The sequence below is a fragment of the Eleutherodactylus coqui genome, chromosome 1, assembly GCF_035609145.1.
Source record: "Eleutherodactylus coqui strain aEleCoq1 chromosome 1, aEleCoq1.hap1, whole genome shotgun sequence".
Classification (NCBI taxonomy): Eukaryota; Metazoa; Chordata; class Amphibia; order Anura; family Eleutherodactylidae; genus Eleutherodactylus; species Eleutherodactylus coqui.
This window is the reverse complement of record NC_089837.1, coordinates 73,315,094-73,603,451: the sequence shown is the minus strand read 5'-3', so window position 1 is coordinate 73,603,451 and position 288,358 is coordinate 73,315,094. Positions and strand designations below refer to the sequence as shown.

At 45.7% G+C, this 288,358-nt stretch overlaps 3 protein-coding genes across 4 annotated transcripts; 2 read left to right on the top strand and 1 right to left on the bottom strand.

Annotated features, from left to right (window-relative positions):
* The first annotated feature begins 75,780 nt into the window (after positions 1–75,780).
* On the top strand, positions 75,781–83,610 carry C1H2orf50 (chromosome 1 C2orf50 homolog). Its single transcript, XM_066589190.1, has 3 exons — positions 75,781–76,178; positions 81,357–81,396; positions 83,154–83,610. Exons 1-3 carry the CDS (start codon positions 75,937–75,939, stop codon positions 83,343–83,345), a joined length of 474 nt encoding a protein of 157 aa, XP_066445287.1. The 5' UTR covers positions 75,781–75,936; the 3' UTR covers positions 83,346–83,610.
* Positions 83,611–89,897: 6,287 nt separating this feature from the next.
* SLC66A3 (solute carrier family 66 member 3) lies at positions 89,898–103,822 on the top strand. The gene is made up of 7 exons (XM_066597233.1): positions 89,898–90,124; positions 92,408–92,490; positions 95,903–95,972; positions 96,926–96,983; positions 97,317–97,437; positions 97,701–97,742; positions 99,161–103,822. Exons 1-7 carry the CDS (start codon positions 89,976–89,978, stop codon positions 99,259–99,261), a joined length of 624 nt encoding a protein of 207 aa, XP_066453330.1. The 5' UTR covers positions 89,898–89,975; the 3' UTR covers positions 99,262–103,822.
* Positions 103,823–113,641: 9,819 nt separating this feature from the next.
* ROCK2 (Rho associated coiled-coil containing protein kinase 2) lies at positions 113,642–261,231 on the bottom strand. Of its 2 annotated transcripts, XM_066597210.1 has the most exons (33): positions 260,445–261,231; positions 200,043–200,124; positions 198,636–198,736; positions 195,846–195,983; positions 192,633–192,893; positions 176,421–176,565; positions 168,173–168,311; positions 165,185–165,276; positions 163,677–163,836; positions 159,309–159,372; positions 155,948–156,039; positions 153,289–153,337; positions 151,440–151,575; positions 148,500–148,591; positions 148,174–148,420; positions 147,953–148,059; positions 145,707–145,866; positions 140,689–140,849; positions 140,331–140,515; positions 139,445–139,514; positions 137,769–137,872; positions 136,175–136,361; positions 135,914–136,007; positions 135,573–135,667; positions 134,337–134,516; positions 134,033–134,201; positions 127,018–127,085; positions 126,356–126,444; positions 126,002–126,080; positions 124,589–124,847; positions 122,764–122,977; positions 118,594–118,689; positions 113,642–115,754 (listed from the first exon to the last, which is right to left on the bottom strand). In XM_066597210.1, exons 1-32 carry the CDS (start codon positions 260,541–260,543, stop codon positions 118,608–118,610), a joined length of 4,200 nt encoding a protein of 1,399 aa, XP_066453307.1. In that variant the 5' UTR covers positions 260,544–261,231; the 3' UTR covers positions 113,642–115,754; positions 118,594–118,607. The 2 variants fall into 2 exon arrangements, with proteins under 2 accessions (XP_066453307.1, XP_066453317.1); XM_066597220.1 differs by lacking the exon at positions 118,594–118,689 and having other exon boundaries at positions 260,445–261,230.
* Between the last annotated feature and the right edge of the window lie 27,127 nt (positions 261,232–288,358).

The window sequence follows — 288,358 nt, the reverse complement described above, 5'->3', positions numbered from 1 at the left end:
CCTTTGTATACCTTAGTTTTCTATGGAGTCAAAAATCGGCTTCGATAGAGCTACACAAGGCTTCTATATTATACCTCCTTATAAGGTGGGGAGATGTAAGCTTCATATTCCCTGTCTTATGGTAACATTGTGTATGGCTCCTTTAGAGAAAGGATTATGGTTTCTCTGTTGTGTGTGCCCATGTTGTGCCCCATATGTATGTGTACCTGTTGCCCTTGTGTTGTAATGGGTTGGTGGATTGCAGCACTGTCAGACACTGCCAGTATTGTTGGGTACCAGGAAACACCATTTTCTGGCTGCCAGGTTGCAGAAGGAGATGATTGCCAGTGCCAGGCCACGCAGATATACTAGAAATCGTTGTGGCACTTACCCTCATGCCAAAAGACTGACGGGAGGGGGGCCATCAAATAGACATCCTCTTTTGACCTCTATGGTTGACGAGTCGCTTCTGTCTACAGGATCACCTTTTGCTAAATGTCTTTCCTCAATTGCACCATTCTCTGTATGTTCTCCACACCATTACATGAGAAAACCCAGAAGAGTGGTGGTGTATGACATCCCGGCCCCAGCTAGTCTCGCACCGATGACCTGGCCTTGTTGGAAGTCACTCAGATTGCTGGATTTTCCCATCTAATGTGGATTCACACTGAAGCTTGTCACTTGATTTTATGTTTCCTTCCAGGGTTCATGGGTCCACTTTCCATACAGGTAAGTGCCAGTTCTGAAGGACCAGAGTCTAATAAAGTGGCCTTTCAGTATATAATTTTGTTCGTCTTCACAGCGCAGCCTGCTTGACTTTCAATATACATTCCCACCGCATTTAATATTCATCGTTCGCAGCAAATAAAGTAATTAATGCCACACTCTTGCTCATTTGAAATGGGTGGCCTAATTATTTAATCAAAGCCGCCGACGTGCCCTTGATGTTTCAAAAACTTTTTTCTACTCCGTGCCTATGGGGGATGTGCTATGATGCCAGTAAACATGCAGTTTTAGTTTTTTGTTTTTTTTTTCACATTTTTAAGTAACGATCCATTATTCATATGTTCCAACTTTGAAAGCATTTGGCTGAAATAAATGAAATTAACTTTTAATGTGAATGAGTTTGAACTGAAATCTCCAAAGACAACCGACACTGGCCTTTCAGTGTACTGTAGTTACACAGGATGTTAAATATGCAGCTAACACAGCAAAGATGTGTTTAGTAATAATATATATCTGTCCTGGGAATGCTAGAATAAGCATAAACCAGTAATAGGCCCATTTACATGCGGGCGGCAGTATTCATTTATCATTTAATTAAGTTGTTTCAAGTATTTTCCAGGATGTAATGTGTTAATGATTGCTATAAGGAGACATCATTTATATAGTAGACGTTTCAAGTGATTTGTTTCAAATTTCTTCTCCCATGGTTCATTATTAAACATTTGCATTTTTTTACTAATTGCCATTTCTGCAGTATATTGAAGAGGTTTTCTGGGACTGAACATAAAAATATAATCGGCAATGAATGTTCACTGTATTACCAAAAGTAATTGGATACCTGAGCAAAAATCAAAAGTAGTATTTATTTACATACATTAACCCTTTCTAATCCACTGTCTGACATCTTTCAACATTCTGATTGAAGCCTGCAGAGCTCCAATGTCGGAAGACGTCCGGCTGGGTATTCTTACTGCATATTACTGTCTGCTCGGTTGTCGGGGGGGCTCTCCAGCATGTCACATATTGCAGTACTGTCTCTAGCCAGCAGATGGCGCCATTGTAAAATGTCAGAAAGAGAAAGCCCCCTAGGAAACCCTGAATCCAAAATTGGATTGTAAAGGGTTAATACTTAGTGGGGCTCCTTTGGCCCTAATGACATTGGACATGTGCAGTGGCATTCTTTCTACTAACGTTTGATACACTACAGATGGTATTTCCCTCTATTCATCCTGCAAACATCTGGCAGTTGGTCATGTAACCGTAGCCATTTGCTATTGCAACTGTGTCAGAGGAGAAACACAATCAGAGCTAGCTACACAGTAGCAGCAAGAACATGCGCAGGAGCCGTGGACAGAGCTGGAAGCACGGAAGTGGCGGAGGGCATAGTAGACAGTCTGTGCAACTAATCGCAGCCCTGAGTCCATGGAGCTGCCAGTAGAGAAACCAAAAAGGGCCCTGATGACCTGGGCACCTAAAATGAAGCAACGACTAGACTACCTCGGTTAAAGGACCCCACAGTGTAGCAGAGGGATTCTCCCTCCCTGAAATTGCCTGATATTGCAGCAGCGGTATAAAAGAGGATGACACTACATAGTTGAGATCGGATGACTGGAGATGGTTATGAGAGTGGCTATTTTCCACAGAACTGTATTATGTAAATCCCTGGCCAGGGTAAGTCGTCACAGACAATTTGGGACTATGGTAAGACTAGCAAATGGAAAAGTATGGTGCTCGTAGTTAACGCAAGGCCTTGCGGGTTGATCGTTGGGTTAATGCAACGTTCTATGTAGCCACATTCAGGGAGGGGGAAGGCTAGAAGTGCAGAAACCTTAGGTGACAGAGCGCTGTGTAGCGCTATTGAGTGGGGGTTTTAGCCTCTTGCTTACAGTGGGGGAAAGTGTTATGTATTTCCCCCCACCCATTGGGTATTGAGGGACCTTGGCCATATTGGTAACATATAAGCATAATTTAGAGCTGTGTCACAAGACCAGAGTGAGGACGCAGTGTGAGTCAGTAGCAGCCGTGCTTCTTAAACGGCAGCAATACCAGGGATAAAAGCAGCCAGCAAAATCAGGGAAGTGGTGGAGGCCATGCATAGGGAGCTGCCAGGGCTTTAGAGGAAGCAACACCCAAGGACTTGATGACCTGTGGCCAAAGATGGACTAGCTGGACCCTCGGGCAAAAGACCCCACAGCACATGGCAGAAGAGGTAGATTTGTTCCCCGTAAACACCTGAAGGCAGAGGAGCATTGCACGAATCGAGTGGTCTGCAAGACAAAGATAGCGCAGATGAAGAAAGATGCAAAAGTGGATGGCGAAAGAGGTATCAAACAACATGCCACTGGGCACAACACCCGCCTGTTACACATGTCTGAACTGCTGATGACCTATCCTCAGAATAGGTCTTTGATAGCTGATCGGCAGGAGTTGGGATCCCTACAGATCATAATCCCATGGATAAAAAAACCTACAATAGAAAAAAGGCTCTTCTGTGTGTTAACTCCATAGCTTTTCCCCACCTCCATTGCTGGTGAAGCAAGACGTGGGAAAATGAAGGGTGATTAGGGCTTTAGGCAGCTTTCAGACAAGATATAATGCAGGCACATTTTCTTGTGGCCGTTTTACATCTGCTTTACCCGGACATCTTGAGACTTTACATAACTGAACTTAGAGCACCATAGGGTTTTTAGGGTCATCGGAGTCCACTTCAGAAAAACTGTGGGAGGTTCATACTCTGGATACTAAAATGCTCATGTATTACAGTCACATGAAAACTGGCTCCTCTCTGACTACTCTCCAGACCTGTGAATGCTAAACCTGAGGCTCCAACTTAGTGCCTGAAACTGCTACACATACAAAAAAAAACAACCACACACGTCTCAAAGTTATCCACTAAATCTTGTAAACGCTGGTCTGTCATGAGTTTACGGATTTGTGGTCCATTGAATTTGCCCGCTTTTAGCTTCTCCATATTCATTGCAGGAAATTTTCCACATTTGTAGCTGAAACACATTGCATTTCTCTTCAATGTCTTTACAAATTGTTTCATCAAAAACCAAGTTTGCTGTGCAGTGATGGCGATATATATCATATGTACTATTAGTAAGCAAATTCTGGCGGGAAACTTAATATAACAAAAATAGATTATGACATCAGGAATATTTGAAAAACAAAAACTAGAGGTCTTAGAATGACATAGATGGTATTTTGGGAATCAGCGACACAAAAATATCCAAAAAAAGGTCTAAAATTCCAGGCACCATAAAAATATTTTTTTTTTGTTCCCCCAGTGTAATCGTTTAGTGTAATCATTTGATCGATGAACGAGAATCGTGCGCTTCTAGTTCACCGTTCAGTTTCAGCCGGCATAAAAATCTTTGTTGGCTCATTGGCTTCTCGTTGCGTTTCAACACTGACTATACAGTGTTTCACATCGGAATGTAAAACTCTGAACGAGTTTACGATTTCCAACGATGATTTCCCTGTCTGAATAGGCTGCAGGAGGGCGAATGAGCGTGATGACATCATCAGCTCGTTTGCTCGGGTAAACGAGAATCTTGAGGTTCTCGTTTGGTGTAAAAGGGCCATAATTTCCAATAGTTTGAAGCGTCGGCTCCTCTAATAGAGTTACCTCCTAATAGTTAGTTAAATGTATGACTCTGATTCCGTGTTACAGCCTGAAGTTCTATAAATAATAGAGCGCCTCAGGACTGCAGATACACACAGGTGGCAGATGCTTATAATGTCTTTATTTATATCGCCCATGGTGAAGCTGCAAACGTCACATCTGTCAAGAGGAATCCTGCCATCTGCTTAGTGTTATCCTCACTTATTACCAATGGTTGTAGGGTATTTGCTTCACCATGTTTGCTAGGAAATTATAGGTGAATTCCTTAACACAATGAGTACATATTGTCCCTCTTGTACCCCGTGAACAACAAGCAGACCACATTAAGGGCAATGCACATGGAATTAAAGAGGAAGTCTGCTAAAAGGTCATCTTGAGTTAACATTTTGGGCTTTCTACTATGCTGTTAGACAAACTTGAGAGCCTCATTCATCCTTGTCCTCAGCACTAGAACACGGAAGCAGTGGGGTAGGTATATGGAACAAAGTGGTCCGGGGGTTCAGGGTCCAGCACACGGCTCCTGGTGCTGTCCACATCTGATCTAGGGTCTATATTATTCAGAGGCATTAATTGATTTTGTGGTCTGTCTTGGGTTTAAACCAATGTAAGGGTTGGGCATGGCCCGCATTGGCTACATGTGACCTGTGCGTTCACAAAGGAAGGAAGGCACCAGCTTGTAAGGAAGGCACCAAGCGGATGTCTGCTATGGATGATCCCCCCACTTAGGTCTGTCCAGCCAAATTATCTTCTTCCTTAGTATATCAGCATCTTGTGGAGCTTCATGAATCATCCTCCTCCCGGCTCTGTCTCCTCCCCTCTGATGTTCCGAGGTGCAGCTGTCAGCCCATCAGCGCCCCCCACAACACAATTGCTTAGTTCTGCTACTGAATTTATGTACTGAGCTTGGTTCTGAAGCTGTATTTATATGCTGAGCTTGGTTCTGCTACTGTATTAATGCTATGAGCTTGGTTCTAGGGCTGTATTTGCTATAAGCGAGGTTCTATATTCATGCTTGGTTCTGGCATTATATCAGTGTACAGAAATTGGTTCATGCTTTATATATTATGAGTTTGGTTCTGATGCAGTATTTTTGTACAGGGCTTGGTTCAGTTTCTGTATTTATATTATGAATTTGGTTTTGTGGCTGTATTTACATCATAAGCTTGGTTCTGATATTATATCTATGAACTGAGATTCGTTTGTGCTGTTATGTTAGAAGTTTCGTTATAGTATAGTATTTATTCCCTGAGCTCTTCTGATGTGTGTATATCGCTATCTTGCTGCTTTCTGCAGAAGCAGAATACAGACAGACTGCCTACCAATTCAATATATATTATCTTTTTCTTATGATGGGGTGGAAGGGCAAAAGAAATTCCACATGTGGCGCTATCTAACCAAAAGGTAGCAATGGGGTTAGGCTGAGTTTGGGGTCCAAATTAATTTAAGAGTCTGCTTTGAGGTCTGGATTTATTTTGTAGAGTTTGATGTGAGGTTTGAACAATTTTGCAGAGTTGTGTGAGGACTGAATTAATTTAAGAGTCTAAGGTTTGATGCCTACCATGCTGCAGTGCTGATACTATGTGTAATGCTAGAAGTTGCATTTTCCCAAAAGTTATGTTTTTACCACAACTCGGGCTGTAAGTGTTCTCTCACCTTAAAGGGGTTGTCCCGCGCCGAAACGGGTTTTTTTTTTTTTCAACAGCCCCCCCGTTCGGCGCGAAACAAACCCGATGCAGGGGTTTACACAAAAAACAGGATAGTGCTTACCTGAATCCCCGCGCTCCAGTGACTTCTTACTTACCTGCTGAAGATGGCCGCCGGGATCTTCTCCCTCGGTGGACCGCAGGGCTTCTGTGCGGTCCATTGCCGATTCCAGCCTCCTGATTGGCTGGAATCGGCACGTGACGGGGTGTAGCTACACGGAGCCGCTCTCCGGCACGAGCGGCCCCATTGAGAAAAGAAGAAGACCGGACTGCGCAAGCGCGTCTAATCTGGAGATTAGATGCTGAAAATTAGATGGCACCATGGAGACGGGGACGCCAGCAACGGAACAGGTAAGTGAATAACTTCTGTATGGCTCATAATTAATGCACAATGTACATTACAAAGTGCATTAATATGGCCATACAGAAGTGTATAGACCCACTTGCTTTCGCGGGACAACCCCTTTAACTAAATAAAGAAGATGGAAAAATACCTTTGCAGCGCCACCTATTGGATGGCAGCATTCCTTCAAGTCAAAGTAACTGTAACAAGTCTTAACAATGACTGGGAATAGGAAACCAAGTCAGAAGACCATACACATACTGCTGTTACGGGGTGATTGCCCCTCATCAGTGTGCAGCAGGCTTCTGGCTTAGTTTGTGAGAGGCCTATGATGTGGGTCAGGAGTTGTGTTTGACCCTCACCTTAACTTTCAGCCTCGGGGCATTAATGCTCAGGCATGGTGCACCACAGAGCTTTGATTTTACTATAAAGATATATTAAGAAAACAATCAGCACAGAATGTTGGACTTAGGGTGGTTCCACATCTGTGTTGGAGCCTCCAGTTGAGCGTTCCATGACAGATCCAGCATTAAAGTCGGTCAGCTGGGCAGAAAGGAAAAGGACCCCATTATAGTCAATTGGGTCCATTCAGCGCTGTTCAGTTCCGTCCTGAGATGAAGCCATTTGGCCAGGGTATACCCCTTTCCAGCTCCCCAAATGAAGAAGGAAAGTGGAACCCCGAGTGCAGATATTTTTTAGGGCGTCCTAAGAAAAAATGTTTGTCCAAAAACCAGAAAACCTCTTTAAGCTTTCAAATTATTTAGTAATTCTAGGTGTAATATTTGGGGTGCACTTTAAGTCAGAGTAATATCAAAAGTTTTCCTTCCTGGTTCAGCATCTCTTTAAGGGATGGTCGGGAGGCATATTTGGTATTTCAGCCGCACTTCAGTAACGGTGATTCCAGCGACCTGATTGGTTGTTGGGTACACATCCCCTTTGGAGATGTGCACAAGTGCTACTTCACGAGACCAGCGGGGGGGGTTAGGTTTAGGGTTTAAGTTTAGGGTTTAGGTTAGGGTTTAGGGTTAGGTTTAGGGTTAGGGTTTAGGGTTAGGGTTTGGGTTTAGGGTTTGGGTTAGTTGCCGACCCTCCTACGGCCCTGCTGCTGCTTATTTAACAGGCCGGCCACTCGTGCACATCTCCAAAGGGGGGGTGTACCCAACAACCAATCAGGTCGCTGGAATCGCTCACCGCTACTGAAGTGTGGCTGAAATACCAAATATGCGGCCGGGAGGGGGAAAGCTGTAAGTGACATCAGGAAAAAGAAAGCTGTTACTGATATCTCTGCCCTTTTCAGCTTCTAGTAACTGGAACTTATCTTCATGGTATTACCTCCTTTACCAGTCATGGAGGATATGTGCCTTCTGATTGTCATAGTTGGGGGGGGGGGGGGGGGTTGTAACTTCTAAAGATGAGCAGCTACACATATAACAACCACCTCTGCCTAACTAGCTCACATATCATTTCATGTGTACCAGCATGGGAATATTTTGGTTTATTTTGTTTGAGTGAACAAGGGATGAAATGTAACATAGTATGCTAGGCTGAAAAAATATATAGATCCATACAGTTCAGCCTATAACCCCCCTCCCCCCTTCAATGTTGATCCACAGGTGGGGGATAAAAGCAATTCGATAGAATCCAACTTTCCTCATCTAAGAGAAAATCATTTCTTTCCGACTTCAATCTGGCAATCAGAATAATCCCTGGATCACGACCCTTCCTCGGGACAGATCACCAATAGTAGATCAGTGGGGGTCCATCCCTCAGGAATTCTGATTATCAGCTGTTTGCTGAGTTAGTTCATTTGTGCACTGAGCTGATTTTTGCGGGAAGGAGATAGCTCTGTTCTTACTGCAGTGGCCAGGCTTGGTATTGCAAGCCAAGTTTCCATTGAACTCAATAGGAGCTATACCAAGCCTCACCACTGCAGTAAGTACAGAGCTGTCTGCTCCTTCCAAAATTCACTTCAGTGCATGAGTGCATCTACTGGTAAACGGTTGATCGCCGGGGTTCCCTGGTGATGGACCCCCACTGATCTACTATTGGTTGATCTGCCCTGAGGAGAGGCCTTCAATAGTTGAACCAGTTTAACGATATTTCAAATAAATCAAGCTGCAGTAACTCTACATCTTCTAAGGCTAATACATACAGAGCTAAATTGGCATGCTCTAAGTGTACTGTAAATGGATTGTGTGATCACATACATCGCCATTTAACGCATGGCATAACACAGGTCATTAACAATGAGAGTGGTTGGCTGAATGTTTTGTGGGGAATAATAGATCCATCCCCGAGGGGAAGAATTTCAACTGCAAAGAAACAAAGGGTCACATCCATCAGATAACCAGAGCAGAAATTATTAATTAGCTTCATTGCCTTCATTTTAATGTGCAGCTATGTAGATCGCACGCTTCATCCTTTAGTTATACCGACGTGGACTTTTTGTTCTTTTTTATACTTTACCTTTTTCATCTTACTTGGCGAGGAAGATTTGTATGTTTTGCACCTACTTTAATGCATAAATGAATAGATAATAATTATAATATATGTTAGCTGGGTTGAGTGATTTCACAGGTGTATATTGCTTATGACTAGTACTGTACCATGGCTGATGTTGCTCTGCGTTGATTAGAAACAACTGCACTGACGAGTTCATGGAACATAAACTATAATAGTTCTGGTGTAAAAAAGAAAATATTGCACCCCCATACATAAAAGGGTGTAAATGGTTGCCCTTATTAGGGCACATGGACATTCAGCAGTGAGAACAAGAGCATTTCTGGTGGACCCAGCCTGTCCATGTCTTATATTAAATACTATATCCCAACCATATTACATTACACACTAAAGTATAAAAAACATGAAAGCAAAAAAAATGGCTGTATAATAATGCAAGAAATATTCCATATGTATACATACCTCTAATACCATTTCCAAACATCTCAAAGTACATATTTTTGGCATTAAAGATGTTTTTGGTGACACTAAATATCACCAACACAAGCCAGGACATATCTACTATAAGGCAAGTTGAGCCTCTGGCCTCAGGCGGAAGCATCCAGCTTCACAAAGGGGCAGCATTACAGCTAAGAGCTACAGGCTGAAGAACCTGTATTTATCAGTAGCTACTGTGCAAGATGAGCTGCTACTCTTAAAAAGAAAAAAGTGCTTTCTTAAAGGGGTTCTGCTATTAGAAAACAAAAATTCTATACCCATTCCTCGCCCGTCAGTCTTCTTACCGCATCTTCTCCCGGCCGTAACCTACACTGACCCATATCTTTTTTTATGTTTCCGCCGATGGAGCTGTGTGAGGGGTTGTTTTTTACGTAGCAAGCTACAGTTTCTTCTGGTAACATTGAAGGGTGCACATGACCTTTTGATCAGTTTTTATGCATTTTTTGGGGGAGGGCGACAAGGTGCTCAAAAAATTGCAATTATGGCATTGTGTATTTTTGTTTTACGACATCTAGGAAATTCAAGATTTTAATAGTTTGAACTTTTGCAAACACAACAATATTAATTATGTTTTTTTTTGTTTTGATTTGTGTATACTGGGAAGAGAGGTTTTTTATAACTTTTCTACTTTAAAAATCTTCATTTTACCTTTGCATTAGTCCCCATGGGAGACTTGAACGTGTAATCTGCTGATCGTTTGAAAAATATACTGCAGTACCTGTGTAATGCAGTATATTTTACTTTTACTGGCCACATAGAGGACTTGCTCTGAAATACATAGCAAGCCTGGGAAAATAGGCTGCCACTGCAAATGCTGTGCTTAGTGCTCTGTAGCTATAGTTAGTTCTGGCTGATTTATTTTAAACAGTTCACACTACGGCCTTTGTCAGACGAGCGTGTTTTGTGTTCATCACATGAAACAGTGCCCATTCACTGGAGCTGCTGCACTTAGAGTAGCGCAGCTGCTCCAGGAGCAGAGAGAAGAAGCCCTGCAGGGCTTCGGGATCTCCCCAAAGTAGGGAGAGTGAGCAGAGCTATGGGGGATTTCCCCATTGCACAGAGAGACGAAGTGGGGAGAAGGGTTAATCCCCCATTGCTCTGTTCTCTGTCCCTTGCTATGGGGAAATCCCCCATAGGTCCGCTCACTCTCCCTGCTCTGAGGAGATCCCCCATAGCTCCGCTAAATCTCCCTGCTATGGGGAAATCCTGAGGGATATCCCTATAGTGGAGAGTGAGTGGGCAGAGCTTGCAGCAATCCATAGGGGGTAGGGCTAGAGGGTGAACTGTCTAGCTCCACCCTCTTCTCCCACACTCTCGGGGGAAGCCCTGTAACCCACCCCCCTCTCTCTCACCGCAATAGGGAAATCTCTTGCTGAGAGAGGAGGGGGAGTCCCCTGCTGCTGGGGAATAGCCCTGCAGGGGGTCAGGAGGAATACCCCGCTACTTACAGTGAGACATTTGAAAGATGCGCCAGGCCAGGAGCACCTTTTAAATGTCCTACTGTAAGCAGTGGGGAAGCTATTCAGTGCGCAGGAGTTTCCATTAACTCCTGCTCTCACAGGAGTCAATGGAAACTTCTGCCCGTCACGCACCGAAGATAGTGCATGTTCTATCTGTCTTAGGTGCGCGACGTTTTGCGCCCCTAATTCCGTGTATACAAACGCTTCTATAGGAACCCATTAGTTCTCTTAGAAGTGTTCATTTTGCGCACGCAAGAAGCACGCTCGTCTGACCGAGGCCTCACACTGCAGTTATTCTATGTATGCTCCGGCTGCAGTGTTTTTTTGCAAGGTGGTTCTGCTTCAGGTGAGTGGTTCAATTCTCCAAATGGCAGATGTGCCCCTGGATAGAGTTTGCCTCAAGTTTGCCTTAAAGGGGTTGTCCCGCGAAACAAAGTTGGGGTATACACTTCTGTATGGCCATATTAATGCACTTTGTAATGTACATTGTGCATTAATTATGAGCCATACAGAAGTTATTCACTTACCTGTTCCGTTGCTAGCGTCCCCGTCTCCATGGTGCCGTCTAATTTTCAGCGTCTAATTGCCCGATTAGACGCGCTTGCGCAGTCCGGTCTTCTCCGTGTTGAATGGGGCCGCTCGTGCTGGAGAGCTGCTCCTCGTAGCTCCGCCCTGTCACGTGTGCCGATTCCAGCCAATCAGGAGGCTGGAATCGGCAATGGACCGCACAGAAGACCTGCGGTCCACCGAGGGTGAAGATCCCGGCGGCCATCTTCGCAAGGTAAGTAAGAAGTCACCGGAGCGCGGGGATTCGGGTAAGTACTATCCGGGTTTTTTTTTAAACACATGCATCGGGGGGGGCGTGGCTAAGCGGCCATGAAGAACAGTCGCACCTAAAGGCAGCTCCGTGGAGACCCCATTAATCCTGTCACATCCTTCCTTCCCTGAGGCACTGAACTTAAGTACTGGCGCCCGGAGACTGCACTGGTGCCGGTGGTCGTGCTGGCGGGGTCCCTGGTGCAACTTCTGGGCTGTTTTGAGTGAGAGGCGGGAGGTCCGGACCTGGGCCTGCATGCTACACGTGCCGCGCGCTGGGAGACCGGCACACGTGGAACACGGCGGCAGGGGAGATAACGCTGCGGCTCCCTCCCTGCTGAGCATCCCTGAAGCAACTGGTGGGTGAGATCCACGATACGGCCAAGGAGCTGAGCGTCGGGTGCAGTGCGGCACCTCCCCCACCTTTGCCTGAGAGGCTGCGGGGGAGCGCAGGGACGCTGACGGGCACTCACCAGTCCTGCAGGCAGAACACTGACGTGGAGGCTGTGAGGTGAACGGTGACGGGGCTGGGATTCTCCTCGGGAGTCCCTTACTGCTGCGGAGGCTGAGAGTGGGTGCCGAGGCTGAGGAGACGGCCCCTCCTCCATCCTGACAGGCGGCTGCTGCTTAGCTGAAGCGTGGGGGAAGAAAACTGCTAAAGCACACAGCGGGAGACTGAGAATCCCGGGCAGGCTCTCTCCAGCTTCAGACAGACCAGCTCTGTGGGGGGCTTTACAGCATCCTGAGGTCACAGCACGGCTGGCAATCAAGTTACTGCACTACTACTCCCAGTGGACAGACATCAGCTGGAGGTAGGCACTGTATTACTACTACTCCCAGTGGACACTTGTAGCTAGAGAGTCATTTTGCCACTACTGCTACTCCCAGCGGACACGTCACTGCTGCAGATAGAGCCACTCTGCCACCACTACTACTGCTCCTAGCGGACACGTCACTGCTGCAGATAGAGCCACTCTGCCACCACTACTACTGCTCCTAGCGGACACGTCACTGCTGCAGATAGAGCCACTCTGCCACCACTACTACTGCTCCTAGCGGACACGTCACTGCTGCAGATAGAGCCACTCTGCCACCACTACTACTGCTCCTAGCGGACACGTCACTGCTGCAGATAGAGCCACTCTGCCACCACTACTACTGCTCCTAGCGGACACGTCACTGCTGCAGATAGAGCCACTCTGCCACCACTACTACTGCTCCTAGCGGACACGTCACTGCTGCAGATAGAGCCACTCTGCCACCACTACTACTGCTCCTAGCGGACACGTCACTGCTGCAGATAGAGCCACTCTGCCACTACTACTACTGCTCCTAGCGGACACGTCACTGCTGCAGATAGAGCCACTCTGCCACCACTACTACTGCTCCTAGCGGACACGTCACTGCTGCAGATAGAGCCACTCTGCCACCACTACTACTGCTCCTAGCGGACACGTCACTGCTGCAGATAGAGCCACTCTGCCACCACTACTACTGCTCCTAGCGGACACGTCACTGCTGCAGATCGAGCCACTCTGCCACCACTACTACTGCTCCTAGCGGACACCTCACTGCTGCAGATAGAGCCACTCTGCCACCACTACTACTGCTCCTAGCGGACACGTCACTGCTGCAGATAGAGCCACTCTGCCACCACTACTACTGCTCCTAGCGGACACGTCACTGCTGCAGATAGAGCCACTCTGCCACCACTACTACTGCTCCTAGCGGATACGTCACTGCTGCAGATAGAGCCACTCTGCCACCATTACTACTGCTCCTAGCGGACACGTCACTGCTGCAGATAGAGCCACTCTGCCACCACTACTACTGCTCCTAGCGGACACGTCACTGCTGCAGATAGAGCCACTCTGCCACAACTACTACTGCTCCTAGCGGACACGTCACTGCTGCAGATAGAGCCACTCTGCCACAACTACTACTGCTACTAGCGGACACGTCACTGCTGCAGATAGAGCCACTCTGCCACCACTACTACTGCTCCTAGCGGACACGTCACTGCTGCAGATAGAGCCACTCTGCCACCAGTACTACTGCTCCTAGCGGACACGTCACTGCTGCAGATAGAGCCACTCTGCCACCACTACTACTGCTCCTAGCGGACACGTCACTGCTGCAGATAGAGCCACTCTGCCACCACTACTACTGCTCCTAGCGGACACGTCACTGCTGCAGATAGAGCCACTCTGCCACCACTACTACTGCTCCTAGCGGACACGTCACTGCTGCAGATAGAGCCACTCTGCCACAACTACTACTGCTCCTAGCGGATACGTCACTGCTGCAGATAGAGCCACTCTGCCACCACTACTACTGCTCCTAGCGGACACGTCACTGCTGCAGATAGAGCCACTCTGCCACCACTACTACTGCTCCTAGCGGACACGTCACTGCTGCAGATAGAGCCACTCTGCCACCACTACTACTGCTCCTAGCGGACATGTCACTGCTGCAGATAGAGCCACTCTGCCACTACTACTACTGCTCCTAGCGGACACGTCACTGCTGCAGATAGAGCCACTCTGCCACCACTACTACTGCTCCTAGCGGACACGTCACTGCTGCAGATAGAGCCACTCTGCCACCACTACTACTGCTCCTAGCGGATACGTCACTGCTGCAGATAGAGCCACTCTGCCACCACTACTACTGCTCCTAGCGGACACGTCACTGCTGCAGATCGAGCCACTCTGCCACCACTACTACTGCTCCTAGCGGACACGTCACTGCTGCAGATCGAGCCACTCTGCCACCACTACTACTGCTCCTAGCGGACACGTCACTGCTGCAGATAGAGCCACTCTGCCACCACTACTACTGCTCCTAGCGGACACGTCACTGCTGCAGATCGAGCCACTCTGCCACCACTACTACTGCTCCTAGCGGACACGTCACTGCTGCAGATCGAGCCACTCTGCCACCACTACTACTGCTCCTAGCGGACACGTCACTGCTGCAGATAGAGCCACTCTGCCACCACTACTACTGCTCCTAGCGGACACGTCACTGCTGCAGATAGAGCCACTCTGCCACCACTACTACTGCTCCTAGCGGACACGTCACTGCTGCAGATAGAGCCACTCTGCCACCACTACTACTGCTCCTAGCGGATACGTCACTGCTGCAGATAGAGCCACTCTGCCACCACTACTACTGCTCCTAGCGGACACGTCACTGCTGGAGATAGAGCCACTCTGCCACCACTACTACTGCTCCTAGCGGACACGTCACTGCTGCAGATAGAGCCACTCTGCCACCACTACTACTGCTCCTAGCGGACACGTCACTGCTGGAGATAGAGCCACTCTGCCACCACTACTACTGCTCCTAGCGGACACGTCACTGCTGGAGATAGAGCCACTCTGCCACCACTACTACTACTGCTCCTAGCGGACACGTCACTGCTGGAGACAGATATTCTGCTACTACTACTCCTAGTGGACGCATTACAGCTACAGATAGAGTGACTCTGCTGCTGCTACTACTACTCCTAGCGGACACATTACAACTAGAAACAGGGCCATTCTACTACTAATCCTAGCGGACGCACACAGTGGAAGAGAGAGCTGTTCTGCTACTACTACTCCCCCCAGCGAACACATCACGGCTGGGGAGAGGGGACACTTTACCACTCCTAGAGGACACAACCCAGCTGGAAATAGTCACTCTACTACTACTCCTAGTGGACGCATCGCAGCTGGAAATAGTGTCACTTCACCACTACTACCACTCCAAACGGTCATACCACAGCTGGAGATAGTTTTTCTAGTACTACCACTCCTGGTGATCACAACCCAGCTGGAGCCAGTGACACTTTCTACCTAAAAAGACCTGTGTATGCCTTTAGTGTACCCCAGTAGAGTGGGTGACATCAGACTTAGTGGTGGGTCCTGCTGACCGCAATCATATCGACACCGGTGTCCTGCCGGCGAGGGAGCCGTAGAACCTCAAAAATGAGCCGCAAATCTAATATACCAATAGCAGAGCGGCTACGTGAATTTGCTCACGAACAACCTGATGATGCTAGCCACGCACCCTCTGATCCACTGAAACGGCCACCCCCCTCGCCAGGCTCTAGCACGCTTCTACCCTCTGACTCGGAACCTACACTACGGCAAGTTACGGCCCAACTGCTAGATGCCATTAAATGTTCTACTACCTCATTAACGAGCAAAATTGAGGAAGTTAAAATTGACGTGGGCCTCCTACGGCAGGATATGCAGAACCTTAGGGAGCGAGTCGGAGAGACTGAGGCCCGCATCTCACAGGTGGAAGATACTTTAACTCCAATACCAGCTAAATTGACCGAAGTGGAGAAGATGGCCGGTCTATGGTCTCAACGAGCTGATGACCTCGAAAACAGATTAAGAAGAAACAATCTTCGAATCTTAGGCCTGCCGGAGCGTGTTGAGGGACAAAACCCGTGTGCGTTTATGGAGGGGTGGCTGAAAGACCTTCTTCCAGAGGCGGCCTTTTCTTCGGCCTTCGCCATTGAACGGGCACATAGAGTTCCATCTCGGCCCCCACCTCCGGGTGCCCCACCGCGACCGATGCTGGCACGATTACTCAGTAGCAGGGACAGAGACGCCGCCCTACAAGCTGCTAGACGTAAAGGGGCACTTAAATTCAACAACACCACCGTCTCCATTTTTCCCGACTTCTCGGCCACTCTTCAAAAAACGAGGGCATCCTTTGTCAACGTCAAGCGTCGGCTGAGAGAAGCTGCTATACAGTATTCCATGATGTATCCTGCCCGTCTGCGAGTCATTCATGGCGACCGCACTATCTTCTTCTCTACACCTGCGGAGGCTGAGACCTGGTTGGAGCGACTCCCGGGACCGCCCAGACGTTGAACTGGAGCTCCAGGAGTTCAAGAACTGGTAACCTAAGTGTTGTGACCCTGTCGGGAGTCTGCCCTCTCTACCTCGTATTTAACACCTTCAACTCCCTTCTGTTTCCCTACCCTGTGTGGATTGGGCAGTACTACGCGACAGAGACCTTTTGGGACTTCTTCTCCCACGCCTCAGGGAATTATCATTATAACGGTTATATATGTTTTTCCGGGATCCACGGACTTTATGCTTGGTGCGAAATGTGAGATTGTGCCCTATATATTGCCATCTGAAAGGTGCACTCTCTCCCCCTATATTTACTATGTTGCATGAACTAAATACCAATGTTCTCCTCATTCTAAGTAATCGGGCACACATGCAACTTCAAGTTTGGTTTATAACGTTTAGTTATGTTTTTTTTCAAGTTTTGCAAGGATTGGTGCAGCACAATGTATGGATATGTGATTGGAGGGGATTTGTAGAGGTTGGCATGCTCCTGGGCCACTACTGGGGGTCCACCCCGTTTAACTTAGGGATTATCCTACTACTACATGTAAAGTATAATATTAATGTCTAATTTCACTATGCTGTCCTGGAATGTCCGGGGGCTGGGCTCTCCCAGAAAACGCTCTATGGTTTTCTCACAGGTGAGGCGCTGTAACCCGCATATTACATGTCTCCAGGAGACCCATCTGACTCCAGAGTCTATATCATGGTTGCGTAAGCCCTGGGTCCAGTGGTCCATCCACGCTACCCACACTTCATACTCCAGGGGAGTATCCATCCTGATACACAAGCGACTTAGATGGGAGCCTGGTCGGACCCTGAGAGACCCTGAGGGGAGATATGTCTTTATACAGGCCTGGGTTGAGTCAAATCCATATGTTATCCTTGGGGTCTACCTGCCGCCACCGGCAAACCTGACTGTCCTTCATCAGGCAGCCCAGTTTGCGGCTCAGTTCCCAAACGCTGCTGTTGTCTGTATGGGTGATTTTAACATGTTGCTTGACACAACATTAGATAAATTTAGCACTACTCTGCCAATTTCTATTAACCCACACCCTACAACACTAACTACATTTTCTCAGGAGGTAGGCTGGCAGGAGGTTTGGAGAGCTAAACATCTAGCGGATCGGGAGTTTTCGTGCCACTCAGCCGGCAGCAACTCTCTGTCACGCATTGATTACATTTTTGGTAACGCCCGTGCTTGTTCAACAGTAGCGAAAGTACAATACCTTCCTAGGGGTGTGTCGGACCATTCTCCCCTTTGGGCTGAATTTGCTATAGCAAATAGTAAGACTAATAGACATGGTTGGAGAATACATCCCTTCTGGCTAAGTCTATTTGACCCACACGATCGTATTCCCGACCAGCTTGCCACCTTTCTTGAAATAAATAGCCCTGATACTGACCCGGCACTACTCTGGGAGACCCTTAAGGCCTTTCTCAGAGGCTGCCTTCGCTCCTCTATATCATTTATTAAACGCAATACTTCCCGATGTGAGCAGGAGATGACATCCGAATATTCCAAATTGGAAGCGACTTATGTCGCAGACCCCTCAGATGACAATAGAACAAGGTGGTTGAGTCAGGGAAGACAATATCTCATATATCTGCAGGAGAAGGCCCGTAGGTCTACTTTCTTTGCTAAGCAAAAATATTATGAACAAGGTAATCAATCCAGCAGCTTGCTGGCTCTGTTGGTCCATCAGAATTCAGCGTCTCCCTCTATACTACGTATCAAATCTGATTCCGGAGAAGTCCTTATGGACGGGGATCAGATTGGGATGCGATTTCAACAGTTCTACACTGAGTTGTACAACACCAAATTCCAGCATTCTCAGGACACCCTGAACAATTTCCTAAATAAGCCTACATTCCCGACACTCACACAGGACCAACAGGCATTTATGGATGCACCCTTTACCCTGACTGAATTAACGGAAGCGCTTTCGGGAATGTCCAACGGTAGATCGCCAGGCCCTGATGGCATTCCAATTGAGGTATATGCCAAATACCAAGACATAATGCTCCCTACATTACTTGCAACATACAATGCGGCCTATGAGAACGGAGGTCTCCCTCCATCCTTCTACGAAGCAACAATAGTATTAATTCTAAAACCGGATAAAGATCCCCTAGACTGTGGTTCCTACAGGCCAATTTCCTTACTTAATACTGATTACAAACTCCTAACTAAAATGCTGGCTAATCGTCTCAATACCATAATACTGGATTTAATCCACCCGGATCAAACTGGATTTATGCCCGGAAAATCCACTAGAGAGAATTTGAGGAGGGCCCAAGTGGTGACGCAGATAGGGGCGGCCAGAGAAGAGGATTGGGCCTTGGCCTCCTTAGATGCAGCAAAGGCATTCGATTCCATTGAATGGCCCTTTCTCTTCCAAGTTTTACGGCGATTTGGTTTCGGCGAGACTTTTATACGCTGGATCACTCTCCTGTATAAATCCCCCCTAGCAGCTATTTCCATTAATGGATCCTGTTCTCCCTACTTCCGACTACATAGAGGAACTAGACAGGGGTGTCCCCTCTCCCCCATACTATTTGCCCTGGCCATTGAGCCGTTGGCAATGATTCTACGAGAAACCCAGTTATACAGGGGTGTCACAGTGGGGGATAGGGAAGATCGAGTGGCTTTATATGCCGATGATCTCTTGCTTTTCTTGGCGGACCCTGAGGCAACCCTCCCCCATGTGATAAATCTTATTAATACTTTTGGTGAATTCTCGGGCCTTCAAATCAACTGGACTAAATCAGCCCTGATGCCTGTTTCTGGTGAGAGTCGTCTGGGCGATATTGACTCACTTTGCGGCCTCCGGATCTCAAACCAGTTTAAATACTTGGGGTTACAGATAACCAACGATGTGGGAAAGTCTCTAGAGCTAAACGTATACCCCCTCATAGATTTATTCAGGTCTAAGTTTAAAATATGGGGCTCCCTACCGCTCTCGGTAGCGGGGCGAATCAATCTTATCAAACTAATAGTATTACCAAAATGCTTATACATAATGCAGCATGCGTCGCTGCATATCCCGTCCCGCTTCTTTAAATCCATGCAGTCCCTGATGTCTTCCTTTATTTGGGGAAATTCCCGCCCCAAACTACGAATCTCTACGCTTCAGAGGCCGAAGCAAGACGCGGGCGCTGCCCTGCCAGATTTGTTCATTTACTATGTGGCAGGCCAGCTAATTCACTTGAGAAGCTGGCTGAGTGATGACCCTCTCCCCAACTCTGAGGCGCATCTGGCACATTATCTTAAAATCCCTAGATTGTGGCCCCTGCTGGAATCTCCTTCTACCCTAACAGGCAAAATGCTACCAATTCATAGGTTGGCCTCTCAGGTCTGGCGGCAGGCCAAATCAATTGGCAGTTTTATGGACATAATAGCTGACACTCCCCTTTGGCGTAATCATGGGCTCCCAGAATTACTCCGACTGGAGGACGCCCACATTTGGGAACAATATGGCATCCGGACCCTGGCAGACCTCTATCCACAGAACACCCTGTCCTCATTTGAGCAGCTACAAAATAAATATGATCTGCCCCGTTCCCATTTTTATAGATTTCTCCAGGTCAGACACGCTTTAGAGGCGCAGTTCCCGCCACCCAGACCTGCTATTTCTCATTACCCCTTAATAGGCATCCTTCGCTCCCAAGGCCCCCGGGGCCTCATATCGGCACTATACTCCCACCTCATCTCAATACGAGCCTCTCAGGATATACCCTCTGCCCTAACAAAATGGAGGACACTGATACCGACACTAACAGACGATACGTTTCAAGAGCTCCTGGAATCTCCTCTATATGTATCCCCAGCAGCCAATAATAAAATGATCCAGCTGTATATAGTGTATCAGTGCTATCTCACTCCAGCGAGATTGTACAAAATGGGCAGAATACAGTCTACAAACTGCATTAGGTGTTCCTGCGAATATTCAGATTTTTGGCACATGATGTGGGAGTGTCCTGTTATTGAAAGTTTCTGGGGGGAGGTCACAGGTTTCCTCTCTGAACTTGTGGAAGTCCCTGTTCCACCGAGCCCAGAGATCTGCTTATTTGGAATACTAGATGAAGAAAGCTGGCAACACCATAAAAAGATTTTTCTGAGGGAATCTTTGTTCCTTGCTAGAAAAACGATTGCATTGCGGTGGATGGATCGTAAGAACCCCTCACTCTCAATGTGGAGGAAGCTGGTCAATTCGGTGGTGCCATATAATTATATGATCTACAAGGGACGCAAGTGTCCTGAGAAATTTGATAAAGTGTGGGGTCTGTGGTGCGATTCCCCCCTCACGTTATATTCACCACAATTAATGGCTTCATCCATTCTGGAGCTCAGACGTGCCCCATAGTGGATACACGTTCTGGAGCGGGACCTGTGGCCTCGGAGATTTGGCTTCTGTGTACCTGATCAGGTTTTACAGAATTAATGTGTTATTTATGTTGTACTGCATTGACTGAACTTCTATACCAACCTAATTATACAGTGATGTGTATTATCTACGTGCTGCACCTTCCTGCAATTGTAAGTTTCTCTATGCTATTTAATTTTCAATAAAACGAGTTTAAAAAAAAAACACATGCATCGGGTTTGTCTCGCGCCGAACGGGGGGGCTATTGAAAAAAAAAAAAACCCGTTTCGGCGCGGGACAACCCCTTTAAGTAGCAGAGAAGCTATGTTCACCCCTGAGCACAAGCCCTTCTTCTGTATCTCTCTCCAAGGTGTTTCAACTTCTGGATGTAAACAAGAATTTTCTCATTCATTGACATCAGAGGTTTTCAAAATGGTAAGGAATTGAAATATAAAGTATATCAGAAATGTGCAGAATTTTCATTATACAGTGATTAAGGCCCACTGTTCACGGCAGTGATTTTGCCGACGAATCACGCCGGACGACGCTTCCCATAGCATCGCTATGGAAAGCGCCGGCACCTGTCCACGAGTGGAGAATCATTGCGATTACGCATGCTGCGAATTGCCCCGATTCTCCGCGGTCAGCCTATCTATTAGATAGGGCTGACCGGCAGAGATTTGGCGGCGGTTCCCGCGGCGGAGCTTGGCCGCGGGATACCGCATCGCCCGTGGACAGATGGCCTAAATGGGTTCCAGTGAAAAGTGATGAGCTACAATAGCAGGCAACATAGGAAGAGCCAATATTGTAGATCTCATACAATCCCAAACTGTTGATACATATTAAAGGGGTTGTCCCGCGCCGAAATGGGTTTTTTTTTTATTCAATAGCCCCCCCGTTCGGCGCGAGACAAACCCGATGCAGGGGTAAAAAAAAAAACGTCCGGTACTTACCCGAATCCCGGTGCTGCTGCGACTTCTTACTTACCTTAGTAAGATGGCCGCCGGGATCTTCACCCACGGTGGACCGCAGGTCTTCTCCCATGGTGCACCGTGGGCTCTGTGCGTTCCATTGCCGATTCCAGCCTCCTGATTGGCTGGAATCGGCACACGTGACGGGGCGAGCTACGAGGAGCCGCTCTCCGGCACGAGCGGCCCCATTCAGAAGAAAGAAGACCGGACTGCGCAAGCACGTCTAATCGGGCGATTAGACGCTCAAATTAGACGGCACCATGGAGACGGGGACGCCAGCAACGGAACAGGTAAGTGAATAACTTCTGTATGGCTCATAATTAATGCACAATGTACATTACAAAGTGCATTAATATGGCCATACAGAAGTGTATAACCCCATTTGCTTTCGCGGGACAACCCCTTTAACATAATATATTCTGACTGTGGAAAGCCCTTTGATAAATGTGACACATCCAATGTACAATACTTTGTCAGTGCATTCATTTCCAGCACCCTCTTTTCTGTAGTATGACACACATAACGTAGTTATGTAATATTGGCAGATGCAATTACGGCACATGATGAAAATGTGGCTAGACATTGCTGTCTGTGTGGCTGGAATATAATCCTAATGGATATAGTGTTAGAAACGATGGGGCACATTTGGTGAAAGAACAGTTTAACAACTCAACTTGTTATAAATGGCAGCAGTTATGACCTTTCCATCTGCAAATGCAGATAAATCAGCTTCATAATTCATGGCGAGAGTCAGGAATGCCTTGTGGAAGATAAGGTATATTTTCTTAATCGAGTATGAATTAATGAATTTTTGGCCTCATTCATACGGGCGATGCGAACAAAATTAACCTCACTGATTATCACGGCCGCATAACGGGACAAAACCAAACCACTGATTTCAATGGATTTCAGTGGTTTAGTTTTCACTACCTCTTTTCTCGTCTGTTAATTGTGCGGCCAAGAAAAGATAAGCTTGCCCTATTTTTCCTGCACATAGTTAATACTACGAGCGGGAAAGATAGGGCTGAACCTTTCTTCCTGTGCTTTTTTTCAAACTCCTGCGCTATGGCATGGAGTTTGAAAACCCGGCGAAGGGGAAGAAATTTCCCTTATTCAAGCGCAAGCACGATCACGTAGTTGCGCCTACGGCCGTCTGAGTTCGCCTTCACTCCATGGATGGGACTTTGCAGTCAGTGCATGTGCATACACTGTTCTCTATGCGTATGCATGCACTGACTACAAAGCTGAGTCCGATCCATGGACTGCCCACCGACTTATAAATACACTTGGTTCGCCCCTTCCTGCTGTAGCCCTTTTTGTTTTTGTTTTTTTCAGTCTTCATTTTTTCCTCCCCCACTTTCAAAAAAATTGAAATGTTTTTATTTTCCCAGTGCCACAGCTACAGGAGGGCCTGTTTTAGCAGGACAAATTGTATGTTTCAATTAGACTATTGAAAAATATAATGGCACCGTTAAATACTGGAAAATTGTTAAAAATGTCTAAGTGGGGAATAATGAGCGACCAAAAAAGTGTAATTCTGGTATTGCAGCATTCATTATTCAGGATTAACAGGCATGGGTCTGCCACTCAGGATCCTCGACGATCATCTGATCTTGTAGCCCACTGTCAGTCTTGCTGAGCCAGACATTTACATTGGGGTCAGAAATGTAAAGGCACATTTACACGTAAAGATTATCACCCAAAATTTGTTCAAAAGATAGGGAGAATGACGGTTTGAGCGATCATTTTGCATAAATTGCTAATAGGCACTAATGTCCATTGGCAGCTTATCACCTTCATTTGCATGTAAATGGGCCTCCAGGCAATGTATGCAGAGAACAGCAGGTGGTCTGCTGTTTGGTTCTGCCATGGGCTTTCTTCTGAATACAATGTAATCAGCAGATCCAATGGAGAATACAGCACCATGGACAGCAAACACAGCGTGCGGTCTGTGTTATCTTCTCTCCAGCTGAAGGTGGATTTTATGCTCACCTAAAAATTATCATTCAGCCAAAGAGTGAAAGATGGGATCGTTAACACACAACAATTATTGCTCGAATGATGGCTTTTGAGCGGATTTTGAGCGATAATCATTGCGTGTAAATAGGGCTTAATAGAAACTTTTACTTGTATTGAAATCAATAGATTCAAAGCCCTCTATTACACTGCTAGCTGTGACCACCGTTCTGGACATCCGGTTCTGCTGCACTGACAGCAGCTGGAGGATCAGCTGATCATCAGGGATCTCGAGCGACGGACCCCCTAACTTGAGGACAGGTCATCAATAGTAAAAGCCCTTTAGTAGGCCTGTTGTGTCATTCTAATTGCAGTGCTCATTCAGCTTTTAGCAGCTAGAAGTATGCTTATCTGATCCATATGGACTGAACTGTCATTTGAAATTACTTGGATTGTTCTGCACATGCGGGTAATTACCTTTACATTGTTATGAGTGCTTAGTACTGGTACTCCTTAAAGAGGATCTGTTATGCTCTCATGTCAGAGGAACTGCCTTCATAGCATTACAGTTGCAGCCGCATTGACTTTGACAATGTCTTTCTTTTATTTATACTCACCTCCATTCTACCCTACAGGCTCTACTTAGATTTGGCTTCCGGCGCTGTGAATGTGTCAAGTGGGCAGATCCCACTGCTCACTGTCAATCAAGTCTTACGTTACCCATTGATAGTGAAAGGTGGGGACTACCTACTTGGGGGTTACGGTTATTCTTCTAATTTCTTTGTTTTTACTGTTTGTAACTGGTTTTGCTGTATGTGGTTGGTGGCTACTTTAAGAGGGGGCGAGGATCGACTGGTCCTGGGTGGAAAATCACTGATTAGAACCGGAAGGTTAGCAGAGCAAAGGGAGAGCCGAGTCGAGCGGATGGTCCTTTGGAGTGTCTCCTGTTGAGCTGTAGTGGCACAGTACCATTTACCCTACGGGCATGAATTGTTTTTTAGCAGAATCCTGCTGCAAAAATACTAGGGACTCACTGTTTCCTTACACTCTCCTCTCCTCTTGCAATGAGTTACCATCTCGGATGACAGACTTCAAATATCCTAGTACCTAGGTAAGGACTGAGAAACTCTGATTGCAGACTCGGCTTAACAACTTATTCTTTGCATTTACCAAAAACTGAGAACCCTGTTACTGGGTAAACCACATTTTCTTGCTGCTTTGTTAATAAAGTTACTGTTGAAGCATTGCAGTTGTGGCCCATGGTTCATATGTTACATATCCCCGAACTCTTTGTGTCACTACTAGCAACCAGGCCCACTTCAGTACGAGGCCCTCACCCAACCCAGACTGGCCAGAGCCTATGAGTCTATGCTACAGTCTGCCTTAGTATGTCGCCAAGGCCACCTTGTGACCCTACAGTCCAATTCTCCGAATAACGCTAGTCCCTCTAGCTGAAGGGGAAGACCCCAAGCTTGCATCTGTGGCCTTTGCACAACAGCGTCAGGATATGAATCTAAGAAGAGCCTATATATACGAATAGCGATATGTATAAATAAAAGAAAAACGTTATTAAAGTCAGCAGGGCCACAAAGCTATGCAGCCGGCCCCGCTGTCATGAAGACATGATGGGACCTCTTTAACTAAATTCAAAAAGTTGTATTATTTGCTTCCTCAATTTCCTTTTAATGTGATATCATATGAAAAAGCAAAAAGTAAGCAGTGTAAAAAACATGTATAATAACAAGGGACATCTGTAGGAAAATTATAAGCACTTTTTTTCGCATAGCTGTATTGCAAATATTCACAAAACAAAACTGAGGTGCGGGTAATGGCCAATTACATTGCCTCAAAAATAACAGAAGTGCTCCACAATGGGTTTTTGAAAGCAGGATTTTCTGAAGTATATCATTCCTAGACAACTGCATTAAGAGGCTGAAATGGAAGACAAATATGTGTATTTCAATCCATAATAGGAAAGCAAATCTATTAAGACAATGATGTGTGATATTCAGAGGAAAAACAAACCTTTTGGAAAGGTTTTTTTGGAAAAAAAAAGTAGATTTTTATCGTGTGGGTGGATTTGACTTTGGCCATAGTTACCAAATAAGTCATTGACCTAATGAAAAAATAATAAATCGTTGTGTGATAATGTGGTTATTGTGATAGCCTGGCTCCTTCTACTGCATAATAGCAAGTAAAACTGTCCATAGATGGTAGGAGAAACATGGTGAACTGGCAAAGGCCACTGGCTTTGAGGGCCACAGGCAATCTGAATAAACATGCTCTTGTTTATGGGGCAGACAGGGGGCCACTGGGACTCAAGTGCTCACTTACACATTGAGATGTTCCTAAATTTTTGCCTCCCCAATCTGACTTGCCTTCCAAAAATTTCATTATTAGGTTTTTCTATTGTAACATGGTTGATGATTTAAAAGACATTCAAGAAAAGTAGGGAAGTGCTATTTCTGATGTCTAACTCCACTATGTGGCTCCTCTTGGTGTCCCAAAAATTTTAAAGCATATCCTATGCATGTCTGATCCTTAGAACTAATTTGCATTAGTCAGAGTCAACTGTCATAGCGCCAAGTAGCGAATACTTATCTTTAACAATCGTTGTTTCTAACTGGCTCGGTAATGATTACAGTTACCATTATGGCCACCTAAACCTACCCACCGATGGAAGGTGCTATACAGTATAACACTACTGTCCACACCTGGTAGATTCCTGGTGGGCCACATTGCTCAAGCAGCCAATGGGCCAACCCATGTGCAGCCAGCTGCCCACTCCTACCATTACTATTAGTGCATATGCCGCCACTGACACAGTCCATGGCCGATGCAAGCAACCACCTCACCTGACCTAACTGGCCACAGCTAGTGCCGCCAACCCGCAACTGTTCCCCCCAGCCCCATAACGCTGACTGTTGGAGTGTCACCTCTCACCTGATGGCCGCCTTACTGCGGTGGTGTGCCTGCTTGGCTCTGACTCTGGCAGACTTTCTGTGAGTGCCACTGCCTTGGCTGGGTGGGCCTGCCTAAGTCCTAATGCTCCAGCGACAGCCCCTGCAGACAATTTTCCTTCCTCTGAATCCTCTACAGTCCACAGTAGTTTGCCTGGCCCCTGGAGTCACCTGCTCTTCAAATAGTCAGCGTCGTCAGCAACGCCTTGCTTGGAGCCCTGCTGTACTGTGTCGTGGTGAGGAGGTAGGGGTGTCATACTGTCTGATTGGCGAGTTGGGCCTGGTCCTACGTTGCCTTGGACAGAAGTGGTACATGTGGCATGGGTGGCCAGTACAGAATTTGCATTTGGGTCCTGGAACTTCAGGTTACACCTCTGGTTTATATTATATTCTGCATTGCCCCCCATTCAACTATTTTATAATCTCTGCCAACCTATAAGGAAAGTTTTAACCCTGTACATAACTTGCTATTGAGAAACATATTTTTGGTGGGGACTCATGATCAGGTACCTTCGATCAATCGTTAAAATGAAAGAGCCTATTGTGTCTTCCTAGTTGCAATATTCATTCAACTTTTAGCAGATAGAACTATGGATCTGTGACTCTTGTTGATAGAACTGCCATTTGGAATGAAGGACTTTTCACACAGGATGGAACTAGATGCACCGCCATTCACTGTAAATTCCACACCCAAAATCTACACGCTACCTGCAGATTTTGATATGGAATTGAAAGTGGCTTAAAACCTGCCTGCAATTCCGCATCAAAATCCGCAATTAGACCTGCGTGTTTTGGCATGGAATTCCGCAGCTGCAGATGTGGCAGCGTCCTGCGACGTAATTCTATCCCATGCGAAAGGTCCATAGCGTGTACTGTTATTCACATCGGAGCAACCAAATTCAAAAAGTTGCATTATGTGTTTCCTCCATTGCACTTTGTCTAATTTCATATTTCATATTGAAGAGAACAGTAAGTGGAACACATAAAATAGGAGCCATTTGTAGGGAAGTAAACATTTTTTCACAGCCCTGCATTGTAAATACTCTCATAACAAAAGGAAGAGGCGGTAATGACCGATTAAATTGCCTAGAAAATAATAGAAGCTCCACAATGTGCTTTTGAAAGAAGAATTTTCAGAAATCTATCATTATTTGTAGAGAACTGCATTAAGAAGCTGAAAAAGAAGAAAAATGTATGCATTCTCATACATAATTGGTAAGTAAATGTTAGTGATGTGTGTTATTTAGAGGAAACACAAAACTTTCTGGAAAGGTTTTTACAGAAAAATAAAGTAAGTTATTATAGGGGCGGGTTTCACATTTGTTGTTGTTGTTAGCCGTTTAGTCGTTCACGACCCTCGGCGATCCTTACTAAGTGGCAATTGCATCGGGGTCCAAAGCCCCCTCTACGACATAAGACCTGTGGTACAGATTTTGCACTGGGACCCATAACTCATTTATCGTTCCCTACGTTATTCTCTATAACCTCCCACACTGGTCCTTGTTTATGTCTCACTTGGTGTTTCTCCAGACTCACTGACTCTGGTTTTGATAACTGTTATTATTACCACTTCAGGGAATGTTTTGTATCTTTTTCGCATAATAACATATGCTGCCTAGAGATGAGCGAGTATACTCGCTAAGGCACATTACTCGAGCGAGTAGTGCCTTAGCCGAGTATCTCCCTGCTCGTCTCTAAAGATTCGGGGATCGGCGCAGGTGACAGGTGAGTTGCGGTGGGGAGCCGGGAGAGAGGGAGATAGATCTCCCCTCCCTTCCTCCCCGCTCTCCCCCGCCGGCCCCCGAATCTTTAGAGACGAGCGGGGAGATACTCGGCTAAGGCACTACTCGCTTGAGTAATGTGCCTTAGCGAGTATACTCGCTCATCTCTAATGCTGACCCATTTATTAGAGATAACTATCTAATAACACCTCCTTTGGCATTCATAATGGCAGCAATCCAGAGTGATGTCCATTCATAGGTATCAAAGGGTGCATCAAGAAAACATCCCTTACACCATTACTCTACTTCCACCAGCCTGAACTGTTGTCACCTGACAGGGAGGGTTCATCGATTCATACTGCTTGCACCAATTTCTGACCCTCTCATCAGCACGGGGCAATGGAAATCTGGATTCATCTGACCAGGAGATGTTTTTCTACTGCTCAATGATCCAAGTTTTGTACTGTTTTGCCCACTGGAGTCTCTGTCTTTCTTAGACAGTAATGTAGCTAGAACTGGTCGCCTGCTGTTATAGCTCATCCGTGCTAAAGAATGATGAGTTTTGCATCCGGACATATTAGCTGGAGCACCTGCATTGTATTGTGCTTGGCTGCATCAATTGTTTGCCAGAACAATTCTTGACATTCTCCTCTGACCCCTTTCATCGACAAGTCATTTAGATTCCAGGATTCCCTTTCACCATATGTTTTTCCCACAATGTTGGCAGTGGCATCCTAGCCCCAGCTAGTCTATCGTAGCACCAATGACCGGGCCTTGTTGGGAGTTGCTCAGATTGTTCAATTTTCACTTCTAATGTGGATTCACACTGAAACTGATCCATGGCAAACTTAGCACTTGATTTTATGCTGTGCTCTGGGGTCAAGGGTCTCATTTTCATACAAAGAAGCTCCAATCATGAAAGGGCTGAGATCTCTAATTAAATGGCTATGATCGACTGGATTGATAGTCCACAAAAGTAGGCAGTACAATGTCCTGGTTATATCAAGCTATTCATTTTACAGCAGCACAATTGATGAAAATCAATGGTAAACAACAATCTTATTGCTTATTATTGATCTTTTCCTTTATTAATACTTCATGAAAATTGGGCAATTATTTTTGCCGTCACCCAAAAATGAGCAAATCATGACCATAATTGTCCGGTGTAGATGAGTCTTTAATACCTATTATAGAGTGAACTGTAGATATTTAACAGTCCTGGCAATGGAGCCATCAGAAGGCGAAAGATGCTGAAAATGCCTAATTGTGTACAGATGCTTGTGTTGTGGCCCAGTACAACGGGGCCCCTCTTGAATATGGTGTATGCTCAGTATTGTGTCGTCAGTGTCTTTCATGTTGCAAGAATGATGTGTATTGCATAACCTGCAGCACTGATTGAGTTAACTGTGGTATGTGAGATGACTGTCTGGAAAATGTATCTGGTTGTCTGTCACGTGACCTTGTGAGATGTATGTGTTTGCAAGGCATGTACTGAGAGAGGAGAGTAGAGTTGAGTTCTCTTCTGGAGGTCTGCAGGAGGTTCACACAGGTACCTTCAACCTGTGTTGTTCAGAATGGAGGAGGCTGAGAGGATGGCCTATTGCACGTCGGGACTGCTACTCCCAGAAGTTATACAGAGTGTTTCCGTTCGTGAGTGTGAATCGGTAGAGAATGAGATTGTCAAGAAGCTGCTGAACTGTTCTGTTCTTGAAGTTAAGTTAAATGACCAGTTACCCGTCCGTTTTCAGAGGATGTGTCTTAAACTGTACCCGTGTGTGTGTGGATTTACTGTATCACCCAGGAATTTCTCCACGGAAGCTACACGGGAGAGGATTTACTCCATCACCCAGCAATCCTCCGCTCTGGAAGAAGCGGTGGCATCACGAGACACAAAATAGGGCTAAAGGTAATCCATTATTTGAGTACCCCATTTATTAACCTGCCCTTGGACGTGTCATCAGTTACCCTCCAGGTGGGAGATGATAAAGCCACCGTGACGAGGCCCAAACTCTTCTCCGCTGTCCCCTAGGCCCGTGGCATGCTCCTCAGTCACTGCACTTGTAAATATAATAATGACATGACCAGTTATACATGTCACATTGTAGTCTGTTACCATTCTCATTTGTTAATACACAATCCTACTAAAAGTAATTGGACACCTGAGCAAGAATATAAAGTAGTATGTATTTCCATATGTTAGTACTTAATGGGGCTCCTTTGGCCCTAATGACATTAGATACTATCTATTGCATACTTTCTACTAATGTTTGATACATTTCAGTTGGTATTTCCCTCCATTCATCCTGCAAACGTCTGGTGAGTTCCCTCAAAGATGGACGCTGTTCATATTTCCTGACCCAACATTGCAGTTCATTCCAAAGACGTTCAGTAGGGTTCAGGCTGGGACTCTGTGCAGCCAGTCCAATTGTGGAATGTCCATATCCTCAAACCAACATAAAACCGTCAGATTTGGGACAAGGTACGTTGTTTTGTTAGAAGTATTGCTGACCATTCCCAGAGTATTGTCACATTGTCAGCAGCACATTATTGTCTAGGATGTCAGGGTACACCTCCGTGTTCATGGCTCTTGTCACTACAATCAACGGACCGAGACCATGCCACGTAAAGCATCCTCAGACCACAATGGAACCTCCACCGTACCTAACACCCAGGTACGTTCGTCTAATTTGAATACCGCTATATATATATATAATATATATATATTATATGTTCGTCTAATTTGAAGATGGAGTAACGCAATTCAACACTCCATGGAACGTTCTTTCATTCTCCAACTGTCCAATGACTACACTCCTTGCACCATTGTAGACAGGCCAATGCATTGCTTCACGATGGATGGCTTGTGTGCAGCGGCATAACCCGTATATCCCAAAGCGTGCAGTTCCCTCCACAAACTTTGGCAGACACCTCCAACAGTCTGCATCTTATGTAGCATGGTTTAGGACATGTTACTAATAATAATAATATAATATTCTTTATTTGTATAGCACCAACTATTCCCCAGCTCTTTCACGCATGGGAGAACACACACAATATAACAAATTACATATGATATACAATCAGTTTGAAACAAAGGGGTGGGGGTGATACAGGAGGTACAAGGGGGAGGGGGATGAGGCACGGGGGAACACAGGCAGTACGGGAAGTACATGGGGAAAAGAGTTGTTAGGAAGCAAGTGGGGCGAGGGTGGTAAGGAGGTGCAGGGGTAGCGGTCATATGTGATAGGCGGGGTGGAAAGTGTGGGGAGCCATGGGGAGGGGCAGGGGAACTAGGTTACATGATAATAAGACATGATCCATTCTACTGATAGAAGTGCCCAAATACTTTGGGTAGGGTAGTGTAGTTCTTTATGTACCGTAACAATACAGAAGTGTGGCTCTGCGTTACAGCCGAGGACAGAACAGGCACGCTAAAAGTTTTGAAGTACGTAGTGAATGCTGGGAGGCAATGCTTGACTGTCTGGATATTTCCTTCTTTCTTCTCTCCGAGTGGCAGCTCCATGTGACCATCTGTGGATTTATTGTCTGCAGGATGCCTCCTGCGGCGGCTGGCATTTCAGTGTAATAGTGCGGAGGGTTACGGGCTTGAATAGGTGCGGAGCTTGTATTCAGTGCATGGTTTGATTTTTCCATCACTCTCATTCTGAAGTTCAGCCTGTGACCTGCTATTAATTGCGCAGTGTGCGGCTCTGGCTTTCTGTGTCAGAATTTTACAATAGATATTTAGGGCTATTATTTGCTGTCATAATTGTCCTGCTATTTTTTTTTCTTGCTTCCAACGTAGTCAATATACGCTCTAATAGCATTCTACAATGGCTCTATTGAAAATGGTTTTCTATTTTTTTCCATTAGCGTGTAGCTGTCTGCTTTGCTAGGAACAGGAGTGTTTGGTGGGCAGAGTAATGTGCACCATAATAATTAATTGGGAACTATCCATACTTTTGAGGCATGTGCCATATTGTGTCTTATGTCTTAGTAATTAGCATCCGCAATGATTGCTTCTTTAATTATACATTGTTGCTAGCAATAAAAGGGGTTGTCTTGTGAAGACAAACCTCATCCACACGCCTCGTTAGGGCACATTAACATGATAGAGGGGGTTCCCTTTCCTTGGAACCTGAGTCTATGAGCCACAATGTAGAGCTGCCCTTATAGAGAAGTGCCTATTCTGGCACACTAGAGTTGTCCATGTGTAAGGGGGTGAAAATAAGAGAGATGGGAAAATACCTCTATAGCGCCACCTAAAAGCTAAGTAAGGAGACGTATATATTTCCCAGAGGAGCATCGCCTTATAAGTCTCCTTACTCATCTTTTAGGTGTCCCCACACCCCTTCTGGGTGCTCTCCTTGGGGAGAGACTATACCATCCCCATACCCACTCACCCCATAGGTGTCCCTGACACAATTTTTGGGTGCTCTCCTTAAGGAGACACAACACCGCTTCTGACCTTGAGAGGGGTAAGTAACTGCCCTTTATTATCGCTGTAGTTTAATTGTTGCTGACATATTAAAGTATCTGTGTCTTTAAAGTGAGCAGTCTGTGATGTACGCGGGATTTACCAATAACGCTTGATTTGATAAGAAGGGTCTATGGCTCTAGAGAGGGCTCAGTTTGGTTGAGCAGCGCCAAGGAGTGAGTAAGACGTGTGTGACGAAACACTGGGACTCAGGAAGAAAGCTAAACTAAGGGTGCCTTCACACTTGTGATCGCGGTATCGCTGCGTTTCTTTTACACGAATGTCAATAGGACTTTCTAATGTTAAAAACACATCGCACAAAAATCGCAAACTTGCAATTTTTGTGTGGTGTTTTTAACATTAGAAAGTCCTATTGGCATTCGCATTAAAGAAACGCAGCGATACCGCGATCACAAGTGTGAAGGCACCCTAATGCTGAGAGTCCTCTGTTCTATTCCCCTACGGGACATTGGAATTCGTGCTACGACATTTGTCCTACAGACTTCCAGGCTCTATCTAAAACGAATTACTGCTTGTTACGCCATATTGGTACCGTAGAGATGAGCGAACGTACTCAGCCACGCCCCTTTTTTGCCCGAGTACCGCGATTTTCGAGTACTTCCGTACTCGGGCGAAAAGATTCGGGGGGCGCCGTGGGTGAGTGGGGGGTTGCAGCGGGGAGTGGGGGGGGAGGGAGAGAGGGCTCCCCCCTGTTCCCCGCTGCTACCCCCCGCGCCGCCACTCCTCCCCCCGCGCCCCGGCACCCCCAAATCTTTTCCCCCGAGTACTGAAGTACTCGAAAATAGCGGTGCTCGATCGAGTAATTACTCGAAACGAGTACGTTCGCTCATCTCTAGTACCGTGCTGTCATGGAATATAAAGTGTTAAGTTTCAGAATGCAATAAGTGTATGTTTCTTACCTTGTATTGGACTATTGACCCTTAAATAGAAGACTAAAACCTATGCTTTGTAGTGCCGGTAACTGGGATTTTAAGATACAAAGTCAATAGACAAATTAAATAAGGCTAAGCCAGAGAAGACACACAACTATTGCAGAAATGTTGTTTAATGCAACAGCAATATCCTGACTTTGGTAATTTCTATGTCTGAGATGGGCCTTAAAGGGGTTGTCCCGCGCCGAAACGTTTTTTTTTTTTTTTTCAACAGCCCCCCCGTTCGGCGCGAGACAACCCCGATGCAGGGGTTAAACAAGAAAACCGGACAGTGCTTACCTGAATCCCCGCGCTCCGGTGACTTCTTACTTACCTGCTGAAGATGGCCGCCGGGATCTTCTCCCTCGGTGGACCGCAGGGCTTCTGTGCGGTCCATTGCCGATTCCAGCCTCCTGATTGGCTGGAATCGGCACGTGACGGGGCAGAGCTACAAGGAGCCGCTCTCCGACACGAGCGGCCCCATTCAGAAAAGAAGAAGACCCGGACTGCGCAAGTGCGTCTAATCTGGCGATTAGACGCTGAAAATTAGACGGCTCCATGGAAACGAGGACGCTAGCAACGGAACAGGTAAGTGAAAAATTTCTGATAACTTCTGTATGGCTCATAATTAATGCACAATGTACATTACAAAGTGCATTAATATGGCCATACAGAAGTGTATAGACCCACTTTGTTTCGCGGGACAACCCCTTTAAGAGCTTTGAGAATATTTGGTAGATGTCAATAAATCTTATGATCAATAAGTATTTTCACCTTTATAGCAGTAAGCTACGTAACACTAATCTTTGTACCAAGCAACATTTGGATACGCCCTCTTTTTCCTGTATAAGAGTTGGCAATGTTGATAATAAAGTAGAATTTCCTTGAGATTCTCATGGAGGTGTCTTGACATAACATGGAGTGATTTCATGCTATTGATAGATAATTGCTAGCAAATTTCCTCATCACGGGCTTCCATATCTACCAATTTGGCACCTGGCAACGAGGTCATCAGATCGGTACTGGTGTGGTCCGATAACAGTGCCAATTTTAAGCGTCATACGGCCGCGTCACTGACAAAGTAAGAGACTGTTCTGTTGACTGAAAACGCTATTCTGCAGCTATGCAAAACTTCAAGTAAAGTTACAGCATTGTGTGGTCAACCATGTGGTCCTCCGGTGATTTGTCGTGACAGCTACAGGAACTGTGCTTGCGCTGCACTCCTGGCAGGCTGAACTACAGGCCTACGCAGTTTGACTCAGGCCTTAGGCACTTTCTATCTTCCGAACCAGCTGCCAGGATTCCTATGGAAGGCCTTTCCATGCTGAGCCTAGCAGAGGAAGCCCCCCACCTGGAAGTATCCACGGATCGACCTTCTAGCAGTTTTATACATGGATGGCACAGACAGCCATTCATCTGAATGAATGTTATATAATACTACATTTCCCCATGCAGTAGCAGCTGTGGGATGAAGATCTAGCCAGAAAAGCTTTCCCGTGGTAAAAGATTACCTGGCTGTGTGAAAGGAACTTTAGTCATAAAACCCCTTTTTTTCGTCTTCTGACATTCTCTAATAAAGGTTAAAGGACCAATGCAGTGAAAACACATTTTCCATCCCTGCCCCCCTCACCTGATCGCCTGTCACACTCTGGATGTGATCTATGTATATTGCAGTCACTTCCATACAGTACAGCCTCCGGTCTGATGCTTATCAGGCACGATCTTAATATTGAGATTTCTACCTGCATTCTCTTCTTCAATGCTGTGCTATCAATCCCATAGAGCATCAGCACAGCATCACATGGAATCTTAGCTCTATATTAATATCTTAACATATACCTATATTTATTTTAATGTGGCGAATTTTTGTGAGAATTTATTTTGTATATTTTCGTTGCTGGAAGTTTGTCTGGAGTTCGCGCGACTTAGGTAATCTTGCGCATTTGCAGTGGGAGAGTACAGACACGGTGAGGATCCATGATGCTGCCATACACAGAGAGAATTCTGTATTGGAAATACGAATGAGGTATGAGTATCCGCACCTGACGCCAATCTTTGAGGACCTCTGTGCACACATGGGAAGAGGGTGTGTATCTAAATGTCTGTTTGTGATTGGATGTCTTATCCTATAAATTGTACATATGTGTAGTGGTTTTATGAGCTTGACAAAGACCATAGATGGTGGTCGAAACGTCGGAGTCAATAAAGGATATTTACGTGGATGTTTTACGTGGAGTCAATAAAGGATATTTCTACTATGATTTGAAGAAGATCTCGTTTGGTTTCCTGCATGCTGCTCAATCACCTACTTCTTGTTTGCATCACTGTGGTGGATTTTCATGTCTGAATCCTTTGGCTGAGCGTGCATTTCTTACTGCTTCCCCACTATTGGTCTGTGGTTGTGCTGCTGACACGATTTGTATTCCGTGTTCATGGTTCTTGTCACTACAACCAACGGACCGAGACCATGCCATGTAAACCATCCCCAGACCATAACGGAACCTCCTCTGCAAAAGGCATTCCCCAAAGCTGACAGCGGTTACTTGTATAAGTGTTGTGGACATGAAGTTGTCACGCGTGACGCCACCAATCCATTCTCACAATAGATTATCCGGCGGATGAATAAAGAAAGTCCACACACTGATAAACTTGAATACCTCAATCACTGGGAACTGGTGGTGACTGGGAATTTTACTGTAGAATATTCAGTAGAATACAGCTTACTCACACGTGCAGGAAAGACAAGTTGCTAGTGCTAGGTCAGGGAGGATAACTCAGAATGATACCGGGCCTACAGTCTCAGTTATCCACAATGCTCCGCTCCTGGACAGGGAACACTCCACTGACACTCACTCTGTACTCTTGAAGATAGCTCTGCATGGCAGACTTCTCACTCCCTTCTCTCTTCAGAGGTGGCCCCTGGCATGGAAGGCCTCAGGATACCTCTCCTTTTCTTCCATCACTTCACCACATGAGGGTTGAAGGTACCCCCATGTGACCGGCATTCTCACTCCTCTCTTAACCATTAAAGTTAAGGAACTCGGGACCTCTCGCCAATCACTCACATTTATAGGGTACAGACATCACGTGACTAGACAGATATTGATAGTTTTCCAGACATATCCCAACCGCTTTCAGACATTAACCTCTTACATGCTGCAGCTGTGCAATGCACATAACAGCAGACATGACACTTTGCATAGTGCATCCACATAAAAGACATGACATGTATGACATTTATGGAGGGGCCAGAAATAGGTGCTTCGGACCACTACAATAGTGACTGAGGCCACAGGGGGGTTTGTAGTCCACCTGTAATTTGCACAAGGATGCAGGACCTTTGATGACGTCACCATCATGTGATCAGGTGTGGAGCATGCGGGTGACGTCATCACATGTCCTTCATCTCCAGTGCTGTGCTGCTTCTGATCCCTGTTGTATGGGATGAACAATGTATGTAGCAGTGCTGTGTGTGTGTGTGACATGCATGTAGCACAGCTGTGTGGCGCATTGCACCACTAGGAGCACTGGTACTATATGATTTCCAAATAATTGCTAATCTAATTATATACAGGAGATATGAGGTCTCTGCAGCCCTATATTTGAGTGTGCCCTCACATCGCATCTCCCATTGATTGCAATGGGGCCGGCGGCAGCATCATACCACGTGCTAGGTGCATGCGGTGCGATGCGAGGTTTCTCCATTGAAAACAATGGGAGAAACTCTGCAATCCTCTGCTGCGGCGATTGCTACCTTCCCAGAGTGATGTAAGATATTGGCACTAGCCTGTGTGATGTTACACTAGCCCGTGTGAAATTAGCCTAAGGGCCTACAAACAAATTTTTATGTGGTCCAGGAAATGAGCCATGTTTGGAAAGCTTATGCCGAGGGGCTAGTTTATGTATGTAAACTTGTTTGCAGCTGTATGCAGCATGGTTTAGGTATGGGTACAGGTACAGGTGTGGGGGGGGGGGGCAGAGCTGAACTTTTGCACCTGGGCCCTTGGACACAATCCATTCTACTGATTCTTTTGATAACATAGTGTATTACATGTGTCACTGAAAACAAAGTTAAGAAGGGAAAACAGTTTGCTCTTGTGTATTATAATCTTCAACAAAGATGAAGGTAATAGGAAAATATAAGTACGTACAAGGCCGGTTTCCACACGGGTGAATTTATCGCGCGATTTTGTTGCGATGCGGCTCTATACAGCCGTGATTTGCGATTCTCTGTATCCCATGTTTCCCTATGGACCTTTATTTTCTGTAGTATTACCTTCCCTAACTGTACTGCGGATGACCAATGTGCAATACAGTTATTTTGTTTATTTGTATTTCCCGCAATGTCGCTTAGCGATAACATGGGTACCCACAGTTAGTTGCTTATGGGCTACAGATGGGACGGCCTCCATTGACATCAATGAAGGCTGCCCACACTGTTTCTGCGGCAAAATAGAGCACGCTGCGATTACTCTTCTGCCCACAGAACACGCAATTCTTATCCATGAATGTGAAGGAAAGTGAAAATGCATGCCTTTCAATGCCTGTGTTTTACCGCGAATCGTCCGTGCGGGTGCTGATCGCAGTATCCGCAAGACAACTCCTTCCGTGTGTGTCTGGCCTAAGGCGGCCTGCAGATGGCCTGGTCGGATCGCCTGACCCGCGCCCCTGCAGGGACCAGTGCGGGTCTTACCTGCTCCCGCGGCTCCAGCTCTGTGATGTGCCAGCTGCCGCCGAACCAAGCCGGGCCGCCGGGAGTGACATTTTCAGCACAGAAATAGAGCATGCCGCGATTTGTTTTCTGCGTGTATTTTCACCCGGGCAAATCGCGGCCGTCTGCATAGGATTGCGTTCTGCAATGCAATCCTATGCAGGTGGGCAGGGGCAGAAATTCTGTGGGTAATCCCGCTGCAGAATTTCCGCCCATGTGCAGGGGGCCTAAAGCTGTGTGTACTGACCTCATCTCACCCCTGACATAGACAGTATATCACCTCAGCTGGCCTTTTCTTGGAAAATTACTGTTTGGATAAACTTTTCTTCTGTTTAAAAACAATTAATAAAAATGAGCATTTCATATACCGGGGCCTCCTGCATGCGCCAGAGCCGTGTATACGGAATCCGTAAGCGGCTGCATTATAAGGTAATGCCACCATAGAAGCAATGCTTTCAGAAGAGAATATTTTTGTTAAAGGGGTTTTATACATCGGGGTCGGAATGGAAGCTAGTGCTCCAACCCCTGTTACATGTCTAGTACTTGTAATTGAAGTGCAGCTCTCATGGAAATCAATATATACACTGTATATATTGTGTATATGCACTGCAGCCCGGAATACCATCGGGCGGGGGAAGGGAGTTAACTCCCTCCCCCTCTGCCTATTGCTGATTGTCGGCAAGGGGAGATGTGGGATGGGGCAGGAGCTAGTGTGCTAATCTTTTGCCCTGTCCTGCCCCCTCAATTTGCCAGCAGCCAGCAAGGGGTGGAGAGGGGGAGAAAGGGGAGTAGCTCCAGCTCCCTCTCAGAGCCTGGCATTGAGCTTTGCTCTTTCAGAAGCCCCTCTGGCTTCCAGCTTGCAGTTTGGGATTGAAGGTGGTTAGAAATGTTAGTTCCTGGAGACACAGACAGACCCGCATAGCTGTCCCTGCTGATTAGCACACCTTTAGTACACAGAAGGCCTCTTTAGAGCCCCCTGCAGGTTATTTTGTGCACAGCCTTGCCACAATATATATAATGTATATGTGTTTTTCTTCAATGTTTAACATTGATGATGTTAGATACATTTTTACCCTCTATTTCTTCTATAGATGGATACAAATTCTGTCAGTGCAAATAATGAAGCATCGTTCGTTTCTGCCTATTATCCAGCAGGAAGCAAAATCAATAATATTTCTAACTGTTTCATTCCCACCGGCAGCAAGTCAATCTTTGTCCCATTCTGTTCATTTAGAAATCCATGGCGATTGTTTTTCCTTTATTGTATAATCAATAGTTTGCTCATTCTGCTAATCGTGCAATGCTTATTGGTCACATGTTGATGCTTGTCTCTCCTATGTTAGACATATTTGTATCACTTGGGACTTCATGCTAATGAATTAGGAAGGGAACGGAATCTGAATGTGTTTATTCCGACAGATGAAACAATCAGTCAATACTAAGTAGCCATTATTGTAAAGGAGGTTTGCTGTTTAATGATTGTCTTCTAAGTGAGAATCCAACACATTGGGTGACATTTAGGAAAATGCCATCTAAAAATGACAAAATTGGAATGAACCATCAATCAGTATGAGGAGCACATTTGTGCAGCACTTGGTATTGTGACTCATTTTAGTTTTGATGGTAAAAGTCATACAAGAGGCAGATTTCTCACGGATTTTTTACCATTTCCTTAATTATTTCTTTTTTTTGGCTCAGGTTTAAAGGGTTCTCTGTTTTTCTGCTTTGGAGGGTTTTAGGTCTCCACTGACTTCACTAGGCCCCATTCAATGGCATATTTCATACCTTTAGCTTTACTTTGGACAAGGGCATGATTATAAGGCAGAGGTGTAACAATTGCAGTTGCACAGGGGTCCGACCACGACTGGGCCAGAGAAGAAGGGGGGCGACCAGATCTCTGGACAAGCATGACTTTCTCATCTCCTCAGTATGAAGATATGGCAAAGAGCCACTGCCGCCCTGCCCCGTCCATTGATTAGAAGCATTACAGGTTTCTGGGCAGCTCAGATGCAAACTGGGCACCATTGTTGCATGGGGGCACAGTGGAGACATAACTATGGGGGCACTGTGTCCCCATGTTATTTTATATTTAGAATATATACATTTAGAGGCACTCGTATGAGAGTACAATATATATATTTAGAGGCACTCGTATGAGATTACAGCGAGGGCACAATTATTGTATGAGGGAGTAGTGCAGGCACTAATATTGTACGGGGGTATATTGGTGGAACTATTACTGTATGAGAGCACAGTGGCGGCATTACTATGAGGGTACTATTATTATATATGCGCATAACGGAGGCACTATTGTAAGAGAAATGATAAAAGATAGGAAAGCCTTATCTTTCCCAGTTCAGGCTATAACCGACATGATTCAGTCTCACTGAGGAGTTATAAGGATTTTGCTGATCCGGCAGCCAGTTGGGTAAATCATACAATGCACTTTGACAAATGCTGCAAAAATAAAAATAGATTACCCTTGACCCGTGTCATGGTGACAATACACAAGGGCTTTGTGTTGTCATTCTGATGCACTAGGCCAGTCATGTGTGAAAAGGGAATTACAAGGTGAAAAACGGAAAGGAAATGAATTGTATATAGTCTGCAATGCTCTTTTTATACAGTCATGTGACTTAGTAAAAAAATAGACCCCCCAGCTGTTCTTTATTTGTAACACTTTTCCAGCTTTTCGTTACCCCTGTTCCAGGTTTTGTGAGATGTGTTGCTGCCATCAATTTCTAAATGAATTAATTTTTAAAATGAAATAGAAACACGTCGCCCTGTCACCCTCTGATATGTGGGCTATTGGGAATAAAATAGAATTATCTGAGATTTCTAAATCATTGCATTCTTTTTTTCTTTACATTTACACTCATTATAGAAAACATTCCCTTACCTAGAAGGAGTGGCCGGAATGGAATGAAACTTTCTCTGTGTGATTGTAATGTTGTTGTAAGTGATTATTATATCAGGGCAAAAGCATCATTTATTCAGAAAATGAACACTTGTAGGGAGGCAATAGTAGCCTGTTATATCGCCTCTAGCTTGGATACAAGATGTGATACAGGTGGGCATGGAGACTCTAGTACCCTGTTGTACCACCTCTAACTTGGATACAGGATGTAATACGGGCCAGCATGGAGGTTCTAGTACCCTGTTGTACTGCCTCTAGCTTCTATATATGATGTGATACAGGCGGGCATGGAGGCTCTAGTACCCTGTTGTATTGCCTCTAGCTTGGATACAAGATGTGATACATGTGGGCATGGAGGCTCTAGTACCTTGTTGTACCGCGCCTAGCTTGGATACAAGATGTGATCCAGGCAAGCAAGCAGGCTCTAGTACCCTGTTGTACCGCCTCTAGCTTAGATAAAAGATGTGATACAGACAAGCATGGAGGCTCTAGTACCCTGTTATACTGCCTCTAGCTTCGATATAAGATGTGATACAAGCAAGCATGGAGGCTCTAGTACCTTGTTGTACTGCCTCTAGCTTGGATACAAGATGTAATATATGCGGGCATGGAAGTTCTAGTACCCCATTGGACCGCCTTTAGATTGGATACAAGATGTGATATAGGTGGGCATGGAGGCTCTAGTACCCTGTTGTACCGCTTCTAGCTTGAATACAAGATGTCATACGGGCAAGCATGGAGGCTCTAGTACCCTATTGTACCGCCTCTAGCTTGGATACAAGATGTGATACTGGTAGGCATGGAGGCTGTAGTACCCTGTTATACCCTCTCTAGCTTGAATACAAGATGTGATACAGGCAGGCATGGAGGCTCTAGTACCCTGTTGTACCACCTCTAGCTTGGATACAAGATGTGATACTGGCGGGCATGGAGGATCTAGTACCCTGTTGTACCGCCTCTAGCTTTGATACAAGATGTGACACAGGTGGGCATGGAGGATCCAGTACACTGTTGTACCGCCTCTAGCTTGATTAGAAGATGTGATACAGGTGGGCATGGAGGCTCTAGTACCCTGATGTACTGCCTCTAGCTTGGATACAAGAAGTAATATAGGTGGGCATGGAGGATCTAGTACCCTGTGTCCGGCCTCTAGCTTGGATACAAGATGCGATATAGGCGGGCATGGAGGATCTAGTACCCTGTTGTACTGCCTCTAGCTTGGACACAACATGTGATACATGCGGACATGGAAGATCTGGTACCCTGTTGTACCGCCTCTAGCTTGGATACAAGATGTGATATAGGTGGGCATGGAGGCTCTAGTACCCTGTTGTAACGCTTCTAGCTTGGATACAAGATGTGATACAGGCGGGCATGGAGGATCTAGTAGCCTGTTGTACCGCCTCTAGCTTGGATACAAGATGGGATACAGGCGGGCATGGAGGCCCTAGTACCCTGTTGTACCGCCTCTAGCTTGGACACAAGATGTGATACATGCGGACATGGAAGATCTAGTACCCTGTGGTACCGCCTCTAGCTTGGATACAAGATGTGATATAGGTGGGCATGGAGGCTCTAGTACCCTGTAGTAACGCTTCTAGCTTGGATACAAGATGTGATACAGGCGGGCATGGAGGATCTAGTAGGCTGTTGTACCGCCTCTAGCTTGGATACAAGATGGGATACAGGCATTCATGGAGGCTCTAGTATCCTGTTATACCGCCTCTAACTTGGATACAAGATGTGATTCAGGCGGGCATGGAGGCTCTAGTACCCTGTTGTACAGCCTCTAGCTTGGATACAAGATGTGATACAGGCAAGCTTGAAGGCTCTAGTACCCTGCTGTACCGCCACTAGCTTGGATGTAAGATGTAATATGGGTGGGCATGGGGGCTCTAGTACCCTGTTTGGCCGCCTCTAGCTTAGATACAAGATGTGATTCAGGCAGGCATGGAGGCTCTAGTACCCTGTTGTACCGCCTCTAGCTTGGATGTAAGATGTCATATGGGTGGGCATGGAGGCTCTAGTACCCTGTTGTACCACCTCTAGCTTGGATACAAGACATGATACAGGCAAGCATGGAGACTCTAGTACCCCGTGAAACCGCCTCTAACTTGGATACAAGATGTGATACAGGCAAGCATGGAGGCTCTAGTACCCTGTTGTACTGCCTCTAGCTTGGATGCAAGATGTGATACAGGCAGGCATGAAGGCTCTAGTACCCTGTTGTACTGCCTCTAGATTGGATACAAGATATATTGCAGGCAAGCATGGAGACTCTAGTACCCCGTTGTACTGCCTCTAGCTTAGATACAAGATGTGCTATAGGTAGGCATGGAGGCTCTAGTACCCTGTTGTGCCTCCTCTAGCTTCGATACAAGATGTGATAAAGGCGGGCATGGAGGACTAGTACCCTGTTGTACCACCTCTAGTTTGGATACAAGATGGGATGCAGGCGGGCATGGAGGCTCTAGTACCCTGTTATACCGCCTCTAGATTGGATACAGGCAAGCATGGAGGCTCTAGTACCCTGTTGTACCGCCTCCAGCTTGGATACAAGATGTGATACAGGCAGGCATGGAGGCTCTAGTACCGCCTCTAGCTTGGATGCTAGATGTGATACAGGCAGGCATGGAGGCTCTAGTACCCTATTGTACCACCTCTAGCTTGGATGTAAGATGTGATATGGATGGGCATGGAGGCTCTAGTACCCTCTTGTACCGCCTCTAGCTTGGATGTAAGATGTGATATGGGTGGGCATGGAGGCTCTAGTACTGTGTTTGGCAACCTCTAGCTTGGATTCATGTTGTGATATGGGCAGGCATGGAGGTATACAGGTTCTGTATCTTATCCTGTGGCATATTGGTCCATATTTGCTGTGACTGTCCCTTTAGATGATGCAAACTCATAGGCTGTCAAAGTTGGTATCCTAGATAGAACTATACATGTTCTCTTGGCGATAAATCTGGCAACCAGGCAGGCGGGCAAAACGTCTTTGATTGGGTTATAGAGGCATCAACAAGCTCTGCACAATAGAGGTCCAGTACACACAAGTAGCCTCTGAGAGCCTTTTTTATAGGCCAAGGTTGGAACCACTTTTTGGCAAGACCGTTCATCTAATCACACCACAACTCTGTAACTGGATGCCGAGTTTTGCAGCAAAGCAGCTCCTTCTTGTAGGGACTGGATATTTTTCACAGAGTTTATTTACATCTTACAAAGCATCCCGAACTTACAGATTGGGGTTGTATATAAACAGTGGGTGTTGCCTATCTGTGCTCCCCCTTAGGTCACCTACATTATAGTATGATGTGGTGGTAGTTAGACACTGTTAGGTTGGAGGGCTGGAGTTCTAGGTTCAAATTTGACCAAGGGCAACATCTGCATGGAGCTTTCATGTTCTCTATGTGTTTATTCTTCAGTCTGTGCAGATGTTGTCCTTGATGGGAGATGAACTTAAGACCCCAGCACTGCAAGGTAACCGTGCTAACCACTGAGCCATCACCAGCCTCTTCCTAAGAGGAGTTTGTAAAAAAAAAAACTCATTTGGTGTGCATGCTCAGAAAAATAAAATAGATTGCTTTTTGTTTACATATGTCTGTCATTGACTACAAGCAATAAACTGTGCTTCTTTCCCATGTGAAAATTGGAATGGAGATGAAAAATACAGAAACAGATTGAGACTGAAGGTCTTCAGTTTCAATACATGTCTGTGGGCTGCAAAACTGAAAAGTTTTCTTTACGTTTTGCTGTTTCCACATGGTTCCCTGCTCAACTCGCCCACTGAACCGTCATATTAACGTAGACTAACAATAACACTATATATATAGTGGCGGTACATACGCTATCCTACTAAAAGTAATTGGACACCTGAGCAAGAATCAAAAATAGTATTTATTTCTATATGTTAATACTTAGTTGGGCTCTTTTGGCCCTAATGACATTAGATACTCTCTGTTGTATACTTTCTACTATCATATGATACACTTCAGTTGGTATTTCCCTCCATTCATCCTGGAAACGTCTAGCTAGTTCTCTAAAAAAAAAAATGCATCGGCCAATCTATAATGGTGTAAGGAGCGTTGTCATTGGACAGTTGGGCAATGGAAGAACATTCTATGAAGTGTCAAATCATGCTACAAATCAGATGGAGGTACCTGGGTGTGGAGGATGTCTGAAGAAAACCATTTGCTTGAGTGTGTTCTGCCAACAGTTAAGTACGGATGAGGTTCCTTTACGGTCTGGGGATGTTTTATGTGGCATTGTCTCGGTCTGTTGGTTGTAGTGGCAAGAACGATGAACTCTGAGGTATACCCATACATTCTAGACAATGTGCTGGCGACACTGTGGCAATACTCTGGGAATGGTCAGCAATACTTCCAACAAGGCAACATGCCATTTCACACATCCAATACTGTTTCACGTTTGGGGTTTTGGATGTTGCACGATTGGACGGGCTGCACAGAGTCCCAACCTTAACCCTACTGAGCATCTTTGGGACAAGCTGGAATGCTGGATTAAGAAATATGAACATCGCCCATCTTCTTTGAGACCACTCACCAGACATTTGCAGGATGAATGGAGGGAAACACCAACTGCATCAGACGATAGCTGAAAGTATGCCACAAAGAGTATCTAATGTCATTAGGGCCAAAGGAGGCCCCACTAAGTATTAACATATGTAAATAAATACTACCTTTGATTTTTGCTTAGGTGTCCAATTACTTTTGGCAGGATAGTGTATACAATATAACGACACACTCTGATGGTCCCTGTGCAACCATACCCGCTGTAAAGTCTATATTCCTTAATGCTATCTACGGACTTTAATTTCTATATATTTTCTGCTGTAGAATTTAGGGGGGGCAGCCTGATAAGGATTAACTGGTTGTTATGACAACAGACACGCATGTGCCAAAATATGTGCCAGTTTCACAACGTGCACCAAAATGTGTGCCAAAGTAGTGCAGTGTATTGCCCCACAGGCCCAGTCAGGACTTTCATACTACAACTTGAATGAGTTCGTGACACCAGTACCTTTTCAATTAAGCGTTCTGGTGGCGATGTAATAAAGAGTTCAAACCAGCTGTGTCAAAGTAAACCAAAGGTACAGAGTTTACTAAATGCTTGTAAGTTCAATAACAGTTCACACTTTGCAGTTTTTCCAGTAAACATTTACTTTAGCAGAGTTGCGGTAAACAGTAGAATTATCCATACTAATTCCTTTCCTTTTTCCTTAGATGGGAAGATAATCACACCACTCTAAGTTATCAGGTATTCCTTCCTAATGGTTATTTGTAGAGGAATAGAGGGTTTATGTAGGGTTGACTGCACTTTCTCTGTCTCTCAATTACGCAGGGACAAGTTGCACTCACTGTTTTTAGAAGTCCTCTTTTTGTGTGGATTCCTGCTCCTCACTGAGCTTCTAGCACTCTCCTCAAATTCCCACTCTCTGGTTACTTGTTGTTTACTGCAGCTTCTCACACCGCTTCCTCTCTCCTCCACCTCCAACGATCAACTCCCCACTCCTCCTTTAGTTCCTGCCACTTTCCTGCACTTTCTCTCTCTGCTGACTCACTTCCTCCTCCACCCTGCTCACTTTCCCGGGCTTCACTCAACTCCTCCCACTCCACCAATCAGAGAGTTTACTAGTAAGCAGCCAATCAGAAGCAAGCAGTTACCGGGCAGAATAAATTTAGTTCGATATTATGGAAAAACAGTGTCTTTCTCCTGCATGATAACGTCTATATCTCCTGAGGAACTCATAGGAAGGTATTCAGGACTTTGCTGATCATTTGACTATCCTGTAGTGCCCTCTGGGTCACTGCTACTGCATAACAAGTCAGTCCAGGAAGCATGAGCAGTAGTGAGAGGGGCTGTTAAGAGGGAGACCAGAGACATTGAGATCTACAGAGTTTGACTGCTGCCCCGAGGCAGACAGTGGTACACAGCTGCAGAAGAAGGGGAAGTCTAGTCGGCAGGAGACAGAGAGGGACCTGAGATGCTCCCCAGAGCAAACAAAGTAACTGTGAATATGCTGCTATGAGGCCCCAAGCTACCAGAACGACAGCAGCTGTGGGTGCTTTACTAGTGCAGCCAGTGCGGAACTAGAAAAAGCTGCCAGAGATCATCAACAGAGGAGATCGGTACAAGCGACTAACTGTGAGTGAGGCCGACCTCTATCTAGGTAGTGGGTGTGCACACTCATAGGGATTGAATCAATGTAACAGGGCCAAGAGATCATTAGCACTATGTTTCAAACAACATTGTTCTTTTACTGCTTAAGTAAATATTGTCCATCGCCCCGAGGCAGTGCAGATAGCATGTCATTGTGTACTGGCTGCGTGCCCACGTGTTACAGATTTGCCCGTGAAATGCCATCACACACAGTTATGTGAGCCCGGCCTCAGGTTGTTTGCTTACTTCTCCTTCTCATTTACATTCAAACTGTTATTTCCCTACTATCTGCATTCTTCAACAAATCTAATATAAATAAGCCTCCATGCTTTTTCTTGCACCCCACTTTGACCCGTTTGCTGTAACTTTGGTGTATGATGTTGGTGTCATTAGATGACACACATGCTCACCGGAGCCGTAAAATCATCAAATGTGAGTTTTATACATTCAGGGACTGTCAGGCGGGTTGGAAGTTACAATGTTAAGTCTATGGGTGGCGCTGCTGTGCTTCAGACATGCGTTGGAATGAGTGAAGCGTTGCTAAGCAACGAGCATACATTGCTAAACTGCCCCATACACTGCCCAAGAGCAATAGAGAGACAGAGAGAGGCAGACAGAGCAAAAGAGAGACAGAGAGAGAGAGAGCAATAGAGAGACAGTGAAAGAGTGATAGAGATAGAGAGTCAGAGAGAGAGCAATAGAGAGACAGAGTGAGAGAGATAGGGAGACAGAGATAGAGAGAGAGACAACGATAGAGAGAGCAATAGAGACAGAGAAAGCGATAGTGAGAAAAAGAGCAATAGAGAGAGAGACAGAGAGAGAGCAATAGAGACACAGAGTGAGGGAGCGATAGAGAGAGAGACAGTGAGAGAAAGAGTGATAGAAACACAGAGTGAAAACGATAGAGAGACAAAGACAGATAATGAGACAGACAGAGAGAGCAATAGAGAGACAGGGCGAGCAATACAGACACAGAAAGAGAGCAATATAGAAAGAGAGAGAGAGCAATAGAGAAACAGACAGAGGGGGGAGTGATAGAGAAACAGAGACAGCAATAGAGAGACAGAAAGAGAGAACAATAGAGAGACAGAGATAGCGATAGAGAGACAGAGAAACACAGAGAGAGCGATAGAGAAACAAATAGAGATAGCAATAGAGAGAAACAAACACAGAGCGATAGACAGACAGAACCAGATCAATAGACAGACAGAACAAGAGCAATAGAAAGACAGAGAGAGAGAGCGATAGAGACCCAGAGAAAGCGATAGAGAGAGAGCAATGGAGACAGAAAGAGAGACTGATAGAGAGCGAGAGACAGACAGAGAGGGATAGACAGAGAGAGACAGAAAGAGAACAAAAGAGACAGAGCGATAGACAGAAACAGACAGAAAGAGAGACAGATAAACAAAAGAGACAGAGAGAGAGGCAGACAGTGAGACAAACAGACAGACAGACAATGAGATTGACAGACAAACAGAGAGAAAGAGACAGACAGAGAGAAAGACAGACAAACAGAGAGAGACCTGTAGGCTTTTTTATATTAGATATCTGCTCCAAATACAAAGTGACCCTCTAAATAATCACCTAACCAAGCAGATTTAGAAGTTCACAACCACCACTGTTGAAACATTTTATGTTCCCGTAGCGAACATCGGGTCAATCTAGTACTGTATACAGTCTCGTAATTCCGTTGGCTCCATTGTATCCTGCGTCACACACCCATTCCTGACAGACAGACAGACAACCAGAATCCAGTACCCACCACTCATGCATAAAAGTCATTGGAGATACGGGTTTTAACCCCCCCCCCCCCCACTCAGCTTCAACATTCCCCTCATCCAACTCCCAAAACATAAGGTAGTACTATAATATTTGAGTAACATCACATTTTAATAAGGCATAATTCACACCCACAAGTGTACCTCCTGAATTTACTATTATTATTATTCTGTTTTTTTTTTGTCTTGGGTATTGTTCCAGTAACAGCTTATCACAGTATGTTTTTCACAATATGCTAATGTTACCCCCCCCCCCCCCTCCCATTTGTTGTTGTTTTTTTTTTCTTTATTGTTGATTATGATGGAAGCTGTTAATAAAAAGATAATTATATATTTTTTTAAAGTCATTGGAGAAGCTTTTTATTTTCTGTGCACTTTGTACGTACACGACTAGTACCTTGTATACAGAACACTTGTGATGATGCTGTGATGACGGGACACAGATTCAAAATTCTTACTGTAATTTCCTCCAGTATAATTATTTTGGTGAGCGGCTGAGGTGTAAAACCAAAATTACAGTTTAATTACACTTGCAGAAGCAGCGACGGCGAGATAAAGGTTCATGTATAAAATGTGGCTAAGTTAAACTGCATACAGGGAAAAACTGAGCAAAATGCATCTCATGTCCTCATGGTAGTTTAATTGGAGAGCGGGGAGATGGAGAAACTGCCGTGGACTGCAGGGCTGGACTGAGACTAAAATTCAGTCCTGGCATAGAATACGGCCCACACCCCACATACATTTTTTTTAGCCCTCCACATTGGAGAATGACAGTAAATACAGTAAAATGCACCAATCCAGTTGCAAAAAAGCCTGGTTCAGGGCTTAAACACATGGCCATGCTTTAGTCCCATTTTGCGGCCGTGAAAATCACAGGACGGAACAAAACCACAAATTTCAATGGTTTTGTTTTTAGCGATTCTTGCCCGTTAATACTACGTGCAATTCCATGGACGTGTAATTCCATGGACAGCACACGGCCCTATTATAGTCTATGGGGCTGAACATATGGACATTTTTTTTCATATGGACCGATCGTCTAAATGAAAGAGTCACGGCACGTCCTAGTCCTATCTATTGCATGGATAAGAAATGGGATATGCCAATGCATGTGAATGTGCTGTGTTCGTGTATACCATAGCACACGGCCATGATGGATGCAGATTTTTTTCCACCAAATGGACTTGTGAATGGGGTTTGCGAGAACAGTGCCCTGTACGTTCTGGGTGAAATTCCCCAACAAACATGTAAGGTTTTGATAAGGTGCCAGTTACACAGTATCATATTTATAATTGAATTATATATATTATATATCCAGATTTTTTTTTTAAATGCCAACCATGGACCCATTAAAATCCTGTGCACTGTGCCTGGCTGCTAGTGTAGTGGTTAGAGCACACGTCCGGGGTCGCAGACGGTTCCAGATCAATTACCTGCACCTCATTTGGATCTCCGGCACAAAATCCTAGACATATTAGACCAAAGAGCATTAGGCAATAGAGACAAACTGAAAGCCGGTTATTATGAATACGGGGACAAGTGCGGTAGCTGACTTGCCAAAGCTCTACATCCAAGAAAGGCACATCCACACATACACTCCATTAACTCAGCGAAAGGGGGGAGGGTCCATGCTCCACAAGAAATACTAGGGGAATTTAGATCATTTTACTCCAAACTATATAACATACGCGAGACTGAGGAGGGAGCAGGGACCCAAAACGCACAAAGGATATCAGAATATCTGGATTCTCATGCCCCAGGGCCCCTCCTACCAGAGGAATCCGAGGGTCTAGAAAAGGACTTTGAGCCAGAGGAACTCAAACAGGTGCTCTCAGAAACTAAACCAGGGAAAAGCCCAGGCCCGGACGGGTTCTCCCCGAGATTTTATAAGACTTGTGGAGACCTGATCTCAGATATGTTACTTAAAGCCTTCAACGAGGTTTCAGGGGGCTGCCCCTTCCCACCTCAAGCCCTTCAGGCCCATATCGTTCTGATACCCAAACCCGGGAAGGACCCCCTGTCGTGTGGCAGTTATCGTCCAATTTCTCTAATCAATTGCGACTTAAAAATATTCTCAAAAATGATAGCAAATAGGTTAAACCCTGCAATCCTCCGAATTATCCATGGAGATCAGGTGGACTTCGTTCTGGGGAGAGAAGCGAGAGACAACTCCATAAAGACCCTGGCCTTGATCGACCGGGCAAGAAAGAAAAGAATCCCATTATGCCTGTTATCTGTCGACGCTGAAAAAGCGTTCGACAGAATCAGTTGGAAATTCCTAGAAGCAACTCTCTGCAAGGTGGGACTCGGACCAAGAGCTCTAGCTCGGATAATGGCCCTCTATCATCGCCCCTCGGCACAGGTCAGGGTCAATGGCAAGTTGTCAACCCCGTTTGAGGTTAGGAATGGCACACGACAGGGGTGTCCCTTATCCCCCACATTATACATCTTAGTTATGGAAGCATTAGCTAACGCAGTTAGGAACAACCCCTCAATACGCGGAATACACATTGGTAGGGAGGATCGAAAACTATCTCTATACGCGGACGACCTCCTGCTGTATGCCACCGAACCACACGTAAGCTTCCCCAATATCATACAAGAGTTCGCCACTTTTGGCAAGCTTAGCAATTATAAAGTAAATGCCCAGAAATCTGTAGTCCTAAATATCACTATCCCACAACAGGAGGCCAGTAATATGGCTGCAGCCTTCCCATTTCTATGGAGAAACGACTCACTCAAATATCTGGGAATTCACATCCCAGCTGACCCAATTCAGCTGTTCGAACTGAATTACAAGCCGTTACTACTGACCCTGAAAAAGGACATGGAAAGTTGGGCAAGAGGCTCGCTGTCATGGTTTGGCAGAATGAGCGCAGTTAAAATGGATATCCTCCCTAGGATACTATATACTTTCCAATCAGCACCATGTAACCCCTCGAGAATCTTCTTCGACAGATTGAGAAGTTTGATACTCCGGTTCATATGGAAGGGAGGTTCTAAACGACTCAGTTATAAAAGCCTGTCCAAGCCAAAATCTAAGGGAGGGGCGGGCCTACCCGACTTTAACCTTTACCATAAAGCCACTATAGGAACCCTAATACTAGACCTACACCACCATGAATCAGATAAACTATGGGTACAAATCGAAAACGAGAATAACACCTTTTCACCAAAAGGAGCATTTTGGGTCCCGAAAGGGGTCAATTGGGAGAAAGCGGAGGCTTCAAGCCTGATGACCACCCTCCTGGGGGCATGGAAAGGGGGCTGCCGGACAACAGTTCCGGGTCCTCTCACCCCTTTAACCGGAAACCCTCAGATCCCTGCAACACTGGGCATTCGCAGTCTGGGATTCCTACCCCTCGGAACGGAAGCTAAAATAGGGGAGGTGATAGACACTCAGGGCGTGCGCGACCTGGCGAACATGCAGGGAACGGGGGGAACTCCCCCGGGCTCATGGATCCAATACCTACAGATTCGTAGTTACCTGGGGAGGGTAAGACCGGAACAGGGGTGGAATCTAAACCTTACCCCGTTTGAGAAATTATGCAGTGGGGAAGAGGCTCCGAGGCATACCGTGTCGATACTGTACAGTCAGCTACTAGAGGAGAAACTTGATGGTCATACCCCCAGGTGGATCGCTGCGTGGGAGGAGGTCCTGGGCAGGTCCTTCCCCGGAGAGCTCTGGAGCAAAGCATTCCAACACACCCATAAGATGTCGGTGGCCAGTAGGTTGCAGGAACTGAACTTTAAGATACTATCAAGATGGTACATGACACCAGAGAGGCTTCGCTCCCTCTTCCCATCAGCCTCAAATACCTGCTGGCGATGCCTTGGGGAAGTGGGCTCGATGCTACATATATGGTGGGAGTGCCCCATGATCAAACCCATCTGGCGAGACATGGAAAAATTATACGGGAAGGTGTGCAGGGAACCATTGACCCTGACACCAGAGGTGGCACTTCTATCCATTCCTCCCTCAGGAACCCACTCGCTCAAAAAAGGCCTGCTGAAATTCTTTATCATGGCCACGAGGCAGGTAATACCCAGATTCTGGAAGCAGGACATGGAAATCCCCAGAGGCGCGTGGGTAGGGGCAATGGATGAAATAGAAAGATTAGAGAGACTGAGATCACAGGACGACGAAACCGGACGAGAGAATTTCTACCGCATCTGGGCAGCCTGGATAGACACACGTAACTCTCCCGTATTCACTAGGTGGCTACGGAACAGCAACTGTGAATAAAAACCAAAGGGTTTCAACCTGGATTCCCCTCCCCTCACCCCCCCCCCCTGACCACGCTCTCCCCCTAATATCTTACCCCCCCCCCCCCACCTTCCCGTGTCTGTCCAGTAACAGAAGAGAATTTACACAAAATAACATTGTTCTTCATAATGTTCTCTTTAATAGTTGCAATAATCAGTTCGAGATGTGAATTTCACACTACTAATACTACTTGTTAAGTAATGTTATACATGCAACAAAAAGCAATAAAATATGTTGGAAAAAAAAATCCTGTGCACTAAAACACGTTCATCAGAAGAAGCCTCATTACATGACGTTGTACGCAGGAGGCGGCACAAACGCTTTCATGTAAATTGACAGTCAAGGTTCATCTCGTTTCAATGTAAGAATTAAAACTCAATAAATAGTTTCTTTAAAAAATGAGCGCCAGGTGATAGAAAAGTGACACCGCGTAATCGCAAAATGAATAGAATTCAATTTGCGCAGTAGGTCAGTGTAAAAATTTGGGCTGTTAATTAAGCAGCGTGTATATCTGTAATGAGAGTCACAAAACGTGACGGACAGGAGCGAATGTGAGGAAATTAATGCGCCCTTATCTGAATTTAATTAACAAGAGTCACTGTTTCCCATAATAGAGTAACGCTCTTGGACACAATGAGCAGTGCCAGATTCTCGTTTGCCCCAGGAAACAAGCTGATGACGTCACCACCAGCTCATCGCGCGCTCAGGCAGCCTGTTTAAACTGCATGATTCTCAACGAGAACTTGTCGGTCAGTGTTTTACATTCCTACATACGATCGGTGTTTAAACTGCCCGACAAGTGAACAAACCGGTGCTGGTTTTTATTCCTCACGGTTGTTGTTCATCGTTCATGTCTATGGGAGGTGCGTAAATGCGCAATAGTATATGCGTGGGTATGCACAATATACTGCGCAAACCCACACACACCACCAATGTATTTGCGCAGTTAACGAAGTTGCGCACAATGCTGTACTGGTTTATGCACGGAGGGCATGTTCATATGCACGAACAACACCCCCCCCCCCCATTCTATTTAGTTTAATGAGGTGCATATGTGTTCTTTTCCTCGTGAATGTATGTATTGTTTTGTGTATGTTCTTGCATATTGCACACATTTCATCATACTGCGATTGGGCGGGTTTCTATCAAGCCACTCCATGAGGAAGGCTTGATAGGCTTGATTCTGTCATGACAGCCCTGGGGCCTTTCAGAAGACCGCCATGACACCTGTACGGCTGTCTGCGATCTCAGAATTGACAGCAGCATTTAAAGGGTTAACAGCTCCGATGAACCACATGGCTTATCAAAGCTGTTGCCGCCGTGTGTTGGCTGTAAGAAACAGCTGGCGCCCGCTTTGTATGGATACCCAAACACTGCAGGACGCAAACTGTGTGTCCTATAGGTTTAAGGGGTTAAGGACCAAGCACTGTAAATGCACGGCGCTTGGTCCTGGGCTTTAATCCTGTGCGATAGTAAAAATATGTTGCGGGATTAAAGCTCCTGCTCCTGTGCTGTAGCAGGAGCAGGTCGGGTCTTCGCCTGTTAGTCATTAACAGCTGAGGGCCTGTAGGAGAAGGCAGAAGTGGTGAGCCCCCTGCCACAGCAGAGCTGCAGGGTCCTAGCAGACCCAAATTAGCTCTTTCACTACGGGAATGTTTTCTCCTGTAACTGGGGCTCCTATGGATGCCCCAGCTACAGTGGAAAAGTGTGAAATAAAAAAAAAAATACAATGTGAATCACTCCCAGAGGTCTTATATGACATCATGGGGGACACAGCTGTTAAAAATTAGTTACAAAAATAAGTTTTAAAAAATTATAGTATACAATAAAAAATATATCTAAAAAGAAAATGAGCCAACCAAAACCGTTGCCATATGCACTATGTCATCCAAAACGATACAAATTATATATCAAAAATATATTCGGACACAAAATGAGGACTCCATTCCTGTACTTTAATTTAGCCTAACTATACTAATTTCAAAAACAACAAAGTATAACAAAAATTACCAGCGCTCCAGTGCTAGAGTAGTGAGGATAAGATGATATAGGAGTATATAGCAGAAGGGAAAAAAATGACCACTTACTTTACAGGTGTGCCTTGTAATCAGCACCCCAGAATCCCAGAAGGCAGGCAAGATCGTTAGGTAGAACAAGGAAATGATCTTTTATTAGGATGCGACGCGTTTCGGCCTGTTCATAGGCCTTTCTCAAGCATAAAGCATTTCCTCATTACTCTAGCACTGGAGCGCTGGTAATTTTTGTTATACTTTGTTGTTGTTTATTTCTATTCCGTGGTTATTCTTATCTCTGGAATTTTCCATGATGCTCTCCTGAGGATGTCCTAATCGACCAGTGCCTAGCCCTATATTTGGATCTTGGAAAAAATCCAGGTTATAGGAGTTATACACTAACTTGGATTGTGACATACCGGAGCCTGTCATATACCGGCCCAGTGTCGTCAGGTGAGTCCTTTTTTGCTATCCTCCCACCCTCTGGAGAGTAATCCACTTTTTTACTGTTTATAATTTCAAAAACAAATAACTAAGTTTTATTAAATTATTTTTCTTTTAGCTTTTTACCCCTAATAAGCCTTAAAAAAATGGAAGAAAAAGCCAGTGAAAAAAAGATATAAAAAAATAGCCCTATTTATCAATGCAGCAAAAATTATTTTGGTGGGTGGAGAAAAAAAAATAGGCCAGTAAAACCACCACATGTGTAAAATCCCTAAAAAGTGCCTGTTCCTTTAGGACCAAAACACTCTGGTCCTTAAGTAGTTCATAGTGCAGTTGTAGTGGTCCAGAGCAACGGGGCCCCTCCATAATGTCTGCTATACCTTGTTTGTAATGTCTTGTCTATTGTCCTTGAATTAGGAATGAATCAGCAAAATGTGTATTGGAGTTTGCAGCATTGAATGGGTTAATGTCTGCAAATGTGCTGTCTCTGTCTGGAAATGTCTTGTTTTGTGTTGTAAATTTGGAGTCACGTGACCATGCTTAATATGTGTTTTTGCAAGTGGTTGTGCAAGAGAGTAGGGAGTCATGGTTCCAGGCCTAGGCTAGCAAGGAACTCACACAGACACCCGCCATTCTGTGTGGGCCGGAATGGATGAGGCTAAGATATATCCCCAGCCGTCCCTGGGCCCGTTACACCCAGGAGATGCCAGTGGTGTATTAACCCACTGAGAAAGAGAGAGAGAGTGTAACCGCCATTGCTGTGTAGAGTGTATGCCAGACGTGAGTGCAGACCGGTAAAGAGCTGGAGAGAGAAAGAGGCATTTGTACTGGGCAGGGAGCCCTATAGATAACTGGGACTGTAGATTCCTCGGTGAACCCGTGATTTCCTCCCTATCACACCACTTTGTGATTTCTACACAAATTGTCCTGTTGGCATGATTTGTATTGTGCTTTGACTGTAAATAAGTTTCACGAATAAAGGAGCTTTGCTAGTTAACCCTTTTCAATCCAATTTGCAGCCTGGTTTTCCTAGGGGACTTACTGGCTAAAGCCAGTACTGCATGAGGTGACACGTTGGACAGGCTCCGACAGCAGAGAGGCTGGCAATATACAGTAAGAGAACCCCGATGGACGTTTACCAACACTGGAGCTGCACAGCCTTAAATCATAAGGTCTTCAGATGTCAGACAGTGGATTGGAAAGGGTTAAACCTACTCTGAGTGTGAACCATTTATTTCATCATCCGGATTCACTGCATAGGAAGGAACAGTGGAGTCACCCATGACAACCGATCTCCAAGGTAAACTGCACAGTGGGTTACCCTTTTTGAAGGCCTTCCCTCAGTTACGTGGATGGGTCCCGTGCTACTCTCAAGGTGGGTGATGGTAGAGCCCAGTGACAAGGCCCAAACTCTACCCCGCTGATCCTAGGCTGAAGGCCCACTCCTCAGATGCTGCACTTTATTACTGTAGCTCAGTTCAGAATGCCCTAGAGTGGCCGACAGTAGTCGAACTGCTATCATAAGAGGGGAGCATGGCACTGCTCACCCTTCTTACATTTGCATATGAGTGAGGCAGCAGAAGGAGGGGGGGAGATTGTGTTCAATAAAGTTTTAAGGGAAGGGGGGAACCTAAGACCAAAGTTTACTCTGGGCTCCTATGAATTTGATTATGCCACTATCAAAACCAGCTTCGTTTTACATAGTATCCCCCATCAGAGACGAATTAAAGGAAATGGCAAGGCCTGGAGTAAATGTTCATGTTGACCCAGGTTATAGTGTGCTTGCAAAGTATTGACACAAGTCAGCAGGACTACTCCCAGCCGCCGGCTTAGCGAACAACAAATAATTATACCTTCCGGTGAGGTTTGTTGGAGTTTGCTAGATAAATCAATGAGAACAAAAACCTGCTGTATTTGCTGGGAGCTGTTTCTCTGGTTACCTGTTCAAGCAAAACACTTACAATCGCAGTCGGATCCCGCACTATAATATGACAGCGGTGTATAAGTGCTCGCCTCTCCCACAGGAACCCCTGTCAGGTGTGGGGCTATAGATTACCATATGTTTCAAGAAAAGAGTTTGATGGAGCGAAGGTAGGGACCCCACAAACTCTTCTCAGCTGTAGATGTTCCAGCCGTGGATGACGTTAGTCCTGATGCCACAGAGATTACTGGAAAGAAAAAGGCAAGTTATATAGTCACTTACAATAGACTCAAGGAAACCAAAGTAAAACTAAAAAGGAATAACAGATTAAAAGGAAAAAGAAAAAACTCTTGCGCTGAAATGTAAATCCGCAAGCTGCTGAAAAAACACACAGGTTAATTGATCGCTGACCGTGCAACATGAGGGGCTTTCTTCTGAAAGAGGCTTCCTCTGTGCAAAAGTGTAGCTTTATTTCTAGAGAACAGTTTGGTACATGTGCAGCGTCCGAGGAGCGGGCCCCAGCCTTCGAGACAGCGGGGTAGAGTTTGGGCCCTCCAGGTGGTGCTACCCGGAGGGTAACCGGTGACACGTCCAAGGGGCCGAGGGCAGGCTAATAAACAGGAGAACCCAATGGTGGATTACCAAAATCCCTTCTTTGTCACTCGTGACGCCATAGTTTCTTCTGCTGCGGGGAATTCCTAGTTGGTGGAGTAAATCCTCTCTCGCGCAGCTTCCGTGGGGAAATTCCAAGTTGACAGAGTAAATCCATACACATGGGTACTTTTTAAGACACAACCTCCGGAAAGGGATGGGCGGCTGGTCGTTTTACTGAAACTTCCATAACAACTCTTTACATCTAGTGCCACCTGAACAGCTTTTTGCCAAGTGTAGTGACAGGGAGAACTCATGGGAATGCAAGAGAAACCACAGTTATAGTTATCGGTAGGTCCTGGCCCAGCAACACTCTTTCCTCTCATTCAGTCTCTAGCGGTACACACTCACGGTAACAAGAGAATACGCTGCAGAACTTCTCTTCATTCTCTCTCTCTCTCCGTCACTGTCGGCTGTGAGCTCCGAGGAGTAGTAGTAGTTCCCAGCAGCCATTCTCTTGGCCTACTCCATTCTGGGCCACACGGAGCTGAGGGTGCCCATGTGGCTCCTCTGCAACTCTTCCACCATTCTCTCTCTGCCTAACTATATCTTGCGCACCTCTTGCAAAAACGTATATCAAGCATGGTCACGTGACAGACAAAAAGATACATTGCCCAGACATTCCTATCATCACCAGACACTTAAGACATTCAGTGCTGCATTTATGCAATACACCTCAATGATCAAACAAAAAAGACGCCAACAAGACGACACAATGCATGCACACTTGTGAGAGGGGAGTCCATTGTACTGGGCCACTACACATGCAGCGCCCAATGGAACATTGTATGGCGGCATATATAGTTTTCGGGTGGCTTCACACGGATGTTTTTGCGCGCAACACAGCGAAAAGGTCTCATTGATATCAATTGGTTTGTTGTCATTTTCCATATTTTGCGCCCGCATTTCCAGCCTGCACAAAAAATTAGAACATACTCTATTTTGTGCGCATTTGCACTCTAAAGTGTCCTATAGAAGTCTATGCGGGTGCACGCAATACACAATGGGATGCACGCAATACAGTTTCTCTTTGTGTTCATGAGGACAAAGATCTGACTTGAAACACTTTACTGTCACTGATTACCATATTTTGCCTTCTATAATACACTGTGTTGTCAAAAGTATTGGGCCCCCACCGATCCTGTGCTGTCAGATGAAGGGGGATTGGCAATTTGGATGTGTGAGCATTAGGTGTAATGTAGAGTATCACACAGATGTATCCCAGTACAAAAACCATCAGGATGCCATGTAGAGTTGACGGGCTTCCATCAGTGTCTGATGGTGGGATGTCACCTGAGCAACCAATCGGTACGGGACATTGAAGCACTTTTGGACCTTCCAAAGTCCACTGTTGGCCTTGTTATTGGGCGATGGAAACCATCTGGTGTGTACGGTACAGCCACATTAAGGGAGACCTCATATACTGACAGAACATGGACAATAAAGCCTTGTACAAGCTGGGAAGGCATCATGTTCATTGTGTGCCAAAACACTCGCTCAGGAGGTCTAACAGGCTGTTGGAACATCCATTAGCACAATCTGTAGAGAACCGCATGTGAAGGGTTACCATGGACGAGTGACTGCACACAAGCCCAACATCACAGCAGTAAATGCGCAAAGGTGTCTGCAGTGGTGCTTGGAGCGTCGGACTATAAATGAGTGGAAGCAAACGTTGTGGATCCTAGTACTACAGCTTCTGATCGGATGGTCGCACTTGGGTGTGGGGGTTGCCTGGAAGGGGTATGAATACTACTGGGGCCACCATGAGGGAAACTATTACTATTGGGTCACTATGGAGGACACTTGTGCTACTTGGGCCATTAACAGGGTCACTGTTACCCCTGGGGCCACTAACGTGGTCATTATTACTTGGGGCCATTAAGGGGAACTCTATTACTATTGGGGCCAATGATTCAAATATATGTTGGGTCTCTTGTGTATTGGTGCTTTCAATGCCAGTAAAATTAGTGCTTTTTGTGTGTGTGTGTGTGTGTGTGTGTGTGTGTGTGTGTGTGTGTGTGTGTGTGTGTGTGTGTGTGAAAGGTGGTGGTGGTGCCATGTCATGATTTACATCAGGTAGCAGAAATGATTGGGGCACCCCTGCCTGACACCAGTTTTGGAAATGATCACACTAGGTTACCAGAGACAGTACTCTATATATCTTGCCAGAACACTATGTATTGGACATGGTGGGTATATGAGGTACCTCTGGGTCACAAAGGGTTTGGTATGAAGTCTACCATTAAGTCACCAGGAATCATATACACCACTGAACTCATATTCTACCTCAGCATAGCACTGGGATACGAATGTGAAAGTTACCTTGTCTTATTCAATCCCCTTCATACATCTTGTAAGTTTTACATTTAGTTCAGGATGTAATAAAGTTATATCCCTATTTTAATGTTAACAATTGAGATTGTACTGATGATTGAAATTGCAGATCCGTGATTAAAACCAGGGAAGTTGATGAGTGTTTCTGACATGACAAGTTGTCAAATCCTTGGGGATGTCAGTGCTGGAGAATATGGCGGTTTTAGCAGGAATTAGTTACACTTTTCTAATTTTAATCTATTCGGGGTCTTTCTTGATGAATTATATGACACATTCTGATATGGAAACAGATTACACATCAAACATTCATGCAAAAGTAATGGCATTCTTGTCTTGGCAAGCGCCTCATCTTTTCCATTCATTTCCCTTACTTAAAGGGGTATTCCTGTTGCTAAATGTTTTTTAAAGTTGAAAACCGGTGAATCAGGTGGATCTGACTGCTTGAACCCCACCAATCCCGAGAATGCAGGGTCATATTTGCCCCACTACTGTTCACTGGATGACTGCAACTCCTACCCCATCCAACCTGAGCAAGATCACGTTCAATGGAGCAGCGCTCCATTCATTTCAGTGGGGCTGATAGAAATACCCAAGTGCTTGTAATCGACCATCTTCAGCAGCCCCATTGAAAATGAATGGAGCGGCAATTTCCTCCTAACTGCGAGGGTGTGGTGACAAGAATACAAGGGGGATACAGGACCCTCGTTCTCAGGATTAGTGGGATCTCAGTGGTGAGACCCCTAAAGTCAAACTTTTAACACTTATTCTATGGTCCGATGATAAAAAGTAAATTCTGGTACAACTCCTTTGATTCAGGTAGACAGTGCTATGAGGTCTGATGTATATCTCTGAACCACGCATAAGGGAAGAGCAGAAACATACAGAACCTCGTCTGATCTTAGATTTTGAAGCTAGACAAGATCATAGACATTCACGGAGCAAATCAATGATTGCTGATGGACTCTACTAGCTTTAACTGACCTGCTCAGAAGTTCCCCGGAAGTAGGGGCTCTATTGTATCTGCTCGCATCAGGACAAGCCTCTAAGGATATTCTTTATCACCTGTCCTCCACTTTTTGTCCTTAAAACTATTCTCTTTACTCCATATACAAAAACAAGTTTCTCTTGCACTGATTTCCAAAAATAAATGACAGAATCTGTCAGCTAATGTGTATGGGGTGTCCTGGCTTTCCCTAGATGGCAGCTGTTGGGGAAAAAGAAGTATTGGAAATATTGAATTTCAGCATGCCCTATCCTTTATCTCGTGGGGATAAGCTGCTGTCCAGTTGTCTGGCTGCAACTTACTTCCATCTCACCATTCATAACACATGGATAATCATCTCTCCGAATTGCTGTCCCTTAGCATTGTTTAATGTGGTGCCCTGTTAGAGATGCCACATATAGAAGTGTCACGGAGAAATGAACACTGTGGGTATGGCCGGAGGCCTAATTCTTGTCACGGTGGAACCGAGTGGTAACACAGAGGGAATGCTTATGGAGGTACATATGTATATGACGTCGTGACGCTACCGTTCCCACACCGTTATTCTATGCGGAGGAGTAATAAACACTGGACAAGTGTATCGTACCTCGGGTCCTCAGGAACAGTTGAGGCCTGGTAAAACTTTACTTGAATAAACTTTGCATACAGGCAATTACAGGTACATTCATGGGCAGCAGTTACAGGCAAAAGCTCAGAGGTTGGGAGGCAAAAATGCACAGGAACAATACAGCCTTATAGTCCACGTTGTCTATATGTTACTGGTCCTGGACATTAAATATACTCCGGAGGAGGTAGAAAAACAAGATCCTCTCCACATACTCTTTGGCAAAAAAATCACTTAGAAGGCTTAGCCTTGATCCACCCCACATAACATCCGCATGGGTGTCACAATCACGTACCTCTGTGTGGTGATCCTACTGGTGGGAAAAACAAATGCCTGTAGTGTGAATGGGTACCTGGTTGGTGTGAGTAGGATGATGGGGGTTGTGCGCTCTCTCTCTCTGGCATGGACTCACTCCTGTTACATCCACTCTGCATGCACTACGGGTAGTTGCTCCTCTTCCTCCATCTTCACCAACAAGAAAGCTGATGGTGCTCCCATGCAGCTCTGTGTTACCTCTGAGCAGCTGGTAAGATGGAACCCTGCTCCAACACAGAAAGAAGAAGACTACTTCCTGCTCTCAGACACTCACATTTATAACCTCCCTTGTACCACATGACACAGTAGGATAGATACATTCAGCAGCAGAGCTGACAGGCAATGATTTTAAGGAAGTTACCCCTTCAGACGCTGCAGTGTGTAACACACATATAGAAAATAGACATGACAGTTTTGCACAGTGCATCAACATAAGACAATACATGTATGACAACTATGGAGGGGACCAGGATGTTATTCAGGGACACTACACAAGTAGAAAACCCCTTTATTGTACATTTAAGCCTGCTGTCCACGGGCGATGCAGTTTCGGGAGCCACCGCCTGGTAGCAGGAGCCACCGCCGAATCTCCGCCGGTCAGCCCTATCTAATAGATAGGCTGACCGTGGAGAATCGGGGTAATTCGCAGCATGCTGTGAATTGCCCGTCGCGAGCGGAGAATCGCAATGATTCTCCACTCGTGGACAGGTGTCGGTGCTTTCCCTAGCAATGCTATGGGAAGCGTCGGCCGGCGTGATTCGCCGGCGGTTTACCGCCAGCGAATACACTGACGTGGACAGGGTGCCTTATAAAGAAAAAAGGGAACCATTTGTATAAATGTGCTTCATTCTAATTTACTTCCATTCAGTGTAATGGATGGAAGTTTCACTCATAATGCTGCTTGCAGAGATTTCATTTTGATAGAACAGGAGAAGTTCGCCATCTGCTGGCCATATATATGAGAAGGCTTGGAAATTATTACCAAAAAAACGATGCAGGTGTATGTACATATGCGATACAGTCTGCATAGTATATATGTAGATATATATTATATATACTGTATTATATACACACACACTCATTGTCAAAAAGAAAAAAAATAGAAAAGTTCTCGGAATCCAATGAAACTTTTTCTGTGTGATTGTAATGTTTATACAAGTGATTACAATATCAGAGCAAGAGGAGAATTTACTGCAGAGGCTCTAGTACCCTGTTGTACTGCCTCTAGCTTGGATACAAGATGTGATATGGGCCGGCATGGAGGCTCTAGTACCCTGTTGTACCGCCTCTAGGTTGGATGCAAGATGTGATACGGGTGGGCATGAAGGCCCTAGTATCCTGTTGTACCGCCTCAAGCTTGAATACAAGATGTGATACGGGTGGGCATGGAGACTAGTACCCTGTTGAACCGCCTCTAGCTTGGATACAAGATGTGATATGGGCGGGCCTGGAGGCTCTAGTACCCTGTTGGGTCGCCTCTAACTTGAATACAAGATTTGATAGAGGTGGGCATGGAGGCTCTAGTACCCTGTTGTACCACCTCAAGCTTGGATACAAGATGTAATACGGGTGGGCATGGAGGCTCTAGTACGCTGTTGTACCGCCTCTAGCTTGGATACAAAATGTGATACGGCCAGGCTCTAGTACCCTGTTGTACTACTTCTAGCTTGGATATCGGCAGCCTGGAGGCTCTAGGACCCTGTTGGGTCGCCTCTAGCTTGGATACAAGATTTGATAGAGGTGGGCATGGAGGATCTAGTACCCTGTTGTACCAATTCCTGACTTGAACCCAACCAAACATCTCTGGAGAGACCTGAAAATGGCTGTCCACAAACGGTCCCCATCCAATTGGACAGAGTTGGAGATGATCTGATGGAGAAGAATGCCAGAAAAAACCCAAATCAAGGTGTGTAAACCTTGTGGCATCATCCACAAGAAGACTGGAGGTTGGAATTGCTACCAAAGGCTCTTCAACTACCGGTAAGTACTGAGTACAGCCCTTTCACAGAGAAGACTTGTCTAAAACGATATACCTTTATTGAATTAAATATTAAAATTAATACATATAGGGTACAATTACTGACATGATAACTAGAGCATGAGGTGTATCGTCCCTAGTCAGGTCATGGATACCTCCTCATGCAGAAAGAGTAAGACAGACCCAAACAATTAACAAAAATAATAACTAGGACCGGATGTCTCTTTTGTCCAAATGGGAATTAATAGTAGATCTAGACAGTTTTCGTGTGTAGTGTTGATGTATACACTTTCAATATCATTCACATAAGTGCTCCAGCAGAGGCGTAACTTGAAGCTCCTGGGTCCCAATGCAAAACCTGGAACGAGGCCCCCAACTATAATGCTTTATTCATAGTACTGGTCTTCCTATATGGAGAAGAGAGGCCTTATGGGCCCCCCAAGGCTCCTGGGCCCGGGTGCAACCGCATCCCCTGCATCCTCTATAGTTACGCCCCTGTGGTCCAGTCTATTAGTGGTCAACCATGGGTGATACTAATCTCTGCACGCAAGTTAATAATGGAGTGTTGTCATAAAACTCTCTTGCCTTATAGCCCGTAACAAGATGATCAAGGGCTGGATTATAGAGAGAGATTATAATGTAAATTGATAACTCAGATGGGCTGCTCTTAGATCCAGATGTATTCGCCGTGGATATCCCAAATGAATTATTCTAAGTGGCTCCAGATAGGACTGATCTAAAGTGATAGACACAGTCTCATTTCATGACTCAAGATCATTGATCTCAATATGAGTGTAATTACGTAGTATCACTCAAATAGTGTGATCTTGATTCAGATCGAGGATCTTAAAGAAGATGATCTCTAGCTCAGAGAAAAGAATATTTCAATTAGAGGAATCTCAAATGCAATAGTCTTTAGCTCAAAAAATAGGGTCTCGATAGTTGAGTCTCAACGCGTTTCACCACATCGTGTGTGTGGATCTTCAGGAGAAACAAAAATGAGTTTATGTGTAAAAAAAGTGGTTGTAACTTATAAAGCTATTTCCCAACCACACAGCAACAATAGCTTATGTGTGGACAAGCTTTTGACTTACAACACTTTTTACACAGCCACGCATGAAACAGTGCGGTCTTAGTATCTGTGCGGATAGGGGTGATAATCCGTTTATTGTAGATCACGCTCCTTAGGCTGTGAGGTTCACTGATATCCGACCTCAACAGTCATTTCTATTACAGGGGTGGACAGATTAATTACTATCATCTAAGTACTGCCTAATAGATTCTGCTGACCTCCTACAGCTTTAAAATTGCTATGTGATCCGGTCTCCATATGATTAAGGAGAGATGATTTCACACCTAGCGGCTCAATCACTGCTGCTAGTAAAAGGGCATCACTTATATTTGAACAGCTTGGGCTATAAGTGATGCCCTATATGTATTAATTTTAATATTTAATTCAATAAAGGTATATCGTTTTAGACAAGTCTTCTCTGTGAAAGGGCTTAGCTGTATTACCGTGTTTCCCCGAAAATAAGACAGTGTCTTATATTAAATTTTGTTCAAAAAGGTTCAACTTTTTTACATGTATAGCTGCCTGGACACTATTTAAATTTACTTTTTTAATTAACTGTTAGCAGGGCTTAATTTTGGAGTAGGGCTTATATTTCAAGCATCCTCAAAAAGCCTGAAAAATCATTTTGCATCCTCAAAAATTCTGGAAAATCATGCTATGTCTTATTTTTAGGGTATGTCTTATTTTCAGGGAAACAGGGTAGATAGACTTTACTGTCTCTTCTGTGAAGTACTGAGTACAGGGTGTGAATACTTATGTCAATGCAAAATGTTAGTTTTTTGGGTTAAAAAAAATTACAAAGATTTCTAACATTCTGTTTTCACTTTGTCATTGTGGGGTATTGAGTGCAGAAGGATTGGGGGAAATGTGGAATTATGTACATTATACAATTCTATATGGAATTATTTGAATACATATATGTACAGTGGATATACAAAGTCTACACACCTCTTTTAAAATGCCAGGTTTTTGTCATGTTTAAAAAAACCCCACAAAGATAAATCATTTCGGATTTATTTTCACCTTCATTGTGACCCGTTTTTTGTACAATTCAATTAAAAAAATAAGCAAATCTTTTAGGGCTAATGTCCATGGGCAAAATAGCATTTTAGATCCGCAGCGGATCACCCGCATGCGGATCCGCATCCCATAGGGATGCATTGACCACCCGCGGGTAGATAAATACCCGCAGATGGTCAATAAAAGGGAATTTTAAAAAAATGGAGCATGAAAAAAATGGACATGCTCCATTTAGGTGCGGGTCTCCAGCGGGGACGGCTCCCGCTGGCTTCTATTGAAGCCTATGGAAGCCGTCCGGATCCGCGGGAGACCAAAAATAAGAATAACTTACCCGCAGCGGACCGGACAGGTCTTCTCTTCTTCACGGCCGATCTTTTTCCATGCAGCTGGCTTGCCGAGCACATCCGCCGGCCGAAGAAAGAAGATCCGGCCGTGAAGAGGAGAAGACCTGCCCGGTCTGCTGCAGGTGAGTTAATTCTGATTTTCAGAGCTCATGTCCGCGGGGCAGGAGGGGCCCGCTACGGATTCTCCATGGAGAATCCGTAGCAGGCCTGATTTTTCCCGTGGACATGAGGCCTTAGGGTGCAACAATAAAAATAGACTAAACTACTGTGATTGCATAAGAGGGAGGCCGGAACCGGAGCCCGCAGGGCGTTAGGTAGAGGCGAACATGACGGGGTTAACGGGGAGGAAGGGGTTAATGTTTTTAAAAGATAACAAGGTTAGGATGAGGTTAGGAGGGGAGGGGGTAAAGAGGGGGAGCGAAGAATTATGGGATAGAAAGAGCGGGAAGGAAGGGGGGAGGAGTCATTCCGGGTGCAGCAGAGGAAGAAGACGGACCTGGAGCCGGACGGGGAGAAGAGTGAAGACCGAAGAGGGAAGACAGCGGAAGAAGAATAGAAGAGTAGCAGGAGAAGAAAGAAGGGTGAGGACCTGAAAGAGAGGACGTTCGGGAGAAGACAGAAAGAAGAAGACTCGCGTGAGAAGACCGGAGGAAGAAGATCGTCCAGGAGAAGACTGGAGGAGGAAGATAGCCAGGAGAAGACCGGAGGGTGCAGCGATCAGGAAGAGCCTGAAGAAGACGGTACCAGGGGTCGGAATGGAGGCGTTGATGGAGCGGATCCGGGCAGCGGCGGCTGAGCGAGGCATCGGGTGGCTGGAGAGACTGGCAAGTGAGGGAGAGGAGGCCACGTCGGGCGCGTGCGCCGGAGAGGCTGAGCCCCGAGCACGCGCCTGTGCGTCGGCGCCACACAGGGAGCCCATCCGTGGAACCTCCAGCCGGGTTAGCCCCCGCAACAGCAGGCGGGGGGGCCAGGGCTGGGAGAAATCCTAACCGGCGGCGTAGCGCAGCGTGCAGCTCAGGTACCCGTGCTGGAAGGGGGCCGGGACCTGCGGCTGCACGGTCGGCTCCAGGAGCAGTTAGGGGGGGATGGGCGCGCTCCAGTGGTGAGGGTAGCAGAGAGGAGCGCCCTTGTCCCAGCTCGTCAGGAGGATCCAGGGCAGGAGAGAACAGAGGGTCCAGAGCTGCAGGAGGTGAGCAGTGTGGACTCAGTGGGGGGGTTAGCCAGGAGACCAGAGGGTGGGGGTCGGAGCAGAGGATCGCGCAGAGGGGGGGACAGCATCAGGCTGGTCCGGAGAATGTCACTAATGCCGGTGTTTTGAGTTCCAGCGGGGCGGCTGCGCGCGCAGCTGAGAGGCGGCAGTCGGCAGAGGAATCGGATGGACCGAGCGGGACATGGATGGATTCCAGGACGAGACGCCAGGAAGACGGATCGGCGGCTGGTGGGCCCACAGCACCTTGCCAGCCCGGTGAGTTACCCATACAAAACACTCTCAATGTTGTTGCTAGATCTGTGCCCGCTGGGGGGAATGTGGGAATACGTAGTGGTGCGGTCGGTTTTTCCGGTGCGCATGGGGGGTTAGCGAGATGAGGGCACTGTTAGGTTGTATGTGGGAATTTTTGCGAAGGCAGGAGATGGGGCCTGTCGGTTTGCCTGGTTCGGTGTTTAACACGCCGTGTAGTGTGTCGTCTGGTAGGGAGGGCTCCTTAACGGGAGCCCCCGCCGGGGCGACTGGGGGAGAACAGGCAAGGGGAGCGGGGGGGCCAGGCAGTGGACCGTCGCCGGTGGCGGCCTGGAGTACTTCAATGCCAACTCCCTCCAGTAGGGTAAGTACTCTAGGGGGCAGCTCGGGAGGGGCAGAGGAATCGGCGTCGGGGGTGGCGGTAGCCGTGCAAACGGAAAAAGAGGGGGAAGTGGTGCGGTTGGATGATAGGGCAAAAGGGGAAGTATATGTGTGCTTCGAGGGCCCCTTAGGGGCCCATCTTAAAAAGGAAATTAAGGAAAAGATATGGAAGGATGAATTTGTAGAAATATTCTCCCTCTTGCCTTTGGAGAAATTTAATTTAGACAAAGGCAAAAGAACGGAGTACAAGAAGGAGGAGGAAGAAAAACGCAGGTGGCGTTTAATTCCTCAAACTTTTAATAATTGGTTGCAGGCGTTCGCTATCTTGGCTAGCGTGATAGGGGAGAAGGCGCCGGATAACTGTTCCGGCCTCTTCTGCTATTTAGATTCAATAGGCGAAGCATATCGCGTATACGGGGGCCAAACCTGGTAAAGATACGACGAGCAATTTAGGCAACGGAAGGCCGTAAGGCCGTCAATTCGATGGGACCAAAAGGATATTGGTCTATGGCTTCGGGTTATGGCGCCTAGCCGCTATGGGCAGCCTTTTCATGGGGGAGCCGGGCCATCAGGCCTGGCCTCTACCTCGCAGGGAGGAAACTAGGGGGGTCAGTCGGGGGGTAGCAGAGTCGGTTTGTCTTGGCAATTTAATGAGGGCCAATGCAAATTTGGGCCAGGCTGCAGATTTAAGCATATCTGCTCCCATTGTAATGCCGGTTCGCATGGAGCATCCAAATGCTTCAAGAAAGGGAAGGGTAAAGCCCCAGGGGGGGGTGGAAAAAGGGAGGACGCCGGTGAGACTGGAAGAGATGGTCAGGTTCCTAAATAGGTATCCTGACAGGGAGAAGGCAAAATTGCTATTGGAGGGTTTTCGGGATGGGTTTCATATTCCGCCCCCGTTGCACGAAATTCCATTCTCGACAAAGAATTTACTCTCGGCCATGAGGAATCCGGAGGTGGTTTCGGAGAAACTCACAAAAGAAATTAGCTTAGGGAGGATGGCAGGCCCCTTTCAGGAGCCTCCCTTCCCGAATTTCGTGGTGTCGCCCCTCGGGGTAGTCCCCAAGAGGGAACCGAATAAGTTTCGGTTAATACACCATCTTTCTTATTCGAAAGGGGCATCAGTGAACGATGGCATAAACCCGGAGCTTTATTCGGTGGTTTATACATCGTTTGACGCGCCGCTAAGATGGGTGAGAAGGCACGGGGGAGGGGCGCTGTTAGCGAAAGCTGACATTGAGTCGGCATTTCGCCTTTTGCCGGTTGCTCCGGGCAGTATTCGCTTACTGGGTTGTTTTTGGGGAGGAAAGTATTTCGCCGATAGGTGTTTGCCCATGGGATGCTCAATCTTGTGTGCATACTTTGAAGCCTTCTGCACATTTCTAGAATGGGTAGTGAAAGACACTGCAGAGCTGCAGTCAGTAATTCACTACCTTGATGACTTTCTGTGTATTGGACCAGCAGAGTCGCCGGTGTGTGCGACTTTGCTGGGAACCTTACAGTGGGTAGCGGACCGGTTTGGGGTGCCATTGGCCCCTGATAAGACGGAGGGTCCCGCATCTTCCCTTCAGTTTTTGGGTATCTGGATTGATACGGAGGCGATGGTGTGTCAATTACCGGAGGATAAGTTGCGGGATTTAAAATACGAGGTGGAAAGGACACGGAGCTTGCGAAAAATTACATTGAAGGGGCTTCAGTCATTATTGGGCAAGTTGAATTTCGCTTGCAGAATAATGCCTATGGGGCGGATTTTTTGTCGCAGAATGGCATCGGCCACGGCGGGGATTCAAGCCCCGCATCACTATATCAGATTGGGGAAGAATCTAAAAGGGGACTTAGCAGTCTGGTCGTCCTTTTTAAATAAATACAACGGGAGGTCCATGATAATCTCAGAGGTGAGTGAGAACGTGGACTATGAGCTATACACGGACGCGGCAGGGAGTGCAGGATTCGGGGCATATTGCCAAGGGCAATGGTGCGTTGGGGAATGGCCTGAGAAATGGAGGGAGGAAGGTTGGACAAAGAATCTGGTGTTATTGGAATTGTTTCCAATAGTGGTGGCCGTAGCGCTTTGGGGCGATCGCCTTCAGAACAGGAAGGTGAGGTTCCATTGCGACAACATGGGGGTGGTACAGGTGATCAATTCTCTGACTGCCTCCTCACCCCCGGTGGTGAATTTGTTGCGCCACCTGGTATTGGAAACATTGAAGTTGAACATTTGGATAGTGGCGGTGCATGTACCGGGGATTGTGAATTCAATCGCGGATGCTCTTTCTCGGTTTCAGTGGGAGCGATTCAGGACCCTGGCCCCCCAGGCGGAGGACCGAGGGAGGACGTGCCCGTCTCATCTTTGGAGTGTGGTAAGAGAGCAGTGGGGCACCTAATCGAGAGGTCACTGGCTCAGGGTACTAGAGCTGCTTATATCGCAGCGTGGCAGGAGTGGGAAGGTTGGGTAGGACACCTTAGGGCAGGAGAGGCGGAGGAAGATAGAGTGGGGGCGTTGTTGAGTTGGTTAGGGAAGGTAGAACAGGACAATGTTTAAGTGTCGCGCGTTAATCGGTTTATAGCGGGGGTAGCGTTTGGGTGCAAGTTAAGGGGGGTGGGGGATATAACCAAGAATTTTTTAGTGAGACAAGCGTTAAAAGGTTTTAAAAAAGGAAAAGGGAGGGTTGATTTACGCAGGCCAGTCTCGTTTGAGTTGTTAGAGAAGATTGGGGGGGTACTGGAAGGCATTTGTGAGGTTTTGTTCGAAAAAATGTTATTCAGGCTAGCATTTTCACTGGCCTTTTTTGGGGCATTTAGGGTGGGGGAGTTGGTTTCCCCCAGTAAATCAGTTGGGGGAGGCCTACAGGTGGGTGACGTAAGGAAAGTTGATGACCATTTAGAGTTGGTCATTCGCCGATCGAAAACAGATCAGGCCGGGCGGGGACAGTTGGTCAGGTTGGGAAGGGTTCATGGGTCAATAATGTGCCCCGTGACGGCGTGGGACAACTATACTGGGGTAACGGGCAAAAGGTTAGGTCCTTTACTGCAGCACGAGGGGGGCCAGTTTTTGTCACGCTTCCAGTTTACAGCGATCTTTAAGAAGGCGCTGAGGGAGCTGGGCTTAGATGAGTCACAATTTGGTACACACTCATTCAGGGTGGGGGCGGCTACAGAGGCAATGGTGCAAGGGTTGCCAGGTGAGTCGATTAGGAGAATTGGCAGGTGGCAATCGGGGAGATATAAATTGTATCTTCGTCCTCAGTTGTTGTAAAAGTGTTGGGGGCAGGGGGGAGCTAATATAAAGGGGAGTTGGTCAATATTGTTTTTCCTTTTGTTACAGGTCCACAATCGGCGTTAGTTTGGATTATGGGCCACTCTTATGTTTATTGGGGGGCAGAGAGAGCTAGCGTGAGGCAGGATGGGAGACAGTTGAGGTTTCCTAGGTCAGAGGCGGTTTTGAGATGGATGGGAATTAGAGGGATGTCTTGGTGCAAAGTGTTACAGGAATTTGAGAGGATGGTGGGTTTAGACAGGGCCCCGGACATAGTCGTAATACATGCAGGGGGGAACGATTTGGGGAAGAGGCCTTTCAGGGACTTATCGAGAGATATCAGGTATGATATCTTGAGATTGTTAGCGGCGCATAAAAAAATGGTGGTGGTGTGGTCTGAGATTGTACCAAGACAGATTTGGAAGTTTGTGCGGACAGCTAAAGGTTTGGACAAGGCGAGGATAAAACTTAATAGAGAAGTGTCTCGCTTTGTGGGAAGGAATGGGGGGGTCGTGGTGCGACACATAGATCTGGAAGCTTGCACGGGGAATTATTGGAGACAGGATGGGGTTCACTTAAATGAAATAGGTTTGGATTTGTGGTTAGAGGCAGTTCAGGAGGGAGTGGAGCGCGCTTTGGTGTTGTGGAGGGCGGCGCAGGCTTGAGGTTTCAAGCCGTGCTGGCTGTGGCGGTTAGGGAGGGGTCCTTGGAGTCAATATACGAGGGGGTAAGGGGGGAGGCAGGGGTAGTAGAGTTACCTCCTCCCCCCTCTGGTTAGGTTTAAGTTGTAGGTGGGTCTGTCGCCTCTTGTTTTGGCAGGGGGTTACCTGCTAAAGTTGTTGTTGTTGATAGCCGGGGTATGGCTAGATAGCCTCGGGGTCGGGAGGTTGGTGACTCGAGGTAAAATGGCGAGTCTCCTGAGTCAGGTGATTGGACACGGGAGGCGTGGTTTGGAAAATAGGGTCTCCCGAGTCAGGTTCTTAGGAGATGGGAGACAGTGACACCTATTTTTTCCTTGGTTGGTGAGGCGACAGATAGTTTTGGTTGGGAACTCCAAGGATCTCTCCATAGTAGTTTAGGAATAGGGTTTTAAAAGTGTTATTCATGTTATATTGTTATATTTATAATAAATTGGCTGCTGTGGCCAAAAAATTAATCCAAAAAGAAGTGGTCGGTGTTTATTTTAGATAAGAGGGGGTTAAAAAGGGTGGGGGTAATAGGTCACAGCGACGACTCCGTTGTACCTAGTCATGTGAACACCCTCTTATACTTGGGGATGTGGTTGTGTCCAGAACTGGCCACTCACATTTATACTCCTGATAAACAGCAGTCCGTACTCCGCTGCCATTATTTACAGTGATTCTGATTGACCCCATATAAAGTTCAGCTTTTCTAGGATTTTTTTAGTTGCATTTGTCAGCGAAAGTCGTAAAGAGCTTCTAACACATCAAAGAGATCTCATTGTTGGAAGGTATCAGTCAGGAGAAGGGGACCAAAACATTTCCAAGACATTACATCTACCATGGAACACAGTGAAGGCGGTCGTAAAGAAGTGGAATACATTTGGCACAACAGTGACATTACCAAGAACTGGAGGTCCCTCAGAAACGGATAAAAAGACCAGAAGATAAATGGTCTGGGAGGCCGACAGCAACATTAAAGAAGCTGCAGGAGTTTCTGGCAAGTATCGGTTGTGTAGTCATGTGACAATCATCTCCCGTATTCTTTATATGTCTGGGCTGGTGAGGTTGGGGGCAAGATGGAAGCCTTTTCTGGCAAAGAAAAACATTAAAACCTGGCTAGGAGTTGCCAAAACCTACATGAAGCCTGCCAGAAGTATGTAGGAGAACGTCTTATGGTCTGATGAGACCGAGGGGGAACTTTCTGGCCAGAATTCCAGAAGGCATGTCTGGTACAAAGCCAACACTGCGCATCACCAGAAGATCACCAGACCCACAGCGAATATGGTGGAGGCAGCAATATGCTTCAGGGCTGGTTTTCAGGTGCTGGAACTGGGGCTTTATTCAAGGTGGAGGGAATTATGAACACTTCCAATTATCAGTCCATCTTGGCACAAAACCTTCAGGTCTCTGCTAAACAGCTGAAGATGAAGAGGAATTTCACCTTTCAGCAGGGCAACAACCGAAAGCATACAGGTTCCTGAAGAGTTAATGACCTCCTCACTTCCTGGCTTCTCCATTCTGTATTAAGGAGTTAAAGGGCTCCTGCTGTCTGACATCAAAGGTGTGAGGAGAAACTCCCAGACACACAGGGACCCAGCCTCAAGAAGTTCTGCCATAAAGTGTGGGGTATGGGGAGCTTCCCAGGAACATATTTGTGCGCACACCATGTGCCCGTGCAATACACAGAGCATAGAACCCATTGATTTTAATTAGTTTATGCAACATCTAGCAGGATTGTGTATGCTGTAGATCTATAGGTATACGTTGCAGAGCTGTGTGTGTTGTGCGCATGTACAATGCGGAATGTGAACGTATCTGCTTGCTTCACTGTTTGAATGGACACAGTAAGTTCAATAGGGGCTCTCTGCACACTGTTCACCGCCTTTGCTATATTAGACCCCCAGAGACATTTGAATTAGTATAAACAATTTTTTTTCACGTTTTTTTCCTGTTGTCTAAACCTGGGTGTGTCCTATAGTCCGAAAAATATGGTATACGTTGACTTCCTGCTGGAACCAAATCTGGCTTTGGCGCAAGAAACTGCCTAAAAAACTGCTGGGGGTGTTTTGCCAAAAAGTGTTACATTTAAAACCACCATAAAAATGGTAAGAAAAAATAGGAGTACATGTCACTAGAAAAAAATGTTAAAAAAGGGATTCCGGATGTGTAAATGTTCTGTATAGATGGAGGATGGACCCTCACAATCATTTTCTCCAGTCGTCCTAGAGAACCCCAGTCCCCATGGATGATGTGATATGGACTACACATTCCAGCTCGGTCTGGACAGTGAGCATCCACAGATCAGTCAATGCCCCTTATCGTCCCTTCACTTCTTTGCAGTCCACCAGGGCCATATGGGGCCATGTGTATAGCATAAAATATATATATATTTTTTTTTTCTCCCAATTTGGAGTTCTGCTGCCAGCATCCTGCATGGATATTGCATGCACACGTATTTGCTGTTGTGTCTATTCATTGGAGATTCCTGTGAGTCGCTGCGGTTTGTCTTGGCTGCTCGATTCCTTTGTTCTGCTATTCATGATCCCTGCAGTAGATCCGGTTACCCGTGGCTACAGTAAACAGAGCGGTAAATGCGTGTGCACCTCTCTGTGGTATTTACTTCATCCACACCAACACAACACAAACTCCTCATCCCCACCACTTGCTGCCTCGCACACAGTCTGACAGTCCTTAAAAAAGTTTTCAAGAACTTTTTCTGCAGGGAATTTCTAAGATCGGAGTGTTTGCTGAACATGGGCAGCAAGCAGATGTCTATCAGGAGGGCCACCTCCGCCGGCTACAGGATGCCGGACAGGACTACCACAAAAATGACGTCTACGTCCTCCGTCTCTTTAAGTAAGTCGCAGCCTGGGACACGACAAATAACGTCACTGTCCGATAGGGAAAAGGAAAAGCAGACGTGGGGCGACGCCGTCAGAAAGGACCACGTCTGGAGAGAATTTGTAGAAGCGGAGAGACGAGGCCAAAAACTATGGTGAGTTCCTCATTAGCTTCACAACTTTGAGCCGTTAAATTCTATTTAGATAGTCGGAAGTTTTATCTGTTCCGGGGAAAGCTGGGTGACAACCAGTAAGACCTCCATTACTGATCTCACGAGGATGGGCACCTTGGGTTCCAAGAGTCCTGAATGGCAAATCTGTCTAGTTACGTAGCAAAGAGGATATATTCTTGGGCGGCTTCATGTGACCATATGCGCAATTACGCATGGTTCAGCGCCGCGTATTTGCGCAGTGAACGAAGTAGATTTGCTCGCGTATGGGCGCATATTACTGTACTTTTTGTGCACTCAGGGCATGCTCACACGAGTGAGCGACGCACTGATTTAAAAGGCCGTGTTCTGTTTTTCACATAACTACACAGTGTATTGCGCTTTTGCGTGCATATTTGAGCACCCCCATAAACTTCTATGGGGGCTTTTGCTGTACAATACGCAGAAAGATAGAGCAGGACCATTGCGTGTGCAAAAACCATTTATGAGAATGACCCAATGACATGAATAGGTTCTATTCACTGCGCATTGTGCGTGTATATTTTATGCGTACAAAGCACATGCATGAAAAACGCCTTATATCTAGCGGTATATCGCGCGTTCACAAGAGGCCCGATACTGCGCTCACCCGTGTGTAGGAAGTCTAAGACTATGTTGCTTTGATTGGGCAGCACTCTCCACGTGAGCAGCATGTTGTATCTTAGACCAGGGGTCCCCAATTCCGGTCCTCAGGGACCACCAACAGGTCATGTTTTCAGGATATCCTATGGTAAGATCACCGGTGGCAATGTCTGAGGCACCGACAATAATTACATCACCTGTGCAACACTGAGGAAATCCTGAAAACATGACCTGTTGGGGGTCCCTGAGGACTGGAGTTGGGGAACACTGTTGTAGACTTCCGATGCATACTATTACATAGTGCGACCATCTTTGTTTGTCCAGAATCGGAGAGTCGCTTTAGTAGAGCAACAGAAGTAAAAGTATGACTCAAAGAATAAATATAAAATGTAAATGTAATTATAAAGCAGGAAGCCATCAGCCCGCTGCTCCACCATGCCCCCTGCTGGCTGCTCAGAGCAGGTAGGTACGATGCCGTGATGTCAGTACTTGCCTGCGCTGAGATCCACACGGACACCGGAGAAGAACTGCAGAGTAATCTGCGTAAATGAGGAGAGGTGAGTATTTATTTTGTGGTTTTAAGTTGGAGGCACTCAGTGGGGACCCTTTTTCTTTGTGGAGACACTAAGGGGGAATCTGTATTGTAGGGTGCATCCCTAAGGGCACTAGAGGAGCATTTTTAGTGTGTGTGGCATCTCTGGGGGCACCAACAGGGAATATTTACGGTTGCATGCATTTGTATGGGCACTAAGAGGGCATCTTAATTAGGGAAGACATCACTGGGGAGTACTAATTAGGCATGTGTGTGGGGAAGGCTAAGGCAGACTCACTAGGGGCACTAAGAGGGAATATTTACTGTGGGAGGCTTCACTGGAGGTACTAAGGAGGCTTTTTTGTGTAAGGGCATTAAGGGGGCACCACTAGATGGACTAAAGAGGAATATTTATTGTGGGCACATCGCTGGGTGCACCAAGGAGGCTCGTTTGTGTGAGATCACTAAGGGGGCATCACTAGAAGCACAAAAACGAAGCATGTGACATCTGAGAAGGATTCGCTGCGCATGCTCCTGAACCCTCAATGCTGCGTAGGCACATTGGAGATGGAACGCATGACGTCTCAAGAACGAAGAACTGAAGGCGTCACAAGAAAGTGGGCGGTTTTTAGCAGAAAATGCTGGAAGAGAGCCCAGAGTGCTGGCAGAGGCAGACCGGACAGTCCAGGGCTCATTAGCATATGGCATGGGAGAAACTTATTGGCCTATATGTTCACATAGGAGATACTGTGGCAAAAGATAAAAGTAACGCTTGGTTCTCGTGACAGCACATACATAAGAGTATATTGGGTTGGTAGGCCAAATTTAGGTGACAGACTTCCTTTAAAAGTTGTGAGGTATGGAACAACCCCTTGTAACACATCAGGGGTGCAGCTATAGGCGGTCTTGTGTGACACCAATATTATGAATGGCACATGGTAGGTAGGGGCCCTATTACAGATTTTGTATTGGGGCCCAATAGCCTTATGTTATGCCTATTATGCACTCTTTTAGAACATCATCTGGTTCATTATGGAGTTTGTGCCGCTTGTCTTGGCTTTTAGCTGTCAGCACTAATGTGCTGAAAATCCCCCCTGTTCTCCGAAAAACATAAGTGGATGAAAAGCTCTTGCAAGTGTCTTGCAGAGTGCCATAGTGCTGACTAAAGACTTGAAAGGAATCCTTTCCCAAGGCAGGTTCTGCTGATTAATGGATAAAAATCCTTTCATGCAAGAACTATGTGACGTATATTTCCTGTACATTCTGCCCTCCCCAAGAATACAGAAGATGAATGTTGCTTCTTGTTTTAATGCTAAGTTGTGATGAGCCCTCAGTTCCCACAATTTACACCCCATCACAGAGGCACCTTTAGTTTTCGAAGACAGTTGAAAACGGGTAAGAACATTTGTTTGAAAGGAATGTAAGCCAAATGTCAGCTATAAAGTTTTCATTGCAAGTGCATTGACTCACACACAGTCCCATCGAATGCAGCTTAAAGGTTGTCTGTGTTGGACAATCCCTACTGAGTACCTTGACAATAACATGATCAAAAGGTTTCCCATTGCTAGGACCCCAGCGATCATCTATAATTTTGAGTAAACTTTGCAGTAAGTGTTCATTTTCCCTGCAGTGCCACCACAGGGCAAATACAGTATTACAGTGTCCATTCATATCAGTGGGTTGTCTGTGTAACGTAGGACAGCACTGGTCCTCCAAAGTCAGAGATGCTCTTTGTAAATGCTCTCCATTCTGTCCAAAAGATAAGGATACTGAATAGAAGACCCCTCTATTATCTCAGAATTCCTCAAAGGGAAAACAGACAACAACTTAAGGTAAATTAGACATCCAGTGGTTACAACTAGAGATGAGCGAGTATACTCTCTAAGGGCAATTGCTTGAGCGAGCATTGCCCTTAGCGAGTATCTCCCCACTCGAAAGAAAAGATTCAGGAGCCGGCGCGGGGGAGCGGTAAGTTGCGGCAGTCAGCAGGGGGGAGCGGGGGGGGGGAGAGGGAGAGAGAGATCTCCCCTCTGTACCTCCCCACTCTCCCCTGCAGCTCCCTGCCCGCCGCCGGCACCCGAACCTTTTCTGTCGAGCGGGCAGGTACTCGCTAAGGGCAATGCTTGCTCGAGCAATTGCCCTTAGCGAGTATGCTCGCTCATCACTAGTTACAACATATGTTTAATTTATGTTTTTAAGCCGTGTGTTCCATTGAATTGTGTGTATTTAGAAGTGATTTTTGAAACATGTAAATGGGAAAGTTTTGACTCACAGCTGACATCTTCCCTGATTGCAGATGTTCAGTTTCCATTTTCTTCTCTATCTGGCTCAGACCTCCATGATGATTTTTTCCAGCTATGACATAGAACCTCCTCAACCTCTACATACTACTGCTACCCTCAAGGCTGTGTCCTTTCTGTACAGAACATGTTGCATTAAAATGTTTATTTTCATTGTGCACATAAAACATACAGTAGTTAAAATCTAACTACTGAACGAACAAACATACAATTGTGAAACGATCCCCTGAGAGATAAGGGATTCAAAAAAGGTGGTTGAAAATAACCTAAGAAGAAAAAATGCTAGCGATACCTCAGGGATATTCAGTATGTGTCACAAAAGATGTATCACATAAATCGCTGATGAAAAGAGTGATAAATGGAGTCCCGTGTCATACCTAGATAGTTGTGGGGAAACTGATTCATATTATATCAATATTTTCTGCCACTGCAGGTCCTAAAATACATAGATGAAGAACACTATTCTCAGCTTATAGTCCTTATTTTAACTCCTACGCGTTTCGCTTGAGGTGAGCTCCTCAGGGGCTAAGATGACCTCTAATAGTTATATGCACATGAATGCATTAGTGACTCAAATGTCTGACACATATATTCATTGTCCCTTGGTAAGGAAGATGGGAAAGACCTCAATGTGGTGGAGATACAGTTTAAAATGATGTTACGGATTCACACGCAATTGTGAACCTCCAAATGTATAAAGAGGACGCCGTCCAATAGACTGTATCATTTTTTTATACTAATAGGGGAAAAAGGAAAAAAATAAGGGGTTTTCTTTACATTTTTTTAACCTATTTTTATCTTTTTTTTACACTATTTATGTCCCTGTAGGGAACTGGTACCATAGCACCTATGATTGCTATTATATTGCATTGCAGGACTTCTGTCCTGCAATGCCTTATCGCTTGTAATAGCGATCATAGGCAATGGCAAAGCAGGATGTCTGTATCTGGTGTCCTGTTGCCATGGCAACCTGTCGTCCTTCTGCGATTACTTCGAGGGGCTCCAATGATGTCACAGAGGGAGTGTGCTCCCTCTGTGAACCCTTTATATGCCGCAATCTACATAGATTGCGGCAGGGAAGGGATAAACAGCGGGGGTTACTGTCCCGAATGACCCCCGCTGTTGCAGTGAGAGGCTGGCTATCGGTGACAGCTGGCTCCTGCTGCCAAATAGTGCGAGATCAGGAGAGATCCTGCACTATCCAGAGGACGTAAGTGTATGCCCTGTTGCGTTAAGTACCCCGCAGCCAGGATATACACTTACGCCCTGTGGCATTAAGGGGTTAAAGACCTTTTACATGGGCCAACGATTGGGCACAAGCTTTTATTAGAATGCTTATTTGCCCAATTTTCGGTCCGTGTAAAGTTGCACCCAATCATTTAATGAATGAGCAAACACTTGTTCCTTGGCTGATCCCAATCTTTGTGCATCCAAAAAAATTATCATTTTCAGCAGCACACCTCCCTTTTTGAATGAGGGGATCTGCTGCCGATTGCCATAATTCTCTATTAGGGAAGAATGAATGCATGAATGATCATTTGTGGACTATGAATTGGGCTGTGTAAAGGTTAGGCAAACGAGTGTTGATTATCATGATCGATGCTCGGTAAATGCCGAGATTGGCCTTTCTAAAAAAAATTAAAAAGTCTATGCGCATCGTTTCATGAATAGGTCAAACATTATTGTAATGTTCTTTTTCATTTCTCACAGGAATGAAAACTGGAGTTTCCTGAAAGAATACGATGCACTGGTAAGAATTTCTGATTTCACATTAATGAACCCTTTACATTCTGCACTGTACATGGATTGCGGCATGCAGGGGGTTAACAGCAGGGATCGCTGTTTTTTTTGATCCCTGCTGTTGCTTCGGGAGACGGTCTACCAGTCACAGCTGTCTCTCGCTGCCCGTTGGTGTGGGCTCACCAATGAGCCTGTGCCATCCACAGGATGCATGTTTATGTCCTGCTGCGTTAGTTACCACCCTGACAGGACGTAAACTTATGTCCTGTGGCATTAAGGGGATAATGTACAGACATACTTTGTAGCTCTTCTCAGCTCTGACTAATTGACAAAGGTCTCTTAACACACTGCAGGGTAGAGGGGAGGAGCAGTAGGACAATGTATGGAAAAAGCATGACTGTTGAAAAAGTGCAATAATTAATGAGATGTGACTGCTATCACTAAGGGCGAACCTAAAAAGTAATATGCATAAAGAGAGCTCAAAAGGCCCTACAAAAAGTAAATCCCATACTGTAAATGTGTAGGATATTCTAGCTAAATGCTACATTTAGTGTATAGTAATACAAAAGAGATAAATTCACAAATTGTATTAACAATGAAATGTACAGCAATGATGTCACATAATCATCTACTTGTACAGCAATGATGTCACATAATGTGACATCATTGCTGTACAAGTAGATGATTATGTGACATCATTGCTGTACAAGTAGATGATAATCATCTACTTGTACAGCAATGATGTCACATTATCATCTACTTGTACACCAATGATTCACATTATCATCTACTTGTACAGCAATGATGTCACATTATCATCTACTTGTACAGCAATGATGTCACATTATAATCTACTTGTACAGCAATGATGTCACATTATAATCTACTTGTACAGCAATGATGTCACATTATCTGCTACTTGTACAGCAACGATGTCACATAATCATCTACTTGTACAGCAATGATGTCACATTATCATCTACTTGTACAGCAATGATGTCACATAATCATCTACTTGTACACCAATGATGTCACATTATCATCTACTTGTACAGCAATGATGTCACATTATCTGCTACTTGTACAGCAATGATGTCACATTATCATCTACTTGTACAGCAATGATGTCACATTATCTGCTACTTGTACACCAATGATGTCACATTATCATCTACTTGTACAGCAATGATGTCACATTATCATCTACTTGTACACCAATGATGTCACATTATCATCTATTTGTACAGCAATGATGTCACATTATCATCTACTTGTACACCAATGATGTCACATTATCTGCTACTTGTACAGCAATGATGTCACATTATCATCTACTTGTACAGCAATGATGTCACATTATCTGCTACTTGTACACCAATGATGTCACATTATCATCTACTTGTACAGCAATGATGTCACATTATCATCTACTTGTACAGCAATGATGTCACATAATCATCTACTTGTACACCAATGATGTCACATTATCATCTACTTGTACACCAATGATGTCACATTATCATCTACTTGTACACCAATGATGTCACATTATCATCTACTTGTACACCCATGATGTCACATTATCATCTACTTGTACACCAATGATGTCACATTATCATCTACTTGTACACCAATGATGTCACATTATCATCTACTTGTACACCAATGATGTCACATTATCATCTACTTGTACACCCATGATGTCACATTATCATCTACTTGTACACCAATGATGTCACATTATCATCTACTTGTCTCGTGTTTCAGGGCAATGAGAAAGAAGTGGAGCATTTACCTGACAAGGTCCCCATTTTTTCTGACCAAGTCCCCAATACAACCAACCAAACTATTGGAAGCAGAATAAACACAGATCTGGGTAAAACGCTGATATATATGGACTTCCTTCTAACTAGTGGAAACCAGAAGAAGAGGCTAGAAACCGAATTTCAGCCCTGCTAACCACCAACACCCACCATCTAGGATGGACAGGAATGACTCTAAGTTGTCTGAAAAACATGTTTACAACATTTTTCATAATATTGCACGAAGAATAATTGCAGAAACAAGAGAATTTGATGTCGCAGACAACGAGGATATTCTTCACCAAGAAACGTGAAAAAAAAATTGGCAGTTTGGGATATTGTTTAAATTTACTGTAGCTGTAATTTATGGACGCATACGGGTTAATGATACGTGTGTTCCAATACCATTGTATGAGTTAATAAAGGTTTTCTACTCATTACAAGGAGTGTAGTGAAATCCCTCTAATTTGGTATCGACCATGTTCAGAATGCCATAGTGAGATCAAGTAGGTGTTGGACCTCCTGCTTAGGACAGTGGGATAGCCCCCAAAATCTGGGACTATCCCCTTGAATCCAGGACGGTTGTGAGACACGCCCACTGGACTTCGAAGCTCAGAATGAGCAGTCATTTAATTGCATAAAAAGCAAGTTATACAGCACCCTTACCCACAAAACTATATATCAATCTGCTGGGCATCTCCTGATCTATAACACGCTAACTGCAATTTGGGCAACAACTTAAAGCTGACAGGTTCCCTTTAAAATCTGAAGTAAAATGGTAAAACTGTTATATTTATTAACCACATAAAACATACAAAGTTCTTAGCACATATTTTAATCAAAAAATGTAAGCCCATCTGCAACATCAAGGCAACTTTACATAGATGGGACCCTACACTACACTAACAGACTAACCCAGAGAATGGGGCTTGGAGTCATGGGGGCGGGGTCGGCGCAGCCTATTGCTGTCTGCATCGCCTAGTCTGACATGTCTTTACCTATACACAAACAGGCTAACCCCAGTTATACAGGTTAACCCCAGCTCTGCTGCTAGCTCCACCTGCACATATAGCCGGCTTACACCCATAGCTCCACCTATGCTGCCTCATACACTGGAGCCCTGGCACTTTGATTCTGGGACGACACCCCTGCTCTCCAATAGACCGTATATACATACTGTTAGCTGTCTGCTCTCAGTAGAGTTTGTTAGTGGATATATCTATACTGGATATGTTTATGCTAAGCAGATATGACTATACCGGATCACTATGGTTTGCACTAGCTGCAATTTGCTGTACAAGCATTGAGCTGAATAATGTTAGTTCAGCTAAACCAGTGATAGTTATTACTTATAATGGCATTGGATGTTTGAACCTGTGCTGCTGTGGGAGACTTGTCCTGCTCTGTATACTGCACACCCCCTACTTGTCCTGCTCTGTATACTGCACACCCGCTACTTGTCCTGCTCTGTATACTGCACACCCGCTACTTGTCCTGCTCTGTATACTGCACACCCGCTACTTGTCCTGCTCTGTGTACTGCACACCCGCTACTTGTCCTGCTCTGTGTACTGCACACCCGCTACTTGTCCTGCTATGTGTACTGCACACCCGCTACTTGTCCTGCTCTGTATACTGCAACCCGCTACTTGTCCTGCTCTATATGCTGCACACCCGCTACTTGTCCTGCTCTGTATACTGCACACCCGCTACTTGTCCTGCTCTGTATACTGCACACCCGCTACTTGTCCTGCTCTGTATACTGCACACCCGCTACTTGTCCTGCTCTGTATACTGCACACCCGCTACTTGTCCTGCTCTGTATACTGCACACCCGATACTTGTCCTGCTCTGTATACTGCACACCCGCTACTTGTCCTGCTCTGTATACTGCACACCCGCTACTTGTCCTGCTCTGTATACTGCACACCCGCTACTTGTCCTGCTCTGTATACCGCACACCCGCTACTTGTCCTGCTCTGTATACCGCACACCCGCTACTTGTCCTGCTCTGTATACTGCACACCCGCTACTTGTCCTGCTCTGTGTACTGCACACCCGCTACTTGTCCTGCTCTGTATACTGCACACCCGCTACTTGTCCTGCTCTGTGTACTGCACACCCGCTACTTGTCCTGCTATGTGTACTGCACACCCGCTACTTGTCCTGCTCTGTATACTGCAACCCGCTACTTGTCCTGCTCTGTATACTGCACACCCGCTACTTGTCCTGCTCTGTATACTGCACACCCGCTACTTGTCCTGCTCTGTATACTGCACACCCGCTACTTGTCCTGCTCTGTATACTGCACACCCGATACTTGTCCTGCTCTGTATACTGCACACCCGCTACTTGTCCTGCTCTGTATACTGCACACCCCCTACTTGTCCTGCTCTGTATACTGCACACCCGCTACTTGTCCTGCTCTGTATACTGCACACCCGCTACTTGTCCTGCTCTGTATACTGCACACCCGCTACTTGTCCTGCTCTGCATACTGCACACCCGCTACTTGTCCTGCTCTGTATACTGCACACCCGCTACTTGTCCTGCTCTGCATACTGCACACCCGCTACTTTTCTGTTATCATATGATTTAACAATTTAATTAAAATGATAGCAGGGTATATTGAGGCCTTGTCACGGGGCTCTTCCATCTCCTCCCTTGGGGGTAGCATGGCACCCGACCAAGTTACTGCTGGGGGAGTTTCACAGGGTAACCGAAGATGTGGTTTACCTTAAGTCTGTTTTGACACCACCGTTCCGTCCTCTGCGGTGAATCTGGATGATTGAATAAAGTACCCCACACACGGGGAGAAGTTTCAGAGCCAAACTGGGAATGGTCAGTTGAGCCCATTTACTTGTAAAGAAAACTATTTAAAGTCCAAAAACTTTACACACGCCAGCATATCACTGGTGCACACAGAATAGTGGTGTAACAGGGAGGATTCACAGGATGTCAGACGAGTCCACAGTCTCAGTTATCTGTGGGGTTCTGCCCCCGGCCACTCTCTTTCTCTCTCCAGCTCTCTACCGGTCAACACTCACATTTAGGGATAGCACTCAGCGCTGCATGGCGGCTCCTCTTACTCTCACTCACAGTCCTTTATATTAAAAGCAGGGAGGCCTGGGTGAATAGGGCCCGAGGCACACATCAGGCCATTGCTCAGTCTCTTCCATCCTGGGGCTTCTTGTGGGGCAAGGAGCCGTTTCTTCTATACAACAGTCCACTCCTTTCTCTCTCTGCACTACTTGCAAGAAGACTAGCAAAAGCTTTACACTACTACTACCAGGCATACACATATATAACATGGTCACATGACACACAACAAGATACATTTTCCAAACATAACCCAGACAGTAACCCATTCAGTGCTGCAAAGGTGCAATACACATCAAATTCATGCACATGGAAGAGACTGACAATACAAAGGCACAAGACAAACACATGCATATTTATGAAGGGGCCCCATTAACTCTGGGCTACTACACGTGCAAAAAAGCATTATTCCTTCCGCAAAGATGCTGTGCTCATGCGCTCGAAAATACACATTCACTCTTGTGACATAGGCCTTAGTTGTTCCTAGCAGCCAATCACATCACAGCTTTAATTTTATATTCTGCTTTTGTAAAATGAAAGTTGAGCTCTGATTGGTTGCTGGGGGGGGGGGGGGGACAACTAAGGAGTTTTCTCTTAGACAAGTTCATAAATCTGCCCCATAATTTTCTTAGACTTGATTATGAAAAACTGTTCAAAGTAAATATCACCCCAACATTTTTTAGCATTATTTTTTGAACTTCAAGGGGTGATTTACCTTCTTATACGCTTACCTGGAGACAAGGCTGTGCTGGTCTGAAGTGCAAGCATAAAACTACAAAAAGTTCTAATTTGTGGTGAAAAGCTTCACTTCTATCAAAATTGTGCATTTTTCCCCCTTTTAACCAAAATTCTGGCTCAAGTGAATTATTAACCACCCCCACCAGGAGCGTACCTAAGGGCTCAGGGGCCCGGGTGCAAAAGTTCAGCTCGGGGCCCCCCCTGGGCATCTACCCCAAACTCCCCCGTACCCATATCTAGATCGTGCTGCATACATGATCTGCCCCCTGGTGTAATCTTTCCAAACATGACGCATTTCCTGCACATGAAAATGTGTTTGTAGCCCCGCAGGCCACTCTCACACACCGCTTTTTACAGCTATTGGCGCGTTGTCCAGAGCGCCGTACTAACCGCGGTACAACACTCCCAGAGATTTTAATGAGCTTACTCAAATCTGCGCTGGAACGCGGTGTCCCTATTGCTGTGATTTTCGAGAGCTGTCTCTTCTATTTTTGCGTTTTCGTGGTTTTTAACACATCTCATCACCCATCACAATGATGGGGTGTATTAAAAAGCGCTGTCAAACGCTGTAACCTGTGTTCGAAAACGCTGCTCGGAATTCCGGTAAAAATGCCACAATTTCAAGCTGCGTTTTCTGAGCACGTCTGAGAGCGGCCTTAGGGGGGTCATGTTCTTTGTTGTACTTTATAAAGAAAAACACATAAAAAACCTGCATGCAGTATTTAAAGACCGCTTACGTTATTAAGGAGCTGCAGACACAATTAATAACTGCATGTGGTTTAGATGCGTTTTTTTTAATTGTGTGTAAAGTGTGAATACAGTAAATCCAGGGAGATATATAACTTATACCAGAGATAGACAGACAGACAGACAGACAGACAGACAGACAGACAGACAGATAGATAGATAGATAGATAGATAGATAGATAGATAGATAGATAGATAGATAGATAGGAGATAGAGAGATATGAGATAGAGAGAGATAGATAGATAGATATGAGATGGATAGGTAGATAGATAGATATGAGATGGATAGGTAGATAGATATGAGATGGATAGAGAGGTAGATATGAGATAGATAGATAGATAGATAGATAGATAGATAGATAGATAGATAGATAGATAGATAGATAGATAGGAGATAGATAGATAGATAGATAGATAGATAGATAGATAGGAGATGGATAGGTAGATAGATAGATATGAGATGGATAGGTAGATAGATAGATATGAGATAAATAGGTAGATAGATAGATATGAGATAAATAGAGAGGTAGATATGAGATAGATAGAGAGGTAGATATGAGATAGATAGATAGATATGAGATAGATAGATAGATAGATAGATAGATAGATAGATAGATAGGAGATAGATAGATAGATAGATAGAGAGAGAGAGAGAGAGAGAGAGAGAGAGAGAGAGATATGAGATGGATAGGTAGATAGATATGAGATGGATAGGTAGATAGATAGATATGAGATAAATAGATAGATAGATAGATAGATAGATAGATAGATAGAGAGGTAGATATGAGATAGATAGATAGATAGATAGAGAGGTAGATATGAGATAGATAGATAGAGAGGTAGATATTAGATAGATAGAGAGATATGAGATAGATGGAGAGATATGAGATAGATAGAGAGATATGAGATAGAGAGATATGAGATAGATAGAGAGATATGAGATAGAGAGATATGAGATAGATAGAGAGATAGATAGATAGATAGATAGATAGATAGAGAGGTAGATATGAGATAGATAGATAGATAGATAGGTAGAGAGGTAGATATGAGATAGATAGATAGAGAGGTAGATATGAGATAGATAGATAGATAGATAGATAGATAGATAGATAGATAGATAGATAGATAGATAGATATGAGAGATATGAGATAGATGGAGAGATATGAGATAGATGGAGAGATATGAGATAGAGAGGTAGAGAGGTAGATATGAGATAGATAGATAGAGAGGTAGATATGAGATAGATAGATATGAGAGATATGAGATAGATGGAGAGATATGAGATAGATGGAGAGATATGAGATAGATGGAGAGATATGAGATAGAGAGATATGAGATAGAGAGATATGAGAGAGATAGATAGATATGAGATAGATGATAGATATGAGCTAGATAGAGAGATAGACAAATAGATATGAGATAGATAGATATGAGATAGATATGAGATAGGCCGCCTGCAGACGGGTGGAAATTCCGCGGCGGGATTTCTGCCGCTGGAAGCCTGCATAGGATTGCGTTAACAAACGCAATCCTATGCAGATGGCAGCGGTTTGGCCGTGTGAAATGTCGCGCGGCAAACAAACCACGACATGCTCTATTTCTGTGCGGCGCGAGCCCCACACAGAAACACCACTGCCTGGCCGCTGGCTCCGGTCTGCGCATGCGCCGGCTGCCCAGCAAGCCGGCACATCAAACAGCCGGAGCCGCAGGCGTGGGTGAGTACGCGCCGCTCTCTGCAGGCTGCCTATCTGTATGGAGTGTTGCACAGCTACTTCATTGTGCCATGCACTGCTCATGTGGGCAGCTGGTGGCCCACTCCTATTAGCTCACCTATTCCCCTGTGGACCAGTCCGAGCCTGGTTGCTGTCCCATGTGCAGCTCTTGTTCAGGTTTTCCAAAACAACTTTTGAGACAAAAGGCAAGAATGGATTACAAGGAGCAGCCGTCTCCGGCCTTTCTACTTTCTCTCCTTTTGTGATCCACTCCTGATTTTGATTTCAAAAACTGCATCTGAAACCCTGAACAAGTCCATTGTATGTGACAGCAGCTTATCCCCTCCCCGGCTGCTGCAGGCTGTCATTGTTATGTCAGGGAGGAGCCGCCATTGCCCTCCCCTCAGTGACAAGGAGGAAGAGGAAATGAAATCTGCTCCAGTGACTGTTTTAAACTGAGCAGCCTCATCTGTCAGAGCTGAGGGGCCGCCATGGAGCTGCACACAGAGCTGCTGGTGTTTGCCAACTGGAGCACCCTGGTGGTGTGCATGGTGCTGAAGTTCCCCCAGATCCTGGCAGTCATGGCATCCAAGTCTGTGGAAGGGCTGAGCCTGGGCAGTGTGCTGCTGGAGGTGACTGGGTATGTGTGCCAGCCGCCACCACCTCCGTCCTAATACCTGCAGCCACCCTGTTAACTCTTTATACCGCCTGCACTGGATATATTAACTCTATGTTGCCTGCTCCGATTAACCCTTTATGTCCCCATGCTCCGTGGCCATTAACTCTTTGTTACTTGCCTTGTATCCGTTAACTCTTTATCGCTTGTCTTGTATCCATTAACTCTTTTTGCTGCCTTTGCAGCACCCATTAACTTTTTGTCACTTGCCTTGTATCTGTTAACTCTTTATCACGCCTTGTATCCATTAACTCTTTGTGCCGCCTTTGCAGCACCCATTAATTTTTTGTCACTTGCTCTGCACCCATTAACTCCTTATGTCCCCCGCTTCAGGTCCATTAACTCCTTATGCCGCCTCTCTGTACTCGTTAACTCTTTATGTGGCCTTTTCTGCATCTTGATGTGCCCATTACTTTGTATATAACTTGCACTTAGTATATTAGTTCCTTAGTCAGTCTGTAGCACTCTTTTTCTGCCATTTGTAAACTGGCGATTAACTCTTTGCAGGCTGCGCTGTCATTACCAAGTACTATATCACCGTTCTGTCCTGTAGACGAGCCTATGGATGTGTACATTTAGCTTCCGTTGGGGCGGTCAGGTAATTGTATACATCACGCAGTGTGCAGCTTTCCTTGTCAGGCACCAAATTCCTTAGATCATCGGACAAGAAGTCTTGTTCATGGTTTAGTCATTAGATGCACAGTGTAGATACATACTGGCAGTACTTAAGTATCTAAGCCTGTGATACTACCTGGAAATGAGCTTCTCTATGTGTGAGCCTGTACTTATATATAAGGCAATTGCATACACCGCAACTCCCTAATGTACTTCTATAATTAGTGTCACTCTACTTACAGGATGGGGAGATGCATTAAAGTGACTCTCCGGTTTCGGGATAGAATTGGCGGGAGAGGGGGGGGGGGGGAATATATTACCAGCAGTTGTTCTTCTCTGCCTCCCTCCCCTCTCCTATTTATCAGTTTCAGGCCCTGTTTTTGGCTGGCCTATGTGGCTGCAGCAATTTTCTAACTACCTAATGCACACTGTGTACTGCTGTCTGATTGGCCATTGCTGATCACGTGAGCAGCTCTGGCCAATCAGACAGCAGGTATAGTATACTGGTAGTCTAACACTACTAATGCACTGTGAGGATTAAGTAATGTGAAATTGTGTTGGCCATTTTGGGTGACCAAAAACAGGACCCGAAACCGTCGGATCAGAGAAATGGCAGAGAACAACTGTAGGTAATATACCTCCCTCTCCCGGGACAGAATTTTGTCACAAAACTGTCCCTTTAATAGTAATGTAATAAAATCCTCTTGACCCTTAATGATTTGCACCTAAACTAATGATTTCCATAGTCTGCAATAGTTAGACTATATAGGGCTAAAGAGGGTCTTTTCATTGAGGGGTAACTTGAAGCCTTAGACCTCGGTGTAAGATGTGTTGGATGCCCCACCTACAGTACCATATGCCATTTATAATGCTGATGGCCTATGTGACAGGTTCATCATAGTTTTTAAAACTGATGGATGATACTCAGGATGGGCCATGCATATCTGATCGTGGGGGATCGCAGGATCAGCTGACTGAAGGGGCACCAACGCTCATAAAAACCCTTTAATGTTTACATGTGTCCAGCGGGATGAATGGAAGTGAATTGGACAACGCTGCCATACTCCGAACAGCTGCTACTAAAAGTACTGGAGTTCAGAGTACCAGCAGCTCAGTGGATGGAGGTAAACATTCAATAGGGTGCAGCTCTCACACCAGGGGCGTAACTAAAGGCTCAGGGGCCCTGATGCAAAACGTGAGCTGCCCCCCCCCCCCTCTATCTGTATCTGTACCCGTACCCATACCTAAACCATGCTGCACAGAGACATAACTTGAAGCTACTGGGCCCCAATGCAAAACCTGTAAGAGGGCCCCCAACTATAATGCTTTATTCATAGTACTGGGCTCCCTATATGGAGAAGAGGGGCCTTATGGGCTCCCTAAGGCTCCTGGGCCCGGGTGCAACTGCATCCCCTGCACCCTCTATAGTTACGCCTCTGTCTCACACAAGCGCCACGACAATTAGCTGATCAGCAGAGACCCGAGAGTTGGACCCCACTGATTGGATGTTGAGAGTAGGCCATCAACTTTAAAGACCTAGATAACTTTTTTAAAGTCTCAAAGATATTCTGCAGAGCGTATGTCGTACAGACCAGACCTGTATTCATGCGTAATATGTGTGTCTCTTTTCAGGTTTCTTGTATTTCTAAGGTACCAGATGTACTATGAGTACCCGATGGAAACGTATCTCGAGTATCCGATCCTAATAGCACAAGGTAAGGGAAACCTGAAAGTAAGTAGCAGATTCATAAGTGTACTGTTCTAGATCAGAGGAGTACTACACGAGACCAAAGCTGTTTTGGGGAAATTACGGCTACATCTGAATATACCCTCATGGTCTGCAGCTGCTCATTTGTCTTAAGCTAGGCGCACACTTAGTGTTAGGGCTCTTTCACACGAGCGTAGGCGATTTTCATTCGGCCGTGTCACGGCCACAATGCGACCGAAAATCACGTGAACGAGAGGCAGCCATGACTAAGTTGCAGCTGCATGTCCCATTTGAGCGCCCATTCAGACGGCCCGGGTCCGGTGAGTATACGTGGAACCCGGGATACTGTTGGGCGGGGGCAGACAGTTTAGCTCTGCTAAACTGCTTCCCCTTTCCGCCCCCCTCGTCGTCTCTCTCTGCAAGGAAAGGGGGCAGGATGGGGCGGGAGCTAGTGTGCTAAGCAACTAGCTCCCGCACCCCCATTGCAAACAGACAGCAAGTAGCAAAGAGGAGGAGGGAAGGGGGTAGGAATTTAGCAGATACGCTGCTAAACTGCCTCCCACCTCCCTTCTCTGGTAGCTCCCATAGGAGTCTATGGGAGCCGCTGCCGTATTCCGGGTGAAAGATGGTTCCTGAACTATCTTTTCAGGCCAGCATAAAAATGCCTGACCGGAATGCACACCATATGCGCTATTTTTGCCAGCTGGACGTTTTTACGCAGCAGGAATATGCCAATCTGAATTGATGCATTGTAAACCAATACATCAGATGGGCAGCGAATATCGCCTGGCTGTGAAAGAGCGGCCAATATATGCTCGTGTGAATGTCCACAAAACATGGATGTTTTTTCATGCATGTGCAGCTCTTTGTGGCCTCTATTTTTGGTCTGTGTATCAGATTTTTTTTTTCTCTGTATGCCATGTTCTTCACCTCTGCCAAAAATCAAAATTGAAAGCCAATTATTTTTTTCTGCAACTTAAAAACAAAAAATGGACCACACACGGAAAACATCCTTTTTTTCCCTCTCCCTATTGACTTGAATGGTCTTATCCATAAAACGGATTATAGTGCATGTAATGAGTTTTTTAACACACTTGTCTGCGTAAAAGGAAAATCTTGGCAGTGTTGCAATGGCCCAAAAAAACGTACTGTAGCACGTATGGAAAGAAGGCCTAGTTTTGTCACGGTGACGCCAACACTCCAACTGGACCCTCGGGATGGAATGCCGAAGAAATAACAGAGTCGAGTCCAGCAATCATTTAGAAATCTGGGAGCGTACAGATTTACTAACTTTGATATTTGAAGTAAAAATTGAATTCGCAGTTCTCCGTAAAAGTATTTGCAACAGGTACATGAAGATGCAGCACTAAGCAGGCAATTGAACATGATTAGAAATACAGTGATATTGATTTGATTAAGACCTGACTTCAACGCTCTCTCTTTTCCTTTTCCTGTGGATTGATCTGTTAGACAATCTCCCCACTAGCTGCTTTAGATGACGGATTAATTTAGATTTTAGTGAAGTATATATGAAGCAGAGTACAGAGTAGTTACTTTGAATTCGGCTTTGAATTCACCGGGTAGCTATGACTCACTGTTAATAGGAGGCCGACCTCAGAAAGGCTCTCCTTCCCTCTGCTGTGGAATGCCGAGGGAACAGGTTTACACCACGCTCAACCTCGGAACATGCTGCACTGCTGACTTGCTTCTGTACACGTACCTCCTCCTCTCCAACACAACTGACTGCAACCTCTCCTCTCTCACGCCTGGCTAAGTCTGCCTAACTGCTCACTGTCATTCCCTTTTATCTCCTCTGTTTCTTTCCCGCATTTTCTGGACTCCTCCCTCTCCTGCATAGGGACTTGTGTTGTGGCTTTCCCGTCCTTGGACTCTGCACCACTGAGATTGAATCTGACTATCAGCCAATGGGACTGCAGCTAACACCAAGCTAAACTCTAGGCTTAGTGCAGAAGGGGAGACACAGGGTCTCTCCTATAGACGACACCTTCTATATCCATGGATGGCATACAGACAAGTGTGCTGTGAGTGTTCTGTAGGACCCGCTGGGCCACTACAGTATAGGCTGCCTCATTGCATAAAATAGACCCATGTGGTTTACATGTGGTGTTAGTTTTTTTTTTTTTTAAGTCGACACACAGATAAAGCCTCAAATACACTAGCATTTTTTATTTTTTATTAGAATACGCTGAACGACGTGGACATCCTCAGGAGTGAACCCCAACCCCTCAATTAGCTACAGACAAGATATGCTTACAGTGGCCTCTTAGCTTTGAAGGAATGTAGATTATGAGGTCTTTTAGTATCAGATTATCAGACCAAACAATACAACCCTATAACTAATTGTGGTGACAATCTTGCTATACATGGACTGGGCAAAAATAGGGAAACGCTGTATGAAATGCATGCCTTAAAATCAGTCTCTACATGTTTTATTGAAATATGATTTATAATCCCATGTAATTTAAATGGAGGTTATAGGACACAGATTCTGCAAGGCAGAAGTGAACATCTGCCCGAGCAACAAGGCTCCATTGGTCAAGGGTTTGAGCCACTCAGCTGCTGTTACCAGCTGGCTCCCAAAACCACCCAGAGCAGGGCAAGAGGTGAAGTAAACACAAAGCTCTTAACCAAGCAAGGGTCAAAAGGGCAGTATGGTGTTTCCATATTTTTGTCCACTCCCTGTAGATAACAGTGGAATTGCTCTAAAAAAGGGATGTTTGTACCCCAATTATAATCTATTGCTAAAAGAGTGGCTTTGCATAGGACAACTATCACACGAATAATTGCTCGATAGAGTGAATCTAAGCGACAATTGTTTCATAAAAACATGGCCACCAACTGGGTGACGAGCCATAATTCATTCATTAGTCGCTAAACATAAGTTGATTAGTTAAAACATGAATTGATGGGGTTCTGACCATTGGAAAATCCACTGCTTTTGAGGACAATTTAGGGGGCATGTATGAGGCCTGTTTCTGAGGGATCAAGGCGCTAAAGCTGGTCATCCTTGAGATCAGGATCAGTGGGTGGGTGCCAGTGGTCAGATCCAACTAATCAATGTTATATGGCCTATGCTGCATTAATGAAGGATGATGAGCTGAATGATCATCGTTCAGTGTACATGGCGTCCGTTCAGTACTATGTCAATAGAGAGGGGCGAGGGAGTGCAAAGAGAGAAATCTCCTGCAGCCTCCCCACTGTGAGCCAGCGAGTGCCCGACATTCATCCCATCTAAATGGGGCTTAACACTACTGATGAGATGTCTTCTAGTATATGCTATAGTATATACAACAGACTTGCCTGGGTATATGTACCATAACTTGCTTCAATATCATTAGGAGTGTAAGTGGATTAATGCCAGGACTCTATTGTGATTACATGTATCTTGTGTATTTCAGATGCCGTTCTCCTGCTATTTATCCTGTACTATACTGGCAGTACACGAAATGCATTGGCATACTCTGGGATGTATCCTTTGTAATGATATTGGCCAACTGCATCACCTCTATTGTAATTCTTATGAGGCTCTAACTTCACACACTCAAGGATGCCTATGGTAGACAATCAGCAAGTTATCCGCTATCTTCTGGATACAATCCCTTTAACTCCCTCATACTCACTACAAAGTACCTACACATATCACGTTCTCAAACAGCGTGTCGTCAATCCCCGTGTAACTACAGTCCATGTTCATCTGTCATAGTTCATAAAGTGTGTGCACACTAACACATACACACTGACAGAGACCGGTCTCGCATGTTTTGCAGCTTTACTCCCCATCCCGGGTCCATGGCATTGGCAGCATCTTCTAGGAAAGAGTCCCATGCGGGAAGAGTCACCATCTCCTTTGCATGCGGTGCATCATCTTTGACCACTGGGTCATCCGGGATGTCTTGGTCTTGGCCGTAGCGCTCAGTCGCTAATATCTTGGTCATTCCCCAGCATGGGAACGTAGCTTGCCAATCTGCCCCTTTAAAGTGGCCTCCACCACTTTAAGACCTCTGTGTGCTGCTCTGATGTTACATGATGCTCTGTGGCGCAGCACACACCTTACATAGGGTGCCTACAATGTTCATGCCACTTGGAAAAGGGACAGAGCTTAGGCATGCATTATTCCTTATGGTGGGGCTATCTCTCCTGAGTGGAGGCGCGCTAGTTATGTCACCGCTGACATCATAGAGGGGGTGGAGTCTCCTGAACAGCGCTCATCTTCCTCTATCTGGTATAAAAATTGTATTTCTCGGTATAAATAAATGCCCCACTGACTTGTATTAGCTGCAGATTCTGTCAGGATGAAGGCGGCTAAATCCATGCCCAAGTCCTGATAGACTCCTGAATGTGTGCACATGACTTCTTGTACATCGATGCAGTAACCATGCGTTGCATCAAACTATTATTTGCATTTCTGAACTGCAGATTAGATTTTTCGGTCTTTGGAACATATTGGTCCTCAAGAAATGGATAATAGACATAGCACTGGTAAGTATGACGCCCATCCCTTAAAATATGTCAAGAGCTTCTGTTGGTGAAAACCTGTCAAGTGTAATGGGGGTCCTGTGTCCCTAGTGCTCCTCACTGCGGGGTTAGTATAACCCACCATTTCCACTTCTATAGGAGTTTCCACAACTCCCATAGAAGTGAACGGAGAGAGACACAGCCACCTCTCTCTGTTCATTCTCCACCTGACCAGGCTGTTCCAGGTAACCCTCGCACTCCACATAGGTGATGGTCTCAGAGGTGAAACCCGAATCTATCAGATGTATATGACGTATCTTGTGGATATTCTTAGAACAGCTCTGTCCTGTCTTGCAGAATTTATGTACTTTGATCAGTGCATCAAGCAAGTTTCTCCAGCTGCAGCACCTATGGCACACGCAAGACTCTGGACAAGCCAGTGCCATGACGTGGGGCATGGCGACATATACCTGTGCTAGTAAGTTACCTTTCATTTTGTGAGAAAATGACAAAACCGCCATATCGTACTGTCCATATTGTCCTTGATGTTTTCAATGTAAGCAACTGAACGTGGAAGGGCTGAGATCTCGTCTGCACTGTTGGTATGCCAAGTCCTGTGCCGAGAGATTACTGTGCCATTAGATGCCAGACAACCCCATGGCACAATGAGAAAAATATGGAGGACAAATGCTAAAAAAAAGTGCAATTCTTCTATATTCATAGTTTATTCTTTTTTTGCAGCCAGGATATTTACAACACTGATGACCACAGGAGACATTGCAGGTACGTCACAAGGCAGATGGATGGTACAGTAGGAAGGAAATGATTGCATTAAAGTGCGAGAGGACAATGGGGATACTCATACAAATTGTAAATGTCCTAAACATGTAAAAAAAAGTCATCATCCCTCCAATAAGGTCACTTACTGTTATGTCATATACATTTGGTACATCCACCATAACATATGGTATGTCTGGATGATTGCTGATGCTGCTCTTCAGGAGAGCCGGGTGTGCAGTTTCTGAAATGCCCATCATTTTGCCACTGGGCACCACCTACTCAGTCTCGCTTCTCTGCAGTATCACATCACCGTCTCTTCTGATATAAGAGAAAGTGTTGCAACGTCAGAAGCAGCAGCTCACCTCACCAGGGATCCCTTCACATACTAGGTGGAGCAAAGAGTGAAGCAAGACTGAGCAGGTGTGACCACCATAGAACATTTACTGAGGTAGACACAAAATGGAAACGGCAGATGGCACTATTCTAACATTGGTCCTAGAATATCTGGGGATAGAAACAGCAGGTGGCGCTATTCTAACATCAGTCCAGGCATGTCTGTGGGGAATAAACAGTAGCTAGCACTATTCTAAAATTAGTTCTGGAACATATGGGGATAGAAACAGCAGGCGGCGCTATTCTAATATTTGTTCTGGAATGTCTGGGGCTAGAAACAGCAGGTAGCACTATTCTAACATTGGTCCTGGAATATCTTTGGGTAGAAACAGCAGGTGGAGCTATTCTAACATTAGTTCTGGAATATCTTGGGGTAGAAACAGCAGGTGGTGCTATTCTAACATTATTCCTTCTGGAATATCTGGGGCTAGAAATAGCAGGTGCCACTATTCTAACAATATTTCTTGAATAATTGGGCATAGAAACAGCAGGTGGCGCTATTTTAACATTAGTCCTGGAATATCTAGGGATAGAAACAGCAGGTGGAGCTATTCTAACATTAGTTCTGGAATATTTGGGCATAGAAATTGCAGGTGGCGCTATTCTAACATCAGTCCAGCAATATCTGGGGCCAGTGCCACTATTCTAATATTATTTCTGGAATATTTGGGCATAGAAACAGCAGGTGGCGCTATTTTAACATTAGTCCTGGAATATCTGGGACTATAATCACCTGTGTAATAAAGAGAAAATTCAGAAAACATGACCTGTTGGAGTGCCTTGAGGACTGAAGTTGGGAGACACTGGCGTAAGGGAGCACACTTTTGACAACAGGAATTTCCAAGAGGAATAACACTGGGATGCTGTAGCGCAAAGTTCCAAAATGACAGAAAATAGAGCATCTTCTATTTTTTTTTTTTTTGGCGTGACTGAAATGTAAACGAACCCACTGAAATTAAATATACCCGTGTGAAGCCGGCCTTAATCACACATTCCCGCTTTAATAATGGAATGTCCTTTCCTTTCAGTTCTCATCCGGTTCATTGTGATGTTACTTCTCAACTGCTGGATCGTGTTCGCCATCCTGAAATACAGGAAGAAGCCAGAGGACAAGAAAAAGGGGGACTGAGGGGCCACACGCATTTTACAGAAACAAGGCCCTGATGGAGCCGCTCCGCGGCAAGCACAAAACGCACGCCTTGCGTCCATATCGGACCTCTGCTTATATTTGGAGGCACACGGATATTTTCATGGACTTATATAATTCATGTAGGACCGCCTGAGGGTCCATAATACATTCCGTTGGGCACTGCTGCTGTACAGCATCCATACACGCAGCCATGTCTTATTATTGGTCTGCCGTGCGGTTGAGGTCTTACTATTCTTGGTTACATATACTAATGGAATATCCTTTATATAGGATAACCATATGGGGTTTATACATGGTGGCCGTCACCACACTTTTATGAAAGCTGCCTAAATCTGTCTTTGTTGCCCATAGCAACCAATCACAGTGCTGCAGCTTTCATTTCTTATACAGCTGAGGTAAAATGAAAGCTGTGCTGTGATTGGTTGCTATGGGCACCACACGTATGAAAGCTGTCCAATAGAAAATTTTTGTTTCCCATAGCAACCAAAGTGCAGCTTTAATTTCTTATACAGCTGAGGTAAATTGAAAGCTATTCTGTGAGTGGTTGCTATTTCTTCCACTGCTGAGGTAAAATGAAAGCTGCGCTGTAATTGGTTGCTATGGGCAGCACACGTATGAAAGCTGTCTAATAGAAAATCTGTTTCTCATAACAACCAATCACAGCACAGCTTTCATTTTACCTCAGCAGTGGAAGAAATAAAAGCTGCACTGTGATTGGTTGCTATGGGCAACGCAGACATATTGAGACAGCTTTCATAAGAGTGTGGTTTCGGCCTACTTTTCCATGGCCGCTCTGTATAAGTGCATACTGTATATAAAACGAGAGGGAAGGAGCCCTTAGGCTGTTACTTTCAGTTGCTAATGTGCTTGGGGAAATGGTAACTGCCCTGTTTTACCTTGTTTTAGCCCGCCCACCTGTTCCCTAAGGCCCCCTTCACATGACTACGCAGATTTGCGCTGCGTTTTTGTGGAACGAACGATTCTTTTTTTTACCTTGCGCCCGCAGGACATGTTCATTTGCACGCAGCAAACAGACGCACCGATTGAAATGGCTCAGGCTAATGAGTTCAAGATGTGTTATTTCCTGTGCAATTACGTACCGTCTCACGCGTCTCAGAAGGGGAAATAAAAAATTAAAAACAATCACAGATGTTATTGGCTCCTCCATTTGGTAGTCAGCTACCTGCATGGTGAGAGGAGGATGCATCTATATGCACGTCTCACGCATCTCCTAGCGTAGTGTGCTCACATTTGCGCATCCCCATTAACTTCCATAGGGACTTCAGGTGCGCACGTAAATAAAAGGTTTGTTTTTTTTGTGCAACAGCAATGCACAGGAAAAATCCGTGAATGTGAACGACCCCGTTTAAATCAAAGGGTTGTATTCTCTGCGTATTGAGCGCGCAAATCTGCCCGTGTGAAGGGGGTCTAAATGTACACTGAGAAGTCACTTTCAACATGGAGGTCAATTTCAAATACCTAAAGCTTACAGATCCATTATGTTACACGTATATATGGAGGGGAGGGGGGGTGATACTAAATTTTAGGGTTTGGTGTGCGGGATATGTGCAATGTATTATAGTAGAAGTATAAAGATGGGATTTAAAGGCTGAGGTGTAGTGATGAGCGAGCATACTCGCTAAGGGCAATTGCTCAATCGAGCATTGCCCTTAGCGAGTACATGCCCGCTCGGGAGCAAAGATTCGGCTGCCTGTGGCGGGCAAGGAGCTGCAGAGGAGAGCTCACTGCCGCAACTCACCTGTCACCCACGCAGGCACCCGAACCTTCTCTGCCGAGCAGGGAGATACGCGCTCATCTCTACTGAGGTGCCTTCAGGGGTAAAGTTTTGTTTTTTTTAATGAACTGAAAAGTATTTTGGCTGCAGGGTTTTTCTTGAAAATTTTGTACCGTTTGGTTTTGGGAGCTTTTATGTATCAAGTCGCAGAACGCCATTTACTAGCTAATCAGGCACTGAGGGTCGGGCTCCAGCCCCTCACCCTCCTCTAATGAACAATCTTCCAAACGATTTATGAGCAAATCAAAGATCAAGGGTCCGTTTACGCCATTCGAGCGAACGAGGTCGGAGATCAGTCATGCAGCCTGCTAATACAGGCAGATCCATCGTTGGCTCGTACAAACAATACATCGTTCAGTCGTTTACAATGGCTGTATAAGTGACTGAGAACAGCTGACCGAGCGCGATCTAAACCGAACGATTAGTGAACGAGCCAACAGTGATTTTTACTCCTGCTTAAGGGCTCCCACACACTTGCGGTTTTTTTTTTTAACGCTGCATTAAGGGTGACTACCCACTAGCGCTTGCGAATTTGCCGCATTTTTTTTCCAGGCGTCTATGGGACTTTCTAATGTTAAAAATACATTGTGGCAAAATCGCAATTTACTGCGAAATCGTGATTTTGCACGATGCGATTTTAACATTAAAAAGTCCCATAGACCCGTGGAGGAAAAAATAACGCTGCGAATTTCGCGGTGAAAAAAAACCTGTAGTGGGTACTAGTCACCCTGACGGTGCATTTTATTTAACGCGATCAATGGGACTTTCTAATGTTAAAACCGCATCGCACAAAAATCGCAAAGCACAAACTTGGGATGCTTTTTTAACATTACAAAGTCTCACTGACATTTGCGTTAAAAAACGCAGGGTGTGGGAGCCCTAAAAGGGCCAATTAATGATAATTGAACGATTTATCGCACATCGGTGGCTGCATTTACACTGAACAATTAGCGTTCATTTTCGCTCGCTTGAATGATAAACATTCCGGGAAAAAGGGCCTTAACTTTAAAGGGCTTGTCCAGTTGTAAATTACTGATGGCCTGGCTGCAGGATACACAATTGATAGTAGATTAGTGGGGATCTGCTGCCAATCAGCTTCTTTGTCGGGCCACTGAGCTGATTTCTGCAAGTAGCAGATGGCTTCATTCAATAATACCAAGACTTGGTATTCAAGGCAAAGTTGTCAGTGAAGTGAGTGGGAACTTTGCCTGTAATACCAAGTCTGGCCACTGCAGCAAAAATAGAGCTGTCTGTTTCCTGCAGACATCAGGTCAACGCAGGAGCATACTGTTAATGGCTTATCCTAAGGATAGGTCAATAATAGTTTAAAACCCATATAAGTTTTAGGGGCCATTATACAGACCTTAAGGCCGGTTTCACACGGGTGACAAAATTGTGCGATTTTTCTTGCGATGCGACAGTGCTGTAAATCGCATGTATGTGAAGCCCAGGTGTTTCAATGGGTTCCTTCACATGAGTGATGTTTTGTAGGCTGCTACGTTGCAAGAAAAAAAATCGTGGGTTGCTAAATACTGCCGTGATTTGCGATGTTTTGTAGCCCATGTTTCCCTACGGAGCCTTCTTTTCTGTTGCATCTTATTCCACGCAAACACGGTTTTCATGCGGTGCGATGCAACTTTTACAGTAGGAAGTCCTACTGTAAAAGCCCTAAAATAAACCCTGGCTGCAAAAAAAGAAAGAAATAATAATACATCACCTAACAGCCGATGTCAGAGCTCTGCCGCACTTCTCCCTGCAGGTCCCTGGCACTTGTTTCAAGTCTTGTGTCAGCGCTTCCTGGATTGGAGGTTCAAAATCCCAGTCTCCAGGAAGTGCTGGCTGTGATTGGTTCTTGAGTGCCACGGCTAAGCCAATAAGAGCCAGCGCTTGATGAACCAATCACATCCATTCAAGGGCTGTGATTGGTTCTCGAGCGCCACGGCTCAGTCAATCACAGCCCTTGAATGGATGTGATTGGTTCTCGAGCGCCACGGCTCAGTCAATCACAGCCAGCACTCGCTGGAGGTGGGGACTTTGAACCTCCAATCCAGGAAGCGCTGATAGAAGACTTCAAACAAGAGCCGGGGACCTGCGAGAAGTGCGGTGGTCCTGAAAGTGGCTGTTAGGTGATGTATTGTGGTTTTTATAAAAAAAATTTTTTAATGCAGCTATGGCTTATTTTCAGGGTAGGGCTTATATTGCAAGCACCCCCCTCCCATCCCCCAAAATCCCGGCAAAAGAGTACTACAAAGTCTAATAAAATTTCTTCCTTCGATTTGCTTGTACAGATATGTCACTCAGTGATGGGTCTGCAACTATCATTTGTCAAGGGACCTTTTACACGGGCCAACTTCTCAGCGCAATGTAACGAGCACTGACTGACATGCATGCAGAGCGGTGGTCACTCTGAAGATTGGCTTATGAGAACGAACAATCATAATGAAGGTGCAGCCCCATAGGCCGGCTGTACATAACCCCCCCCCAGCTGATCAGCAAGCATGTATACCCCTGCTGAAACTAAACAATAAACAGGTATACGAGCAGTCAGGGAAGTGCTGTTTGTTTTATATGGGCCAGTAATCGTCCGGAAGAGCGTTTGTGCCCGTTCCACAAACCGTGTAAAAAGGGCCTGAAATTTTGAAACGGTATTGTACTAAAAAATGGAAATATGTGTCAAACTCAGGACAACTGGTGGATGTGCAGTAAGAATGATAAATAAAGGTGTAATAAATAAAATGAAACAGATTTACAGTAGAACGTATTTGTTCATATGAAACACCCAGATAAAGGCAATCGTGTACAGAGGTGGAAGAGTTCTTTACAGTAAGAGCTGTGGGAGCAACATACTTTCAAACAATGTCATTTTGAACTTACAGGTCTAATTAAAGCAAACCTTTAGGGCTCACAGGCATATGTGTCCCGCGTATTATGTAAAATATGTACTACACATATACATGTGTATTTACTGCATGTGTTAACCCCTTAATGAGCACCGATACACCTTTTGACGGCCTGTATCGGAGGTCTATTTATGAAGAGAGATCATGCGGCGATCTCCCTCCATACACCGCAGGCACCGTCTGTTTCTTACAGCCAACACCCGGCGGCAAGCGCTCCGAACAATTCTGACAGCGGCATTTAAATTCCTCAAATAATGTTCTGGGGTCCCATATGGCCCTCCTACGATTAGATCGCAGGGAGCCGTACAGGTGTCATGTCAGTCAGGGGCCTTCTGAAAAACCCAAGGGCTGTCTTGGCAGTATACCTATCAAGCTATTCCGTGGGGTGGCTTGATAGATTGCCTGCCCAATCGCAGTATGATGTAATGCTGTGGCATTAGATCATACTGCAGGAGCGATCAAAGCATCGCAAGTTGTGGTCCCCTCTGGGGACTAAAATAAAGTGTTCAAATAAGAACAATAAAGTTTTACAAATTATTATTTAAAAAAGTAATCAGTTCAAAATGCCCCCATATTTATAATAAAAGAATATTTGGTATCCCTGTGTCCATAAAAGTCTGATCTATAAAAGTAACGCATTATTTACCCCACACGGTGAACGTCATCAGAAAAAAATAGAAATAAAGAACGCCAGAAACGTGCTTTTGTTGGTCACCAGGTCTCCAAGAAAATATGCAATAAAAAGCTATTAAAAAGTCGTACGTATTCCAAAATGGGAGCAACGGAAACTACAGGACGTCCCCCAAGAAATGAGACCTCAAACAACTATGTCGACAAAAAAATAAAATATCTATTGCGTGCAGAAGATGCCGGCAGAAAATCATTTAAAGTAATTACGTATCATTGAAAAAAATGCTAGTACAGCAAAAAAAAACCTATATATTTGGTATCGCAGTAATCATACTGACCCATAGAATGAAGTTATGTCATTTTTGTTGCAGTTTGTACACTGTAAAAACAAGACGCAATCAAAGATGGCGGAATTATTTTTTTTTTCCATTTCTCTCCACCTAGAATTATTTTTCAAGTTTTTCAGCACATTATATGGTATATGAAATAGTACCATTAAAAAGTACAACTCGTCCCGCAAAAAACAAGCCCTCATACAGCGACGTCGATGGATAAATAAAGTTACGATTTTTTTAAAAGAGGGGAGGAAAAAACGAGAATGGAAAAATGAAAAAAAAGCTTAGTCACTAAGGGGTTAAATCCCCATAGCCTATATTTGTGCATAATATGTAACAAAACAGGACATGCTGCGTTTTCTTTTCATACACCTGAAAAAAAAATGGTTGAGTGCCAAATAGAAATCTGTGAGCAGGGAGGAACAGAGGAGAGATCTCTCCCCGCCAGCCCCCCCCCCACCCCCCCCCGGTGCAACTCACCTGTCACCCCCCCCCCCCCCCCGAATCTTTAGAGACGAGCGGGGAGATACTCGGCTAAGGCACTACTCGCTCGAGGAATGTGCCTTAGCGAGTATACTCACTCATCTCTACACACAAGCGATTATTTCCTGCATCACATCCTATCTTTGGCGCGTTTCCTCGCATCGCCCATTGTTTTTAATGGGGCCAGCAGAGCATCACACAAGTGCGATACGATGTGAGGTTTCCCATTGAAAACCACTCTGCAGTGCTCCGCCACCCATATTTCACGCGCGTCAGAGGATCACAAGTGTTTGCCATCGTTATCAATGGGAAGCATGGCATCGCATGAGAGCGCATGTAATGTCTTCAAAAGGTCCCATGGAAAACAATAGGCGCGGCATTCGAGAGAACGCCAAAAAAATAGGACGTGCAGCGATTTTTTAACTTCGTATCATCGCTTTGAGGGAAGAAAAATCGTTCATGTGAATATTTCCACACAAGAGAATGGAGTTCATAATCGCTTGAGTTTTTTGCGTCTCACAAAACGCTCGTGTCCACGTAACCATAACCCCTTAAGGATGCAGCCCCCTCCCCCCTCCTTTTAAAAAGCCGTAACTCCTTTATTTATCCATCGACGTCGCTGTATGAGGGCTTGTTTTTTGCAGGACGAGTTGTAGTTTTTAATGGCACTATTTATTGTACCATATAATGTACTGAAAAACATTATAAAAAATTCTAAGTGGAGTAAAATGAAAAAAAAATAAAAGACATTCCGGCGTTTCGCTGCGTCTTGTTTCTATGGCGCACAAACTGCAACAAAAATGACATGATAACTTTACTCCATGGGTCAGTACGATTACGACTAAGGATGAGCGAGCACCAAAATGCTTCGGTGCTCGTTATTCGAGTCGAGCTTTTTGTAATATGTGAGACCTCTCGAGTAACGAACCCCATTGAAGTCAATGAGAGACACGAGCATTTTTGCAATGGACCCGCCGGGTGCCAAGCCTTTTTTTTTTTTACGGCGTGGTACTCGCTCGAGTAACGAGCACCATAGAGTATACTAATACTCGAACGAGTATCAAGCTCGGACGAGCATGTTTGCTCATCTCTAATTACTACAATAACAAACTGTTTTTTTTTGTGTGTACTACTTTTATTTTTATTTTTTTTCAAAGACATAAATTTTTTTCTTAATTAGTTTCTGCCACCATCTTCTGCGCGCAATAACTTTTTCCTTTTTTACATCAACATAGTTGTGTGAGGGCTCATTCTTTGTTGGACGTCCTGTAGTTTATGTAGGCGCCGTTTTGGAATACATACAGCTTTTTGATCGCTTTTATTGCATTTTTTCCAGGAGACAGGGTGAACAAAAAAGTGCAATTCTGGCGTTCTCTATTTTTTCTTTCGGACTATGTTCACCGTGCAGGTAAATAATGTATTCCTGTACGTCCTATAGCGGGAAGTGGTTAACCCCTTACCGACCAGCCCATTGTGTTTTTACGTCCTCTTGAATTGGGCTTTATTCTCCGAGGACGTAAAAACATGCGACCTACAGAGAATAAAGCCCCTCAGGCTCTGGACGTGACAGCTCCATGCTGTCGGTGCCTGCAGGTAGCCAACAGCATGGAGCTGTCATCCCGGGCTGCAGGACCCCCCGGCAATGCGATCGGCGCTATCCAATCGATAGCGCCGATCACATAAAAGTTAAAAAAAGTTTTAAAAAGTTAAAGATTCAGCTGCCCTGATGGATCGGATTCATCAGGGCAGCTGAAATTACTCACCCCCGTCCGCCGCACTGCTCCCCGCTCTCCTGGTCCTCCAGGCCCTGAAGCCGGCCTTCTGCGCATGCGCGCCAGGCAGCATTACGTCAGCCGCATGCGCAGAAGGCCCGGCGGCAGGGAAATTTAAAATCTCCTGGCTCCCGGCTTCTGTAGGTGGCCGGGAGGCAGGAGATGTCAGCGGGGACCGCGGTGAGCGGCCCCCGGTACCGCGATTGCCGTTATCCAATGGATAACGGTGATTGCGGAAAAGTGAAGCAAGATGTTAAAAAAAGAAAAGTTTCGCCTTCCCTCATGGATCGGATCGATGAGGGGAGGTGAAAATACTCACCCAGCTTCCTCCATGTCCTCTGGCCGGTCTCAGGACCTTCCGCTGGCTTCTGCACATGCGCCGATGTGGTGCGCATGCGCAGAAGGCCGGCGAGCCCGGCAAATTCAAAATCTCCCTGCACCCGGCTGTCACAGATAGCCGAGTGCAGGGAGATATGACTGGGGACCGCTGTATGTGGTTTCCAGTCATATGATCACCGTTATCCATCAGATAACGGTGATCATATAAAGTTAAAAAGTAAAAACAAAAAAAGAAAAAGTTAAAAGTTAAAAAAAGTTTAAAAAGTTAAAGTTTCATCTCCCCTTACGGATCATATCCGTAAGGCGGGATGAAATTACGTACCCAAGGTCCCCGGATTTGTTCCCTGGTGGGATGTTGATCCGTGGACCTTACTCCAGCTTTGGCGCATGCGCCCGTCAGCATGATGGCGGACGCATGCGCAAAAGTGAAAGATTGCCCAAGAAATTTAAAATCTCCCTGCTGCTGGCTACGAAAGGTAGCCAAGAGCCTGGAGATGTCACGGGGAGCCACGGTATGCGGTTACTGGTCACGTGATCGCCGTTATCCAATGCATAATGGCGATCACGTAAAAGTTCTTTAAAAAATGGCAGTTTCATCTCGATGCGATCGGTGAGGGGAGATGAAACATCTTCTCGGACGCTTCCACATTTGAATCCAGATGCGATTATCCTCCATGGATCCTGCCGGCTACTGGGTATGCGCCCGCCGGCAAAATGCCAGACACATTCGCAGGAGCCGGAGAGCCCAGGAAATTTTAAATCTCCTTGCTCCCAGCAACCAACGGTTGCTGAGTGCTTGGAGCAGTGACCGGAGGCCTTGCTGAGCGGTCCCCAGTCACGTGATAAATTAGCGATATAACATTAGGCCGGTCACACATGACCGGAGAGGAATTACGGGTTCAGCATACGCTTGATCAGCGGTAATCCACGGATCAATCGCATGCATTGGATTACACAATTTCCCCCAAATAGTGGGTCGGAATTACGGAATCCACTCGCCGAAACAGAACACGGCATGCTATATTTTACCGCGGATATCCGCTACCTAGAGCCCATTGTGCTCTATGACTGCAGATATATTCGCAGCCTATGTGCAAATACATTGTGTACGGGCTGCGGGTACCCGGGTCATCTCTAAGCGACGGCGCGGGATATATAATCAAACAACGGTGTACTGCGCATGACCGTCTGTGTGAGTAGGCAGTTATGCGCAGTACATTACGCGGCCGTACGCAGGGTCACAGCCGGGCTCACAGCTGGAATCCGCTATGGGCCCCCGCAAGCAGATTCCACCTACGGCCGTGTGAGCCCGGCGTTATTCAGACCGCTACCTGTAATCCGTAATTTACAAGAAGCCCCAGGAACGCTCGCCTTCATGCAGTTCCACGAGCAGCTTGTTGAGCGCCTTCTCTGTGAGACCGCTGCACCGCAGCAAGATTACAAAGCCTCACAGAGGGCCACTTTTTACACCCCATACCTGCCGCTGAGGTTACAAAATACCCCCCAAAATACATGAGAGGAGTCGGAATACCAGGTTTTCTTGCCCCATGTGCCCAACCCAACCAGCCTCCGTAATTACCCGTCTTCAGACATAAAACGCAGTTTATATTATTAGCTTTATCTAATATTTAGGGAATGCCAAAAAATGGGGATTGCGGGGGGGATTATTTTTAGGAAGTCAATTTTTTTTTTTTGTATAAGTGGGCAATGAGGCCTGGAATTTATTCAGTTGTACCCTGGAATCCAGTGGGCATTCCTTCCATTATGGGCCTAGCAATGTGTCCTGTAAGTAGATTAGGGCCACAATGGGTATGTTTCTGAACATGGGACAAACGGGGGTATCCATTTTGGGGTGAACGTCTTCATTCCTATGTACACTGTACAAAAAAAACAGTTTTTAAATTGACAAAATTGCCAAAAAAATGAAAATCGTAATTTTTTCTTTCTGCTTTGTTTAGATTTATTCAAATACTGTGGGGTCAAAATACGCAGTACACCCCTAGATGAATTTGTTAAGGGGTCTAGTTTTCAAAATGGGGTCATTTGTGGGGGTTCTCTATCGTTTTGGCCGCTCAATGGCTCTATAAGTGGGCAATGGGGCCTGGAATTTATTCCGTTGTACCCTGAAATCCAACGGGTGCTCCTTCCATTATAGACCCAGCCATGTTTCCTTTAAGTAGATTAGGGCCACAATCGGTATGTTTCTGAACACGGGACAAACAGGGGTATCAATTTTGGGGTGAACGTCTTCATTCCTATGTACACTGTACAAAAAAAACCTGTTTTTAAATTGACACAATTGCCAAAAAAATGAAAATCATAATTTTTTCCTTCTGCTTGGCTTAGATTCATTCAAAAACTGTGAAGTCAAAAAATTCATCGTACCCCTAGATAAATTCGTTAAGGGGTCTACTTTTCAAAATGGGGTCACTTGTGGGGGTTCTCCATCGTTTTGGTCACTCAATGGCTCTACAAGTGTGCAATAGGGCCTAAATCTCCTTCAAGCAATATTTCTGTTCCGAAAGCCACCGGTTGCTCCTTTCATTTTGGGCCCCATTGTGCATCCAGACATAAGATTAGGGCCACAATGGGTATGTTTCTGAGCACGGGAGAAACAGGGGTATCCATTTTGGGGTGCAGATCCTCATTTTCATGTGTACTATAGAAAAAAGTCCTGACATATTTGCAAAAATATGAAATTTTAGTTTTTCTCTTCTAAATTGCATTGACTCCTAAAAGAAAACTGTGGGGTTAAAATACTCATGACACCCCTCAGTGAAATCGTTAAGGGGTGTAGTTTTTAAAATGGGGGTATCTATCATTTTGACTCCTATGAGCCTTTCCAATCTTGGCTTGGTGTAGGAAAACAAAGTGTTCCTCAAAATGCTGAAAAGTAATGTTACATTTGTACGTCTATGTCTCTTAAATGGTTAAAAAAAAAAAAACACCCGAAAGTTTTTCCAATGTGCGCCCAAAATAAAGTAAACGGGTGGAAATATATATCTTAGCAAAAATTTCTATATTATGTTTGCACATATTTGAGATATTGCAGTTGGAAATGTGAAAAAATGGCTATTTTCTCAAAATTCTCCCAATTTTGGCGCTTTTAATAAATAAGCACAAATTCTATCGGGTTTTTTTTCCGCCTAAATGAAGTACAATATGTGGCGAAAAAACAATGTCAGAATCGCTTGGATATGCAAAACCTTTCTGGTGTTTTTCCATGTTAAAGTGACACATGTCAGATTTGCAAAATTTGGCCTGGTCATTAAGGCGCAAACAGGCTTAGTCACTAAGGTGTTAAAGTCCAAGAGATTCTTTTTGACTCCAGTTAACACTGATAGCTTTTTTTTAGGTTAGGCTATCAAGGCTGGCTGCACACGGGGTGGAATTGCCATGGAATTTCCGTGAGGAATGCCTGCACACAATTCCACCGGCAGCTCCCAATCCTGGGATTAGCCAGCAAAGTGGATGAGATTTTGCAAAAATCTCATCCACACACTGCGGCCAATGCACGCGGAAATGGAAATGCGGCGCGGAAAACAAAGCATGTCAATTCTTTTTTCATTTCCGCTGCGCCCTCTCTATGGGGTGAGATGGAGGCAGCAGAATACCAATGGAGAAACCGCTCCAAAACCCGGTGCGGCCATTCCGCTGGAATTTCGTCCTGTGACACCCCAGCCTTAGGCTTGGAACATGAGTTGATGAATAGAATGAAAGAGATGCTGTACCCGACACATCTAAATTGATGCAGCCTCCACATCATGCTGACCATCAGTTTACTTTTGACCTCCCATGAAACACAGATATCAAATTTTCTAAGGAAACCAATATTAACATCCTAGAGAATGCCTTTAAATGGACACTAACTTTTTACACTACTTTTGCTCATCTAACAGCCTGTGTGTGTATCATCAATCTTGTAATATACTTAAACATTTTTTTGTTTTACTACTGAAAATCAAGTTTGAAGTTGCTGCCACTTTCATCTAGCCCCTCCACTGCCTGTCATTGGGTATTTGGCTTCTCTAGGGCAGCGACATGGGGAAACTGCTAGTCACTACATGTAATAGAGGGGCGGGCTTTCAGCTGATTGGAGCAGGGCTGTGCAAGGCGGTATGGGAAATGTAAGAGAGGAAGTCCCAGCCAGTACAATACTGGCAGAATGGCTGCTTAGGACATACCCAACTGTAAGTGGATTGCAAACAGGACATGGAAAACTGAACTGACAGAGCTGAGACTGGGTGCAAACAACATCGCCCAGTGAATACCTCGGCTACTTCTGTAATACAACCATGTACATGAGGACTTAGTGTACCTGAGTTTTCCAAAAACTTTTTCAGATCAGTGTAGTTAGTATAAATCCATAAATCCAGCCTCTATAGAAATCTAGACTAATTTCATACATAGGCCCATGGTGCAAAACTGTAGGGAGACCATACAGGCTCCGTGAATATGGCAAACCATTTGCAAAAGGTCTCACGGTGACATCTTACCTGTTCTTTGGTCATCCTTCTTTAGACTACATTCCATTAGAACAGAGTGATGATCAGGAACTCCATTTTATATATTGTTCTCAGTATAGTTCAATATAACTAACAGCCCACCAGATAGTGAGTGCGTGAGAAGCAAGAGAATGATTGTAAATTAGGAGCAACTAATTCCCTAGTAACAAGAAAAAGAATTACTAGCCCATAAATACAGAAGCACACTAAAGAGGGCATGACATTTATGCTTGGACATCTCCTGCACTTTCTCATCTGATGTATCATCAAGAGTGCAGACATACAACTCCATCCTGCACAGGTCCCATGATTTAGACTAAAAGCCCATTTACACGCAACGATTATCGCTCAAAAGCCATTGCTTGAGCGATAATGTTGTGTGTAAATGCTCCCATCTTTCACTCTTCGCTGAACAATGATTTTTAGGTGAGCATAAAATTCATTGTTCAGCCAGAAAGAAGATAACACGGACCGCATGCTGTGCTTGCTATCTATGGTGCTCTATTCTTTACGGGAGCAGTGATTACATTGTATTCATCTTGCAGCTCCATGGCAGAACAAAGGAGCTGAATGCAGAGAACAGCTCCCAGAGGCTCATTTACATGCAAATGAAGGGGATAAGCTGCTAATGGACATTAGTGTCCATTAGCAGTTTATGCAAAACAATCGTTCAAAAATCTTATGAACGATTGATTATCTTTGCGTGTAAATGGGCCTTAAGATGATGTTTGCTGCTGGGCATTAGACAGCAACTGTCCCAGACTGCACACTTGCCAGCTTGGGTGGGACCAGTATACTTGGATAACTCTTATGCCAATAATTGGGCCTTATGGGGATTTGTATTGACCAAGTGTACCAATCAATACACATTTGCCAATGTAAGAGAAGGCAGCACATCAGTTAGACATACGTCCATGTACAATCATATGGGATACCAAAAAGAACCAACAGGTTAAATGGGTTTGCTGGGAACAGAGGGAAAAAATGCGGGTTGCTTCAGCATCACAAGACTGAGCCACCATACCAGACATACTGTAACCTATGGACAAGCATTGTCACTCTGTAGAAAGAAGCAGACCTGTTTGCCCCGTTATGAACCACAGGTCTACACATAAAAAAAATTATTGATGACCTATCCTCAGGAAAGGTCATCAACAGTTGATAAGTGGGGATCCACCACTCTGAATCCCTGCTGATCAGCTGGCTGAAGTAAAAGTGGCATTTGGATGAGCGCCACAGTCACTTCAGTCCATACCAAGCACAGCACCGGACATTGTTTAGAGGCTGTGCCTGGTATTGCAACTTGGTCCCATTCAGCTGAATGGGACTGAGCTGCTCTCAGGCCATGTGACTGATGAATGTGATGTCACAGATCTGAGAAGAGACCCCAGAGCGTTGTTGCATCCTTAATCAGCTGATTGACCGGTGGGGATCCCAAGTGGCGGACCCCTGCCGATCAACTATTCATGTCCTATCCTGAGTAATACGTCAATAATAGAGCAGTCCCGGATAAGCCCTTTAATGATTTCTGCATCTTGACACATAAGACAGTGATGTAGTGAGTGGACAGCTCAGAGCACATAAGAGACAGGAGGCGCTGAAGGCTACATGTTATATTTTATTGTCAATATGGTTAACATTTTATCATACTGTTTTCTGTATAAAACATGCACTTTGAGGGATATTTAGGCATACAGCATGAACGAGCCCACATAAATTATATTTATATATATACTTTGTTTTTTCTTAATAAGACCATGTAAAAATAATTCCAATAAGCACCTCTGAGGTCCTTATTTCTTTCCAAAAAATTTTTTAATTTTTTTTCTTTTTTTAATTTCTTTACATCCCAGCTAAACATTCTTCTTCAAATGCTCCGATAATGAAATGTATTCAATAACCTAGAGCTAGGTGTTAAGAGAACAGTTCCTGAAATATTAAAAATACATCTACAGTATGACTGAAGCTTGTGACAGCCCATGTTTTATGTGCGTGTGTGTCGGAGGTGCGAGGAACACTTAAAAAATATACAATTTATTCCATCACTGATGTCTTTCTTTCTCTGCAGAAATAAAAACACAAACGAAAGGCAAGCAAAAGAGAAAAAAAAAAGACAAAAACAAAATAAAACAAACAAAAAAAAAAGCACTTATCGGATATCCTTTTTCTTCCAGGAGGGGGCGCAGTAGAGACAGCCACGTTGGGGGTTAATGTAGTATTCATAGGAATGCAACCTTGGAAATGGCAACATGTCTAAGGCACCAAAAACAGGTAACTGTGCGGTCAACAGGACCCAATCGGGTAGTCTGTAAATTACCGCTATAACATCGTCCCCTATCAGGACGGAGCATCGATTGTTTCTGCACATTTTACCGCCCTTGTCAGAGTAGTTGTAGTCTACAGAGGCAGTCTATAGCAGGTAAACCTGAAATGTGGTCACCCATGTAGGAAGGTTGCCAACACACTCTTCAGAAGACCAGCAATAAACCGCTTTTGCTAATACTATTTAATGGTGACAACGGAATTGGGCTTTACTTAGCTGCATTTACATGAATACACACCCCGCCCACAAAATGGCTGCTAGCACAGAAAACGGGGGGACACATAGAAATGTTCCTATGTGACTACTAATACTGAGGGTCGAAGAAATGTGTCGTTGAAAGGCGGAAGGTTAATCATATTTCTAGAAATTTCCAAATACATTCAAAAAGAAGCTACCCCCCCCCCCCTCCCTAAAAAAAAAAAAAATTTAATTAGTGCGACAAATCAGCCCCTCAAAGAGCGAAATAAACTGAATTTGCAGCCAAAGGGGCTGGAGCTTCGCGATGGAATGGTCAAACTAGTTTTGACATTTTCTATTAAGGCATCCAGATACTTTTCGTAGGAAGATATTCGCAGTTACACAGGCTTCAAGGCTGAATCTGCTCAGAACTTGCATGCAAATTTGCGATTTATTATTTTTTTTTCCGTATCCCCCCTCTAGGAGTCAGGCAGAGGGTTAAACACTATGGCTTTGTACATGTGCATAGTCACAACCGCAGGTATTGTCAAGGAGTACAAAAATAAAGGGTGGCATTCTCACAAAGCCTCTGGCGGTACAGTACGATACAAATATATACACGGTCTAGGTCGGGTTTTTTTCTTTTCGTCGAGGAGCTCATTCATTGGCTGAGTCTAAGCTTTTACGAAGCACCAAAACCGCTGTGGGAAAGCCGGAAGCTGTGAGAGCGGCGCACGTTTGTAGTCTGGGTGTAGTGTAAGTTTTTGGAGGAGATAACCTTGCGGATCCAGCACTTCTTCTCCCGCCGTTCACCGTCCTCCGTGGAAGCTTTTACATTAATCTGTACAGTGGTAAAAAAAAAAGCCACTTTCCAAAATTTTCGATGCAAAAAGTAAGAGGGGGTGTGACCTGGGTATTAATCCCAGGAAGGGGTCTACGATATCACAGTGACTTCTGACCACCCTGAGCATTCCAAAGCCACGCGTCAGGAAATAACAGTATCTCTTCTCTCTTTCTATATTGCAGCAACAATTTTTGTAAACCTCTGAAATATATATATATATAAGCACAGTCTTTTTTTTTTTTTTTGAAAAATAGTTTTTTTCTCTGTTTTTGATATTTTGGACACCTTATTTTGCATACAGTCTTATTTTTGTCATTGAATGGAAGAAATCATCTTGAAATGGGCACTGCATTCACAGAAGGCAGTTAACTGAAAGGCAAGAGGAAGACCATTAGAGACACAAATGACTACATGGATTCATGCACTGCATTCAGAAAACGCAAGCCAGGAATGCAAACTGTATCTCTGAAGCAGGACAGTTAGTTTGAGATTAGATACAGGCTAACGATAAGACAGAACTCTTCGTGTAGAAGATCTACATATATAGCTTTATTTTGATATCATCGAACAAGGTAAGGGCATTGGGGGATATTTACTAAGTTAAAGGGGTTTTCCAGGCAAACTTAATTAATGACCTATCCTCAGGATAGCGTCATCAATAGCCGAATACCTGAGGTGCACCACTCTGGATTCCAGCCAATAAGCTGTTTGGGCACCTGTGGTCACTGGCAGAACAGAGCGGATACAGTTAGCTCTGACCTGTGTGTAGTGGCCAGCATTGATATTGCAGGCGCAGTTCTAATTAAAATCAATTACCAGCGCTGGCCAATATATCAGGGTTAGAGAAACCTGCTTCCACTCCATACTCTATGTTGCTGGTCACAGCAAGTACCCTAAAAGCTGATTGGCCGGAGTCTATAGCAGCAGACCCCAGCCAATCAACTACTGATGACCTATCCTAAGGATAGGTCAATATAAATTGCACTCCCTCTGTAAGCCCTTTACATACCGTGATCTATGTAGATCATAGCATGTAAGGGGTTAACAGCAGGGGTCGCTGTCCCAATGCACCCCCACTGTTGCAGCGGAAGGCCGGCTATTGGCGACAGCCACGCCCCGCTGACGGATGGGGGTGGGATTTCTTCTGAACTCACGCATAAGTGTACATTCTGTTGCGTTAAGCACCCCACAGCCAGGACGTACAGTTACGCCCTGTGGCGTTAAGGGGTTAAAGTAAGACAAGTGTCTACAGATGCATCAAATTTATCACCCTGCATGAACAGCAGCGATATATGTGGCAGATATTTAAACTGCCAGGTCCAAGTTTAAAATCGCAGCAACGCAAACTTGCGATTTTTGAGTGATGCGATTTTAACATGAAAAAGTCCCATTGACACTTGGAGAAAAAAATGCAGCGAAATCGCAGCAAAAAACCCCCCACTAGTGGGTAAAAGCCCTTCGGGTCTGATCACAACCTTCAGGCTTCTATCCCCGGGTTCCATCGGGATCGCCGGAAAGAGAGTCCCAGATGGAAACTTGGACAGAATTGGATTCCACTGATGAAACCAGACAGAGATCATCAAGGTCTCCATCACTTCTAGCATTTGTGTCAGGGAGAATAGTGTAGTCAACCGTTAGCCAGTGGATCGAGGCATGGTGAGACATCCAAGGGTCTGTTCATGTCCACGTTGGAGGTTCTGTTTGGAATCCCTGTCACTGAATTATGATAAAAAACAGGACCGGAATAGTACAGCCTGCAGCGCTACTTCGCTCTCTCAAACTCTGCAACATGCTGGATGGAAGCCAAACGAATCCCGTTATAGTCAGTGGGGTCCGGTCAGCGCCATTTGGTTCTGTCATAGAATGGTTGCATTTGGCCAGTGGGTGCTTCCGGCTCCCATAAAGCGGTGGTGTGAACGAGCCCTAACAGTTTACACATAGGGCGTGGGGTATTTTCACTGAAGCTGGTGACAATGACATTAACCACAGCAAATAATGGGTCAACAAAACGACAAATGAATTCTGCACGATATGGAAGAAAACCCAAAACACACAGCAAAACGATCACACACAAAAAGGCAAAAAGCCCACAGCAAAACATGGAAGGGTGGTTTCTAGAGATGAGCGGGTATACTCGCTAAGGCACATTACTCGAGCGAGTAGTGCCTTAGCCGAGTATCTCCCCGCTCGTCTCTAAAGATTCGGGGGCCGGCGGGGGAGAGCGGGGAGGAACGGAGGGGAGATCTCTCTCCCCCCCCCCCCCCGCTGCAACTCACCTGTCATCCGCGCCGGCTCCCGAATCTTTAGAGACAAGCGGGGAGATACTCGGCTAAGGCACTCCAGCAGAAGGCTTTCTCTCTGGACGGAACAGAACAGCGCTGGATGGACCCCATTGACTATAATAGGGTCCATCCACTTTCCGCCCAGCTTTCAGATGGAAGAAAAAGTGCTTCATGTGGTATTTTAAGCCAGATCTGTGATGGAACCTTCGGAGGTTCCGATGCAGATGTGTAACGGGCCTCATACAGATGTGCTGTCATCTGCAGCCTGTAAGCAAGCCTAAGCACATCGGACACTGTTACAGCTTTCTGAATGGCAACACCAGGGGCATGAAATGCATAAGGGGCACATGGAATATTTTAAATAACGCATTGTGCTATATTTATGCATGCATCCATGTTACAGCAGGCTGTAGATATAAGGGTGCTGTGCTGGGGGATTCCACTTTCCTGCTTTGCTTTATAAACAGGCAAGGGGAATCCCCTCGGCTGTGGATGGAACTGAACAGAACCCCATTGACTACAATGGGATCCACACGCTTTCCGCCCCACTGCCTGGTTTTGGAACAGAAGAAAACGTAGTGCATGAAGCTTTTTCTTCTAGTATTTGCAGCCAGATCTGTTACAGAACCTCCGACCGGGGATTCCAAAGCAGATGTGAAATTGGCCTAAATTATACATGCAAAATAGAAATATTCTTCATTCTGAACGTTAAAAGCCAATCCTGATGGAAGACAACGACATGTCATCTACCCAACAGGTTGCTGGCTTTGTACGCTGTAGGTCACCGTTCTAGTTGGTGTTCCCAAGGTGGGCTATCCTGAGGAACCCATCATCACCGGGGGGATGCACACATCAAATGACAAACGCAGGCAGAACAGTAATCATGACTGCATCAAATACGCATTCCAATTTCCAAAGCCAATTACCCAAGGTTACCACTTCAGAAATCAAAAACATCATCTCCATCATCCTCTATGTCATCCAGAGACCAGTCCCAGTCTTTAAAGGCCAGGTCAAGCAGTCTGCAACAGGAGGATTCAGCTTTAACACAAACTATAAAGAAACCTCCCATAGGCTCCTAACAGAGTCTGCTGGAGAACATGTTTAAAGGGATGCTGTCATCTCCTATGACCCCATAAATGACAGGAGCTGAAGGGCTGAATCCGGGGAGGTCACTCACATACAGTACTTCGTTTACTCCCCGTTCCCCCACTGTTCTATCGCAAAGCCACCGCTGCGTACATCCCGTTGACTATTTAGACGTGCCCTTATAATGAGAGGACTAGTGCTGTACTTATGAGCACGCACCTATGTAACTCCTGGGAAGCGCGCAGCAAGTGGAGAGTAGGGAGACGGTGAGGAAGCGAGTTCCATTCTCAGATTCAGTACTGCAGTTTATGGGCTCATGGGAACTGACCAGAGGCCTTTTAATCTGTATGTTCATCTCTGAACCACGGGTGTACATACCATAGAGGCAGACCATGCGGCTGCTATGATGCCTGTGGAGAGAGGGGATCCCATACCCCATTATTGTGTGGTAGGAACCCCTACAATTCTCCAATGGTTACATACTTCCCATAGAAATAACTAGTTACTGCAAGAACAGGGCACATGAAGGGGCAGCCTCCCTAAAAGGATGGAGGTAGGGGGACCATCACCTGTCACTCATCTATTAATGATGATGGAAATTCCCCTATAAATGCAAACTGCTCGCAAAAATATGTATAGTCTTAAGAGTAAAATAACATACAGTGGTGTTTGAAAGTTTGTGAACCCTTCAGAATTTTCCATATTTCTGCTTAGATTTGATCTAAAACTAGATCAGATTTTCACTAAAAGTTCTAAAAGTAGATAAACAGACAATGTTTTAGGTCAAATATAAGCAGAAATATGGAAAATTCGGAAGTGTTCACAAGCACCCCTTTAAAGGGGTTTTTCCATCTATAAAGATTGTGGCATACCACTAGGGTATGGCATCAGTTCATGACCGGTGGGGGTCAGACCCCTGATCACCCCACCGATCCTGAGAATGGGGTCATTCCCTGCACAGTGGCGCTCTGTCACCCAACTGTGCAAGAAAGGACTGCAGCAATGAATCAGCGATGAGACCCCTTCATTCTCAGGACTGGCGGGATCCCAGAGGTGGCATCTCCACCAATCAGAAAGCAGTGGCAAATTCTAGTAACATGCTATCACTTTAACATAAATACAAGATGAGATGACATGAGTGTGACAGTAGACATGCCCAACAACACCATCCTCTGCGCCAGGCGTACATTGCTAGTGGCATGATGCAGAGCAAAGTGCTGAAGTGCCGACCCATGTTAGGACTCTTACACTGAACATATATAAGCACTGGAGAAGGGCACAACGCACACGTAGCAGGTTAATGAGAGGTACTAGAGAGTGATGCATGCTGGGAGCAGAGCGCGGAGCACATCTGACCACTCTTACTTACAGTTGCATATGAAAAAGGTAAAAGTAAAGTCAATGGAGTATGATTCGCAGGGCAGGACCAGAGCTAGAAACAAAATTAGTAACAAGAAGATGGGCGGGACAGAGGAAAAGGAAAAAAAAAAGTCCAGTGTGTCTTAAAGGGGTCGAACCAGAATAGGCTTTTATCACCCCATGGATCTTGAGAGTGGGAGTCCCTCGCCCCCCCATTCCTCTTGACTGGTGGCTTACTGCACCCTCTACAGTGAGGAGGAGATTGAATGGAGCCGTGGCCGAGCATGCACAGCAACACTCCTTTCATTTTCAATGGGACTGCCGGAAATGGTCGAGCAACTGTACTCCACTATTTCTGTCAGCCCAACTGAAATGAATGGAGCAACGCTGCACATGTGCAACCGACACTCTATTCCAACGATGTCACTGCGGGGGTGTAGTGAGTCCAAAGTGACGAGAAGAGTTCCACAATCCCATTTAAAATGAATGAAGTGTTGCTGTGCATGGCTAACCACCACTCTATTCAATCTCTTCCTGACTGCAAAGGGTGCAGCATGTCCTCAGTGGAGAGAAGAGGGGGACATGGAACTCCTGTTCTTGGGATTGGAGGGGGTCTCATTAAGAACGTCAGAACTTTTCTATCCTATGAACAGGTGATCACATTCTATTCTGGTACAACCCCTTTAAGGGAGGCGTGTTACTCAAAGCTGAAAATGGCAAGATTTAGTCTATTTCCAGGGTTAGTAATAGGGCCGAGAATGTACAGCGGGTTATCCCATAAAGAATTTCCATACCAAAAGTCCTGAAAAGCCATTAATGGCCTTTTTGCAGTTTTTAGTATAAAAATACCCTTTTCATCATTTTTTGCTTCCACATGTTCCTCTCAGTGCAGCTACTAATCTGTGCTGCTGAGGATGGGCTGAAATCAGTCCCCCCCCCCCCCCCCCCTATAGCTGATAATTTAGTCCTTTCTTACCTTTCCCACAGAATGAGTCTTCACCTCTATATTGCCATGCATTGCAAACACTCTGCTCCTTTCTGACAAGCACATAGAAGACTGTTTCTACTGGCTGCCCTGCAGTGGATTGAGGACCGCTACGCAGGGACCTGGCTTTGAGGAGAATGACAGAACATACGTCCTCCAGCACACAGCTCATTAGACAGACCACTACACATCATGCCCACAACCATACAAAAGATCTGTCGAACTATACGGCCCTATATACACAGTTTCCCCCGAAAATAAGCCCAAGCCAAATTTTCAGGGAGGCTTGAAATATAGGCCCTACCTCGAAAATAAGCCCTAGTTACACTACATTAAAAAAAAAAAAACATTACTTCACAGGCTCGGCCCAGGTCCCTCCCGCTGCTCTCTAGAGGTTCAGCGTGGTTCGGTGCGGTTCCGCAGCCCTCAGCCGCTTGTACATCACTTCCTGGTTAGGGGATTCATAAATCCCACCTCCAGGAAGCAATGGCTGTTATTGGTTCTTCGACTGTTGCTCAGCCAATCAATGCAACGCTGGATAAACTGATCACAGACATCGCATTGGTTCAGTATGCGCTACAATGATTGGCTGCAGCGGTAAAAGAACCAATCACAGTCATCGCTTCCTGGAGGCGGGATTTATAAATCCCGTAACCAAAAAGTGATGTTGTTTGAGTGGCCGAAGACTGTGGGAAGTGCATCAGAGCTGTGGAGAGCAGCGGGAGGGTGGTGGACCAAGCCTGCTAGATAAGTATAATAAGACCTCCCTCGAAAATAAGAACATGTTCCTCTTTTAGGGCAAAAATTAATATAAGACAGGGTCTTATTTTTGGGGAAGCACAGTATGTACCTCCGTGCACCCGTAGCATGTTCCATCTCATTGTGGTTCTATACTCTACAAGAAGTAATGCTTCCAGTGAAAATACAGTGTTATACTGCATTACACACAGGTCTCTAGCATGAACCTGTAGGGGGTCTGTAAGCCTCTGTACACGGCTGATGCATACGGCGCTGATGTGTACAAGAGCCTTCCGTATGCTCAGCCATATCCACTGATCAGGAAGCTACTCTAAAGCTTCCTATACACTCTGCAGCTCTCTACTAATTGCTGGGCAGTACCTGGAACTGACAGGTGGCACCTGGACTCGCTACTTAAACGCTAGGTGCCGCCCGCGATTCAGTAGAGATCCACAAGCAATTGCGGCAGGAAGCCGCAGAATGTATGGGCACCCTAAGGGTATGTGCATAAGGGGCATATTTGCTGTGGAAAATCTGCACTGGCAAAATCCACTCCTGGTGGTGCGGAAATTGGTGCCAATTGTAGATTTCACCCCTGCATTGCAAAGCGTTAAATATGTGGCAAACAAGTGACATGCTGCAGATTTAATATCCACAATGTATGTTAATTCCGCATAGATGAGATTTATTACATTCTTATCACATGACTAAATGTTACAGATTTTTCCAGGGAGAAAACCCGCAGCATTTACGCTCAAAGGCCCATACAGTACAGCTAATGTGTAGATGCAGCAGAGTTGGATTTGTTATTTGGCATAATGCAATGAAACAATGTGTTATTCGGTCATCCTAACTCCCCACCCCCACAGTATTATATATACTATACAGTAGCGTGGTGTACTAGATAATACATAGGCAGTGTTACCTGGGTTTGTTTGGAGGAAGTTGTCGACTAGGCCGCCTGATTGACGGGTTTGGCTGTACCTTTATGGAAGTTCTTGGAGAGGAGCGGGCAAAAGGATCAGGTGCTGGCGGTTTTTTGGGGATTTTTTTTACCAGCCGACTCACCCACTTCTGCTGCTCTTCCGTGGAATTTGCTAATAAAAGTAAATTCTTAGCAGTAGAAATGTCGTAGTTTACTGTCAAAAAAGAAAACACAATTAACACCGGAGGAACACAATTTTGGGAAAAAGCAACTTCTACGCGTTATAGGTCATGTATGGCAGAACTCTAGGCTGATGTCACAGTACCGCAACTAACAAGTCCCTTTTGCAGATGAGACATTTGTCTTTGAGGGAATCTGAACTGCAAGTGTCCTCATATTAACCCCTTAGTGACAAGCCCATATTGTGCTATAAAGCCATGGGATGTAAGTTTACGTCCCGGGCGCATGTTACTTAAGAGGATGTAAACTTACGTCCCGGAGAAGGCATGGCTCAGAATTGAGCCCGTGCCAACCCGCAGCGGGAAACGACTGTGACCGACAGCTGGCCTGCCGCTGCGACATAAGGATCCCCGCTGTTAAGCCCCTACAGGGGGTTGCAATATAGGTTGCAGGTTATAAAGGGTTGACACAGCAAGCTATGTAATCACGTATGCCTGTCATGGCCTGTGATTGCTATTGTAAGAGATGATGCACAGAAGTACAGCAATGCATTATCGGAGAGATCATAGCTTTTCGTTTTTTTTTTTTCTTTTAAATTAAACTTTACTGAACTTTTTAATGCTATTTTTAGTCCCCCAAGGGGACTTAAAAATTCAATCACTAGGGTAGTACACTGCCTTACTTGTGTAGTGCATTTTACTAAGCCTATGGCAGCAGTCAATTAGACCGTGACAGAAGTAGGGTTTAATAGGCTGCGTTACATGTCAGATATGGAGGCCTTTGTCAGGCCTTGGGCCTCATGTCCGCGGGGAAATTAATATTTAAAATCCGCAGCGTTTTTCCCGCACGCGGATCCGCGCCCCATAGGAATGCATTGGACACCCGCAGGTAGTTAAATACCTGCGGATGTCATTTTTCCCGTCAGGCGCGGATCCGCGTGCGGGAAAAAAATGGACATGCTCTATTTTCGTGCGGGTCTCCCGCGGGGACGGCTCCCACTGGCTTCTATTAAAGCCTATGGAAGCCGTCCGGATCTGCGGGAGATACGTACCAGAGTTAAACTCACCTGCTCCGGACGATGCGGTTGTTCTTCGCGGCCGGATCTTCTTTCTTCGGCCTGGCCGAGCACATCCGCCGGGCCAAAGAAAGAAGATCCGGCCGCGAAGGAAGGAAGATCCGCATCGTCAGGAGCAGGTGAGTTTATTCTTATTTTTAGGCCTCGTGTCCGCGGGGCAGGAGGGACCCACTACGGATTCTACGTGAAAAATCCGCGGCGGGCCTCATTTTCCCTGTGGACATGAGGCCATAGGCTGCCATGGGAACCCATCGGTACCTTGCAATCACATTGCAGGGTGCTGATGGGTGACAGAAGAAGCCCCCTTACCGTCATCTGCTTACATGCTGCAGTTGCCACTGAATGTCAGTAGTCAGCCAAGCAAAAGATGTATGTGCTGGCTTAAAACCCATTACTGAGGTCAGTAAAAAGGCGTATTGGCCATCGCTAATGAGTTAATGATTGCAGTTGGGATCTTTGAGACAAAGACGATGAACTTGTGCCTTTATGACTAACTCTTCATAGGTCTAGATGGAGTGATGATATGTCTAATGTGCAGCCCTGCGTGGAGAGGCCTTATTTCACACGTACCTTTGCAAGGTGCTATCATTTCCTCTTTTTTATCCATATGGTCCTTGTGGCACTTGATATGGCAGCGCCGGCATTCTAAGGCAGCAGGGGGCTTGAACATGTGCCACAGGGGCTTCATACAGGCGTCACAGCTTGTCGGGAAATGGTATAACGTGGGAATGAACTCATGTCCTTTGTGACAGATATAGTTCGATTTTTCCCCAGGATCCACTGGGAATTCTTGCTCTTTTTTGCATTCTCCTTCATTGTCATATAAAATCTGTGGGGGGAAAAATATTAGCAGAAAACACAAACCGGTAAATAATCGAGAACACGTATTAAACGGTGTCACACCTGTCATTATTAGGAAATTGTAATCTAGAAAAAAAATGAAATCTGAGAGGGAGTCTATTAAAAAGAGAAGAAAAAATGAATACACTGAATGGCCACTTTATTAGAGCCCCTGGTCCTTTGGAGCGTCCCTGTATGGATATCAAACCCCTGACCCTGGAGTGCAGCAAAAAAATCAAGGGATTCGTTTTCTGTGGATCAGTATAGTGTGAATCCACATTTGATGGGAAAATCCAGCAATCTGAGTGCCTTTAAATGAGGCTTGCCCACCGGTGCTAGAGTAGCTGGGGGTGTGAAATATATCGCCAACCTTGTGAGCTTTTCTCATACAACACTGTGGAAAGTATACAAAGAATGGTGTGATCAAGGGAAAACATCTAGCAAAAAAGGCATCATGTGGATGCAAACAACTAGTCAATGAAAGGGGTCAGAGGAGGATGTCAGGAATTGTCCTGAAGAACACAGTTATGTAAATTGCAGCCAAAAATAACAATGGTGCTCCAAACAACGTGTCCAATCAACTCGTTGTTCCTTATAATGGATGGGCTAGAACAGCAGATGACCAGCGCCACTGCTATCTAAGAGAAACAGAAAAGGCAAGAGGGCAAAACTTGTATCACTGAGCAGCGGAAAATCATCGCCTAGTCAAATGAATCTAGATTTCTGTTATACCATGCTGATGGGAGCTCAGAAATGGGCATAAGCAGCATGACTCAATGACCCCAGGTGAAAACAGTTCAAGCTCCTGGGTCCATCGATCGCTGCGGATGGGCGCCATGACCAATTGTTGAGATTCAGAAGGCCAAAGGAGGTCCAACGCTCTATTAGATAGGTCGCTGTAGTATAGTGGCCAGTGTAAATATAGGTCTTCGGGAACTTTTATAGCACATCAACTAGTATACAGCAATCATTTCTCCACTCAGAACAGAAGTCAGTAATCGTTTACCAATCAGCGGGCCTCTCGGGGATCAGATCATACCAAATCACTCTGATACGGTATATCTAATCCATGTAATATCCATGTAAAACCTGAACAGTTACAGTATTAAACCTTGCAGATGAAACTATCCGTGTTTTACTTGCCTGGAAAATCCGAGGAATCTCTTTAGCATCTGCTCGATACACATCTGTCTGAGTTACCTGCCGCACGTGGAATAGCTTACTGTAAACATAAGACAAGTGCTGAGTAAAAAAAAACTAAATTAACAATGTAAATATTATTTGCGAAATTTCACTGCATGCTGTAAAGTGAAATGGCTTACTGGAGTGTGCTGACACCTAATGGCCATTATGAAAACTGCAATATTCTTTACCATTCTTACTCTTTCCTTAATTTTGTATGAATAGCTAGAATGTCAATTCCAAACTATTATGTTTAACCCATGAGGGTGACTTTCTGAGGAAAATGTACATACAAGAGTGATTCTGAATACTTACTCTATATCCAACACCATGGATGGATTCGACAGTTCTTTATCCTGCTCGCTGTCATAAAACAGAATTTTCTTGCTGCTAACCACTACGTACTAGAAGAGAAAAAAGCAAAGATAAGCAAATGAACAAAGCAGTGTATTGTAATATGTAGCCAAACGTGACACATTATATCAGGTTTTAGCTGTACATGATTAGAAAGCAGGATCACGTGTCTCCATGGGTTGTGTCTAGTACTGCAGATCAACTCTATTGAAGTAAATGGAATCGAGCTGCAGTACCACAGACAACCTAAGGACAGGTGTGGCGCTGTTTATGGAAGAAAGTGGCCATATTTTTCTAATTCCAGACTCTAATGCTTTCCATCTTCATAGCAAAATGAAATAATCCTCTGACCTGTGCACCTCATAGGGTGGCTGCACACAAGTGTAATTCGCTGCATGCCGAACGTTTGTGACACTCGTGTGGCATGCAGCAAGTACACAATGACTTTGTGTACTTGTGCGGGCCACCGTTATCCATGCACTATTTTGGCGTGCATATGCGCGTAACATGGGCCAAGATAGAACATGCTGCAATCTTTATTGTGCGTGGATTTTGCGCCATATATGTGGCAGATTGGTATTTCGTGTAACAATATGTTCGCCTGAAGAAGCCAATACACTCACCTTTTTAATCCATCCAAACTTCTTAGTGTTCCGCACAGGAAGTGACAACCACCCCTCCAGCCTGGACTCTGTAGGGACGTGAAGAACACATATTACCCAGAGAACATCAGTCGCCTCAAACAATACTACAGATTTACAACCGAGCAGCGATGATCCAAAGCTACAAGCATTCAAGGCAAAGCAATCCTATAGTGAGTCTGTGACCCGATTCCGTAGAGTGTTCTCCCATTATTTCACCTGCTCAGAGTGGTTTCTATCGGTGATGAGGGATGCTACATGGACTAAATGTGAGAGGGTATATGGTGCTGTCCACGATATACACAGGACGGGAGCTCCATTCTACAAACGGCCAGTTATACTGATAAAATGTAATGCACGTTTAATGTCTGTAGGGCAGACTGGACTTCAGGTTTCATTAAATTTAAATTGCTTTTGGGGGAAATCAATGCAGATCACCATTATTACTGTAGATGTCAATGACGTAATTGGTATTAACAGAAGCTTCCTAAAAGGTAAAGGTCCAGCAGCGATTTGATATTTCTATCATGTGAGATTCTAGAGCATCCTCCTTAGCACTGTGCCATTCCTCTACTCCTCCTCCTCCTGAGCACTGTGCCCCTTAGGCTGTGATCATTAATTGTTGGCTCTTCTTGATAGTTAAATAATTACATACAGACGTCTATGTGTTCACCTTCAGCTGCTGTGAAGAGCGAACCAGAAATAATCACAGCCCAAGGGGGAGAGAGCTAAGGGGAGTGCTTCTATCCCTTCATTTCAGTGTCTCTGCACTCAGACCCCTACCAGTCAAAACTTTTAACCCTTTGCAATCCAATTTTGGAATCAGGGTTTCCTAGGGGGCTTTCTCTTTCTGCCATCATACAATGGTGCCATCTGCTGGCTACAGCCAGTACTGCAGTATGTGACATGCTGGAGAGGCCCCCGACAACGGTACGGCCGGTAATATACAGTAAGAATACCCTGCCGGACATCTTTCGACATCGGTAGCTGTACAGCCTTCAATCAAAATGTCTTCAGACGTCAGACAGTGGATTGGAAAGGGTTAACATGTTGCTAAAACATGTCAAAAGTTTCTGAAGGCTGCCTGTCCATGGGCGTTGCGATAGCCTGCAGCGGATCTCCGCTGCGGGAGCCACCGCCGGGGAGCAGGAACCACTTGACGGATCTCCGCGGTGAGCCTATCTGACAGATAGGCTCACAGCAGAAAATTGCGGCAATTCGCAGCATGCTGCGATTTGCCGACCGCGAGCGGAGAATCGCTATGATTCTCCGCTCGTGGACAGGGTGGCTGCGCTTTCTATAGCAACACTAAGAAAAGCCTTCCCCGCGGCCAGATTATCGCCACGGGGAACGCAATGCAAAAATGCCCATGGACAGGCGCCCAACAGTGCAGCTACTCTATAAAATGATTGCCACCTACTTGAGGTTTCTATAGAGGCGTGTAAAAAACCAAAACATCACATGCGCCATTCTGTATTTTGGTACTGAAAACTGTAAGTAAGGGTGACTTTACACCTGCGATCAGGGTTACGATTTCCTGCTCCTTTCGAGGGGCAGAAAAGGAAAACTCCATGACCGAATGGCTCCGCCTAAGGATGGAACCGAACAGCGCTGAACGGACCCTACTGACTATAATAGGGTTTGTCTGGCCGGAAGAAAAAGTGCTTCATGCAACGCTTTTTCTGCCAGATCTGCAGCAGAACCTCCAACCAGAGGGTCCAACACAGATGTGAGACCACCCTAAGCTGCATAAAACCTCTGTGAATGGTTGTAAATAATAGAAAAAAGCATGTTAAAATGTATGTTTTTTGCACGTCTCTGTATTTTCTTTTCATTATAATGCATATCTGAAAAAGCTTACATTTTAAGAGTTCCTTCCTCCCACTGATACATCAAGGAGACAATATATTATATATTCCGGGTGGGCAAAAAGCAGTGAAAAACTATGCATTGCAAAGGGTGAAATTTGCGGTGAAAATCCGCAGCATAAAATACTGTGGATGTGAAATCCACACCGCAGGTCAGTTCCACTGCGGATTCTGTGTATTGTTTACATACGGTGTGGATTACATCTGTGGCGCTCTCATCCACTTTGCTAGGAATGTAATATGCTGTGATTTTTTGCAGGCAAATCCGTTGCAGAAAATCCGCAGTATATCATCCCCATGTGGGCGTTGCAGTGTATTGTACACATACACAACATGAAGGGTGTGATCGCTTGATGATTCTGTATATCCTGTGGGTCAGTGGTAGACATATCCCTTATTTCACGGATTACTCTACAGCCATATAGTACATGCGGTCAGTAGTAGTCATGCCATGCCGGTCCCTGCAGTTATAGACTTGTGTGTCCAGGGGAACAAGTGTTAGACAGGTGCCAGTGACAACACGTTATGGGGGTCACACAGCGATGTCACCTTCGTTGTCATCGCTATCAGGATCTGTACAGACTCGTGCACGGGGTATTGCTTCTTCCTCTGAGTCCGTATCAGAACCAGAGTTGAAAAGCAAGCGAGTACGGGAGGGCTTAGTGCCAATGCTGACAGAAGTAGAGGAACGCTGGTAGGTGAATGACATGGACTCCGTAGTACGGGATTGAGTGATGTGAACTGGAAACCCGGCACAGAACCGGAAGGAAGAGTGCAGATGAGAAGGTAGGAAGAGATATTGTAAGTAAAGAAGGGAGAAAAACACGGTTATATCCAACAGGAACCAAATACATGAGAGCACGAACGTTCTGGGGAGGAGGCGGTCTAAGAGCAATTCTACACTTATTACATTAGAACCCTTAAAAAGGGGTATTCCCATCACCAGGATATGCCACACCAGTATGATCGGTGGGGGTCCCAGCTGTCGGCGGTGGGAAAACCTCTTTAATATAGTCTTCTCTTGGGTGAAACTTGGTCCAAGAAGAGATTTAGCGCTCTAGAGACCATTTGGGAATTGCTAACACTAATATACCAGATGATTTAGCATTGCATTGGTGACAAAACCTTCTAGCTCTTGGTAATGTAAAGACCCCTGCCTGTTCGATTTAAGGACGGATTACCACTTTCCATCAAATTCTTCACAGCCCATTTACTTTCAAAGCTATTTGGGGAGGTGTTTCACTTAAATGCAGGCATTGTGGGCCATTATTTTAGTAATTAACAAGTTAGCACCATTTGTCTTCTGCATCTTCTACATATCAAAGTCTATAGACACTGCAGTCCGCATCTCAACAGGAGATCCATTTGTGATACTGGACGGACAGTTTAGGGTACTTTTACATGGGACGACTATGGCGCCTGTGCTTTTACATAGGAGTGATAGTCATTCAGTGAATGGAGGCGGCGCGGGCCAGAGATCTCTCCCGGCGGCCTGCCTGCATTCACTGCGAACAGGCAGTTATTCAAAGATGAACGACTGCCTGTTTACACGGAGCAAGGACTCGCTCACTGGTAGTTTCAGTAAGCTGAAATGAAGTGACCAGCGACTACTGATTGATTTCTTGCTCAGCAACCTGATGGGCTCCGCGTTTCTACAGGGCCACCATTGCTTAAAGGGGTTGTCCCGCGCCGAAACGGGTTTTTTTTTTTTTTTCAATAGCCCCCCCCCCCCCCCCCCCGTTCGGTGCGAGACAAACCCGATGCAGGGGTTGAAAAAAAAACCCGGATAGTACTTACCCGAATCCCCGCGCTCCGGTGACTTCTTACTTACCTTGTGAAGATGGCCGCCGGGATCTTCACCCTCGGTGGACCGCAGGTCTTCTGTGCGGTCCACTGCCGATTCCAGCCTCCTGATTGGCTGGAATCGGCACACAAGACGGGGCGGAGCTACGAGGAGCGGCTCTCCAGCACGAGCAGCCCCATTCAACACGGAGAAGACCGGACTGCGCAAGCGCGTCTAATCGGGCGATTAGACGCTGAAAATTAGACGGCACCATGGAGACGGGGACGCTAGCAACGGAACAGGTAAGTGAATAACTTCTGTATGGCTCATATTTAATGCACGATGTACATTACAAAGTGCATTAATATGGCCATACAGAAGTGCTGAACCCCACTTGCTTTCGCGGGACAACCCCTTTAAGGTTGTTCGTTTGAGCTGTTTTCAGCTGATATAATTTTCCCTCTGCTCTCTCCTCTCCTGCACAATCTTATCAGCTAATATATGTTGTGGTCATAGACCAGCTGATAAAAGTGCAGGAGAGGAGAGATAAGGGCTGGGATATCGTGCGAATAATCGTTAGATCGACTGATTTGCACAATAACTACTATGCGTAAATGCATGCAGGGATAAATCGTTAGATCATCGCTTATTGCATCTTTCATGCGGACCCAGAAATCACTGATCGCCTGCTGCAAATCTTTTTGTATAAACAGTTGTGGCAACGATTTGAAGAATAGAAAGCAGTAGCAGGAGGGGTAACCAGAGGTGCGGGTATCATTCAATGAATGATCGAAACTACCCAATTATTGTTCAGTGTAAATGTGTGCCAAGAGAACGATGTACAATCGCTACCTCATCGCCGGCTGCATGCTTGTTCCAATTATGCCGTCCTGTAAAAGAGTCCTAAGCCGCCAGTCCAGCCTTACTGACGGATCTCCAACTGAGACTAGACTGCAGTTTCTATATACACCTACATGTAGAAGCTGCAGTAGATAAATGGTGCTAGATTTTAAATTAAACCCTACTGCAAAAATGATAGCCTGCCCAAAATACATGCATTTAAGTGAAAAAAATCCCCCTCCTCTCAAAAGGTGTCCAGAGCTTTTATAGGCTATGTCTACCTTTACAAACTATTTCTTTATTCTCTCAATGGATATAAAATGGAAAATTAAATAGCTCTTCAAAAGTAATTAATAAACATTTCCCATCGTTTTGGTTTGGCTGTTACAAATTAATTAGTGTAATCCTGCAATCTCGTACACTTTTCTGTCTTCAACTGCTGGCTAACATACCAAACGCACTGTATATAAAGCATACATTAGGGGACGAAGGAAAAAGTATGGGACTGCAAGATTACTGCATTACTACGGAGACGCATAGTCTGCATAGGAGCTGTGGAAACAATACGATAGGAAAGATGCTTCATTTTTTACTTTACTTTCATTGGAACGAAACATCATTTGGCTGCGACGGTGGACATAGGCTTAACACAACATGGTAAAATTAAAATAATCCCTATCATATACAAAGATTGTCCCTTTATACAAGGAGCATTGGACCTTTTCTTAATCATAAGCCCCACCAGGAAAGGGAGATATGCCGACAGACATGGAAAGCCTTTATAATATACACATTACTATGACCACCTCCTACTTTCGACAATGGCAATGTGGTGTAGCCCATGAAGGATGTGACGTGTCTTCGGCTAGCTTGGTGGGTATATAAGGAGTATCACCAAAGAGTTTTAGTGGGTAAATGTCATCAATAGCAGGTCGGCAGGGATCTGCCATTCGGGACCCCTGTTAATCAGCTGATAAGAAGATGCTATGGAAAGCCAGAATTCTCAGAGCACCATCCATTCAGCAGTGGCCAGGTATGGTAGCACAGGTATCCATATTAGTTGGCCGTCAGAGGTCCCAAGTGGCAGACTGCTGCCAATCTCCTATTGATGGTTTTCACATCAATATACAGCTTTAGAGATGAATTACACGGCCGTAGGCATCTTTACATGCGCCCGCCGGCACAGTAAAAACATGTGAATGGGCGCACAAATCATTTGTGCTCCCATTCAGACGGCCCTGGCCCGGCGCATATACACCGAAGTGGCAATGGCGTTGGGAAGGGGGAAGATAGTTTAGCTCTGCTAAACTGTGTCTCCCTCTTCCCTACCCCTCTCTCAGCAAGGAGAGGAGGCAGGACGGGGCGGGAGCTAGTGTGCTAAGCTTCCGCCTCCTCTCTGCCCCTTGTCGCAGTCAGCGATTGGAGGGGGCGGAGCTTAGCTCCATCCCCTACCATTGCAAACAGCCGGCTAGGGGCGAAGAGTCACACTGCTAAACTCCATCCCACCTCCCTTCTTGGGCAGCTGTCATAGGCTCCCATAGGAGTCTATGCAGCCGCTGCCAGTGTAAAAGTGCCCAGCTGAAATGCACTATCTTGCCCTGCTGGGCTCTTTTATGCTGCAGAAATACGCCCATGTGCATTGATGCATTGTAAACCAATGCATTAGAGGGGCAGCGTATATCGGCCGGGTGTGAAAACCCAGCTGGTATATGCCCGTGTGAATCCAGCCTTAGTCCACCAAAAAAAGGAGATATCTGTACTAAAAGCGATCTAACATGATTTGATGAATTTATTTAAAAGGGTTGTCCCAAGACTTAAACTCATCCAGAGGCCAGGGCATTACGTATCTGATCAGTGGGGGGGGGGGGGGGGGGGGCAAATATTGGGTCCCGTTATCAGAGATGAACGAAGCAGCGACCAAGCATGTGCACTGCATTTACTACTATGGGATGGCCGGAAATAACTGAGCGCTGTACTCTGCTGCTCTTCAAGAGTCCATAGAGATGAATGGACTGGCAGCGCACATGCTTGCCAGTCGTTTCATTCATATGGGGTGGCATGGAATCAAAGTTCTCTTGATCGGTTGGATCCCTATCAATCAGACACTTATCCCTTCTCCTGTGCACAGGGGAAAAGTTTATATCTTAGGACATCACCTGCAAAGATGTTGTCGGGGACTTTCAATTAACCTTACTGATGAGTAAGCACCTCGTATTCACACAGTATCTTTAATTTCCATCCATATGAATGCATTGATTATCCAGTGTGTGCGACTCAATGCTACTGTAGCATTAAGACTTGATAGTTACAGCTATCGGCAGAGCTGTACTAAAGTCATTGGTAAATATTGAGGTCTGTGTGAATTTACCATTGAGCGTATATCAAGAGGTATTAGCAAGTCATGCTACCTGACTTATCACAGGACTGTGTGCGCCAGGAATGATCACATAGTGCAGGTCAAAGGGGTCTTCTCCAAGACGGTAACTTAAAAGACCAAGGGCATTACCTGGGTATCCATCATCATTGTCCGTGTCACCGTGCCCACTGCCGATACTTGTGCTATCCATGCCTATGTGAATGGTTTGCAGCTGTGACCGCAGTTGCTCAATGTCGCTGTCTTTGCTGTCTAGCGCCATCTGAAGCTCAATTCGAACCTGACTCTCTTCTGCAATTTGCTGTGAAGAAAATAAAATAACTTTAAAATGGGCAACAACATTTATGTAGACAGATCCGCCCTTCCTGCCCAGTGTACAACCGGTCAGAAACTTCAGTATTAGTCTAAGAACTCTAGTTTTCACGTGTCTCCTTACCGCCTGCATCTCATTCATCTCTTTCTGGTACTTGACAACAAGGTGTGAAAGTTTTTCCCTCTCAGATTTCAAGTCTAATTGCAGCTTCCTATTCTCCTTCTCCTTCCTGCGCACATCGGCGTCGGGTCCGCCCTTGGTGGGAATTTTCCTGTTCATGATCTCGGCTAGCTTGTTCACAGCCTATAAAAGAGTTAAGAAAAAAATCAGGACCCTGCATATGAGAATGGAACATAGAGGATTTAAAGAAGCTACATGAGGCTGCGAGGTATTTGCGCACCAGCAGCAAGCATTGTCTGTATGGGTACATATGGGAGGAAGCACAAGATTATAAATGTGATCCTGGTACGACCCCGTAAGCATAAGTTGAACCTTATCCACCGGATAGGGAATAACTTGCTGATCTCGACAACTGCGGTCCCATGTCCCTCTCTGCCTGTCATTGCGGGGTTGCTTAACCCACTTCCCCATAGTGACGACAGAATGAATAAATTGTTGGCCAAGCATATGTGGCCTCTGCTACATTCAAGTCAACGGGGCTGAGGAAAGTGTCCAAGAGCTAGACTCTCAGCTAGTCCCATTGAAAACAAATACAGCAACCAGTGCTCCATTCAGTCTCCTCCTCACTGTGAGGATGCAGTACACTCACAGTCAGGAGTATGGGGGACATCAGACCCCCAGTGGGGGGGGGGGGGGGGGCTCAGAGGTCGGAGCCCCACCGATCGGCAAGTTAGCCCCTATCCTGCGAATAACTTGCGATACTGATAAAAACTCTTTACCAGATCAATGCTAGTGACACTTTTGATCTTATTAATATCCTTAAACACGATGGAGCCCGTATGGTGGCACAAGGAGTCCCGTTCTACTATATACTATTGGGTAACAGGGAGTTTGCACACTGCAAGTACAGATCTATTTCCCGTAGAAATAATGTTCAGCTGTATCATCCAAAGGCCATGTCACTTTTTCTTGGATTCGCACAGAAAACAAACTCCTCTATTTGAAAATATAGAGGTTCAGTGATGGCCCCGTGCACTTCTGTGGGTGCCTTATTACAGCTCTGTGCAAAGAAAAGCCATAATAAACCCATGTGAAGAAGGCCTAAAGCTGTTGGCAGAACACATTTCTTTCAGGTGCAACTGAAGGATTAAGTCACCTCAACCTGTATGACGCCATCACCCATACTGTCCAGTAAGCTATGAGACCAGCAGGGCCCCAGGGGTTGGTCAGTAACGTTACCTGCGTCTTCAAGGTTCTCTCAGTTAGCAGTTGCTTCTCAAACTGTGACTTAAGTATCACGATGGTGGTTCCTTCTTCCTTCAGATACTGAATTTCTGTAGATGAAAGACATCATAAGAATGAGAAGGTTAAGATACATACAGTAGATGCCTATTTTTTAGATATGGTGTAAATGAGTAATCTCATTAGGGAAGGGGGGCCTAGTGAGTATGAGATGAGCGAATGACTTCTCTTGATTCACAAGTCTATACAAAACAATGAGAGCGCTGACTTCATCATCCCATTAAATCAACTCTAATAGTAAGCTGCTTTCATCCCCCTTGAATATAAGGACAACTCACGTTCTTGGGTATCTTTGAGTTTGTTGTTCAGATCTTCCTTCTCATTAGCCAAATTAGCCACATCTGTAGTTAGCGTCTTGTTCGCTTCCTCGAGCTAAATGAGAAAGATGCACACATTAGCAGACGTTAAAGTAATAAACTTACCTGGAAAGGACTCTACAAATACATTGTGACCCATTTAATAAACCCAGGATCCCAGAATTGGACAGTTGTATCTACAAGCTTACTAAGACCACTATTGACTCATCCCCATCTACGTACTGAACTAATGGTGGCATATTTCTCTGCAAGCTCTTGTTTATGACGAGCCATCATCTCCTTGATCTCTAGCTCCTTCATGATCTTCTCCTTCTCCAGGTCAGAGTACTGCTCTTCAGCAATGGAGCGTGCCAGCTGTTCAGAGTCCGCCTTGGTCAGTGTGATCTCCAGCTGAGCAGCCAGAGAGTCCCTAGAAAGAGAAGGAAAGAAAAAAAAACACTCTTTTTTAGTGATCTAGTGATTTAGTTTTTGCAACTTCAGGATAAGGAAAGTGCAAACTGGTTTTGTCAGTGGTGCCCGCAATAAAGTATTGCAGTATATGGTATTAGTGATTAAACTATCACAAGTTTAAAAAAAAAGTTAAAATTTGGGAATTTTTAACATATTATTGTAAAAAAAATAAACGATAATTTAAAAAAAACACAAAAAAACAACCTTTTCTCGTATTTATAATTAAAAATTAGAGATGAGCCAATGTACTCGCTAAGGCACATTACTCGTGCGAGTAGTGCCTTAGCCGAGTATCTCCCCGCTCGTCTCTAAAGATTCGGGGGCCGGCGGGGAGGAATGGAGGGGAGATCTCTCTCTCCCTCTTCCCCCCCCCCCCCCCCCGCAACTCACCTGTCACCCGCGCCGGCCCCCGAATCTTTAGAGACGAGCGGGGAGATACTCGGCTAAGGCACTACTCGCTCGAGTACTGTGCCTTAGTGAGTAAACTCGCTCATCTCTATTAAAAAGTCTTTAAAAAAAAAAACTCTAAACATTTGGTATTGCCATGTCCGTCTGATCTCTAAAATAGTGCATTATTTATCCCGTACGGCGAGTATCATCAGACAGAAAAATACACGCAGGTCTGCAGCGCATCTGCAGTAGATCAGTGAGCAAGCTGTCCCTAGCACAAAGCGCACCATGTAAGCGAAAGGGTGCAAACGAATGAGACTTCAGTTGGTGATGTCAAACTTTTTCTTATGAAATCAGAGGCTCTGGCCGGCCACATCACACAGAACCAAAGCACTTGCTGGTATTGGGACCGCCCTTGGGGCGATTGCCAGCTCAACAGCCTATCTGAATAAACCTAATTTTCGTGGTAGTGAAAAGGGTATGAAGAACAAGAAAAGTGCTAGCAGTGATTGGGGGACATAGCTTTGATGACAAACTCCCTTAATATAGAAATAAAACATAACTTAATGGCCATCCAATAGTGAGTAATGCAATGTGCAGACTAATAGTAATAAAGCTCACTAATATTGCCTAGTCTCACCCTAGCAATTTGGAGCACTTACCCTAAAAAGGGCGACCCTGACCTCCAATCTGCTCCTGCAAGTCCCTATGTAGCTTTTTCTAGCTGTAAAAGGAAGGAAATGATATAGTGGAGAAATGGGAAGGAGGTATAGGACCAGGGAGAGGTAACCATTCCCTCCACGCTAGATACCATGGAGATCTGGTTTTGTCACCCAATAGCCATATCCTAGGTTGTTAATCACAGAAGTTACATATATCAGTCGTCATAAGCAGGGTGTATTGGAAGAGTTCAACCTGTGGGAATGGTTAACTTAATCTAAGTTTTATACCTCTAGTCGCTGATCTGTTAACTCACCTCTCGTCCTGGAGCTCCTGAACTTTCTGCTGCATCTCCTTATAAAGTTTCCCTTGATCTTCACACTCTTCCTTCAGTTCGCGCACCTGGGTCTTGTATAAGGTCTACACATGCAATCGATAGAATCAGTAGTTAGCATCATAAATAGGCAATATATGGAGAGATCTGTATTTGCATGCTCATAGATGAAGAGATGGATAAGGCTAACGAGGCAGCTGCTATTCTGCTTTTTTTCAAAATATGATATTTAAAGGGTTTATCCATGCAGGGGCCCCTGGGGTACCGGTGTTGGAGCGGAAGCGCTGCTCCTACCTCTGTGTGGTGTCGGACACTGGTAATTGCAAGCGCAGCTCCACTGAAATCAATGGGAGCCATACTTGCAGTTAGTAGCGCCGACAGCTACACTACAATTGAATGGCTGTGATTGGTTAATCGAGTGCCAGCTTTCATTGGCTGACGCCAGGGAGAGATCCATGTATAAGGAAAGAAACATCATTCACCTTTTAAATATCCTGCCACTCTGGTTGGGAAGCTCCTGCAGCGATCATGTGTGTTGTTCATTGTTTATGTGGCCATTGCAGTCAATCACTAGCCTCAGCGTTGATGTTTGCATGTATGGCAGTGACTGCTGAGGCCAGGGATTGATTGCACAGATCATGTTAATGATGGACAGCACACTTGACTGATGCAGGAGTTTCTGACGCTGGAGTATTGGGACATTTTAAAGGCGATTTATAGTTTTTTCTCTTATATACATGTTTTGTTTTTTTCAGTAGTTTTAAAGAACAAAAGCCTATATACTACCAGACAGCATCCATTCAATAGCACTACACTGATCAGTACATATCCCTCCTCCGTCATCACCGGGATCCGGCACTCCAGCCTGCCGTTATTCCAGTGTCTGTTGTGAAAGTGGACGTCACCGGAAGAAGTCAGGCTGCAGTGGTATCAGCTGTTAACAACAGACACCAGGACTACAGTGGGGCTGCAACGCTGGATCCCGGCAGCGGAGCAGGGTAAACTACCACCTTCCACAACTGCATTGTGGGGCAGCAATGACAGCACTGTAGAAGCTATGGTCACTAGGAGGTAAATGACCAGGATTTATGTCTGATAGTGGTTACTGAAGCGTGCACAGCTCCTGTGCCATGTGCCATCTGCCAGGCATGCCATAGCCCTACTGCGTCCAGAACATTACAATTAGGACGTAATAATACATACTATTTTTGGAGGGGTTTTCCAGACTATTTTTATTGATGACCTAGGTTAGCAACAGTGGATCGGCTGGGGGTCTGCGGCTCGGAACCCAACTGATCAGCTGTTCGGGCATCCAATGTCACCGGCTCAACACACAAGGTACAGAGGAGAAGCAGATAACACCAACTTGTGTAGTGGTTGGCGCTGGTAATAGCAGGCATAGCTGCCGTTAAAATCAATGAGAGCAACACCTGCAATTACCTGCGCCACCCACTTCATAGGGGTCAAAGCAATCTGTTTCCACTTCATTCTGCGTGTTTTGCCAGTGACGGCAGATACCCAAGCAGCTGATCGGTAGCGGTCTCAAGCAGCGAGCCCCAGCTGATCAACTATTAATGAGCCAAGGATAAATCCTCAATCAAAATAGTCTGCAAAACTCCTCTAATGTCATTTCTGTTTTGGAGGATCTATAGCCTTACCGAGAAATACTGCTCAGCTTCCAGCTGGTCTTGAAGTTCTTTCATCTGACCATCTGCATCTTGGCGTTCTCTGCAGAAAACAAGACATGGTAGTGACTTAACAAGGGAATTCTACTTTTGGTAACAAATCCTTTTCTTATGAGATGTTCAATGCAACGGCCTCTGTTCTTAAGATGTGACCGCCCCGACAAATGTCCCTTTCATGTCACATGCAGACAATGCTGACTATGAGAGCCGTGTTTGAGGTGACCCGATGTACCTCTTATCTAGTAGGAGGAATAGATCTGATAAATACATATTAAATCCGGTTCAGTATGTTAAAAAGGGTCATCTGGGGATTCGATTTTCTTAGTGGAACGCACATTCGGAGCCGCCACTTCCAGTTGCGTTCTGGCAAAAGGTCATGTGTTATCGCGGCTTCCACGGTAATGTTGTAGGAGGGCGATGGGCTGTCGACTCATTAAAATAATTAGGTAAGGCCCTCTTTCTACCACTGCATAGGCTAGAGTATTATATTAAAGCGATCCTCCCATCAAAATCTAAAAGGAGGAGTTCTTGAAAATGGGCTGGAAATGGACAGATCTGTGGCAGAATGCTGCAAATGGAAAGCCAACGGCAATATTACTTCTTTCCCCCCTTCCAGTCCAGGGTCAAATTTTGTCCGGCACCAAAGGGTCATTTTAAAGCCTTAATCTAACCGGTCAAACGTACCAGGCTGAATGATTGGCGTGCGGCATGAAGAGTTTTACCTAGTAGTTCTGTATGTAAGGAAGCGATGGGAGGAGGAACAGTCATAACCAACATCAGATCACAGCCATACAACACATAACAAACTGCTCCCAACACGGCAGCTTTATGGAATCAAGCGGATAGACGGCCCTCTTACTTGCGCAGTTCGCTGTTCTGTTTCTCCAGGCTCGCTCTGATGTCGGTCAGATGGTTGATCTCCTGCTTCAGCTGTTTCTCGGACATCTTAAGACTGTTCACCTGCTGAAGCTGCATCTTTAAGTCATTCTGGGTCAGGCTGCGCTTCTGTGTCTCTTGCTCAGTTTTTAAGGTAAGGTTTTTAACCTAAGGCAAATAAAAAAAGGCAAAAGTGAAACGTTAATAGAATACACTTAGGAGAACCTGAAACAAAGTCATCATTTTACATTGTTTCCAAAAAAATAAAAACCCGCAATATCACCTATACCCCCTTTCCTACAGGCCCTTTGTAAATGGAACTGTACAGCAGGTAAACTTACATCCTCCAGGAGTTTATCCTTCAGAGACTCCAGCTCATTAATCCTCTGCTTGGCTTGTTTGAGGTCGCAGTCCAGCATGGAGCATTGCTTCTCCACCTCCAGCAAGTTGTTCTCTAGTCTCTGCTTGGACAACCTCTCCTCTTGCAGCTTCCTCTCCATGTCTACGGGTTACAGAAAATCTCCGGTTATCACATTTAGCTAATTACTATAAAGAACAGTTCAACAACCCCAATACTGTAATAGTCAGATGGTGCAAATGTAGAGTAGACAGCGTTAAGATTCAGCAGTGACTGGGATGTATCTGGCATACTTTACGTCTGTCTAGCCTAACTTTTTATCACCTATTAGCAGACTTCGTTTATGTCAAAGCCTGTGCCAAAATTCGTCCCAATTGTTGGTGCATAAGGTCACATTTCGTGACACCCCTTTCCAATAAAAGAATGCCCCTTTGTCAAACAAGCCGTAAAAAATATGTAAAACACATAGAAGGGAAATTCATAAGCCTTCTCACTCCAGGTCTTGACGTAAAGAAGGTCTCAAAATTGAGACCAAAAATGTACGCCACATTGGACCTGGTGCACAGAGAAGCCGAGATGCACCTGAAATCCGCAGTGAATTTGTAGCACAATCCGTATGTAACACACACAGATTTTGTTTTAGAGTTTGCAGCAAGATTGGCAGTGGGAAAATTCTTAGACGTTTCGAATTACCTTTGTAGTCCCCTGTCCATTGTGATTTGCCCCAAAAAAGTGAAAAATGAGGGAACTGGTAAATGCACCAGAACACATTCAGTCACCAGTCCGTGCGCCAAAATACACGGACACAGTACAGTCACATGCATTGGCAAGTCTAATTTCTCATCTGGGAGACAGCTGAGAATAGAACGTGGCATGTGTTTTGTCACGTGGACCTTGGATGGATCCATATGAAAATCATCCATGTGCATAGCTTCTGGCTATAATGGAGCCGTGTGTTGTCCGTGCAATTACACAAGACAGCACATAGCGCCAAAATATGCTGGTGTGCACCTGTCCGAAGGGTATAATCAGATGATGGATATTGGCAGCCGAAATCCAATGCCATCTCTCTGATTTCTGCTGTAGATTTGCAGCTTGAGATGCCATAGATAATCACATGAATTTAGCCCTATTCGATAGGGCTAATCTGCTGTGCGTGCGGTCGCCCACCGTGGTGCCCAAGAAAAGTCATGGCAATTCTGTTTTGTTTTGTTTTTTTAAAATAAAGCAGGGATTGTAAATTCATGGGCATATGAACTACAGCAGAGCGTCCCATCGAGGTCAATAGGAGGTAATATGTGGATTTCAGGGCGGATTACATGTCAGAATCCGTGTGAACAAAACCTAAGGGCTATATATAATCTAATTTTACCATTTTTTGGTTTAGACCTCTCACCCCCAACTTTATCATTCAGGTACAGTTCAAGAAAGAGGACAAAAATTGTAATAAACTGCGATACGGGCTAATTAAAATATTTGGCAATTAAATGGCAATTTAAACTAGGCAAAAATCTGGGGGGAAAACCCCTGAATTCCATGTGAATGGCCGGCAGACTGGCGACTGCATGGCTCTTATTTATAGATGCCAGGCCTGTGGCTGCAGACTGTGGTCTGTGTTTACTTTGGCTCAGGAATAGTTAGACCTTTGTCTCTCAGATCCACAGTGTGTGGGGTCGAGTCCCGGCAGAGACGCCCAGAATGAGCCCTATGTGTAGCATGCAGGAGGAATCTAGCCTTGACTTCATTTGACCTCTTGCAGTCCCCGGGAGACTGAAGCTAGCTGAGATTCCTGTGGCTGTGCTTTAAGTTGACTAGCAATGGCATGCTGTGCGTCACAGGTATGGCATTACAACCATTCCCCTATAATACCATCTTTCAAGGACAGCTATGTAACCCTTACCTGTCTGGATAGAGCTAAACTGCTGAAAAGTACCAGGAGCAGCAGATACAGCAATGCATAATGTTACACAAAGACAACACAGACTACATCAAGAAATTAAACGGGAAGCTCTGAGTGTCACCATCACATCACAAGCTATTCCAAAATCCAACCTTTTCTTACTGTAGATGCATCAAAAACTATTACTGTTGCGATGATCCATTCTTAGCTTGATTACTGCAACTCACTACTGATCCATCACCCCTTCACTAAACTGTCCCTGTCCAATCCATCCTGAATGCAGCAGCCAGGATCAGCTTTGTGTTCAGCCGCTACACTGAGGCTTCCTACCCCTGTGCCAGTCACTCCCCTCATGCCTCCAATCCCTTCCCTCATGCCTCCACCCCCTGTGCCAGTCACCTCCCTCATGCCTCCACCCCCTATGCCAGTCACTCCCCTCATGCCTCCACCCCCTGTGCCAGTCACTGCCCTCATGCCTCCACCCCTTGTGCCGGCCACTGCCCTCATGCCTCCACCCCTTGTGCCAGTCACTCCCCTCATGCCTCCAATCCCTCCCCTCATGCCTCCACCCCCTGTGCCAGTCACTCCCCTCATGCCTCCAATCCCTTCCCTCATGCCTCCACCCCCTGTGCCAGTCACTCCCCTCATGCCTCCACCCCCTGTGCCAGTCACTCCCATCATGCCTCCACCCCCTGTGTCAGTCACTCCCCTCATGCCTCCAATCCCTTCCCTCATGCCTCCACCCCCTGTGCCAGTCACTCCCCTCATGCCTCCACCCCCTGTGCCAGTCACTCGCCTCATGCCTCCACCCCCTGTGCCAGTCACTCCCCTCATGCCTCCACCCCCTGTGCCAGTCACTCCCCTCATACCTCCACCTCCTGTGCCAGTCACTCCCCTCATGCCTCCACCTCCTGTGCCAGTCACTCCCCTCATGCCTCCACCTCCTGTGCCAGTCACTCCCCTCATGCCTCCACACCCTGTGCCAGTCACTCCCCTCATGCCTCCACACCCTGTGCCAGTCACTCCCCTCAGGTCTCCACACCCTGTGCCAGTCACTCCCCTCAGGTCTCCACACCCTGTGCCAGTCACTCCCCTCATGTCCACCCCCCCCCCCCCCGTGCCAGTCACTCCCCTTATGCCCATCCACTACAGACTACAATAAAGACTCATCACCCTCATCCATAAAGCTCTCCACAGTGCTGTACAACCTTATATCTCCTCCCTCATCCCTGTCTAACACCTGTGTTATTAATACTGCTAACGACTTTACACTATCTTCTTAATCAGAACCTTACAATCCCATATTCAAGACTTTTCCCCAGCTGCACCAATTCTCTGGAATGCACTACTCCAGCCAATTAGGTTAATTCCCAAAACCCACAATTTTAAGCATGCTTTACAAACATCTCTCTCTTTAGGGAGGCCAACCACCTTGTTTAATCTAATTCTTCTCCCTCTACGACTCTTCTACACTCCCCCTCAAAACCCCACTCCTTCTACACGCAATATCCTCTACACCTCTAACATCTTAATGAAAAAAGTTAGCAGCTTAACAAAAAAAAAAAAAACACAACTGATAAAAGCTATATTTTGAGGCTACAGTTCCTATGCAGAGCTATGTGTCTCCATGGTAACAGACAACAAAGCAACCCTGTATAGCCTGATTTTGCTGTGATATTCACTGCCATTTGTCCCTCACTACTTTCAGATATACTTTTGATAGGTTATCAGGAAGCTGGAGGCCAATGAGTGTCGTTATGACTGAAGGATCAGAATACACAGGGTTTGGTTGTATATTGTTACCATGGAGACACACAAATCTGATTTTTCATTTAGACACTTAAGTTCATAACTTCATTTTTTTTAAAATTTTACCATAGATGCATTGGAACAAAGAAAAAAATTGGTTGTGATGGTTAGGACAACATGTGAACCCAGGGTGGTGAGGACCCAGCAATCATGGTGCACATTGGCACCAATGACAAAGTTAGAGGTAAGTGGAAAATCCTTAAAAACAATTTCAGGGTATTTGGCCGTAAGCTTAGGGTCAAGGTCTCCAATAGTAGTATTTTCTGAAATACTACCTGTACCACACTAGAAAGGTAGCAGGAGATTAGGGAGGTGAAGAAGTGGCTCCAGAGTTGATGTAGGAAGGAGGGGTTCGGGTTCCTGCAGAACTGGGCTGACTTTGCTGTCAGCTACAGGCTCTACTGTAGGGACGGGCTGCATCTTAATGGGGAGGGTGCAGCTGTGCTAGAAGGTCGGAGGAATGTTTAAACTAGGGACTGGGGGGTGTTAATCTGGGGTCTGGAAAAGGTGTGTGTGTGTGTGGGAGGGAGTGTTTAAACTGGGGAGTGTGGAAAGAGGGGGGGGGTGTTTAAACTAGGGACTTGGGGTTGCAGGGTTACAGTCTGTTCAGAAGGGATCGTAAAAACCAGAAAAGGGGTCAGTACTGGTACCGATCCTTTTTCATATATTAACAACGCTATTGAGGGATTCTATAGTAAATTATCTGCAGATGATATAGAACTATGTGACTTAATTAAAACAAGAGAGGACAGTATACGGTTGCAAATGGATCTGGGTAAATTGGGGGATTGGGCAGAAAAGTGTCAGGCGATGGTTTTACACATAAACAATCATCGCTCAGTGAATGGAGACGGAGCGGATCGGGGATCATTCTGGCCCACTTGCCTCCATTCATAGCACACAGGCAGTCAATTGATAGAGGACAGGTCAATCCATCCTTCAGTCGTCTGCATGCAGGAACTGAAGGACAAGCTAACGATTTTACACATGCATTTACACTGAACGATAATCATTTAGTTTCTCGATGGATGCGGGAATCTTAACAATCTATTGGCCGGTGTGAAAGGGACCGTACTTCAATCCACTGCAGCGCCACCACAGGGACAATACAGTATTACACAGTGCCTATTAAATGCATTGGCTGTGTGTGTAATGCATGGGCGGGCCAAGTCCGCCAGAGAGACTATTTGCCATTATTTATGGAGGTAATGACTGAGGTCCCATCTTCTGTGAACTGAGAATGCTCTACCAGGGTTTTACTACATCAGACCGGTCCTATAAAGAGGTCCTACCTTTCATGGCTTCCGACTTGGTCTCTTCAATAGACTGATAGATTTTGTTCTTGTCAGCCAGGCGTGCCTTGGTAGTTTTATGTTCCGCTTCCTCCTTCTCCACGCTCTGCTGCAGAGATTTCAGCTTGTACGTCATGTCGATCTCCAGGTTGTTCTTTTCCTACAATACGAATTGGTACGCGGTTATGTTACCGTGTAATGCATAGCAGGAGACATCACCTTTCCATCATCATACTATTGCTTCACAGCACAAATACTGAGGCAACTGCAAATATAGCAATTGCAGCCATACTGCATATTCAGAAGTGATGGCCGAATCTGTGGTCAGATCACAATTTGACCACATCATGTGACTATGCCATTATAAGGAAAAAATTGAAGTCAACCAGCTTCATAAGCCAGCGGCTGCACCTTCTACAACTCTGGGGGACTCTATGCTTAAAAAAAAAGGATAACTGCGGATATCAAGAAAAGAGGTAAAAAAATAAAGCTAACCCTAAAAAAGATTTACTACTGCTCTCTGGGGTCCATTCCTAATTCTTCAATGCATGACCCTCTTTTTTTATTCCCCTCTACTCTACATAAATCATCTATCCCATAGATATCGCTGACCCAATTGACAGCTGATTACTGCAAGATACAGCAACTATCTTCTGATTGGACGTTGTAACTAGAGGGCGGATTTACCATGGATTTTCTGTGCTGACCCTCCATACGGAAACTTTGCAGCATTAATAATAAGCAGTAAAGTGGATGACAGTTTAAAAATCTCATCCGCACGATGCGGAAAAAATCCACTGGGAAAGTGGACATGTGGTGCTGAATTTATATCCACAGCATGTCCATTTTAAGCCCTGGATTTTCTGTGCCCTCTCTTCAAATGAGGGGGTGAATTCTGCTTCAAATTACATGTCAAAATCTGCACCAAATGGTGTGGAATTTCCACTGCGTATCTGCTGCGGACATTTCACAGCAAACCCGCCCTGTCTGGACGTACCCTACAAGTATGCTTACAAGGGCTGGATTTGCTGTGGATTTTCTATTTAGGCAAACTCTGCAGCTAATGTTGCAGATATTTTGCATGGTCTACTGCAGATTTAGGTCCCTTGCACATGGGCGGAAATTCTGCGGCAGGATATCCTGCACAATTTTTGCCCGTAGCCGCTGCCATAAGATTGCAATAGAAAACGCAACGCAACCCTAGGCAGACAGCCGCGATTTGCCGGCGTGAAATCACACCAATCACGGCATGCTCTATTTCTGTGCGGGGCGGCTCTTCTCTGCGCATGTGCCGGCAGCCGGCGCATAGCAGAGATGGGAGACGCCGGGAGCGGGTAAGCCTCAGGCCTTTGCAGGGGCACGGGACTGCTTCCCGTCATGAGAATTCTCGCAGCAGGATCCGACTTGGCCGTCTGCAGGCGGCCTGTGTATTTTCTGTGCAGATTTCAGCCTCTACATTTAGCGCCCAAGTTTTCTGCACCAAATCTGCGGCTAAAATTGAAGTGCGGTGGATTTTAAGTCCACACTGCAGGTCAATTTCCACTCTGATTTACTATGAACTTTCTGCAGCATGTGCACAGCTTTTTAAAATATCAACCACATTGCTGCTTCTATAAAAATGTTGCGGATTTTCCCTGTGGAAAAGCTGCAGAAAATCTGCCCCGTGTGAACGTGGCCTAAGGCCTCATGTCCACTTGCGAATTCTAATTTAAAATCCGCAGCGTTTTTCCTGCACGCGGATCCGTGCCCCAAAGGGATGCATTAGACACCCGCAGGTAGTTAAATACCTGCGGATGTCATTTTTCCCTGCAGACGTGGATCCGCATGCAGGAAAAAATCCGGACCATGCTCCATTTGGTGCGGGTCTCCCGCAGGCTTCTATTGAAGCCTATGGAAGCCGTCCTAAAATCAGAATATACTCACCTGCTGCGGGTCGTGTGTGTCATCCCTTCTTCCCGGCCGGATCTTCTTGCTTCGGCCCAGCGGATGTGCCCGGCGCATGTGCGCGGCACGCAGCCAGCGTGCCGAGCACATCCGCCGGGCCGAAGAAAGAAGATCCAGCCGGGAAGAAGGGAAGACATGCACGGACCGCTGCAGGTGAGTATATTCTATTTTCAGCGCTGATGTCCGCGGGGCAGGAGGGACCCGCTGCGGATTCTCCATGGAGATTCCGTAGCGGGCCTGATTTTCACCGTGGACATGAGGCCTAAAGGGTGTTATCCAGTATTTGTAGCACAGCTACTGACCTTCTCCAGGGCAGCCAGTCTCTCTTGCAGTTGCCTCTTGTCAGAGTCCGCACGTGTAATGAGGTCCTTTCCTTTCTTTACGTCATCTTCTAATGCCGATATCCGGCCTGCAGACAGAACAGAACATGCATTGGAAGGGTGAAAACACCCAATAACATATGTGCTGAATGCATTCTATATAATGCAAGACATACAACACTAAGGGAAGGGGACCGCTGTACCTTGAAGGTCACTAATGACCTCGGAGCCCTGCGATCGGTCCCTCTTTTCAGACTCCAGGGCTGACTGCAGGTTGATGTAGTCCTTCTCTAACTTTAGCTTGGCATTCTCCAGCATACAAGTCTTATCCTGCAGCTCTCGGTTGTTGGTTTCCAGCTGCTGGATCTGTTTGGACAGCTCATTTTGAGTCTTCCGCATCCGGGCTGCTGTGTCCGACTCTGTACGTAGAAGAGCGTTGGCTTCATCCAGCTACAGGGGGAACATAAATCAGAAAGATCAAGGGCCTGCCCACCTGAACGCAAGAAGCTGAGCACCGATTATTACTGACTTGTCTTTGGAGCTGGTTCATTTTCTCATTGGAGATCTGGGAGTTTTGGTTTCTTCTCTTTAAGTCTTCAAGTTGATCTTTCAGACTGTTCACTGAACAAAAACACAATTGAATGACTGGTTGGTTTGTTTTTTATGTGGCTACTCAGCCAAGTTGCCCAAACTTCCTGAAACTTCCCATAGACATGCAAGCGTAGCCAGTCAAAGGTTGCTTGGTCAGCTGCTATCACCTCTGATCCCCCATTAACATGCATGCTCATTACTAGAGAGAAGTGGGGGAGGACAGCTTAGGAAGACTTTAGCAGTCCATCTATTACAGATAAAGGTCCTTTTACATTAGAAGGCATGTCGCACATGGCAGTCAGCGATTAACGAGATCAGTGCTTGCCTGCTTGCCCTTCGGACGGGCTAACTCAGGACCGTTCTTGCCCGGACATGGAGCCATGTAAAAGGCCCTTAAGTCTTGTTCACGCATGCGTCAGAGGTTCCATTTAGACGTGGTGGTCAGCAAAATGCTGAACACCACGTCCAAAACCCAACAGACCCCTGATAGTCAAATGAGGTTCGTCATACAATGGGGATCCATTACTGTCATCCCTTTCATTGTTCTGCTCTTACAAAAGAAGTGTAAAACGTGATGTAAATGAGGCCTAAATGGCTGCTTTGTGGTATCACATGTCTGGCGTCAATATATCAGGGGTTGTCTGAGATGAGCCCACCACTTCAGCCCTTCAATGCTACAGGACATAAGTTGACGTCCTGAGCGCATGGTAGTTAACGCAACAGGACATAAAAGGTACATGATGTGGAGGGCACAGGCTTAGAAGCGAGCCCATGCCAACCCGCAGTGAAAGCCGGCCATGACTGACAGCCGGCCCCCCATTGTTAACCTCGTCTATGTGCAAAAACCTTTAAAAAAAATAAAAATACAGAATTTTGGTGCAATTGTAACAACCCACAGAGGAACATTATCATGAATTTATCATGTCATTTATGCTGTATGATTAGGGCCAGCCTCAAACAGATGTATGCATAATACGTTGTGCAAGTCACACGGCGTTTAACCACTATGGAGCCAGCGGTGACCCGTCCTATCGCAGCGTAGGGCAGCAATATTGTACATGACAGCGCATCTCACGCACACTGTCAGGTCATTAAATTTCCTGCACTGCTGCTTCGCAACAATGTATATACACACTGCCCATATGTAATGTAATTAATTAATGCGAATTAACGCGTATTGCATGCGTATAATACAGGGTAATCTTACATCCATGTAAGCCTGGCCTAACGCTGTTAAATAAAGAAAAACACCACCACAATCCCAGCAGAATGTATAAAATCCAGATTATTGAATGAATGCAGACGAAAATTAAAAAAGTTGTGTACTTATGGCCAAGATGGGCCGTGTCTTCCTCCAGAGGGGGTGTGTGTGTGTGTGAGGGGGGGGGGGGGGGGGGGGTAAATAGGCTGAATTGGATGAACATGTGTCTTTTTTCGTACCATATAATGTACTGAAAAACTTGTAAAAAATTCTAAGCCGAGAGAAATGGGAAAAAAACGACATTCCACCATCTACGACGCACAAAATGACCCGATAACTTTATTCTATGGGTGAGTACGATTACTATGATACCAAATTAATGTAGTTTTTTTTTTTTTTTGCGCTACTACTTTAAATTTTTTTTAAGATATTTAATTTATTTTAATTATTTTGTGTCCATTTTCTGCGCACAATAACTTTTTCATTTTTCTGTCGCCATAGTTATGTGAGGGCTCATTTTGTGCGGTACGTCCTGTCATTTCCGTTGGTACCATTTTCTCATACAATTGGCTTTTTGATCGCTTTTTATTACATTTTTTCTCGGAGATAGGGTGACCAAAAAAGTGCATTTCGGGCGTTGTTTATTTTTTTTTTTCGGACCACGTTCACCGTGCGGGGTAAATACTACATTAGTTTGATAGATTGGACTTTTACTGATGCAGCGATAACAAAGACGTATTTTTGGTTTATTATTTTTATTTTTCTATTGCATATATGGCAAAAGGTTTTGTTGTTTTTTTTTTAACTTTTATTACTTTTTTTTAATATTTACTAAAACTTTATTGATCTTATTTTTACACTTTCTTTTAGTCCTCCTAGAGGACCACAACCTGCGATCGCTCCTGCAGTATGACGTAATGCTATAGCATTACGTCATACTGCTTTTTGACAGGCAGTCTATCAAGCCACCCCATGGGGATGGCTTGATAGGCAGTCTGCTGAGGCAGCCCTGGGGCCTTTCAGAAGGCCCCTGGCTGCCATGACACCTGCACAGCTCCCCCGATCTAACCGCGAGGTCAGAATTGACAGCGGCATTTAAAGTGTTAATAGCCGTGATCGGCCGAACGGCTATTGCCCGCGGGTGTCAGCTGTAATAAATAGATGACGCCCGCGCTGTATAAAGGGAGATAGCGGCGCTATCTCCCTCCATACATGTCCTGCAACAGCAGAACGTAAAAACACTATAGGGCCATCACTAAGGGGTTAATATAACCAGTGAACCTATCATAGTACGGGGATTTAGGGCTCATTCAAATCAGCGTTACAGCTTTCTGTCCCCATTACGTTTTTGGAGCAGAGAGACGGAAGTAAAACTAAACTGTTCCATTTTTTTAATCCATTGACTTCAATAGGGTTTTTAAAAAATGGAAAGGTTTTTTTTTTTAAACACAACAATTAGCGCTGCAAACTGTGCTATTCCTTTATTAAAGGACAGAAACCTAACAGAGCAAAAGCAAATGGAAACCTCATTGAAATCAATGGGAAACAGAACTGTCTAATTCCGTTTTAATTCCACCTCTCTACTCTAAAAAGGGAATAGAGATGGAACCCTGAAGAGAAGCTGAACGCCGGTGTGAACGCGCCCTTCCAGGTTTGACACATGCTGAGATCACTAACCTTCATTTTCTAGGCTGCGCTTCTTCTCTGCGTCATTCTCGGTTTTTCTTTGGTACTCGGCGTTCTTGTGCTGTAGCAGAGCTTTCTCGCGCTCCAGCTGCCGGCTGGTGGACTCCAGGTTTTTCCGAGAATTGATCTACATGAGATATATTAATGGTATACGTTATTATCCATTACAACGTAACAGGATTTTCACTCCATATTTAAAAGGGGTGTCTTTTTTTTGGCCAGTTGCTGTTGGCTGTCATGCATTACTATACGTAAGCTGCAATGTACAGGGGACGGTATACAGTGTAGACGATGTAGAGGTGTGGCTGTAAAACAAGATTGGGGAGCGGATTAATTCTGTACGTATTTTTTAAACGTTCAGCAACCGTAGCACTAAGGCTGGTTCACATGGGACAACTAATGTCCAAATAGTCGCTCGGTAGAGCAAAAGTAAGCGAAAGCTGTTCAGTGTAACCACGGCCGCCAACCAGGTGATGAGCGGAAATTTGTTCACTAGTCACCTTGATCCAAGTTCAACTAAAAAATGTTGCTGGTTGATTGTTATCTGATATAAACAGGTAATCATTATCTTTGAACGCTCAGCCAGCAACTTTGCATGCAGGTGTGCACTTGCCCCACATGCGCCTCTCAAGAAAAACGATGGCTTCCCGCTTAAACATTTTGCCCCTTAACTTAATTCTCATTGGTTCCCGAAAATACATAAATACGCACGAGTGACCGTTGACTAAACAGTCCGCACTGGTCTTGTTATGTGTGTTCAGTGGATTCAACCTCCAATGAGCATGCACCAGGCAAGGGTCGAAACTTCAAATACGCACCCGCCAAAGAACCTCACACCTCCTAACGAGCTGACAAATTGTATTTTGGTCCATGTAAATTCTCCCAACAATTCGTTCAGCGATCGCAAATTTGAGTAAATTAACAAAATCGCTTTGTGTAAAAGCACAGTCATTCCTACGCTTTAGCGACTATTCAGATGAGCGTTGTGCCATGTAAGACCACCCTTAGTAGAATAGGATTCAGTGCCTAACACCTCTAGTATAATTTAGCAGGTTTTGACTAGAGATGAGTGAGTATACTCGCTGAGGCACATTACTCGAGCGAGTAGTGCCTTAGCCGAGTATCTCCCCGCTCGTCTCTAAAGATTCGGGGGCCGGCAGGGAGCGGTGGGGGAGAGCGGGGCGGAACGGAGGGGAGATCTCTCTCTCCTTCTCTCCCCCTGCTCCCCACCGCAACTCACCTGTCACCCGCGCCGGCCCCCGAATCTTTAGAGACGAGCGGGGAGATACTTGGCTAAGGCACTACTCGCTCGAGTAATGTGCCTTAGCGAGTATACTCGCTCATCTCTAGCTTTGACAAACATCCTGGGAAGGAGTTTTAATTGGACATCTTGCTTCAAAGCAATGGGGTTCCAAGTGTATGAAGAAACCCTTATGCAGGATTGTTGATACGCACTAAGAAAAACACTATCTGAGGGAAGGAAAAAGAAAAGAGCCACCGATCTCCAGAATTAAGGGGCTATAATGCTAATAAAACACAGGGACCCCATCACTTTTTCAGAACTCTCCTGCTAGTTTGTCAGATAAAATCAGCCCTTGTCATGTCAAGGACACACAAGTGCATGGCTGATTACATTAGGAACTGTGTGCTGCAACTACTAAAGGCCCATTTACACTCAACAATCCTGGCTCAAAAAATCGCTCAAAGCCAGATCATTCCATGTAAAAGCACCCAACGACTCAAAACCTGGCAGAAGATCAGGACAGTGCAGGATGAATTGTGATTTGGTTTGCAATCAGGATCAGGAAGGACGCTAGGTGTCAGGTGAAAGGAATATTACCTGTTCATCAAGTTCCTTCATTGTCTTTTCCAGGCGGGAATTTACAGACCTAAGAACCAGCAAAATATTTATAGGTTACTACATAAAACTTGCAAAATACCGAGAAAAACCACTCAAAGTAAATTTACAGTATTCTGTAGATATTTTGTATTAATGCTGCTGAGACCCAACACGCTGACTTTGAACATCGGACTTTCCTTCCAACGACTGATTTAAAGTCTCCACAACTCATCACAACCAAAAACTTTTTTCTTGAGCAGCCAACACGTTATATAAAAGGATCATTTACTACTTAGTCAAAATAGTATAAAATGTTAACACAACATCTGTTTTAAAAGGGTTTCCAAGACTACACAATCGATGACCTATCCTCCAGTAGTTGATCAGTGCGGTCTGCTGTTTGGGTTCCCTGCCAATCAGCTGTTGCAATGCTCATGTGAGCGCCATGGCCTCTTATCAGGTAAGTGACATCGCGTACATTTATCACATGGCCTGAGAGCAGCCTAATCTGATTCAAGTGAATGGGACTGAGCTGCAATACCAGGCACAGCCACTATACAATTTATGGCGCTGTTCATGACATGGATTGAAATAACAGAAAAGCGCACCCGATTGCCGCTGTCACTTTAATCAGCTGACGGCAAGGAATGGAGGTCCACTGCCAGTCTACTACTGTTGACCTATTCTGAGGATATTATACTGTAGTGCCGGCAAACCACTTTAAAGCAACAGTAAATCTGGAAATAAGTAGTAGAAGTCAATCAGCAGATCTATTTGCCCCCATTGATTGTTGGTCTTCAGGATTTTCTGCACATTCTTGCAAAAGTCTTGTAGGAATCTTGAAGAGCACCAGCTGATCTCCCCCGATTTCACCAGGTTAGTGGTTGAGGAGGCGGAGCTTTGTGTCCTACTGCAGGTAAAGCAGAGGTGAAGGCTCCTGCTTCAGTCAGCGGTACTACAGCCGGACACAAGACAGTGAGAAGGATGGAGGAAATGGCAGATCTCCTGGAACTCCAAGACTTTTTATATATATTTTTATATATTTCTAAAGCCATCATCACACAGGGGGAGCAGGATATCGGGGCGAGAATTGCCTATTTTTATAGGCCTTATAATACCAAATATGTCTATTATTTTATATATGAAAAGGCTTATATTTAATAAAATTTATTTATTGCCAAAAAAAATAATAATTTGTGAGTTTGGTTTTTTTCAGCTGTCTTCATAAAAAAAAATTTGCATTTCTATTTTTCTATTAGCCCACCACCACCACCCCCCTAAACTTTTTGTTTAGTTCTATAGGGGAGGGGGGTGGGTTTAAATTATAATATACCAGCATATATCTCTATGCCAATTCCATTAGCCTGTGAACAAGCCATCTGTGTGTACAGACAGTTACAATTCTGCCCTAACCACAGGGAATATTGTCAAGCATCCCTGGGTTCCTTCAGAGGACCCTGGGCTTTCGGCGACAGGGCCTTTTAACATGGGCTAATCATCATTCAGATTTCCAGGGCCCAGTGAGAATCTGAATGATTATTATGGTTCAGTGTAAATACACCGACTGAAGGATGAAAGAGAACTTGCTTGATAATCGTTCATCGAGGTATAAAACCTGAACGACGATCGGCTCGTGTAAACAGGCAGTCGTTCATCTATGAGCGACTGCCTGTTTACTGTGAATAGAGGTGGGTGGCCCAGAATGATCTCTGTCCCGCTCCGACTCCATTCACTCAGCGATGATAGTTCATGTGCACAGGAACAATAATCGTTGGGGTGACCTGTTGGGCATCTGCTTCCGACGGGTCATCCTCTGGGTCCATACTAAGTATGAGTCAAAAGCGGGCACTCCCTTAGACTCTCTGCTTTGTATGCTGTAATTAGCGTTAATTGTGGCATTCAAAGGGTTAAAAACAGCCGAGACCAGTAATTAGGTAGACATGTTTTTCTACTCCTGTAAACCCTGCAGCCGGCTAGACATGCATCGTAGCAGATGGGAGTGGAAGAACCCTAAGCCGGTTGAAATCAATGGGTGCTGAAGCCGACTATTACACTTCTGCCAACACGGCCTCCTGGGACGGCCATAGAAATGTGGTAACGGCTTCATCTCCCAATAGTTTTAATGAGAGTGAAGCCAGCCAGGCCACTTCCTCCCTCGTCCCCTATGACGCACATCTTGCCCGATGAGGGGGGTCCTTGGCTATCAACTACTGACAACTTTTCCTAAGGATAGGTCATCAATAGTTTTTGCCTGGAAACCCCCTTTAAGAACCTTTTAAATGGGTTGATCATCAAGAAATGTATATTCTTAGGATTGTTCTCAGTGGGTCGTGTAAAACTTTCTTAAAAGGGCTGTACAGGAATGCCAAAAATGTTTGCCGTCCATGCAGCCTGTGGGGGTGAGCGGTAGCGCTGCGCTGTTCAAGACACTGTAGCGGTATCCTCCACCCGCTGCCCTGAACATCTGCACTTGGGTGGGTTGCCACAAGCTGCATGGATAGCAGCCATTTTTTGGCATTTCTAGAGACCAAGTAGTTTACCGTCAGGCCATTGTGAGTGCAGACCGCCCATTGTCTATATTGCCAATAAGAAAAATGATACCAAAGGACTTTTGTCTGGAGGCCAGAAGAGCGAACACTAATGGGAATCATTTGGACACCTGTATTTGTGCTCTAATTCATCTTTGGCTTGGATTTCATTTTGAAGTTTTTCTTGCAGCTTCTGATGAGCTTTCTGAAGTTCTGCAGACTCCTACACACAGAGAGAGAACAAGTCATGTCAAAGACAGCTAAAAATACCCGGCGGAGCGCAGAGCCTTATTTATAACGTCCTGAACTCCTCTTATACTGACAGAGGTAACTATGTGTATTACGAGACGGCAAACTGCAGAGAAAACATGATGGACCCCATCGGACTGCAAAAACCAAACATAGAACTTCCTAATAAAGTAAATGCTGTGAGTGCAATGCAAAAGAATGCAACTATTGCAAGATACATGCAAACCATTCAATATATGCAGGTCACATAAATAGACTCTATGATAAGTCTATGGAATCCATCACAAGTTGTTGAAATCTTTTTGAAAACGGATCACGGAAAAAGGAGACAAAAAAGACTGGTTGGAAGGCATCTCACTGCTGAGACCACCATGTTACCATGTATTCTTCACTGCACGCCCAACATTGACACGGAGATTAAATGGAGCAGTAGGCGAGCATGCAAGGTGCTGCTCCGTTCATTTGCAATGGAATTACCGGAGATAGCCAATAAGACCTTTATCCAATGGTAGGTGATAAGAGTCAATCTTGGGAATATTGCTTTAATTCGAGGGGGGGGGGGGGGGTGTAGCACCAACTAGGCAGATCTGCCATTTGTAACTACATAAAAAGTGTATGGCTTCCACTTGGGTTGTTAGCCCTCTTTTTCCAGGATCCTGAATGCCAAATCTGCCTTATGTAACGATAGAAGAACAGAATGTATTGCTGCATAACTGGTCGGATTTAGTGGTTCAGAGTATGTGGAATTCTAGGTGGCAGCTCTTGGGAAAGCTATAATGGTGATCATACTGATTGGATGACTATCCAATGGCCACAAAAATGGAGAAAACCTTTTAAAATAAATTGCTGATCGTTTCTACAGAACCCATCAAACTTAAAGGGGTTTTCTGCCCTTTTTTTAATTGATGACTTATCCTTAGGATAGGTCATTAATAGTTGATGGGTGGGGCTCCATCGCTCAGGATCCCCATCCATCAGCTTATTGTTTAAGCCCACTGTCACTGCAGCGGGCCGGACATCGTCATCAGCAGACAGGCGAGGAAGTGGGGAGCACCAGCTTCAATCCCACTGAAATGAAACGGAGCTCTGTGCTGCTATTCCATTTACTTCCCAGTACATGAGGTCACTAACAGGAGCAGGAAGTGGAATGCCAGCATGGCTCTCCCATTGATTTCAGTGGGAGTAAAGCCGATGCTCCCACTTCCTCGCCTGTCTGCTGATGTCAATGTCTGGACCCATTGCATCCTGAGCTGCGGATCCCGTCCATAAACTACTGAAGACCTATATTAGCTGGGCAGAAAACCTCTTTAAAGGAGTTGGTTAAGATAAGATAAACATGGCTGCTTTCTTCTAGTACGTAACAGAGTAGAGCTACAATACCAGACACAACCCATAGACCGGCGTGGTGCCATTTTTGAATGAAAGCAATCATGTTTTTCTAATCATGGACAGCCCCTTTAAGGGAAATTTTTTTCCCCCTCTTCATTTAAAGGGGTTATCCGATAAGGCATCATGCCCTGCTGAAGAACCCCCCCTCCTGTAATATGAGCCAAAGAGGAGGGCCAAACATCAGAGGTTCAAACTCTGACAGCCCATCCATGTATTACAGATAAACCTTCCTCTGAGTAGCTGCCATGTAATACTACATTTCTGCTGCAGGTGAAATATATGGCTGGCTGCAACTTTGATAACAGCTGGGAGAAGTGAGACCATAAACAGCTGGATGATGTAATTCAAAAGACATCCCTTTTAGTGGGGAAGTCAACCTGAAGAAGAACATTAAAGAGATTGTACCATGGCCTTATCCGTAGAATAGGTGACTAGTGGGAGTAAAACAGTCTGATCGGTGGGGGTTTCACTGCTTTGACCCCCACCAATCCTGAGAACGGGGGTCCTGTGTCCTGTGAATGAAGCGACAGTCACCTATGCGGGGTGTAGCTCCATTCATTTCAATGGGGCTGATAGAAATATTAGAGTACATATGCTCAGTAGAGATGAGCGAGCGTACTCGGAAAAGCACTACTCGCTCGAGTAATTTGCTTTATCCGAGTATCGCTGTGCTCGTCCCTGAAGATTCGGGTGCCGGCACGGAGCGGGGAGCTGCAGGGGAGAGCGGGGAGGAACGGAGGGGAGATATTTCTCTCCCTCTCTCCCGCCCGCTCTCCCCTGCTCCCCGCTGCGACTCACCTGACAGCCGCAGCGGCACCTGAATCTTCAGGGACGAGCACAGCGATACTCGGATAAAGCAAATTACTCGAGCGAGTAGTGCTTTTCCGAGTACGCTCGCTCATCTCTAATGCTCAGCTATGTTCGGCAGTCCCAATAAATAGGATTGGAGTGGCATCGCACATGCGTGAAAGACGTTCCATTCAATCTCCTGCTCAGTATGGGGCTGCAGTGACCCCTGTTCTCAGGATCAGTGGGGGTAGCAGTGGTGAGACTCTCCTTCATTAGACTTTTAGCACCTATCCTACTCATGGGTACAACTCCTTTAAAGTAACCCTATGGCTTTGACACAAAATACTCACCTGGGACCAGAGCAGGAGGGGGGCTATATTACCTGCAGTTGTTGTTTGCTGTCCCTCTAATTCACTAGTTCCGGGTCCCTTTTCTAGGCATCCAAGATGGCTGACACAATCTTCAGACTACCTAATCCTCCACCGCACACTGGTACTGTTAGACTACCAGTGCACTGTACCTGCTCTCTGATTGGCCAGAGCTGTTCAAGTGATCTGCAATGGCCAATCAGAGATCAGTGCACAGTGTGCCTTAGGTAGTTAGAAAATTGCTGCAGCCCTCTTGGACAGCTGAAAATGAGTCGCAGAACCAGCAGACTGGAAGAGCGGCAGAGAAGATAAGACAAATAACAAACCCCTCTCTCTCCTGTCCTGGGAAAGAATTTTGTCCCGAAACCAAAGGACCCTTTAAAAAAAGGGGTCTTCTAACCCCTAAAATTATACCCCCCAACATGCTCTCAAAGAATAAAAATAACAACATGATTGTGTGACGCGAGTGAAGCTCTAATATAATCTTATCTGCAGAATACATGGGAGAGCATTGATTATTGTAAGCACTTCCTTAACGTGTCATTTAAAGCTCCAAGGCTCAGAAACAGTCCAAAAGTCAAGAAAATAAATGAATTTAGCAAGTGGTGGACAACTAAGATGAATGAATTACCAGTTGGCGTCCATCACCCAACCATGAGAACCCAACCGATGGACGGCCGTAGCCCCGAGCACTCACCTCTTTCGTTGGCTTTATGGAGGAGTTCTCTTCTTCCCTGTGCTTAGACGGGTCACTCAGCAATCTGAGAGAGGTTTCAGGAGAAGCAAATAGAAAACACAAGAGACAGACGCAGAATGAGAAGACATTAAACAGATCGGCTCATAAAAATACTTGGCCACAGGACGTCACATTTCTAAACAGTTTACAGAGTTTGGATCAAAGGCTGGAAGATAAAACCATGCTAATTAGAGATTTACTTTTAAACATTTGGGTCAGAGGATGATGCGCCACAGCCTCGGGGATGAGAAGGCTACGTGGACAGAGGCCCTGCTTTTATTGCCTTATCTCCGAAAAGGATTAAATAACACTTCCCAGAATGCACTGCACCAGCTGTCCGTTCTCTTTCATCTATCTAGTACTGTACAGAAATCCCACCTCTGAGCCCGTTAGGACAACGTCTATCATATGCATGTCATAAATGATTCTCCTCCGCAAATCATAAAGGAAAACTGCTGCAAAGAGTGGCTCCTGCTCTGCCGCACACACCCACGGTCATCCAGAGATCTGGAGAAACGTGAGGACACCTCCTCCTGGTGATATCAAGGAACTGCATTGTGAGCAATTCTATAACTTTCCTTACAGAGTTACTCTTTTAAGTATGCCGTTAATGGGATCCTGTCATCAAACATTCCATTACTAAGGTGCTACTATATGATCCAACTTTACCCACAATGCGGCCCGGCAATGGTCCCGAGCCACAGCTTCCAGTAATTAAAAATGCCCCCTCCACAGCTCCGCCACCTCCCCCTGCCGCCAGTGCAAGCCACAGTGAAATCCTGCGCTTGTGTAGTGCGGCCCTCTGCCCCACACCTCGACTTCAGTGGCACATGTCCAATTCCAGTAGAGGGGGATGCAATGAAGCTGTGGAGGGGGCATACATAATTACTGGGAGCTGTGATTTGGGCCTCCGTGACTCCAGGCGGGACAATTAGCATACAGCACAGGAGAACATAAAAATAATTGTTACGCTGAAACAAATATTCCGCTCTTTATTACACGTGGCACGTAGCGCTATGAGTCCCTTTAACAATTGTGGACAGAGGAGTTGAAGCGACTCATCACGTTGCGACAGGAGGATAAGAATTGGTCCCCCTTCTAAATGATGACATCCAACTGATATATACATAATAGAGAAGTAATCCTGGAGTCAGAAGATGACGAGACATCTAATCGACAGCCCGGTGTTACAGCGGTTCTCCACGTTGATAAAAATGTAGAAATACACTTAGGCTGGGTCACACGGGACGGAATCACACCGGAAATCTCGTGGTTTGGCCACAGCAAAAACCGCGAAATTTCCGCCGGGAGAACCGCGGCGGCGGCTTTGAAGTGGCCTGACCGCTCGCTCTTTCGCTGCGGCCGGCGCTCCCATAGAGGAGAGCGCGGCCGCAGCGGAATGAAAAAAAGAATGGACGTGCTGCATATTCTGAAACCGCAGCTGCGGTTTCAGCCGGACTTACTGCGGCGGATTGGCCGTCGCTCTGTTGTTGGGAGCCTCTCCAGCATGTCCAATAACACAGTACTGGCTCTAGCCAGCAGACGGCGCCATTGTATAATGGCAGAAAGAGAAAGCCCCCTAGGAAACCCAGAATCCAAAAAATGGATTGCAAAGGGTTAATGACTTTTTGAATGATAATACTGTGCAACAAATCTTTTCGGAACAGAAAGTAAGTAATACGTTTCTGTAAAATCAAAACATGCTGATTACACTGGTAAAACTGAATAATAACAGCACGTCTCATTTTCAAGTCTTTTAACCCGTTAGTGACCAAGCTTTTTTTTTTTTGTTCTAAAAAAAAGCGTAATTTCTTTATTTATCCATCGACGTCGCTGTGTGGGGGCCTGTTTTTTGCGTGACGAGTTGTATTTTTCAATGGTGCCATTTAATGTACAATATAATGTACTGAAAAACGTTTAAAAAGCTCTAAGTGGAGTAAAATGGAAAAAAAAAACAAATGCGAAATTCCGCCATCTTTCAGTGCGTCTTGTTTCTACACCCCACAAACTGCAACCAAAACGACGCGATAACCCTATTCCATGGCTCAGTACGATTACTACGATACCAAACTTGTATAGTTTTTCGTTTTGCAGAACTACTCTTATTTTTTTTCAAAGACATTTAATTTTTTTAAATTATTTTCTGCCGCCATCTTCTGTGAGCAATAACTTTTTTTTATATTTGTCTGTCCACATAGTTGTGCGAGGGCTCATTTCTTGCGGGACGTCCTGTAGTTTGTGTTAGTACCATTTTGGAATACATACGACTTTTTGATCACTTTTTATTGCATTTTTTTCTTGGAGACAGAATGACCAAAAAAGCGCATTTCTGGCGCTCCTAATTTTTTTTCAGACGCTGTTCACAGTGCGGGATAAATAATGCATTACTTTGATAGATCGGACTTTTATGGATGCAGCGATACTAAAGACGTATTTTTGTTTTAGGATTTTGATGCTTTTATTTAGTCTAACCGATGACCTGACGAGCCGACTAGAATAATTGTATAGGCAGATTTCCAAAAAACGAAAAATCTGTAAAAACACAGTTCATTAATTATAACTTACTGGTGGATGATCCGCAGTGTTTACGCCATATACCCTATATGTTACATAAACCTACCCTTATCGTGTTCAGTCAGCACACTGTGTGTAACAGTGATTGCGAAATAGTTGCGCAATCAATCACTTTTGTTATTCTTTTTATTAAGCAAGGTTAATGGCGAGCCGACCGGATTAATTGTATAGGCAGATTTCCAAAAAATACAATACAGCGGCAATTGGATTACATTATTCCCCATAACTGGAAAGCCGTAGGGCTCCTTCCCACAGACGGATTTCCGCCTCGTTGCATGCAGCTATTAGGTTCTATTGAACCTAATAGCACAATGCTTACGGTGCGGAATTCCGCGGCAGAATTCTGGACCATAAAATCTCCCGTCCTCACCCGCGACATGCTCTATTTGCCGCGGGTGTACGCGCGTACGGCTTCTATTGCAGTCAATGGAAGCCGTCCGTCACGCTATCTTCCGCTGTAGCACAGCCTACCGTTAGCCGCATCACATGACGTGGCCGACGCATCATGTGACGCTGTGGGCGTGTCATATGACGCGGCCGGCGCGTCACGCGCTCTATTGCACATGCGCACTGAAGCGTCATGCGGGACGTAGGACTCCGGATCCGCAAGTATTGGGGTCCCTGGGGGGCGCCGTGATGGGCTCCGCCGCGGAATTCCGCGGCAGAGCCTGTCACGGCCGTGTAAAGCCGGCCTTACACGGCAGAAAAAAAACCCATATGATATTTGAATTCAGCGCACTAAAGTCACTGCAAGCCGCCTATCTGCTTATCTGTTACAAAAATGGTGTTGCACAGTGTCATCACATTCTCCCTCTAAGGCCATTTACAAGGATGATTATCATGTAAAAAGAAAACGCATGATAATCGTTATGTCTAAATGCAAAAAAACATTGTATATTATTTCTTTACTTTTTGTTATCCCTCACTTTCAACCAGCGTAACAATCATTGCTGGATCGCTGACTTCTCGCTGCGTGTAAACGGTCCCCGCTCAGTATTTCACATGGAATATGGCGAACTAAGTGAGAAGCTGGCAATAGTGCAATCTGCCTGTCTAAATGCTCTACGCGAGCGTCAACAACCTTAGCGTTGACCTCAGCACTCATGCAGTCGTTTAGTGGACAGCCATCCTGTGTAAATGAAGCTCCAGACGTAGGGGCAGGGTGGTTGCAGAGGAGATAAGAGGTAAGTTAAGGTCCATTGACACGCGTAGATGATCACTCAAAATTCCTCAGAAACTGACAGATTTGAGTGACCATTTTGCATTAGCTAGTAATGGGCTAATCAGCCCATTAGTAACTAACTAGCTTCATTTGCATGTATTTAGAGAACAGTCTTTTCTCTAAATACATCGCTATTGTTCTCCAGCAGGACAGCTGCTGAAAGAATGTTATCAGCAGAGAACTCAGCGTGCGCGGTCCCTCTCATCAGGGACGATGGATTTTATGCTGAACTGAAGTCAGTGATGTACGAAGAGTGCACAGTAAGTCCACGATGGGCACACATTTACACGCAACGGCTATCGCTCAAAAGCAGAAGCTTGCATGAAATTTGAGCGATAATCATTGCGTGTAAATCATTCTTAAAGTAAAGGGGAGATAACTGTGGGCTGACATATATGGAGAAGATAAAGAGCAGAAGCATAGGATGTGATGGAAGTGAAACCAGCTCACAGCAGCAAGAACATAACTTGACCAACATGTAAATAGGCCTAAAGGCAACAGAAAGTGAATCAATATCCCACCAATATACGTACAGGTTCTCCCGGTAATACGTAAATCCAATAAAAGGCAGCTGGTTCCCTGCAAATGCTTTCGGTATGGGAAAGGTCTCCACGTTGCCCTTGTCATCTTCAATGTCATCAAAATTACTGCTGTCGATATCGCTGCTCAGCTCCGGGACCACAGGGGCGGCCGCTTCACCCAGAAGACATATACATGGAACGTGAGTTATGAGAAAAGACAACACAGTCCTACAGCCGTACCCAACCCCATCAACAAGGTCTCAACGACATTTTTACTTTTTCCAACTTTCTTTTCCACTTTCCAAAAATCATAACTATATTTTTCTGTTGACAAAACAGAACATTTTTGGCGGCACAGGTGAGTGTCTGATGCAACCTGCATCGGACAGCGCACAGACCACCATCAGGGTCTGTCCTATCTGCGTGGACAGCGCACATTGAAGGTCCCATACTGGCCCTTCATAGAGACATGCCCCAATGACTGACAGGTCTGTGTGCAATTTCTTGCAAACATGTACTGTAAATAGGTTCATGTGAATAAGCCTTTCCATGAAGTTTGATGCAGGAGTATGGGGCACACGAGCCTCTCGGCACATACTGCAGTATACATACACGGTATGAATCAGGCACAAGCCTCGCTCTCACAGGTGGCACATAGTGGGCGCTTTGTGCAACATTTAAATGTCCGTGACTCCTAACAAACACCTTATTCACTGGGAAAAACCTGACACTCCCAGATGGGCTGAAGACCAACAAAACCCAAGAAGAAGATGATCAACAAGACCCAAAACACACACATTTATATATATATATACATACATATACATATATATATTTATTTTTTTTTAATTTTTTTTTTTTTTCTCCTCTTCCTGTAAATGAATAGAAAATCTACTTTTTAAAAAGAGGTTCTTCAGCAGCTGTGTATTATACAGTTCTGTGCCCCAGCTGCTGCGGAGCATCATTACATATTCCTCAGACGCCGGAGTCCTACTTTGGATGTTGCGTTTCATATCAATGATGGACAGTACTATTCCCCATAATCTTTAAGGAGGTTCTTCAGCAGCTGAGATTTGTATTCAAACTAATAAATAACGGTGTTCTCTACAATATAAATGACTACTTCAAGTCACCTCAGAATTAGCTGGCCTGTACAAGAACACGTAAACATGGGGTACATACAAACTCCGTGTAGATATTGTCCTTGTCAGATTCGAAGAAGAGCACTGCTAACCACTGAGCCACCGTGCCGCCTTTATAGGACTATAATCGTAGACATATGAGGTCCGGGGTAAGGCGTCATATTCATAGGAATTTATTATCTAGCACCAATACATCTCTTCTTTTGGGGGGGGGAATTGCGCAGCTTACAGAACTATAGGGAAAAAATGGCAGCGCTCTCTTTAGACTCACTATTCCAGGCCATTCCATACATTTTCCCAATGTGACCGAGCCTAAAATCTCCAAAAACCATACAATTATTTATACATAAACACACGTTTTGCCGTCTGCTTACTCACTTTCTCGTATGTTGTCCCAGGTCCACTGGTCGTTCTTGAAAAACGCATGCTGCTTAATTTCCTCTATACCATTCCTCCCAAGTCGTACCTCCCTATGCATAGCAGAAGAACCAACAGAGTTACATTAGGAAAACCTCGGTCCGTCTCGGGCATGAAGACACAAGGAAACGAAAGGGTTAATTCGGCCGGTCTCGATTCGGCGGCGATCCCTGCGCAGTGGTCCTTGTGACCGCGGCCGGTCCCGTGGCTCTTACGATGTGTCTAATATTTCTGGGAGAGGAGAGGGGATGGGAAACTTCTTATTTTTTTTCCTCTGCCTCGTAAGACGCCACGTGTGGAATGAAAGAGTTTTCCGCTCTGATTCGACGTTCAACGGGAAGTTCAGCGAAGACGGGCCAGCGTTTTAAATTAAGAAAAGGATCCTTTGGAGAAAAAAAAAAGGGACTGCCAAGCGCTACGACGGAGAACCGCGCCAGGATGCTTTAACCCCTTCCTCACCGGACCGCCCTCCAGCCATATGGACAATTCTGCCAGTGATATTTAAAGGGGTAGGGTAAATAAACTGCGGCTGTACTGTGAAAGGAATGAACCTCTACTACTTACTGCTGTACGGAGGGAATTGGATTACGGGACCCCACCAAACCTAAATATTTGGACTGGCCACCGAGACGTTCAGTAGAACAGGACTCTCAGTTATCTGCGAGGAACGAGGCGTGGGACAGAGCGCCTCTTTTCCACGAAACCCTGAACAGCACAGATGCTTCATACATCCAGCTACCTACCGTAATCCCCGCAGATTAAATTAGGCTTGTGTCCTGCTTTCATCTCAAGCTTCTCCTGTAAAAGGGTTCATGCCCAACAGTCCCGTGTCTTTATACGAACCAGTTCTGTATTAAAGAGATGTCACAAATCTTTACGGGGCATTGGGAGATTGCCCTTTAACTCCTTAAAGGGGATGGCCGAGTGTGGATGATTTTTTTAGAAAATAGCTCTAAATTTCTTAACCGCTCGTTCCCCAGCTCCGCCGTCCTTCCGTTTTTTCACGAACGGCTACCACCTGATCGCTGCAGCAGTCATTTGGCGGTTCTCCTGATACCATGGCTCCCAGCATGTGACAGGTGCTAAATATACATCCAACCACGGGCACCTTCATCGGTCACTAGTTACCTGCTCAGCCCGCAGGGGAGAAAGGAGCTACTGCCCCATACAACACTATGAAAGTTGTAGAAGTGTATGAATCAGAACAAAAGCTTGGGGTTCATAGCTAGCTTGCTTTGCTGGGAGGCAGCTTGCTGGATGAGAAACCTTCCTCTTCCAGGTCTACATGAAAATGAAGACCAGAGAAGATTGGAACCCGCCTTTATAGGGAAAACGAATTCTAAAAATAATGATTTTTGAAACTCCTTCCACACTGACAAAAATAAGTGCCGTTTCACTTCTACAATACCATCTGTCAGTAACAATTTGCTGGTACGCCGACATTCTACAAAATCTACACTTGTGGACAGTCAATGGTTCAAAGGAGGAACTTTGCCTTAAAGGGATTGTCCATGACTAGATAAAAAAAAGGGTCCGCTGTGTTTCCAAGAACAGCGCCATGGGCTGTGCCTAGTAATTGGTCCATTCACTTGAAAGGTTATGAGCTGCAATACCAAACACAGCCTGTGGACACATGTTGGCGCTGTTCCTGAAAACACAATACACCCTTTTTTCTAGTCCTGGACAGACCTAAAAGGGGGTGTCTAGGATTAGGAAAACAAGGCTGCTCTATACTTGTCCATGGTATTCTAGCTTAGCCCGATTCACTTTAATTAACCTGAGCTGCAATACCATACACAACCCATAAGCAGAGGAGGCACTGTTTTTTAGAAAAGAGCAGCCCTGCTTTTCTAATCCTGAACAATCCGTTTAAGAATGCAGCTCTTCTGGGACTAAAGGACGCATTTTATTGTTTTAATCTCCACATTCTGAACACAATAACTTTATTTTTCCATCTTTGTAAAAGCCCTTTTACATCAGCCAATAATCTCCCCATTTAACAACCTCCGATTGACAATATAACATGTCTCATTACCACGGTTCACTGTGGAACTCTTTGCCTGAGGACGTGGTGATGGCAAAAATCGATAGAGGAATTTAAGAAAAACTTATTTAAAGTGACCCTCCAGTCCTGGCCAAATATGGCCGACCCGCTTCTCTGACTGCAGGATGCACACTGTGCAGTAGTATGTATTGGTGGTCTAAGAGACTACGGCTGCTCTGACTGGCCAGCACTGGTCATGTGTACAGCACTGATCAATCAGAGCAGGAGTATAGTGTCTTAGACTAATAATGCATACTAATACACAGTGTGCACCAGGAGGTCCGAGAAGCTGGTGCGGCCATCTTTGTTTCTGGACCAGAGGATCACTTTAAAGACAAGTTGCACTTTCAGCTAACTTTTGACATGTAATAGAGACCTGGCCGTAGTGATCAGTCCCTCTGCTGACCGCTATAACGAGGGGGCTACAGTCCTCCTGGAGCGCTATTTACCGTTGGCTGTTCTCGTAACTTTTCGGCTCCTTCTGACAGCTGAAGACGACCTCATAGAAGTGGACGGCGCTTTCTATAGACTTCTATGAGGCAGTCTTCAGCTGCCAGGAGGAGCCGAAAAGCTGTGAAAACAGCCAATGGGGAATAGCACTCAAGTGAGTACTGTTGGCCCTCGTTCCAGCGATTAGTAGGGGTCTCAGCAGCCAACCCCCACTGATCAGTACTTATGTCCAGCTACTCCCGTGTCAAACTTCGAAGTGCATTTATTCTGAAAAGCCACAGGAGGAGCAACAGGCATCTGTATCCCGAGTTCATGCCCCCGACCCACCTTCCCCCGGGGTTCAGGCACAATGCCTTGAAGTAATTCCATAATATATATTATATACATAGAATTCCTTTGAAAGTCGCTGCACCCATCTGTGGTAGGCATGCATTATTTTCAGGTTTACAACCTACCTGTCTGTTAAGAAGGCACAGATGAGGTTCTTGGCATGTTTAGAAATTTCCACATCTTCTGGAAAGTTTAAGGAATTCTTGTGATCCATAATTTTGCTATAGGTTCCAACCAGGGAGTCCGCATAGAATGGAGTGTCCCCTTAAAGTGAGAAAAAGTAGGAGAACAACACTAAGATGAATATTAAAAAGGAAAACAAAGATTAGTGTCCTAAAATCAAGTACTACAGCAGAGTCCCAGAACCGTCCTCATATGGAAAAATATCGGCTCCTGGGAAAGCTGGGTGCCATTGGAGGTGCCTCAGATGTTGCTTCTCTATCATCGTCAATGGATAAGTGTGCTAGTTATGCAGCAACAGGATGAGCAGCATTACATAACTGGGGAGATTTACCACTCAGAATCCTGGGAAAGCTGTGTGACACTGCAAAATACCATAGAGGAAAGCACATCCAAAATTGCAACGCACCACAAACTGATAAAATATACATATAGGGCTAATTTTTTAAAATCTTTTTCACTGACCTTTTTCCGTTATCTAGTTTTATTGGGTGTAAAAAAAAAAAAAAGACTAACATTTATAGTTATATTTATTTTTTGCACTAAAATAAAGTATGGGAATGGCGATGGTTTTGGTTGACGTCGGCTTTCGGCTATTTTCTTTCATATATATATATATTATTCTGTACAGTCATTTTGTTTTACTTCTTTATGCAATCATTTTTTTTTACTATCTATGTCCCCCATGGCATCATATAAAACCTCTGGGGGACATTCACATGGCCTTTTTTTTTTTATTTGACATTTTTCTACTGTAGCTAAAGCATTCATAAAAGCCTCGGTTAAACGGAAAAACATCCCCTGTAGTGACAATAGTCACTGACATAGCTGATCAGGGTCTGCTGGAACCCTATAGCTCTGCTGTGCCAGGGAATCCCGGCAGTCACATAACCACAGGCTCATGTAGTGGAAGAAACACTTCCACTTTCACTCTTTAGTACATAGCGCTCATTGAGTGCTATGTACTAAAGAAAGGAAGAGGCAGAAGGGGTTAAAAAACACTTTTTCCTCCTCCTGGTTATCAGCTGTGACTAACAGCTGACAACTCGACCTGTCTCTGATTGACTGCAAAAGCAGGTGCTTTAATCACCCCCCCCCCCCCCACCACCACCACCGTTTTTTTACTAGCAGCTGGGATTCAGGGTGCATTCACACGAACGTATATCGGCTCGGTTTTCACGCCGAGCCGATATACGTTGTCCTCGGGTGCAGAGGGGGGAGGATGGAAGAGCCAGGGCCAGGAACTGAGGCTCCCGCCCCCTCTCTGCCTCCTCTCCGCCCCTCTGCACTATTTGCAATGAGAGGAGGCGGGACGGGGGCGGGGCTAAAGTCCATGAATTGGCCCCGCCCCCGTCCCGCCTCTCCCCATTGCAAATAATGCAGAGGGGCGGAGAGGAGGCAGAGAGGGGGCGGGAGCCTCAGTTCGTGGCCCTGGCTCTTCCATCCTCCCCCCTCTGCACCAGAGGACAACGTATATCGGCTCGGCGTGAAAACCGAGCCGATATACGTTCGTGTGAATGCACCCTCAAGCCCAGGACAAAGCAACGTAAATTTACAGTGCTTGGTCCTTAATGGGTTAAAGGGGTTGTCCTGCGCCGAAACGTTTTTTGTTTTTTTTTTCAATAGCCCCCCCGTTCGGCGCGAGACAAACCCAATGCAGGGGTTTAAAGAAAAAAACGGATAGTACTTACCCGAATCCCCGCGCTCCGGTGACTTCTTACATACCTTGCGAAGATGGCCGCCGGGATTTTCACCCTCGGTGGACCGCAGGTCTTCTGTGCGGTCCATTGCCGATTCCAGCCTCCTGATTGTCTGGAATCGGCACGTGACGGGGCGGAGCTACGAGGAGCCGCTCTCCGGCACGAGCAGCCCCATTAACCAGGGAGAAGACCGGACTGCGCAAGCGCGTCTAATCGGACGATTAGACGCTGAAAATTAGACGGCACCATGGAGACGAGGACGCTAGCAACGGAACAGGTAAGTGAATAACTTCTGTTTGGCTCATAATTAATGCACAATGTATATTACAAAGTGCATTAATATGGCCATACAGAAGTGTATACCCCAACTTTGTTTCGCGGGACAACCCCTTTAAGCACTGGCTTGCATGTGTAGTGGTCCACGTTTAGGGTCCCTCTAGTTCTGTGCCCGTCTATCCCACATGGATTTATCCTTGTGCATTTGTGTGTGTTTATGTGGTCATTGGTTTTTGTAACATTTGTGGTGACCTTTCGGGATCAATGTCTTGTGTTAGTGTCGCCAATCTTGGTGGTGTCTGCGTGACTGTCTCCCTAACCTACTCTGTGTGATGTGATTGATAGAGCGGTTGGGGCGGAACTGGTTGGTGAGAAGAGAGGCAAAAGGAAAGATGTAGTCGGAGGACATGTGAGCAGGAAGCTGAGGCTCCGACACTTCTGTCTGGGTTAGGCCCAGACTCGTCTTATTTAGCTTTGAGATGCATCCCCTCAGGGGACCTGAAGTGAGGATCAGTTCTTGGAGTAGGAGTCGGCGGAGAATGCTATACACTCCCCTGCTTAACTACGGAGTAGAGGGACAGTACCGACTCCGCTACTGCAAGTCAGAGGACAAGTCTGGCGTGAATGTTTTTCCCCACGAATGTTGCTAGATCAGCAAGGAAAGGGCGTGAAATGTAAGAAAGGACCTGTGTTGGTCTCTCCATGTCAGGAGTGCTCTCCCCAGAACCTTCCATCAGATAACGAAGACTGACAACGCCTGTAACTCGGGAGAAGAGTGTTTGTCTAACGCAAGTGTGTCAGTAGGTGGTGAAAGGAAAAAGTGCCAGCAGTATTGTACTTGAGACTGTTGCAGTAATGTACTTGGAAAATCAAAGTTGGAAACATCCAGTAAAAACATGTGCCTCTGGTTTTAAAACTACACTTTGACTGCAGACTCGTTATTTGACTTTGTTGACTCGTTACTGGAAAGAGGCACTGGCGTCACGTGAACAGTTAAGTTATCATTTCTCTGCTGGCGCAGCTACTAGCTTTTACCCTCCCATGCTGCTGGGACAGACCGCGTTTTAGGAAGTGACGAAAGCGTTTTAGGAAGTGACGAAGGAAGACAGCAGAGCCATCGTGACCCACCATTGTGTTCCCCACCGTCTCCCTCACCAAAGATTTGACCCTGGGTGCTGCACATGCACTCTGCTGCGTTTTTAGCCTTTTGTCTATCACCACATTACTTAGGCTGGGATTTGGTCTTTCTGCTTTATTAGGATACTCTGTGGCCTTTTGATCAAATCCTTTATGTTACAGCCTTATCATCTTTCTGCTCTGCTCACATTAGTGCTGATGTTTATTGATATTGGTCAGTTTTCCTGCAGTGAGCGATTCGCACACTTAGATTTTTAGTATGTTTTGTACATTTTCTTTTTAATCCGTGTCCCCTTATTCTGTTTTTGCGATTCCTATAAAGATATATTTATATTTTATAATTTAGGGTGTGCGTTGCACTTTTGGATGTGCTTTTCTCTGTATGGTAGTTTGTGGTTTTGCGCACATCCTTTCGCACCCGTTCTGTATTCTTTGGTGGTGCCCATCCAATTTTGGTACAAGCTGCATGAAACTGATCTGCGATGACAAACATAACAGTAAAGGCCCTTTTGCAGATTTTAATGGGAAATGTTTTGCACATCACGCGCTATCTAAGCGGCATTGCTCATGCTCAGCCTGCTGATTCATGAAAGGCAACTCACAACTGCAAATATCACTAAGAAATCCCTCTTAGGCCCAATGCACATGGGCGGATTTTTGCTGCGCAATCCAGAGTGGGCGTCTGCCTTCGGATTCTGCAGCAGTAATCCTCCAAAGCATGCGATGCAAAAAAGATTCTTCATGCAAACAAGCGGAATCCAATTGCGGTTTCCGCTTGCGGATGAAAAAATATTGCAGCATGCTCCATTTTCCTACGGAAGACAATGGAAGCCATCCGACCCACAGCTGACTGCAGCTGACACTGCAGACGGGCTGCAGATTCCGCGGGAAAGCAGAAACTTGAAAAAAAAAATTTTACAAAAAATTAATAATAATGTACTGCGCATGTGCATCGGCCGGCAGCTCCACACACATCCGTAGGACAGAAAAAGGAAGACCTGGACAGGTAAGCAGGGTCCTCCGCCGCAGTCAGGGTCAGATTCGGTTGTGGACTCCCACGTGCGGAATTCGACCAGCCTATGGACATGAGGCCCATGTCATGAGGGGGGGAAAAATGCGGCAAAAATAATTTTGGTAGTTAAAGAAAAAAAAATAGGGCAGTAAAACCACCACATGGGTAAATTCTCTAAAAAGTGTCTGGTCCTTTAGGACCAAAACACCCTGGTCCTTAAGGGGGGTTAAATAAGGAACTGTCCTGCAAGCATCAACGGGCTTTTACGCTGTCAAATTTTCAGCCAGAACGAGTACTAAGGGCTTTTACCCACTATGGCTTTTTTTTTTGGGGGGGGGGTTAAACGCTGCTTTTTTTCTAATGGGACTTTCTAAAGTTTAAATTGCATTACACAACAATCGCAAGTTTGTGCATTTGCAATTTTTGTGTGATGCGATTTTAACATTAAAAAGTCCCATTGAAAAAAACACAGCGATATCACAGCTAGTGGGTAAAAGCCCTGACTGACATTTTTGCAGGTCGATCAGTGTGCCCAACCCAATTTACATGGAGCAATCATTACTACAGTATGTGCCTAAATGATCGTTCATGGACATGCAGTGCCTCGGTTCTCGTCAGCACATCCCTGTTTACACAGAGTGATGCGCTGCCAACAACCAATAGTTTTTGGTGCTGCATAAAAGATGCCCCGGCGTACCAGCCGAGCCATTTACTGGCCCCGGCGTACCAGCCGAGCCATTTACGGGCCCCGGCGTACCAGCCGAGTCATTTAAAGGGCCCCCCTGCACCTGACGAGTCATTTATAGGCCCCCCTGCACCTGACGAGTCATTTATAGGCCCCCCCTGCACCTGACGAGTCATTTGTTGGCCCCCCCTGCACCTGACGAGTCATTTGTTGGCCCCGCCGCACCTGACGAGTCATTTGTTGGCCCCGCCGCACCTGACGAGTCATTTGTTGGCCCCGCCGCACCTGCCGAGTCATTTGTTGTCCCCGCCGCACCTGCCGAGTCATTTGTAGGCCCCGCCGCACCTGCCGAGTCATTTGTAGGCCCCGCCGCACCTGCCGAGTCATTTGTAGGCCCCGCCGCACCTGCCGAGTCATTTGTAGGCCCCGCCGCACCTGCCGAGTCATTTGTAGGCCCCGCCGCACCTGCCGAGTCATTTGTAGGCCCCGCCGCACCTGCCGAGTCATTTGTAGGCCCCGCCGCACCTGCCGAGTCATTTGTAGGCCCCGCCGCACCTGCCGAGTCATTTGTAGGCCCCGCCGCACCTGCCGAGTCATTTGTAGGCCCCGCCGCACCTGCCGAGTCATTTGTAGGCCCCGCCGCACCTGCCGAGTCATTTGTAGGCCCCGCCGCACCTGACGAGTCATTTGTAGGCCCCGCCGCACCTGCCGAGTCATTTGTAGGCCCCGCCGCACCTGCCGAGTCATTTGTAGGCCCCGCCGCACCTGCCGAGTCATTTGTAGGCCCCGCCGCACCTGCCGAGTCATTTGTAGGCCCCGCCGCACCTGCCGAGTCATTTGTAGGCCCCGCCGCACCTGCCGAGTCACTTGTAGGCCCCGCCGCACCTGCCGAGTCACTTGTAGGCCCCGCCGCACCTGCCGAGTCACTTGTAGGCCCCGCCGCACCTGCCGAGTCACTTGTAGGCCCCGCCGCACCTGCCGAGTCACTTGTAGGCCCCGCCGCACCTGGCGAGTCACTTATTGGCCCCGCCGCACCTGGCGAGTCACTTATTGGCCCCGCCGCACCTGGCGAGTCACTTATTGGCCCCGCCGCACCTGGCGAGTCACTTATTGGCCCCGCCGCACCTGGCGAGTCACTTATTGGCCCCGCCGCACCTGGCGAGTCACTTATTGGCCCCGCCGCACCTGGCGAGTCACTTATTGGCCCCGCCGCACCTGGCGAGTCACTTATTGGCCCCGCCGCACCTGGCGAGTCACTTATTGGCCCCGCCGCACCTGGCGAGTCACTTATTGGCCCCGCCGCACCTGGCGAGTCACTTATTGGCCCCGCCGCACCTGGCGAGTCATTTATTGGCCCCGCCGCACCTGGCGAGTCATTTATTGGCCCCGCCGCACCTGGCGAGTCATTTATTGGCCCCGCCGCACCTGGCGAGTCATTTATTGGCCCCGCCGCACCTGGCGAGTCACTTATTGGCCCCGCCGCACCTGGCGAGTCATTTATTGGCCCCGCCGCACCTGGCGAGTCATTTATTGGCCCCGCCGCACCTGGCGAGTCATTTATTGGCCCCGCCGCACCTGGCGAGTCATTTATTGGCCCCGCCGCACCTGGCGAGTCACTTATTGGCCCCGCCGCACCTGGCGAGTCATTTATTGGCCCCGCCGCACCTGGCGAGTCATTTATTGGCCCCGCCGCACCTGGCGAGTCATTTATTGGCCCCGCCGCACCTGGCGAGTCATTTATTGGCCCCGCCGCACCTGGCGAGTCATTTATTGGCCCCGCCGCACCTGACGAGTCATTTATTGGCCCCGCCGCACCTGACGAGTCATTTATTGGCCCCGCTGTACCTGCCGAGTCATTTATAGGCCCCATTGTGACAATAGAAAAAATGAATTACAAAAACTCCCAGCCATGGTGTCCTCCATCCTCTACCTTGGGCTCTTCTGGCCAGAATAATGTGGAACTTTGTAAGAGACGCACTGTCATCATCACACAACCTAAGTAATAGAGAAAGAGCCGGACGGCAGAGCAGTCAGTAGTCGGCTTCCTGTAGTGCCGCTGTGATAGTGAATTGTATCCAAATCTTGAAGACATAGAAACAAATAATTTCACAGAAGGAGGATCAGATCAATCCCATCCGGCACGTGCCTAGGTCTGCCAGGTGCAGACAGGCGGCCCAGCAGTACATACAAGTAAATCAAACCGATGGGGAATGTTTCCTTTCCCACAATCTATTATTTGAATCGGTATACAACAGATCGCCGTTACATGACAACGGCCATTCTTCTACGCAGCGCTCGGGTTCACATTAGAGGCTACACATACAGAGAGCTGACTTTACATTAATAACCACCTCTAGGTCAGTAACTCGGGAAGATCAAATAGCAGATAACAGTAAACCACAGGAAATCTGAATATTGTGGGAGCGTAATATAATACGCAGAGTATTACAGTGGAATGAATAAAATCTACATAGAAACATATGTATGCAGAATAAAGCCGGACCATATGGACCTAACCAACTCCACAAACACAGAACACGTGGAGGCAATTTACATCTACTATCATCGATATCTCTTCCACGTGTGATAATATCCGGTACACCCGCACCCCAAGATTTCTCAGTAATCTATTATGTATGAATATGAGGCGAAGGCTCCTTGGATAAGAAGACAAGACAAATATATATAAAACCTGTTTCTTGGAGAGGCGGCCATGTTGCACACAGCGACCAATCAGAGGCAGTGTTTTATTTTTGTAGTCCAGGTTAGACAATTCGAGCTACACCCTAATGGGATATTGTGGACAACAAGCCTGGTAAAGTGTCCTGGTAAGTGGTATGCAATGATGCATACTAATACACAGAGAAGCGGTGCGGCCATCATTGCTTCTCCACGCCCAGAGGATCCCTTAAAATAAAAAATGAAGCAGCTTTGCAAACAGTCTTGATTAAAAATTATGCAGACCTATGTGTCCCCATGGTAACAGGCTATAAACCCTGTGGAGTCTCATCCTGCCCGTTGAAACAGAGAGAAATCACTTACTAGTTGTTCCATGAAACGGAGTAACTATCAACTACTGAGCAACATCTCATCCAGTACCCTGTCAGATGCCAGGTTAACGCAGGATGGCAGTCGCCCGTAATCGCTTGTGTAAAAGTACCAGAGTTCTTACCAACTTTCATTCAGTAGGGAATAGAAAGAGCGCATAGCTTCAGGATCCGACTACACTGGGTTTTGTTTGTAGTCTGTAACCATGGAGACACACAGGTCTGCAAAGGAGCGGTAGACACAAAACAATACGAGATCTTTCCTTAAAGCCATTTGTAAAAGTTTATTCAATTTATTCTTACATGTATTGGACATTGTTTAGTCTCTTCACTTACCAACCAGCATCTCAAAAAGGAAGACCCCAACCGACCACCAGTCACACTCCCGTCCGTAGTAGCCATCTCCTCCTTGAGACTTCAGCACTTCAGGTGATATGTAATCCGGAGTTCCCACAGCTGTGTCACACCGCACCATACCTGTCTAGGACATCAGGAAAACCGCATGAGTGTGGCACAAACAAATAGTTATTCTGCAACCAAAGCACATATACACTTGTTTCCTAGGGGGTGCCCGAAGGCTGAAAAGGTTGGGAGACCCTGATATAGACAGTATAGCAGGATGCGTGCTATGACAGCGGCAATGAAGGAAAGTCAACGGACAGATTAATATAAGATTATTACAGTCTCCACAAAGTGATTGAGTGTAGAGGAGCTGCAAACAGAGCGTGCATAACTAGAGATGTTCAGTACAGCTCTGCCCCAGTCTACACAGTAAAGCTAATAAATGAGTCGACAGGAAATGTCAGCCTATAGTGTGTGCTCCAGCAGCAGGTGTGAAAACTAGATGATGTTTTATATGGATAGATACATAAAGCACAGTTTCAGAGTCTTCTGATGATAGCTGGACCTACTAGAAAAAAAAATTATCAGCCACGCACTTCATAGTCTGCTTAAAAACTCCAGATAAGCAGGCACCAGGGCAAAAAGTAACAGCCAGCCGCACATTCTCCCTGCAGCAGCCAATACTGGGGAATGCGGTATTACATGGTGTCCATCCATATAACTGCCGGAGACATTCTCTGTTAGAAGCTCTACGGGCTTAGACTTCTATGTAGCAGCGCAACGTCACATTCAACTCATACAGTCTGGACCAACGTACGTGAATGGCAAGCAGAAGAAAATAAATAAATCACTCATACTATTAAGACTATTTTTTGGAACACCGTAAGCATTTCCATGATGTGTAAGCCAAAGAGCGACTGGTGACAGGAAGGCCTGTACTCTGACCGGAAAACCTCCTAGTTTAGTCAGTGGTGACTCATGTTCCATTTTTGGCTGCCTCTGACACTTTCCATTCTCCTGCTCTTATGTCTCTGTATATACAGGATATCTGCTCCTTCTTAGGGGATTTCCAGGTCTTAAAAAAAATGATGACCTATCCACAGGATAAGTAATCAATAGCTGATAAGCAGGGATCTGCAGCCGGTCAGTCATTCGCCAGGCCTGCAGTCACCCTGCATGGAGCAGGAAGCAGATCGGTCCGTACACTGTGCAGGCCTGGTATTGTAGGTAGAGCTCCCATTCACTCCTATGGGATCCCTACTGGCTTGTGGATAGGTCATTCATTTGTAAGACCTGTAAACCCCTTGTATACGTCCGTCCTGGGTGCACAGGGATTGTATGGAGTGAGCATGCTCCATACACTGCCAGTGTCAGCTGCCTGACAGCCGACACTTGGCTGCAACAGCTGCAATAAGCGTACACGCAGATCGCAGCTGTTAACCCTTTACATGTTGCTGTCAATTCTGACAGCAGCATTTGATTGCCCCGATCGACCCCACTTCACAATGACAACGAGAGGCGCCATCTGGTTTAGTGGCAGCTGGAGGCCTAATGAAGGCATCTAGGGCTGCCATGTACTTCTACCCATTATGATAATCTTGAAGTATTGCAGTATATGGTATAACCAAACAAACGCAAGTTCAAGTCCCCAACAGGGATTTAAAAAAAAAAAAAAAAAGTTTACTTATTTTTACTATTGTAAAAAATAAAAGAATATTACATTTTTAACCCTTTCTTTTCCTGCATTTATAATAAAAAAATAAAAAACCTTAAAACATATTTGATATCATCACATCCAAAAAAGTCTAATCTATGAAAATAGCGAATTATTTATCCTATATAGTGAACATTGTCGGGGGGGGGGGGGGGGGGGAGTTATGGCTGTTAGACTATGATGACAGACATTTTTATTTAAAACGAACCTGTCACAACTAAGTTATGGTGCTGTTCCAGAAGGTGACGGGAATCGGGGGATGTGTGTATGGATGTGTGTGTATATATTATATATATATATATATATTATCATCTCATAGGCGTGTATTGGATAGCACATACATGGCAATCTGAAAAGTATCAGATAATCAGACCACGCACAGTCTTCACTGGCGGACAGCATTGGAACAGGGGAGTTGGTGAGTAGTGAAAAGAAAAAAATGTATATATATTATTTTTTTTTTTCTTTTCACTACTCACCAACTCCCCGATTCCAATGCTGTCCGCCAGTGAAGACTGTGCGTGGTCTGAATATCTGATTTTTTTCAGACTGCCGTGTATGTGCTCTTCAATACACGCCTATGAGAGAGCTTGCGCACAGCGGGGGGGGGGGGGGGGGGGGGAGAGAGAGGCAGATTTTTCAGACCACGCACAAGCTTCACTGGTGGGTGGATAGATATATATATATATATATATATATCCATCCCCTGGCTCGCACTCCTCTCTCATACCCTGTTACTTTGGGAGCAGCACCCTAATCTGGTTCCCTTTAAAGACATTCTATTATTTTTAAAACTACAGTAGTACAGCAGATGAATATATATAAATTTGGTATCGTAGTAATCGTACTGACCCGCAGAATAAAGTGATCATGTGATTTTTGCCACAGTGCATACGCTGTAAAAACAAGACACATTCACCCAAAAAAAAAAAAAGGCAAAATTGCATTGTTTTTCCATTTCAGTATTTTTTTGTACTCTTTAATATACCATATACAAGTAGTAGTCCAGCTTCACCCGGGAAATGAAATAACCTGTGAACTTTATCATAGCAACTTGAACTTCAGACAAGAAAGTCACAAGTGGGGTATAAAGTTTCCAGCGCATTTCAGGTGCTTCACGCACCCTTAGTCATGCCTCAAACATGGTAAAAGTGACCTCCAGAAATATACATGCATAACCAATACAAACTTAGATATCACATCATCTGACAAATGAGACATATCAAACTTATACGGGGAAGGTTTCAGAGATTTCCTTTGTGCGTCCGGTCTGCAACAACCACATTCAAGTACTTTAACTCTCATTAGTAAACTCATTAAGTTGGGTTAGAATCTTCCAAATCCATACCCATGTGTGCGATGGTCACAGTTATGTTCATCAGTGAAATGTTATGAATAGAGATGAGCGAGTATACTCGCTAGGGTACATTACTTGAGCGAGTAGTGCCTTAGCCAAGTATCTCCCCGCTCGTCTCTAAAGATTCGGGGGCCGGCGGGGGGGAGATGTCTCTCTCCCTCACTCCCCGCCGCAACTCACCTGTCACCCGCGCCAGCCCCCGAATCTTTAGAGACTAGCGGGGAGATACTCGGCTAAGGCACTACTCGCTCGAGTAATGTGCCTTAGCGAGTATACTCGCTCATCTGTAGTTATGAAACATTACAAACTTGGTATCATCCTGCATATGGTTTGTAATATCATTTACTTGTTCTAAAAATCTACATTTAAATTTATGCGTCGAGCCGCTTGACATAGATTTTAGCACACGGGGGTATATAAAATAATATAAAATTACCATCTTATACCATAAATAGGATACGATACTTGAGGATATCACATCTCCAATGGTAGGTGCCCTTCTGGATACAGTTCTGTATCCCTGTTCTAGTATTCCCTGTTCACCATATACCATTGGCAAGTATCTGGGCACTATTTGTTTGATCTGTGGAAATGGCTTGCTATATTGGAGTATCATGGTGGGTCCCACATGGTTATTCCCAATATTCTGCTTTTCTTCTTGACTATTGTGCAACTTCCTGCTTGGCCTTATTACTAATCCAAGATGGATACCCCCGTTTACGCAAGTAGGAAACTGCCTTACAAGATTCCTCATCAAAATTTATGGTTAGTACTACAATTTCATGGCATGGCCCTAGTAGTGTGCCGGGGTGATTGCTGGTGGCTCTCAGGATAGTGTTACCCACTATGGGTTTCCTATGTGTGGAAGCATTACATCACCCGGGGAAGAAGTGCAAGATTGTGAATAAAGTGCAGAATGCACAAACCTGGATAATAGGATCTGATGAATTCGGGTATGGCAGGCACATCACCCTGCCAGATAAACCGCAAGTAATCAATATACCTGCCGCACCAGAAGATAGCGCACACAAATGGATTCTCACTAGAAGAAAGCACCTCCTTTGCCCAACGGGACATTACTGGCTAGCCACTTAGGGCGAATGCTTAGCCCCCATTGAAAAGCCCATTTTCTGTAAAAAAAAAAAGGAGTTATTAAACAAAGTAATTCTGAGTCATCAGGAAGTGTAAAACTTCCAAGATGTATTCTTGTAACTCGTGTGTACGTGCTATACTCACGCATATGATATTGAACGGCTTCCTGAGGAATACATGTGTAGAGAGAGGCCATGTCCCAACTAACCCAAATATATTTTTTCAAGCCCACACCAGGTTAAGATTTTTCAAGACGTCCCGACCATCTTGTAGGGAAGGCACCAGACGAGAGGCTGTAAGAGCCAATCAAGTCATTGCTGAGCCTCTTGCCCAGCGTGTTACTACCCAACATAATGGGGTGCAAGGGAGGAGGTAGACCACCCAACGCGTAAAGTATAGGTATAGTGGGACTGTCATTCAATAGGTGTAAGGACTCCTAGCGCTACGCCATCTTGTATAAGTATTCTTATGTGTGTACTGACCAGTAGGATCATTGTCCAATGGTAGATATGTTAGTTGATCCACCAACAGAGCAGTAATCTGTAACTACAATTAAAAATGTAATTACATTGTAATTCTGAGATGGTGATTGTTAGAGATGAGCGAGCGTACTCGGAAAAGCACTACTCGCTCGAGTAATTTGCTTTATCCGAGTATTGCTGTGCTCGTCCCTGAAGATTCGGGTGCCGCTGCGGCTGACAGGTGAGTCGCAGCGGGGAGCAGGGGAGAGCGGGCGGGAGAGAGGGAGAGAAAGATCTCCCCTCCGTTCCTCCCCGCTCTCCCCTGCAGCTCCCCGCTCCGTGCCGGCACCCGAATCTTCAGGGACGAGCACAGCGATACTCGGATAAAGCAAATTACTCGAGCGAGTAGTGCTTTTCCGAGTATGCGCGCTCATCTCTAGTGATTGTATATCACCCGGTGTGATAAAATCTAAGTGGGCAGCACGACACTTTCATCGTAGATTTTTAGAAACCTTCACATGATCTCAGCGTGTGTGTGCGCGTATTACATGCCAATACAGTGCACGCTGCGATTCACGCTGGTATGGGTGGTCCAATAGAAATCAATGGGCTATATTAGCATAGTGTGGACGGGCAACAACCGCGCCTACGAGCGCATTAAGTGCCTGAAATGCTTGGGAACTTTGTACCCCACTTGTGACTTTCTTTTATAAAGTTCGAGTTGCTTATAATGAAATTCATGGATTATCCTATTAATATTATCTTTTTGAAACGTTCGGCTGTGCAACAGATTTTTCCCCGCTCGCAAGAAATTTGAGAGTATTTAGGCGAAATTGTTCCTTTTTTTCCTTTTCCGGTCATATTAAATAATACCATTAAAAAAACAAAACTCATCTCGCAATAAAAAAAAAAAAAAGTTACGATTTTTGGGGGAGGGAGAAACCAAGAATGGGAAAAAAAAGGGCCGTGTCCTTAATGGAAGAAACAATCCTATAGAAGATAACAGCTTACAGAAGCAGAAAAGGTTTTGCTTCTTCCCAACAAAAAGTTTTAAAAAAGTCTGCATGAGAAAATTCTCTTCATGCATATACCCTGTTTCCCTGAAAGTAAAACATCCCCTGAAAATAAGACATAGCATGATTTTCCAGAATTTTTGAGGATGCAAAATGATTTTTCAGGCTTTTTGAGGATGCTTGAAATATAAGCCCTACTCCAAAATTAATCCCTGCTAACAGTTAATTAAAAAAAGTCAATTTAAATAGTGTCCAGGCAGCTATACATGTAAAAAAGTTAAACAAAAATTAATATAAGACACTGTCTTATTTTCGTCAATTATTTGTCAACTGTTATCAACATATCAAGAGATAAGGAAATGTGTGTTTTTAATTCTTCCGGACCCATTTTTCTGCCCAGATCAGCGTCAGAAGCAGAGTTGGACTGGTTGCTAGGGACGCAGGCTGTAGTTGATAGGCGATGTATCCTTTAGCAAACAATCATATACAATTGCCGTTTTAATACGAAAGTGGAGTTTTTCTAGTTTCTTCCAGTGTACTTAAGGCATGTGACATCATAAAGATTGATTGATGGTGCTGACTACATTTACCCAGTTCTGTAGTGGAACATTCCCGGGGCATGACCACAGTACATTCTCAGGGCATGACCATATATGCAGCGAGTTACAATCCGCACCACCACAACTATTCGGACGGGCTGTTCTGTAACACTTTAGCTGTTTCTGCTTGTAATTAATAAGCGGCACTGTTTGTCACTAATGACAGTTCTGCGAGGAGTAACATGAAGATGTGCATGTCGTGCTCATTAGTAGTAGCACTGCTTTGGGAAGGAGCTGTCTGCACCCGCTCTACAAGTTACTGCTGGCTTCACACAAGTCTTTAGTGACAGTTTGGAGTTAGTAGGTGGCGCAATGAGCTCCACGTTCGGGTTCTTTCAACTTCCGCATGCTCTGTGACGAGAACAAACAGGAAGCTTGGTGAGGCTCCTATCACTGACTGCAAAGATTTACATTTGGACGGATTCTTTAACATACCAAGATGGAAGCTCAACAGATCCCTCTGACCAATAGGATAAAACTGCATAGCAGACCGGTAATCCACCTTTAAAAAAGGGAATCTGATGGAACTAGGGTTGCTAAGTTTTCCAACCCCCCCCCAAAAAAAAGTTCTCGGGATTCTCAAGCTAAAGGGGTTGTCCAGTTGTAAACGATTGATGTACAGGTCATTGAGTGGATCAGCAGGGATTCATCGCCAAGGCCCCCGGCAATTATTTTTTCCTCTTGCCCAATGTACTCAGTTGATCTATGAAGAAAGCAGACAGCGCCATTCACACTGCAGTGACCAGACTTAGTATTGCACACCATGTTTTCGTTCATTTCAAGTGCATGCAATACCAAGTGACTTTTATCACTTTATCCGTAGGATGGGTAATAAAATTCTGACCGATGGGGGGTCTCACCACCGAGAGCCTCACCAATCCCAATAACCGGGATCCCATGTCCCCCTTCTCCTCACTCCGCAGTGACGTAGAGGTTGAAAGGAGTGGCCGCTGGTCGATTCATTTCAATGGGGCTGATGGAAAAAGTCAAATGCATGCTCGATCATGGGGATGGCGGGGAGCATATATTTATATTACTTGCCAAATGCACACCATTCGCAACCTGATTGGTTGTTTGGATTTACTCATTCCCAGTGATTGATTATTCGGGTTGGCCGATTCCCGGTGATTGGTTATTTGGTTTGGCTGGTTAACGGTGATTGGTTATTTGGTTTGGCTGGTTCACGGTCATTGTTTGTTTAGGTTAGCTTGTGTAGAAGTGGGGAGTAATAGGCTAATATGCATGGGGGGGGGGCACGATAAAACCATAACAGTGAGAAGGAGACACGGGGGTACTGTTTTAGGGATCGATATGGGTCTAAGAGGTGATAAAAGAGGGTCTAAAGGCCCATTTACACGCAAAAATCACTCCTCAAGATTCGTTCAAACTATGGTATATGAGCGATAATCGTTGCGTGTAAACACTGCCATCGTTCACTCTTCGGCTGAACGATAATTTTAAGGTGAGCTTAACATCCATCATTCAGCAAGAGAGAGGTAACAGAGACCGCATGCTGTGTTCTGCACAGGGGGTTGGAGATTACATTTTATTCTGCCGACAGCCCGTGCAAGAGAAATGGAGCTGTGGGTAGAGCTCAGACCACATGCTGTGCTCTGCAAACAGCTCCCGGAGGACCTTTTACACGCAAATGAAGCTGATAAAGTGTTAACGGACATTAGTGTCCATTAACACCTAATGCAAAACGATCGCTAAAACTGTCAATCATTCAATCGTTTGAAAGATTGTCTGTGTGTGTACATGGGCCTTAAGAGGACCTTTGGATAGATGATAAAAGTCACGACGTGGGGATATATAATTATTAGATTAGTTAACCCATAGAATACAATGTGTGAACAGATTTGCCCGTTTTATTTTGTATTTTCCAATAGCAAAAACAATAGTTCACACTTCAGCTGAAGCCAAACACCACAAGCGTGGCGCTGAAACCCGTCCGTCATCCAGAGGCAGCCGCTGCCAGCGGAGTCACTTCTCCACACACCTTGTGAAATGTTACTCATCACCAGCCATTTACAGAGACGACCAGAAGCTCGTGTGGGGAGTATTGACATTGGAACGCGCTCGCCCAGCTAAATAAATGTCTTTGTTTCTCAAGACAACTGATATCCGCCGCTTATCTTGTAGAGCTAACCACAAGGCTGACTGACTTCAGGGCACTGCCAGGCCAAGAATCAATAAAACCCCGTGCCAGGCTCTAGTAAAAACATGCGGTGCGACGGCTCGCCGCTCCTGTAAAAGCCTTTAGCACCTTGTTAAATGGCACTTAACTTCATTCATACGTTTGGGGTTTTCGAGCAAACCATTATTCCCTTTTCCCAATGAAACACTCTAAAAAAAAAAGTAGGCCTACGGCTTCCCGAAAGGGGCTAATTATGTTTATACATTTTATCGTGCGCTAATCTCTGGTTGTAGGATATGTACGGAGTGGGCAACAGAAAAGTAGGCCGGCACCGCACTCTTATGAAAGCTGTCTTTTTTTGCCCGTAGCAACCAATCACAGCGCAGCTTTCGTTTCTTATATTGCTGAGGTAAAATGAAAGCTGTGCTGTTATTGGTTGCTAGGGACAAAAAAAGGACAGATTTTTAGTTAGGCGGCTTTTTTTAAGCATGTGGTGTCAGCTTACTTTTCCATGGCCAACAGGGACATGAAATGTCTACATAAGAGTGAGAGCTGAACCATTACCTTCACATAGCCATTCCTTAAAGGGGTTGTCTTACCTTGATAACCACCTACTATAGGCTTTATTATGGTATATGGACATCCCCCATTTGAACCACATGACCCAGAGACAATAACAAGCATTACCCCTCACTCTGACTTCGCATGTTCATATCTTGCTCTCTAGGTCAACTTTACCTTTGACCAGAGCTGCGGAGTCGGAGTTTTCCCTCTTTTTACACTGAAGTAGAATCAAACGATTCTCATTTGCCAAACGAATGACAGTCTTTTTTGCATAGGCAGAGTGCATGGGGACCTATGGACACATCGGAGGTAACCAACAAGTGGACGGTGTCTCTCTGCCAGTATCTTTCTTTCATATATGATCAAAATTGTCCCATACATGAAAAGAAATAATCCATAACAAGAGTGATGGACACAGAAATCAATGTGCCTTTACCCACAGTGACTCCGGTCGGGGCTTCATTATCTCTCTGGCCTGAAGAAGGGCTTCTAGGGGGAACCGTACCTCCTCTTTGTACATCTGGAGTGGTCTCAAGAAACCTTCAAGATTTTTTAAGATATTTTTTCGAGTGTCTGCTGTCCAATCTCTACGTTCATTTGTCCTGTGTGCTGGCCAACAGAATACAGGCTGCCGTTCACCTCAGGCCATGGTCAACCTACGGTACGCTGTAATATATAGTACAGCAAATGTCGCTGCACTCACGGAAGGGCAGCCATAAATCCTTTAATTTTCATGTGGTAAGAATGTGAGCAAATCACTAATTCATGGCCATTCGTTGTGCCACACACAGGGCAATTCTGCTTAACACAGTTTATGCCCCATTCACATGGAACATTTATTGCGCAAAATTCGTTCAAACGAATGAAAGCGCACAATAATCATCTAAATGAATCGTCTAAATGAAAAGCCATCGTGCACTATTTTTTTTACTTTCCGTTTGTCACGCAGTTTCAACCAATAGAAAAATAAGTCGCTGGTTTGCTTACTTTTTGCTCCGTCTAAACGCTCCCCACTCGGTGTTTTACTTAGAACATTAAGCGCTGAGCAAGAATTTAGCGAGAAGTGAGCAATTTTCGTGCATATCATTTACAGATACTACCCATCCCAGCTCCCTCTCAACCAGAAAATAACAATGCTGTAGCAGCATCATCAGCCTTGAAGGTAGGCTGGAGATGAATCACCTACCTTCAAGGCTGGTGATGCTGCTGCAACATTGTTTGTTATTTTCTGATGCAGGACCTTACGCCGGCCTTCTGCACATGCACGCCAGGCGTCATTACGTCAGCCGCATGCGCACAAGGCCGGGAGGCAGGAGATGTCACCGGGGACCGCGGTGAGCTGTCCCCTGCCTGTGATCTCCGCTATCCAATGGATAACGGCAATCACGGAAAAGTGAAAATAAAAAATTTAAAGTTTCATCTCCCCTTACAGATCGTATCCATGAGGGAAAATGAAATTACATACTCAAGGTCCCCGGATTTGTCCCCTGATGGGGTCTTTAACTGCAGACCTTACCTCAACTTCGGCGTATGCACCTGTCAGAATGATGGCGGACGCATACGCAAAAGTCAAGGATTGCCCGGGAAATTTAAAATCTCCCTGCTCCTGGCTACTAAAGGTAGCAGAGAACCTGGCGATATCACGGGGGGCCGTGGTATGCGATAATGGCGATCACGTAAAAGTTTTAAAGAAAGTGGAAGTTTCATCTCTCCTCACCGATGCGATCGGTGAGAGGAGATGAAACATATACTCGGGGGCCTCCGCATTTGAACCCTGATGCGGTCATCCTCCATGGACCTTTCTGGCATTTGTACATGAGCCAACCGGCAAAATGTCGGACATGTGCAAGAGCCGGGGAGCCCAAGAAATTGTAAATCTCCTTGCTCCTGGTCACCAACAGTCGCCGAGAGCTTGAAGCAGTGACTGGTGGCCTCGTTGAGCGGTCCCCAGTCACGTGATAAAAAGTTAGCGATCTACCATTTGACCGGTCACACATGACCGGATAGAAATTGCGGATTCCGCATGCGTTTGATCAGCAGCAATATGCGGATCAATTAAATTCATTGGATTACACAATTCTGCTCAAATTAGCGGGGTGGAATTACGTAATTCACCTGCACAAAACAGAATGTAGCATGCTCTATTTTACCGCAGATATCCGCAACATAGAGCCCATTGTGCTTCAATGGTCGTGGATATACCCGCTGCCCATACGCTACTACATTGTGTACAGGCTGCAGGTACCCGCATCATCGCTAAGCGACAGTGCAGGAAATACAAACAAGAAAAGGTGTACTGCGCATGACCGCCTGTGTGAGTACGCAGTTACGTACAGTACATTACGCAGCCATACACGGGGCCACGGCCGGGGTCACAGCTGGGATCCGCTGCAGATTCCACCTACGGCCGTGTGAGCCCGGCGTTATTCAGACCGCTACCTGTAATACGTATTTTACAAGAAGCCCCGGGAACGCTCGCCTTCCTGCAGTTCCAGGAGAAGCTTGTTGAGCGCCTTCTGTGTGAGACCGCCGCACCCCATCAAGCTTACGGAGACTCATGGAACGCCACTTTTTACACCCCATCCCTGCCACTCAGGTCAAGAAATAACCCCCAATATAGCATGGGAAAAGGAGGGATACACGGTTTTATTGCCCCACGTGCCCATCCCAACCAGGCCCCCGTAATTACCCCCGTCTTCGGAAATACCACACAGTTCACCTTTTTACTTTTATCTAAGATTTAGGGAAAGCCAAAAAATTTGGATGAAGGGGGTGGGGATTATTTTTAGGGAGTCCATTTTTTTACCACACAAGTGATCAACGGGGCCTGGAATTTATTCAGTTGTGCCCTAAAATCCAACGGGTTTTCCCTCCATTATAGGTCTAGCCATGTGTCCTGTAAGTAGATTGGGGCTACAGCGGGTATGTTTCTGAACACGGGACAAACGGGGGTATCCATTTTGGGGTGAAAGTCTTCATTGACATGTGTGCTGTGTAAAAAAACTGTTTTTAAAATGACACAATTGCCAAAAAAATGAATAAGTGTAATTATTTCCTTCTGCTTTGCTTAGATTCATATCACCGTGTCTCAGATCCCCGTAGGACAGCACGGAGGACCCGTGGGAGTAATCTCAGCCGCCCCACCCCATGGATCCGATCCATGAGGGCAGTAGAATTTTTAACTTTTTAAAAACTTTTTTGCACTTTAAAGCGATTGGTGCTATCCATTGGATAGTGCTCATCACATTGAGTGTGTGTGGGGGTGGGGGGGTCCTGCGGCCCGGGATGACAGCTCCATGCTGTCAGCTACCTCTGGGCCCACGCCCATAGCCCACGTGGCTTTAATCCCTGCAGGAAGCATGTTTTTACGTCCTCGGAGATTAAAGCCCACTGAGCTAGGACATGAACACACTATGGGCTGGTCAATAAGGGGCTAAGCGGCGCTCGTTCAGTACGTCTCATTCACTTATACAGTCAATGTGAATGACCTCTCGTTTGAAGAAGTATCTGCCTGTATAAACAGGCTGCACGAGCATGCTGCCTCCAATCAAATAAACCAATAAATGCTTGCTAGGTCGCTCACTTCCTCCATCTTTGTACATTACATTCACCTGCTCAATACTTTCTTGGTGGGGTAAAAGACCCACGCAGCGCTACCATATCAAATCCAAGACCGAACACCAAATAAAACAATACGCAAAAGCAAAAACAACAAGCCGTTGCAAGAATCACGAACGCTCAGAGACATTTCCCAATACTAGATCTGCGTGATCCGTGCAAGCTGCTCTTACTAGTTCAGCGCCAGCTCGTGTTGGCGAGAGATCTGTCTACCGCTGACAATATACAGACAAAAACATTCACAACAATTCAACTTCATTAATAACGACTCCATAAATAACGCATTTACTAACCGGTGCAATACCACTGAATGACCACTAGCCGGCGCTAACAGCAACGCAATCCTGAACATTTCATCAGAGCGCTCGCTGCACTTCCCAAAAACAATCCGTAAAATATTCTAGTAATCAGCCTCATTCCACATATATCCAATATGGCAAGATCGGCGCTGGCTGGTACACAGTGTTCTGCAGAACCCTCAGGAGCGGAAGCAGGGACTGTGGCGGCGGCAGGAAGAATCTAATACAGGTCTCTGGCATAGGAGCCAGGAATGTTCATAGACTGAGCCTTCATTGTGACACTGGGGGGGGATTACACCAGCGAAACTCAAACATGTAAAGATTACGAAACGCCCAGCAATTAGCATCTATCAAAGTGCTGCGAGAGCGCCAATAGAGACAAATGGCTGCTGGCGGCGGCGCGCTGCCGCATATTTATATAATGAGTCTGTTTTAAGCACATGCAGGCTGAGAACGGAGGGGTGCTAGAGCTTGATGGACAATGATGCTCACAGATAGGTGGGAAAGTCTCAACGTAATTACCAGAGTCTTCATAAAGACTGAAAAGAGTGTCCTTGAGTTCATCTCTTGGGGCGCGTCCACACCCGGCTTTGCTTTCGCCCGGCCTTGCTGTGACAGCTTGGCCGCCCCGTGTGGACGAGAATTTGCAAATAGCTGGCTAATCCCAGGATTTGCGGCAGCGAAATTCTGCACGGGATTTCTGCCGCAAATCCGCCCCGTGTGAACCTAGCCTAAGGGCGCCTTCTTACAGTTGAGAAACTCAAACAAAATTTTTGCGCTACGAGACACACAAATCCCGCACGATTATGAACCTCATTCGTTTGAATGAGCGTTTTTTTTCCCCCCACATTACACGCTGACGCAGGAAAAAAATAATCGTGCCATGTTCTATCTTTGGGCGTGCCCTCGCAGCGCTTCACCCATTATTTTCTATGGGGCTGGAAAAGCATTGCACCAGATGCAATGTGCACACGAGTTAAATGCAAGGTTTCCCATTGAAAACAATGGGAAACACTCCACAATCCTCCGCTGCGGCTTTTAGCCATTTCCCGGAAGTGATGCGATTCACAGAGATATGGCGCACGCCTGTGTAAAATTAGCCTAAAGGGTCCGTTTACCTTTTTGAACAACTGATGTCTGTCCTTGCCATTTAATCCCTTGGCATCTAAGTAGTTAAGACAGAGGAAGGAGTTTCTCACTCCATCCTATCCAGCTTTGCCAGAAGTAGTTATTAACAGGTTCTAGTAGAGATGAGTGTGATGGGGTGACACAGAGAGCCTCTTTCCTCCATCTAACCACTTAGATGCTCTGGTTGCCAACGGCTAGGATCAGAGATATCTTCGATCGCTACCACTGCAGCAGAGTGTAACTTATAACATACAATTGACAGCCACTGCAGATGGGTGTGGGCACAGTTCTTGAGCCCGCTATCTATAATCCCTGCACTGTATGGCGGTATTCACACGGGCAATTGCTACTTTCATGGGTTTTTCACACATCTAAAAAAAGAAGGAAAAAAAAAAAAACACGCAAAAAAGACGGGAGTTCCTAATTCTCAATTTTGTTTTATGGTCTCCGTGGGTGCCTTTGTTAAAAATAGATCATACCATGTTATGTTATACTTGCTTCTCTCAAATGGGACATTTTCATCAGAAAATAAGTCAAAAGTAGAACCTGTTTTTTTTCCCCTTTTCAGTCGAGGAGAAAAAAAACCGCCCACATAAAGATCCGTATTGAAATCAATCTGTTCTATTTTCATGCGATTTCAGCACGATTTTTTTTTTCAGTTCGGAAATGGTATGGAAAAAAATTGCCCGTGTGAATACAGCCATGGGGTGCCTTCATACGCATGGAGTGGAAAACGTCCGCACAGAATCGGCAGCATGAATGAAGAACTCGCAGCATATCATTTGATTGGCAGCAGATTTCAACCTTTGAAATATCAAAGTTGAAACCTGCGGCTAAATCCACAACATTTGGCGCATATTCGCTGTCAATTATCCGCTGTGGAAAGTTGGCAGCAAATATGCTTTGTGTGATGGCACCGTAAGGCTGGGTTCACACAGGGCGGATTTGCCGCAGAAATTCAGTCCAGAATTTCACCACGGCAAATCTGCCTGCTGCCGCTAATCCTGGGATCAGCCTGCCATGTGGACGAGATTTCTCAGAAATCTCGTCCGCACGGAACGGCGAATCCGTCGCGGCAAAGCCAGCGTGGATTCGCCGGCCGCAGCATGTCCATTCTTTTTTTTTCTGCTGCGGCCACACTCTCCTCTATGGGAGCGCCGGCCGCAATAAAAAAGTATGCGTTCAGGCTGCTTCAAAACCTGCGGCTAAGTGCCGCAGGTTTTGAAGAAGCGCTTTCCCAGCGGAAATCTCATGGCTCTTCGCTGCGGCCAAACAGCGAGACTTCCCCCGGGAATACGCCATGTGGGGGACCCTAAGTGTACTGTGCATGGGATTAACTACAGATAGTCCCCTACTTGCGAACGTTCGACTTACAAATTTCGCTAGATATGAACTATCTGTCCTACACAGTATGATGTAATACGAACTATCTGTTCTGCACAGTAATGCTATGGCATTACATCATACTGTGCCGGGACCGGGCAGGCTTCTATCAAGCCTGATACAAGCCTGTCCGGTCAGATCGCGGGACACTGTGCGGTTGCTAGGCAGCCGGGGACCTCCTGAAAGGCCCTAGGGCTGTCTATGCAGAGCGCCTATCAAGCAGTGCGCTTGATGGGCACTCTGTATAGGCAGCCCTAGGGCCTTTCAGGAGGTCCCCGGCTGCCTAGCAACCGCACAGCGTCCCGCGATCTCATCGTGGGACGCTGTACGGGCCCCCTGAACATCGGGTGCAGGCTGTTTCTTACAGCGGGCACCCGGCGGCAGCAGTTCCGATGACCCGCGCCGCTCGTCAGAACTGTTAACACTCTAAATACCGCTGTCAGAGCGGTATTTAAAGTGTTAACAGTTCTGACAAGCCGGCACCCGACGTTGTATGGAGCGGGATCCACCCGCGATCCCGCTCCATACTACCATTTGTTCGGACTTGCGAACAGGTTCCTGGAACAGGACCTGTTCGCAAGTCGGGGACTACCTGTATCTGCTACTAGAGCCGCACATGCATGGGAAAAGGTGCCCAGTGATTAATATATATCTAGTAGACTTGAATGATGATGTAAATTAGTCCTATGCCAGGCCTAACGCACTACTAGTGGGTGCGAAGACCCCAAGTACAGCTCAATCACCCTGAGATGTTATCCCCTCAGTGAGAAATCACAAAGTTACAGGAGGTGAAGCAATCCTAAGCAGCCAGTAAACCATCATTTTTAGTTTCTTTACTTACTTCATCCATCTTCATACACGTGCCAAAGTCTGCCAGCTTCAGGTGCCCGTACTTGTCCAGCAGCATATTGTCTGGCTTGACGTCCCGGTGGATCAAACCCATGGAGTGAATGGCATCAAGGGCTAGTACCACTTCGGCGGTGTAGAACTTGGCCCACTTCTCAGGCACATCGTAGTTGCTCATAAGGTTTACAAGGTCCCCGCCAGGCATGTACTCCATCACCATGTACAGATACTTCTCGTCTTGAAAGGCACAATATAGCTGTAATATGCAAAAAAACAGTCATCTCTATTGGTCAGACCCTAGTGCAATGTACACAGGCCAGCACATACAGCTTTATGCAGTAATCAGTACGGAAAATTAGAAGGTTTAAAGGGAACGTGTCATCACCTAGAAGCACCATAAAGTTAGTGTATAGGAGTCCAGGAATGTGCTTTTTTATACTTACCTGGCTCCCTGTTCCCTCGCGGTCAACCCTGGAAGCCAGCGTTCAGTCTGTGTATTGGACTCCTCTCTGCAGTCAGTGTGTACACATCCATAGAGAACAGTGTGTGTACACACTGACTGCAGGGAGGAGTCCGATGCACAGACTGAACACCAGCTTCCAGGGCTGACAGCGAGGGAACAGGGAGCCAGGTAAGTATTAAAAAATCACATCCCTGGACTCCTCAACTCCTGTCCTATAAGCGTATAAACTTAGTTTATGGTAATATCGGTTTCCTTTAATCTCAATTTACAGCTCTGTATGGAGTAGTTCAGTGCCATACGATGGCAAGAGTAGCGCAGCATGGAACTTTATTTTTGCCCAAAACTCAGGTGAATCCCAAAAGGGCCCCCTTTTTCTTGCCCCCAGGACGTCAATGACCAAAATGGGATCCATTCAGTTTCCAGCCGACCTGTCAGCATTTTATAGGATAAAACAGAGCTGCATGCAGCGCTATTTGGTCCTGTATTTTAACGCAAATCAGCATCGGTGGCTCAGCACAGCCGACACTGATGTAAATGAGCCCGTAATGTTCTCTCGCAATCCCATTTCTTACAACTATTCTCTATTTGGGAGGAAGGAATCTACAGATTTATTCGTCCAGAGCTTACTGGTTCATTAAATATAAGAACTGCCAACACTAATGTGACACTGCACTTTATCCACCTGTCTGGGTACACATCAGGAGCATTTACTGACCTCCAGTGGCTCTGATGTTTTCTACTGCATAGGCCAGTGGTGGCACACCTGTGGCATGCTTGCCAGAGAATGTACTTAAAGCCCTTTCTGCGGGCACACGCGCCATTGTTATTACTAGAATAAGGTGACCAGACGGGACAGCCTTTTGTCCCACTTTCGCGACGTCAGGTCAGCATGAAAGGGATTACCAGCAGTGGTGCTGCAGCTTCCCTCCTGGTAGTCCCTTAGTGGCATTGCTGCGAGTACACATACTGACAGCAGTGTGTGCACCCAGGATCCTCTTCGCCCAACTTCCCCTCCTTGGTTCCACAGGAAGAAAGGAGAAGGGAGGAGGAGTCCGCGCGCACAAACTTCCGTCCGCAGCAGCCCAGAGCAGCAGCGCTTTGAAGACAAGGAAAGAGGCAAGTATATCGGTCTCAGGAGGGCGCTATTACTACTGGGGCTACTGTGGGGGTCACTATTACTAGTAGAGCTGATATAGGGGACACTATTACTACTGAGATCACTATGCACATAGCAGCATACCTCAAGCTGACTTCGGTTGCTTTCATAGGGATGTGAAAAATCGCACAAGATTTGTGCGTTGCGAAACGAACAAAACTAACATGATTACGAACCCCATCCGTTTAAATGGGGTTATATATATACGCGATTTTCTTTTCCCACACTATGGTGCGCGAAAAATATCACAGTGTCCAATCCTACGGCGTTCCCTCGGAACACATCGCCCATTGTTTTCAAAGTGACAGGAAAACACATTGCACGGCATGCAAGTGCGTTGCGGGGTTTCCCACTTAAAGCCATGCAAAACTTAAAGCCGCGACAGAGGATCGCAATCTCCACAAAGTGATAAGAAGCGGGGTTTTTTTCAGTAAAGCGAAAAACCCGCATGTGCATGAGTGATATCAGGCTAAGTTTCACGGCCCAGTATTGCGCTCGGCCTCCGTATTCGGGTTAAATTGCCGTGATGGCATTTTGCGATAACTAAGTTTTGCGTTGTAGTCTGGGCACTCAGTCTCTAAAAGGTTCGCCACCATTGGCACAGGCATACCTCTGCCACTGTGAAAAAGTGCACACACTGCAGTATACGTTTGGTTTTGTTTTTTTGCGGCGGTCCACTATATAGGAAAGCGCCATCTGCAGTGCTTTTCTATACAGCTGAAAAAGGTATAGTGGCCCAATGGCCTCTGTTAACTGAATGGAGCCCTGTAGATGTGTTTGTGGTATATGCTGAGAACTTTTCCCCATGCAATGGTAAGGGCCTTCGTAATGCCGTTCTGGGTCTTTGGAAAGAGGAGTGACATTTGTTTTGGGAACTGACAATAGTGGTTTTCCCGTTTCATTTGACCCAGAGAACACAGAAAAAAAGTACATAGTGATTCTCCAGTAAAGATAATAACTCTGGGACTTGTATTTCCCTATTAGGCATTCAGCCCTATCTGATCATCGCTTAGTCGGCTTCATTTCCAAAATGCATTATCATGATATGTCACCCTCTTAACCCCTTAAGGACCAAGCACTGTAAAATCATGGTGCTCGTTCCTGGGCTGTAATCCTGGCCGATAGTAAAGATACGGCGGGGGATTAACGCTCCTGCTCCTTCAATGTCCTCAGCGGTTTTTAACCGCTTCTGCTGCCTTCTCCTTTACACTCTATTGAGCGCTATGTAGTGAAGAGAGAAAGCAGAAGTGTTACTTCCACTATCCAACCCAGCAATCACGTGATCGCTGGGGCTCCCTAATAAAACTAAAAAACTAACTCAAAAGTCAGTGAAAAAAAAAAAAAAAATAGCCCTATATGTCACTGAAAAAAAGGCAACAAAAATTATATTGGTAGCTGAAAAAAAGAAATTAGGGCAGTAAAAGCACCACACGGGTAAAGTCCCTAAAAAGCGTCCTTTTGGACTAAAACACCCTGGTCCTTACGGGGTTAAAATACTAACACTATAAAGGCAGAAATTTCATAACAGAAAGAACAGAATAAAAAAAAAAAAGTATCAATAAATAGATAGGTAAAATAAAGCCGGTTACCTGGACCACCCACGGGCTGTTCGCAAAGGCCATAATATCCCTTTCTTCCCAAAAAAAGGCAGAATCGGATCGTTTTATCATTTCAAATTTACTTAACACTTTCATTGCATAAACTTTTTGTGAACTTTTGTGCCGAACCTGTAAAAGAGAGTAAAAAAGAAAACTAAATACCAACATTCAATCATCGCTGCAGTCACAGCGAAACGAGCGTCAATGTGACAGAACGCCGAACGTCTAGACGGGACAACCATAGCAAATATGTTGTGTGCAGGAGCCGACCGCCGTATACTATACACACCGTAGACAGATGTAAGGTGGGTCTGCGCTCACAGCGACGAGGTGCTAATTGGTTAACCCCTTCAAAATATGGACAGTCTCCGACCCAAACTGTTTTTGTGTGTTTGCCTCCACAGAAAAGTAGGCCGGCACCATGCTTACGAAAATTGGCAAAAGCAAATCTGTGCCTGTTGCCCATAGCAACCAATCACAGCGCAACTTTCACTTCTTATACCAATGAGGTAAAATGAAAGCTGCACTGTGGTTGGTTGCCATTTCTTATACTGCTGAGGTAAAATGAAAGCTGCGCTGTGATTGGTTGCTACAGGCAACAAAGACAGATTTCCTTTCAGACATATTTCATATGAGTGTGGTGCCAGTCTATTTTTCTGTGGGCAACCTGTATATCTTTTTTTGTAATGTCCAGCCATATCAGACTAAATACAAAGACTGTTCTGTCCTAAAAGCAGGCAATAGATGCAGAGACCGCGCAGCTGGTTTAAAGGCTCCTGGATAATACTCATACCCACCTCACCCCATTTAGTGTCAATGAGAGGGTAGAAGGGGTTAGAGAACAAAATCCATCGGCCGATCAATTTTAGCAACAATACACAAAGACATTGGGGTGCACAATCATCCCCCGCAGGATCTTTTCCCAACAACCTACAGAATCCACCTTCCATTTCCACCATGGATTTGCATTTTTTAAATGTCCCAGAAATACACGGATTTAGCCCCATTCAGGCCGGATTCACACAAACGTATGTGCATCTACCTGCACATTTGTGCAGCGTTTTTGCGGAATGGGCATAGTGCATGTGTTACTATAGTTTTTGCGGAATGGGCATAGTGCATGTGTTACTATAGTTTTTGCGGAATGGGCATAGTACATGTGTTACTATAGTTTTTGCGGAATGGGCATAGTGCATGTGTTACTATAGTTTTTGCGGAATGGGCATAGTACATGTGTTACTATAGTTTTTGCGGAATGGGCATAGTACATGTGTTACTATAGTTTTTGCGGACTGGGCATAGTGCATGTGTTACTATAGTTTTTGCGGAATGGGCATAGTGCATGTGTTACTATAGTTTTTGCGGACTGGGCATAGTGCATGTGTTACTATAGTTTTTGCGGACTGGGCATAGTGCATGTGTTACTATAGTTTTTGCGGAATGGGCATAGTGCATGTGTTACTATAGTTTTTGCGGAATGGGCATAGTACATGTGTTACTATAGTTTTTGCGGAATGGGCATAGTGCATGTGTTACTATAGTTTTTGCGGAATGGGCATAGTGCATGTGTTACTATAGTTTTTGCGGAATGGGCATAGTGCATGTGTTACTATAGTTTTTGCGAGCGCAACTCGTGCGTATTTGCGTGCACAAAAAAACATGCAACAATGCTCCCAACTATGTAAATGGTCGATTAGCGTAATAAGTTCAATGTGCTCTTTGCCTGCACAAATATGCAGGAAAACAGAACATGTGCGTATTTTTTGCATGCGCACGCCAAATACGCGCATGAGAAGGAACCCATTGAAATAAAGTACTGAGCACACAAATACGCTTGTGTGAATCAGGCTACAATGTGGACAATCTCCATGTGGTCCCTGTTGTTCCCGGTGGGAGCAAGTCACTTGTTTTTAGTTTCCCCGTCGGAATTCCACTGACGGCGCAAATTCTGTGTATGGATCAGTGCCAAATGCTGGCTGCACACGGGCGGATGTGCATTGCGTCCACCTCTGGATACTGCAGCAAATACTGTCCATCCATAGCATGCTACGGAAAAGTGATTCTTCCTGCACACGAGCAGAAACCAACTGCGTTTTCTGCTCGCAGAGGAAAAATTGCAGCATGCTCCATTGTTGCACAGATTCCACGCAGACGGCTTGAAATCAATGGAAGCCATCCGATCCGCGGCTCTTCCGCAATAATGAGTACCTGCGACAACAGCTTCAAAAAGATTTTAATATGTTTTTTTAGGTGGAACTCACACGGAAAATTCTATGGTAAATTCCGCCATGTGAACATGCTCTAAGGGTGGGTTCACGTGGTTTCGGTGCGGATTCTGTGCCAAAATCCATTTATGTGAATGGAAATGTGCGTTGCGGTCTTCATGAAGTGGATTTGAAACCAACAGTGGGGGGGGGGGGGCAGAAAAAGCAACATGTCACTTCTTAACGCGGACATTCTGCATGCATGCTTTGCCCATTCAATAAGGCTAAAGCCGCAGCAGAAATACGTGCCGCAAAATCTTGAGTTTGTGCCGTGTGCCCAATTTTAACCTAGTGATATATACTTGTCCCATCTAATGCCAGAAGGCCACGGAACGCAACGTATAATCCCATCTGATTAGACCATACATTCAATTACCCAACTTGTCAGATTGCAGCAGAAACATTTCCAGTACAACGTATTGTGGGAAAATGGCGCGCCGCACACAAAAATGAGACAACTGCTAAAAAAGTCAGAAATAAGAATGAGTCTTGTACTCATTCAGACAATATTTCTTACCAGCTGGACTTCCCCAAAGGCTCCTCGCCCGATGACTTTTACTACATCGTAATCTTCAGCCTTCATCTGTAGTTGGCGCACGTCGCCCACAACTTTTTCATCTTAAACAAAATATATACATTTGCTATGAAAAGGCAGAATTGTAACCAGTTGATCTTCAATTGCATTTCTACATAAAGTAAAACATTATAGATTGGCGACAACCATTGTGGTCGCCATTACAGCACCCACACATGAGCGGATCGGTCTAGCCATTCTTTATAACATCTCTGCCGTACTGCTGTAGCTGTATGATATAGGAAGTGAGTATTTACTGCCATCTACATGCAATTCACGTGTTTTTTTTTGCCTGCCGTTAAGAAATAATGGGCGATTCTTAAGCAAGAATTACTCAAAAATGCGACATGCAGCGATTATTCTATCTCAGGCCATCAGTCCAAAAAGAAAACTCGCTCAAATAAATGACATCATTGCAATTAATTGGTCATTTTCACACATAATATCGGACCGTGTCACAATCGGTCAGATACCACATGGGAAAATCACCCCAAGACAGACAATATACGTATTTCTCTACTCCTTGGCCCCTGTATGTCAGGCTCTTTTTAGATAGCATGATGTCATTTACACAAGCGAGTGACATCACCACCAGTTTGTTCGCTCTCTTGCAGCCTGTTTAGGCAGGCAGATTCATCGTTGACTCGTACATTCATTTCTCGTTTCATTCGCTATATAAAAACACTGACCGAGAAGCGTTTAAATGGAAAGACAAGTGAATGAGCCAACCATGATTTTTATGCCAGCAGAAGCGGGATGACGAACGAGAAGTGAACAATTCTCCATCGTTCAGCTGTTGGCTCACGTTTAGACTGAAATGATGTTATCATTCTGTCTAAAAGCGCCCTAAAACCTGGAACCAGAGGGTTTCTGGGATTTAACTGGACTCCAATCGGAATCATTGGGTACAGAGTGGAGGAATGCTGTAAATGCAGACGTTGTGGGATCTCAAATGTGGAATCCGATCAGTTCGTGTGAGGCCTGCCTCCGTGAGTACTTTAAACTGATTGACTGATTTCGTGGCCAGGTACAACATTGTAGAATGACACGTTATATCTTTATCAATGATGTTTATGTCAGGCCAACTTCACATCTGCGTCGAAACATCAAACTTAGAAAAATAGTGCTAATCTTCCCATTAGGAAAGACCGAATCGTCCATTGGACCCGACAGAAGCCACTGGGTTCCATTGATGTTGGTGAGGTTTGCCATGCAACGATCCAGCACTAAGTTATGGCTTTCACTTACAGATAGCGGATGGGGGCAGCGCATTAGGAAATTCTCCCGTCACTTATCTAAATAAGACTAGGCTTTATGGGCGACAAAAAACATTACTACATGAACGCTTACATCTATTTAGGAAGTTATCGATATTCTTGTTCTTTCGTAGTGCAGGGAAGTCGAGGTCGAGGACCAGGGAGTTGAGTCCATCCTAGAATCAAAAGAATAGCAGTTATGAACATGGAGAATTACACAGAGTTGGACAGTAAAACAAAAGTTTCCCGCAAGGAGCTTCAGGGGCCTTAATATTCTTGGGATTGGTCATCAATATCAGATTGGTGGAGGGGGCAGATTCCCGGCAGCTCTGCTGATCATCTGATTGAAGGGGTTGCAGCGATTAGAAGATGCTACGGCCTCTTCACCGTTTACTATGCACACCGCCATATGTTGTGCAGCAGCTCTGCCAATGTAATGCAGCTCAATGTCAACCACCTGAGTGAGTCTATTTCAGTGTGGGGAGGTGAATAATCTACCAAACCTGCCAACCCACCTGATCCCCCACCACCATATGATGCCCGGAGAAGATCACAAGGCTTCATGCACCTAAGATTGCTGGTCAAGCCCGGTTTGTTTCATACATATGGTCAGCTTAAAAGGGGTTTTCCCGGAAAATACCATTGACCATGTGTCCTCAGGATGGGTCAAGAAGGTCTAGTGTCTGCCGCTTGGGACCTGGGCCAATCCGCTGTTTGGCCATTTACCGTCAACACCACAATACACACGGGTAAGGAGGGGAAGCGGTTAACTCTAACCGTTGTGTAGCGGACAGTAATCACAACTCTCCGCAGTGAAAAGGAGACTACATGGAGCGCGAATGGGGAGATACCCAAAAAGCAAATGCTCAAGTATTTCCGTCCGCCTCACTGAAATGAATAGAGTAACGACCACACATGATGTCACTGGGAGTGGTGGGGGGAGCGGGTAGGAGAAGCGACCCCCACAGCGTCAGACAGTACATGATGCGCAAGTCCCATTCTGCAAATTGGTGGGTGCGTCAGTGGTGAGATACACACTGATTAGCAAGTTACCCCCTATCGAAGACTTGACCAACAGCTGTCCAATACTAGAGTACATCGGTGAGACCACTCCAGGTAGGCCAAAAACTTGGATCACACTTGTGTTCATTTCCATCAGGTGGCTTTTTTACAATATTCAGTGAAAAAGAAAATAAAACAGACAGAGACTCTGCACACGGTGACAAACAAACTGGGTCACTACAGATCCGTCATGGACCTGTAGAAGACGGAAGCCATGACACCAGTGTGACCGGGGGATTTCATATGGAGCAGCGGAGGGAATGATGTGGAGCTTTCTATAGCATGGTGCTGGGGCAGAGATATGTGGGGAAGCAGGAAGCCGGCAGTCTCTTCTCCAGATGTCAGGAAACCTGCCACTGAAATGATTTCATGCTCTCCTTCCTCTGCGCTATGACAGAACTGTAAACCCCGGACCCTTCCTATTATCGTGCTGTTCAAACAAATGACGTGTGGGCGACTTACAGTTCTGGCACAGCGAGCGGCTAAACATACAGTCAGAAGAGAGGCCTTTGTAAAGTCATTAGCAAAAGTAGGAGCACTCAAAATACACATTAAGCCCAGCATGTCAAGTCTGTTCACCGTAGGCGTGACATCACTAGGAAAAGCAGCGCAACGCATAAATGCCCTCGCAGGTCTAAATATATTATGTATTGCATAAATTATATTAGTACTGCTACTAAACACAACAGAATGGTATCTAAAAATGGTAACTCAGGAATGTCATCAGAAAGTAGCAACAAGGTCTGGAAAACGAGCCCAGAGGCAGAGGGCGGCGCAGCGCCCAGAGGCGGAGGGCGGCGCAGCGCCCAGAGGCGGAGGGCGGCGCAGCGCCCAGAGGCGGAGGGCGGCGCAGCGCCCAGAGGCGGAGGGCGGCGCAGCGCCCAGAGGCGGAGGGCGGCGCAGCGCCCAGAGGCGGAGGGCGGCGCAGCGCCCAGAGGCGGAGGGCGGCGCAGCGCCCAGAGGCGGAGGGCGGCGCAGCGCCCAGAGGCCGAGGGCGGCGCAGCGCCCAGAGGCCGAGGGCGGCGCAGCGCCCAGAGGCCGAGGGCGGCGCAGCGCCCAGAGGCCGAGGGCGGCGCAGCGCCCAGAGGCCGAGGGCGGCGCAGCGCCCAGAGGCCGAGGGCGGCGCAGCGCCCAGAGGCCGAGGGCGGCGCAGCGCCCAGAGGCCGAGGGCGGCGCAGCGCCCAGAGGCCGAGGGCGGCGCAGCGCCCAGAGGCCGAGGGCGGCGCAGCGCCCAGAGGCCGAGGGCGGCGCAGCGCCCAGAGGCCGAGGGCGGCGCAGCGCCCAGAGGCCGAGGGCGGCGCAGCGCCCAGAGGCCGAGGGCGGCGCAGCGCCCAGAGGCCGAGGGCGGCGCAGCGCCCAGAGGCCGAGGGCGGCGCAGCGCCCAGAGGCCGAGGGCGGCGCAGCGCCCAGAGGCCGAGGGCGGCGCAGCGCCCAGAGGCCGAGGGCGGCGCAGCGCCCAGAGGCCGAGGGCGGCGCAGCGCCCAGAGGCAGAGGGCGGCGCAGCGCCCAGAGGCAGAGGGCGGCGCAGCGCCCAGAGGCAGAGGGCGGTGCAGCGCCCAGAGGCAGAGGGCGGCGCAGAGCCCAGAGGCACAGTGGAAATATATGAATTGGAAGTTGGAAGTATTAGTTGAAATGGAAGTTAAGAGTTGTCTGTATCAAAAGAGCACCACTGCATATGTTCTGCTCCGATAGCCAGCTCACAGAACTACCTGCCAGAGTTCCACCACCAGATGGATGGCACCCGACCTTCTACAAGGTAGAGCTGCTCCTGAGGAGACACGGAGGCTGGAAGAAACTTCACTAAGGGGGGACGGTGCTATCCTTTCTGTCCAGACTGGCTTTGTACACAGGGATAGGGGAACCGGGCGGCAGAACACCAGGGGATGAGAGCCCTAACAGCCGCAGCAATAGTGCAGGTTCGTACTGTGGACCATGAATACACTGGACACAACCATACGTCATTATGCATACAGAATTCCAATGTGCGCAAGGTCCTGCCAAAATAAAAACGTGATTAAAGACATTCAGGCAGTATGTTTCCATTTCATGCTCCGATTCCCGATTACGTCTGGTGTTCTGATGGGCCACCTATGATACATCAGATGTTATTGTTGTATTTAGAGATCTTGGCCGAAAACTGAAAAACTAGACGAGAACTGTCATCCAGATAAACAGGCCAAAGTACAAAGCAAAAAAAGAGGAAGGAAAACTGCTGAAGATACTAAACAATGTGCTGTGAAGACATCAGTCACCAACAACAAAGCAGAACGGAATATACACGGCTTATAATACAATTATAATTAGCACTTGGAACTGGCACTTTCATCAACAGATCAGAGAGCTAATCATACAAATACCATTCTGGTATCAAGACACATATTTACCCCCTGGGCATATCAATAGGACATATCAAAATATCCATATAGGACTGGCACCTATAGATAGAGTCCATGAATGGGACTGAGTTGAAGACCACCCCGAGGACCATAAGCATAAACAGCCAGAGTAATGAACCTGTTCCCCATCTGCGGAGAAAGGACTGCGCACAATTTCCTGCACAGATACTCACTTACTGTCACTTTTAATTTTCCTAACACTTGTTATAACCCAGACATACATATCAGAGGAAACATGCTTCATACAAAACAAAGACTTTACTAGAAAACAAATGTGTTGGCAAATAAGTTCCAGCTAAGCCATTAATCATTACGTACGCCGCGAGAAAAGGAAACGCAAACCTTAACATAACACATTTAGGGTATTAATTCCAGGGTGCTGTACAGATGATAAAAAGGGCGTAAGTTCATAAGATAAAACGTACATGCGATAAACAAGAGCTTAATGAACACCAGACTGGTAGAGAGAGAAGACCTTGCCCATGAGCGCCTACAATCTCCACGGGAAGTGTGTGGTGGCAGTAGGGATCATTTTAGGCTTTTTCTGAATTAGATGGGTTTTTGAAGATTTCAAAGATGGAGGAAATCTGATGAGTTGGGCAGCAAGTTCCTGAATCTTTAAAATCTTCAAAAGGAAGTCTGACGAGTTGGGGCAGAGAGTATGGGGGACGCATGAGGGAAATCTTGGAGACAACGATGTGTGGAGCAAACCAGATTAATGCAAAGAAAGGAAGAGGATCGGAGATATGTGGGGTTGTATCAGGGGATTAAAGGGAAGCTGTCACCTTCAAATAGCACCATAAAACTACACGAACAAGAGAGATAATGGCGAGCTGGGAGTTATATTTTTTAGATACTCGCCTGCTCCCGTCGTGTTCCCCGGTGAAGTCCATGTGCAGTAACAGACTGTACAGAGTGGGAATGGGGTAGTGGGCAAGTATCAAAAACATACTCTATCAAAAAAAATTTTTTTGAAAGCGCTTAGAAGGAGTTACATCTCAGATCCGCAAATAATTAGAGTTGTGGTGTGATTAGATGAACGGTCTTGCCACCTGAGGCTCCATTTCCGCTACTGTAGAGCTTGTTGACCACTGAATAGGCTGTATAATGCAATCGACGAGATTTCGCCCTGTTAACAGTGTTTAAGAGTGGGCGCATTATTGGAATGCGAGAAGTTGGATAGTCGTATTGTCACTTGGGTCGTTCTGACCAGACTGTTAGGAGGTGTTGGGAACAGTGGATGTGTGAGAACACACAAGGTGACTGGGCTCAGGACACCCTCGATAGACCACCAGTAGAGTTGATCACCCGATTGTCTGACAAGGAAAGGCAGGTCCAACCGTTTCACTGTCCGCTATCCAGAGATAGGGATTTCGGAATTATTTTCAGGCGCTTGGCTGAAAGACATTTGATCTCAACGCCAATTATTTGTGCCACCTTTGTCTAGTGGTCAACAATCACTACAGAAGCTGAAAAAGAGGTCACTGCATACAAGTAGCCTCTGAGAGCCGTTTTATAGGCCAAGAGTAGAACCACGTTTAGGGCCTCAGGTGGCAAGACCAGTCATCTAATCACCACAACTCTAATCAATTACATCCTCTGCCCGAGATGTAACTGCATGACGAGTTTTGTAGCAAATGCCTTCTAGGCGCTTAATTTTTTTGACAAAGTGTTTTTTTGTAAGAATTTTGGGTCACAATCTGATTTTTCTTCTTAATCCTAAAATCCTGCATTTTCACACTGACCAGAGAGCCCAATACTAGTCTGATCTGTAGAGAGAATTTTACAGCAGTCATCTCACTATCATCACAGGCAAGATTACACTGAAAGGTAACGCCTAGTTATATGTAGATAATACATGATCCACCATTCACAATACTTATGGCCTATAGCTCATTTTGGCAAGTATATGTTAACAATATTTAACCTGTTCCCCAGCAGGCAAAAATGGTACAGCCTCAGGTGATGCTGTGCTGATGCATCATGGGATGGATGTGAAATGGAAATTAAAAAACCTCAGCCTCAAGACGATGGCCTATGAGCATCAGACAGGGGGCTGCACTGCATGGAAGGGACTGGAATACACAGGAGACGTCCAGAGTGTGACAGGCAATCAGGTGAAGGGGGTAGGGATGGAAAAATGTGTTTTCGCCAGAGTGACCCTTTAATGATTCTAGTACTACTATCTCGTATATTAGCTGAACTCTACACTGCCGACTGTGCTGCTCACCACTTACTGTAAGTAATAAGATACTATATAAAATAATATTAACACAGGAGCACAGTAATTAAAGCATGATGTGTATTTGCAATAGATTTCCAAACCGGAATGTCTACATCTCTTATATAAATTTATATCCCAAGGGCATGCCACAAACCGTTCATATGAGGACAGCGGATTGGCAATGGGTACTCTGACTCACACAAGGGTAACATGAGATAATGATATCTATAGCAAGTATAAAGAAAACCTCAAGACCGCTTTATAAGCCAAGCGGATGGACTAATGCAACCAGCAGTGGGCCAGAAAGGGAGGGTGAAGGTACGTACATCGGTCTGACCCCAACTTCTAAAAAGGCTTAGACAAGAATGGCTTCCCTTTCAAAAACAGCACCGGTTGTGGGTGCTATGGCACCCCAGCCCTATTTACTTCAACAGACAAGATCTGAATACCAAACACAACTAGCAAAAAGAGGTACTAATTTTAAAAGACAGCAACCATGATTTTTTAAATTTTCTTTAAAACCCTGGACAACCCTTTATAATCAATGTCCAAAAACATGACCACCATTTCTATGAAGAAATTACTCCAAGAACGTCGGAACTTACAATTGGTACAACGATAAAACTCAAACAGAATGTCATGAACACCAAACACAAAAACAACATCGTTCTTCATTTTTCATTCATTAAGGACTCTATAATGGGGTTATTTAACGCCGCCTCATTAAGCTCGTTAGTTAAGCTCATCAATTTGCTATATTACATCCAGTTTAACACTTAAACTAATAGGCTTACACACTTTCTTGGGCTTTTTAAGCTCCTTCGCAAACCTTTTCAAAGCCTTTCTTCGTAGGAAGGAGCCAAGATGTTGACAGTGAAGTCTGCTAAAAGCAGGCGACCATGAACACTCTAGGAGGACTCTAGAGAACAATATAAAAGTGAAGGCAGAAACTGGACGGAAGGAACCATTTTTCATGAGCAGCAACTGTCTACAGATACTCTTTATACTGCAAGTAGTCATGGACTGGAAGTAAAAACCGTAGTCTTTTTCAAAAACATTCTTCAGCTTCACCACAAAGTCAATCGGTCAAAGTTTCGCAGTCTAATCACACATATATATATTACACACACACACACATATACATACATACAAACATGTCCCTGTATACATACATACCAACTCTGTAAAATCAAAGGCCCTCCATAGCTTCTCAGTCTAAATACAAATACACTACCCTACCAAAAGTAATTGGACCCCTCAGCAAGAATGAATAGTATTATGTATCTATGTATGTTAATACTTAGTGCAGCCTCATTTTGCCCTAACGACATTGGATACTCTCCGTATCATACTTTCTACTTATCTCTATCAAGGATGATGGACGATGTTTATATTTCCTGACCCGAAGTTCCAGTTTGCCCCAAAGATGCTCAATAGGGTTCAAGTCAGGACTCTTGAACCCAGCCAGTCCACTTGGGGAACATCTATATCCTCAAACCATCATAAAACAGTGTTGGATTTGTGACGAGACACGTTGTCTTGTTGGAAATATTGCTGATCATTCCCAGAGTATTACCACATTGTTGGAAGCACATTATTATCTAGAGTGTCAAGGTACACCTTCGAGTTCAAGGTTCTTGGCTCTACAGCAGGCATCATGCCATGTAAAACATCCTCAGACCATAACAGAACCTCCAACATACTTAACTGTTGGCACAACATTCTCAGGCAAAATGTGTTCCCCAGGATCCTCCACATCCAGGTATGTCCATCTGATTTGAAGATGGAGTAGCAGGATTCGTCACTCTACAGAATGTTCTTCCATTGCTCAATTGTCCAATGACAACACTCCTTTCTCCGTTGTAGATGGGCCGATGCTTTGCACTTTATGATGGACGGCTTGTGTGCAGCGGCATAACCCATATATCCAATAACAAACTATGGCCGACACCGCCAAGGGTCTGCATCTCATGAAGCACGGTTTATTACACGTGACATGCTACTAAGACACGCTTCATTCTAATAATAGTGTTGTCCAAATACTTTTGGTAGGACAGTGTACTTCAGGAGCCAATTCAAATTGTTCTAGTGGTCCAGCAATAAGAATAAATACATTTTTAGCCCCTTTCCACCTTACACGTGTGCTTTTGATCGTTTTTCACATTGAATTAATGTAAATTCCAAGTTTAGAGAGCTGCCACAAACCTAAAAAGTTTGCCGAGTAATACTTTTGTGTATACATCCGAGCAGAATACTATGCAACTTGGCAGGAAAGACGTTCCCAGATGATTTAAAGTTTTCTTCACTGACGTTATAAACCCCCGGCTAAAGTCAAGCAGCTTAAATAGCTACGTCAGAATTTATGGAATTATCGTCTGCTCTTTGTTATATTACACCAAGGATTTACCTCTGCACATCAAGCCATATTAAGCAAGTAAGGAAACCAAGGTAAACTCGCCTCAGATCTTATTGATGGAAGTTGCTAAGTCTGACCCAGGGCAGGACAAACCTTAAAGGGGTTGTCCCGCGGCAGCAAGTGGGGTTATGCACTTCTGTATGGCCAAATTAATGCACTTCGTAATGTACATTGTGCATTAATTATGAGCCATACAGAAGTTATCAAAAGTTATTCACTTACCTGCTCCGTTGCTAGCGTCCTCGTCTCCATGGTTGCCGTCTAATTTTCGCCGTCTAATGGCCAAATTAGACGCGCTTGCGCAGTCCGGGTCTTCTGCTTTTCTCAATGGGGCTCCGTGTAGCTCCGCCCCGTCACGTGCCAATTCCAGCCAATCCGGAGGCTGGAATCGGCAATGGACCGCACAGAAGCCCTGCGGTCCACCGAGGGAGAAGATGCCGGCGGCCATCTTCACCGGGTAAGTAAGAAGTCACCGGAGCGCGGGGATTCAGGTAAGCGCTGTCCGGTGTTCTTTTTTAACCCCTGCATCGGGGTTGTCTCGCGCCGAACGGGGGGGGGGGGGGGTTGGGAAAAAAAAAAAAAACCCGTTTCGGCGCGGGACAACCCCTTTAAGATCCATGCAGTCAAAATACCAAGAATTTTGCTGATGGTGCCTCCATTTTTGGATTTTTCTCTACCGATTCCTATGCGAATTCTTTTTGCTGGACCACTTGAAAAGTCTAGAAAAGAGTAATTGGCTCTAAAGTCTACAGTCATTTGTCAATCCCCGGACCTTTACCATTTATCCCTAAGGAAGAGGTACAACCTGTGACTACCTTTTTCCATCAAACGTACTTCTCTTTAACATTTAGGTGACTACATTGGGCTGACACAAAACAGTTTCTGACCATATGGTGGTCCATATCAAATCAGAATGAATCAGGCTCTAGAGGTATTTGCTGGAAGAGAATTCCATATGTTTTCGTAAGAATGCCAATATGGAGGACTCTTCAGGCAAACTCCATGTTGCTGTGGTTGAAGGGGTCACTACCTTGGATGGATGGATGGATGGATGGATATTTTTTTTTTACTAGATGTGTTGTCTTGGATGGATTGGTTACTAGTCTTGAAACAATGTTAATTGGCACAACCCAAAGAAGGTAATCTGTGTGAATGTGACATCCGAAGCAAAAATGTTAAGGGAAGGATTCAAATAAAGGCCCATTTGGACACAACGATTATCGCTCAAAATTCACTTAAAAGCAATCTTTTGAGCGATAATCGTGTGCATTTATACGGCAAGAGGATTGCTCAAAATACCCTCAAACGACAGTTTGAGTGACAGTTTTGAGTGTTCATTTTGCATAAGCTCTTAAGTAGCTAATTAGCTACTTAAGAGCTTATTACTGTGTAAATGAAAACTCTCACTTATACAGTAGACAGTGGGAGCACTGTTTTCTGTATACCGCTGCTGTGTTCTCGGAGCACTCAGCTGGTATACAGCTGAGCGCTCCGAGCGGGGTATACAGAAGACACCTGGAACGCTGTCTGCTGTATACAGCTCCTTTCTTCTCCGCAGTTTCAGCTTGTGTCCCACTGAGAACTGCCAGTGGGATACCAGCTGAGAGAATCTTATCAGCGCTGCCGGCTGAGATATCAGCCTGTGCTGCTGATAAGAGTCATCGCTCATTTCTAGAAAACTAGACGTGAGCGATGAACGAGCAGTGCACGAAAAGTGCACGATGAGCAGGCATTAAGACACAACGGTTATTGCTCAAATGACTGCTTTTGAGAGAATTGTGAGCAATAATCGTTGTGTCTAAATGAGACACACACTAAACGCAGTACAACACTCATTGATTGGTCAAACACGGCATTTCCAACACTCCAATTTTCGAGCGCTGTCTTTTTCTTTTTTTCACACACGTTTTTCAGCCCTTTTCAAAGCACCTCATCACTTCCTCAAAATGGTGAGGTGCGTTACAAAGCGCTGTCAAACGCTGTGACGTGTTCAAAAACGACACTCAAAATCGTGGGAAAAAATGCAGAAGGAATGTTATGGGGTGGGGGATTACACTTAGGAGATTTGGTATGCTTCTTTGAAGAGGTGCGTTTTCAGGCGCGTATGAAGTTCCGTGCATCGGGGATTGTCTGGATGTTTTGGGGTAGTGCATTCCAGAGGATTGGTGCAGGTATAGAGAGGTCTTGGAGGCGGGAATGTGAGATTGTATTAGAGGGGCGTTTAATCTGAATATGTCAGCGAATTGGAGTCTGAAAACTGGGTGATGTATGGACAGGAGGGAAGCAATGTATGGTGGCGTGGTGTCAAGGAGAGTCTTGTGTGTGAGGATAAGGAGTTTGAATCTAGATCACTAATGGATGGGTAGTCAGTGCAGCGACTAGCATAGTGTACTGCGCATGACAGACAGTGAGCCGCCGCGATCATCGCAATACTAAAATCGCAGGTGCGCGAGATCGCCAGCTGGCTTGACAGTCGGAATTCACTGTGTGATCCCGTGTAAAGCCGGCCTCACACATGCAGATCCTATGCTTAATCTTGGGGCAGGTTCACTTTAAATCTTTGACAGACATGTAAGAGTCAAGACACACTAATACACAGGAGAACAGCCATGTTTTTATTTCACCACACTTAGCCCATAGAATCTTCCAATAATTGTATTCCAAGATACTCGGCCTTGCCTTATGATCCAGTTCCAAAAAATGCAAACTATTTCCTTAAGTTTTCCCAAGAACCACCATCTCCTCAGCTAGGTCTCTATCAGAAAATCTACAGTGTAAACAGAGAACACTCATTTTCCAATGTATGGGCCACTGAATAGAGAAGATGGAAAAAAAAGAAATAAACCTTAGAACATGGGTCACATCTTTATAGAAACTGCAGGATTATAATTGTCCAAGCCATAACAAAGCCTAATGACCCATTTACACTCAAAGATAATCTTTCAAATGATTGAAAGTTTTAGAGATCATTTGGCATCAAATGTTAATGGATACTAATGTCCATTAACACCATCATCTTCATTTACATATAAAAGGGCCTCCTGGGGCTGTTTGCAGAGCACAGTGTGTGGGCTGGGCTCTGCACACAGCTGCATTGTTCTCATCTGGGCAGAATACAATGTAATCTCCCATCTCCAGTAGCTAAGACAGCATGCAGTCTGTTAAGAGATACTTTATCTCTCTGCCGCTGAACAATGGATTTTAAGCTCACCTTAAAATCATCGTTCAGATGAAAGTGCATGATGGCAGCATTTACACTCAACGATTATTGCACATTTGAGGTTGTTTGAATGAATTTTGAGCGATAATTGGTGTGTGTAAATGGGCCTTAATTCTTCATATCAATGTTCAGTTTTTGCTGTCCAAACTACAACACCGTTAAATCCAATATTTTGTTAACCCCGTAATAGTTTACCAATTGGACCGTTAAAGATGGCGAGTAATACTAAAAAGAGTCCTCTCAAAAATCTGACAAATATGGTAGAAAGGCCAGTAACACACGAAAATATTTTGGCCCATTCATGTGTTTGCAAAACCGACAAGTGCTCCGGCCTGACCACGGGTCTCCTGACCCAAACTCTGAGCATCATGGATTCAATTACCTATAATGCTTGGAGTTTGACTCAGATGACCCAAGGTCAGGCCGGGGAACTCATCCCTAAGGGGGTTAAAAAAAAAATCAATGCATTGCCTATCTAGAAGGTACATCAGACTAACATGACAAGCTGAGCAAAATCTATTAAATGTAGAGCACACACTTTATATTATTTAGGTACATCTATCACTCAGGACTCACAAAGAGATCACTCCAATAATGCTCGAATCATGTGACTGCACACGGAGCATGTATGGGCAAAACTATGTCCATCAATGTTAAGAGAAGGAGATCTATCACTTGGGGCCTCCCTCTAGGAGGTCAGAGAGCCTTTGCCAAGAGTGTCTCCAGCTTTAGAGGATTCACAGGTCCATATATTAGATGGTTGCCTTTGATGGCTGCTGAGTAATAGAACAACATTTCAGTGGTTGGACAAATGGCATTCAGTTTTCACTCTGGGAAAGTTTCCTTTTGGGATTGGTCTATACAGATGAGATGACCTTAAACAAGACATGTGTTGGATGACTCAAATCATTTGGAAGGAACCTTAAAACAATCTAAATGCTTCTAGCAGATAGACAAAACTTTTGGAAGGCCATATCAAAATTGGCTGGCAAAATATCTCGTATCTCATGTCAAGGTCATCTCAAGCAGCCCAATTTATTGGTTCTTGGCCTCATGACCTAGAACAGTAGAAGACCATTTCACTTCAACTACAGGTCTGGATATAAGCGTTTAATCAAGATGGAACCAGAATAGGTCAAAGTCCCAACAAGACCCCTTGGACCTATCCACCTTCGTATGAACATATCAAGCAAAAAGTGGTGGTGGTGTCATGATGTGATGTCCTCTTAGTACTCATCAGGTCTCCCAACAATATAGGCTTGCACAATTTATCCAACATTATTGCAGACCAATATTATGGCTTCCACTCATCCAAGCTCTGGTGGATACATTCAGAAGACACAAAAGGCTGTCATAAAAATATTTCTTGTACGTGGTTTCCAAATCTCTAAAATAAAAGTGGGATTTGCCACGCATAGCATCCCCATAACTTCACCTTATTTGACAGATTGGTCAAGCATTCCTTCTACATATTCCAAATAGCTGAAAAATTCATATATATAACGACAGAAAACTTGTGCAACTTATTACGAGATACAGTGGTGTTTGAAAGTTTGCGAACCCTTCAGAATTTCCCATATTGCTGCTTATATTTGACCTAAAACTTCATCAGATTTTCACAGAAATCCTGAAAATAAAGAGAACCAAATCAAACACATGAGTTAAAAATATGAGACTTGGTCACTTACTTATTAAGGAAAATGATCCAATATCACAAGTCTGAGTGGCAAACGTATGTGAACTTTTAGCATTAGCAGCTAATTTGAAGATAACATTAGTCATGGGTTTTCAATCAATGGATAAATCGTGTGTGAGTGGGCAAATTTTTTTTTTTATGAACAAGGACCTATCAAAGTCTGATCTTCACAACACATCCGTGGAAGTGTATCATGGTACGAACAAAGAAGATTTCTAAGGCCCTCAAAAGAATTGTTGATGCTCATCAGGCTGGAAAAGGTTACAAAACCATCGAGTTTGGACTCCACAATCAAACAGATTGAGTACAAATGGAGGAAATTCAAGACCATTATTACCCTCGCCAGGAGTGGTCGGCCAACAAAGATCATTGTGTATAGTAGTCCACAAGCTCACAAGGGATCCTAAGGTAACCAATCAGCAACTAAAGGCCTTTCTCACATTAGCCATGAGTCCACCATCAAGAGGATGCTGAACAACAACGGTGTGCATGGTAGGACTGCAAGGGGAAAGCCACTGATCTCTGGAGGGGACATTGCTGCTTTTTGCAGTTTGCTAAAGATCAGCTGGACAAGTCAGAAGGCTTATAGAACAATGTTTGTGGATGGAGGAAACCGAAATAGAGCTTTTTGGCTTAAATGAGAAGCGTTCTGTTTGGAGAGAGAAAAACACTGCATTACAGTATAAAAACCTCATACCATCTGTGGTAGTATCATGGTTTGGGCCTGTTTTGTTGCATCTGGGCCAGGACAGCTTGGCATCATTAATGGAGCAATGAATCCGGAATTATACGAGCAAATCCTAAAGGAAAATGCCAGGACACTAGAGATGAGCGAGCATTCTCGCTAAGGCAAACTACTCGAGTAGTGCCTTATGCGTGTACCTGCCCGCTCGTTTCTAAAGATTCAGGTGACGGCGGGGGAGAGCGGTGAGTTGCGGGAGTGAGCAGGGAGGAGCGGAGGAGAGAGAGAGAGAGATCTCCTCCCCCCCCCCCCCCACACCTCCCTGCTCTCCCCCGCCGCTCCCCACCGTCACCCGAATCTTTAGAGACGAGCGGGCAGGTACTCGCATAAGGCACCACTCGCTCAAGTAGTTTGCCTTAGCGAGTATGCTCGCTCATCTCTACAGGACACCCGTTTGTGAGCTGAACATCAAGAGAACGACCCAAAGCACCCAAGTCGTTCTACAAAAGATTGGCTAAAGAGGAATAAAAGTTAAAGTTTTGCAACGGCCAAGTCAAAGTCCTGACCTTAATCCTATAGAAATATTGTGGGAGAACCTGAAGCCAATAATCCTGTGACTTACCTGAAGATGGCACCTACGGAACATCACTAACTGCTAAAATAAGTTAGCCATACAGCCCTACCCTTCACCCATGCACATTTAAAAAGGTTGGCAAGTTGTAAACTATTAGTGGCCTATCCTCAGGTCATATAACAATAGTAGACCCATCAGAATCGGGATCAGCTGTTTGCCAGGCCGGCATGACTATGTGCTGGACTGATTTGTGAGGAATCAGACAGCTCCATTCTTACAGCAGTGGCCAGGCTTGGTATTGCAGGCAAAGTTTCCATTGAAATGAATGGGAATTGAGCCTGCAATTCCAAGTCCGACCACTGCAGTAACAATGGAGCTGTCTTTCTGCTTGCTGCAGAAAGCAGCTCAGTGCACAGGCATGCCGACTCGGAAAACAGCTGATTGATGGGAGTGCCAGGTGACAGACTCCAGCTGATCTACTCTTGATGACCCGTCCTGAGGATAGGCCATCAATGGTTTACAGCTGGACAACCCCGTTAAAGTCCCATTGATTGCAAAGCTATAAGTAAAAGTCACCATCGATAAAAGCAAAGTCAAACATCCTGTAACATGCGCATATGGAAGGTGGTGTTCACCCAAATTTACAAACTCTAAAGTGAGAACATAACACATCCATAAACTGCAGGCGCACACCGCGCTTAATGCTGCTATTTCACGTTTGGTCACATTCTTTCGATGGCAGATTGGTTTCGAGCCAGAACCGTCCCGGCTTATAACTGTTCCATTCAGTCAAACACTTCCTCGGGCCACTCATTATCACCCCAGGTTTCTCATTAAATCTCGTGAGTCAATACTACCTTAGTCTAAGACGTCAAGTAACCCCAGGACAGGAGGAAAGGTTCACGTTAATCCTTTTTATTTCAGACTTTTACTTATTTGCCCTATGAACGTAGAGTCCATAAATCAAGGAACAAGAAATATTCCCTAGCAGCCCCGCTGCAAAAACACTAACAACAATGCAAGATTAACACTTAGTTTGCATGGCCTCCTCCTAATGTGAAGAGACCTTGTTGTTACAGTGTACCGGCTTATATCACATCGTATATCTTCCAGCCATGTAGATTTTAATGAGTGTGTCTAACGATTAAAAATTACGTGTCTCTGTTAAAACCACACAAAACAATTGTCCAACTGGAATCATTAAAATGCAAAAAAATAAAAATGGGCCACCAAATATCAAATCGGTTGGGGTTCAACTCACAGCAACTCCATCAATCAGCAAGCATTACCGCCTATTCTTTGTTTGCCAGCCACTGCTCCATACATTTTGCTGCCACTGATTTTCAGGGTTGCTGTTGGATCCTCTCCTTCATTCCAATACTGATGGCTTAAAGCCCTTTTAGACGCAACGATTATCGTTTTAACGAGTGAAGGGTACTTCTTGACTATAAACACTCGCCAACAACCGATCAATAATTACTCACATTTCGTTCGTCGTTCCATTTTATGCAGACATAAAAATCATCGCTGACTCGTTCAATTATCATTAAATTTAAGCAGCACCCATTCAGTCGTTCTCATTCACTTACATAGCGAATGTGAATGACTGAACAATTTCTCACTTGTATGAGCCAACAATGTATCTGCCTGTATAAACAGACTACACGAGCGAAGACCCCACTGACTACACGGTGGCCGAAGGGCAGCTCGCCTGGGCAGCTGTGCCACAGTCATCTTTATGAGTGGGGAGAACATGTGGGCTACACGGATGCTTGTTTCCCACTCCCCTAAAAATATAAACATGCGTCTTGAGAGGAATAAAAAATTGTTTTCGCAGCCATGCGAGTCATGTCTGTCCTCCTTTTGACATAAAGCTAAAACGGGGCACAGCAAGAAGGGGAATAGTTGACGGGAGGAGCCAACTTTTGTTCAAGCTTTATGTCGCCTCCTAGTGACAGCTACTACCACTGTATCCTGTATCCCCAATATTCCTGACAAGAAAATAGTTTGGTGTAAACGGACCTTTATCCCAAGCCTAGGCCATAAATGCTAAATAATTCCTAAGAATCACTTAATTCAACTATCTTTGATGGGAACTTGGAGCTCTACGTCTCGAAAACAAAAAGGTCCGACCATCATAAAGACATAATAAATTCATCAACAGAAGTCTGGTCCTAAAAACATTTTTAATGCATGAATAAAATGACCTTTTGATTCCCACCCACACACATATACACTGAATGGCCACTTTATTTGGAGACCCCTGCCCCTTCACCATTGGAGTTCCCCTGTATGGTAATGAGGCCGGTGAGGCCGGAGTGCAGCACAAAATCAAGAGAGCGGGTTTTTCCATGAATCAGTTTCAATCTAAGTGACATCAAACAAGAGCTGGTCATTGGTGCTAGACTAGTCGGGGTCAGCATTTTTAAAAACGGACAACCTCATGGGGTTCACTCGCTTCAACCGTGTGGATAATATACAAAGACTTCTGTGATTGAAGAAAAACAACCAGCGAAAGTGGATCCTGTAGATGTAAACAATTCATCAACGAAAGGGGTCAAAGGAGGATGTCAAGAATTGATTTGGCAAATGGGCACTGCACAGTCAAGCAATCTGCAGTCAAATACAACGCTGGTGCTTCAACTAAGGTGTCCGAACACACAAGTTGTTGCTCTTTAGCACAGATGACCTATAACAGTGGGCAACAATTCCAGCACCAGTGGAAAGATGGGTAAAAGAGCACTAAAAGTGGTTCACAGAGCAATGGACAAATATCGCCTATGCAGATGAATCCAGGATCCGGTTGCACCATGCTGACGGGAGGGTCGGAATTTGGCGCAATCAACATGAATAGATGAACCCTTCCTGTCAACAGTTGAGGTGGGGGAGTAATGGTGTAAGATATTTCCTTGGTGCACCTAGGGTCTTCTGATTTCTATGGATGGATGATGCCATGATGAATTACTGCAGTTCGGAGGTCCAAGGTGCTGCTAGATTTGGGGGGGCTCTAATGAAGTGGCCGTTTAGTGTATATCCTGAGAATCCTAAAAGGAAGAGGGGAGTCATAGAGGCATATTTGGGATTGGGGACTTTCACTGTACAAAACCCACACCAATATTGAGCAGATAGTTCATAGACTTTGGTGTTAGAGGTCTCCTGGGGAACCCGCTACTAAAACGGCGCATTGTTTGTGCAGCACACGGGCTCAAAGAACCGCATATGTACAGGGAAGAGAGTGTTGTTTGTCCCGATACATGAGCGTGTTATTATAAACATGTGGTAGATAATCCGCCGCGTTAACCTGAGGCGCTGGTATCGCTGCACTTTCCTCAGAGACTAGTTTATTTGAAGCGTCACCACAAGCAGCTAAGAAAAAGCCTTTCACCGAGTCGAGCCTCCGCTTCAAAGACAAGAGATGCCTGTACAGACATACAACAATAAGGTGACTGAGAGAAAGCAGGCCCGCGCCGCCATCCCCAGGAGGCTCCTTAGCACTCTCACGTCCACCTACACCACTCAGAAAATTAACCCCTAAAAAGGTTAAGAAATTCAAAAGCACATCAAAATTTGCATTACTGGTATGGTTTCCACTATTTAAATAAAACCAAACAAATAAATCTTGTTGTTTGTAGAGCGCCAACTTATTCCGCAGCGCTTTCAGGTAATTTATATATTACCCCACACCAAGATCAGTAATCAATTTTACACATCTCGGAAGGATGGAAGGATCTTTCACCCTTGTGCCGGCTACCTGAACCAAGCGGGGATTGAACTTGCAACCTTCAGGTCGTGAGCGAGAGCTTAGGACAGTAAAATATAAAATACTGGCCCTCATTTACTAATGATGTCTAATAGAGGGTGGACCACGGGAAAGTAGGCTGTCACCCCACTTCTATAAAAGATGTCTAAAAGGAAATCAGTCTTTGTTGCCCATAGTAACCAGTCATAGCGCAGCTTTCATTTTACTTCACAGTGTACACACACACACACACACACACACACACACACACACACAGGAGTTGGAAGCTGTACATTTCTACTAACTCCAACTCCACCAAAATGGGAACTCCAACTCCGCAGCCCTGTTTCTGAGACAGGATAAGTCATAAATAGTTGATCGACAGGACTCAGTCACTCAGGATCCCCGCCGATCATCAGGCCCACAGTCAGCCCTGGAAGCAGATAGCTCTGTCCATATTGCGGTGGCCCAGTTTGATCCATAACAGCTCCCATTGAATTTAACGTCTGCAATACCAACCCAGGCCATTGTAATGTTCACAGCGCTATCTACTTCCAGCGCTGTCCGCCCTGACAACTGGCCTGTCGATGAGCTGTTAGGCAGGGATTCCAAATGGTGGATTACTGCCAATCAACTATTGATGAGCCATCCTGAAGATCAGTCATCAATAGTAAAAGTCCCAGACAAGCCCTTTAACGATCATCTGCCAGTGTGAGAATAACATCAGCGCTTTTCGCAAAAGGACCCATAAGGTCCATTTACACAGGCCGCGAACTGGCCTACTGCACTGATCGAAAAAGCATATGGATCACTGCTCATTCACACATGGCAGATGATTGGCTTTATGGGGACAGTCAATTGTTAATATGAACGGGAAGATGTACAACTCACAAGTAAGCAAACAGATCGCACCAGTGCAATCTGCAAATCCATAGTAGAAGTCGAAGGGTTAACCTTGGCTTTCTGCTGTGGATTTTCTTTCAAATCCGTATCGGTAGTCTGAAAAATCCATCATCTGAACATGTCCTTATGGGGCTAATATTCTGTCAGCGTCATCCAAGCCTCTTCTAGATACATAGACCCTGCCTTCTCCTCCTGTATTTGTGGCTTCATCCATCTTAGGTTTCCCTGATCTATGAAGGAAATCTGTTCAGGTCGGGAAGATTCCTCGAAAACCCGAGAAACAAAAAACTACAACTTCCAATCAAATCTATCCAAAGCTTCACTTAAAATATAGCAGTGCCATAATTTACAAATTGAAATCAATCAAGAGTCAGAGGACAACCAGGAAAGTGGTTACCACATTCGGCAATGGGTCACATCGGAGGCTCACTGACCGGAGAGGACTTTCTTGTAAAGATCGAGTCACTTCACTAGTACAGATGGTGTACATGACCATACATGAGCTGCATATTACCAAAAGACTAAAAAAGTCTTTAAGCATGCCTATAAAATGTGCAATACACTTTGGAGTCCGGTTCATTGGTGACATTGCAGGGGGAGCTGGAATGCATCTCTGGGGTCCTCTAAGGCTGGAGGACACTGGGCCAGAAGTGTCTTCTAGTGACCTGAAACTGGGAATGCAGCTGATGAGAGTCCCTAGTCTTTAACTTGTCGCTCTCAAAATGCTAAGAATGATAGGAATGCATCCCATGCTGGGACAGACCCGTCCAGGCTTTTCTCATACAGCGAGACATTTGACGCAGTATTCTTAACGTACGTCACAATGGGACCCTCAAGGAGACCTCGACAGATCTAAGAAACTAAAATACTTGCTGGCTCGAAAAGAAGAGCTACAATAGATAACAAAAGACGACCAAACAGGTGTCAATAACAAACTTTTAGGTGTATTTGCTTCCTAGATCAGCGGGTAAAAAGACGAGAAAGTAATTCTACTAAACACAAAGGTAACTTAAAGTGACCCTCCAATCAGGAACTCAAATTTGATACAGAAATCAGTACCTACAAGAATGATTACCGGTCATTTATTTTTCCTCCGATCTTGCGTGGCTGATTTTTTAGCTCTTCTCTATTATGACAGAGCGGTGATCTGTAACTATAATTTAGCTAGTGCCTAATCTGTAGTCTGGGACACACACCCTGACTCATCATTGGTTCAGACTGCAGAGGAAGCAGGGGGTGTGTCTCCCTGAACAAATGATGAAAAAGGAGGTGTGTCCCAGACTCTGATTAGACACTGTCACTAAATTAGTCACAGATCACAGCTGTGTATAAAGGGGCTAGAAAGCAGCCGAGAAACACAAGGAAATATATATAGCAGGTAATCATTCCCTGAAGGTGCTGGCTTATGTATCAAATTTTGAGCTCCTGACTGGAGGGTAACTGTAAGAGCAGAGCAAGACTAATATTGGCCAAATTTTTTGGAGCACTGGTCAAAAACTTTATTAGACATGCTTGGTTCTTCTCAGTGGTCAATCACTATGATAAAATACTAGGAAGAATTAAGATATATTCATACCAGAATATCTACTTCTATAGTCACCGAAAGATTCCTAAAAGTTTGTCTCAAGCGAAGTCTGAACAAACTTTACTCAACTTTTTGAAAATTTTGTAATAGTTACATCTGCTGCTGATCCTTGGTAGCACCCTTAAAGACGGATGTCCTCAGCAGAGCATTAGGTCAAGAAGATATAACATGTTCCACTGCTGAAATGGCCTAAAAACTGCTGCAAAGTCTTTCCACATTTCACCTATTCCCAATCAGTGTTATAAAGACTTGTATAAAGGGTCTGACATTGATTTGAAGGAATGCTGCCATCCAATAGGTGGCGCTGCAGAGTTATTGTTCCATCTTCCTTATTTGCATAAATTACCCAGAGGAGCATGCATGGTCGTATAAGTCTCCTCACTCACCTCTGAGGTGTCTTCTCACACCCCTTTTGGGTGCTGTCCTTGGGGAGAGACAATGCCCCCCTGACCCACTCACCCCCTAGGTGCCTCCACACACTTTTTGGGTGCTCTCCTTAAGGAGAGACGACACCCCTTTTTGCCCTTTGTACAGTAAATCGGTGAAATCTGTGGCACATCTGGAAAAAAATTGCAATGATAGAAGTTACAAACAGCATGTGCAGCATTGGAAGTAAAAGAAGATGAAGTAGCAGGCTGCTAGGGAATCTTTTATAGGGGGTAATGTAAAGGTTAAAAAAAAAAAAAAAATTCTATACTGTATATAATTTTATAGCCCTTAAAAAGCACTGAGGGGGCGGAGACCAAAATAAGCAAAAAGAAAAAGAAAATACTAGTGTCAAGTCCATTCAGATCCATGGGAAAAATGTAAGCGGTCCTCCGGGATGTCCTACAGAGTGAGAGGAAATATTTTGGTTTTATTCCACGTTTTGCTTTCCTCTTAACTTGACTTTTCACTCTATGACAGGGGAGAAAACAAGGGACTGTCTGAGGGACAAGCTGTACTTTGAGGTCAACATACACAAGATTTATTGCAGGCAGTGTGAGGAGAAGATGTTCTGCATTAAAAATCCGGCATGTGCATCCAGAACTAGCAATCACACTGCAGCATAAGTTTTGCCACAGTTTTGGACGTGAATGTGTATAGATTTTAACTTTCTCCAATCATGAAAGGCTGAGTTACCCATCAGGCCATATGACAGTCACAGAATGATCCCCACTCAGAAGCTCCACCCTCTATTAGTCAGAACAAACCGATTCTGCAAAGAGCCCCTCCCACTCTGAAGGACCTGGCGCAACGGAGTACAAGAGAAAGTGGCGGCAGGACTAAAATGACTATAGGTGGAGTCTGGGTTACTACGCAATCTATTTTCTTCCTACGAAAAGTTCCAAGACCAATAAATTTGTCACATCATTAAAATACATTTCCATGAAAAGCTATTTTCAGATGGGCCAGATTTAATCTAGCCCTCTATTTAAAGCATACAAGCCTTTGCACACCAGTCATTCCATTTAGGACTATATGGTATTAAAGAATCAAATTCTCAAGATGCAAAAATAAAGACGAGGCCTAAAAAAAGCACTTTCGCTAAAATAAAAAATAAATCCCAAGTTAATATAGACGTCCCAGAGAGATGTCAAGAGTAGATGACAACAAATATGCTTGCCGAGAACAGTCTCGTAGGTGGCATCACCAGGTTTTCCCCTAATATAGAAACGGTAGCCATAAGGCTAAGATCTAACAAAAAAAAAAAAAGGTGTCCGCGGAAAGTGGTTTGAAGACCAGATGATAGGTGAAAGGTTAAGGTAAAGTCCCCTGGTGCAAGCACATGACTGACTCTGTCCATTATTTTCTTGGCAGACTGTGCTTGCCATTGCCTTCCCAAGCCATCTTTAACCCCCCCAGCAAGCTGGGTACTCATTTTACCGACCTTGGAATAATGGAAGGCTAAGACAACCTTTAGCCGGCTACCGAAAACAACCTGGGGATTGAAACCTCAACCTTCAGGTCGTGAGCGGGAGCTTAGGACTGCATTTCTGTTGCTTCAACACTCTGCGTCACTCTGGTGACTAAATAATACTCTTCAAAAATTGCATTCAAGCCTTTCACTAGAAAGCTATGCACCAGGAGTATTTAATGCCAATGTACGCCACTGTATACCAAAGGTGATTTTCCACAAGGCAAATTCCACATGCATGTCCTTAAGAGATGAGCGAGCGTACTCGGTTCAGGTGTTTTTGCACTGGAGCACCACTTTTTCCGAGTAACTGACTACTCGGACGAAAAGATTCGGGGGGCGCCGGGGGTGAGTGGGGGGTTGCAGAGGGGAGTGGGGGGCAAGAGAGAGAGAGCTCCCCCCTGTTCCCCACTGCTACCCCTGCCCCCCGAATCTTTTCGTCCAAGTAGTCAGTTACTCGGAAAAAGCGGTGCTTGAGTGCAAAAACACCCCAACAGAGTACGCTCGCTCATCTCTAATGTCCATGCCAAAAATTGTGGCAGAAAAAAAATAAAAATGTTAAAAATCGTTCATTTGTCACTTAGTGACATGAAGTGAAGCAATGAGTGAGTAAATTCTTGCTCAGCATAAACAGGCAGTCACTCATCTTTGAGTGTCTGCCTGTTCACAGTGAATCGAGGAGGGATGAGACCAGATGAGATCTCCAGTACATTGTGCCCCCATTCACTGAACGTCTCGTGTAAAGGTCCCCATAGGCACACACATTAGGGCCAACTAAATTATTATTACATTTTTGGAGCGTGGGAAAAAACAGTCAGTACCTCTACATTACTTTTCAAGGAAAGCTGGGTTAGCAAGAAAGGGCTGAGCAGACGATGTACCGGCCAAAAAAAGGCCAGGACGGGTACTTACTAGTCATTTTGGGGGGTTGGAAAGTCATTGGAACAAGTGCAACACTTGCCCAACCACCTGTTTGTAAACACAGCGAACGCCCCACGACAATTTCCATGATGAATACGGAGCGCTCCGACATCACAGAGGATGTGTGTGACTGCTTGGCAGATTTCTGTAAATATGGCGCCGCTCCAAGTACAATTGTGAGCGCTCAGGAGAAAGAGTACACATTGTATTTTCTTAAAATAAACTGAAAAGGAATAATGTGCTAGTGTTTTTTTTTTGTTTGTTTTTTACGGATTGGATTGCGACATCAGATATCACACGGCGATATAAGATGTAGGCCTAAGCTTTATAAAAAACAGCTTTATCCCCATTTTTCCCATCAGGGTTCTTGTGCATTCGACAAATAGTACAGCAGTAGCACGCTGTGCTATACTTTCCTCTAAAAATGGGAACCGGCCAAACGTAAGTCAACTTGGGGGTTCACAAACCATGAATGTTGATGGATCCATCTTGCCCTTCGGTTTGGTTCACATCTAAACAAGGTCATACGATGGTTCTCATTAACTAGTAACGCAGCGATATTCTTCCAGTCACATTTGATTGAGTCGGCGACAGAGGCTCCAAAAATCGTGCTCCAGATGCCGATGTCAATACAGCCTTAAAAAAGTTTTTGCATGAAAAGTCGTTAAGGGATATTCCCATCTTGACTTCTTCATGGCCAAGACTGGAAAATCTGGCCACTCTGTTCAAGAGCCAAGCACTTACGGAAGTGCCATTTCTGTAGCGCTCATTGAAGTGAAGGTGAGCTACGGAAACCGCGTACAACAGCGTGCTACGGAAACATAGCGCACTATAGCCTCCATTCACTTCAACAGTGCTACATTAAGCATCCGCTCCTTTTCTATAGGTTCCGCAGATTCCCATCTTGGCTACGAAAGACATACAGACAGAACACATCTTTAACCCTGATCCATAGCATAGGGGATAAATATTCAATTGGTGGGTATCCAACCACTGATCATTAGAATGGCGATTCCCAAAGGTCCGCAAATGAATGGAGCATTGGTCCTACATGCGAACTACTGTTCCATTTAAACAGTGACCTTTAGGAACCCCCGATCTCATTATCATTAGTCGGATTTCCACCAATCAGATAGTTCGAGTCCTGTTACATAGAACGATTATACTTATATAAACCGCTGGATACTTTAGCAAGAGACCGAAATGGACATCATTATAGTCAATGGGGTCCTTTCGGTGTCGTTCGGTTCCAACATAAGACAGATCTGTTCAGCCAGACGATTTCCCTTTCCCGCTTCCATAATGGAGCAAGAAAATGGAACCCTGGACTCAGGTGTGAACATAGCCTTAAAGGGGTTGTCCCGCGCCAAAACGGGGTTTTGTTTTTTTTTCAATAGGCCCCCCGTTCGGCGCGAGACAAACCCAATGCATGTGTTTAAAAAAAAAACCCGTTTAGTACTTACCCGAATCCCCGCACTGCGGCGACTTCTTACTTACCTTGCGAAGATGGCCGCCGGGATCTTCACCCACAATGCACCGCGGGTCTTCTCCCATGGTGCACCGTGGGCTCTGTGCGGTCCATTGCCGATTCCAGCCTCCTGATTGGCTGGAATCGGCACACGTGACGGAGCGGAGCTACGAGGACCAGCTCTCCGGCACGAGCGGCCCCATTCACCAGGGAGAAGACCGGACTGCGCAAGCGCGTCTAATCGGGCGATTAGACGCTGAAATTAGACGGCACCATGGAGACGAGGACGCTAGCAACGGAGCAGGTAAGTGAATAACTTCTGTATGGCTCATAATTAATGCACGATGTACATTACAAAGTGCATTAATATGGCCATACAGAAGTGCTTAACCCCACTTGCTTTCGCGGGACAACCCCTTTAAGTAGTCTGCCCCAGAAAGAAGAAGTCGGTGGTCAGCGCTGGAGCAAGATGCTGTATGGGGAATGTAGAATTAAGCAACGGACATTCAAATAAAGAGGCCAGGACCGCCGGAGCAGCTGCTTGTACTGGCTCACAGAGGGGGAGGACTTTGTGCCTCCTGTGTTGGAGATTTCGACTATAATTTTGGGCTGTCTTGTTGGAATTTTCAACTACAAGTAAATTTATAAACCTGTACCTGTGCGCCTGTCCCTGCAGAATATGCTGGTTAAACCAACAGTAGCTGCGCTAAATTCTAGACCAGTGTTTGCCAACCATGTGGAACCCCTGGGAAAAAAATTTTTTTTATCTCTGGATACCCCTAACAAAAAGTTTTTGTTTTTTTAATAAACTGTTATGTATGAACGACTGCCCATTTACTGCGAATAGAGGCTGGCAGCCAGAGCGATCTACGGCTCACTCCGCCTCCATCCATTGAGCAATCATACTTTCACACGGGAGCTCATAACCTGACGGTTGGGAGTTCAATCCCTGCATGGTTCAGCTAGCTGCCGCAAGGTTGACTCAGCCTTCCATCCTTCCGAGGTCGGTAAAATGAGAACCCAGCTTGTTGGGGGGTAATAAATAAATTACCTGCGGAAGAAGTTGGCGCTATACAAATAAGATTTATTTTATTTTTTAATCATCCTGCATAAGTGTGGAGGTGTTTATTTATGTAAGCGAGCCATAAAACCTCTGGGTGGGTCACTAGCCAGTCGCTTAACGAACCTAAATTGAACTAGTCCCTCCCAGGTGTTGGCTGTAGCTTGGCTTTAAAAGTAGAATCCCTTCACTGACACGCATGTGGCAGTGGACGCATGTGGTCCCTGTGACGAAGTGGGCCCGTGATTAAGTGTGACTTCCATGCAGTTTAACATGGCAGTTCAACAGGGCAAGAGACAGGTACGCCACAAACTCTGCTTTAATTCCTCTCGTTTCAAAGCTCTTGCAAATGCTTTCACCTCTCTTCTAATCCTTGCTCTCAGTCTCAGAACTTCTTCCAAGTGCCCCCAACCGGGGCACACTATTCACATCAGCCCCTCTCTCCTGTCCTCCCCTATGCACAGCCCGCACGCACTCTATACTTTCTTACTAAGCCTCACACCCCCTAATACCACTAACAAACATTACTGCCACCCCCACAAATCTCCTAATCATCTGCTCACGCTTGCTATTTTGCTGCTACTAGCAGCTGGGGATATCTCTCCCAATCCTGGCCCTCCCTCCACTGCTCTTAACTATTACCCCCTACCTGACTCACTAGGACACCCCTCAAGCCCCACTGCTAGCCCATGCATACCCTCCCCCAACTCCTTTCAATGTGCCCTCTGGAACTGCCAGTCAGCATGTAACAAACTCCCCACCATCCACGACTATTTTACTGCCCATTCTTTTAATCTGCTCGCTCTCACAGAAACGTGGATACAACAGTCTGACACGGCTTCCCCTGCTGCACTGTCCTACAATGGCCTGCAGTTCTCCCATACCCCGAGACCAGACGACAGGCGTGGCGGAGGAGTAGGTGCTCTTCTCTCCCCGAAATGTACCTACCAGGTCATCCCCCCTGTACCCTCACTCACTTTTCCTTCATTTGAGGTACATATGCTACGGCTTTTCCGCCCGCTGTCCATGCGAGTAGCAGTCATCTATCGCCCCCCAGGTGCTGCTCGCCTGTTTTTGGACCACTTTGCTGCCTGGCTCCCCCACTTCCTATCCTGCGAAATCCCAACCCTCATCTTAGGCGATTTTAACATCCCCACTAATGACCCCATCTCCCCATCTGCCTCTCAGCTTCTTTCGCTCACCTCCTCCCTTGGTCTCTCTCAACTCACAGCCTCTCCCACTCACAGGGATGGCAATACTCTGGATCTGGTCTTCCTCCGGCTTTGCTCTGCTTCCAACTTCACTAACTCCCCTCTCCCACTCTCAGATCATAACATCCTCTCTTTCTCTGTCACACTCCCTAACATCTCTCCACACCCACCTACCTATCGTACCTACAGGAACTTAGAGGCCATCCACACACAAGACTTTGCTGAATCCCTACAGTCCTCTCTGTCCCCCATCTCTCTCCTCTCCTGCCCCAACCTGGCCGCCGCTCACTACAACACCGCTCTCAAACATGCCCTGGAAGAAGCGGCGCCCCCCAGGACCCGAGCCATCCGATGTAGACCACGGCAACCCTGGCTCACACCTCAAACGCGCTTCATCCGGCGGTGCTCTAGAAGTGCCGAACGGCTGTGGAGGAAGTCGCAAACGTCTGCAGACTTTCTCCACTACAAATTCATGCTCAAAACCTACAACTTCGCCCTCCACCACGCCAAACAAGTCTACTTTACCTCTCTCGTCTCCTCACTATCGCACAACCCTAAACAGCTCTTTGATACTTTTCACTCCCTTCTCAGCCCTAAACCGCAGCCCCCGGTGACGGATCTCAGTGCTGTTGAACTGGCTGCCTACTTCAAAAAGAAAATTGATGACATCCGTCAAGAAATAACCTCCCAACCCCAGACTAGCCCTGACCTTAGTCTTGTCAGCACTGCAGCTAGCTCCTGCTCACTGTCTGTACTCAGACCAGCAACAGAGGAAGAAGTCTCCAAACTGCTCTTCTCTGCTCGCCCCACCACCTGCGCTAGCGACCCTCTCCCCTCACACCTCCTCCGATCCCTCTCCCCAGTGGTCATCTCGCATCTCACCACTATATTCAACCTCTCTCTGGCCTCTGGCATCTTTCCCTCTTCTTTCAAACATGCCATCATATCCCCATTGCTAAAGAAGCCGACTCTTGACGCAACTGACGTTGCCAATTACCGACCCATCTCAAACCTCCCCTTCATCTCCAAATTACTAGAACGGCTGGTTTACTCCCGCCTTGTAAGCTATCTATCAGAGAACTCTCTCCTCGACCCCCTACAGTCTGGCTTCCGACCCCAACACTCCACAGAAACTGCCCTTACAAGGGTATCAAACGACCTACTGTCAGCCAAATCGAGGGGTGACTACTCCCTACTGATCCTCCTCGATCTCTCTGCAGCATTTGACACAGTTGACCACAAACTCCTCCTCAGTATGCTTCGCTCCATCGGCCTAAAGGACACTGCTCTCTCCTGGTTCTCCTCCTACCTATCTGACCGCTTTTTCAGTGTCTCCTTTGCTGGCTCTACCTCTCCTTCTCTTCCCCTTGCTGTTGGGGTCCCCCAAGGCTCGGTCCTTGGCCCCCTCCTTTTCTCTATCTACACAGCCCCTGTTGGACAAACCATCAGGAGCTTTGGCCTCCATTACCACCTCTATGCTGATGACACCCAGTTATACACCTCTTCCCGTGACATCTCTGCACCTTTCCTCCAAAACATCACCAACTGTCTGTCTGCTGTCTCTAACACCATGTCCTCTCTCTACCTAAAACTAAACCTCTCTAAAACTGACTTACTGGTGTTTCCTCCTTCCACAAACCGACCTCCTCCTGACATCTCCATCTCAGTGTGTGGCGTCACCATAACTCCTAGACAACATGCCCGCTGCCTTGGGGTCATATTCGACTCAGATCTCTCATTTACTCCCTACATCCAGTCAGTGGCCCGAACATGTCGGCTGCACCTAAAGAACATCTCAAGAATCCGCTCCTTTCTCACCATAGACACGCTGAAAACGCTTGTTGTTGCCCTCATCCACTCACGGCTCGACTATTGCAACTCCTTGCTGGTCGGCCTCCCCTGCACCAGACTCTACCCTCTACAATCCATCCTGAATGCGGCAGCCAGGCTCATATTACTGTCCAGCCGCTACTCAGATGCCTCTGCCCTGTGCCAGTCACTGCACTGGCTGCCAGTTAAATACAGAATTCAATTTAAACTTATTACCTTCATCCACAAAGCCCTCCACAGTGCAGCGCCCCCCTATATCGCCTCCCTCATCTCAATCCATCACCCAGCCCGGGCTCTCCGCTCGGCAAACGAAACTAGACTGCACACCCCTCTAATTCGAACTTCTCACTCCCGCCTCCAAGACTTCTCCAGAGCAGCACCGGTCCTCTGGAACGCACTACCAAAGAACATCCGGGCAATCCAGGACTCGAAAAACTTCAGGCGTGCTCTAAAGACGCACCTCTTCAGGGATGCATACCGCATTCCCTAAACAAACCCTTCTGTACTCCGCCTGATAACATGTTTCCTGACCTACTGACTGCAATCCCTGCTAGCCATCATAAACCGCTCCTGTAGTCATATTGATCCTGCCGTCGCATAGCTAAATGTCTGACTGTTGTCTGTATATAGCATCCCTCACTCTCCAGCACGCGATACTGTGCACACCTCCAGCCATTTTACCTTCTGTATCACCCCTTACTTGTAGTATGTAAGCTCGTTGGAGCAGGACCCTCACCCCTATTGTTTCCATCAGCTGATTACGATTGTAACCGTGGTTCTGTAATTTTTGGTACTTTTGTCTCTGTATTTCCCCTGTCTATGTAAGCGCTGCGGAATATGTTGGCGCTATACAAATAAAGATTATTATTATTATTATTATTAAAAAGATCCAAACTCTTGTCCAAGTCTGTTGACGTCCGACATGCAGACGCAGCTTCCTAAGTAGGAGTGCTGCCTTCGGGTGAGGCAGCATGACTGTGTGTTGTGGGCGAAGTTTGTCTGGGGCGCTTTCTCCCACCCCACTTCCTGTAGTGCTAATGGCCAGCACCTAATTAATACCTAATGTGGCTAATTCTGACTCACTGGCTGCGAGTGCCGTGGCGCCCTGGTCAGGAGTCACTGTGCTAGACTAACAGGATATGGAAATTTTTGCAAGCAAATTTTTTTATTGCTCTAATGCACCTAAAATAAAAAACAAATGTTAACAAAAAGGTAATTCAAAAACTATCCTACCGATTTGAGTTCACAGCTCCTACGCATTCTTATTATTAGAGTCTGTCTAGCCTTCTGTTAGGCTGAGCTCACAAGACTGTAGTTACCTGCAGGACACAAGCCCACAGCAGGTATGCAACTTACGCGCCAATCCCTACGCACTGCCTTGGCACGTAAGATGTGCCAAGAAAAAATATGCCGCAATTTTCTTCCCATGCGTATTCTGCGCAACCCTGGAGTTTATGGGAGATTGCTACTACATATTAAGTGTACGAAAACTGCACAGGTAATACGCAATTAGCATACGGTGATGTGAGCCCGGCCTTATAAGTAGACAAGGTTAGACGGCTACATCAAGTTAATTAAAAAATTCAATATGGCTGTCGTTATCGCCAAGGCGATCTCTCTATGAAACGTTAATCCCCTAGATCAAGAGTTTATGATTACTGGTCATTTTATTTATCTGGGGTGTGGGGGTGACTTTCTTATCCGTGTGAGCAGCTCACTGTCACCATTTTTGATTGCAGATCCCCCCACCATCTGCTAAAGCTCCTTATTTGTGCTTCGTGGGATTAGTAATTTCATCCATAGCCTCAGGAAAGCCGCAGATATGACCCTAATTTTCTGCTTGCACAATAAATGTAGCCGGCCGTTCCACCAGCTGCTAACGTTACGTTCTTGGCAGGGCTGCCCTGAACTCATATGAACCCAACACCTAATAGGCAAGAGCGGTGGAAGGACCAGGTGAATACCAGTGAGGGAGGTACCGATAACAGGGTCCAGAGTCACAGATAAACGGACACAGGCGGTAATAATGACTATACAAGACAGTGCAGAGTAAAAACAAAACGGGGGCGGAAAAAACCTTGCGCCACATTTATCGAAATTGCCTATGGCCAGGCTCACATGGCCGGAACGGATTCCACATGCGAGAGGCCCACAGCGGATTCAGTCTGTGAGCCCGGCCAGGACCCTGCGTACAGAACTTAACTGTATTGCGTATGACCGCCTAGCCTCGCAGGACGTGGTTTTTTCGTGTTTGCATTTCCCGCACCATCGCTTAATGATGACGCAGGGACCAGCACCCCATACGTAATGTTAGTCTGGTGCGTCTTATAGAGCGAAACATACATATTGTGTATGGGCCGAGGAAGGGAAGAAGCCGATTGGTGGAGGCGGGGAGCAGCAGAAGTTCCCGCCGGCGTTCATCACCAAAGAGCGGTAAGTAAGGGTCGGCAATGCAGAGGTGAGAGGATTAGTAAACAATCGTACATTTGTTTGCGTGGCCACTATTTAGCTCGCGCCGGCAACCTTGGATTTCGGCACGTTTGCTCTATAAGACGCACTGACTTTTTCCTGCACTTTGGGGAAAAGAAAAGTGCGTCTTATACAGCGAAAAATACAGTAATAAATAAATACATATATTCTTCCAATTATCCAAATAATCTGAAATATTATGTAACCCAGGAGTTTGGGAGTTTTATAAAAGACCTCCATTAAATTCCACCATATGTTCCTCATGAGATTACTTAACACTCTGGGTAACATATCTCCCACTTTCCCGCATTTTGTCACACTTCTGGTTTCTATGGCAACAATAATTACTCGCATCCAATCCTTTTTTTGCTTTTCCGTTATAATATCCAGGTTTTCGAGTTCTCAGAAATTAGGAGCAGCGAGCACCGAGTGCCACGATAATTATTCATATATGCAAACTTAATGTAGAGTAATTAATCTGCACGGCAGGCTATTGCTAAAATTATACTAGAGTGGGGCAAAAAAAGCAATGTAATGAGCTGATAAAATGTAAAACACTCTAGGGCCCGGTCCGCATGGAGTTTGTGGCATTTTCCAGAAGGGTGACAATTAAGGGTGATTCCTATCAATGTCTGACTACTAATGATCCCCAGCATTTTAGGATGAGCTCGGTTACTCCTGCAGGAAAAGGGCATTACAGTTTTGGATGAACAGAGCTCATTCTACTTAAATGTCTGTAGCACAGATTCTGCAAAAAGTCTTTTAAAGCAGATTATTGCCTTTAAAATGACACCAAGAGCATGTTTGTAGTCTGTACAGAAGCGGAGCGACAGCCATTTGAAGTGGGGTTGGGAATACTGAATTTACAGCTGTCACTTTTTAGTCAGTGTGCACAGAGGAGAGAGGGAGGAGAGAGGAAGGAGAGAGGAAGGTCTAAGGAGGGTCTAGGGAGGGAAGAATCTGCAGCATTGAAGCTCTGCGATTCTCCTGTATATCTCCATGCTCCAGGGCTGGGATGACATTTTTTTTTCATGTTATGACCTCTCCATCATTCACAGAGCATATTTGCTCTCAGACTATCACATGTTTTTTTTTTCTCCCCTAAGGAGTGAAATGATGAGGACTTTCACATAGAATCACTCCTCGACACAGTTTAACGCTAGAGATGAGCCAGTGTACTCGCTAAGGCAGATTACTCAAGCGGGTATTGCCATTTTCGAGTACATACCCGCTCGTGCCAAAAAAGACGGAGGCCGGCGGGGGAGAGCGGGGAGGGAGATCTCTCTCTCTCTCCCCCCCTCCTCCTGCTCCCTCATACTCACTCCCGCAACTCACCGCTCATTCCCACCGGCCCCCGAATCTTTTGGCACAAGCGGGCATGTACTCGAAAATGGCAATACTCGCTCGAGTAATTTGCCTTAGCGAGTACGCTCGCTCATCTCTATTTAACACCACTGATGGTGTAATCATTGCTGACCGTGGAATCTAAATGTCTTTACAGAACATAAAAATTAAAAAAACTTTTCCCCTTACAGACGGCTTTAAATATTGAAAATAAAATGTAAAAAAAAAAAATCAGGTAATTGGTATCTCCATATCCATAACAACCACAACCCGCACTATAAAATACCAGAAAAATCCAAAATAGCCTTTTTTCTGATCACATCGCTGCCCCTAAATAGGAATAAAAAAAGCTTAAATTCAAAAGTTGTATATACCTCAACATGGTACCAATAAAAACTACAAGCGGTCCCACAAAAAGTAAGCCTGATACAGCTCTGCTGACGGAAAAATAAAAATGCTCTGCTCCGGAAAATAAAAAGAAAATTATATATGGTGCAAAAGTGGTACAACATAAACCCTTTATAAATTGGGTGAGGGCCTAGTCACAATAACTGGTAGAACAACAGTAATATTAAATGCCATAAAAATAAAATCACAAAAAATTCCATGCTCCACAGCAAAAATGTTATAAAATACATTACTTGTCCCCGAAATACCTTCTGATAAAAACTAGAAGTCGTCCCGCAAACTACGAGGTGTCATACAGCCACATTGACAAAAAAATTGTAACCAGCTGTGAGCGAGTGTGCTGTGACGGGAAGAAGCTGTCTGCAGCATAGAACGGCTTCCCCTTCACGGCGTCCCGACTGGAAATTCAGAGTGAGTTTTAGCACTTGCCAGGTTTACCGGCCAGGTGGCAAACCCAGGCACTGGACAAGAAGCCAGGAGAGGGCGAGTTTATCCACAGGCAGCAAGAATTTTAATAAGATTAAAAGAAAAAAAACTCGGACAACTCCTTCAGACAAGTGATAAATCTTTAGGTGTTTTTTTTTTCTTGTAAAACTCTGCTTTGGGATGTCCCTCTGTTATTCTGCCTGGAAATACATTCACTACTGGAAAAAACAATTGCCTTATCTAATAAGGGTATTCATTCACAGCCACCCAGTATCCAATGAGAGCTGACAGCATCAGTGCCTATGTACAGAGACAAACCTTATAAACAAGGGAAGTGGCTAATAAATTCATAACTTCCCAGGAGGAACAACAGAGGTACAACACTGCAAAGTTATAAGACAACTTTATTTTCGTGATCTCATGGACAGTACAAGAATCTACTGAGCGCTCTTTGACACGGAACGGTTATTGTTCAGAAAAAAAATCGTATTGTGCGAAACTGAACAATAACCATTACGTGTAAACACGGTCACTGATTAAACGACGCGCGATAATTCGCTCGCTCATCATTGGTTGTTCACTTTATCCAGGCGTAGAAATCATCATTTGGTTGTTTGCTATTAATTACGTGTAAAAAGCGATCGTACAGCCCTTCCCATTCCCCGACACAGTGGCTCAAAAACACCGGCGATCGCGCGAATGGTGAAAATTAAAAAATGATCATCTGCGTGTCTAAAATGACAACATCTTAACGCAAACTACTCATCATTCGCATATTCCGCGAGCGGAAGAAAAAAAAAAACATCGCAGCATGCTGTATGTTAGCGCGAATTCCGCACGGACTGCTTCCACTGAATTCAATGGATGCGAGTGTCCGTCACCCATCCGTGTCCGGCATAGACCATAAACGGCGTGCAATGAGTAACAATGACCATCACCCCGTGACGTCATGAGCCCTGGAGCGAGTCTGTGCGCACCGTGGTATTCACTAATGTCTGGAGTTCCTACATGACTCAGAAGTGATCAGTAACAGGTAGAGGAAAGTCCCTCATGACCCGGCGGCGTGAACGACTCGCCTTGTGAATAGCGTTCCTCTCCGTGACGCCAGGTGCTTTGCTTTTTTTAAACCTTGCTATGTGCAGGAATAGTTTCCCAGGAATGCAGCCGGCAGTTGTGGAATGTGGTAATACCGACACCATTAACGGAACGCGAAGATGTGACTGATAAAGTGCGAAGAAACCACAAGTTACACAAGTCATAATATAGCAAGCAGCTCATATCTGTAGGAGCTTCGTTTCAGTGGGGCCGTTGGGGCGATAGTAGAGCATGTATGACCATAGCGCCATTCATGCAGGGACACTCGGGACCCCATTCTCGTGATCGGTTGGCGTCTGATCACTGGGACCTCCACCGATCAAATACATATCCTCCGACCTGGGCACGCTTATTTCGCGTGGGCAACCACTTTTAGGATTTTTTTCACACCCTGTGAAATTTTAGCATTTTCTATACTTTTTCCCATTTAGGCTATGTTCACACTAGTGGTTTTTTTTCCCCGACTGATCCAGTTTCATTAAAAACTGAAGTCAGAAAACAGATGTGAATTGGAAAGCATCCGTCCGCTTTCCGCTTACATCTGCTTTTTAGTACTTAAGGTAGTGGCTCTTCTATGAATGTGGCTCAGTGGTTAGCAGTGCTAGAGATGAGGGAGTATACTCGGTAAAGGCAATTGCTCGAGCGAGCATTGCCTTTAGCGAGTACCTGCCCGCTCGAGATGAAACGTTCGGGTGCCGGCAGCGGGCAGGGAGCTGCGGGGAAGAGGGGAGCGGAGCGGAGATCTCTCTCTCCCTCCTGCTGACAGCCGCTACTCACCGCTCCCCCGCGCCGGCACCCGAACGTTTCATCTCGAGCGGGCAGGTACTCGGTAAAGGCAATGCTCGCTCGAGCAATTGCCTTTACCGAGTATACTCGCTCATCTCTAGTTAGCACTGTTGCCTCGCAAAAGGTGCAAATCTTAGCAAGGGCAACATCAACTTTGAAAAACTCCATCCAGCCATCACCCTTGGTCAGACTTGTACCTATAACTCCAGCACGGCAAGGCAGCGGTGCGAACAACTGAGCCACCACCCTTGTTTTTTCATTGCCAGAGAAATAGAAGAGTAAGAAGAATAAGCACAAAGAGAACACAGCTCATCAGCGGGGGGGCGCTAGGTGCCAGACCCCCAACTCATCGGATATGGATGGCCTATTCTAAGGGTAGGTCAGCACTTTAAGAAAAGGCATGGCAAAGTGATTCAGAAGACCAGCCACTGGAAACCACTGCAGCAAGTGTAACAGTTTCTACTCACTGACAGCAAACAGGTCTTGAAAATGATGGGGGGGGGGCAGAAATATTGAGAAGTTGCAAACCTTTGCCCCTGCAAAACTAGAAGCCTCCCAGGTGCATCGGGGAGACGTATGAAAATAGGTGCAAAAAAAAAAAAGGGGAGCAAAGAGCAGCTAATGAAATAGCAGATATTTCGGTCAGTAGAAAACAAGCTTCAGGTTTGCATTCCTACTACTAAAGGCTCACACGAGCGGATTATGTGCGGATTTTTTGCGCGTAATATGGTTACGTATTACACCCATGGATTTTGCGCATGCAATACACGGCAGCAAACTTTACATTACTTTCAATTGCGCCTCTCACACACGGTGCACAAAAAGGATCTCAGCATGCATATCTTGGCATGTATTGCGGGCAGATAAACGCCAGATAGTGTATGAAGATCATCGGCACGCAGCATGTATTTAATGCATTGCGTACCGCTGTGTACACCCATGGCACGCAGGGAAAATAAATGTTTGTGTAAGAGAACACTAAACAGAACCAAACAATGCAGGGAGGCACTATGGACAAAGGGAATGGGTAATGCCTAGGGATGAGCGAGTATACTCGCTAAGACGAGTATCTCCCTGCTCGTCCTTAAAGATTCGGGGGCCGCTGCGGCTGACAGGTGAGTCGCAGCGTGGAGCAGGGGAGAGCGGGCGGTAGAGAGGGAGAGAGGGAGATCCCCCCTCCGTTCCTCCCTGCTCTCCCCCGCAGCTCCCCGCTCCACGGCGGCGCCCGAATCTTTAAGGACGAGTGGGGAGATACTCGTCTAAGGCACATTACTCGGATGAGTAGTGCTTTAGCGAGTATACTCAGTCATCCTTAGTAATGCCCAATCATCAACATAGTCTTACATTTCCAGGAGGAATAACAGAGACAAGCGCAGTGCAGAGTTCTAAGAAAATTGCTCCAGAATACACGTATTTACTAGAGATGAGCGAGCGTACTCGCTAAGGCAAATTACTCGAGCGAGTATTGCCATTTTCGAGTACATGCCCGCTCGTGCCAAAAGATTCGGGGGCCGGTGGGGGAGAGCGGTGAGTTGCAGGAGTGAGCATGGTGGAGAGAGAGAGAGACGGAGAGAGATTGATCCTCCCCGCTCTCCCCTGCCCCCCCCCTCCCGAATCTTTTGGGACGAGCGGGCATGTACTCGAAAATGGCAATACTCACTCGAGTAATTTGCCTTAGCGAGTACGCTCGCTCATCTCTAGTATTTCCTAAAACAGACATTCTGCAGTGTTTTTAGTAGCTGCAGTTTTGTCGCATTGTTTTACAGCAATATATACAACAGCATGTGCGCCAGAAAATGCTATCCGAGCGCTGCACAGGTGTGAGCGGGCCCCCAACGTGTTCAGTCATAAGCCTCAAGAACGCAGGTAAAATCCATGTGCCGCCAGTTTATTTATGCCAGAAGCCACTGCTCATTATTCCCTTTTCTCTGCATGATGCATTACATCAGTTCAACTGCACTTATTTACTCTCCGCTTGACTCATACCTAAATATATGTCATGCTGCAACAGCGAAGAATCCCGACACGTCTTATGTTTCCATGGTGGCTGTCAAGAGAGGAGACATCAGGCACCTGTCCGTCCAGAACCTGAAGGGAACTCGTCACCAGGACATTCTCCGTTACACTAGGCCAAGTCAATAATGCTGAGGTCATGGTGGCGACCGTTCAACAGCGAGCAAACGATCAGCAGGTTGAACTAAACAGGTTTACGGCAGATGTCCTTTTCTTGCCGACCTCCTCTGTCATCCACAAGACGTGAAGTGGGTCACTTAAGAATTCACCAGAAGGAAGATCCCTGTGGGGTGGCTGAAGAGACTTTGCACACCAAGACAGTGAGGATAAGGGAGCTGTGCATTAGATACAAAGCCTGTGGTTGTAAAGAAAAAAGAAAAGTTTTCGGCAAGGGACGAGTATCAGAAAAACGTTTTTAGGATACTTTTGTGGACTACAGCAAGTTGTCCAGTAGCTTAGTTGTCTTCTCAATTTACAGCTTGGTATGCGCTGAATGATCACTGCATTAGGAACAACTAGTTCTTCTGATCGGTAATGCGGTACAACGTGATGGCCACATTACGATCTGTTCTCAGGTAATGTGTGGACCTCTCAGCAGAAGACATTTGGTAGTTTTAGCTAAATGTGGTATCTTGAATGGCTTTGACTGCAGGCATATTGTTGGTGCCTGGAGCTGTGGTGCCAGTATTTCGGAAACAGTTGCACTTGTTGGCTGTTCCCGAAACTATGGTGTCAAAAGTGTGCCATGACTGGTTGAACCATGGACAGACATACGACAGAAGAATACACAACAGCAGACCAGGTGTGGTTGAAGACGTCTGGTACCTCTGCAACAACGTGCCGCAGTGGACCAACTAAACCAGCAATGCAACAACAGAGAAGTTAAACCATTTTCCTAAATTACCACGTGGTACGTCTACAAAAATGTACACTAACAAAGCAGCTGCAGCGGGCATGGGTCAAGTTGAGCATGGAGAATGTTCACCACCTTGTGGAATCTGTTCCCCGATGTCTGAAAGCTGTGATTACCCAAAAAGGTGGACCAACCTGTTATTGAGTAGATGTACCAAATGCAGTGATTGTTCAGTGTGTATGACAACCAAAGGGTTAGCCTTGGTGGACTCGCTTCTGACCAAGACACCACTGTGGTTTCCTCTACCCATCTCAAGAAATGTCACCACATTAACTCAATTCCTTAGCATGTATGGTGCCAGGGAATTCTCCAAAAGTTCACCCTGAGCCACCTCCAACAAGTCACAGAGACATGTCAGATTTGTATCATTGGCGAGATGTTCCATTCACTCATCGTTGGTTGTGGTCACAGCTCTCAGATCCCTCGAATGCCATCTTCTAAGTCAGAAGACAGGAGCAAAACTGCAAACAAGAAAGTGTTTAGCAAGCTCACCACATCCAAGGAATCCTCCTCCTAGCCCGAAAAGTCATCCGTTACGTTATACATAAAGTGAAAAGATCCAGAACTCATTTTCTTCACCAAAAAGTTCAGAACTTTTGTGTCCATCTAAAAACAGTAGCAATAAAAAAAACAGACAGAAGACTCACGCATTTCGGACCTCCAACACGAGGTCCAGGCTATGAGTGAGGACCTCGTGTTATAGGTCTAACTTTCTGTTCACCGTTTTTACTTGCTACTGTTTTCAGATGCACACAAAGTCCTCAACTGTGGTGCAGCTACAGGGGCAGCAGCGGTCCCAATTGAAACCAGGGCCCTAAGCCTGGGGGAGGGGGGGGGGGGGGGCACATAATACCTCAACTGTAGCTTCTGTTCTTGCACAGCGCAGTGTTGTGCAGTCTGCATCAAATTCCCCGTCGCCTCAATCATGGTTCCCATAGTACCGAGAGACACCGAATTTGAGGAAACAGGGAAGAGGATGCATCCAGCACACACTGCTGTATGCTGGTGCAGCACATTGAGAGGATAAGATAATGACGAGGTACATTAGGGACCATTTTTACTCCTGGGAACGAGGGGGACATACAGAGGTAGCACTATTACTCCCAGAGAGTGTCGGGGACGCACAGATGGGCCCCTGTTATTTCTAGGGGTAGGGACACACTAAGAGGCCCTTATTATTCCGAGAGAGGGATGCAGAGTGGCCACTATTATGTCTGGGGGACACACAGAGGGGTCACTATTATTTCTGGGGGAGAGGATGTACAAGAGGGACCATTTTTTCTTGGGGGGTGAAGTGGGGGATGATGCACGGAGGGACCATTAGGAGAATGCATAGAGGGACTAATATTACTCTTGGTGGCAAGGCACACTGACGGGCTATTATTACTATTATAGGGTGGGGGTGGCACAGACTGACCCCTATTACTTATGTTGGAGATGAAAAGAGGGCAGCCAAGATATCTAAAACTGTTTGGAGCACCAGTTTTTTTCCAGTTGTCTTCAACTAATAAAAAACTTATCACCCGGCACGTCTTGCACAGAGTTCTTCACGATGGACCTTCAGAAGTCTACACTACCTTATGGAAAATGACGTGGAACTACATGGCTAAATAGTCAAAGATGAAGAAGACAAAAACCACAAGAGGACAAAATTAGCTCCTCATAGAGCTCCTTCGCAGGATGCCATGCCTGTCACGATCTAGTCTGTTCTCCACTGACAGCTGCTCCACCATCAAAAGCCGAGCACTTCTCCGAGTGACAGAAGCGGGTCAGGGGAAACAAAGTTCTCGTTTTCCAGTCAAATAAAAATAAAAGCATCATTTGAAGTGTGTGGAGGCTCGGCAGAATGTTAATCAGTCTCTTCACAAGGAGAAGAAACACTCCGAGTGTCCCAGCTGCAATGAGCTTATCCTCTCTTATATCAAAAGACATCGACGAACCCAAGCGTAGCTCCCAGGGGCCTATAAACAGAGGCAAGAAGAAGCCATGGAAACACAAAAGAAGGCAATGTATCTCCATGCTTAAGATACAAAATGAGAACAGAGCAGATCTGGACAATCCTAGTCTAGGACTCCCAAATCACTGGCTGAGGAGAAACAAATACATATATGCTACCCCCACGGTGAATGCAAAAATATTGGTCAGCGCAGGATATTCACCCCTGGGTTCCCCACCAATCCTGAGCAGCGCGGTTATGTGTCCTTCTCCCTGCACAACAGAACAACCGGTCACTCGCTATGCAAGAAACTGCAGTCACGTGAGTGCTGCAGCGCCCTGCTTAGTAGGAGCGCAGCTGTGAAGGGAAAGTTTAGAAAGGGAAGCCGTGTTAAAGCAGCGCTGGGCTCCTTCATTCTCAGGATCGGTAAGGATCCCAAAAGGTCAGACCATCAACAATCAAAGTCACTTTATAAGATGGAAATAGCCATTTACATTGGCTGTAGGCTAACACGGTATAAAAACATTTTCAGATTTGTTCACAAGACTTCTTCAAAAAGTTTATTCCCCCATCCTAGACACTTACAGTCTACAACTCTCGGGCTAACGATCATTTGTCTCACAGTAGTTTCCTCCGGCATCCCCATACATATGAACATTCGGCTCGGTCGAAGAGATGGAAGATCCGGAAATGTAATAGCTGCTTCAGCTCCCGTCTCCCATGACTCATGTCTGGCCCCGAAGCACTGACAGCGGGCCGGGAAATCAGCTCATCGTTGGGGATTCCAAGCGGCGGGTCCTCGGCAATTAACTATTGATGATCTATCCTGAGGATACATCACACTCCACTTTTTACTTAACTAAACCCCTTTAAGCTCGTAACTGGACCAACCGAGGAGCCAAACATATGGCATAGTTTGATGGGCGCTGACAACTTTTGGTTGGCGGAAGTAGTATGAATGACACTATAGATAACACTCATGACCTCTATATTCATATTATATACCAAAATTTCTCTGACTTTATAATACTGCAATGTAGCGGGGTGTCGCCAATAGTTTTTAAACGACCCTCGTATGCATTTAATACTGGCTCTGAACTGTCTGGGTTGTTAACCCATTTAGGACCAGGCACAGTAAAAATATGGCGCCTGGTCCTGGGCTTTAGGCTTCGTTCACATGAGCGAAATGGCATCGCTGGTCACAGCACTGGTCCGTACGATATCGCAGTCTTCTCGTGGTGATACCACAACTTTGCAGCACTACAAAGTCGCATGTGGTGCTACAAAGTCGCGCAACTTTGTAGCACCACATGCAAGGATTTGGGGGGGGGGGGGGAGCTCAAAATATAAGCCCTACCCCAAAAATAAGCCGTACCAGAAGAAAAAAAAAAAAGAAAAAAAGAAGTATATATCACCTCTCCTGTGCTGTCTGGGCCCCGCTGCAGCTTCTCCCTGAAGCCCAGCATTGTTTCTAAATCATCATCTTATGGCCGGAAGCGCTGGCTGTGATTGGCTGACGCTTAGCTGTGACCCAATCACAGCCATTCATCAAGTGCTGGCTGAGATTGGCTATGTATGAAGTAACCCATAGGAAAGCATGGGCTTCTCATACATGCGATTTGTATCATTGTAGCAGTGCGACTTTGTCGCTCATGTGAACGAGGCCTTAATCCTAGCTGTATGTATAATCACAGTGGGGATTAAAGCCTCCTGTCTCTGCAATCATTCAGAGGAAGGACAGGTTGTCAGCTATTACTGACAGCTGATAACCAGGAGAAGGCAGCGCTGTGTACTAAAAAGTGACGGTGGAAGTGTAACCTCCACTACGGGAGCCCGGGGGGAGGGGGGGGGGGGGTCATGTGACTGCCGGGATTCCTCGCTATAGCAGAGCTGCAGGGTTGTACTAGACCCTGACCAGCTCTACCAGTGACTATTGTCACTACAGGGGATGATTTCCCCTGTAAGTGGGGCTCCAATCGATGCCCCAGCTATAGTGGAAAAGTGCCAAATAAAAAAAAAAAAGCATGTGAATGTCCCCCAGAGGTCTTATATGACATCATGGAGGACACAGATAGTAAAAAGAATAGTTACATAAATAAAACAAAATTACAGAATAAAACAATATAAACATAAAAAGAAAATGACTTAAAGACCTGTGCGCCTGTGATCCAAAACCATACATATTATATACCAAACCGTCTGAAACAAAACGAGGGACCCGTTTCCATAATTTATTTTAGCGTAAATATACTAATTAAAAAAAAAAATTACTAGAAATTTTAAATAATTTGTTTTAGCTTTTTACCCTCAATAAAACTAAAAAAAAAGAAAACGGAAAAAAAGGTCAGCAAAGTAGACATTTTAAAAAATAGCCGTATATGTCTCAGGAAAAGAAAAAAAAAAAATACAGCGAAAATAATTTTGGTAGCCAAAGGAAAAGAAATAGGGCAGCAAAAACACCACATGGGTAAAATACCTAAGAAGTGTCTGGTCCTTAAAGGGGTTGTCCCACGGCACCAAGTGGGGTTATACACTTCTGTATGGCCATATTAATGCACTTTGTAATGTACATTGTGCATTAATTATGAGCCATACAGAAGTTATCAAAAGTTTTATACTTACCTGCTCCGTTGCTGGCGTCCTCGTCTCCATGGTGCCGACTAATTTTCGGCCTCTAATGGCAGTCCGGGTCTTCTGCTGTCTTCAATGGGGCCGCTCGTGCAGAATGCCGCCTCCGTGTAGCTCCGCCCCGTCACGTGCCGATTCCAGCCAATCAGGAGGCTGGAATCGGCAATGGACCGCACAGAAGCCCTGCGGTCCACAGAGAGAGAGGATCCCGGCGGCCATCTTCAGCAGGTGAGTATGAAGACGCCGGACCGCCGGGATTCGGGTAAGTACTACCCGGTTTGTTTTTTTAACCCCTGCATCGGGGTTGTCTCGCGCCGAACGGGGGGGGGGGGGGGGGTGTTAAAAAAAAAAACGTTTCGGCGCGGGACAACCCCTTTAAGCTACAAAACAGCCTGGTCCTTAAAGGGGTTGTCTCACGAAAGCAGGTGGGGGTATACACTTCTGTATGGCCATATTAATGCTCTTTGTAATATACATCGTGCATTAAATATGAGCCATACAGAAGTTATTCACTTACCCCCTCCGTTGCTGGCGTCCTCGTCTCCATGGTGCCGTCTAATTTCAGCGATTAGACGCGCTTGCGCAGACGGGTCTTCTCTCTTCTGGTCAGTCCGGGCACGAGCGGCGTTCTGGCTCCGCTCCCTTCTACACGTCATCGCGTAGCTCCGCCCTGTCACGTGTGCCGATTCCAGCCAATCAGGAGGCTGGAATCAGCAATGGAACGCACAGAGCCCATGGTGCACCATGGGAGAAAACCGCAGTGCATCCCTGGGAAAGGACCGGCGGCCATCTTGGGAGAAGAATTTTATAAGTTTATCTTTCATCACATCGGTGAGTAGCAAGCGGTTTAAAAACCACTTTAAAATGCTATTCTATGCCGGGAGGGTGACAGGGGGAATGGGCTAATTTAAAATTTTGAGGTTTTGCCTCGGGACAACCCCTTTAAGGGGTTAAATTGACATCTGGAGAGGTTAAACTTGCCCTTGAAACCTATTGCATTTTATCTAGCCACCTATATCCCCAAATGTGCAATTATGATAACATGGAACAATAGTGCCCTTTTAATACAAAGACAGGAGGAACATACTAGAGAACTCGTATGAGGAAGATAAAGTACAATGGTTTACTGGCAGCGCATTCATTCATTCATTCATTGGTCAGACAAGTACAACACTGGCATACTAGAAAAATAACGACCCATCTATATGTAGGGGCACAGCAGTCCTTCTGTACGGCATATAGGTCTCATGGTCCAGAAACACTGATTTATATACATCTAACCCATGCAGCTTTATATTACACACACAGCTGCAAAAAAGTGAACCCTTTGGAATTACCTGGAATTCTGGATTGATTACTAAAAAAAATGTGGTCTGATTGTTATCCAAGTCACAATACTATAGTCTTATTGAACACACTTAGTAACATCCATAGTGCAAGCAGGGGAAAAAAGTATGTGATCCCTTGAACTTTATATCCTTTAGCCCCCTCTTTAGCAGCAATCACTTCCACCAAACGTTTCATCTAGCTGCAAACAAGATTTGCACAACATTGAACAGAAATTTTGGACCATTGTTCAATCAATATTTCTGGGATGCCTTGCATGCACAGCCATCCTCAGGTTATGCCGCAGTACCTCAATAAAGGTAAGGTCAAGACTCTGACTTGACCATTCCAAAACACAAATTCAACAAAACATTCTTTAGCTGATGTACTTGTGTACTTTGGGTCTCTGTCTTGCTGTATCACCCAATGGCTCTTCCGCTTGGGATACAACTATTGGTGTGTTATCAGATTGAGTTTGTCTAGAATAGTGACGAATAACAATCATACCATATTTTCTTAGTAATCAATGCAGAAATCCAGGTAACTACAAGGGGTTCACTTACTTTTTCTTGAAACAGTATGTATGTGCATACATAAAACTAAAAATAGTCCAATTTACCATTTTTTATAGTATCTGAATTAAATTATATACAGATGGTGCCTATTGAGTTTTTTGTTTTGTTTTGTTTTTTTAAGTAGACCCCCTTCTGATGTCATCAAGTAGAAATCTCGGGCAGGGTCCTCAGAGTTCAGACATGACAACATCTCTGGAAAAGTAAATACAATTATCTCGGAGTACAGAGGCTGCGCTCCGGTTGGGTTTACACAAACATTCATCCCTCGCTCCTGTATCCCGGCAGAACTACAAAGATGAATAGTCAGAAGTCTAGGAAAGTTACCTTAAAATCCATATAGGATACACAACAGTGGCCCTATTAGTTGTCACCCATCTTACTAATAATGTCTCAATGGAGTTTTCCAAATTTGGCATAACCCGTTAGATCCTACAGAGTTACACAAGTTCCAGAAAGGACAGCGGGCGCAATAATTTCTTACTGGCATAAACACTTTTTGGATTGTTTTCTTTTAAAGGGGTTTTCCCAAAACTTAAAATTGCTTCACAGCCACTCTGTCCTTCCTGGTTGCTGCTGACAAGAACATGTGACTGCCGCAGCCAATCACTGTGACTTCTATAGCCGCGTACCGTGACCATAAAGCAGCTTGCTTATGACTTTAGAGCAAGACGAGCATGAGCTGTGTGAAATGAAAGGGGTTGTCCAGTTACTGGTCAACAAAGCTCCAACCGTCCCAAGATGATAAAAAGGGCCACTACTTACCCGTCCTCTGCCACGGAGATCCAGCAACCTTTCTCCGCTGTGCTCCCGGTGATTGCTGTGGAAGATGACGTCAGCAGAAGTCAACTAACTGCTGCAGTGTCACTGTACATTTTCCTGGCATCATTTACTGGGCGCCACGATGCCAGAAGTTTAGAACATTGACGCTACAGCGATCCGGTGACTTAGGGATCTTCCACAAAAATCAGCAGGAGAAGCTGCGGGGCAACAGCACTGGATCTCTACGGCAGAGATGGGCAAGTATGGCTAGTTTTGTTATCTTATTAGCGTTTTGTTGTTCGGTAACCAGACAATAGCTTTCAATAGGGCAATATGAACGCATTTATAAGGGTTGCCCCACGAAAAGAACTCACATTTCCACCAGGTGGGTGATTAGTATCCGATTGATAGGGGCCCAATTGCGAGAATGGAAGTCTTGAGCATCCTCGATTGAAAGAAGAGGTGGTCAAGTGTGCAGCGCTCCAAGGTCATGCTTAGTATGGGAAGACTGTCACTTCGCAGTCCTGATTGGCGTTAAAATAATATTTGCTTAGTCATGTGAGGACCCCTCATCTTCCCAGGACTTTCACCGGCAGAGAGCATCTACCGGAACTCCGAAAGTGACGCTCATGTGAAGAAACAAGAGTAAGAAAAAGGTACTAGCGTCCAGGGTATTTTTAAAATAAATAAAAATACGATAAAGGGATAAAACCAAATAAAGTTTCACTTACTTTCACGGGGCGTCCGAGACAGAGAACCACACCTCCACCGTAAAATCTAGGTGCGCCTTGAACTGTCAGTGTGGAATGAAGTCAAAGCCACGATTCTAGGCTGACGCAATTATATTTTTAATAAATAGGGTACATCAAACTGATACGCAACGCGTTTCAGAGGTTCTTATGAACACCATAAATACAATGTTTTTACCTCTCGTTTTATTTGTGCTTGATAAAGGAAGTAGAACCCTCCAAAACGCGTTGCCTATCAGTTTGATGGACTCAGTTCAAGGCACACCTGGATTCTAGGGTGGTTCTCTGTCTCAGGAACCCCGGAGAAAGCAAGTGAAACTTTATTTGGTTTTACCCTTTTATCATATTATTCTTATTGATTTTAAAAACCTTTGGAGCGCCGGAAGTTTTTAACTTACTCTGGTACTTTAATCTCTATGGGATCGCCGGTGGATACAAGCGCTCTGCTGTCTCCGGAAGTCCCATAGAGATGAGAGGAGCTTTTTTTACGCTGAATTGTGCAACTATTTACAAAATTCATACCAAAAATAAAAAATGGGTGAAATCTAAAAAATACATAGGAAAAAAAACTAATGCGAACTGAGCATACATGTTTAACAAGGGGCTTGAACTCAGGACAGAGCTCTGCTAGCACCAACATGACACCAGGGTGTTAGACTGTAAAATATGCAGGGACTTCAACGAATTCTTCAGGCTGGTGCAGCTATTTATAACCCTTTTCTTTCTGGCCACTGGTCAAAGTTTTCCTGGTGAATATGTGCTGCTGGGATAGAAGCCCAGACCGCGCAGACTTTGGCCTGCCAGGCACAGCAGACCCACCCATCGGAAAGACTGCCTGTTTCATGACGGTGTCGTCAGCTCAGATCTATAATCCCCGGACTCATGTCAGGATCCAAAAACTGACAGAAGTGAACAAATGGGGAACCGCGCAAACCGCGCAGAGCTCGTTGGTAACGCCACCTTCAGGATTTTCGTACTGACTAGATTTTTCCTTTATATCGGATGACAAAAAATACAAGGGAAGGTCATACTGCCGTCATGGCGTACACTTGCATTATAACTCCCTCCTATCAATGACTCATAGCCCACCAATATTACAGCTCTTCAAAAAGGTGGCCATGCACATTAGAAGGAAGTCCATCGAACGGATGATGGCCTGCTGATCGGCACTACCCACAGAGACTTTAGTATATATTGGCATTTTCCGTGATTCTCACTGGCCATATACGTGTAGTGACATTGCGTGATGGACAACCGATCTTTCAGAAAAGATCATTCATTCAACTATCAGACAAAAATTCCAGACGCATTCGACCTCTTTTCTAGACGGCCAAAATGATCGATTAATAGATTTCACCTGACAAACATTTTTTAATCATTGAACAATCACCACCAACCTGAGGCCCCGGGCATATTTGCGCCTACAAAATTTGTGCGCAATACGCAGAGAGTGGAACCCATTAATTTCCATGGGTTTGCTCACGTGTGTCTTTTTCCAACACATTTCTGTTGCGCAGGAAAAAAAAGCGCAACATGCTCTACTTTTCCCGCGGATTTGCGCACCAAAGGTCCCCCTCGGTAAGGGGGTGCACAAATGTATGCACAGTACGGTCCCTGCCGCTGCTCTCTGGAGCTCCGGGCAGGCTGCCGGGCACTTGTCAGTGCATCTTTTGCTGGTATCAGGGTTTTAAGCCCCCGCTCCGTCAAGAGATTGCTCTGATTGGATCCTTGATCACTGGCTTAGCCAATCAGAGCAATCTTTTGCTGGAGGTGGGGTCTTCAAACTCTGTTACCAGCAAACGATGCTCCGTCGGCGATGACAAGTGCCCGGCAGCCTGTCCAGAGCTCTGGAGAGCAGCGGGAGGGACCCAGGCGGCATCAGCTAGGCGAGTATTGCTTTTTTTTTTTTTAGGTAGTGTAGCTAGCATTTGCGTTTAGCGTTTTTAAAAACGTGATACACTCCCAATACTCACACGCAATAAACCGGCCTAGCCATGAAACAATAAATTGTTGCAGATACCGTATGGGTCGATAGATTTCCATGGATGCTGCAGAACGCGGTTCTATAACAACACAATCAAATCCAATTTCCGCAGCACAAGAGTGAGGCGAGATTATGAGACGGTCACAGAGAAGTACACAGTGAAGGTCCTTTTAAAGGGCCTTTTACATGGCACTCAATAATCAGATCCGACTGTTCGCTTGCCGTTTCAGGCCTTGTGCCAATCATCAGCTGACGAACAAGCGAACGCTCATTCGTTGGCTCATTTACACAAGCACAAAAAGGTTTTCTGGTGGACGGCACTAGGGAGATGAATAATCGCATTAACGATCCATCAACCCCATACAACATATCACCTATCTCTACATACATAATGAATGAACACTGCCCAACGGGGTTATTGTTGGTCAACGTTCGCAAGATATGCTCAGTCGTTCACATGCGCTGCACATTCGTAAGAGCGATCGAATGATCGCTATTTAAACCGAATGATAAGTGAATGAGCTAAGTGAACGATAATCGTACAGTCTAAACGCGCGCCGACGAACGATCATCGTTCACTTTTCATTTATCGTTCATTATCCTTGGCTCGTTCACTTACACAAAAATTACAGCACATATTAGAATGTGATTTGACCCAGAAGTTTGGACCTCAGAAATGGCTCCTCAAAAATGGCGCAAATGGTAATCCGAGATTCTGCCGCAATCCTGGATCTCTCTGCAGATAACTATTCCTATATGTCCCCAGGGAGGCAATTAAGGGGTTAATCCAGTTATAGAATATTATGGGGCAGATTTATGAAACGGTCTAAAAGAACGGACAACTCAGACAGTTGAACTCTTAGACAGTTCCATACCCCCCCCATCACATATTAACCCATTAGATCACATTCGCCTTACATATTAGTGAAAGCTTTCCATCAAAGCTCTTAATAGCGACAAGTGAGGTCATCCATTCCGTGTCCGCGATGTAGAATCTCGCTGTTGTGTGTTTACTTGTTGCTCAACGGCGAGCAGCTTCGCGAGGCCTGTCCGCATGCCAGCAGCGTCATAAACAGGCCGCCCGTAACCGGACGTCATTAACAGTCATTTTATGTGTCCTCACCAACAACACCGATAAGACAAAGCTGCTGCCATAGCAACATCGGGGCGCAAACCTGACAGTCCAAGCGCCGCGCCACTTAATGTGATTTGGAAACGGTTAATTTAAAGGAGAAGACGCCTCTATGGCCGGAGGGCTAATCCCACCTAACTCCATTAACTTTTTAACTGCTGTAATCCACTCTAGATTAAAAACAGGAGTAGCAGCAAACTTCTGGAGGGATAACGCGGACGGGCTACAGGCGGCTGTACGCACGGACGGGCTACAGGCGGCCGTACGCACGGACGGGCTACAGGCGGCCGTACGCACGGACGGGCTACAGGCGGCCGTACGCACGGACGGGCTACAGGCGGCCGTACGTGCAACATTCTTCATCAATGTTCTGATGTTTTTATGACCCTGCTGATCGTAATGATGCAAGCACGTATATCGGACACAGCCGACCGTCCACACCCAAAGTTTTTACGTGCCTCACAGCGAATTATCGTGCAGACTTCATCAGGGTGCCAAATGCACGTTACGGTTAGGAGCCATAAATATTTAACGCTAACCCGGAATGTTCAGACACCTAGTATGGGAGAAATATAGATCAGACAGGTTAGGTTTTATGCCGGCTTCACATATTTGAGGTCAATGGGTTCGCTCACATTTCCATATTTTGACGCGCATTTTGTTTTCGGAGGGGGGGACCTGTCCTATCTTTCTGTGTATTTGCACATCAAAAGGTCCTCAGAAGTCAATAGGAGGGGTGCAAAAACACCTGCAATACCCAAGGAGATGCACGATAACACTGCAACTCAGACTAATTAGCCAGCGGTGTGTGTTTGCATCCTGTGCGCAAAAAAACTGAAAAAGTAGAATTAAATATGCCAACACGTGCAAAAAAAATGCCTCTTTTATTGTGCAAAAAAGTTGCGCCAAAGGCGAGCGCAATTACGCTTTCGGTCATGTGAAGCCGGCTTTAGTTCTTCAATATTGTTACTTTTCTGCAGAACTAAACGGCGCGGGCAGAAATGAGCATTTGCGGCTCTATAGCAAATATACACTGAATGGCCACTTTATTAGAGACCCTCGCGCTGATTGGAGCTATTCTGTATAAAAGTTTGACATGTGACCCATGCAAATCTACCTTGGATCAATTTCAGTGTGAATCCTCATTAGATGGGAAAATCCAGCGATCCGAGCGACTTCCAAAGAAGCCTGGCCATCGGTGCTGAACTAGCCGGGGGCCAGGATGTCATACACTGCAAACCTCATGGGGTTTTCTCATGTAACAATGTGGCAAGTAAACTGAGAATGGGGAGATTGAGGAAAAACATTCCACAAAAAGGGATCATGAGGATGTAAAGAACCCCTCCACAAAAGGGGTCAGAGGAGGATGTCAAGAATCCTTTGGGCAAGCACACAAACAAACTGCAACCAGATACAACATTGGTATACCAACTAACGTGTCCGAACGCACAACTTATCATTCCTTAGCGCGGATAGGCTACAGCGCCAGGCGACCAGTTCCAGCGCCATTTCTGTAAGAGAGGCAGAAATGTGAGACTCCAGCATAAAACTTGGATTACTGATCAGTGGGGAAAAAAAAACATCTCATCTGGTCAGAGGAATCCAGATTTCTGTTGCTGATGGGAGGTCAGAATTAGGCACAAGCAGCATGAATGGATGACCCCTTCCTATCAGCGTACGGAACGTCAGTACCTTCCATCTAATTTGCGGCAACTACAAGCAGCTTCCTGTCCGCAGGGGCCGATATTCCTGCAGGATAGTGGAATTACGAGACGATGAATTAATACAATCCAAAAGCCGTCCAAGTCTCTACTAGATGGGGGGGGTCTCTAATAAATGGGCATTGTCTGTCCACGAAGGAGTCCAAGCAACTTGTAGGGAAAGTCCTGAGGATCCTAAGGATGAATGAGGGAGTCTGAGGGCAGCGAGACCACAGGCCGCCCGTCTGGAGCTCCCGGGGACATTGCTGGCTGAGGTGTGGCCTTTTCCTGCCGCTCAGAAGACACAATCGCTCCTCAGTCCATCCCGTGATCCTCGCACACACGTTCCCCTGTTTATCTTCTTACTCCAAATGCCTTCATTGTGAGATCACACAGCAGATTGTGCAGCGCCGTGACGTCAGTAGCCGTAAACCGCGACAGACACCCAAACAAACTGTACTGCTTTAAATGAATGGAGCGATGGCGCAATAATCTCTGCAGAAGTCATGAGATTCCCAGCATGTGCTTACACGGAACGATCGTCATCAGATTCCTGCGACCTAGAGAGAATCTGAAGATTATCGTTCAGTGCGAATGCCTGCAGCGATTGAACCGTGATTGCCGTCCTCGCGGAGGATCCGCAGGCATTGAAAGGCACAAACTTTCGATTTTTTTTCCCTATAAACTAGCGTTATACAAATTGCGTATTCCGCAAGCAGAAAAAAAAAAACACACACATAGCATGCTCTATTTGAAGTCAGCCGACCCGCAGACCATATCGGGCTGCGGGTACCCACGTCATCGCTTAGTAACGGCGCAGGAAAAAACAATGAAAAAAAAAAAAATGTACTGCGCAGGACCGACAGCGAGCCAATTCGGTCATCTCCATTACAGAGAAATCAGGCACGCTGGCCAAAGTCAATGGAATTGCGTAAATGCGCAGCGAATAGGCATGATACATATTTAATCACTGCATATGTATGCAAGAAGGCAGGAGGTATCCTTGAGACCTCTTGCTTTTCCTCAGCGCATGTGAAGAATGCAGTAAATCTGTGCACAAAAAAAGCAAATTTGCGCACAGTTTTCGTTCTGTGAAAATGCTGTGTATTCCAAGGACCAGAACGGCATACGCTAGCAGAAAAGGCTGAAAGAGAGCCCTGACCACCGGCAGAGGCAGACTGCCCATCGGATGATCCGGGGCTCATTAGCATATGGCGCGGGAGAAAGTTATTGGCGGCCATCTTCATATAGGAGACACTTTCGCAATGTATACATAACAGTATAATGGGTCGATAGGTCAAATCTGGGTGACACCGATGCTGGCCATTAATTACCTAGCAGGTGCGTCTGCTCTCTGCTGCTTCACAGAATGACAGGAGTCTTGGAGAAATCTACTACAACTCCTATCATCAGGTCGCACCCCACTGACTTGAACAGGCAGGTTTCGGCCACAAACCATATGAGAATAGTGGATGCTGCATGAAAAAACCGATATATGACACATTGACTACTATGGGTCCTTGGGTAGACCAAGTCCGGTCCGCTGCAGACTCAGCGACAAATATTTGGCCATAGTATGGAGGCCGTATAGACTCCTACTAAGGAGCCACGTGGACTCCATGTACTTCCGTACAAAATACGCTGGGTGCATCTTGTGTATTGGTCTGTCCAATAACCTACAATATCTGACAATCCGGCACCTACCAAGTGATCCTGGATTAAAAGACTTACTGCTAAACAGAAAACAATGCAGAACATTAGGACCACGCAGGGTCTGAGATTTCCCGTGGACGCTCCGGCTATGCAGTATACATTAGGGAATTGCTAAATATACGAGATCCCAAACTTGAAGCTCCGCTAGAATACATCGACAGCGGACTTCATCACGGCTGATAAACAGCTTCCACTACAATAACTGACTGATCGATCGGCTGCACAAGCATCGCGACGCTCAGACTATTCATATTTAATGTAGGACTGCCATCCGGAGTTTCAGCCAAGCTTCATTCTCCGCCGTTTTATTCATTATTGATTTTGCCGGTCTGGTTAACCAGTCACTGCTGATGGATCCGGGCCGAAAGCGAAAAACGCGGCCTGTATAGTAGCGTTATACGGATATATTAACCTAGGAAATCAATGGAGGGGGTCTCATACAGTAAGAGGCCTCATACACAACAATGCCATGTGTGCAGACCTGGAGGGCAGCACATGGGCGACTCCTACGGATCTGTTGGCACAGCAGGTGGCATTCTGGAGGTACCATGTGCGCTATAACGCCGCACGCGCCTCTACTTTTTCCTCTATGTGAAACCAGAGGCACAAGGAAGAACCGTATGGGACTCTAGACTTCGCCCGTGGTCATGACCCTAAAGCCGGCTTCACACGGACATAAGTGCATGTACGCAAGCGGGCTGCAAAAACACGGTAATAGATTTGCTCTAAGCGAATACTACGCAGTCCACAGCAATCATGCATGCAACATGCGTATTTGCGGCATACGTTAAATATCCGTAGCCTATATTGCTAAAAGCCAAAATGGGACATGCTGCGGTTATTTTTCACGTAAAAAAACTTGAATAAATATCCCAGGTGTGAGTGATCCTATAGAAATCAATGGGCTTTTAGCGCATTATATTAGAAGTGTGAGAAATACACGTGTAAGGCCACTCTCGTACAGGGTGCTCTCTCGTACAGGGTGCTTTCTACCGAACGCAGCACGCCGTCCCGATCGCCGCAGTACAATGCCGTCACTGATTTCAACGGGCCCTCGCAGACCAGTGCTTGATTTTTGGCGCTTTATAACGCACCTCATCAGCGATGGGCTGCATTAACGAACTCTGTAACAGGTTTGAAAACGGCGTGTGAAATCACAGAAAAAAACGTAGCGGTGTCACGCAGCATTTTCTGAACGCATATGAGAGAGCAGCCTAATACACCAGTGACAATACGCTGTTAAAGAGAACCTGCTCTTTCATTCTGCAGCGCTCCGTCGTCCGTTTTTTACCTCCTCCAGGCAGGTAGGAGCCAAAAACGGCCAACGGAGCACGAACACTGTAGACCGAGAGCGTAGGTGCTCTTTAAATGTAGCTTACAAAAGATGGCCGCCCCCATAGACAACAGAATTTAAAAAAAAAAAAAAAGAAAATAAAAAACGATTCGAAAAATGGGAAAATATCTGCTTTTAATAAGTAAAAAAAATTCCGTCCCTTTAATCGCGACGCAAATCTCTCCACATCCATTGGACGGAACGGTTATACCCCATTTAACATAACAAGCAAAGCATGGTCCAATTAGAAAATCCCGAAAAACGGATTCGCAGGCGTCTATGTTTTAGAAACCACAGCGGAGTGTTAAAAATGAAGAAAATAGTTGTAAGGAATTCCCAGGCTGGGAGGACAGACGGAGCAGGCGGCGGCGGCGGTGACGAGGAGTGAAGTGTCATCGGTGCTGACGGAAGAGCAGGGAGGAGAAGGACGGCCTGGGAACAGATCGCCGCTGTGAAGTCTGGGGGCAGAGGAAGTTGGCTCGCAGCTCCTCCACGGACACAATCTTGGCAGCGACAGAAGACTTGTGACACATTACTAAGGGGTTGTGTATGAAGACCCTCCTAGTAAAACAAGATGGCCGGCAGATACGGCCGGCTCACAAAGAGTTGCGTCAGTAGCTTATACGCGCTCAGGAGACGTTCGCAATCGATTTGTCATTTTTTGGACAGGTCTCAAATACTTCCAACTGTCATGTCCAACGTACGGCCGAGAACCTCGCACTGCGGTCAGACATGGAAGTGACCGTTACTCGGACGGTAATGTCCGGCCAGCGACAATCACTTGCGGTCGCAGATGATTCAAAAAAATAAATAAAAAATTAATTATTTTTGTCTCCGGCCGGTCCATCACATATCTATTGCTGGGGAAAACCAGGTAATAATGTATTTGGCCACTATTCCAGCTCCCACTCACATTTTCCAGACTGCCAATTAAAAAAGCGCAGACAGTAATTCGTTACTCCACCCGACCTTGGCTGTGTAACAAGGCAGATTTGCAGTTAAAGGGGTATTCCCAGCTCGGATGGTTATGGTATATCCATCTGGGCCTAGAAATGGTTCAGATTCCAGTGATCGGCGAGAATCTGATCTCTCGGTTTACATATACGTACAACGGAGTGACGAACAAAATATTAGTTGTTCAGGTTTTGTGCGCAGAAAAGCTGAACGACGATTGGCCCGTGTGAACAGGCAGCGGTGGTTCCTCTATGAACGATGGCCTGTTTACTATGAGCGGAGGCGGTAAAAATGTAGTATAACATGGCAGCCATTTAAATGAGGGCTTCTTCAGATGAACGTGTGGTGGCAGCGTATTACGCACCGTGGTTTTTGCGCATGTAATACTCTGAATCTGCCATAGGTTCCCATGTTGCCGCTCATATATACTGCGGGAAATACATGCACAATAAAGATCACAGCATGTTCTATCTTGGCGAGCATTATGCGCGCCAGGATAGCGTATGGCAATTAGCGGCACGCAGCAAGAACGTAAAGGTCATTGCGTACTTGCTCCGCAACTGTCTTTCATGCGGGCGGCACGCAGCAAATTACGCTTATGTAAAGCTGCCCTTAAAAGGGGTATTCCCATCTGAGAAATCATGGCCACGATGTGAATTACTCCCCTGCATGAGACTGTTTTGGAGTCCGGAAACGGACAAGCGGATTGTCTTTTGCTGTTTTGGTAACTCCTATAGTTGTAAGCTTACTCACCTGTTGATATCAATGCAGTGTAATATATGTATTGCACTGCATTGACATCAACAAGCGAGTAAGCTTCTATAGGAGTTACAAAAAACATATAATATACATATATTGCCATCAATGCCTTGTCAATGAGGGACGGACCTCTAGGCTCCACGAAGAAGCCTAGAACGAAAGGTCCGCATTGTTATACCAAACACATTGCCTAGAGAGGAGCGGTGTCTGAGAAACAGATAGGGGGGGTACAGGACCCTTCATCTGACATGTGACAAAGGGTACGAGGGGTCAGACCTGCCACGAACAGAGCCAGTTCTGGCATATCCTAAAAATGCTAATTTTTGGAATTACCCTTCAACAACTACACATATGCTTAAAGGGGTATTGACTGATATTTTAGCAGACTTAGGCCCCATTCATATCTGCGTTGGAGGCCTCCAGGACAAGATTTCGGATGGCCTAGAACAGCATGGGAGAATGACAGTTGAAATACCAGAAGCTGGATGGATCTTAATATAGTCAAGGTTTGTTCAGCACCGATCATCAAGGGTTCCAGTATTTTTGTTGTTTGTCTCCAAGGATGTCATGCTGTATCTGTGGGCAGTATGTTACATAGTAGGAGGAGCGGAGCAGATTGATATATGTAGCTCTGTGGGAAAGAATTCCATATACCGGTAACTTATCATTTATTGATCTAAATATCTGCACATTCTGGGCTTAGGAGTCCAGTGGGCGGTCCTATCGCTGATTGACAGGCTTTCCCCTATGCTGTGCATACAGAACCACTGATAGAACAGCCCACTGGACTCCTAAGCCCTGAAAGAACAGGAATTTAAAAGAATCTTTTCCCATAATCCTATATATCAATCTACTCGGCTCCTCCTGCTCCACAACATCACGCTGACAGATCAGACGCAACGGAACAACTGACTGATAGAAATCCCATAATAGTCCAGCACAAGTTATGTGGAAACTAGTATTAGAGCGCTCTTCTATAAGCATTTCATGGAGTCAGCACACGTTGGCACGCTTAGGTCACCCTCACAAAATAAATGACCTAGTTTGGCTCGGCCCTATTTAGGCATGATGGAATAGGATAAGCCCTGAAAACGTAGGCGGCATGTTCCCTTATCATACCGGGTACTTAGTAGGCGTCTATATTAGGTCGGTGTCTTAAATCGTGTCCTACTAATATCTAGGGAACTCCTGAGAGCAGCATACCTAAAATGGGTTATATGGACGGGCACTCCAGCCGATATGCTCATCTGCCTGTTCTTTAAGGGCGTATTTACACGGGCAATTTTCCCACGCGAGTTCTGTCCGAGCGCGACGTGGGTAGTACTCGCACAGGAAGGAGAACCCATTCATTTGAAATGGTTGATTCACATGACCAAATTCTCTCTAAGGCCAGGCTCACATGAGCGGATCAGACTCTGCCGCCCGCAGCGGATTCGTACCTGGGACTGTGATGGAAAAATTCGAAAATGCATGCCTTTCGATGCCCATGTTTTAGCGTGAATCGCCCGCTCAGACGCCGATCACAGAAACCACAATTGCAATCCTGTCATGTGAGACCGGTCTAATGTCCTATTTTGGGGCAATTCGTGTAAAGTTGTGCGCATTGTGAAATAGTCGTTTTTTTTTACGGACCCACATTACACTCGCCTGTGTGAATGCAGCCCAAGCGCTTTTTCACATGGTGATTTTTTTGCGCGAGTTCGATCTTCAATAGGACCTAACAGTAACAGAACACATTGATTTGAATGGTTCTATTCACACAAACGCAGCATGTCCGCTCCAGGTCTGATGGTCGGAGGAAAATTGCCCATTCAGTTTGATAGGTGCATTAAAAACTACGGAATCCGCCCACAGGACGTGCGAGTGTCCAGGTTTTTTTACAAAACCATTGACTTCAAAAGGAGGAGATTAGAGATGAGCGAACGTACTCGTTTCGAGTAATTACTCGATCGAGCACCGCGATTTTCGAGTACTTCCGTACTCGGGTGAAATGATTCGGGGGGGGGGGGGGGTGTCGGGGGGCGGCGTGGCGGAGCGGGGGGTAGCAGCGGGGAACAGGGGGGAGCCCTCCACGGCGCCCCCCCGAATCTTTTCGCCCGAGTACGGAAGTACTCGAAAATCGCGGAGCTCGGGCGAAAAAGGGGCATGGCCGAGTAGGTTCGCTCATCTCTAGAGGAGATCCATCTTATGTTTTCATAGAACCAAATGGATGAAAGTGCGTGAAAGCAAAAAAAGTACGAAAAAAAGTCCGTTTTTCACAGATCCCAATTGTACTGTGAATAAGGCCTCATCATATCACATGAGGACAGCCGCAGCCTTCGTAGGGCATACACGCGGCATACCTCGACAGAAGGGTACAGCGGTGAAGAGTGCGCCATAATCTTTCGGAGAATCCTCTCGATGGATATCTAACTTGTCCAAGATGGCATAACACCATCTCGTAGTTAGTATGTGGCATCTGAATCAGGCTGGCAGTGCCCTCGCTCCCACAAGAACACTGTAATGTCATCCTTGTGGTGAAGGCATAAGACTCCGATGACCACAAGCCATGTTTACAGATCACTTCCATCTCTCCTCGCGATTACCTCAGCCCACAACTTCTCTATACGCTGCCCGCTGCAGACTTCAGGCACCTAACACTGTCTATGCCAGTCGTTACCCACCGATAGTCCTTGAGATATCCTAATACATAGTCTGTGTAAGCCTGGGCATCAAACGTGACCATACGGGAGAACAGCGGGGTAACTTCCAAGTAGCCGAATGAGCCACCTGTCACCTGTAATTCGCAGATGGCAGGGTGCCCCAAGCAGCGGAGATAGGGTAGCAGAGTGACAAAGGTCACCGGCACGTAGATGCCAACAGCACCTTATAATAAAGCCTCAACCATAACCATCCAGGAACTGAAGGGTTACTGAATAACGGCCTACGAGGTTTCCGTCTACAGGGTCATGATATTCTTTGCTCTATGTAGGAAACTGCTCAGAGGAGTCTTCTGACCCTAAAGCCATCTCATTCAATGTTACAATGGATCCATTCAAGACAGCAATGATCAAACAAAACTGGGGCAAGTAACGCCACTCATAGAATTGCCATAGGCCCGTAAACTACTGTAACTACTAAAGCAGAACAGAGATCTGTCACTTGGGACCCCCACGGATCTGTTGTTCTCTGTGCCAGTGTGCTGAGCAGATTTCTGCAGGAAGCATGTAGCTCCGTTTCCACTGTGGTGGTCAGGCTTGGTATTGCAGGCCATTCATTTCAATGGTAACTTTACCTGCAATGCCAAGTCTGGCCACCGCAGAGAGAACAGAGCTGTCTGCTTCCTGCGGAAATCAGCTTAATGCATACCGGCCCAGAAAACAGCTGATCGGTAGAGGTCATGTGACGGATCCCTGCTGATCTACTATTGATGATCCATCCTGAGGAAGCATGGTCAATAGTTTACAATTAGACAACCCCTTTTAAATGCTCGGAAATATGGCAACTCAAAGTGCAAGGAAGTTCCACTGTGCAATTTGAGTGGGCATCTAGAGAGGTTGGTAGTCACGGTACTGCAGCGGGCACTGGGTTTTACAATGACTTTGGCCACGTTGTGTTGTACTAGTTCAAATTGCAGCGGGTCACTCAATATTTAAAACAATCATGTCACCCACTCACATGGTGCCACCTGGGCACTGGATGGCAGAAGTAATAGCATGGCACAAGTTCAACTTATAACTACAGTATGCTAGGTGACAACACAAACAGAGCCACCACCACATAACGGTGCCAGTCCCATCAGTATCACCGTAGCCCAAGTATACCACCCAGCCATGGCACTGCCCACACAAGTCACCATATAAGGCCTCCTTCACACTTGCATTGGCCATTTCCGTTTGGATTTTGTTTGTCTGTTCTGCTTTTGCAGCAGAAAAACAGAAAGCAAAACGCAACTGAGTGCGCCATTTTCTCTCCGCTGATTTCAATGGGTTCTGAAAATTAAAAAACTGAATGCTTTCGGTTGGCATCCATTCTGTTTCACGGAACAAACGGCGCAGTTTAAAAACGAACACATCCCGATTTTTTGAAACCCCATTGAAATCAATGAAAAAAAAAAAAGTATCCATATAAATTACATTTTTCTGCTCCAAAAAAAACGTAACATCCAACGAATGGAATTAAAGGCCCGGCCTCACCGGCGCTTTCATGTACGCACATAAGAAAAGGGTAAAAACGCAGGCATTTTTTCGTATGCGCGGTATACGTTCTAACACGTTTTTCATTGTAAACTTCATGAAGTTTTAATCTTCAACACTTTTTTTGCCTTTAAAGCGTTCGATCACAAAAAAACGTATGAAAACGGCGGTTTAACCCTCTATAGCCTATAGATCCGTTAACCGCTACGCTCTCACCCTTCTGGGGTAAAACCGTGTACGTTTTACGGACGACCATATGACAGTGTGGACGGGCCTTACAACGCAGTATGCCAGGTGGCTATAACACATCCGGCGCCACCACAACTGTCAGTGCCACTCTATGCTACCAAACTATGCCACCCAGCCTTGGCACATAAGTGCCCATATTACCCCAGCTTACCCTGGCAACGTAATCCCCCCAAAGCCCGTACTTACCAGCAGACTTTCTATATTAATGGGTGAGCGCGGGTTCTTCAGTACGGTCTCCAGCTTCACCCGCCGGATGGCCATCCCCATCTCCGGTGGCGAGGTCATCTTCGTGGAGGTGACAGTCCCAGCTGGTGTGAATTTTTTTATAGAGGTTATATCCCACTTGGATTAACAAAAGCCCCCTCCAGTAAGTGAAGGCAACATGGGGGCTGCCCCCTAGAGGCTCAGTAGTAGAACTGCACTACTTTAAAAAAGTGCTACTTTCTGCAGAACTCTATAGAAAAAGTGTTCCCTTGTAGCCAGTGGGGCTGCAGGAAGCGCAGGGTCCTAGAGGACGACGACCACCTTATATAGGGGAACCTCCAGCAAGTGTCCCGAGCAGTGCAGCAGAGCCCCCCTCTGTACCCCCTCCGGCAGGGCTCATGCAGCAGCCGGGGAGAGGTGCATGATCCCCGCTGCAGGACGCTACTCTCCGGGGATGGAGCGCTCACTCCCGCCGCCGCAGCGCCGTCTCCCCGTCCTCTCCCTGCGAGCGGCGCCTCTTCTGCGCCCTCCTCTTCCTCCTCCCGGCTGACCTCCCCGCCCGGCTGCCGCCGCTGCTCTCTCTCTCTTGCCGCCTTTCTCCTCCCCGCACCGCGCTCTGTCCGCTCCGCTCTTCTCTCCGCCGCTAGTCTCGCTCTCCCCGGGTCGTCGCCGCTGCCTCCCGGCCGTCCATAGGCGTGCAGAGCTCGGTGACAGAGCGGCCACCTCCCCGCACGGCCCTCCTCTTCCTGCACGCACTACACACCCATGCCGCCTGGGAGACGGAGCGCTAACTGCACCCGCTGTGCCCGCTGGGGGCGGCAGGAGGAAAGCCGATTGTTGGCCGGATTACGCCATAGGGTGTTAGGATTAGGAGGGTTCAGGCATCGCCATGTATGTACACAGCACTCCTGCAAACCCTGGTCCGCTCATCCGGCATCCGACTGTCCAGGAATCATCGGAGAGCAGAGGACGGGATGGGGTCCTGGAGCAGAGTGCAGGAGGAGAGGGGCACAGAGCAGAATATGGGGGGGGGGGCACAGAGCAGAATATAGGATGGGGGGGCACAGAGCAGAATATAGGATGGGGGGGGGCGCGGAGCAGAGTATAGGAGGGGGGGGGGGGAGGAATAGAGTACAGGATGTGGGGGACACAGCAGAATATAGGATGGGACGCGAAGTACAGGATGGGGGAACACAGAGCAGAATATAGGATGGGGGGGAAATAGAGTACAGGATGTGGGGGGGGGGGACACAGCAGAATATAGGATGGGGACACAGAGCAGAGTACAAGATGTGGGGGGGCACAGAGCAGAGTACAGGGGGGGGCACAGAGCAGAGTACAGGGGGGGGCACAGAGCAGAGTACAGGATGGGGGGGTGGTACAGAGCAGAGTACAGGACGGGGGGTGGTACAGAGCAGAGTACAGAACGGGGGAGGGGGGGTTTAGAGCAGAGTACAGGACGGGGTGGGGGTACAGAGCAGAGTACTGGACGGGTGGGTCAGGGAGCAGAGTACAGGATAGGGGGGGTACAGGACAGGGGGTTGTACAGAGCAGAGTATAGGACGGGGGGAGGGGGGAAAGAGCAGAGGACAGGACGGGGGCGGCACAAAGCAGAGTGCAGGATTGGGGGGCGCAGAGAGCAGAGTACAGGATGGGGGAAAATGGAGCGGGGAACACAGAGCAGAGGACAGGGTGGGGGGTACAGAGCAGAGGACAGGGTGACGGATCAGAGAGCAGAGTACAGGACGGGGGGGACAGAGAGCAGAGTACAGGACGGGGGGTTGTACAGAGCAGAGTACAGGACGGGGGGAAGGGTTGCAGAGGACAGGACGGGGGCGGCACAAAGCAGAGTACAGGATTGGGGGGCGCAGAGTACAAGATGGGGGGACACGGAGAAGAATACAGGATGGGGGGAACACAGAGCAGGGGACAGAATGGGGGGACAGAGAGCAGAGTTTAGGATGGGGACAGCAGAATACAGGATTGGGGGCACAGAGCAAAGTACAGGATGGGGGCGCAGAGTATAGGATGGGGGGACACAGAGCAGAGTATAGGCTGGGGGGGCGCAGAGTATAGGATGGGGGGGACAGCAGAGTACAGGATGGGGGTGGGCAGAGCAGAATACAGGATGGGAGCAGAAAGCAAAGTACAGGATGAGGGGGAGCAGGGGACAGGATGGGGGAAAATGGAGCAGGGGACAGGATGGGGGGAAAATGGAGCAGAGGACAGGATGGGGGTGGACAGAGCAGAATACAGGATGGGAGCAGAAAGCAAAGTACAGGATGAGGGGGAGCAGGGGACAGGATGGGGGAAAATGGAGCAGGGGACAGGATGGGGGAAAATGGAGCAGGGGACAGGATGGGGGAAAATAGAGCAGGGGACAGGGTGGGGGGTACAGAGCAGAGGACAGGGTGGGGGACAGAGAGCAGAGGATGGGGGGACAGAGAGTAGAGGACAGGACGGGGGGGGTTGTACAGAGCAGAGGACAGGACGGGGGGAAGGGGTGCAGAGCAGAGGACAGGACACGGGCGGCACAAAGCAGAGTACAGGATTGGGGGGCGCAGAGTACAAGATGGGACAGAAGAATACAGGATGGGGGGCACACAGAGCAGGGGACAGAATGGGGGGACAGCAGAATACAGGATTGGGGGGGCACAGAGCAGTGTGCAGGATGGGGGGGACACAGAGCAGAGTATAGGATGGGGGGCGCAGAGTATAGGATGGGGGGGCGGCACAGAGCAGAGTATAGGATGGGGGGGCGCAGAGTATAGGATGGATGGATGGAGGGAGGGCAGAGCAGAATACAGGATGGGGGGTGGTACAGAGCAGAGTACAGAACGGGGAGGGGGGTTTAGAGCAGAGTACAGGACGGGGTGGGGGTACAGAGCAGAGTACAGGACGGGTGGGACAGAGAGCAGGGTACAGGATGGAGCGGATACAGGACGGGGTTGTACAGAGCAGAGTACAGGAGGGGGGGGGACAGAGCAGAGGACAGGAAGGGGGTGGCACAAAGCAGAGTACAAGATGCGGGGACACAGAGTAGAGTACAGGATAGGGGGGCACATGGAGCATAGTACAGGATGGGGGGGCAGAGAGCAGAGTTTAGGATGGGGATCAGAGTACTGGATAGGGACAGCAGAATACAGGATTGGGAGGGGCAGAAAGCAGAGTACAGGATTAGGGGGGGGGGCACAGCAGAGTACAGGATTAGGGGGGGGGCACAGCAGAGTACAGGATTAGGGGGGGGCACAGCAGAGTACAGGATTGGGGGGGGCACAGCAGAAGACAGGATGGGGGGACAGTGCAGAGTACAGGATGGGAGGAACTGAGAGCAGAGTACAGGATGGGTGGGGGACACAGAGCAGAGTACAGGATGGGGGGACACAGAGCAGAGTACAGGATGGGGGGACACAGAGTAGAGAACAGGATGGGGGGGACACAGAGAGTAGAGTACAGGATGGGGGGCAGAGAGAAGAGTACAGGATGGGGGGGCAGAGTACAGGATGGGGACAGCAGAATACAGGATTGGGGGGCAGAGAGGAAAGTACAGGATGGTGCACAGAGCAAATTCCCTGATTGAGGGGCACAGCAGAGTACAGGATTGGGGGAGGACATAGCAGAGTACAGGATGGGGGGACACGAAGAGTAGAGTACAGGATGGGGGCACGGAGCAAATTCCTTGATTGGGGGGCACAGCAGAGTACAGGATGGGGGGTGCAGGGGACAGGATGGAGGGGGACACAGAGCAGGGGACAGGATGGGTGGGGGACACAGAGTAGAGGACAGGATTGGGGGGACAGAGCAGAGTACAGAATGGGGGTCAGAGGATAGGATTGGGGGGTACACAGCAGAGAACAGGATGGGGGGGCACGGGGCAGAGGACAGGATGGGGGAATACAGGATGGGGGGGACATAGCAGAGTACAGATGCGGGGGCGCAGAGCAGAGTACAGGATGGGGGAGCACAGAGCAGAGTACAGGATGTGGGGCACAGAGTAGAGTACAGGATGTGGGGGGCACAGAGTAGAGTACAGGATGGGGGAGCACAGCAGAGTACAGGATCGGGGGTACAGAGCAGAGTACAGGATGGGGAGGGACAGAGCAGAGTACAGGGTGGGGGCAGCAGGATGAGTGTATTTCATGTTCATTTTCTATGACTGACGAATAATACAGATTATGTTCATGCTGAATGTGCAATTTCACATACATCTGTCTGAAGAAGGCGTAACATGTATGTACACTGGCATGCCATAAGTCATGGGATCCTATTTGTCGTGACACATGAATAATAAAATGCCAATAATCAATAATAAATGCACAAAACACAATTTAGACTATAAAAGGCTGTATTTATTTAAATGTGGAAGCGATCATGAGGGGGCATGAGTAATCTAAGATACGATACGACCCGGGTAGCAGAGACAGCGGAGCGTAGGAAGACAATGATGCTGAAGCTAAAAGAAGAAAGAAGTTGAGACTTCACCTAAACATCAAGAAGACCAAGATCATGACCCCCTGCTAACAAGGAAGTCCGCATAAAGGTCAACAACGAGGAAATCTCAGTGGTTAATAGTTTTGTATTCCTTGGGTCCCTCATTGATCATAATGGCAGCTCGACAGGTGAGATAAAGCATTAATTATCACTGGTGCATATGGCTATGGTGAGCATCGACCAATCACAGCCATCGTCTTCCTGATGGTAACATATGGCTGTAAGATGTGGACATTGAGAATGGCAGACGGAAGAAAAATGGACGCTTTCGAGCTGTGGTGTTGGAGAAAATGTCTATGAATCCCCTGGACAGCTAAGGCCACCAACAAACCTGTCCTGGACCGTAGCAACCGAGGGGTGTCCCTAGAAGGCAAGATTACCAGACTGAGACTGACTGACTTTGGACACGTGATGAGGGTAAACTCGCTGGAGAGAGAGATGCTACTTGGAATGGAAGGAAACAGAAGACAAAAGACATATCAAGAAGGACAGGGGAATGGACATCAGGCAACTGAAAGCAGCCATAGAGGATCAGCCACCACTGAACGGATAGAATGGGAAATTTATTTAAAGGGTTAACCAACTTGAATTAGTATTCAATATATATAAAGTAACATATAAAACATGTCCAAAGACTGGGGAGGTAGGGCGGAATCAACGCCAGCGTTGTCACCAAGCCAACTGATTCTCCAGGCAGATGTTCTGGATAATCCTCAAGGATCCTCAGCCGACCCAGACATGTCCTCTAAGCATACAGGAGTTGGGGTCCACTTTCACTTGTTTGAATGAATCATTCTGTTTAAAAAGTCCTTTACACAAGTACTCTCTTATTATTGGGGAAAACCAACCATATTAACCATTTAACGCCCGGATCCCATGTGGCCTCTGCTCCTAAGTGTCCCATTGGCCTTACATGGGATGGCAGAATGTAGATTAATTATGAAGTGGCGTTACCAGAGGGGATGGTGAAGGAACGCCAAGTGATGTGAGGTGTTGTCTAGTGAGTGAGGGTGAACACTGGCCAGCATGCTCACGGTAAGGCAGCATTAATTATCGGAGTTTGATTAAAGCCCCTTTTACACAGGACGATTGTTTAGGAAAATTGCTTCAATCGAGCAGCTTGTACGATAATTGGGCAGTGTGAACGCATGCAGAGAAAGAACGGTCAGTGGTAGAGCGGTGATCAGATCTTTCACGCAGACAGAAAAATTATCATTGGTCAGCTGCTGCGTCATTCTGCATAAACAGGCCACCGATCATCTATGGAGGACGGCCTATTTACTGTGAACGGAGGTGGGCTGCCAAAATGATCACCGAACCACTCTGTCTACATTCACTGAACAATGATCCTCCTCTGGAAAAGCACAGGAACGCTCATTGCTGAGACAGCTGATGTGCAGACAGTCGTCCCGTGTAAAAAGGGTTATCCTGGGCAATAGTTTTGTTCAAAAACCTCTTCAGACTCCATTAGTAAATAAAAGAATTTGTACGCACGTCCTCCTGCTGCTGCCACCTCTCCAGTCCTTACTGGTCTTCACTTGCTGGTGCAGATAGCCATCGTGACCGATGCAGCTAATCACCGATTCCCTTCTGTCGAAGAATGGCTGTGGTGCTCACGTGACCAAGTGTTGGGTCGTTATCAGTCCCCTCCAAGAAGTGAAATTCGGCGTGGATGGCAGTGGCCGTGGAGCGTTGAAGGGCGAATAGGAATTTCTGTTATTTTACTACTGCAGGCTGAAGACGTTTTTTAAGTAAACTGTCCCCGAATAATCCTTTTAAGGCCATAATAGTGGTACCAGATGGATGAGACATTCCATTGCCAAAGTGCCAGCATTTAACGTTCCTTGATCCACAGTGTCACTTGTGTATTGGGAATATGTCATATAAGGCATTACCACCCACAGTGGGCAGTGCAGTGGCTGCCCATTGGCATTTAATAATCGTGGCCGGCGGCGTCTGGTTAGAATTGTCCGTAAGAACAGACAAGTGACTCCAGCAGAAATCACATCTACACTCAATGCAGAAGACCACACACATATATCCCACAGGTCAGTGCATGAGGTATAGGAGCAGAAGACCCACCAAGTGCTTCTGGTAACAGCATGACACCGGGCTTGTGAGAGTGCAAACTGAACCCTAAAGGACTATCAACATGTGGCGTGTTCCACTGAGTTATGATACCAATTGTTTCAGGCTGATGCTTGGGTTTGTGTGTGGTGCAGACCTCATGGAGCCACGGACCCAAGTTGTCAACAAGGCACTGTGCAGGTTGGTGGTGGTTCCATACTGGTGTTTTTATGGCATGGGTTGAGTCCACTGAGCCACCTAAACATGTCATTTACTGGTGCCCGATACATTTCACTGCTGGATGACCATTTGTAGCCCTTCATGGACTTCATCCAACCCTACAATGATAAAGTACTGAATCATCGAGCCCAAGCTGTCCAGAACTGATTCTAGAAGCATTCTGGAGCGTTCCTATGAATGACACAAGCCAAACTGAGCATTTCTGAAATGTGGTGGAGAGGTTCATTCGCCCCCAAGATCCTGCACTTACAAATACCACGTTGCTGTATCCAGACTGCTCAACATCCCTCCAATTGTTTCCGGCCACTTGTGGAATCGTTGATGCCGATCACAGCTGTTAACAGTTTACATGCCACTGACAATTTTGACATTGCATTTAAATGCATTAATCAGCGTTCGCCGGTCCTCAATGGCCCCCTTGTGATGAGATCTTGAGGTGCCGTTTGGTTGTCATTGCAGCCCAAAGCTACCATGAATGATGATGTGCCTTCGGCATGTCTTGATAGACTGCCTGTCAGAATAAAGCATAATACAATATTATGGTAGTCCCCTTTATAGGACTAAAAAGAAAAGCAAAAATAAATAAGAATAAGGGCGCCCACCCACTGGCGATTTTTTTTCCTTTGCGTTTTGCGTTTTTTCTCAAGAGCAATTAGTTTTGAATGTACTCCTGTCCACTGGCGTTTTTTTTTTCGGTCCGTTGCAATTTTTTAACATAGGAACTGTCAGTTGCATATGTGTCCTTATTTTTCTCTTAATGCACCCATGAATGTCAATGTAAATTACCGGAAAAAGCCGCGAAAATGCTGCGAAAAACGCGCCGAAAACGCTGCGTTTTTCACGCACGAAAATCGCAAACGCCAGTGGGTGGGCGCCCTAAGGGTTGGTAAAAGTTTTTAAAAATATATATAATTTTTTATTTAAAATAAAAAATTCAAAACAAAAACACATTTGGTCCATAAAAGTTTGAGCTTTCTAAATAATATATTATTTTTCCCGAACAGTGAACATTGTCAGAAAAATTAGATACACAACCCCAGAATTGTGCTTTTTGATTACTCTGTCTCTAAGAAAAAATGTAATTGAAAACAATCAAAAAATCACATGCACTCCAAAATAGTCACAACCCAAACCACAGATCATCCTACAAAAAAGAGCCCTCACACAGCACTATCCGTGGAAAGATTAAAAAATGATGGTGGTCAGAAAACAGCAACAGAAAATATCTATATATTTTTAAAGATATTTAATTTTTTAGTAGTAGTATTGCAAAAAAAATTAAAAACAAATGTGGTATAGTAGTAATTGAACTGATCTACGGAATAAAGCCATCGTGCTATGTTTGCTGCGGTGTGTATGCCGTAAAAACAAGACCACCCCCTCCCAAAGATGGCAAGACAGTTTTTTTCATTCCACTCCACTTCCAAATTTGTAAAAGTTTTTTTCAGTACATTATATGGCACATTAAAAATTACCATTGAAAAATACAACTCATCCCACAAAAAAACAAGCCCTCATACGGCTGCATCGACAGTAAATCAAAAGAGTTGCGATTTTTTTGTAAGTGGGTTGCAGAAAAGAAAAAAAGGGCAGAGGAGTTTTCAGAGTTATAACTGCTATATAGTTCTGGGTCCTCCATGCCCAAAACTATATAAAAGTAGTATTAATACCGTGGCACAAGAGCACCGTTTCAGTGGTTCGCTGCCACGCCATTTGACAGGTGATATCACCCGGCACGGTAACATCATTTAAACCTTCAAGTGGGCTTTTAACGTAGAAGCTGCTAGACAGGTTTACAGGACGCCACTGATAACATCCCTGACGGCCTTCCAGTGGCTACAGTGAAGAAGGAAAACAGCCTACCATACCGATGCAGCTAATGTAAATAGAAGATCAGAGGGGGAGAAGCATGCAGCGGGGGGTGAGTATGTAAACTTTTTATTGCATTACATACTCCGTCCTCCCCCCCTCCTGCTGCCACCAATATTTGGGGTTCTCAAAAAACAATGCAGGTAACTTCATGCTGTATTCTTAGATCTGCTTACGAATGAGACTTTGGCCTAAGTGACCATGAACTGGCGCTCTCTCGGGAATGTTGGGTAATGGCTGTATGTAAATCATCAGCTATTTACAATACAGCCACATCATCCTCTTGTAGAGTATGACACACTATATCCACGTATGACCAAAGAGCATCATAGAAAGTCCAGTACTACGGCAGCATTAGGACGGATCATTAGACTAAACAGCTTTCCTCACTTGTAAACCCCCAGCAAGTCCTGGAGAATGAATGCAGTAGATGATGCAACAAGGAAAAGCATCTCAATTTAGTGGTTTTTCTGAAGATAAGTGTCTAGCAGCCGCTTATCCCCCTGTTCTAATGACATTTGTATTTCAGTGTCAATCAGCAGTGTTATTGGGTAAGGGCTGGATCAATTCCAGTATAAGGAATGAGCATGAAGCGACGTTCACACGGGCATTGCGAGACGTACAAAACTTGCACGAATATGACCTCCATTCTTTAAAAGACATCGTATGGCACTCGCATGCCGTTTGGTGTGCATGCGAGTGTGATGTTTCCCATTGGAATCCACGGGAAACGCTTGCGATCCTCTGACGCACGATCCGGCACAAAATACCAGAAGAAATAGCGCTACATGCATACAGCGCTCTTTCTTCTGGTATAATGGTGGGCAGCTGAGCAGAAGCTGAACAGACCCCATTCTAGTCAGCGGGGTCCTTCAGACGCTGTTCGGTTCAGTCATAAGACGGACCCGTTCAGCCAGGGTATTCCCCTTACCTGCTCTGCGAATGGAACAGGAAAATAGAATGGGGGAAGTTTTGATTACCCCATCTCCCCCCATAAAAAATGAAATACAAAATAATCAAAAAGATATGTGTAACCCTAAATGGTGCTAATAAAAACTACATGGTGTCCCGCCGAAAAGAAGCCAACTCAATCGATAAAAAAGTGGTGGGTCTCAGTATAAAGCGACGGAAAGCAATTAAATCAAAGTTTCTTTACTTTTTAAAAGTAGTAAAACATAATAAAACGGTGTAAATTTGGCAATCCAAGCCAATGATTGAAAAACAGAAATGGGCGCCCATCCACATATTACGCATCGATCTGGTTCTTCTCAGCAATATTTATAAACATGGGGTTCTTTGTCACATTTTCAACTAATTGTATAAGCGCAATAGCCACCTCACAGCGACCTCTTTTTAGAGAGTCCTTACACTACTCAGAGCAGCATGGCGATCTCTGCCACCACAACACCGCACCCGCAGGAGGTACAACCCAGTTGCCCAACAACACTACTACCTCCAGGCTACGCCCCCACAGACACCGCACCATAATGACCTGGGCTGCTGTGCCGCACGTTTTACAATAGCCCGGGCCACCAGACAGCCCACTTTCTCTTCCGGTATTCTGTGGTGGGCCTGCGGTAGGACCTCTGACTGGATGCTCCAAGGCCCAGCGGCTGGAAAATCTTTTGTATTAATGACAAAATCCCTTTATTGACGGCCCATTTTCGGCCCTGGTGACCAAACAATTTCTCAGTATTTTTGTAGAACGCATTGCCTTTTTTTGTGGCATCATTCTTGGGCACATATATAATGTATAACCTTTTTTTGGAGGGAGGAGGATTGGAAAAACAAAGAATTTCCACCGTTGTTTTTATTATTTCCTCTTTACGGCGCTCAGTGTGCAGCATAAATGACATGATAACATTATTCTTTAGCTCAGCACGACTCCAGCCATGCCACGTTTATATGGTTTTTAATGTTTTGTCAGGCTTTATAAGGGCTTGTTGTATGCAGGATGAGCTCCAGTCTTCATTTATTCCATTTCTGGGAACGTCACATTTCGATACATTTTTATTCCGTATTTTCTAGTTGAAAGATTAACAAAATCCCCAGTTCTGACATGTTTTTTCATCTATTTACCTTTACGATGTTCATGGTGCGGTATAGATAATATGTTTAATTCATTCTGCAGATCAGTACATTTACATTAATACCAAATTTATATAGCTACATTTTCACACTTTCAGGTCTCATGCCCACGGCCGTGATGGACTCCGCCAGCGGAATATCGCAGTGGAGTCTGCCACGGCGCCCCCCAAAACCCCCATACTTACTACTCCAGAGTACAACGCATTACGCGCCGGCGTATTCACGCAATACTTTCGCTGTACTACAGTGGAAGTATAGCATGACGGCCAGCTTCCATTGTAGTCAATGGAAGTCACGTATTCCCGGCGGCATTTAGAATATGCCACGGTTTATTCCACGGTGGAATTCCGCAGCGTGAACATTGAGCTATTAGGTGCAATTAAATGCAGCAGAAATCCGACCGTGGGCATTAGCCCTAACAAGGGGGGGGGGGAAGGGGGAGGGTTGTACCGTCGCATTCAAGACCCCTAATATTTTTTTTCTGTCAACACTGCTGTGTGATGTTTTTTTTGTGGATGAGTTGTACTTTTTAACCCTTTCCAATCCACTGTCTGACATCTGAAGACATTATGATTGAAGACTGTGCAGCTCCGATGTTGGAAGACATCCGTTGGGGTTCTCTTACTGTGTATTGCCAGCCTCTCTGCTGTCGGAACCTATCCAGCGTGTCACCTCATGTAGTACTGGCTTTGGCCAGCAGTTAGCTCCGTTGTATAACAGCAGAAAAAGAGTAAGCCCCCTAGGAAAACCAGGATACAAATTGGATTGGAAAGGGTTAATGGTTCCATCTGTTGACCAATTTCACTTCTTGATCGCTTTCTATTCCGTTTTTTTTTGTGAGGCAAATATACAAAATGAACTGTTTGTGTATATTTTTTTCCACTCCATGCACGGTTAAATAATGTTCTAACTTACGTGGGTCGTTACAAGTGCAGCAATACCAAATTTGTGATTTATTTTTTTTTGCATAGTAAAGTGGGAAAGGTGGGGTTTTGACTTTTCCATTTTTTTTTACTTTATTATTATTTATTTGACACTTTTTAAACTTTTTATATTTGTCCCCTGCATTTGATATTTGGTATTATGCACTGTGATACTTCAGTATAGCAGTGTATGATACTGGTGTTTGAGCCTCAAGCAGATGCTGATCCTCATAAGCAACCGTAGATGGTAGACCTAGAGGCCATCGTTAAGCTTTGGGGTGCAAGATCATAGGGGTGCGATGAATGACAGATGAAGCCCCTCCCTTTTTCAGCCTGTTAGATGCCATGGTTGCATTGATGACAACATGCAAAGGGATTGGCAGCTGGGATCGGAGGTTTCTCTTGTCTCCATCATAAGAGCTAGACCTCAGCTGTCATCAGACAGCCCGTCCCACACTGCTTCTGGCATGGGAGACCTATTTCAGTATTCAAATGCATCAGAATAAAGCCCATTAGTATGGGTGGTCACTAAGAGGTTAAAAACAGCATGACATTTTGCCACAATTTCCCATGGTTTTTAATGTGTTCTTTACTGCAACTGCATTGAAAATCATGGTAAATTGCAGTAATGTTTTTAAGGATTTTTAACTGCACCATCTGAATACCCCCTAATACATTGTATGCAGCAGGCAGTGATGTATCTACTAGAATGGGAGGACCCCAATAATGCATCCATCCAGCACCTACCTATTACTGACTATAAAACCAGAGCTTTTTGGAGGTATTTTGGCACCAGGCCTCGGTCTCTATCCTAAGGTGTGTTGTTGGAGCTATTGGTGAAGCTGATCGAGGGCCCATACTACACCGGGTACCAACACGTGATACCAGTACCGACAGGTCTCTCTATATCCTCATTTACCATACCATAGCCAGTATACCTCCAGACAACCAATAGAAATACACCACAGTATATCATTACGCCAATAAACCTGCATCCGGAATAGTAGTCCAATATAGCATATTTCTGCCAATCTAGAAGGTAGGTGAGGGTCTCTTCACACACTGCGTCTAATTCTAGTAAGTTACCATGTTTTGAGAATCTTGCTGTGTGTATATATTGTTTTCTGTGTCATCTCTAACCCTTCTGGTGGACTAAATACTTTAATAGCTGCACTATTGGTATCAATGTAGCTTTGGCTTTAATTTAGGTCTTGTTCACCTATTAAAAATCAATTTGAGTTGCAGTTCTCATGTAGTCTGCAGCTGGTTTTTGTCCAGGATTTCCTTGTATTATGCCGCATTCATATTAATCTCTTACTTCACAAGCCCTTCAGAGCCGCCTGCAGGTTACACCCCTCTGTGGCCACCTTCAATAAAATAGCATTCATATAATGCTATCATCAATCACCCAAAAAAGTGCTGCTATAACGTCCCTTTACATAAGATGATTGTCGGACGCATGAGTACCTGACAGCCATTGCACAGTCTGCTGCCCGACTACGACTACTGTGCTTAGAAAGGAGCTATAGTCATTCATGTGATTGCAAGTGGATTGGGCAAGGCCAGCCTTCTCCCATTCTCAGTAAACAGGAGTCACTCAAACATTGAGTGTCTCCTATTTTTATGGGTGATAGTCGCTTGGTTTTTAGTTTTTAAACCAAGTGACTCCTATAAGTGTCATTGGCCACGTGTACACGGGACAGTTATCACTCGAATGTGCTGTGAGAATTAGGACCTTGTACATGGACTAACAGAAAATGGGGCAAAATGGGGATGCCCTGCATATCCTGGGCAGATGAAAACTAAGCTCTTGGTGCAGATATCAGTATGTGACTGTCTAATCGGGTGGAGCACAATGATGGTAAGCACTCTATGGTGGCCTATCTCACATTTATCATGAGTGAATACCTCCAGAGATAAACCTGCAAACTCTCCTGCACACCAGGTAATAAAACCCTGATTATCCGTCTATGTTATTAGCTCAGAAAGGCCAGGGACGGGGTCATAGTATTTGTCTGCTGTGTTTGCTAATTGTATTGACTTTACGCTGAGCGTACATAAAACGGACAATAGAGCATGGTCAATATTGAATTTAGCCCTGCTGTACTGTAAGGCGTTCTGACAGAGCAAGTGCAACTCCTTATTCGGAGCCCTTATGGTCAAGGCAAAACTCAGTATACTTTACTTCTATATACTGTTGACCACAAACTCCTCTTTGCGATGCTTCGCGTTCATGGCAAACTATAAAGAGGTCACTTAGGTTTCTGCTCAGCTGCCTGGCTTCTTCTGGTATTTTCTACCGGATTTACGGTGAAACCTTGGACCGGAGGTTCCAGCGCAGATGTGAAACCACCCTAAAGACTGACTGGAGTAATAGAGTCATTTGTACTTTCCAGTGAGATTAGAGTTGTGTTCAGTGTGTGTACATCTAAGCCAAAGACCCTGGGATTGTATGGATGGTGGTCTGCTGCTCTAGCTTCTTGTACTATGTACTGTGGCCTTGTGTGGAATTGCGGCCTGGAGAGGACCCCTTCAGCAAGCATTCCTGGTAAAGTGGGGTGGTTTCCAGACCTCCAACTGGAAGTCTGCACTATAAGCTATTCGATCCCTGTGAGAGCTGCCTTGTGGACCGAGTCGTTGGGCACAACCTGTTAGCCTGTGAAAGTAACCAAGACTGTAACCGCTAAGCTCAATGTCCTTCAAAGAGTCTATACCACCAAGCTGAGTACCCTGCAAAGAGATTACTTGCTGCTAGCAACCACTAAGTCAAGCGCCCTATTAAGAGACTGTAACTGCTAAGCTTTGTGCCTTTTTTGTAACAACCTAAGGCCCCCTGCACACGGGCGGAAATTCCATGGCGGGATTTCCTGCAGAATTTCCGCCGTGACCGTCTGCATAGGATTGCGTTGTAAAACGCAATCCTATGCAGACAGCCATGATTTGTCCGCGTGAAAATAAATCGCGGCATGTTCTATTTCTGTGCGGGTCATTCCCGATGCGCCGGCTCCGCTCTGTGCATATGTCGGCTGGGAGGTAGCCGGCACATCACAGAGGGGAGAAGACATAGAAGCAGGTGAGCCGCACTGCTCACTGCAGGGGCGCGGGTTGGATCCCGCTGCGACAATTCTCGCAGTGGAATCCGACCCGGCCATCTGCAGGCAGCCAAACTCTGTGCCTTAAAAAAAAAGAAGCAATAACGGGCTAACACCAGAGAGAAATGATTCAGTGATGCATCCTAGCGTTCTTCCTGATGGGTCTGTTAACACGCTGTAGTCAGCCTGTATACAGAACATCACAGCCTGCTGAAGCCGATCACCTTGCACTGCTGATTTCATTTGTGTGATATAAAAATCTAATGAGTAACAATATTTTTTGTGCAAAAACGCGTGCACCAAGATTTACAAATTTTCGATGCCAGAAAACCAGAGCAAGTGCCTTAATAAATCAAGACCAATATGTTCGGGCTGCATCTCCTTCTTGCATTTAGCTCTTAGAGCGGAAAAGAGCCAGAAATGCAGTAAGGTGCAGAGCAGGCACAATTGCCATAAGGCCGTCACAATGGTCGTAGGGTAGGCACAATGGCCGTAGACCCTTACAAAAATCAGCAAGCCAGACTATAAACGTGCTTATCCCGTTATGCAGCCATGCTAATCACCGCCGCATAATGGAACAAAACAAAACCATTGATTTCAATAGGGTTTCATTGGTTTTGTTTTCACTCCCATTTTTCTCGGCGGTTAATAGAATCAGCAGCACCTATCTTCTCGCTTCTTTTTTCAAACTCCTGCGCTCTGGTGCAGAGCTTGAAACTCTGATGAAGGGGAAGAAATTGCTCTCGTTCAGGAAGGAGCAACTACGCTCTGTAACCGCCGCGTATAGTTGCACCTACACTCGTCTGATACCGCCCTCATATAAAGTATGTTTTTTTATTTAAAGTGCTTTCGCATAAACTACGATTTTCTGCCCGTAATCTAAGTGCATCAAATCCACATGTGTATTTTGATGCAGATTTATGGCAGAACCGCTGCAGTGACATAAAAGTTCCCTTTACATGGGCGTATGCGATTTTGGTCAATTGGAAAAAAGCACCATTTTCACTTCGTGTGTTTTTGGTACGTATGTACGTTTTTTTACTTCTCTGTTGCCTACATGGGTGTAATCCGTTTTTCATACGCAAAAAAAAAAACAAGAAAAGAATACGCAAGTGATGTCAGTTTTATTACAACCTACAGAAAACAGGATGTACAAAAAGCCTCACAGTGAAGCTAATGCGTATTTGCTGCATAGGCCTTAATAGGCAATTTTGGTCCAGGAATACAGACCAAAATAAAAGATCACGAAGATTATTGTGGGCGCGACAAAAATATATAATATTGGGATGCTACAGACCAAAAAAAAATTACATGACCTAACGTGATTTTTTTTTTTTTATGGGCAGTATCGGTCCTCGTATCTCAATGTGTCCATAGTCAGTCAGTAAAAAATATGGACTGAACACAGACAGAAAATGCACCTTTGTGAATGAGTCCTTCCGCCTGAACGCAGAAGAAGGTCACGAAGCAGAAACAGAATGAGCGCAGCGTCCAATAATGGAAAGATTATGCTAAGTTTCTGTGTCTAACTTGCTTTGTGGCTTTGAGGGGCCCGAGATATATTCTGCTTTTCATCAACTGTTTCAGATTATATTACTATGCGGAGATGCAGACATCGGATACCTAAACTCTGTAATATAATTGGTCATATTACTACCAGCATGTCAGATGAGGATATGAGCATGTTCAAAGACAAAAAACAGTGTAAACGTATTACGGGGGCAGAACACACAGAAGTTTTAATCTTCTAAACATACAGAATATTCTATTAGTGAGCTCAATTACAGGAAATTCCAGACTTTAAATATTGAACGTGCTTGTACCGGTGTTTGGGTATCATTGTTTAAGAGCCTGTGATATAATGGAAGACATTTACAAAAACTTGAAAGTGTCCCTGTACTGTAATTACCCTTTCCCTCCCAACCTGACATTGAGTGCAATTAGTTGAAAGTTCCCAAAAGAGTTTTTTGCAGGAGTCTATTAATTAGAATAAGGGACATGTGCAAAGCTCTTTGGATATTGTACAGTTGGCCTGATACTGTGCAGTCCAGCAGGAAACCCGTATCTTCCACAGATTATCAGATTGGGAAGAAGAAAGTAATTGGAATGACAATGTAAGTGGGCAAAATACAAAATCGTGTTGTTCAAAGTAGCTGATGACGTTCGCCATTAGGTAATGGTATCTTGTATGGTTGGTTGGAGCACTGAAAACATTTAGAAACATAGACACATGACAGCAGCAAAATGTCCACGAGTCTGCCCTTATATTATTTCCTTTTTATTTCTCTGTTAGGCTCAGTGCCCATTTGTGGCTTTGATTTGCGGAATCCGCAAATCAAAGCCGCCCATAGGGATGCATAGGCATCCGCAAACGATTTAAAATTTAAAAATGCGGGAGAAAATTGCAGCATGCTCCATTTTGACCACGGATTCTGTGGGATGGCTTTCAGTGAAGTCAATGGAAGCCGTCATATCCGCGGCACAGCCACAGCTGTCATTTTGGCTGTGCTGTGGATTCCGCGGGAGAGCAGGACATAAAAAAAAATGCAGTTCCCATGCGTCCGGCACGTCTGGACACATCCGCCGTGCTAAAGAAAGAAGATCAAGCCCACGCAGGAGCAGGCATGGTAAGAAAACCATGCAGGGATTCCGCTGCGGGATTCAGCAGTGGAATCCATGTGTGCAAGTGGACCATGGGCCTTAGGATAGATAGATGCTTATCCCAGGCAGTTTACATTCATTTATTGTTGGTTTTCCAGTCACATTTCCTGAAAGTTTGTTCCAAGCATCTACTACTCTTTCAGTAAAATAATATTTCCTGACATTGTTTTTTTTATTTCTTCCTCTGACTAATTTCAGATTGTGCCCCCTTTTTCCAGTGTTTAGCTTCCTAATAAATACATCTCCCTCCTGATACGTATTTATACCCTTATATATAAGCATAAAGGTTTCCATCATATCCCTCCTCCTTCCCTTCTCTTCTCATGTAACATATATAAAGTTTTCCATCATGTCCTCCTCTCCCTTCTCTCCTCCTGTAACATATATAAAGGTTTCCATCATGTCCCTCCCTCTCCCTTCTCTCCTCCTGTAGCATATATAAAGGTTTCCATCATGTCCCCCTCTCCCTTCTCTCCTCCTGTAACATATATAAAGGTTTCCATCATGTCCCTCCTCTCCTTTCTCTCCTGCTGTAACATATATAAAGTTTTCCATCATGTCCTCCTCTCCCTTCTTTCCTCCTGTAACATATATAAAGGTTTCCATCATGTCCTCCTCTCCCTTCTTTCCTCCTGTAACATATATAAAGGTTTCCATCATGTCCCTCCTCTCCTTTCTATCCTCCTGTAACATATATAAAGTTTTCCATCATGTCCTCCTCTCCCTTCTTTCCTCCTGTAACATATATAAAGGTTTCCATCATGTCTCCCTCTCCCTTCTCTCCTCCTGTAACATATATAAAGGTTTCCATCATGTCCCCCTCTCCTTTCTCTCCTCCTGTAACATATATAAAGGTTTCCATCATGTCCCCCCTCTCCCTTCTCTCCTCCTGTAACATATATAAAGCTTTCCATCATGTCCCTCCTCTCCTTTCTCTCCTCCTGTAACATATATAAAGGTTTCCATCATGTCCCCCCTCTCCCTTCTCTCCTCCTGTAACATATATCAAGGTTTCCATCATGTCCCCCCTCTCCCTTCTCATCTCCTGTAACTTATATAAAGGTTTCCATCATGTCTCCCCTCTCCCTTCTTTCCTCCTGTAACATATACAAAGGTTTCCATCATGTCTCCCTCTCCTTTCTCTCCTCCTGTAACATATATAAAGGTTTCCATCATGTCCCCCCTCTCCCTTCTCTCCTCCTGTAACATATATCAAGGTTTCCATCATGTCCCCCCTCTCCCTTCTCTCCTCCTGTAACATATATAAAGGTTTCCATCATGTCCCCCTCCCCTTTCTCTCCTCCTGTAACATATATAAAGGTTTCCATCATGTCCCCCCTCTCCCTTCTCATCTCCTGTAACTTATATAAAGGTTTCCATCATGTCTCCCCTCTCCCTTCTTTCCTCCTGTAACATATACAAAGGTTTCCATCATGTCCCCCTCTCCCTTCTCTCCTCCTGTAACATATATAAAGGTTTCCATCATGTCCCCCTCCCCTTTCTCTCCTCCTGTAACATATATAAAGGTTTCCATCATGTCCCCCCTCTCCCTTCTCTCCTCCTGTAACATATATAAAGCTTTCCATCATGTCCTCCTCTCCCTTCTCTCCTCCTGTAACATATATAAAGGTTTCCATCATGTCCCCCTCTCCCTTCTCATCTCCTGTAACTTATATAAAGGTTTCCATCATGTCCCCCTCTCCCTTCTCATCTCCTGTAACATATATAAAGGTTTACATCATGCTCCCATCTCTCTTCTTCCCAGCTGTAACATATATGAAGGTTTCCATCATGTCCTCCTCTCCCTTCTCTCCTCCTGTAACATATGTAAAGGTTTCCATCATGTCCCCCTCTCCCTTTGCTCCTCCTGTAACATATATAAAGGTTTCCATTATGTCCCCCTCTCCATTCTCTCCTCCTGTAACATATGTAAAGGTTTCCATCATGTCCTCCTCTCCCTTCTCTCCTCCTGTAACATATATAAAGGTTTCCATCATGTCCTCCTCTCCCTTCTCTCCTCCTGTAACATATATAAAGGTTTCCATCATGTCCCTCCTCTCCCTTCTTTCCTCCTGTAACATATATGAAGGTTTCCATCATGTCCCTCCTCTCCCTTCTCTCCTCCTGTAACATATATGAAGGTTTCCTGCATGTCCCTCCTTTCCCTTCTTTCCTCCTGTAACATATATGAAGGTTTCCATCATGTCCCTCCTCTCCCTTCTCCCCTCCTGTAACATATATAAAGGTTTCCATCATGTCCCTCCTCTCCCTCCTCTCCCTCCTGTAACATATATAAAGGTTTCCATCATGTCCTCCTCTCCCTCCTCTCCTCCTGTAACATATATAAAGGTTTCTATTATGTCCTCCTCTCCCTTCCCCCTCCCTTCCCCCTCTCCCTTCCCTCCTCCTGTAACATATATAAAGGTTTTCATCATGTCCCTCCTCTCCCTTCTCTCCTCCTGTAACATATATAAAAGTTTCCATCATGTCCTCCTCTCCCTCCTCTCCTCCTGTAACATATATAAAGGTTTCTATTATGTCCTCCTCTCCCTTCCCCCTCCCTTCCCCCTCTCCCTTCCCTCCTCCTGTAACATATATAAAGGTTTCCATCATGTCCCTCCTCTCCCTTCTCTCCTCCTGTAACATATATAAAGGTTCCCATCATGTCCTCCTCTCCCTTCTCTCCTCCTGTAAAATATATAAAGGTTTCCATCATGTCCTCCTCTCCCTTCTCTCCTCCTGTAACATATATAAAGGTTTCCATCATGTCCCCCTCTCCCTTCTCTCTTCCTGTAACATATATAAAGGTTTCCATCATGTCCCTCCTCTCCATTCTCTCCTCCTGTAACATATATAAAGGTTTCCATCATGTCACCGCTTTCCTTTTTTGCTTCCAGGCTCTACAAATTGAGTTCTTTAAGTTTTTCCTGATAAAATTTGCTCTTGAGACCTTTTACCATTCTTGTAGCCCGTCTTTTGACTCATTTGTCTCATTATATACAACATTTTTAATATGACAGCTGCTGCGGCAATCAGCTGTTCAATGTGGATCTGGATCCTGAGACCGCCAGCAAACTGCTGATTTTGCAAAATGAAGATCCTACAAGTGAAAAAAAAGTATTAAACAGGTTTTCCAGGGCCAATAAATTTGTTTCAACGCCGCTCAGAGTGCAGTATCAACATAAATAAAGACATACTCAACTCACCTGCTCCCCCATCACTCCCATTACCCCATTCTGCTGGTACGCAGTCCACCGCTAGTCTTCACTTCTAGCTGCTGCGAGCTGGCAATGACATTACCAAAACCAGGAGCATGTGACTGCTTTAGCCAATCACCTATTCACTTCAACCGGTTATTAGCTGCATCTGTCATACATCTCAGTGTCGGAATGTCATGACATAAGTGAAGAGAAGTGGATTACCAGTACCGGTGGAATGGGAGCAACATGGGAACAGTTGAAGTGAGTCTACTTTCTTTTATATTGGTACACCATTCTGAGCTACTTTGAAAAAAAAATGTGTCCTCAGATCACCACTTTAACATTCAGCTATTCAAATGAGTGACTTTCCATGTGATACATGGAAAGACCGGGTCCACCAGAGTCAGACGTGGACAAATCAGGTCCACCAGAGCAATAGCTGCTACTTAAGAGTGGCTTTCCATTCTGGCTCGAAGAAAGGAGTCTTTGTGAGGGAACCCTCTTGACAAGGTCCATGGGCAAATGCAGAGGAGTTGTTGAGATTAGACAACCCCGTGAAGAACAAAGCAATTACTAGTCAAGAAATGCAACACAAGCTTGAAAACGTAAGGTCAAAGACTTAGAAAAGATGATGAGATGCAATGGTGTGCCTACAGAGATCAGTAATTGTTCAGATTGTGGTACATTCTGCTGTATTTCATGGATGTGAAAGCTGTATAATAAGGGTATGGGACGTCTAGATGAGCTGTTGGCTTCGAAGTTATTAAATTATAGGAAAAAAAGCTTTATTTCTACAGGGCCAACATATTCAACAGCAACAAACATATAAAATGATAAGCAATGAGAAGAAATGAGCAGATAAAAGGAGAGAAGACCCTGACGGTGAGAGCTTAAATGGTGGATGAGAGGAGTGATACAATGATTACATTAAGGGGTTCAGCTACTTGTATGTACAATGGGGACAATACAAATAAACCTGCAAAAATGGGGTTCCCAGCCACTATCTGTGTAAATCCAGATATAAAGTGTAGTGTTGCTTATCCTCGGGATAGATCAACAATAGTAGATTGGCATGTCGCCAGGGTGCCGCTCAGGTATCTCGGCAGTCTCATTGAAAGCCAATGAAGCATTGGTGTGCTTGCGCAACCAGCAATTTATTCAGTCTCTTCCTCACTAGGGAGGTAACAGTAACCCCACAGTAAGGAAGACGGAGGACATGGGACCCCCATTCTTGAGATCGGTGGAGGTATCGATGAGACCCGCTTCCCTCTCGATCAGTAAGTTAGCCCTTATCCTATGGATAGCGGATAAGTTGAAATTCTGGTACAACCCATTTAAATGTGTAGGTGCATGTAAACCATTGCTGCGACAATACAGAACAAGCAGAAACATATGGGAACAGCACTCTTACACATTTAATATCTGAATAAAATGACATAATTCTTATATATGCAATACCAAGCCGGGCCACAGCAATAAGAACAGAGCTGTCTGTTTCCTGCACAAATCAGCTCAGTGCACAAGTGAATTGCCCCAGTGAACAGCTGATCCGTGGGGGTCCTGAGCAACAGACCCTCATCAATCTACCATAGATGACTTATCCTGAGGATAGGCTATGAATAGTTTACAACTGAACAACCGCTTTATAACTGTGAAAGTTTTATGGTTGGTGGAAATGAGTCACATAGGACGGGTGCAGCACAAGAGAAGTCCTGGAGAAGGGGGTGAGAGGATATGATGAGGGGGAATAAGAAGCTTTGGCTTTGGTCAAAAAAAGCACAAGTGGGTTAGTAGATGGAAATGGCAGTGAAGATGTAGTAGAGAGCTTTGAAAGGCATGACCTTTTGACTTCTCATGCACCCTCGCGGATACGAATTGTGTATTCCGCGAGCAGAAGAAAAATCTCAGCATGCGCTATATTGCCGCGGAATCCGTGTGGGCGGCCTCCATTGATGTCACAGGACTTTACTCAATTTATGGAGCAAATGAATAAAGCAATCATAATGGATGCATCAGTAAAACTGTTAATAAGACGTGCCCAGATATACAGTACTGTAACTCTAAGGTTAGCTGAGCGCAGTGTGTGTACCGCCATTAGCTGTTAATGAACAGCACAGCTGCAGGCTTTCTATGATAAGCTTAATGGAACCCTCTAATCCCCGGAGAGCCCCGCTACGTTAGCGCTACATACCGGAGAAGAGATAAAGGAGGCTCGATATAGAACTGATACATGCTACAACAATGACAGCGCTGGCTACTTTGACATGTTGTGAGGAAAAGTGGAGTTAAAGTAAAACATCACAGGCGAAAAACACATAAACGAGAGAAAGCCGCAACCAGGTAACGGCTAAATCTCGCAGTTTCTCGTCCCATTCACACAGCCAGGTGCGGCGTATATACGTCACAGCATAGAATTCTGTCGGGCAGGGAGAAATCCTTCAAGTGGCTCTATAGAGCAAGCTGGCATAGTTTAGGGGCGCTAGCCGCCGCTAAAATACCTCCCCCTCCCTTTGCCATAGAAGCCTATGGTAGCTGCCGGCTGATCCTGGCCAAAAGATAGGGCAAGACCTAGCTTTTCCAGCCATGCGTAAAATCGGCTGCTGGATTTGGCAGTGTATGTGCCATAATAGTGATTTATCAGGTTAATGATGTCGGACTGCTATTTTTTAAAACACTACTGTACATTAGCTTTTAAATGGACACAAACTTTTCATACAACTTCTGCTCATCTAAATGTGTGTATCATCAATCTTGTCACATACTTGCATTAAAAATGTTTTTGTTTTACCACTGAAAATCAAGTTTGACTTGTCTGCCACTAGGGGTCTCCCTTCCAGCACCTTTGCAATCCACTGCCTGTAATTAGACATTTAGCTTCTCTAGTAACAGGCACATGGGGAAACTGCTAGTTACTGCATGCAACAGAGGGGGGAGGGGCATTCAGATTGGAGCAGGGCTGTGCAAGGCAGTGATGGTGAGTCTGGTGTATTCATGAGCTGCATGTTCCAAATCTCTCCTGCCTCCAGAATCGGCCCATGGACGACATTCACGCTCATTATGTGAAGGAAACAATAGGTACAGGAAAGCTGCATGAGAAACTGCTAAGTGCAAGGTTTGGAAGCACCAATGCCCATTAGCACTTTATCAGCTTCATTTGCATGAAAATGAGCCTCATGGAGTTGCTTGCAAAGAACAGCAGGTGGTCTGTTCTCTGCATACAGGTCTTTTGTTCCCACATGGGGCTATCAGTTGAATACAATGTAATCAGCTGCTCTGTGCAGAACACGGCATGCAGTCAGTGTTATCTTCTCTCCAGCTGAACTATGGATTTTATGCTCACCTAAAAATCATCGTTCAGCCGAAAAGTGAAGGATGGAAGCATTCAAACACAACGATTATCGCTGAAAAGCCATTGTTTGAGCGAATCTTGAGCAATAATCGTTGCATACCAATGGGGCTTTAGACAGCAATGGCGCTGCAACTAGTTCCCTGCTCTTTTAGCCCAGCCGTGCTAAGCTATGATGAATTGTGCATTCATACACATTAGTTCGAACACTAGTGAAGTATTTGGCTGCAGCTTGCTTTAAAGTACACCGCCTGTTTATTTAAACGATTCTTGACAACCACCTCTGACGCCTTTCTTCGATAATTTGTTTTTGTCCTCATGACCCCTTTCGCTGGATGTTTTTGGAGAGTATACTATTCTCTGTATACTCTACACGTCAGTGCACGAGAAAACCCCACAAGGTTGGCGGTGTATTACATGCCGGCCCCAGCTAGGCTTGCACCGATGACCGGGCCTCGTTGGGAGACACTCAGATCGCTGGATTTTCTCATTTAATGTGGATTCACACTGAAACAGATCCATAGAAAATGTATCACTTGATTTTATGCTGCACTCGGGTCACGAGTCTAACTTCCATACAGGGAAGCACCAACTGTGAAAGGGCCGGCGCTCTAATAAAGGGGCCATTCAGTGTATAGTACAATGGTTCATGTTATTTTATTAAGCAAGCTGGATTTCATGCCTAATTGAACCCATATTATCTTGACGAGCTGACACAGATTGTAAGAGTTTTACGTTACTTGAGGCCAGAAATGAGGCAGATGGCAGCTTTTATTGATTGATTCAGTACTTTAACTGCTAATAGACTGGCAGAAATGATAATAAATTGCAAGCACTTGACCTCTCCGGTCTTCACCACCGCACCGCGCCGCGGATCGATACGATTAGAGGTAATGTGTGGATTGGGATTACATTTAGATTGCCCCCCATTAACACAGCTGTGGTTTATCCGCTTCCCTGCATGATGATCAGCTGGGGATATTGGAAATGAAAAGCACTTAATCTCTAAAGGCAAATTATCCTAATGCTACAGTCTTCTGATTGCGAGGGCGGACGTATCATTAGTGATGTGAGTAATAATTACACTGGAGAGATTATTCCGCTGTGAGATCTGATAAGTGGTCTACGTAAGAGGCTCAGTGAATATTTAGGCCGGCTTCACACGGGCGTATGCGTGCGTGCAAAACTTGCGCACACAATATGCAGAGAAAAGAACCCATTGATTTCAATGGGTTCAATGGGTTCGTTCACATTTCTGTATTTTGCGCACACATTCCGGTCGCGAAAATAAAAAATAAAGCAGGCTCTATTTTTTTTTGTCTATTTGCGCATCAAAGGTTCCCATAGAAGTCAATAAGAGGGGGGGGGGGCGCAAATGTACATTCAATACGCAAGGAGATTCATGAAACACTGCGCAATTCTGCTGAAACTCATTAAGACTAACTGGTCATTTCAATTTGCTTCCTGATCCCCCATTATTTCCGATGTAAGGGTTAACTCTTTCCAATCCACTGTCTGACGTCTGAAGACATTATGATTTAAGGCTTTTCCAGCTCCGATGTTGGAAGACGTCCGTCGGGGTTCTCTTACTGTATATTGCCAGCCTCTCTGCTGTCGGAGCCTATCCAACGTGTCACCTCATGCAGTACTGGCTTTAGCCAGCATAAACGCTGTTGTATAATGGCAGAAAAAGAGTAAGTTCCCTAGGATAACCAGTATACAAATTGGATTGGAAAGGGTTAAGCAAGTGTCTAAAACCACTGGCATTGCTAATACCTGGAGGAATAATAGTATAACGAGTGTATATTATACCTGGTTGATAAAATATACCCTCAAAAACAGACATCCAATGGTGTCTGGAAGCAGTGGCAGCCCCAACTCAGATGGAACCCTGTGCAGAAAGTTTTTTGGCGCTCCCACCATCATAAGAAAAAAACAAATTGCACTAGTAGGCAGTAGGGATGAGCGAGCACCCAAATGCTCGAGTCCGCGTTATTTGAGTTGAGTTTTTCGTAAAATTCGAGAGCTCTACTCGAGTAACAAACCACATTGACTACAATGGCAGACTCAGACATTTTTGTATGTGGGACGGCGGGTGCCAAGCTTTTTTTTCCCCTAGTGTCTCCCCCTCCCCTCCTCCCTCCCTCTCCAGCCAGCTAGCCAGCCAAAAAACTTGTCAATGACGCGCGTGCTGCGTCGCGGCGGGGAGGAGTCAAAACAGGCACGTCACAGCGGGAGAGGCCAAAAACTGGGGCGGGGTCCAACACGGTTCGAGTACGCTAATGCTCGAACGAGCATCAAGCTCGGCAGAGTATGTTCGCTCAACTCTAGTAGACAGTCTTCCTGTATTCAGCGTATGCAGAAAGCAGCAAGATAGCAGTATAACTACACCAGAGCAGCTCAGTGAATAAGTACTCTACCAGAACCAAGCTTATACATAAATACAGCACCCAAACCAAGCTGATAACATAAATACAGCACTCAAAGCAAGCTTACAGCATAAATACAGCACCACAACCAACCTCAGTACAGATACAGTACTAGGATCAACCTCAGTACATAGATACAATACTAGAACCAAGCTCAAAAAATAAATACAGCACCAGAATCAACCTCAGTACATAGATACAATACCAGAACCAAACTCATAACATACACACAGCCTCAGGCTGCATCCGCACGGGCCACAAAATCTCACTACAAAACATTGCTCATGTCAATGAACCCATTGGAAACTATGGGCTTCACATTGTAGCGATGATTTTGTACCCCTTGCGAATGCAGCCTTAGAACCAAACTATAATATAAGTACAGTAGCAGAACTGAGGGAATGTGTAGGGAGGAGGGTGCCAATGGCTGATAGCAGCACCTCAGAACATCAAAGGGGAGTGAGATGTAATCAGGAGGCGAGTGATTCATGTAGCTTCACAAGATGCTGCCACTCGAAGGAAGATCATCTGCCCAGACGGACCTAAGGGAGGCAATGGCTGGTGGCTGGAGGTCTGTGACACCACACATATCGCTCATAGCTACGGCTGGCCATGTCTGGGACCCCCATAAATATGAATCACCCACAAATTATGATACAAAGGCTTAATTTTGCTGGCATGGATGCTATGTATGGTGGCTTTAGATTGAAGATTTGCCCTGATGCCATATGGGTGGGCATACACTAGTATTTTGGACTTCAAGAATCAGGTGATATCACTCCTGTGAATAATGGCAGCAGTACCAAATTGCTATCTGTTTTCTATACACCGAGATACCTGTCACAGCTGTCAGTATCAATGTATAAGGAGACAGCTCTGATCTTGGGCTTGTTTCATGTTACAAGTCAACTAGTAGGAAAATGCTTTGGTTAACCACATACCCAGGTGTCGAGTTTTAGCTTTTTTTTTAACTTTCAAACTGCAGAAAGAAGGTCATGAGAACTATTGCAGTGGCGTGCTTCACAAATATCACATCCTCAAAGGGGTTGTCCAGTTCCAAAAACTATTGATAGCCTATCCTCAGGATAGTAGAACGGTAGGGGTTTCCCATCTGGAACCACCACTGATCAGCAGTTCACCAGGCCAGTGCGGAGGAAGCAGACAGCTCCGGTGGCACTGTAATGGCCAGGCTTGGCAATACAGGCATTCACTTCAATGGGAGATTTCACTGTAATACCAAGTCCGGCCACTGCAGTAGAACCAGAGCTGTTCGCTTCCTGCAGAAATCAGCTCAGTGCACAAGAGCACTGACGCAGAGAACAGATGAGTTTTTTAAGTAATTCTGGGTGGCGAACTCCTGCCAATCTTCTATTGATGACCTATTCTCAGGATAGCCCATCAATAGTTTAAAACTGGAAAACACCTTTAAAAAAAAACCTGTGAAACTACTACTATATATACACTCCAGCAGATGTGATGCATCAAAACTA

Excerpts from the sequence above, each read along its gene's own strand:
- SLC66A3 (XM_066597233.1), top strand. The coding sequence starts at position 89,976 with ATGGAGCTGCACACAGAGCTGCTGGTGTTTGCCAACTGGAGCACCCTG. Across the intron at positions 92,491-95,902 it reads TCCGATCCTAATAGCACAAG|ATGCCGTTCTCCTGCTATTT; the intron begins GTAAGGGAAACC and ends TGTGTATTTCAG. Across the intron at positions 95,973-96,925 it reads GCATTGGCATACTCTGGGAT|ATTTTTCGGTCTTTGGAACA; the intron begins GTATCCTTTGTA and ends ACTGCAGATTAG.
- ROCK2 (XM_066597210.1), bottom strand. The coding sequence starts at position 260,543 with ATGACCTCGCCACCGGAGATGGGGATGGCCATCCGGCGGGTGAAGCTG. Across the intron at positions 148,421-148,499 it reads TGAACCAGCTCCAAAGACAA|CTGGATGAAGCCAACGCTCT; the intron begins GTCAGTAATAAT and ends TTCCCCCTGTAG. Across the intron at positions 136,362-137,768 it reads CAGGAGCTCCAGGACGAGAG|GGACTCTCTGGCTGCTCAGC; the intron begins GTGAGTTAACAG and ends TTCTCTTTCTAG.
- C1H2orf50 (XM_066589190.1), top strand. The coding sequence starts at position 75,937 with ATGGGCAGCAAGCAGATGTCTATCAGGAGGGCCACCTCCGCCGGCTAC. Across the intron at positions 76,179-81,356 it reads AGACGAGGCCAAAAACTATG|GAATGAAAACTGGAGTTTCC; the intron begins GTGAGTTCCTCA and ends CATTTCTCACAG. Across the intron at positions 81,397-83,153 it reads TGAAAGAATACGATGCACTG|GGCAATGAGAAAGAAGTGGA; the intron begins GTAAGAATTTCT and ends CTCGTGTTTCAG.